Source organism: Cajanus cajan, chromosome 7, assembly GCF_000230855.2.
Source record: "Cajanus cajan strain Asha chromosome 7, NIPB_CcT2T_4, whole genome shotgun sequence".
In the NCBI taxonomy this organism is placed as follows: domain Eukaryota; kingdom Viridiplantae; phylum Streptophyta; class Magnoliopsida; order Fabales; family Fabaceae; genus Cajanus; species Cajanus cajan.
In genome coordinates, this window is record NC_138523.1 from 48,076,776 (window position 1) to 48,320,703 (window position 243,928).

A 243,928-nucleotide genomic window follows, 5' to 3' on the forward strand; every position below is an offset into this window, starting at 1 on the left:
TGAGGTGAAAAAAAAGAGAACGATAGAGTGGGGGAAAAAAAAGATAAAAAGAAAAAGTAATAGATGTAAATTGTAATGTATATATATGTGATAAAAACATAGAGAGATAGGAAAATAAAAGGGGTGAGAGTAAGTTATAATAGTAAAATGTATAAATCTCAAAAAATAAAAGTTTTATTTACATTTTTTTTATTATTATTGTATTTTTGTGTTTGTGTTTGACCATTCCAACCAAACGCTATGAGTATGTTTCTAAAATGATTGTTCTCTATTTAACGTGAATCAATCAATTTTCTTCTATCATATTCAACTTTTGGGAAGTGAGAAGCGAAAGTGAAACGACTAAACAAACATGCCCTAAATCTTTGGATGAATGTATTTAAATTCATCCCATATTGTTGCCCCTAATTTAATCACAACATCGTAGGTATTCAATTAAACTTTTTGAAGATGGCATCATATGTTAATAATAATATATGTCATGGTACGTTGTTTCATTTCTTGATCCCATTCCTTGTTACTGTTGTTTGTCCTCTTCTGTATATAATACATCTTCAATTTGCAATTTGTTTTTATTTTACAGTTTTAAGTTAAAATCAGTTTGTCTCGTGTGCTTGGTTATGGAATAATAACAAACAACCCATTTATTTTTTTGGCACTAGTGGTGTGACCGGCCAGGTGTAAAAGAAAAAATAAATTATAAAAATAAAATTCTTTTCGATATTTTCTAATCGACCATACTTTTAATATATAAAAAATTATATTATATGGAGGATCCCGTCATTTACAATTAAAAAAAATGGTTACAAGAAGTTTTTCTAAGAAATCAAAAGATTCTTTTTACCAAAACAAATATAATCGACGACAATTAAAGATTTTCTTACTTGGATCTATTGCCGTCTTTAATTAAAGTTCCTTAGACATTGAGTTTCTATTTTATTAATTAATTAGTTTTACTTTTTTAAAAGTTTCTTCACAAAAACAATAACAAAGGAGGTAGTGTGTAACTTAAATAATATATATAACTGGTATAATAAAAATTAAAGCAACAAAAATTGAGGCATAAAATTTCTTCTTGCATATGCCTACGTTGAGAGCCGTCCATTGCCTACAAATTAAACTTATCAAAGAAAAAGGCGATATAAGATTTTTTTTATATAAAAAATAATATACTTATTGACCCAAATGAGTAAGTGGTCGATACCTTTTTTTTATACAATCTAAATATTTTTTAGACTAAAATATTTAATTATTATTATATTTAAAAATGTACTAATTAACGATAAACTTGTTTACACAGATATATTTATTAAATTTGTTAACTTATATAATAACTAAATTAAAAGTTACATCACTTATTATTTCTAATTTGGTAATTGATAGTGAAAATTGATCTCGATCAGTATTATTATTTGCACAATCACTAAGATATTAAAATATTATAAGCGGACAATTATTTGCGTCAAATAAAATGATGCAATAACGAAATTAAATTAGACGAGACCACTTTCGTATAATTCAGCTAACCACGACTCTATTTGATGTCCTACTTACTAACACACTTTCTATTACATTTTTCTAACCCTATTTATTATTAACTAAAAATTATAAAATTATGAGTAAATCAAAACTCGTTAAATTCATAAAAATTTACGATCTTTAATAAATTTTAACTAATGATATAAATATAACAACCACGAAATATGCTAAATAATTGATATAAAGTTGTCTCAACTTATATAATGATATTAAATTTGAATATTAGATAACAATAAAAGAAGAACTTTGATATTAATAATAATCTTATTTAATTCGACCAATTTTTTTTGTTTGAAAAATACTATATATGGTCTAAACAAAAAATATATATAAACATAAACAAATTTATAAAATAATTTATACAACACCATTTTGTGTGATTATCTTTTATTGTTGTATATCATAAACCCTAACCCCAAAAAAAAACAAACTACCTAGTTTCACAACAAAAGAAAAATAGGTTAGAGATTTTAGCATAAAGCCCATATTACCCTCTCCTTAACCTACTATATATAGGATAACATCTTTTTGCAAACATCATATAGAAACTCAACTCGAGTAAAAGCAACGTATTTACAGGTTGAGCAATGGCAAACACTGGTGTGTTAATGATTTTGTTTTTCCTATTGAATGTCATAATCCATGTTCCACATCTCACTGAAGCATCGTGCAAATCCAATGGTCGTCATTCTCCCGCATACAATCCCAGAGGAACGCACGCCATTCTGACTCTCAACAACTTTGGTCGCGGCGGCGACGGAGGAGGTGCCTCCGCATGCGACGGAAGGTTCCATCCCCTACCACAAAGAGTGGTGGCGCTTTCAACCGGATGGTTCAGCAACGGCGCAAGGTGCGGGAGAAAGATCAAAATCAAAGCTAGAAATGGAAGGAGCACGGTGGCTGAGGTGGTAGACGAGTGTGACTCCGTGCATGGCTGTGACAAGTCACATAAGCATGGTCAAACATGTAAGACCAACATTGTTGATGCGTCCCAAACTGTGTGGAAGGACTTAGGACTCGACATCGATGATGGTGAAGTACCCATCACTTGGACTATTCTTTGAACCATGTCGATCACGACTAATGATATAATAATAAATAAATAAATAATACTGAATAAGACAAGCATGAACATGTATATGTGGTGATTGGTGGAGAGCGAGAAATTGTTTGACAAAATCATTAAAATGTATATGTAGGTTTAGGTATAACAAGTGTGCTGTCAAAAACATGTATAACAAGTGGACAATATCAATCGTACAATTGTCAGTTGAACAATAATGGCATTATAATTTGTTTTCTTCATCTTCGCTGCAACTAGTTTTCCGGTTTCATTCAACAAGAAACTTTCCCGCGTGTTAATTTAGTGATAGGAAGAGATATCTAGATACACTGGTATTTTTAAATTTAAATAAAATTTATATTTAATTTACGGGTTTAAAGGAAAAATTGCCTACAATATGGATGAATTTACATTGAAAAGGTGACAAATGCCTCCACTACGTTTTTATATTCTCACACACACACATATATATATATATATATATTATACTATGTTTAAAAATTAAGTGTTCTCAAGAAAAAGATTGTCCTTATAGAAACACAAAACCCTTTCTGGAAGGATATGCTTAATCAACTTTGTCTTATCATTCTAGTTCTTTTCTTCCAATTTTTTTTCAAAATGCCAAAGGCGCAGTAGCTAGATACTTTGAGACCATTCAAAGAAGGTTCTTGTGGGGCTATAAAGAAGGGGAGGAGAAAGTTTTTTTGGGTGAGTTGGGAAAGGATCACTAGACCTAGAGCATGAGGAGGATTGGGTGTAAAAAAATAACTATGACTTTAATGTAGCTCTCTTAGCAAAGTGGAGGTGGCACATTTTTTACCAATAGGACATCCTATGCGGAAAAGTCCTAAGATCAAAATACGGAGGACAACATGACTTATGTTAAGGAACAACTAGCTCTAAAACGTCAATGGTGGTGAGATCTCTTAAAGATGTGTTGTGGAACTAATGAGGATATGTGGCTCGATAATTTGATTAAATGGAAACTAAGAAGGTAAACAAACCAAGTTCTGGTAGAATAGATGGACTGAAGATGAAAGTTTAGGGGTATCCTACCCTAGACTATTTTTAAACTCATAACAAAAACACCACACAACTGAACAAATGGGGAGGTGGGTTGATGATACGTGGATATGGGAACTCTCTTGGCACAAGAACTAGTTCTCATGGGAGCTAGGAATGCCAGGCAAAATCCGTGCAACAATTTTTATCAAGTGTAAGTGTACATAGAGGACACTAAGACTCATGGTTTTGGCAACCTAAACCATCTGGAGTCTTCTTAGTCAAATCGACATATAAAGCCATTTAGATGGAGAGATTTGGAAGCCAGTTTCATCATAAATTTGCTCAGATTTGGGTTATTAAGGCTTTGCCAAAGGCCTTAATTTTCATATGGTGGAAGTTTCATAATGGTCTCCCAACATGCAATAATTTGTTAAAAAGGAATATATTGCTGGCACAACAAGATACTAATTATCCCTTTTGTAAATTTGCGGTCGAATCAACAACACATGTACCTACAGTCTTATTGGTGAAGTATGGAAGCAACAAAAAGAATTAGCACGAGCATAGGTCAACCTGAAACCCGACCGACCTGATCGAAATCTGTCCAACCCTACACCATATTTGGACAAAAACATATGTCATGGGTTGTTGGCTGTTGCAGTTTGGACATTTTCAGCCCAAAGCTCCCGTTGATCACCCTTACCCAGCAGGAACAATAGCCGGCCATAACTACGTCCCTCTATTTTGTGATTACCCCATGCTAGAGGCCATTATCCTACCACCCTATCCTACATACATCCAACGAAATAAAACACACACACATGTATATATGTGTGTGAATATTCATATCCCTATAAATTAATAATGTACAAACAATTTTCTCCTTTAGTTTCAAATTATTTATCATTTAAACTAATGTATATATCTTAAAAAAACACACACACACACACATTGGTTATAATGTATCCATCGATAGAATTATATATAGTTTCTAAAGTTTTACTATTTAACGCATCAAACGAGCTGTAACATTTTAATTAAATACTGTTATATCACATAGTAAAGATAAACAGAGCCACATACTTTTTAAAATGTTACTGTGATCATATCTTTGGTTGGTTTGCTTAAACTATATATATATATATATATATATATATATATATATATATATAAGTTATATTATTATTATAATTTTAAATGTTTGCTTCGTTCAAATGAGTGTCTTTCGACAAATTCTAAATAGAATCGAATGTACAACACTTGACATTGGTAAAACATAGTAAACGTTATTTTTTATGCTAACCAAATTCAGACAAAGCAAAAAAAAAATTACCTGCTACTCGTGGCTGGTTTTACGTATATTTAGATCTAAAGAGAATTTTAAAATAATATTTTTTTGAATGAATTGAGAAAATTTATTAAAATTATTAAGATTTTATTTAAAATTCATTTTTCAAAAATTTATCAGATAACCTTTTGTTATTAAAACATTATAATTAATTTCATTTAGTATTTCTTTTATTAAATAATTTTTGAACTTTCAAAAACGTGCTTTGGAAAGTGTCATTTTTCTTCAAAATTTGGTTAAACTCCTTTGAGTTAAAATATCAGGTTTAATTCAGATTTTTATTAATATTAATTTTGAAAAATTATAAATATCACAACTAGCTAGGTAGTAACGGGATAACGAACTAAAAATAATAAGTTACAAAGAAAAAGTAAAATTTTTACCAAAGATTTTATTTGAAAAAAACATCTAAAAGTCCATTTAAAAACAAATGAAAACAAATTTAACTCAATAGTCCATTACGTAGAAGGAAAAAAATCGCAATTTCCATAAAAAAAAAATACATACACCTAACTAATTAAACAAATTACTAATAATTTTTAATATATTATTTGAGCAATGAATAAGAGATAGATCAGTTAGAAAAACTCTCGGTGGAGAGCAACACTTGATTAGGAGGATACCGTAGTTTGGTCACCTACAAATTAAACTCTTCAATCTCTAAGTCACTATATATTTCAACACAATAACAATAAGATAAGTAGGGAGTGTGTAAATCATGAGTATGATAACATTTATATAATGACTAGTGATGACATGTAAAATAAAGTTAATAAAGTCACGTTGGAGTTTGTTAGAATATTTCTTATGTAAAGTGTGAAGATGTTGGATAAAGAATTGAAAGTATAAGTTGATCGATTTTGTTGTGACCTAAAACAATATCTCAAAAACAATCCTTAGCTTGAATGTATAAATCCTAAACCATAAACTATAAATCCTAACACACATAAAAACAACTCAATCATATATATATATATAACAAAAACAACTCAATCCTACTTATGACTTAAATAAACAACCTAATCAAAACAAGACCGATACTAAAGTAAATCACCTTCACAATTAGTCTATATCGTGTACTTAAAAGTTAAACTTTTCATGATTTTTATTCGGCCGACGGAGTAAAACTTTTTATATTCTACATAATAATTAAACTCTATTATAATTATTATTTACTGCATCTCTTGTATCTTAAAATATTTTAAGTGCGGACAATTTGCGTCAAAAACAAAATGCAGTGGCAAAATTATTGAACATAGTACAAGAGTTTGGAGTTCCGTATAAAATAATGCCTGTCTACAAATTCTATTTCATGTCCTTTAGCTTAAAGCTATCTCCAATAAAACAACCCTTTTGCAAGCCAAAAAAAAGAAAGTTGCCTTTGACGACAAAAAGAAAAAAGGGTTAGAAATTTGAGCACTAAAAATAAATTGATACGTCCGAGAAAACCCATGTTGCCTTAACCCACTATAAATATGACACCAACGTTAAGCAAATACTCAGAGAGAGACTCAACGTTAAAAAAAAAAAAAGGAACACATTAAAAGGTTGAGGCGTTGAGAAATGGGAAATATTAGTGTGTTAATGATTTTGTTTTGCTTATTATTGAATGTTATAACATATGTTCCATATCTCACAAACGCATCATCGTGCGAATCCAAATCCCCCGCATACAATCCCTCTGGAACGCACGCCATTCTCACTCTCAACAACTTCGCTCGCGGCGGCGACGGAGGGGGCGCTGCCGCATGCGACGGAAGGTTCCATCCTCTGCCACAAAGAGTGGTGGCGCTTTCAAGCGGATGGTTCAACCGCGGTGCACGGTGCGGAAGAATGATAAAAATAAAAGCCAGAAACGGAAGAAGCACAGTGGCTAGGGTTGTGGATGAGTGTGATTCCGGACATGGGTGTAGCAAATCTCACAGGAATCATCAGCGAGGATGCAAAACTAACGTTGTTGATGCGTCTAAAAATGTGTGGAAGGATTTGAGACTCAACACGGATGATGGTGAAGTACCAGTCACTTGGACCATGCTATGAAGTATGAACTCATCATAATTAATAATATAAATAATAATGCTGAATATATAATAATTAAGGACCAGCATGTATATGTATATGTATATACAGCTCCAATAAACCACGAGGCTATATATTCTAATTTGAAGTCTTGATATATATATTATGGATGAATGCAGTATATATAAATTCATCCCATATCAGTGCCCCTTATATAATTAATAATCACACAACATATTGTTCATCTTTAACTGATCTTGAAGATGGCATCATATCATATATCATATATATATATATATATATATATGTTAATAATAATATATGTCGTGGTACAGTTCAATTTTCTTTCTTCTTCATCTTCGATGCCACTACTTTTTCTGATTTCACTAATCAACAGTCTTTCCCGTGTTGATTAATTTAATTTAATATATAGATATACTAGTATTTTCTGATAAATAAATTTTATAAATACGAATTTTAAAGAAGAAGAAAAAAGATGCTGACGATGAGTGTCCCTATTAAGATGCTGATTAGGAAATTTTATTATTTTAAAAGAATAACTATTAATGCATCGTGATTAATTTAGAATATATCTTCATTAAGATTTTAATGAACAAAATTTATTATTTTTTAACTAATACTGATAAAATAGTTAGCAATGGGGAAGTCTACTTGGCAAGATACTTAAAACAAATATATAAAAGACAAAATATCACACAATTCTCATACTAGTGTTATCAAATTTAATATAGTGATTAATTTGGCAAAAAATGAATGCTGTGCGCAGAAACAATTTTGTCCTCCGCTTTCAAATTATTTCTTATTTAAACTAATGTATACATCTTAAGAAAGTCATTAATTATGCTAATATGATAAAAAAATAGTTGTATACAGTTATAAATTAATTAATACTTAAATAATACATCGATAAATAGGAGATTAAAATAATAATTAATATTTGTTTTAATTTTTAAAGTAACATAATTTATATAATAAACCAGAACTCTTAATATATAATTGAGTAAAAATTTCATTTGTAATACTTTAAGTATTTTATATTATTCTCCGATTAAAATTAAAATTTTACTTTTTGAAAACTAACATTATGAAAATAATATCATTAATAAAAGCCTAATAATAAGATTTAGTCCAAAATAAATTGAATCAGAGGAACAATGAATATATCCCTGGATCAACAGAATTATAAGTTTTACGTACGTACTCTTTCGTCACGCAATCGAACGAGCTAATTAATATTTTAATTAAATACTGTCAATTCACATAGCAAAGTTATGTAAACTGGGCCACATACCTATTACAAATTATTGTGATCATTGGTTGGTTTGATTAAACTATCAAAAAAGAAATATTTTTTCTTGGATTGTTTAAAAATGGTATCTTGGTTACGAATGAGTATTTCGACAGATTCTAAACAGAATCGGACACGTACAACACTAAGCATAGGTAAAACCTAATTAACGTTATTACTTATGCCAACCAAATTCGGAGAAAGCCAAAAGTTTACATTCCATCTATGGCCGGTTTTATGTATACTATATAGTATAAAACAGAGATTTCGTGTTTTTCTGTATTTTTAAGAATAGAAAATAATATAGTAAGTGATTTTTTAAGAAGTGATTTGGTAAAAAAATAAAAAATAATGACCCAATATCAAAGACTGAATTTGGTTAAAAAAGTAGGGAGTTGCTACGGTACCCTCAAAGATCGAGGGGTTCCAATACATTTTTCTATGTAAACTCATAAAATTTTTTTAAAAAATTAATTTAATTATAAAATGAATAATCTAAATTATATTTATAAAATAAAAAGTAATATAAAATTATAAAAATTAAAATTATAAGATTTCAATAATATTATAAAATATTAAAAAAAAGAAAAATTAATAAATAGTAAAAATAAAAAATTATTAAAATTACAATATAGAAATTCAAAAATTTATGACAAAAAGACAAAAAAAAAATACTTAAAAAATTATTAAAATTAAAATATAGAAATTCAAAAAATTTAAGTGAAAAAATAAAAATAAACTTAAAAAATTATTAAAATTAAATTATTTAAATATATAATAATATTATTGCAAATAAATTAGAATATATAAAATAAAAAATAAAATAACTAAATAATTTAAAAATTGAAAGAATAAAATATTATAAATATTATTTAAATAAATTATTAAAAATATAAAATATTAAAAACTGTACCGGTACCCTCTCAAATAAGATGGGTACCATAGAATTTCTCAAAAAAGTATTAGTGTTTGATAATTTTAGTGTTTATTTTTCTTTTTAAATTACATTTTAAAAAAAGGTTAACGAGCCCGTGGACCAAAGCGGGCCAACAAAAATGTGGCCCAATATGAAAGTAGAGCTGGACTTCTGATCTGACCCTTGGGCTGCCAGACCCAACAGAACGACCCATGAGGGTTCTAGAAGAGTGTGATTATGTTGTTCAATGGTAAACAGAAATGGAAATCAATCAAGCTACACTTGTCTTAAATGGTTAGAAATGGAACCACATTCCAGTTAATATAAATCAACTGTTATGGAAGCTACCATCGATTTTGTAGTTTTTGCTGCATCCATTTTTCTTAGGAATACAGTTAAGAATATCAATGAGTCAGATTATATCACTAAATTATTACTAACTAATTTACTGCATAATTAAATTCATTTTTAAAATCAATCTTGTTGAATTAAAACACGATCCTAGATTTATGAGGCTATAAATTTTAATGAATTTAGACTTTTTTTGAAAATAAAAGTCTTTCAGATTGCTCTATAGACAAATTTTGATAAGACGATTAGTTATATAATTATCATACCGATTACTTCTTTTATAAAACAAATTTTGACTGATACTATTCAATTCCCTTCTTTTTTAATGTTTTTCTTTATTTTACAAACACTTATATATTAAGCACGAAACTCTATTTTGTGTGAGTATTTTTATAAAATTTTCTTCAATGGGGCTTGTAATTTTTTTTTTTAACTTCTTATCTAATTTGATTTTATTTATTATGATTATTTATTAATTAAATATTAATATCTTAAAATAATTTATCACAAAAAACTAATTTTTTTGTTACAATACAAATTATTTATCATAAATCTAATAGATAATTTATATATTTAAAAATATTTATGTATGTTAAATAAAAAAATATTTATATATACTAATTTTTAAATATAATTTATATATTCAAAAATAATATTTTTTTACATATAATTTATTAAAAAATTTATTTATATTTAATAAATATATTTGTATATTACACAAATTAAAATACTAATTAAACTCATAAGTTTAAATCGGATTTTAGACCTAATTATATGAAAATAAGGTTAAATTTTAAAAATCTGACACTAAAAATATATGACTAATTTATGTTAATGTGTATAAATATAAACAGATATGGATGGTAATAATTTATAATCTTTAGGGGCGAAGTATCTTTTTTCCCAATAATACACCTATTTTTAACTTCTGGTCTTTAGCATGTTTTTTCTTAACCTTTAGTCTTTGTAATTTATTTTTTATTATTTTCTACTGTTACTGACCATTTTATTATAACGTGTTTGTTAAATGGGATGGTGGCGTAGGCTTTTCCCTCATGCTTCGGATCATAATCTTTCATTGCCACAAAAGCACTCGTCAGAAAGCTTTCCACTTTCAAGCAATTTGGCTTACTACAAGAGCATTGTACAATTATAGTAAAAAAAAATAACGCCAAGGATTCAAAGCCAAAAACAATTATTATAGGGACTAAAAGTTAACTAAAATTTTAGAGTCAAACCGAAAATATGCATATTACAGGACCAAAAAGATATTTAAATATTTTTTATTATTTAATAGATTATAACTTTATCTTGCATGAAAACTATTTTAACTTATTTTTGCATTAAAAATATTTTATTTTTTATCTATTTTTTCCTATAAATTAATTATATTTTTAGTCCTCAAATTTAAAAATATTATTTTTCTTAGTTTTTGTAATTTAAAAAAAATCATGTTTTAATCATTATATTAAATTTTGTTAAAAAAAATTATCAAATGCTATCGCATAAAATTTACCTGTCGATATCTCGATAGTACAAACGTTATATTAAATTTAGTTGATATTGTATAATTATTTTAATCTGTCACTTTTAGATATATTATTAGTGATCTAAAGGACTAAAACAAGATTTTTGAAAATTACAGAGATTAAAAATAATTATAAATTTGAGTGAAAAAATAAATTTATCATAAATTTGAGAGATTAAAAATATATTTAAATCTTTTCCTCTTTATTTCCTAGATTAAAAATATCAATTCAATACTAAATATTGACGTTGAAGAATAAATTTGATAAGAAAAGAAAAAAAGTTATAAAGTTAAACATAAATCTTATTATAACTTTAAATAAGTTAAACTTATATATTGTTTAAGTGAAGCTTTTATTGGAAAGTAAATTTCAGGTTATTGTTCCACTTAATTTGTTTACAAATTTCATACATTTTATTGAGTCGTTAGGTTGTCTAACGCAACCTGTTGATTATATATCTTAGAAATTGTTGTTCCAAATATTAAGGAATCAATTCACCTATGGACTAAAACTTGAATAATATATATAAAATGACTCCACGCCTATATCTATCATTCTCTTGTCCAAAATTCAATTTACAAATTTGAAGCTCATGAAAATCTGACCAATCAAATTATTTTATACCTGAATATGGAATGAGTGTGTCAAACTTCCCATCATGAATTCATATACGTTTACATGTCATCAAGAAAATGATTAGATATTTTTAAAGAATAGTCTCAATATGCATGTGTCTCACACTAAACACTACCATAATGAAATAGTATCATGAATTTTGAAAATCCAATATTTGCTCAATACCTAGAACTTTATCCTCATATATACATATATATAGAAAATGTTGGAATAATATATAAATAATTAATTTGAAAAACATTCCATGGGCTTTTCAAATGATTTTGGCAAGGACTTCCAAAGACAAGGATAAGATGGTGGATTAGGGTGAAGATGATGGCTATGTAAGCCTACCCAAGCGTGTGGATGATTTGATTTGAATAAGAGGATAATCCAAAGGTTGACTAATTGACCATGGATATTGCATGATAATCCTATATGCTCCTTCAGTCAAAAAGTTGGCTTAAAATGTAGAAAAGTGCCAAGGAATGGACGTGGGTCAAAGCAGAAAGTACTTTTCTCAATGGTTTCACATGTAAATCCGAAATCAACCCCGTGTTAACCCGAATAAAATATGGAGGAAAAACGTTTTTTTTCCAATAAACTATGATCATATTTTGCAAGTGATACGATTAACATGATTGTCCAAATAAAACAAAGCATTCGCTAAATTGGTCGGTAGTGCCAAACAGCCAACACAATATTGAAGATGAGATCAACAACGACAATTAGTTTGGTTTGCACTATGCTCTTACTTGTCCTAAAGTTTTTGACGTAGATGTAAGTGCGTGCCTCAAATTTCTTCCATTCAATTCATCACCAAATTCTTTTCTGAACCATCCTCCCTTTTTAGTTTTTTGGTACAACCCTCGGTTAAAGTTTTCATTTGCCCAACATTTCCACGAGTCATGCGTTTAATCTTCATTTCATATTTTAAGGAAATTATTACCTAATACATAAAGGGGGTGATTCTAAGGATGTCTTTAGGGGGATCCTAAGAGCTAGACAAAGGAGGATCGATAACAGTGCTAGGAATGCGATCAAAACACTTATATATGAATTCACATTACTTTTCCATAATGCATAGAAGTTGATATCAAATCGGCAAAGATAATGAAACGTGAAAAACAAATTGAAACAATTAATTTTTGTTTTTCATGATGCATGTTGCACATATAATTTATGTAAGACCGTAACGAAATGTTCGGAAATGTAAATCACATCAGTATATTTTCTTACGGCTTGCTGCATACACACTAAACCTTAGAATCGGATAGCACTTATTATCCAAAACTATAAAAGTGTAACAATTTCATGAACTGATTGCACTTATTAATTAGCTTAATTACGTTAGACTTATTTTATTGGCCAAAATGTTAAAATACACAAATTGATATATATATATATATATATATATATATATATATATATATATATATATATATATATATATATATATATATATATATATATATATATATATACTTAAATTTGTTCCGTTTAATAATTTATATTCTATATCAATTTTTAATAATTTAATCATTAAATTTAAAGTTTGCATTGCATTGATCAAGTTTTCCATTTTTAAAAAAAAATCATTAAAAATTTTATATTCAACAGTTAGATCATTAAAATTTGATATAAAACGTGAGTTATTAAACAGAATAAGTTTAAGAAGACTTAGGCTGTGTTTGTATTATTGTCACGTTCCGTTCAACGCCAAAGCATTGTGAGAGAGAAGTTTCGTTCAACGTGCTTTGGAATTCGGGATTCGAATAAAACAAACATGCACTTACTCCTAGAGTAAATGAATATATTCTCTATATATAGAGAGAGAATGGATCAAATTAATGATTCTAAGAATAATTTTTGCTTAAGTTATTTCACTAAATATCTTATTGTATATGTTAAATTTCAACGATCCAACCATTAAATTAAAAGTTCTTAATATATATATATATCAAGTCTACAAATTTTTAAAAAATTTGTAAATCATATGATATTTTATTTTATATATTCAAATCAATATATAAAATATTTTTATGATTATCCATTAATTTGAATTAACGAAACGAAGTATAAAATAATTTTTAAATTTTTAAAAAATTTGTAAACTTGATTGATGTATTAAGAACTTTTAATTTAAATTGGATCATTATAATTCAATATACATAAAATGGGTTATTGAATATAGCAACTTAAACAAGAGTTATTTTTGAAGTCATTTAATCCCTTTTTACACACACACACACACATATATATATATATATATATATATATATATATATATAAGAAAATACTTCTTAATAAATTGTCATACATATTATTAATGGAGTCATATAATATCTTTATAAATAAAAGTGATTTTTGAACAATACCTTTTTAGATCAATAAGAATAAAGTGAACATTGAATTTACATCCAAGTTCACTTTCTTATTGAATTTTCATATTAATTAGTCCAATTAGTGAAACCATAGTCATATATTTTCTTCTATGTGATAAAGAGTAAAGGATCATCATTTAAATGTGGCACAACTCTTCGCAATAAGATTTTTATTATTTTTTTCATTCTTACTTTTAAAACCTTTTTTAACAAGGCACACTATAACAAAATTGTCATATAGTGACACACACCCTATAGTGATTATACATGTTACTAAAAATTACTTTTACCTACACAATAACTACAATATATGTTGGTATATTATTAAAAAAGTGTGGGTATAAACTATAGTGACACACAAAATATATTGTTAAATCTCATTCAAAATCAACACTAAAATTGTGTATAACTATATGTCAAATAGACATATACCTACATATATTGTTCCTATAGTGACACTTTTTGTATGTCACTATATGTAACATTTTTTGTAGTGGCACAAGATTGATCTAATACTTTTAAAACACAAAATCTTAAGGCTTTCTCAACAAATTTGATCCAAACACTATCAAAATTCATACAATGAATATATGTCTTCTCAACTAAATTATCATATAAAAAAACACCATAAAATCATTGAATTACATTTAAAGTTGATTTTAAGATGTAGAAGACAAAATTGATAAAATGAGATATACTTAAATATTAGTGATCTAAAATTCAATAAATTATTAGGTAATTTTAAGAAATTATTAGGTAATTTTAACTACATGCATGAATCTATGTAATTAAATATTATTAATTTTTTCTCATAAGTTAAAAATTTTAAATACATATTATATAGAGATTAGTTTTAACCATAAATATATGATAACCTTCAATTACGTACGTGATAAATTTTCATGAAATTCAAAATGGTTCATTCATTATGTAAACAATTTGCAGGTGTTTGTCGACCACTACAACTTCAAAAGCTTGAAGTTGAATTTGGTTTCTTTATATCAATCCATTATTACACTTTACTTCGTTAATAATATTTATCTATTTACATTTATTAAATTATTATTATAGATTAAATAAATATGTTATTTTGTAATATTTTTTTAAAAAAAATGTTATTATAGATAAAGTAACATTTTTTATTTTAATATTATTTTTTTAATTATTTTTAAAATTAAAGTTTCACATTGAATAAAAAAAGTCACATAAAAGTATACTTTTTTAATCTTTAATTATTTTTTAAAATTAAAGTCTTATATTAATTAAATAAATGACACATGAAAAATATATATAATCATAGATTGATACTTTAGATAAATAAATTTTGATATTTAATATAGATTTAACAATGAATAACTAAAGATGCCTTCAACTTTAAAGAAATTGCAGGACTAAAAGACATAAAGTATAAATGATTGTAACATCAATATTAAAAATAATAATTATTTTATAAAATTAACTAAAACTTAGTAATATATTAAAATATTTCAAAAATATTATTTTGATAATATTTAAAAAATATTATCTAATTATTTAAGAATGTTATTAAAAATATTTAATAACATAAATTATATTAACATGTTGCAAAAGTAAATTACCAATATTTATATATAATTAATTAATATTTTTTAAATGTTCTAAAAAACTTTTGTTGTAGTAGTCATTGGTCACTTCCTACGTATGCTTCATTCACCTAAAACAGGAAAGAAGAGTAAGGAAAAGGAACCAAAGAAAATACTCAGAATTATCAAAGTTAGGTTCAAAAGGAACTACAATCATTCTGAAAAGTACTTGAGCCCCACCTTTTGAGGGGAACGTACATGACAGGTATAGTCAAATAGTGCCATGGCCTAAGTTAAGTTGTCTTATATATTTTGTTATTGCAGCCATTGTTGTGCACGAATTTCTTGCAAAGCTTGGTTCATTTAATTTGATCTTTAACTTATTTATAGGCACTAATTGTTACATAACTTTTCACCAGCTTTGATTGCTATGGTCAAAGAGACTTGAAACAGATAGTCAGATTTAGCTACTCATAATGGCTGTTTTAATTAGTGTCATATTACAACTGTGAGATCACACTAAACTTATTATATACCTACACCTTAACACAATTTCGCTACTTTCAATTGGATGATCATCCAATAACAACAACTAAAACATACCAAAAGGAAACAACATATTGTTGTTACACTTGTTCCCGTTTTACTTTAAATTTTATCTTTAGAAAATTAAATTGTGAGTATACATGTACATATATTATGTGACAAATAGTTAGCTTTTAATTTTGATAGTCGTATTGTTTAAGAAAAGCTTGTTAGTTGATAACTTCAAGTTATTTATACCGTTTTGCCAGTTGTGTGAAAATTGTTGGTTTTGTTTGAGCTTGTATATAAAATGAACGATGTAATTTCTGCGAAATTAATTCAACAATATAATTCATTCTTTTGTAATATTATGAAAGAATAAATATAATTAACGTCCAAAAGATTATACACTGCTAATTTGATATTTGTAATGTTTTGCATTCCTAATATTCTGAATAACTCACTAAGATGTGGCTACTCACCATCAGGAACATGATCGAACATCCACCAAATGTGAATGTCTGGTCCATTTAAACAAACGTCAAAGCAAAATCCTTTCTCATCTCCTAATGACCAATGAGGAATAAGGAATAGACAAATATAATACAAGAAAAACATATCAATTATGTTCGTTAAATAAAAAGATTCGAATCATGTCATCGAAAAAGATTGAAGCTGAACCTAGTATATAAATAACCCAAACCAAGAACGAGGGAGCATATATTTCCTCTCTTTATTGAAATTAAAACAACTTTCTGATATATATGCTGCTTTTATTTGTGTTAACTTATAGCGGTGGTTAAGATGTTCTTTATATCCTTAGAAGTTTTAAATTCCTCCTTTTTAGCAGAATTTCCGTATAATAGAGTTGAAGATGGCGAAACACACGATTTTAAAACATTAGCTTAACGTCTTTACAAAATATTCGTAAAATAATTCATCAAATCTATTGGTAAAAAGAGTACAAAATTTGATGTTTTGTCATCTTATGCTTAAGGTCGGGTTGCGTTAGTGGATGTGCGAAAGGGTTTAAATAAGTTCATGTACTATTTATGGTTAGAAGGAACCATGTGTCTAAAATTGTTAAGTTCGTGGTTATCATCATTTAAGGACAAAGAATACAATTGAATCAAACCTAGCTAATTAATAATAAGTTCTACACTCATGGTATTGGTTTTCAATTAAAAAACTATATCACTTTTCTAATCAGTCTAAGGTTCCAACTCTCTATTAGCTGTTGTGATTAATCTATACTAGAATTAATTAATATTCATATTTATTTTTTTGGGTCCACTTTCGTGTTCTTTTTTTCGGGTAGTAATTCCTTCAAACACTAAGTGATATGATTTGGCCTTTTTCTGTTTCAGATCCAATTCTAATAAATTTCCATTCAAGCAAATCGTCTATTTAGATACAATCATATAATTAACAACTTGAATCACATCTATCTCACCCATTAATAATCTAAAAGCAAGTTAGCTATTGGCTTAGTTAAGCTTCACGCACTTAAGTGGGATTAATATTTTCTGTGGAATTGACTCACCAAATCATGTCCGAACTGCGTTGATGATGATGAATTCACAATCTTCTAAAAGCCTGGTCGATCTGAAAAACAGTATCATAGCTTTTAAATTTTATCAAAGTGCAAAGTTAATTGGGCAGTGTCAAAGTTTGATGTCATTAAGAAATGGATTTCTAGAAGGCACGCCAAAATATATATGTGTCGTATATTAAACAATTAGATCCGAAAGACAAATGGTTCAATTTAAATACTCTCGAGTGTCCCCGCAACAATAGCAGAACCTTGATCCTAATCTATGTTGAAAAGACACCCAAAAAGAACAAAAATTACACATCTACAAAATTAGAAAATGTTAAACACAAGAAATCACATGCGATCCTCTTTTTTCACCTTTAGTAATTTAAAAAATCGTTCAAGTGCGCAGACATGCTTAGCTGTTACACAAAGTGTTTTAGTAGTATAAGTATATATATTATGGTTGTTGCTTTATTAAGATGATGAATGATCCGTACCATACACGGATATTACTAGTAATATCTGGTATATGTATGCATTTTAATATGTTATTATTAAATTAAAAGAATGGGAAAGTTATTATTAGACTTGGTGGTGTTCAGGCTTTGCCCCTCACAATATGATCCAAGTAGCAGGTGAAATTATGCTTTGTTTGGTTGTAGTTGTATAGTAGGCATGCATGTAAAAATCCTGTAAAAAATATTTAGAAATTGGAAGTCAGACTAGATTACTTTACTGTGAACGTGAAAAATTGATTTGGGTTAAGTTCAGTTTCTAACACTTCATCAACAATCGGCTCAAGTTCATTGGGAGGCACCTAATGTCCTTTTGAGTTTAAAATACAAAAAAGAATTATGAATGTGGAATAAAGAATAAAGAATGAAGAATAAAGAGCCTTGTTTTCGATAGATGATGAGGAATAAATTAAAGAGCTAATTTGTACGAAATATATCTGTACCAAAATAATTAAAGAGCTAATTAGAAATTTAGAATATATCACACTAACAACAAATCCAATTTTTATTTAGAGAAAAAAAAAAAAAAAAAAAACTAATGAACCGTGGGTTCGAGAGCTTAATTTGTTAAACCAGATAATGCTATTTGAACTTTCATTGAAATATATATGGTTTTGTCCTAATATTTGTATTGATCATTCATTATGGGGATTAACTTTGCGAAAAGGTTTTAAAAATCTGATCCTGATCGAGAGAAAAAAAAATGATAGTTATATATATATATATATATATATATATATATATATATATATATATATATATATATATATATATATATATATATATATATATATATATTCATGCGTCTATATGCATTACATACTTTCCCACTTATTAATTCTTAACTAGGGATATAATCTTCTATTTTAATATATAATAATGTAATTAAAACAGCCAAATATGAACTTGGTCTTTGTCTTTCGATAATATAGTAATATAGTCTATAAAAGAAAAAGGTGTAAGTTTAAGTAATATAGTAATCTAATTAAAAAGTAAAAATTATTTCGGATAGAGGAGTTCTTTTTATCCCTTAAATTAAAATTTACCCCAAATAAAACATTAAAAAATGTTGCAACAAATCCTATCTTTCAAAAAATAAAAAATACTTAGCATACATCTATACATGACGTGAAAAAAGAAAAAAAATAATAATAATACATCTATGATCTATATAATCTTTCATCTCACCTCCACCCTAGCCTATTTTTCTTTCTTTTTCTTTAATTTCCTATCACATCATTATTATATATTTAATTTTCTCACTTTTATTGTTTTTTCCTCTCTATTGTTTTTTTTTTCTTTGCATTCATACACCCCCATTACTCTATAAGTACGAGGCACCACCTGTCCCACGATGACGCCACCCATCATAACGATAATATTTAATTCACCCCAATACCCAAAATGGTATCCAATCTTATTATATTTTAATGAAATTTCATAATTATCTGTATTGATCCCCGAAAGAGGTAAGCAGTCCAACACCTGGGGAATTCCCATTGGGGATCTTGTACTTTTCACTTCAAAAGATCCTCACTACTTAATATTTTATATCTCATTCCTTAGATTATGCTTCTTAACTAGTAATTTTGTGTCCAGATGCATGAAACCTAGTTCACACGTGTCGCCAACTCAAGATTTCTCCTTCCTTTTCCTTTCTTGTCTTGGCATAAAATAAATATAATTTGTGTTTAATTTGAACTTGGTTAAACATGTCACCTAATAGTTTAGCATGGTCTTGAGTTTTCCTAATATGCCCTTGTGTTATAGTAGCATGTTATTCCATGATGACTAATTGATTGCAGTCAACCAAGCCCTTCCTATTTTATTTTCTTTGTTTCTTCTTCCAAGCCCTTCCGGTGGCACAAGATTTTGTTGGTGAGGAAGTAGATTTTGCTTAGGCGTGATGCCTGTTAATTAAAGGGTAAAGGGTAACATCAATCAGACGTAAATAATTCAGGGTAAGGATATTTTGGTAAAGTTGTTATCATAAACTTGGGTGTTTTAGTACAAGTATTTTTGTACTATATATTATCCACTTCAAATTATATTTTTTTCATACATAAAATTTAAGTCTGATAATTTATTTAAGAGATTAAATTTAGTACCGATTAATGACATGGTAGTACATCAATCAAATAATAGATACCCTCCTAAGTTATTGGGTTAGCTAAAGTCAATACTTAACTACAAAATTTTCTCTATATATTCGTGAATAAGAAAAATGTTAATTTTTAGGGTTACTAACTGAACTTGAAACTTGAAACTAAGTGACCAATAATTAGGGCTTCACACTAGAAAACACTAAAAGAAGAAAATATCTAATATTATCATAATTATCTACCTTACAATAATTTAGAGGGGTTCTTTAAAAGGACAGTAATATAACAATCAAGTCATTCTAAACATCCACGTGGATGTACTTGGTTTCAGGGAAGGAAAAACAACATAAATTAAATAGTTTTCTATTCATATCTTAATGATCCTTTTGGCCTGTCAACGTGGGTTTTTACTTTCAGCTAAACATTTGGTATCTTATTTAATGAGTTTTTTATTTTTATTTTTATTTTAGTGGTAAAAGTTACTAAACTTTGTAAATTTTAGTATAAATAAAATTATTTTATTGTTACACTATTAGCTTATATTGTTCACGAAAAGTTTTAAACCTTTTATTATGAAATTTAACTCATCTCAAACTCGTATAAATACGACTAACATTATTATATTTTGTCATTATGTTAAAATATCTATTGATTTTAGCATCATGTTTCATTTCATTGGTACTAATTGATTCTTGCAATGTTTCATTAACTATTTAACGGAGAATTTTATGTTGAAATTTTATTGTGGCTGAAAACTTATTAGGCTAGCATTACGAGATTAGTTCATAACTCAGTGAATTGAGAGATATCGGTGACAAAAGAAAAAAAAAAACACTTGGTATATCATTATATAATTATTCTTTTGAACATATATTTGCCTTTGAAGTTGTTTAAAAAAATTAGTAAGTGACTTGTCGTTTTTCATTAGACAACATAATCCGCGTCTGGAACAGTGACACGGACAGGGATTATAAGAAAACAACGATTGGTTGACTGGTAGAATCAATCAAGGCGAGGCATAGCTGCAGCCTGCAGGTATAAATATGTGACAAACATTAAACACAAGACAGTACCATCAAAATTTGGAACACAAAGCCAACTTAGAAGAAACCTTTTTATATGTATTGGGGAGTGATGGCAGGGAACATGGGGTGGGGTGTCATAGAAGAAGAGAGTTGGAGGAAGGGTCCTTGGACTGCTGAGGAGGACAGATTGCTCATTCAATATGTCAGGTTGCATGGTGAAGGCAGATGGAACTCTGTTGCTACCCTTGCAGGTTTATATTTACCAAACTTTATATGCACACTATGTTTTACTCCTTAATTAATTCTTCACAAACTTTGTATATACCATAAGTCCAATATCACTAATTCACTTCCCACAAGTTATTCTTTCAGCCTTTTTAGACCATGTTTTTGATAATTCTTAACTCTTGAGTCTTGTGTCTCATTCTTCACACTCTTTTATATCTTTTCTTTTGACCCAATGATTGATCATGTTTTTCTCTTGACAGGGCTGAAGAGAAATGGGAAGAGCTGCAGGTTGAGATGGGTGAATTACCTGAGACCAGACCTCAAGAAGGGTCAGATAACACCACAAGAAGAGAGCATAATTCAAGAGCTGCATGCTAGGTGGGGAAACAGGTAAGTTTGAATTCACAATTTCTTTGGACTCTTATGTTTTCTCTACTTAGAGAGTGACGGGAATGACACAGAGTTTTATAATAAAAGCTTTGATAATAAACTAAAAACACTTCAGGTGGTCAACAATTGCAAGAAGCTTGCCAGGAAGAACTGATAATGAGATTAAGAATTATTGGAGGACTCATTTCAAGAAAAAGGCTAAAAGCCCCTCTGATGCTGGTGAGAAGGCCAAAATTCGTTCCTCAAGGAAGCAGCAATTTCAACAGCAACAACTGCAGTTGAAGCAGCAGCAGGTTCAGCAACAGCAACAAGTGCAATTCAACTTTGACATGAAAGGGATCATAAATTTGCTTGAGGAAAATGACCATAGAGTGCCATCTATATCTCAAGAGACACAAGAAATGGTTAACATGTATCCAAACACTACTTCAGAACAGCAGGGCTACTTGAACTCTATGTTCAATGTTGTCAATTACAATAATGTCTCTGCACCAGAGTCCTCAGATGAAGAAATATTTTGGGATGATGGGCTGTGGAATTTGGACGATGTTCTTTTCAATTTCAATGCTGCTAGTGCCACCAGCAAAGCCAGTTTATACAATTTAGCTGCTCCTTTCTGTTAAAGCTTTTGTTTAGCCTTGAATTCTGGTAGGAAGAATAGAATAGTACTAGAAATGTGAGTCACGGCTTGATAAGGCTACAAAATCCTGGAGCTTATAGAGTTAGGATTAATTGTTTCATAAAGTGTGGAGTTCAGGGTAGTGAGTCATATTCTGAAGGCGGGTTGTTGTATAACCCGTTAATAAAGTGTCTCAATTTTGCTTATAAACTCTGAAATGTGCTTTCCTCTTTTGCTTTAAGGATTTTTTAAATATAAGAAGAAAAGTGGAACAAATAGGAAAATAATAAACTAGACTTCCTTTTACATAATCTTAATGGTTCTCAATTATTTGTTTTTCCTGTAACAATTGTCTGAAACCAAGGTGGAAGTAGAGGCTTAAAAATTGAATTGATATTCCACAAAACACTTAAAGAAACCAATTAATATACTCTTTGCATCATTTGGATGGAAAAACTATGTATATAAGCTAAAGCATGCATAAAGAAATCCCAATTTTATTTCTTTGTTGGCACTAAAAATATCACTATCACAATTTGAAATATTGAGATCATAAAAGCAAAATTAGGCTTTGATATTAATTGATGGGAATACTAGTGAAGTTAAACACCAAAGAAAATTTAACTAATGAATCATGGAATTAAATATATAAGTAAATTTAACATCACATTTTAATTTTTAATTTTAAGACATCATATTTATAAATCTTTCTTATTTATGTTACTTGACATAAGACTTTTTCATTTACATTTATGCACCAAGAACATTATTATTTATTTGGGTGCTGAATTTACACTTGTTGGCTTAAGAAATCTCATTTTAAGCATAACGAGAGACACTCTTGGTATTGGTACAACTCGACATGGAGTTTCATCATGACATCTTTTCTCATCTTATTGTTTTCGTCTATTTAAGCAACACATAATACGAATTCCATCTTATTTGTTCATTTCTTTAGAATGAATAAATTTGGGATTAGACTTAAACTAAGATAGAATTGGATTCTTTAAATCTCACATATCTTACGCAGTATCTTTATTTATTACACAAATGATCTTTTAACGTGTTGATTATACCCTAAACAATAAACATGTATGTAAAAGTATCACCTGTTTTGACATTCTGCAAGTATCTCAGAATCTAGAATTACAGAGGGAGAGATCCTACACGGAATCGTGGCACTTTTTTAATATATATTTGTACGATTCAGAATGATTATATTGATGTTGAAGAATATATAATAAAAAAAAAATTTGATATTAAAAAATGACTGTGAAAGAATTAACACTAAAGTGACTAATTTACGTTTGAGAATAATATTTTAGAACATTTTTTGTACAAATTTTAAGAGGTAATAAAAATTAATTAGTTTAAAAATATAAAGCAATTTTGTTTTTATATCTACCTAAGCGATATAGGTAAACTACATTCAACCAGATAACTTTTTTCTATTCCTTTTTTAAGTGTGTAACGATAATTTATAAAATAAAATTACTTAACGAAGTTTCAAATAATTATCATAAATTTAACAAGGAATAAATATTATACAACTTATTATTCTCAAAACCTGTACCCATTAAAAACATTAGAATAGCATAATAATATCAGTTTTTTCTAGTTAAAAAGAACATTGATGCATCAGATCCACTCACACGAACCTAAAATATATACCTCGCAACTTTCTATATATATATACACGCTGTCAAAGTAACTGAATGCATATATATAGAGAGAGGTGAAGGAAAAAATCATTAGGTGGTTTACATGAACCTTAGTAAATGTAATTAATTGATTTTTTAAATTAAAAAATTATATACATGTAACTTGTTATTTATTTAAACTATCTAATGATTTTTCATGGATTGAGAGAAGATATCTAGTGAACTTTTTTTTTCACGTTAGAAAAATAAATATTATTCATCAACTTATATGTTGAAATTTTTATAAATTTATAATAAAATTAATATATACTATGCTTTAAAAATATAAATAATATTGCGGATAAAATTATATAACTACAAATATTTTATTTATTTAAAATTGGACGCGTATGGTCATTAAGTTAATATTAAAATTAATATTTAACGATTAGATTAATAAGATGTATTAGTGGTGGGGTTAGGTGTAGGCATGTACTGTGTATTAATTTAACTTTAATATTATACTTTAATTATTTTTTATTTTTACTATAATGATTTATGATGGTAATGGAATTGACAATTAGTCACGGAAAATCAATTAGAAACTACTTGGTGTTATCACAGAATAGTTCCTAGACATGTAAGAGACCATATATATACGTAGAGGTACATAATTGAATAAATAATTTACATGACTATACAATAATCAAAAAATTATGAATTTATGTTGCTAGTCAAGCAACAATTATATAATTAGTTATATCAAATTAATCAAATTACACTGCAACAATCAACTACTAGCATGGTTACACAACGTCACATCCTACCTCTAGCTAACCTGTTTTATTCTTATGAAAATCATGATTATCACAGTTCAATCACCAGAAATATATATAAGGGTAAGCTAGATTGCAAAAAAATTAACAAGTATAATAGTATGACAACTATACTACCAACATCAACATAATAATCAACTCGTCATGGCATTCAACAACTTTACAAAGTAAGTAACCCAAATACATATGAACTTTTATATTTTATCACATCAATGTCATTCAACAACATTTTCAACCAAGCAAATGAACAATACTAAACAACACCATATTACATGTATACACCTTAACTAATGCATTGTCATATATTCACCTTCAAATATCTCCTACACCAATATGAGTAGTTTAAGTGGCTTAACCTTACATAACCAACTGATCATTTTCATGCCTTACATGTTTGCTAGATTGATAACTAAATTGGAATATCAATCCTTACACATGATTTTTTGGATGTCGTTACTTAAATTAAGAAAGTCTAGTACTACCATTAAGTATAACATAGTTTGGGTGTGGGCTTACCACAACATTAACATGCATTAACCAAGTCCCCTATAGATTACAACCCAACTATCCTCATGATACCAGACAACTCTCTATTAATCAGTTAAGGGTTGTAGCTCTTGACTTCATATCTTACTTCAATATTGACTAAGGATTTAGAGGAGATTCACTAATCCACTCCAAGAGTTTAACACTTACTCAAGGAAGATTTTTTTGTTTCAACAATTACCCTTTTAAAGTGTCATACCAATATCCTCACAATGAGATATTCAACTTTCAAAAACAACATTGCTCCTTTGGCACTCAGCGCCAATCCAAGCTGATACAATTCTCTTACCTCACTGCTAATATCATTCAAACCTCACTTGGCGTGATTTTAACTTGAGATGATTCTCTCTACTCATGCTCAACTCCACCAATCCTACATCCGATGGGATCTAGATAAAGGCCCCCTAGTTGAAGCCACGTTCAACGCCTAGAAGGCACGTCCAATGCGACGGTGAATTCTACACAAACTCATGAATTGACTCACCATCACCTAAAAAATAGAGAATCACAAGCATGCAATACAATAGAATGTATCTATACATCATATTCATCTCAAAACTCACCAAAATATCAACATGCAACCAAAGATCATCCACTTTCACTAAAATCATTCAACATGCTCAAAAACCTAACAACTCCACCACATGCAACTCCATCTCAATCATTTAAACAACCATGAATTTCAAATGAATTCCAACCAATATATTCATCCTAGAGCAACATAAACATGAGTTCTAACTTCCCTTACCTATGAAGATCCCCAAATCAAGCAGAAGAGGATGAGGGAAGAAAAGGGAACTCTAAGTTACTATTGAAGCTCTGCACCAACTCCAATTCTCAACTCCACGGGCTTCAAATCACCAACATAACACTCAAGATCACTAGGGGAAGGATTCAAAGATTTGCTATGAAAATTAGAAGAAAGAAAAGTCACATCCTGTTTTCAGAGCGACTCACTCTACTCTCTCTCTCTAAGATTTCGAAGAAAATGAGTTTGAGGCTTAATTCTTAGAAGAAACTTTATATCTCTTCCTCTCTTAAAACCTATTGGACCTTTAGTCAAAGAACTCAAAACCATCTAAACTTTCAAGAATTCCTTAATTTTCATAGTCCTCTCAACAATAAACACCAAAATAACTCAATACACAAATTTTGATAAAAATGTACAATTAACTATTTCATTCTAAATGTTATTATTTTTATAATTTTTCAATTTTTTTTGTATAATTATATTTTGATTAGTTCTTATGTTAATCGTAATTTTAAAGATTGAAAAGGATAATCTTTATATCATATACCATATATTTTTTTTATTTTTAATATTAGGTTAATCCTGATAGTTGATATAATACCTTTTAATTCATATATAAATATTTTATTTATTAATTTTTTTATAGTTTAGGTTAATAATGTTGATAAAAAAACTTTTACTTATAAAATATTTTGTTGATAAATTAAGCCATTAAATTTATAATTTATAATTTTTTATATATTTTTCAAATCTAAACAATATAATCTGAGTTAAATTAACATTTATTGTAAGGGTAAAGATTTTAACATTTTTAATTAATTAAAAATTATTTTAATAAATTTATTATTTATTATGATTTGAAATTGAATGATAGTGTAAAAAAAATATTATTTAGAGATTCTAATTAACTTCATACAATTTTATGAATAGTATAAATTATCGAATACTATGTAAGACTCAAATATAAGAGAGAAAAAATATCATAAATGATACATAGACTTTAATATAAATAAATTTTGACTAATTTTATCATATTTATTGTTATCTTTAAAATATTTTTTATTTAGATAGAAATTATATTTCTAATGATTATTTTTAAAAAATTTAATATCAAATTTATTAAAAAGATAATAGAAAAATAAATTATTTTAATTGAAATGAAATGAACAATATTAAATAATTTACAAATTAATTAAATCTACTTATAATTGACTAGGGAAAAATACGAAGAAGTAACTATAAAGAAGAAAAATATAATTGAAGATGAAAATCATAGTATACAAAAAGATTCTGTTAAAAGATACAAGAAATTTGTTTAGGAAAGAAACTGAAGGAAACAAGAAACTGAGAAGATGTATACTATCTTTTTCCAGTTCCAATTTCCACAACCCGTAATCCCTTAAACCAAGTTCAAACTCAAGGCAACTTCTTCTGGCTCTTATGATTCTGAGAAGGACATTTCCATTTACCCTCACAACCTCTCCTTATTACACTTCTGCCACTCTCTCCCTCCTTCATCTCCTTCAACTCTCCATCGACTTTCGATCTCAAAAACTCGCCCAACAATCTCACGCTCAAATCCTCGTCAATGGCTTCGCGCACAACCCTTTCCTCGCCACCAGGCTCGTCTCTGCTTACGCCACGTGTGGCCACTTAACCCTGTCAAGGTTCGTCTTTGACTCCGTCGAGTCCAAAAACGTCTACCTCTGGAACTCACTCATTAATGGGTACGTTAAAAATCACGACTTTCGCCAAGCCCTTGCTTTGTCCCGTGAAATGGGTCGCGATGGTGTGTTGCCTGATGATTACACTATGGCAACGATTTTCAAACTTTCTGGGGAACTCAAGGACTTGGCTTCCGGGAAATTGATTCATGGGAAGGGTATAAGGATTGGGTTTGTGTCGGATGTTGTTGTTGCCAATTCTCTGATGGCAATGTATTGCCGGTGTGGGGAGTTTGATGATGCAGTGAAGGTGTTCGACGAAATGCCTCAGAGGAATGTGGGTTCGTTCAATGTTGTAATTTCTGGATGTGCCGCCTTGGGGAATTGTGTTTCTGTTTCCCGTGATGATTTATGGAACTTTTTTGTGAGAATGCAGTGTGAGGGGTTTAAGGCTGATGCTTTTACAGTTGCGAGTTTGTTGCCTTTGTGTTGTGGCGATACGGGGAAGTGGGGTTATGGGAGGGAGCTTCACTGTTATGTTGTGAAGAATGGGTTGGATTTGAAGATGGGTTCAGATGTGCATATGGGGTCTTCTTTGATTGATATGTATTGCAGGAGTAAGAAAGTTGTTATTGGGAGGAGGGTGTTTGACCAAATGGAAAACAGAAATGTATATGTTTGGACGGCCATGATCAACGGTTATGTACAGAATGGAGCACCTGAGGATGCATTGGTTCTCCTCCGTGAGATGCAAATGAAGGATGGTATACGTCCCAATAAGGTATCACTTGTTAGTGTGCTTCCAGCTTGTGGCTTGCTTGCTGGATTAATAGGAGGGAAACAAGTACATGGGTTTTCTATTAAAATGGAGTTAAATGGTGATGTTTCCCTATGCAATGCTTTAATTGACATGTATTCAAAATGTGGGAGTTTGGATTATGCAAGACGAGCCTTTGAAACTGGTTCTTACTTCAAAGATGCTGTCACTTGGAGTTCAATGATCTCTGCATATGGATTACATGGGAAAGGAGAGGAGGCTGTAATTACGTATTACCAAATGCTTCAGCATGGGTTCAAACCAGACATGATAACAGTGGTGGGTGTTCTTTCTGCTTGTAGCAAGTCGGGATTGGTAGATGAAGGCATTAGTATATATAAGTCACTGATGACTGAATATGAAATAAAACCAACTGTTGAAATTTGTGCTTGTGTTGTTGATATGTTAAGTCGATCAGGCCAGCTTGATCAAGCCTTGGAATTCATCAAAGAAATGCCTTTAGATCCTGGTCCAAGTGTTTGGGGATCACTTTTAACTGCCTCAGTAATGCATGGGAATTCAAGGACTAGAGACCTGGCTTATAGGCATCTCTTAGAACTGGAACCTGAAAACCCTTCAAATTATATCTCACTTTCAAATACATATGCTTCCGATAGAAGATGGGATGTCGTGACTGAGGTGAGAACAATGATGAAAGAAAGAGGTTTAAGAAAAGTTCCAGGTTGCAGTTGGATAACTATTAGTGGCAAGACTCATTCTTTTTCTGTTGCTGACAAAGCACATCCTTCGTCTAGTTTAATCTACGAAATGCTTGATGACCTTGTATCAATAATGACAGACGGTTGTGGAGATATTGATATCCTGACCTAAATCTCCTGGTACTGATGTGTTCAAAATCTTGAAGTGAAAACTGGCCTGCCATGTAACTCAGCTAACTTTGAAGCCATTTGTTTCGCCATCGTTCGAGGCTCAAAAGTAGATATGCTGTTCATTATTTGAATGTGAAAAATGGTAGAAAAGTCCCAGCTTATTGGTTGTTTTTAGTAAATATGGTTAACTTAATGGAGGCATTAGTGTCTTTGAGGTTTGAACATGGTGAGTGCAATCCCCGTCTCCCTGTGACAATGAGCAACTAATCACTGTGTAGATGAGATGCTTGGAGGTTCACATGTAGCCTAGCATCATGAAGAAGAAATGGAGAGGGGGAAAATCTCTAATTATAGGAAACTATAGGAACCCATACCCTAAAAAGAAAAGGGGGGAAATCTACAGGGACCAAAATATTATTTAAACCATTTCATCCAAATCAAGCCTCATTACTTCATGGGTATCAAAAGCATATAAAGCTAGCTTCCCAGTACCCACAAGAATGGGATAATAGGGATCTGCATGGAGCTCACATTCCGATTTACAACCTTACAGTGAAGATCTCCATTTCAAATGTAATAGCATTAGCACTAGAAGAGTTGATTCGACAATTCATGCCGCCATCGAATACAAATGATGAATCATCAATTTCAAATTCTTTTGCTTTCAAGGATTGCTACTTGCTAGCTTGAATTCTTTCTTGGATAGTTTGCCATAATTATCGGGGTGAAAGATAATTCTTTTCAAACAAGTACAGGATGGAATGGTGGTTTAGGAGGAATAAATTATAGTCATAGGATATACAATTGTATATCCGCTGGAGCACTACTGCTTCGTCAACTTTGGTCTCTTTTGTTTTAAGAATCGTTACCAACACTATTGTTTGATGAAATTTATTGAAAATCATAATTTTATAAGTTTCACATCTTATCTAATTGACTATCTTTCATAATTTTATAATTTTTAATGAATTTTAGTCGATAGTTTACTAATTTTTACTCTAATAGTAGAAGATACATTCCAAATTACTTTGTCTATGTTGCATTACATACAAACGGTTTCAATAGCACAAAAATAAAGGAGGGTTGGGTTAGTAATTGATAGTCAATGTAAAACTTCATCAAAATCTCATGGCATAGAAGACCCAAATATGAAATAAAACCGGTAGAAAAATACTTTTTAACATTTATCAACTTCATAAGGTAGACATTAACCAATATAAGCTATCTATCCTTTTGTTCTATCTCTTAGCTCAATAAATTAGGATATTCCACATTAGGAATCTCCATACTTGCAAATAATGCGGATAAATTGTACAAAAACTTCAAATCAATTCATATTAAAAAATTTGATCCATTTTGAAAAGAAAAAAAAAATCTTAACCAATCTATTTTACAAAATTAATTCAGATACCTAATTTATTTTTACAAAATTAATCGATTTGATTTGATATTTTTACAAAACTATTTATATATAAATATAAGATAAATAACTGTGCCAAATAAATTTAATTTTAAAAAATCCAATTCTTATTTTAAAAAAATCAAATTAATTTACTTTATAAAAAATGGATTACTTAACCAATTCACCTTTACAAAATGAATCAATTTGATTTAAATTTTTCACAAAAACAACCCATAAACACCCCTATACTTGGGTGCAATGTTTGCAACAAATCGTTGTCATAAATGTTACCCGCCATGTTTGATGGATAGTATAATTCGATTTCTTAGTGAAGAGCACTTGGGTTGCCACCAAAAAAGTAACATGCAGTGCAAAATATAATAAATGAACGATTTGTTGGGACTTAGGACCATCATCATCGACTTGACACAAAGCTAATAATCATAAGACAATTTTCTTAATTTGTTGGGACTTTTTTGATTAAAAAATATATATAAGAAAAAAATGTTTCCTCCGTAAAAGGTCAACTTAACAAAATAAATGAGTTTTTTGTATCTATATTTACACATAAAAACTAATAACACAAAACTTAAGTGCACAAATTTAAATGTGATGTAAGACTTGAGTTTCCCTCACAAATATATACTTGTAACTGGACTGTGTCTGAGAAGTCTTAATATGCACAAAACCTGACCAGACATAAAATCGTGCCAAAACCCACAAGTCCAAGAAACTGAAGTAACATCTAACAGAACTCGCAAGTCCAAGAAAGAGAGGCAACAACATGTACGGCAAAATCCAGTGTATCTTGTTACTGACATTAATTTCAAGAACAATATTTATGGACGGAATTCACGCTCATACAAGACAATGAAAATAACTACAAGTTACAACATTATTATTAAAATGCCACCTATTAAATCCTCAAACCTAAAATTTTCAATGATATTTTGTTTCCTTGCAAGAGGTAAGAAATAAAACTACCCTAAAATATATGTCACCTCCAGATCTCTTGGCATAAACCACAAAATAAATGGTTCATGCGAACAATCCTTGACGTCATGGCAACAAATTAAAATTTACCTCGAGAACTGAGTTAACTTCGGCGAGGGAAGTCACTTTGAAATGTGGTTTGAATTCAACATCAGCATACTCGGGAGAATCATATATTCCTTTTTGATCAAGCAAACATGTAAAGGCTCCTGCTTGCCTTCCACAAGCCACCTGTAAAAAGGTCAAACAAGCAATGCAGCATAAATCAATTACCATCCAATTTAAAATATATTCAGGTACGATAAATATACTAGGGAAGCGGAGCATAAAATGGAAAGGAATTGGTTTGCAGCTTTGTCGGAAACAACAAGCCACTTTAAAAATATCTGCTCACAGTTAAATTTGGCACACTTATCACAAAACCAACATTAACTTGCTTAGTTGCTTCTCATACTGATACACAGATTGTCACTATTAAATTTGACAGGGAATACAAGGTTCCTCTTTTTATCTTAATTTTGGGGGATCATGAAAACGGGTAAATTAACATCATATGACCCTATTGTGGTGTACATCATACGAAACTCTTTTGGTCTCTCACTATAGTTAAAGGAATGTTAAAAGCACATCACTTGTCATTTTCTGTTATACAGGGCTTACTCCCCTTGCAGGCAACTTATTAATGCTGCACACTCCTTATTCTATGACGGATCAAATGCAGGTATTTAAAGTGGCATAAATCTGACATAAAAAGTAATGTGAAAATCCAAATATCACTACGCATAGCAAAATGAAATCCAGAATAAATAACAGCCTATGTCGCAGAATTTATTTATTGTAAGCAATCACACTCTGCTTTGTAGATGATGATGATTTTTTTTACTAGAAAGTTCACTAGTCAGCGTTGCAGAACCAACTCTGAAAGATTTGAAATTTCTTCTTAATTTTCTATGCTTTCATGATTTTTTTATGACAATATTTACCATTCTGCCTTTGATTTTGCAATTGTTGCTATTACTTATTTGTAACCAAATGTGGAAAGAGAAACCTAGAAGATCTATAAGCATTATTTCCAAATAATGACGATAATAAGAATCCATGCACTTGAAATTGCACAGCTACAATGAAAAGTGTGCCAGTAGTCATTTATCATGAATACTCACATTATCAAGGAAAAAAATCACTTACATCATCTTTAAGGCTATCCCCAATCATTATTACTTCATTCGGTTGAACTTCCCAAAGAGAACAAATATGCAGTAGAGGAGCTGGGTCGGGTTTATAAGGACGAAATTCCCTGCTTAATGCCGGAGAAAATGTAATCTGCAGCAATGAGGTATAATATATAATGAACAAGTTTAACACTTTAAGAGTTAGAAAGAATTCCTTCACTATGCTATAACTATAAGCCATTGAATATAAAAAATAAGACAAAGAATAGAAAAAGGATTGTGCAGTTCTACATATTATGCCTCTTAGAATTAGAAAACTGTGCATTTTCTTTGTTCGTTTATTTTTGTTCGAACTTGGAAAGAGGATTAAACAGAATGGCAGAGTTAACCCACAGTGGTTTAATCTTTTTATTAAACTCCCAAACTTCAAGTTACAACCAATAATTGTGACTTATGACAAATGCACCCCAAGAAAGCATGTTTAAGAAAGAAGGCTATTTTCTGCAAACCATATTTATAAGATTACAACAACCCTTTTGACAACAACGGAAACGTAGCATTACAAAGTAGCATTTTATCCGAGCATCAAACAACTGTATAACTTTTTTTCATTTTCACATACTGATGTATCTCATACCTATAGACAAAAGAAAGCTGCAGTGTAAAATCCCGGTGGCGCTCTTCTAGTGATATTAGCATAATACCATAGCAAAGTCAAAGACAAAGTTCAAATAGGAGAAAAGTGGATAACCTAAATTTCATACACAATTTCCCATATCAATTCAATCCAATTCTCCCAGAAAGATAAAAAAGAATATATATATATATATATATATACACACACAGTTGCATCTGTTGACAAACTCACCCCAAACCGTTCATGGAATAAATCAACAGCTGACTTCATGTTCCGAGTGATCAAACCCCTCCTAAAAAAAAGTATGAGTAATTAATTCACATTTCACAACTATCAAGATCATAACGTCAACATTGCTGGTACAACAACGACAACACCAACTTCAAACAAACGCCACCATAGCTAGTTAACAAATACCATCATCACAAAATAAACTCCACACCGTAAAATCTTTTTAGCTCGAGACATAACATATATGTATCTGTGGTAAAAAAAAAAAACAAATGAACAACTAGTTTGACTAGTCGTTGCACAGAGTCAAAGACATATAAACAAGGATTAGATAAATAAAAGCACATTGTTCTCCTATCAGGTTTACATCTATGATACACTAACAATTAACGAAAGAAAGAAATCTTTTATTCCGCATATCACTCGTCAAAACTCCAATTCTAATTGGAGTAAAGCACTTACGGTACTTTATCCAAATTAATCAACCTGTAGGTCCACGTGTGCGACTATCATGCTTCGCTAATAGTTTAAATGTCTAACATAACACTTTATTGAATCTCAATTACGCAAAACGCAGAGAAGAACACGCGAGGAAGAAAGTGTGCTTAACTGGACCTTATTTTCTTGGAATCGAGAACGGCACATAGCTCGGTAGCACCTGCAGTTGCACAACGAGTAAGAACCAAAAAAAAAAAAAAAAAAAAAAAAGTAACGAGTGCGAACCAGGCATGATTTGGAGGCGGTCGAGACCCTGACGCTCGTACTCGGCGATGGTGTCGTAGGCCTTGCGTTGTTCATGAGGAGGCCACGCTTCGATTTCCCCCAAAATGTCGACGCCGGAAGGGTTTTCCGCTTTGATTCTGCGGTACTCCTCGTCGCCGAGCACCGCCCTGTACATCGCCGGAAAATCGATGACCGGAACGGTGAGAGTGCCGTCCATGTCGAAAACGACACCTCTGAGGCGCGTTTTGACGCCGGAATTCGACATTCGCTTCGAGTGTGGGAACGCGGAGAGGAAAAATGCCTTTGCGGAACTGGATATGAGCAATGGCATCCCCGATCTTGTTATGCCTCGCGCACCGCATTTTTCGTTCTCACCTCTTCTTATACCCCAACACTACACTACACTATACCACAAGTATCTTAAGCTTTTTACTCCTTAGCTCTTAAATTAATGTTCAAATTTTATTTTATTTCTGTATTTTTTTTTTGTACATTATCTCTAACACAAAATAATCCATAATTAAAGAGTAAAGTGCCCTTAATTAACTGATTTCTGTATTTTGTACGATGTTTTAATAGTGCATTTACAGAATTTGAGGTGTAAGGTTTGAAGAGATATTTTTAGAATAAATTATATCCACCACGAATTTATCTTGTCCTGGGCAATGTTTTTGTACCTAACAAACACGTGTGGATACTGTGCAAAAAAAAAATCATTTTGTACCAAGGTGATTCGAAATCTATTCTTCACGTGCTACCTTATTGGTTGTTCCCGACAATCGAAACATTAAAATGTACGAAGTTGGAACTTGGATAATGTGTTATCAACTTCAGATGTAGCGTATACTATATTTATTTGATTTAGAAAGACAGTGAAAAGAAATAGAGAAAAAAAGGGGAGTAAATTATCAAGATAGGTTTTTAATCAAGATCCGTCATTGATTATGATAGATGAGTCACGATTCTCTCAAAACTCTTTATATATATATCTATATATTATTTGTATATTATTATATTATTAATTATTAAAAAAATTAATTTAGCACCCCAATTTTTTTTATCTACGTTCTGTCACTACATTTAAGTGCATATAAATGAGATGATTTCTCATAATTTTAGATGTTTTATTAAAGAAAATCTTTATGTTTGAAACAATAGATCAAATATGTAAATATTTTATTAAAAAAAAAGTTGCTTGCAAGAATATGAAATTTTTATATTTATGATTATTTTCAATGGTTTTTTTCTTTTGAAATTGATTTATTTTATAAAATTTGACTTTTTGTTATATTCAAGCAAAATTAGGCATTTTATAATTAATTTTTTAGTCAATTTATCCAAAAAAAAATATCATTCTAATTATAATCGATTATTAATCTAATTTTTACGATTTTTTCAATCACACTCTTAAGAAATATAAAGAAAATGTTATTTGGTGTTCAAAAAGTTAAAGTATATTTTTTTCTATTGAAAAATATGATTACGCATTTTAATATTGTTTTTAATGAAAAAAGTTAACATATTAACTTTTTAATTAATAGAGGTACTTCTTAGCAAAAGTTTATTGGGCTTTCATTTGCCACACCATAAAAGAAAGGTGCACTAGCAAGATGGTGAGGTAAAGAAATTAGAGAAATTCTATTGTATCTACTATAATTGTGGGATACTAGAATAGTTATTTAATTTTTAATTTTTTTATTGTAATTACTTGTTTTATTTTTTTTTAATTTAATATTTTTAATAATTTTTCTTATAAAATTTTCTATATTTTTTTATTATTTTTATATTTTTTAATTTATATTTTAATGTAGCATCTATTATAATTAAAAAGTTTAATATTAATATTTTTTAAATATGTTTTAGTTTTTCTTTGGTGATAATTTTTTTGAATTTATAGTATAAATTAGTTTTTTAGTTGTATTATTTATTTTTTCTATTTTAATATTTTTATAATATTATTATAATTTTTTGTTTTTAATTTTTTAATTTTGTCACATATAAATAAAATTTGTTATAAAAATTGATTTTTTGATTATTTTTTTTAATTAGTCTTTTTATTAAATTATCTTATATAAATTTTTAATCTAAAATTTATGTTATTTTAAATTTATTTTTTAAAATTTATTTGTTCACATAATTTAATGTATCAAAATCCTTCAATTTTCATGAGTACCATAACAACTCCCAAGAAATTAAACAAAATTAGTCATTTCTAATTCTAATGGAATTAAACAAAAATTTATTCTATTTCGTTCCTCCTTAACACCGAGGGAAAATAATATGATATGATGAAATATGTTCTATGAATTTTCACTATATTTTACATTTTACTGATTCAAATTATAAAATAACAGTGCTTTCGTGAATTATTTTTTTTTTAAATAAATGATAAAAAATTATATAATGATAAATGATTATTAAAAGTACATACAGTTATATAGTAATTTTTTTATAAAAAAAAAATTATAAAAAATTGTAATTTGTAAAAAGTAGTTATGAAGATAAAATTATTAAAAAAAAATTGAACAGTAAATGGAACAATGTCATTTATTAATGGTATAGATAGTACTATTATGTTTAATTTTTCTCCAAGTCATTTTTTTCCACCGATCAATCATAACTTAAAAGCTAAAATTAAAATGGATTTTAATGTAGTTAAAAGAACACGTAGTATAATATTTCATCGATAAACTATGTTTTACAAGAGTCATACTCATACCCTGATTTTTATTTATTTATTTTCCAACTTGTTATTCAACCATTAAAGTTTCCATGATCGTATCTATATAGCAAGATTCATCATGTAAATATGTGATGTTTTGCCTATTATATAAATCATGCTCATATTTCCTAAATCACTTCTTATAGAATCTATATTTGGGCAACCTCGTTATTTTTTGGTCTTGAAAATTTGGTATAAAAATCACACTAAAATTTAATTATTTCCTGACAATTTGAATATATATAAACTTCTTTCTACAAAAAGAAAGAAGTTAAAAATAAAAATTAAAAAAAAAACCTCCTAATAGTTATTATTTTTGTTTATGAAATTTCAATTCAAGAATTTACTAAAATAAAATTAATAAATGATGTTAAAATAACAATGATATTACTATTCTTTATTGTTAGATTTTTTTTTTTCGTTCTTGAAGTATTCACTGCCGATAGTAGTGACTAATCTCCTCGTTACGTTGAAGGCACTTCAAAGAGTAGGATAGCTAGCCCTAAAATTTAAGATTGTTAGATTATTTAGATAATTATAATTAATATTATTATTTTTTACAAAATTTAAATGAATTAAATATTAAAATATTAAGACATATTAGTATTGTTAGTTCCAATTCCATGATCATTATATTAATATTGAAATTAATATTAATATTATTTTTACAAAAATTGCACATTGTGGAATCTGGATAGTTTGTCTCATAGACCAACACTCAATGGATCAATTTTTTTTTTTTTGAATATTCAAGTATTTTTAACTTTATTATTTGTTGTTTTGTATACATTATAATTAGGAATTAAAATACATATGAATATATGTCTATTGATAATATAATATTATTTTCTACGTTCCTTTATATGATAGATATATAACGCTAATATGATGTATAGGACTCTTTCAATTGCTTTACAAAAATTCAAGTTTTAAGTTAATTTAGTTACTAATGTAAACAATTTATATATTAGTTGATGATTACTTAAAACTATTAAGTTTTTTCTTATTTTTTTATTTAATTAATTAATACATGTCTATTTAAAGATATTTTCGTAAGAGAAGTAAATTAACACACTAAACAATTTAGATGGAATCTTATAAAAGAAATCAACACAAACTTCTTAAAATTTTCTTATAAAAAAGACTTAAAGTAGTATATTAATAATATAAAGCTTAATAACTGTTTTAACAAAGTTAATACTTTAATCTCTTCTCTTTTTCTTTTCTACTTGGTTTTGTATTTTTTTTTATACTTTAATTTTTTATCCTATTGTTGTTGTTTGACTGTATTATAAGTTATTGTTTATTATTCATGGTAAAAAATAGTCACAATCAATAAAAGTTATCACAATTGAAAAAAAAAATCACAATCAACCTAGAAAAAAGAGATAGATCAAGTTAAAAAAAATCAAAATTAAAAAATCCCTACTAAAAAAAGTTAAAGGATTAATTTTACTTGGTCATTTTAATTTATTTATTTTAATCGGTCTTAAAAAGATTGAAGTTAACAAAATTGTACAGTTATTGTGAAATACAAGGATGAAATAAACATAATAATTGTGTGATACTTATTTTTAAAATTACTATATTTTATTATATACTTTAATGAATAAAGGTAAGCAATTCAAAATGTTGCTTCGGACATGAATGATCAATATTCTTTAAAGAGTTGTTTTTTTTTTCAGTATAAACTTCATGTTACTTTTATAGAATAAAATTTGCTCTAAATCGATAAAAAAATAAAAAAAATTATTGCGAGTAATATTTTTTAAAATATTCAAAACAATTATACAACCATATTTTAAACTAAAAATAATTTGTGAAAATGATAATTAAATAGCTGGATGTGACTAAATAAGAAAATTTATTACAATTTTTTTTATTATATTTATATCTACGATTCTTCGACACAAAACGGAAAACAGTGAGAAGAAATAAGAATTTTTTCTTAATGTTATTTAAATTTTATTTGAAAATGAACGATAATGTAAAGGAAAAAAAGTGAAGGGTTGAGGCGGAGGTGGGTCACCCTTCTTTCTGGCTTCCATGGAGGTCGCTGCAAGCTCTGTGAATTCTTCTTTTTCTCTTCGTTGCACTCTCAATGCCCCTTTTCATACCATTTCCACTCCAAAGGTTGTTCCTTTATATTCCCATCACTTTCACCACTTCTTCTAATCCATTTTCCCGTTTCATCCTCACCTTCTGTTTGGTTCCCAAGAAAAAAAAATGGATTTTTGAACGCTGCCCTTTATTTGTTTATCTTTGTAATAGGCCAATTTAGTGACAGATGATCAATGAGAAGGGCATGAATATTTTGATTTGAGTGATGAGTATTCAGTCAATTGTGTTCTGTACAATTTGCAGGTGTCACAATGGAAGTGTTTTTCGTTAAGGGTAATAGAATCTCGGTTTCCATTGGCACATGGAAGGAAGAAAGGTGTTGGTTCTAGAAATAGGGGTTATGGAAAAGAATTTTCAAATGGGGTGGTGTCACGGATAAGCAGCATATGCTATCCTCAGTGTGGCTATTTTCCATCAAGTTGGGGTTTCATTGCCAAAAGGAGGAAATGTAACAGTCTTCTAAGACTTAAGGATTGTTCAGAAAACATAAGACAACATGCTTCTGTGCTGTTTGTGCGGCTGGTTACTGGAGTGATGTTGGTCATGTCTGTTTCTTTGGCCTCTAGTGAACCATCTTGTGAGTGATTTTGATATGTAAAATCTATACAGCTATAGTTAAACTTCAAAATGTAGCTGAATAGTGAATTTGTTAGAATTTTTATAATGCACGGCTTGTTTTTCATAAACACTTTTAAAAAAGAAAAATTAAATGTGTTCTTCCATAAGCTAAAATTAGTTTGTGCATAGTTAATTTGTAAAAACTCTCTCGTATTAACATAATCTTATTAACTCATACATAAGCTAATTTCAACTTATGTTTATTTCAATTTTTCTTATTTCTCTCTCGCATTGAGATAAGCTTATTCAAACAAATTTTCTCTTAATCTTGTCTTTTAATTTTTTTTCCTTCTAGGGGCCCTGTCTGAGGAGAATCTCCTCTTTCTGGAGGCATGGAGAACAATTGATCGGGCATACATTGATAAAAGTTTTAATGGACAGAGTTGGTTTAGGTATAGGGAAGATGCACTCCGCAATGAACCAATGAACAATCGAGAAGAGACATGTATAGCTTTAATTCTCAACCTTTTATTATTGTTTCTTTTTCAACTTGCTGCACAAAGACAACATGCTAAGAGGGTAAATTGTCTATGTTGTCAACATATCGGTCGTGCTAGTCTTTTAGCTTTTGAGGAGTGGAATCAAATTATTGTTTCTTCATTGAATAGCTTTATGCCTAATTGATAAAAAGTAAAAAGGTTGAATTGAACTTGGACAAATTTTTAGCTGAGAATGAAAATTTGATGGAAAATATGTTAAAAGCTGAAAGAAACTATATTTATCCAGAAATACCACATGATGTTATTCCGAATGCTAGCACTTGATATTTGATGATTTAACCTCCAACTCTTAAAGCAAACTGCTCTGAATTAGTTTTGGTTCAGATAGCTTCATGATTATCACAATCTTTTTCTAGATTTTGGGTTGTGAAGATAAGTAGATCCAATTTGATTAGGGTCAGTTTGGATAAACTTACCACTAAACATTTATAAGAGAAGAAAATAAGAAAATTTAATAAATCAAAGTTCTCTAATAAGTTGAAATTAACTTGTGTGTATTACTTTTTTTAGAAACACTCTCATTAACTTCTCCACAAACTTATAGGACAAATTTAATTCAGTTTACATCCCTATTTTTTTTTTCCTCTTACAAGTGCTTATGGATAAGTTTATTTAAACTGGACCTGTAATAGAGTAATTAATCCTTATATGATTGCAGCACATAAGCAAGCTTTAATCTTTTCTATTCTGCTATGAAATGTTCAGAGATTTATATTTCTGTTATGATGAATTTCAAGACAATCATATTTTATAAATGGTGAAAATTATAGATAGATAGTGCTTCCCAGTTTGTTAAGTAAAACATAATGAGGGATGTGTTGGCTATGCCCCTGGCTATTCAAATTATCATAGAAAACTTGCATTTAACATGGTTATTGAGTACATTCATCCAGAACTTTGTTCAGATTCCTGTTTTTCTCTCCTCTGGTAATGTGTACCTATGATGTGTCTATCTGTTTTCTCCCAAATGTTGTAATTCCCACATTACTAAATTCTGTAAACTGTATTCATTGGTGCCTTCAAAATAGGTTTGTAACACTAACGTGTACACATGTCTCCACAAACCAACAGAAAGATGGTAGAATGCTTGACTATGGATTCCAATAAATGGTTCTCTGGACACAATGATGAGAAGCAATATCACTAATACTATTGAATATTGAGAACTATAAGAGGATAAGCCATGTACATTTGAACTATGATAAACCACTTATATTTCATCTATGTTATGCAATATGCATGTCAAAAAAATCTGAGAATAACTCTGATGGAATGAATATTGCTTTTATTGTAAGAAATTTAAACTTCATACTTTTAAATTTGAAGTATCAAACTGTAGTGAATAATGACTAAAATGACTTACTGACCAGGCTACCTTGTCCCAATGGATAAAGATAATTGAGGGAGTTTATTTTTTATTTTTTTTTAACCATCCCAATGTTGATTGCTATCTTCTATAAATGAAGGTTCTACACTGTTTTATGATAAGTCATACATGATTTTGACATAAACTTAAACTTAAATTTAGTTGGATTGTATTATCCATGTAGTCAAAACTTTGCCGGTTTATCTTAAACTGTTGTTGCCATATTTGCGCACAGATATGGCAATAAGAAAAATGCTTGCCACATTGGATGATCCGTTCACTAGATTTTTGGAGCCTGAAAAGTTCAGAAGTTTGAGGGTACAATTTTTTCTCATTCTAAGTTTTCCCTTGACTTATTTATTTTACACATTGTCCTGGCTGCATATCAGATAATGCCTTTTGTCCAATCTAGCAGAATATATGTTTCCCTATACTTTAATCCCAATAACTATTTTTTTTGTTGAAGGCAGTCTGGAACTCAAGGCGCCCTAACTGGAGTGGGGTTATCAATAGGCTACCCTACTAAAACTGACATGCAACCTGGTGAACTTGTTGTCATATCAGCTTCTCCCGGAGGTCCTGCATATAGAGCTGGTGTTTTGTCTGGAGATGTTATCCTGGCGATTGATGATACAAGCACGGAAAACATGGGGCTATATGATGCAGCTGAACGCCTACAGTGGGTGTTTTCTCCTACATTCAACTTGTGCTTTCAAATAAACATTTCTTCCACAAATGGAGAAAATAAAAATATTAAAGAACACATTGTTAATATTGTGCAAAAGACCAAGGAATAGGATTGCATTTACTTCTTGAAATTTTCCCAACTAGTAAGAAGTGTAGTACCGCATTGATATAAATATTGTAGTATTGGATTCTGTTTCTTTATCTGCTATCTGCTTAAAGTCTTACAAGCTTGTCTCTTATTTAATATCTCTGTCTTGGTATTGTTACTGTAATATGAGTGTCAATGGTAAGATTTTAGTTGCTTGAGGCTTATCCATTTAAAAGAATGAACTTTCACTAGTTGCCTTGAACTTATATATTTGATTGCCTGACCAGACCTTTTAAAATTAATTGCAGGGGACCTGAAGGAAGCTCTGTAGCCTTGACAATTCGTAGTGGTTTGGACATAAAACACCTAGCATTGACGTAAGTTAGTTTACTTTCCAAATGGAAATAAATTTGAAGCTTAGGCCTTTGGGAGTATATTTTGTTTCTTGGAATGATTCAAAAAACTTGGTAGTTTGATAATGCTATGTTTAGCCACATTTATATAGTTAAGTCTTTTTGTTACTATTGGAAAAAACCCAAGTCCCACATCGACTAGAGATTAGACAATTGAATAGTATATAAGTGGAAAGCAACCCTTACCTTACAAGCCGGTTTTGTAAGGTTGAGTTAGGCTTAAATCCACTATTCTAACATGGTATCAGAGCCATTTAGATCCACTTTAAAAATGGGTCACCCATCATTGATGCATGTCTTATAGGCATGAGGGGGTGTATTGGGAAAAACCCAAGTCCCGCCTATCCTAGATTATTAAAAAGGGTCACCCACCATTTATCTACGTACCAAGCCCAATAGTGCTGGACGTGAGGGGGGTGTATTGGAAAAAACCCAAGTCCCACATCGACTAGAGATTAGACAATTGAATAGTATATAAGTGGAAAGCAACCCTCACCTTACAAGCCGGTTTTGTAGGGTTGAGAGGCTTAATCCACTATTCTAACAGTTACCATTGTTAACCGCCTAAATTTGGCTGTTTTTGTTGTAGTTATCGTACCTGGTAGGCTTAAATAATGTTTGTTCTTTCTTCCAGAATTATTATATTATTCCTGATTAAAAACTAAAAACATGCGTTTCTGCATATCAGGCGAGAGAAAGTTTTACTGAATCCAGTGAAGTCAAGACTGTGCAAGCTACCTTCTTCAGGAAATGATTCCCCAACAATTGGTTATATCAAACTAACAACTTTCAACCAAAAGGCATCCAGTAAGTAGTAATTGGTGGGTTAAGCATGATTTTTCTTAATTGTGGCCTCTTTAGAGCACCTTCATTTTGAAGTGTGATGGGATGGTGTTTAGTCACACATTGACGAGAAATATAACATAAATAAAATCTTATAAAGTTTGTGAAGTCCTTACAAGCTAGTTTTGTGGGGTGGTGTTAGGCCAAACCCAAATTCTAAAAATCTTAACGAATCTTAAATTGATTTAGACCAAAAAGCTTTTTGAACTATTATAGATTGAGATGTGATGGATGATGATGTTTGAGTTTAATCAATAATTTAATTAAATTTTTTCGTCAATTCTTGATGGTAATCGGTATCAATTCCAAAAGCATGTCACATTTAAATAGTAGTCATGTGTCATAGTTGTGTTTAATATGTATCCACGTGGAACACTACATTGATACTTCAAATTCTTATAGATGCATTTTTGTAAAAAAAAAATACCTTTAGTTTTAAACTTTACTGCCAATATAAATTAAAATACTACAATAATTAGTTACATTTTACCATTTCATTTAAAAACATGAGTTCTCTTTTTGATTTAAGATTTTAATTTTATGCTAATTTTAGATTAATTTGACACTTTGTAATATACTTCAGCATTGTCCTACACTTTTTAAAATTTGGGGTATCCCCATTTTTGTGTCTGTGTTTTATGATATTTGTACTCCATGTCGTATTTGTGCTTATTATTTATTTTTTCTCTATAAAATTTACACTCTTCCTGATCAAGAGGTTCATCTCTCGACTATGTTATTTCCTTAAACATAACATTCATTTCATTGACTCAAACTAGGTTAATATTCCAGTTTTCATATGTACTCGATATAACATAAATCATTTAACTTATTAAAAGGCACTGCTAAATATAAAAATGTATACTTAACTTTTTTATTTAGATTAATGACTTTCTTGAAAATATTGATACTTTTTGTGATTACGTTAATTGGTTCTTTGCTCTCTATGTTGATGATAAAAGTTTCTGCATTTCTTTTTCCCTTTCTTTGTGGTGGATGCGCTATCCTTGCAGGTGCTATCAAAGAAGCAATCAATACATTAAGGAGTGATAATGTTAATGCATTTGTTTTGGACCTTAGAGATAATAGGTGATTCAGCAATGAACATTTCCGATTATGTACTTTCAACCACTAGGTTTCTGATACTTAATTTGTTGCAGTGGTGGTCTTTTCCCAGAAGGAATTGAGATTGCCAAAATTTGGTATGATTATCATCTATTGACAATGTTACATCTTGTATTGTGTATAACATTTTGCCAGTGGCATTTGAAATTCTGCTTTGTGGTACATGATTAAAGTTATTCCATATCTATAATAAGGCCACTTCAATATTCTTAAATTCTGCTTTGTGATACAGTGGCATTTGGCTAATCTGTCCTGTTGTTCCTTTCTTCTTGCTTGCACATGTATGGTTCATGTCTTCCCCTGTTTGGCTTACAAATCACATTCCACAAACAAACACCAAAGAATGGAGCCGTTGATTAGTGACATATAACGTAGCCAAGTGTTTGAAAAAGATAGATTAATCAAATACTACACACGAACTGGAAATTGATTTGCGATCAAAATCCTAGATTCATATGTTATTCATCCCGAGAAACACGCAAACAAGAAAGATATCGGAAGTGGTGAACGCTTCACGCAAACCTCTCAAATCGTCTCTTTCTCCCCTTTTCGAAAAGCCCAAAACCAGACACCGATTGGAGAAGTTTCTTCATAGTGAGTCCTGTATTAAAAATCATTGCTTGCTGTTGGTGCCCTTCTGGGTTGGGTTGGTTTAACAATAGTAGAGAGAGAAAGAGTTTTGAAGAAGATAGAGAGACACACTGAGAAGGGGGTCCTACTGCTTAATTTTTGAGGGGCATCAACAGTCACTGTCAATGATTTTTACTTGGGTTGGGTGGTGCTGTTTCTCTCACTCTCAAATGACCCATCCAATCAGTATCAGTATCACACTCTTTTCTTGCTCACCAATTTGATCAATAAACCAAAACTCCTCTCTCTCTCTCTCTCTAGGAGCATTTCAAATTAGTCATTGAGGGTGGCTCAAAAGCTTTGCCTCTGGTCAAAAGGGACAAGTGGATCTCACTCATATGAAGAGACTTTCAACTGTGAGTCTGTGTTTGGTTATTGCTTTTTATTCCCTCTACCTTTCCCCTTGAGAGGTCTCAATCCAATGTTACTTTTTGGTTTCCACTGTCAAGCTTAGCAGTGGGTTGAGTAGTAGGATTGTAAGATCTAAGAGCAAATTTTTTACACAGATCAAGAACAGCATTCATGGATTCTACTCTGTCTACCTTAGTGTAATTTAATTTGTGTTACTTGCTAGCACTCATGCTTGAAGAGGTGGTCAATGAAAACTGATTGGCCTTTGGTTTTCTACTTTTTCTGTTGCTTTTCCTTGTAGCTTAAAATATCTTCAATATTCTTATCTATTATAAATCAGAAATGTTCTATAGCCATATTATCAGAAACACCTTATAACATTTGAAATTATATTGTATTACTAAACTGGGTTGTGAAATTCTTTCAATAATCAACCATGGAAAAGACTATTTCTGTATTATCTAAAGATTTTCTTTTACCTGATTAACTTATTTCCAGCTTTAAGTTCTAATAGTTATTTTCGACCAGGTTGGACAAAGGGGTGATTGTGTATATTTGTGATAGTCGCGGCGTCCGAGATATACTTGATACAGATGGAAGTAGCGCTCTAGCAACTTCAGAACCTTTGGCTGTACTGGTATATTTTGCTTTCTTTTGCATCAGTATCACGTAAAGAGTTGGCCCAAATGCTAGTAGGTAAATATGGTGGTTTTCGTGGGCAAGTTTCTTTAACAAGATTTTTCAGGCCATGCAAGTATTGAGGGCTAGTTGTGTAGGGCATGAGAGGGAGCTTTCAAGAGAGTCGTGTAGCATTGAAGAGAGATGCGTAGATAGTAATTACTAATTAGTTGTGGAGCATGGGGTGTTTGAGAGTTCAATTGACTCTTATCCTGTAATCCCATTTTGATATCCTAGTTAAAATATTCTCTCATGTCATTTGTGGTTCATAGGCAATTTTTCAAAACATTTTAATATTTTTTTTTATTTGTTTTAAAGTGATTTGCACAACATCTAGAACTCTATATTATTAACAATATGCGTCTTCATTTCGCAATAAGTTTAAAGGTTCCTACTTGTTTCATAATTATTTAGGAACTTGTGATGTAATTGTATGTGCATTTTATAAATTGAGAGTGCTTGTTGGCAGAACTTAATGTACTTGTTTAAGGATCTTATTGCTGTTTAGAAATGAATGAGATTGAGCTAATTGGGAATTTTATAATTTAAGAACGCAAGTTGCGGTTCAAATATGTGGATAATGAGTCATTGTTAGGATGATTTGTAGACTACGTGGTAATGTGTGGATTTTTAGTCATTGAACTATTTAGTGGTGGTGATCTACCAGATTCAGATAGGTCCATAATGTAATTGTGAAGATGGGAAAGTTGGGGGGTGGGGTGGGGGTAAATTTAGTACACCTATTAAATAATTGTTTATGTACCTATTATGCTGTGTTAATAGTTCTGTCCTTCTTCCAATTTGTCATTCACTCATTTATATAGTAAAAAGTGAGTAATTAAACATGTTGAGCATGTATCAGGTAAACAAGGGAACTGCAAGTGCAAGCGAAATATTAGCTGGTGCATTGAAAGATAATAAACGGGCCATATTGTTTGGAGAGCCAACATTTGGAAAAGGGTAGTTACTTACTTTTGGTTCAGTTCATAACCAAAAAACTAAAATTCGTGTCATTTTCCTAATATGAGAGATACACACATGCAGGAAGATCCAATCAGTTTTTCAGCTCTCAGATGGCTCTGGATTAGTTGTTACAGTTGCTCGCTATGAGACACCGGCACATACAGATATTAACAAGGTTTATTTTTTATTCTCTACCTCCCAAACAGGTTTCTCCCACTAATTTCCTGCATTTGTGTGTAGGTTGGTGTCATTCCTGACCATCCTCTGCCAACATCATTTCCTAAGGATGAGGATGCATTATGCAATTGCTTTCAGGATCCTGCATCTTCTTGTTATGTCAATAGGGTCCAGCTATTTTCAAAATGATGGTTTTTGGGGGTTGTTGTACATTAATTCTTTGTGAAATATTTCAATTCTTTAACAGAGCATATGTTTTGGGGCCTTATTGAGCAAAGTAACATTGTTGCCAAAAGTATCTGAACGTATATGAAAAATTGAAAACCAATGACTAGAGATTTTTGTTCTTGAAAATCAGCTGAACAAGGGAAAGAAAACCAAAACGAATGTATGTGGCTGGGTCCTGAATTAGAATTGTTCACAATGTGACATGTCTGTGATTATCAATAACTACATCTGAATTCCCCCTTGGTCTTTTAACTCACTATAAATTGAAGTAAAATATAAATACTTGGCTTAGATATTAAGCTTGAAATAACGGCAAGGAATGTTAGACCGTGTTGAATACCAAGTGTTTGTTTGTTTCCACGTAACAGAAAAACACATCCAAAGCAACTATTTTTCAATTCCAGCAAAATGGAGTCAGCATCATTTTACAAACAGGTTCCAAATCGGTTGTAAAGGATCATTGTGACATACTAGCATGTAATGTAAAATGAATTGAAACTGAATATTCACTATCTGTACCAGAAGCCCAGAACATATTGTGGGCCATATTTGCTATTTGTGTTTTTTTGTTTGTTCTTCTAAGAGATTTTACGCAGTCACGTTATATGGCATTGTGACCAAGATTTTAAGGATACCATATCCCAAAAGATTACGCATGAAAAATAGTTTTTCTTAACAAACAATGCTAAGTGTTGCATTTGGATCAAATAACATCAAGTATGAGCACTCCAAGAACCCATTATATATATATATATATATATATATATAAATTAACTATTTATGTGAAAATTACAGTGTTATTAGTTTATTCCTTGGTATTACGAGAAATTTCAATATTTTTTTAATAAAAAATAGAAATGCTATTGTATCATATAGAAAGTGATCTTAACTAGGTTAGTATCATAGTTTGTATTAATCTTTTGCAATTTTTTTTTAAGTATTATTAAGAAAAGATAAAAGAATACAAGAGAAGTTGGGAGTCGTCCCAAACCCACTTAAGAGAATCTATAATGCGACAAGTCACAATTATCACAACTGAAACTATGTATTATACAAATAGGTACATAATCTCACCAATGATATCCAATATTTCTAATACCAAAATTCACATACTATCAACACATGAACTTCCTTCTCTATATAAGTGAGAGAATCAAAATATGATCTTTCTGATAAATTCCAAAGTATAAATTCATTTATTTCTCAAAGTCCAAGGTACCAAAGAGTGATCATAAAAATACTTGATTGTTAAAAGTGAGTTTGTCTCAAATCGAAAAACATTTCATCCTTTAGCGGCTAGTAACTCTAGAGCATGTGTGATGGCCAATATTTGTGCTTCAAAAGCAGAATTAACATTCAAAGATTTAGCAAAACACCCAACTAAATTTACATTATAATCTCTAAATATAACAATACAAGAAGAAAGGACTCCATGCTCTACATATGCCTCATCAGTATTTCCTTTAATCCAACCCTTAGGAAGAGGAATCCAGTCACCTACATGACTTTCTTTGGTTTCCTTGGTTTGTAGGAAACACAGAATGCTTTAAGAACTTTTAATTAAGATATTGTATATTGCATATTACTTGATGCAATAAAACCAAAATTATTTACAGTAGAGAAAATTATATTTTTAAAATGTTGATAAGCCAAAAAAGTATTTTCAAACTTGATTTAATTTCTGCTATTCCAGATTTCTGTGATAATATAAGTAATAGCAACAATCAGTTTAGTACTAGCAAGATTCCTCCAAGTTTTATTTGATAATATAAATAAAATATATGTAGCTGTGAAAGATTGATTAGTTATTGCAGCTAACAAATTCCATAATTGGCCTACAAATGGATAAAAGAAAAACAAGTGATCTACAGTTTCATACGCATTATAACAGTGTGGACATTGAAGTAATTATGACTCCCTTTTTTATTAACATGTCCCTAGTTGGTATTCTTTTATGAAGTAATCTCCATGTGATGATAAAAGTATTTGAAGGAGGAATGACTTTGTTCCAAATATGTTTGCCCCATTTAACCTTGGACTGTGGCTTTCTAGCAAAGGAATAGGCATTCTTATAGGTCATGTTCTCAATAAAAGTGTGTTTTCACCTAAGACAATCTTTTTTATCAGTTATAGGAATGTGAATCTATTTTAAAAGATTACCAATTTGACTTTGTATTCATGCATGAATTCTCGAACCATCATTATATATGAAATTTGATACCCTAGATTTAAAATTTGTAGCCACATCTTTGTTGATGCTAAGAATATCATCAATTGGAATGGAAAGTCGATTATCTAGCTAGAAAATAATCTCTTAGCCATTACCAATTTGTTAGATAATATTTTTTTTAACTTAAGGAATAAATATGTTTAATACTAGTTCAAATTAATAATTTAAGTACTTTTTTTTAGTAAATTTAAGTTATCTTTTAATATAGAATTCGATATTATTCTCTCAAAATATTGAGACCTATTCAAGATATTCATCTTTTTCAATAAATTTTCTTCCATTTATGATAAAATAAAATAATAATAAAAAAAAAAAAAAAATCTTCCACTCATGCGTGTCTCTAAATTGTTAGTTTAGATATTCAAATATCGACTTTTAACTTTTGAGCATTGCTTTGTTTTAGGTGTGACTTGCATTTTAGTGATGTACTTCAACATTAGTAAATTATATACGTTACAAATCATCCGGTGTTCTGTTATTTTATGCACTAAATGCAAAACAATATTCTTGTTCTATTTTGTTTTCATATTTTATTCCTCACAATATGACATCATGCTAACTAGTAAAAAACAAGTGTTTCGTACCTCAGCGTAATAACAAAAGAAGAAGGAAAAAAAAAATTGTTCCAACCAATCTCATTTCCTCCCGTAACTTCTTTTGATTGCTTCCAATTTTTTTTAGAGAAAAATATGAAATAAAGTAATAAAAAATTACAAAATATTTAATGGTTTATAATAAGTACATGAATAATTAGAAAACTTATTAAGATAAAAATATTATAAAAAATGTGTATGTCAGTTATATCATTTTCATATATTATTATAGATCAATAAGTGTCCTTAATTTCAATAACAAAAACTTAGAATTGTCAGGTATTTAGTAGATAATTACTAATAATCAGCTAAAAATACAAGGCATGGATTACAAAATAAGGGCTTAACTTCTTTAATATATATTTTATTGTGTTCCTCAGTTATTTTTTTGGAAGTGTAATTGTATAACTCGTTAATTTATACTGTTAAACTTTCAAAATATATAATGTCTACATCCCTACTATTATAATTTTATTGTTTTAATTTTTAAAAATTGCCACGCAACAGTCATTTAATCTCTAAAGCTTTCATACGACGGTTGTTATGTTTCTTAAAATTTTAAATATATAACTTAAATTAAGTGATAATTTCAAAAACTAAATGATATGCTTGTAATTTCAAGAATCAAATATTCCAATTCTAGAGATTAATTTGGTGTATTCATTGAAATTGGTACCATAACAAAAGAGACCAACACGACAACAATCTGACGCATTACAAGAAAACATTACACAGCCTATAAAAGTTCTCAAACAGAATAATCAGTTTCTTTTAATCCAAATTTCCCGAGTTGGGATATCATATGGCACGCAATAACAGTAAATAAATGCACTTGAAGCTAGCTTTAAGAACTGACTTTCGGTAGCATGTAACCAATTCCAACACTGTTAATATCAATTCTTTTAAAAGATCCAACATTACACTGAAATCTGAATAGTCTAATTTTGATGTTCAGACTAAGAAACTAATGAAAATTTTCCCTGCATAGTTGCCTCCATCACTGTATAAATAAATCTTGAGTGACAAGTGCTATGAACATTCAAGATATGGGTAACGAAGTGATCAAACTAGATTTGTCCGCATCATACATTCTACAGCGTTAACAGGCAAGGGCATCTAACTTCTGTGTAACGGAAGCTTTATGTTCTTGCTCCACCAACGAAAATTATTACAATGGCAAATTAACAACGCCTTGTCTCATCATAAATAAATGTGATCACCTATTAAACTGAGAATTTGCACTAGTATGGCCTGTATCGAGTAGGTCTTCTATACCTTGGAACCCTTCTGCATGTCAAAATGATTTAATCATAAGAATGTAAAGGGCGGGGAAGAAATAATTAGATTTTATCAGATCACAGAAAGAATGACAAATCAGAACAATCAAAAATTAGTTCTCTTCCATTGTCATCAGGTTAAATTTTTTTACACTGTCATGTTCATAACAAGTGAGAACTTTTCTTCTCACTTGTTATTACAAATGCATTCATATATGGATGACAAAAAATTATTTTTCTCATAATAAGTGAGAACAGATCTTTTATATTTAAGATCTAGAATAATATGCAAGCTTCTATGTTTCTCTTCGTATTTATTGGTAAGTGGGTAAGTAGCTAGTCCCCACTTGAGCAACCAATGGCATGACCCTGGCCACAAGGTGCTGTTGGAGGTATTAAAACTCTAGCACTGCAGGAAAGGTCACCTACATGGAACTTAAATCTATATGATTTTGAATAGGATGTACATCCTCTCGAGTTAGTGAGAAATATGACAATTTCATGTCATGAGAGAGAATCAGAAAACAATTGTAGTCCCAGAACTATTTGTGCAAGGCACGTCAATTTATTCTCTATAACATGACATTACCATGTTCTTTACCAATATGAGAGGATCATGATCCATTCAAATACAAACATTTTAAAAGGGTAACATTCAATCTATCTACTACCCAATAATAGAACACTTGCAAAGACTTACTAAAGTTTTAAAAACAAATTGGTATTAATTTCTTATTATGGCTGTGAATGTGTGCCCAAGAAAAATAAAAAGATTAGTAGCATTATGTTGTGCTGTTAGGTGGTCATGGTACTAATAGGGACGTATATGGTATATATTGAACATGAGGTTCCTCTAGCTTAGTAGCATATATGCTCACAAGGTTGTAAAGAAACAGATAACGAGACCTGTCATCAGATGTATTAATGACATACAAGCAGATCTTACTTTGAAATGTCAGACTATATGTAAAGCACCATTTCAATGAAAAAGCATTTTTATTTTCTAAGTCATCAAATTTCATGGTAAATACAGAGGAAAGTAACAACAAATCCATGGTAAATTTTTCATTTTCTCAGGTTTCTAATAATTGCTTACCCATAACCATATGGTGGAAAGAATGGGGCAGGCATGAAAGGCCTCCTAGATCGGAAACCAGTAGGTCTTCTTCCAAAATACTGCTTCATTCCAGGAACATTTGTACGCTTGGCAGACACCTGAAGGGAAAACCAGATGTTAAGTATGACCAAAGAAACAGGGAGTGACTAGTTCAATTTACACAGATAATCTGATAGTAAAGAATAAAGACCTTCAATTGTCGACCATGCAATTCTGATTCGTTCAACAGGAGGGCATTCTGAACAGCATCAACCTCAACAAACTCTACATAAGCAAACCCTTTAGGTTGACCAAATTTGTCTGTCAGTATTGTCACCCTGTTCACAGTTCCACAGGACTGAAAATGTTGTTGCACTTCTTCAGGAGTACATGCATAGTCAACCTGGAACATAATTTGGAAACCAATTTAATATATTACAATGCTCTGTAGAAGCTTTATAAGATTATAATTAAATTTAAAACATCCAACAGAAAAATTGAACATGCATTAGACATGTGACTGAAAGAGGCATTAGATCCTATCCAGTCAAGTCACCAAATACATTAATGTGGTCTTGCCGCAAACAGAAAAAGGATTAAACTTGAGACAGCATCAACATTCAGTCAGTATGCGGTTAATGTGGATAGTAGGGTCCAATTATAATTTATAGGATTTCCATAAAATTTGCAAATGATAAGTCTTGCAGTATTAAGAAGATGCATAAATTTGGTTTCTTTAGGTTTATCTAAGTATTTTAGTAAATCAGGATAATATGGATTTCGGCTGTAGTCACTATTCAGATTCGTTGCCAGGTTCTCATTCTGGTAATTAACCTGTGGATCTAGCAGCTCCCAGCTTTCATTTAATGGCTTCCAGATAGAAACTGAGTCCTATCAGGGTAACATACTTCACTAAATCAACAGAGAATAAGAAAAAAGTAATTTCAGCAGCTCTGAAGCTCAACGAAATACTATGTTCTACATAAAAAGAAAATATGCAAGGGAAAACTAAAGTGCTTTTTAATGAAATACTAAGTTTTGATCTTTAACAGAAGCACTTTCAATTTTCATATTCCCCAGCCCAAGAACAAAATATTCTAAAGAGGGATATAAATATGCTAAAGGACCAGAACTATCCGCAAGCCAAAATCCAATAGGTTTACTGCTCCAATAATTTTCTCCTTCTTCTCGAATCTAATAGTCCGCAACCTCTCAAGTCTCAAGTACAATATTAATAGCCCATTAGCCCTACTTTTGCAAAGCTTTATCAAAATAGCAGATAGCTAGATCACCACTATACTGAAGATAATGGAAAAGCATATATGAAATTTATATTACTCAATATAAATAGTAAAATAATACCCAAAATTAAATACATACCATCATTACTGATAAAAAAAATTATAGGCTAGACCATAGTAGTCAATAGCGGCCGGAGCGGCCGCTATCGCGGCGCTCCGGAGCGGAGCGGCCTCACCCCGCAACGTGGCTGCTGTCGCGTGGCGGATTTCTGTAGCGGCTGGAGCGGCCGCGTCGGAGGCGGAGCGGAGCGGCCCAAAACGCGGAATCGCGGCGCGATTTCAGACTTACCCTTCATTAAGGGTAAGTCAGTCTTTTCGATGGGCTTTTTTTGCCCTAATCATCCCTTTCCCTCTCGCGATTTCAGATCATCCAAACCAAACCCCTCCTCTCGTCTCTCCCTCTCATTGTTTCTTCTTCTCTGGCGAACGCGTGCAGCTCCAACGAACTCCGGCTCCGACGCTCCTCCATCGCCGACGCGCAGCTCCGACGCAGACGCGCCTCCAGGTCCGACGCAGGTCCAACGCAGCTCCGACGTGGCCGCAAGCTCCGTCTTCTATTCTCCTTCCTCCGACGCGCGTTTGTCTTCTATTCTACTGATTATGTCTTTTATGCATGCAACATATTTTTTTTAATTATTTATTAAATTATTTCAACTGATTTTTTTTTTAATTTCTGATTAAATTTAATTGAACAAATTTTATTTTTAAATTCTGATTAAATTTAATTCAACAAATTTTATTTTTAAATTCTGATTAAATTTAATTCAGCAAATTTAATTTTTAATTTCTAATTAAATTTAATTCAGAAAAATTTATTTTTAATTTCTGATTAAATTTAATTTAACAAATTTTATTTTTAATTTCTGATTAAATTTAATTCAACTAATTTTATTTTTAAAATTTTAACTTCTGATTAAATTTAATTCAGCAAATTTTATTTTTAATTTCTGATTAAATTTAATTCAGAAAATTTTATTTTTAATTTCTGATTAAATTTAATTCAGCTAATTTTATTTTTAATTTCTGATTAAATTTAATTCAGCAAATTTTATTTTTAATTTCTGATTAAATTTAATTTAGCTAATTTTATTTTTAATTTCTGATTCTATTATATTTTTATTAGGCTGTCTTTGTCTTTGATAATCGGTTTAATCATGAGCCAACCAATCTCTGCTGGAACTGAAACTAATCCCAATTCTGGTCCCATTCCCAGAACAGAAATGTTTAAGCCCATTGGTGACAATATTGATGTCTTTTGGAAGTGGAACAGCTTAAAAGACAAAAATAATAGGAAGAGTGTCACGTGTGATTTTTGTCTGAAAACATCTACTGGTGGAATTACTAGAGCAAAAAGACATCAACTTGGAATAAAAGGCGATGTAGGTGCTTGTAGAAAAATTCCTGAGGATCTAAAATTGGAAATGAAGGCTGCCTATGAGAGTAAAAAAATTGCCTCAGAAGTATATATGGAGTGCGTAGATGAAAATGAAGAGGAGGATGACATCCAAGCCATTGCTAGAATTAAGAGACCTTCATCTACATCAAGTGAAGCCACTTCTGTTTCCAAGAGGAGGATGACATCCAAGCCATTGCTAGTGGGAGTGATGAATTTGAGGGAGAGGAAGACTTTAATCTTGATGAGGAAGAAGATTAAACTATAATGTTTAATTTTTTACTTACTTAGAGCTTTAACACTTTGTTTTGGAGACATTTTATATTATGTATTGTTTGAGTACTATGAACTTTTAATTATTAAAAATGTTTAATGCATGAATTTAGAGTTATTTTTTTGTTTTTTTAGCTTTTATATATATATTATTAATTATTTAATATATATAAATTAATATTTAAATAGCGGTTATCCCGCTCCGCATCATCCCGCTATCCCAGTTTTAGGGTTGGCCGCTCCGCGCCGCTATCCGGGATTGACTACTATGGGCTAGACATAATCACCATCAACCAAACTAAAGGGATGATTAACAAGTCAATAGCAATGACAAATAGAGCTAAGCTGAGGTGCTCTTTTAGGAAGGTTGTGAATAAGAACTAAGAAGATGCCATGGCTGCACTAAAAAGGGGACAGATTTAATAATCAACAGCAAAAGAGACAGAACAGATGATGTGACTCACAGAAAAAGAGAAACTTAAGATGGAATCATGGAAGAAGTTGCAGCGAAAATAGAAAAGGGGCAAACACCTGTGTGTGAACTATGAAATATGAATAGAGTCTGGAAGACGGAGTAGACTTGACAAAGTTAAAGGTCTTCCAGAAAACAAACAAGAGCTGCCAAAAAAACATGCTGGCAGGCAAATGGAAAAGCAAAGGCTTTGCTGGAAAATGGGTTATTCTGTCAGACACGAGTGGTGCAAAGCCACAGAGCACCAACCTTCTTTCTGCGTCATTCTTTGAAGACTGAACAGCACCAACCAAGAGATGCCAAAAAACATGCTGGTGGGCAAATGGAAAAGCAAAGGCTTTGCTGGAAAATGGGTTATTCTGTCAGACACGAGTGGTGCAAAGCAACAGAGCACCAACCTTCTGCACCATTCTTTGAAGACTGAATAGTTTTGAGCCATTTGTGGAGCACCAACAAAGCAACAGAGAAAATGTAAGAAAATTCAAAAATTGCCATAGAAATCTGAAAGATGGTCAAACAAAAAGGTGGAAAACAGGGATTTAATGGTGTGTTATCCGTAGTGGCTGTGATGGCCAAAATTCAGGCAGTTATTGCTGCTCCAAAAAAAATGTGATCCATTTCATTCATGGCAAGGCCACACATCATGCCTCTAAACTATAGAACACTGTTAACTACTCTAGTAGGGTTATTGTCAGGTTTACCAAGTCTTCTGCACCTTGTTCTTTAGTTAGACTCCCTTTTTCTTTAATGTAAATAACTCAGATCACAGTGTTGTAGACTAATACACTTTTCTCTAAATTTTCTATAAAAAGTCAATGATCATAACCTAATTGTACCAATTATTTTGCTAGTTGATACAGCGCGGTTTAACTTATAAATTAGGTTCAGCATGATTGGAATTTTGACAAAACCAGTTTCATCAATTCAATTGGTCATTGGCATCAAAACCAATTAATCCAAATGACAAACATCGAACACCTATGCTTAAAAGTTAAACAGATGAGCCCTAATGCACCTGAGAGAACAAGCTTCTTTGTGGAATCGACCAAAGAACAGTGACCCTAATGTGCCATTGAACAGAGAACAGATGAGATGTGACGTAGATGAAGCAGCAAGTATATATTGGAAATTTAGAGGAAAGTGACTCGCACAATCAGTCTCCAACTTGCAAGCTTGAGCAAACCTACACGATCCCAGTTGAGTTAACTCAAGCTTACCAGAAAACAATTCTACATGTGGGATGGCCCAATTCGAGGGAGGGGGATCATGGACTCATCCAAATTTACCAGCTAACACTTGAATTTGACAACCATGATCATAGTGGTGCACTTTTACTGGAGACTGTTCAGAGAGAGAAAAGAAAGGTGCACGATGATTCCATGTCCTAATACACCGGGGTGCAAATACGATAAAGATACCAACGTAATAAATATGAAGACCATAAGTACCCTAATTATCATGATTACAAGATTATGGAAAGTCTATATACAAAGAATATATTTACATAATTTCTGAAAGCGACACTTAATATCCAGAAATGAATACCCTTTATTTGAGAAAAAAAAAAACCCAGCACAGCATGCAGTAACGGATCTCGCTTTTTAGACTAGTGTCTCTTTCCTTTATTTATTGAAATTATATCAAGCGCCAAGACCCTGGGAAGTTTTTTTAAAACTATAGGGAATCCCATTCCCTTAATATCCAGTCATATGGATATTCCTCCTGTGACTTTTGCCATATAGGTTAAAACTACCCCACAAGTCCCCTATCATTTGACAACAAGCTATAAATATTTATCAGCATTCGTGTTTTCCTATCGCGGTAAATCAACATGTGTCCTCGGTCCTCACCATACCCTTCATTTTGAGAGAAAAAAAAAAAAAAAAAAAAAAAAAACACACACACAGCATGTAGTAACGGATCTCGCTTTTTAGACTAGTGTCTCTTTCCTTTATTTATTGAAATTATATCAAGCGCCGAGACCCTGGGCAGTTTTTTAAAACTATAGGGAATCCCATTCCCTTAATATCCAGTCATGTGGATATTCCTCCTGTGACTTTTGCCATATAGGTTAAAACCACCCCACAAGTCCCCTATCATTTGACAACAAGCTATAAATATTTATCAGCATTCGTGTTTTCCTATCGCGGTAAATCAACATGTGTCCTCAGTCCTCACCATACCCCACAGATCCAAATTTCACAATTCTCCACCAATACGACAAATGTCAAAGAAAAAAAAAACTTCATCAACGATCTAAATCTTTGGCAACAAAGAAAGACTTCAAGCTATAGAAATATTTATCAGCACACTAGTTTTTCTACCGCAGGAACGTCTTTACAACTAAAGCAAAATTTATCTTCACCACACCACACAGATCTAAATTTCACATTCCTTCACCAAGAAGAAAAATGTCGAAAAAACTTTATCAACAAGGTAAATCCGTCAGCAACAAGGAAAGACCTTCCTAAAACCCTAAAACTCATCCAAAAGCTGCAGCCCAAAAAAACAGCAACTAGCAAGCATCATCATACAAAAAACGGCTAAATCAATCAACCAGTGCAGTGTGCCAAGTGATTAAAAAACAGCAAAGAATTAAAAAAGCGTAAGAACAATAAAGATAAGCAACCCTCACATTACCAACATAGATTGACCGAGAATCCACTTCCTCCTTTTCAGCTTGAGTTGCAGAAGTGCCAGAAGAATCTTAAAACAAAAACAATTACAGTTAATAAACAGAAGCAGCGCCAAATAACAAAGAGATCTGAACGAAACAAAGAAAGAAACCTTGAACAGCGCCCATCTCTTTCTCAACCTTGGCCTGCATTTCGCGGAGCGCGCTAGCTTCTTCCTCGATCTCCTTCAGCCTCTTCTTCATGTCCTCCAATTCCTAAGAATACAACGAAAGTGGCGTTACGAAGAGAGAAAGAAGAAAAAGTAGCGTAACCTAACCACAAACCCTAACCTAACCTAACCTTGCTTGTGTGATTGGGGGGAAGTTGCTCATCTTCTTGTTGCTCGGCGTCGGCGTCCATGTCAACCTCTTCGTCGGGAATGTCTGCACCGTACACTTCGTGCTCTTCTTGCTCCATTTCTCTTCTCTGTCAACAAAATTTTGTTTTCGTTTCTGCAACACCCTACCTCTCAATGTGATCTTATTCAAAAATATTCTATCCTATCGCCTTTTATAGGGATTCAATGAAAATAATTTCCTTTTATAAATTATCATAAGCCATTTATTTAAATAACACTTGGACATGGTTTTACTTTTAGTAGTGTGAACACACACAAATATTTTTTTATATTTTTGTTCTTTTAAAATAAAAATTGTAATATTTTTTTGTGATACTTTATTTTATTTTTAGCTTAATCTTTAAAAATATATTATTTTATTTTGATTTTATATTTATTTATTTTATTCTTAATCTCTTTAACTATCTCGGTCATTAATATTTCAATATTTCAATTTGGGTATGTTTAGATTAGTTGTTAATGTATTTCACACCTGAAATGAACATTCTTACTTTGTAAACATTTAAATGCAAAAGTAACATTTTTGTGTTATTAGGTTAAACAATTGTTCACGTTAAAAGAAACTGAATTTTAAACATGCACTCGATGTTAACCAAATAATATAAATTGATGTCCAAGTGTTTAAATATTATATGAACTATTTAAAAAATAAATAAATAAGGAAGTGAGTATATAACAAGGAAAAATATAATTAAACTTTTAAATGATAATACTATTGAGTTGACTTTATATTATTTTTTTAACATAATAATGTGATTTTAGTATTAGATAAAGAAGTCAAATTAAATAAATTATATTATAAAATCGTTAATTGTGTTAATTGTGATAAATTTTAATGTGAAAAAGATATGAAATAATCACAGGTAACAAGTTAATAATAAAAATATTATTTGATCTATTTTGTCTTGTAATTTACTGACAATATTTTAAATAGGAACTAATTTATATTCAGTTTGTATTATCATCAAGGCACGAAGAAAAAATATTATTAGAAATAGATAAAGAAATATTGCGCAAAAAAAAAAGTGTAAGTGCTTAGGGTTTGAGATGAATTATAGATGTGAGAGACTTTATCTAAAGAAATGATAAAGAAAAAAGTCATAAAATCGAGTTATATGCACACTTCATTTAATAGATAATTAACAAACTTATAACTTATTTGAGTTTGTTTTTTCATAGCTTAACTTATTGGTAGCTCTTAAGATGTTATGATCAATGATTTTTTTTTTTTAAATTGACTAACCAAGACCTTCATCTTATCATTCAAATAATGGTCTTGGAATAGTAAGAAATCAAACTGAGCTATATAAACTCATTCCTTTGTTTGCCAATCTTGAGCCCAATTTGGTATCAATAATTCATAGATAACTAATTTAGTTTGTTGCTGACAATTCCAATTTGGAGGGCTTTATTCAATTCTCATTTGTGTCTCGAGATTGTATGGTTGGAGGAAAATTTTTATCTAGCATAGTTGATATACATAAAGATGTGATCTTGAACTTGATCTCTTGTATACACATTAGGTCTTAATGGGTGTGAATGAATGTGAGACTTGTTATAAAGAGTAGGAATGAGTTTTATGTTATATTCACTTACACATTCACACTCCTTTTTATCTTGTAAATCATGTCCTCCTCGATCATCATTTGAAATTTTGAACAATTAAGATAAATGTGAATGTAAAGAAATAATCTTATTTAATCTTTTAATTTATCCATACCAACTCCCTAGCCCCATCCAAAAGTTTATAGGATTAGTAAACCAAGGTGCATCATAAGTGAAAAACAAAGCAATAATCATATTTAAATATTAATCAACATTTTTATTATTATTTTAGATATATTTAAGATATTTAAAATATTTATAATAGATTTATTTTACGATTACTGATAGATAATTGTTTTTACATGTACATAATTTAGGTTAATTATGTTTTTGATATTATCTTGTAATTATCTAATAGTTAGGGATGGCAAATATACTCGTACCCGCAGGTAATACCCGAACCCGTCCCGACTTTGACTGGGAATACCCGGTTTGACCGGGTACGGGTACGGGTACGGGTAAAACCCGATATATTAAATCGGGTACGGGTATGTACTTACCCGCCCCGTACCCGTACCCGTACCCGTCCCCGTTCTCATTTTTAATTTAATATTCACTTTCAATTTAATTATATTAAAAAAAATTAATATTTTTTTTATGTGTGATTATTTATTATAATATGAGATAAAGAAATAACCTAATTATAATTATAATATAATATAAAAAAAATTAAAAATATCATTTTTTTACAAAAAATAAAAAATAAAAAAATTGACGGGTACGGGTACGGGTACGAGTATACCCGATACCCGACGGGGACGGGGATGGGGATGAAAATCTATACCCGACGGGGATGGGGACGGGGATGGGGATGAGTTTAACTTGCGGGGATGGGGACGGGTATCATGAAACCCGTACCCGCCCCGCCCCGTTGCCATCCCTACTAATAGTTCTTTAAACTCATTTTTATGATATTTTTTTTATCATGTTTGTGATTCTTTTTGGTCCAAATATCATATATGTAACATTGTGAGATTTATTATATATGTTAATTTTATTAATTTAATTGTTGTTATGATTAGTTATTTAATTGCTGTGAAACTTTAAGGATTAATAAATTTTTATGAGTTTTAATTATTAAAAGTTGTTTTGAATTGAAGGATGAAATACATATGTTTGATTTTTTGTGTTTTTTTGTTGAAGATGAAAAGAAAGTGTTGAATTGGGTTGTTTATTGGTTGCATGTTGAAATTTATGAGGTAAATGAGTTTCTAAAGTTGTATGGTTGCGGTTTCTAGCATTGCATGTTGTAGTGATCTAATTTTCAAGTAATGAGAGGCAAAATCGTGATTCAATCAAGTGCAAAAATCACCATTACACTGGATTTAGCTTCATAGCGTCGAACATGAAGCAGGTCAGATGAGGCTTTTTGCCTCACTAGTACTAGACACGAGATTGGTAGTATTAAGCGTGAGTTAAAGGGGAGCTCTTAGATTTGGTCACGTCGAACTTAGGTTAAGGGGGGTTGGGCGTGGTTGCCTCAAGGGTTCTCCGACTTAGTGATGTTAGGCCCCAGTTTGGGTGGCGTCAGACTTGATTAAGGTTGTAGCTCTCTACTTAGACAATTTTAGGCACAGGTTGAATAGTGTCAGACGTGAGTCAGACAAAGACTCTCTACCTGAATGAGGTTAGGCATAGGTTTTGTTACACCCGACCTGATTGACACATGGGTTCTCTGTCTCATCCACATCGGGTGCAAGTAGATTAGTGTCAAATGTGGATGAGTTAGAGGCTCCCTTCCTTAATGACATAGGACGCGAGGAAAATGGTGCTAAGTGTGGTTTGCTAAATGAGAAACTTGTTATTTTTTGGTTAAGTGTTGATAATGGGTTTAGTATATTGATTAATCGCATGAACTATGTGGACGTATGATATAATTCATTATGCATTGATATAGGATGATGTATAATGATATTTAAATTGCTTAAGTTGGAAGTTAATTACGAATGAAAGTTGAATTGTAGTAAAGTTGAATGAAGTGTATTGTTGAAGTAGCCATGTTAATTGACTTATGATTAGGTATAGTTGACTCTTAAAGTGGAATATTAAGAATCCTCTAGGTCCTTAGTTGATAGAGTTTGGAGGTAAGGTCGAGCCATACTGATTATGAAGTGACTAATATAAGTCTGTATGGGGACAAGGTCTAGTCATACATGTATGAAGTTGTCAATCGAGTAAAATACAAGATCGGAGGCCAAAATCTCTAACTGAGTACTAAAAAGGATACAATATTTTAAAGGTGGTCGACAAACTAATAAATCCAAAATAGGCTTAGTTATGCATTCAGAGGTTGTGATATACTCACACCCAATCTGTCATAACCTTAACAAGAATACTGAGTTTTTTTTCCTAGTTTAAGCAATAAATTTTGAGAAACAATGTTGTGTTGTGAATTTTCATCTAAATCTATTTTTGATCTAGTAAGCTAAAAAATATCGTATTATTAAGTTGTTTCGATAGAGTTAAACCAATTAGATTGTTTACGTGTGTTGTAAAAGATCTTTTAGTTGAATATGTAATAACACATACATTTGTTGTGTTGATGAGTGGTGTTGTCCATATGCTAAATTAATATGTTGATAAAGTTGTTTGGTTATATTATAAGTTGAAATGTTATCATGTTGTTAAGTTGAGTGGTGTTGTCCATATGCTAAATTAATATGTTGATAAAGTTGTTTGGTTATATTATAAGTTGAAATGTTATCATGTTGTTAAGTTGTAAAAATTGTGTTGCTATATTGATATGTTGTAAAGTTGTTTAAGTTGTGTTGTAAATAGTTGTATGGTGAACTATTGTGTTGATTACACGTGGATAGTTGAACAAGCTAATGTGTTGATCACATGTTGTATTGAATTGTTGAAAGTGTAGGTGGTATGCTGAATTTGTCATATAGTTAGTTTAATACTTTTATACCATGATGTTTCTTTTAAATCAAAACATACTCTTGCATTTTTCTTATGATTGGATTGCAATAATCGTACTTGTTATTGGAGTAAGATAAAAATAGGTTGAAGGTTGTATGTCTTGTGAGTCGTGATGGAGGATGACAAGGTTGTTTTGGAACTACCCTATGGTAGCTATTATGTAGTCGTTACTTGACTGTATGTTTTCACTTTGGATATATATATATATATATATATATATATATATATATATATATATATATATATTGTTGCATGTATTTATAGGAAAATGCTTGCATGATAATCTTAGCTAATTAAAATTATGTTTTTTGCTGCTTTAATTCGTGTTGAGTTATAAAATATAAAGACTTGTTAGATCGTTACAATACAAATACAATAATTTTCATGCAGGTGAATTTAATGAAATAAATTTTATATCATAATCAATTACAAAAGGATTCAAATTCATGTCTCAAACAAATAACCTATATTTCTAAAAAAGATTAAATTGACCAAAATTTAAAAATATAAAACCAAAATAAATCTTTTAAAAATAAATGACCAAAATGAATCATAAAAAAAAATGTTAAAAGTATAATCTTTTCAATAATTATTTTTAATATTTTATATATATTTTTTGTTTAATATATTTACTTTTATTTCTTTAAATATGTTGAATTATTGGTTCTCTTTCATGCTCTTGACAAAATATAAAAAAAAGAATAACATATTATTTTATATGATGCGAATTCTACCATGATCTTAAAGTTAGTTAATAAAAATAAGAATCACTTTCATTTTCACTTTTTTTTTTCATAATGCTTAAAAAATTGTTATAATATTAATTATCTTAGAGAAAATTGTTATACACTTGTAAAACCAATTCCTATGTTTGATTCACTTATAAAATATGATGAAAATCATGATGTTTTTTTTTAGTATTGAAATCATTCGCCACTTTAACTAATTTATTTATTTATTATTAATATCTGATACTATGAAAATGTTGCACTTTTTGTTATACTTTTTGTTCTTTACTTACCTTTTGTAATTTTAATTCGTAAAAAATAAAGAAATCATTCCTTTTTAAATGGTGATTAACATTATCAAGATTATTTAATTACATGACTTGTATTTAATATTCTAACTTGTTTTGTTAGTGAGTTTGAAAAACAAATAAAATATGTGTGACATTGTCCTTAATCTACCGATTCATGTAGAGTATTATAACATCTCCCGATCAAAAAGTTTGTCATCAACTTTCTTACCAACAATTATTTTATATGTTCGAAATATACTTCAGCCAATATTTTTTTAAAATATATACTCAACTTTAAAAGAATTTACTTTATCTAAAAAAATTAATGATCTATCTTCATACCTTCAAGTCAAAATGTAAATCTACATCCGAATGTCATGCAATTTTTTATTTTTTCCTCAAACGTCATGCCAATATTTAAAACCAGCATTTTGAGTCAACTATGCACATTATATTATACAGCTGCTTGCGTAATACTCTTTTTGTGCAAGAGTTTACTAAAAACCTTCTACATATTTGTGTATTATGATTTTGATAATAGTGATTTTAACAAGAAATTTACACATTCATATGCATATACATTACAAGCAGGAGAATATGCTATCTTTATGATCACGAAGTTAATCTTCTAAACTAATTTATGATAACATCTTAATCTTTTTGGAATTGGAAACCAGCCTAATCAGATGGTTTAACAATTAATACAAACATTTGATTATCCTTTAATACTACAACTACTTCTACACCAGCAACCATCAAGTTTCATGTTATAATCCCAATAATAAATCATTCATTGACAACAATAAAATCCATACAAGTTCTTGATTGGTAATTTCGTCATCCATTATTGAGATCTTAAACGTTTAAGGTAAAACGATTAGATGATGATCATAAACCATCTACAAGTTTCCATTTGTAATCTTTTATTGACTTTTCATCCATTAAAAACTAACCATTTAATATCTGGGAGTTACATTTATCAATTCATATCCTCTAAATAACTTTCATAGTCTTTTAGATTTTTTTTATAACAAAAAAACCCAATATTATTTTCTAGAAACTCCACACAATACACTTCTCCACGATTGCAATAATAATTTAAAGACAGATATTTCCATAATAAATTTGGGAATAAACAACTAATTACCTCTTTCCAATCTAGTCACATTAAACCTTGATATAGCAGAATTTTTTACTATTTAATTGTAGTATCAATCAGGAACGGTTCGGTTTCCTATTATTTTTTTAACAGCATTTCATTGACATTTTGTGTTTTTATATAATTTATTCAAATTTAAATAAAATAAAAGGGATGGTCAATTATAATAAATAAAATAAAATAAAATATATAGTTAAAATATGTACATGAAAGAAAAAATTAATTATTAATTGTATAGTTTATTATTATTATTATTATTTGCATTCAAAATGTAAAAAAAATAACCTGATTGGTAAAATAAAAAATTCAAAACAATAATATAAAATAATAACATATAAACACAATAAAAAATAATAATTGAAGGCATAATTATAGAACCTATTTTAAGTTTTTGATACATTTTTTTTATGGATCCCTTAATAATACATAGGATTTAAGAACTTTTTTAACTTTTGCACAAATGAAAGAATTTAACTTCAATTCTTAATTAAATTTTGTGTAGATTTTACATAATTTTTTTTTCTGTGATCACTTATTCTTGAGAGTTCTTATATTAAAACACTTCTTACAACGATATGATGACACTTAATTAAGAATTACTGTCAAAAATGATCTTTTCAGTTTTTACAGTTGTGTATTTTATGATAGAACAGTTTTATATATTCTAAATTAAATTCTGAATCATCATTAAAATATTAATATCTTTTAAAAAAATTATTATAAAATAATTATTTAATTTAATATTTTATTATTTAAATCAATTTTTAATAATTTAGAACAAGTTTCAAAATATTTTTCCAGAGGATGTAGCAATTTTTTTTATGATAATAACTAAAAAAATAACTATTCATAAAAAAAACAAAACAAACAAGTAAATAACTTCACAACGCATGGATGAACTTTCATGAAGTTTAATTGTGTTTATAATGAGAATCGTTTACAATTTTTATAAAATAATTTTAGCATCTTAATGAAATTTATCAAAATATATAAAAAGAAAAGTTACTTTATTAAATCTCTATAAACGAAAGTAATTTAGTTAATTTTTTTATGAGAATATTTTAGAAATTTTATCAAGTTTCATCCTTTTTAATTTTTAATTTTATAAATTTAAGTATTTATAAATAATAATAATAATTAAAATAATTAATATCATAAAAAAATTATTTATTATAAATTTAAAATATAATTTATATATTTAAAAACATTTATTTAAATAATTTTTATTATAATATATATTAAATATTTAAAATATTAATCAAATATAAATTATAAATATATAAAATAATTATTTATTATATAAACTGCATATACTAAAATATTAATTTTATCATAAATATATAACACAACTTTCTTGAACTAAGTTGGATTAATGAACTATATAACACAATCGCTTATTTAATAAATAATTAAATTTGTTTTTAGTTTCGACATTTTTAAATCATAATTTAGTTTCGACCTTTATTAATCATAATTTTTAATTATTAAATAAATTTTATTTGATTTAACTTCCTAAAACCTTTTTCTATGAATAAAAATATCAATCTTGAGATTGAAAAATATTAATTAGATAAAAAAAATTCAGAAACTAAAAAAGAAATTTTTTTAAAAAATTAAAAATAAAACTAATAAAAAATTGTTTAAAGATTAAAAATGAAAAATAACATGAATTTAATAACTAAAAATATATTTAATTATATAATAAAAGCTTATTCAATGCACTTTGATTTTTTTAGGTAGCATTAAATTTACTTAGAGCATATTTATGAAAGATTAAATTTTTTAACTTTTTTTTTATATTTTATTTTATAAAAAGCACTGTTTACAGAATAATGTGTATGTTTTAGATAATAACTTAAACTTGTAAATAATTTTTTTTTTAAAATGAACTGTTTTTATACACAATTTTTTTAAGAAGTTAAAAATGTGAAACTTATGATTTTTTTTTTAATAATTTTTTATAAAGTAGTTTATTGCATAAAAATTATTTCTTTATATTAAAATAAAATTAAACATCTTAAAATTATTTTATTATAATAATAATAAATTATTAAAATAATTTAATTTTACTACTTTACCAAAAAAACACACTCTTAATAAATTAAATATTACCTAAATGCATGCTAACCGGATTGGTAAAAAAATTGGTAAGGCATTATTATAATATTATTATCTCAAATAATACTTTTTTACACCAATAATTTTATTTTCTTTTAAAAAAAGAGTAATGAGGATTCATATTTCCACCTAAGCACGAGAGCCAAATCCCGAGAATACCTACCTGACCCACCTCCCTACAAAGAAAATAATTTTACTATAATAATAAAATAAAATAACTCTCTTATTTTACCATGTCATGAAATAAAAAAAAAATTTATAGATCCAAACAGAATAAGTAATTTTTAAATTTTATGTTTTTTTCTTTTTTTATTCATTCCTTTTTTGTGGTTTTTCCCTTTTTATTATTTACAATATAAATAATAAATAAATACATGAACCGTACGATAAAGAAATGGAATTATGTAATTGTTTCTCTCCCCATGCTGCTGCGCAGCGTACTCTGTACTCTACACACACAACATTAATTAAGCACTAAGCAATGAACACATAAAAATACAAAAATAATAAAATAATAATATAAATACCAAAAATATTCTATTATTCCTTTTCCCACGGCTTTCACCATTATTTCCTCTCTCTCTCTCGAAACAAACCAGAAAAACAAACCACTCTTTCGTTCGCTCCGTTCGTGCCGTTGTTTTCCGCCGCTGGCTTGGTCGTTAAGCGGCGAACTGTGGCGGCAGTTGCGTCTCCGATGGGAAAGTACATGAAGAAAGCGAAGCCCAAAGGAGAACTCGCGCTGGTGGAGTCCACCACCACCAACACCACCACCTCCTACATGGGGGTTCGAACCCGCGCCAAAACCCTAGCGCTCCAGAAGTCCCACCCTCAGCCCGAACACCCTCCCGCACCCGATTCCTACCTCCAGCTTCGGAGTCGGCGCCTCCGCAAGCCTCCGATTTCGCTCCACTCCCCCAAGCGCCAAAGACACTCCAACCCTAAATCCCCAATCCCCGACCCTCCCAGGCTCGGACTCGCATCGGAGCGCGAGGAGACCGCTCTGCATGAGAATGCCGAGCCTCAGGAAGCCTCCTTCGGAGAAAATGTTTTGGATTTTGAAGGGAGAGAGAGGTGGGTCTTCGCTTCCCTTTTTTGAATTTAACTATAATTCGTTTCGATTTTTCAGTTCCTAAAGCTGGTAACGGGTTTTTTTATATTAAATTTATTATCTTTTTGCGTTTTCTTTCGGAAAAAATAAATAAGCCCTAATTTTTTTTGTTGTTGTTGTTGAGCTTTATGATTTCGTCTTGGTTGGGGGCAAAGTACTATAACGAGAATTTGAAACTGATTTATTTTCCACCCATGGTATTTTGTTCAGTTGAGTTATATCTGTGTTTTTTTTAAGCGATGGTAAAACTCCATAGTCTTGTTCTCTGCAATGTAATTGGGTTCCTTTCACGGATATCAGTTCGAAAGATGATTGAATGTGGGGGGTTTTGTTTTCTCGGTTGAAGTTTATGTGTTGTGTTCCTTTTCAAGCTGTGTATACTGTGTAAGGGGTTTGCTTCATGGCCTCTATTCTCTACGGACATTTGTCTTTTTTGTTTTTTATTTTCTGTGATCTTAATCAGTTATGCATGTCATTCAGGTGAAGAATTTGCTTTTTTATTTTATTTTTATGAAGGTGTTTTCTTCATTTTGTCTTCTATCATACTCTTTTCCCCCAATTCAGGGCTTCACTGGAGAAAGATGTTTTTGTTTTCTCTTCGTGTAAAGCTTTTATTATGTTTTCCTTTCGTGTAGCCTTTTTCTTTGTACAAGTTCAGCTGATATCCTGATAACGCTTCCTAATGATTTGAAGAAGTTATTAGAAAATTATATACAAATTCTAATGATTTGAAGAAGTTATTAGAAAATTATATTCAAAATCTATACAACGGGAATACTTCATTTTTTATACCCTGCTTTTGTTATCCTTACTTTATTGACAAGAAAATGTTGATATTTGATACTTCGTTAGAAATTTCACCCCTTTTTCTCTAGATGATGTTTTTACCTGTTTTACCATCTAGTGATTGAAATATTTCACTATTTTCTCTGGTCATGTACTATTAGATTTGTGCAGAATAATTATAATTATTATTATGCGTAGAACAAAAAAAAAAAAACTCAATTCATATCTTCTATTTATTTTCAACTGAGAGAATGATGGGATGTATATAAAGTATAAACTACAAAAGAAGGGATAATCTTAAGCAATGTCCCTTTTCCTGCAGACTTTCCACATGTTTTATGTATACTGAATATCCTCATAATATCTGATTTGGCATATGCACCATAATTTGAAACCGTGTTCTTTTGGCTTTAAATGTTGTGCTGGCCAGCCTAGAACTTGTGAGCATTACCATTTTGTTTTTCCGTTTTGAGACGGACTCAAGTCTTACCTGAAATATTATTTGTTTTGCTATTATACTTGCCTCTTTTTTTTTTTTTTTTCCTTCTTCTTTTTTTCCTCGTGTTTCTATTCTACTAGTTTGCGTTAAATTGTTAAATTGATATATTTATTATTGGCATCAGAAGCACCAGGGAATCCACACCTTGCAGTTTGATAAGGGACTCGGATACTGTCAGGACTCCAGGTTCAACTACCAGGCCTACTTGCTCAACTGAAGCCTATCGAAGAACAGAGCATGCAGCTAGAAGGCAAATCCCAACCTCACGTGAAATGGATGAATTCTTTGCTGAAATTGAAGAGGCTCAGCAAAGGCAGTTCATTGAGAAGTATGTTTCAGCGTTTTTTTATATTGGTTTTCTTAGTTCTTTCTTACTCGACTGCAATGTCTGCTACATCCCCACAAACTAATTAATCACGTGAGTTCAATTGCAGGTACAACTTCGATCCCGTGAATGAGAAGCCACTCCCTGGGCGTTATGAATGGGAAAAATTGAAACCCTAGAAGTCTAGTGTAGTGTTCCATCAAGACAGACATGTTTGAAGAAGTATCAGGGGTAGAATTTGTTGAAAGCGGTGGTGGCGTTATTTCCCTTTTCCATCACCTTCTATTTACTTGTAAAGAAAGTAGGAGTCTTAAAAAACTGTGTAGACTAATGGTCTGTAACCTTACAGAGGTGATGATTACACAACAATACAAATCAAGGTCCTTTGTCTAACAGATCATTTTAAGGGGGGCAAGGGAAGGGAAGGGGTTGTATCGCGTAGGATTAGGGATAAGTCAAATTAGGTCAGTATGAGGTACAGGAATTTACTTAGGTTTTCTCTTGTTCTTGTATTTTACTCATCTTTGTCTATACTTGTACTGATGGAACTTGAACAAACTTTTAGAAATAAAGACCCGATTCCCCCACCTAAATTTCTGTCACTTCCTTTGTCATCACTATTAAATATTTGCCCTTTGTTCCGCGAGACACTGAATCTTTCATTTGTTTTTAGATGACACTAGCTGTTTTTGTGGCCCTTAGCAATATTGCTTAAATTTGCTGGTCTTTTATTAAACGTCCTATAGTGGTGGGGCAAAGCTAACATGGAATCTTTTGTCTTCTCTGTTATCATGTAACCTCAAATGACTTTATAACTTTTAATAACCTGACATTGTGGGAGACATTTACGAATTGAAAAATGATGCCTCGCCAGATTGGTATGCTAGCGCAATTTCGACCCTCACTCATGAATCTACGGTAGGTCACAAGTTTTAAAGGGTGGCATTTGGAAAAGATTTTGAGTATGCACATTTTCGACCCCGCACCAAATGTTACTGGCTTATGGAATGTGTCAGCAATTTTTTCTGAAGATAAAATAAGGAAACTAAATCACTGGCCTGGAAAGAATTCCCCTTTTGGACTAGAAATAATTTCCCTTCTTCACTGTAATTTTGAATCGAGAGTGTATGGTAAGTTATTTAAGTTGGTTTATTGTTTATTTCACTACTTCATAAGTTTTTTTTTTAAATCACTAAAATCACAATCACATTACTAAAGTTAGAATTTTAAATTTTATATATTACTTTAACTTCACTATGCCGATAAGTTTGCTTAGCTTAAGTAATTTTAGTGGTTTATAACTTCACTAGAGACTGTTTAAAATGGTATAAAGCTTATTACTATTGATTGTTCTTTTACGCTTAATATTTTATTAAAAACATTTATCGTCTCCTTTAGTATTATTGTCGGAAAGATGTGTGTTATAATGCATATCTGTTGCTAATGTTAATTGTTGGTAAGATCAAAAGAACGAGAACAATTAATTTGTAATGAATACTACTTCAAAAAAAATTGAAATTCAAGGATGTGCATATACAATGTAGCAATTCAAGGTTCAAAGTGAGAAGAAAATTTTAATATGATTGACCTAGTGTTGAGAATTGGAATAATAAGTTTAAATTTTATTGTTGCGATTGTAATTTTTACAAATAAAAAATAGATAAAAAAAAGTGTATACATTAGAATCTAAACTCGCTTTATATATCGTAATAGATAGCATTCATTTTAATAAAATTCATTCTTTAATAGGATACTGATTATTTTAATTATTACCCTATATACTTTTAAATTTGAATGCAATATATGGTCATTAAATAAAAACTAACTAAAAACTTAAATATTGTTATTTCTAAATATATTTTATCTATGAATAAATCATGTAAATAAATATATAAACATATTTATTTTTATGTTATTTTACATTTATCAATAATTTAACAATATGTTTTACCGTATTTCTACTATCTGCTTGAGAAGAAAGATAAAACAAAGAGAAGATTTTCTTTCGTTCTTGTGCGTCTCAAAAAAATAAATAAATAACTCCCCATTGGCATGAAATGGGGGGAGGGGAGAGAACGAAGATCTCTATTTTCTTTTTCTTTTTTGTACTTAAAAAATAGTTATTTTTATAATATTTGTTTTAAATAAATAAATAATATAATTTGATGAAAAAAGTAATGAATTCAAAAGTTTAAATTTTTTGGATTAAACTTAAAAATTTCAATCAGCATAAGAATATTTTTATATGATTTTTTTTTTCACTCTTTCTTTTACTCATCTAAAGTTTTAGAGACAAGCAGAAAGAAAATGTTCACTTCCTTTGTTATTCATCCCATTAACATATCATTTTTATCATTCTTATTTTTCTTCTTCTCTATTATGTTTATAATCCAAACCTATCATTAGTTGACATCTTTGCCAAGGAATTTTTCCCCCCCATGAATTTCTCCATGAAGCAATTTTCAATTTCTAATTATTTCCTTGTGTAAGCACATTTATATTATGCTCATTCATTATATTTTACTGAAGGCATGCCTATGGGTGACAACAAAAGTTTGCATGATGTTTTTGTCTCTGCGGAATCAAAGTTTTACCATCAAATGAATGCTATAAATTTTCAAATACACAATTGAATGAAAAGTTGAATAGAATGAAGCCAAAACAATCGAAAAGTTTCTCCACTGAGTAAAAAAGAACGAGGAATGCGAACTACTGTCACTGCTTAAAAGGGATTCGAGTAATTTATTTACTTTGAAAGTAAATAATTTTATCAAACAGACCTTTACCCTGTACACCTAGGAAATGCCAAGGTTAATTTAACATAATTACATTGCTAACACTGAAATAAAATGAATTCATATGCATGATTTGAATAAAAAAAAATGGTAGTGTGAATTTGTTCCCTTTGATTAGGAAAAGCGTGAATGGAAATTGTTGTTATGGTGGTGAGTGGTACTGAGCGTAACTGAGGGATCTGCAATTCCCAATGAAAACTCTTGTTCCTTTTGCGTGGAAAGGTGATTCTCTACATGCAAATTCAAAAGGGTATTCATTATTTGCTCACCCACGGGAAGACACTTGACAATGAAACAAACTCTCATATCATTCATCCTTTGACTCTATGGGGAATCACACATTGGGTACCTAAATGGACGACCCTGTTCATAATTTAATAATCATAATACCCTTATCCTTATGTAAGATAAGATGCCAACAACATCAAAATGCACTCTCTCTCTATATGTATACAACAATATTAAGATATTGGCTTTTCTTTTTCTTTATAAAATGAATGAGTTTTTTTATTTCCATTTATTAATTTCTCAAAAGCATAAAATTATTATTTTTAGTTTTTATTGTCATATTTTTTATTAATAAAAATTAAGAAGCCTTGTATATATCACCTCAATTTCAACCCTGATGGTTAAGAAAACAAAATAATTTAATAAATTATTGACTGCTTATTAATTGAACCGACGGTCAATTAACTATCTCACATGACATTCACTAATATGCGATATTATATCAGTTTAACTACACGCAAAGTAAATACTTCTAGAAATTTTAAATTAATGATATTTATCTATCTCTACTTTTTTTTTTTTTTATGTAATTTCACTTCAACTTTTGTTAGCAATAGCAAATGTTTGAATATTGTTTTCTAATTGATGTCTTATCATACTCGTTAACAAGGGGAAAAAAAAGGGCAATCATTTAGTTTTAAGAATGTGACATGAAAAGTGGATCACTAACTTAAAAAAGGGAATAAAAGAGAGAGAATTATGATCTTGGGAAAACTTTCCAATATATACCTTGCCCAATATATCGCCTTGAAACGGTCTAACGAAAAAAAAATAATGCTCATATTTCTTTTCTTGTGAGTTTGAATGAGGGGGAAAGGAAAAAAAATCGAAATACTAGTAGATAATAATTTTTTTTTCGTTTAATTGGAAAAAATAGAACGAAGGAAAATAAACTTTTTGACATTTAGAAAAAAAAATAATTATTAGCAATATATATAAGAATGAATAAAATAATATTGTTTTAACTTAATTAAATATTTTATATTTAAATTTTAAGCATATAATTGTACGATCGAGTTTAAATAAAATTATGTCTAGTAGATGATATTTATGATTTGTAAAATAAATACTAATAATTTAAACAATTCTTTGCTTTTCTCTTATTAACTAAATGTTCAAGAAATAATCCCCTTCTTATTCTCTATATTCTCAATCAAACAAAACCTTTGTAGGTTTTAGATAAATAATATACTTTTTTTTGGCTTGTTTTTAATTCTTTCTTCATTCTAAAGGAGGAAAATAATAACTATTTATATCACTATTACATTATGTAAGTTATGTGTATAGGTAATTAAGGATTTAGATTTAAGGTTTAATCAAATTTTACTTATTTTTCAATCAAATCAAATTTGTTTAAGATACTCATGAATATATATATATATATATATATATATATATATATATATATATGTATTTTCTTTATATTTTGTAGAGCCTATATAAACATAAAGTTTAAAATATTTGTGTATATTTTAATCTTAGTGATCTACATATATCACTTACTAAATTTTCCATACGAACTATTTTAGTATCATTTATGTACTCACGTACGTGTTTATATATATATTTTTATTGATAAATTTAATTATATATAGTAAATATTTAACATATGCATTGAATAGACTATAATATTGTTTACATGTAAATAAATACTAATTTAAATATATAAATTATATTTAAATTTTATATAGATAGATATTTTAAACATATAAATTATTTAAATTTTATATAGATAGATATTTTAAACATATAAATTATATTTTAGATTCATGATAAATAATTTATTATAGTATAAATTATTTTTATTTATTAAACAAATATTTTAAAATATTAACATTTAATTAAAAAATAATTATGATAAATAAAAAAATTAATTAGATTAGAAGTTAAAGGAATTTTTATAAATAAAAAAAAATCCAAAAAAAAAAACAGGCAGTGATTATGTTTAATTTATAAGAAGTGATTAATAATGAGGAACAATACAAAATTGTTTGACCTTAAGAACTAAAGTGTCGTCTTTGGATAGATTTTTTTTTTTTTTTTGCATAATCCTAAACATAGCAATATTACCTTTTAAAGCCTTAGGTCTCGTGTCAAATATTTTAACACATTTCAAACTTTTATAAATACAATTATTGTCATTGTATAGGTAAACATTTTACATATCGTCATTATTGTTAACATGAGTGGAGAAATGCATTTTCTATGTACTTACCTTGTGTCCATGACAACTCAATTGTGTCAAAGATCAACACCGTTTGTGACATAACTTTTAACTTAAACCACAACAATACAATTTGATTAGAGCAATCTATAATTTGGTCAAAGTCAATAATTCAACTTTAGATACAATAAAGAATTGAACTCAAAGTTATTCATATTGGTTGAGTCATTGTGGTAATTTCAGGTTACTTGACATCTTTGATAAAGAATCAACTCAAGACATGAGTGATAAAAAGAAACTTTAATTGTGGAAAAATTAAGTTTCATCAAGTTGAATTGAATTAGTTCATTTTATAAAAATAATTAATCTTTTTTATAAAATGAATATTTTTTTAAATGATTCATTTTTTAAATGAATGAATTTAAATACAATTTATTTATCCATTGTATATTATATATGATATGTTTTTGTTTTCTTTTAAAAAATCAAACTAATCTATTTCATAAAAGTACTTCAATTAATCAAAGTGTTTTATAAAATGGTTTAGTTTGTTTTTTCTTTCTCGTAATGATTCAATTTTATCTAAATTGAATTGGCTTGGTTTGATTCAACTTTATTTCATCCCTCTATTTGATATAATACTTTTGTTGCGTACTAATGACATCATGTACAAGGTCTAAATCTAAAAGGAATTAAGAGAAGTAGTTAAACTTGAAAAAAAAAATGTTCAAATTCTTAGTGAACTTTTGGTCACTTTAAATATCTAACTTTCTTTTATATATATATTTTTTTTCTCATAAATATTTTCTTAATCTTGATATTGTATTTTCTGGTTAAATAGTTTAGAAAATTATTTTTATTGTAATTTTTAGAGTTGTAAAGAGTATTTAGGGTGTGTAACTAGAAAACGAGGCATGAGTTTATTGGGTTTGAATGACCCATGTAAGCATCTCTTGAACGAATGATCCATGTGCTTGGATGGCCACTTAGTGGACAAGGTTATCTCATAGTCATTTAAGTTTCCAACAAGTCACATGTGTCACACTCACACTTTTGACACATTGTCATGTAATAAGTCCCAAATGGCTTTTTTAGATCTAAGATGTTGACATAAACTACATTTTTTGTACCTTACCATGTGACAAACTTCTATTAGTTCTTATAAATTTATGATAATGATATTTTTAGGAGAAAAAATTGAAATTCAAATTATAACTATTAACCATAATTAATTTAAATTACCTAACTTTATATATAGATGTTTCCTCTGCAAGGTTGGATACTTTTGAATGAATAAAATAAAAATCATATTCCTCTCAAAAGTTTTTAGTTCTTTATTTGGAGAATCTTCATCTTTACAAACTTTTATCAAATAATTTTTTTTCGTGACAATTTATTCACCCTGAAGTGACACACATCCTCCTTTTGACTCTCCACCATTTTCTAGTTTGCTTTCAAACTTAAAAGTCCATCGATAAAGATCAAAACATCAACGAAGCTAGTTACAGAGAAAAAAAACATCTCATCCCGATCACACAAAGAACTCCACAAAATGTTGGTTGAATGAATTGATAATATATTTTTTTCAATTAAATGCATTTATCATTGTTGCCATATGACACAAACGTAAAATTAAAATATTTAAACTAATACATGATGTTCCTAATTAGTTAATTTTCATCTCAATCAAAGCCTAACCTTTATGAATAAATCATTAGTCCTCATTTACTCTATCAACTAAACAACTTCTCCTTAAACCAATGCTTCAAACACAAGAAAAACTAAATAAAATTATTAAATCACTTTAGGTAAGAATTGGATAACAATAATAAAAATTTAAAAGTTAAATACTTACTCCTATATTATAAATTGGAATTATCATTTTATAGTGTGAATCCTACTCTTTTTCACACACCTAATTCTCAACAATCCATCTTTTCTCTTTTTTTTTTTTTTTTTTTGATAAGCTCCATCTTTTCTCTTCAAAAGATACAAGCTAACAAAAATAATATTTCTTAACTATATTTCTAAACTTATATATTTTAAAATATTTCGTGTCAGTTTCCCGCCTTCACCAGTCACCACACTCGAATCAGAGACAGATGCTATGGAACCCTAATGGAGGACGCAAAGAGACTATACCAATCCCTCTCCAACGCCACCGCTGAAGGTCCAATTCTCAAAGACAAAGACCTTCGCAGCGTCTGCGAAACCCTCTTCGACCAACTCAACTCCGCCTTCGGCCAGTTCTGCTCCGCTCTGCCTCTGCGCCACCATGACCGTCACGCTCCGCCTCTTCCGCCTCCGCATTCACGGCTGCGGCCAGTTGTTGAAGACCTTTCTCTCCTTCTGCGTTGCAGTCTTCTTCTCATGACGCTCCCGCACCCCGACCAGAGGTTCCTCCTCCTCAAGTGCCGCTCCCTTCTCCGCGTCTTGAACTCCTTCCTCTCTCTCGATCTCATACAAGGAGACCTTTCCGATTCTTGCCGTCCGTTTCTATGCGCGCTGTTTGAGGTAGTAGCTTCGGTGTTCAGATTGTTATTATTATTATTTCTTGTTATCTGCAGCTAGATGCTCCAATTAGTTGCTCAATGTTATCGTACATGATAGTATTAGGGGCCAATTGGATAAACTTTTCTGCTATGAAACCCAAATACTCCAAACATGTAGAAATATCGTGTTTAATACCGATACTCCTCAGTCCTCAGATACTTTTGGTTCAAAAAGTATCCCATTTTTTTTTAATTAATTTTTTAGTTTTTTTTTATCGGATACTTTCTGGATACTTCTAGATATGTATCTGGAAAATATTAAAAAATCTTGTCTTAAGCTTTTTATATAGTCATGTTTTTTTGTCATGCTATGGAAGGAATTGAAGTATATACTCCTTTTATTCATTCTTTGAAGAAAAATAAAATGGATCCAAAAGTGTAGAAGATTTGGTTTATGTGTATTTCAATCTTTTACTCGTCTATGAAAGATGAAGGGTATAAAAACGGAGAGACTAAGTTGTTGGACATTGGTAGAGATATATATATCATTCATTTGATGATGGTGTTATACTTCTTGCATGACAGAGTTATCTCTTAGCCAAACTTGGAATCTGTGCTTTTTTTCTAGATGATGGTAACAAGACGGAAGAAAGCGATACAAATAGCATTAGACAATAATTTAGTAATGATGTTTTTGAGTCATAGACTATTGTATAGAACCAATATTAGTTTTAAGTTCTACCAAAGATGCTTTTATTAATATAGTTAATTTGATATGGTCAAAAACTGTATATATTTTGTTATAATCACAAATTTCTTTTTTGTAAATTGTAATCATCATAGTCATGAATCAATGAGAAAAAATTAATGTCTCTTTACCAATATTCTACATTTATATAAAATTTTCTATAAAATTTCATTAACTTGTACAAAACGAATTGTACCCTAAAATTTTAAAAAATTGTCATATATCCGTATTGATGTCGTATTGTATCTGTGTCATACCAAATATCTAAGCTTCATAAGGAAGCACTTCTGAGAGAAAAAGGGAAAAACTTATGTATAAGTTATTCTGTAATTCTTTGCATAAGCTATATGAGAGAGTTTTTACAATTTAGCTTATGCATAAGCTAATTTTAGCTTAAGGAAAAATTTATTTCATTTTTGCTTCCTATTTTTTTCCTCCCAAAAGTGATTTCGGAGAAGTTTATCCAAATAGGTCCTAGGTATCAAATTAGGATTTAGCTTTAGGCTTGAGCTCTTTTTTGCATATTTAGTTTTTAAATCTATAATTCCAAGATTTCTGCTATTATTATTATTATTTTTTTTTTTTTGTAGATTTAGGGTCTGTTTGGTAAATTTATTCAGAAGTACTTTTAGGAAAGAAAAAAGAAATAAGCTTCTTTATAGCTAAATTTAACTTATGTATAAGCTAATTTGTAAAAGTTATCTTCTATTAACTATAACTTATCAGATATTTTATTTTTAACTTATGCATAAGTTAGTTTTAGCTATGAAGAAATTTATTTCAATTTTCTTTCATATTTTTTTTCTTAGAAGTACTTTTGGGTAAATTTATCCTAACAAACCTTTAGTTTAGACTGTCGCATGGATTAAATTAAACAATGCTGTTTGACTGAGTGTGCGATAAACATTTCTTTTTTCTCTAGCTACTTAGAGTAAAGTATTTTTTAGGGGTTTCTGTTGAGCTTTTCCTTTTCCGTTTTGATCTGACTAATTTTTAGTTGATCCGTTGGTGTCTGACATGACCAAATCGGCTTGGACCCCTGGAAGACTTTCTTTCATCATCTCTCGAATGCATTGCAATTGTTCCTGTTCTTATTTTTGTATGTCTTTTCGTCCTATGCATTCTAATCTGCACTATACTTATTTTTGTACTCTCGTTTTCGTTTCCAATTTGCTGCCTGAGCCTAAACTCGTTGGACCGATGTAATGTAGCAATGAGGTTCTGCTTTTAATTTGATGGTAAAGTCTTATAGTTTTTGGAAATAAAATGAAGTGGAGAGAAGTCAGGAGATGGGAAAAAATAGTTTTGTTTCATCAATTAATTTTAGTTTTTAGATTCAATTTCAATGTCTATGTAATAGTGGTATTAATGAATATTACAAAAGTGGCTGGCCAGTGCACGAGGCTCCCACCTGGTGAAGTCCGGGGAGGGTAGATATACACAGTTTTACCCCTGCAAGCAAGGAGGTTGCTTCCGGGATTTGAACTTGTAACTTCTAGGTCTCAAGGCAACAATCCTACTGTTGTGCCAGGCAATCTAATATTCTGCTCTATGCCATTATATATTGTTGTGTGCATCTTAAACATCTGTGACACACGAATTTGTATAGGATTCTTACTGGAGTTCTATCCATCTAAATTTGAAAATGTTATCCCAGGTATTTGCAGATGAACTTTTAAGACATCAATCTTTGAGAAGATATCTTATGATTGCTGATTCAGTGTCCTCCGACAGTGAAAAACTTTTCGTGTGCCATTTCAACCATGGTGATATTGCTAGTGTCCTGGAGGTGATGTCTTCCCATTTCACCCTGTCAATTTCTAACGAGAAAGCGTTTGAGGATTTCATAAGTAGACTATTTATACATTGTGACAAGGATTTTAGATTTACCGAACTTAGCCTTGTGCCCTCCATGATGTTGCTGCTTGATCCTGTTGTGCTTTCTGCGCCAAAGATGTTCCAGGCACACATAATTTCAATGGTTTCTGAAGCCATTGGTTCTGGCTTATCTTCAGAGATTTTAGCTCCAGATATGAACTGCCACCTAACAGCACTTCAAAAATCTGTCATCTTGTACACTATGCATGCGTCTAGTTTGCAAATAGATGGTTTTCATGTAGAATTGAAATGTTCCTATAATTCATACCTGCTTGAGAGAGGTCACCCAACTTTTGAATCTTATATCCAGCAAGGCACAAGGAACAGATTAAATCAAGTCTTATTACAATCAGATAATTCATGGGATTCCTGTCGATGCAAAATGTCCTCCAAAACAAAAGCTGACCTTTTGGCCAAGTACATTGCATTTATGAAAGAGAGGGAGTACATATTTATTGATTCGTTCAGGGACGTGACTACCTCAATTTTGGATTGTATAATCCATCAAGCTTTCTCTCAGGATGCCACTGGGGATTCATTATACAAAATAACGGAAAGTACTAGTGCCCAAGATATATGTCTTCTTGCGTCCATATTGAAGTTGATGAGTGTTTCGTTGCTACAGGCAATCAAATATCTAAGTAATGGTGGTGATTCACATTGTGTGAAAACCATGCGAAGTGCCTATATGCGCGAGAAATATGATTTCTTGATCAGTATCATTGATCATTTTCAACAGTTTAAGTTCTCTTTACCAATTCAAACTTTCTTGTATGACAATATGATGAAAAGTCAGCAATCAAATTACCAAGTCTCCAAGTCAATGCTTCTGCACTTCATAGGCCTGCTATCTTTAAGTTTCAGCAATGGACTTGATTTGCTAGCAAAGGGGTGTATATCTGTACTTATGTCACTGATGTGTCTGTTTGTTTTTGAAGAGGGAGATTTAGTATCTTTGGGGTCATTGAGGGGTCTGTCATTGCGACCTTGCTCATCTGAAATTCCATCAGATAAGAGTGGAAAGGTGAATTGTGCTTTCAGTTCTCACGAGCTTAAATTTAGTTTGTATTTCATGCTAAATTATTGGTAAATTTTGCAGGGGGCTAGAGATAAGCGGTCTGTCTATCAAGTTGCAGTAGAGTTTTGTAGAATTCGACCATGTAATTTAAGGTACATGTTGTATTTATTTCTTTTTGGCCTTTATGTAATGTAGTATTTTCAATATACATATTCTCAATTTCTCTATTTACAAATATCCTTAGCTAGCCACTTAGGCTTGCTTAAGTGGTAAGGAAATACTGGGGTTTGAGTAGCCATCATAAGTTCAATTCATTTGTTAAGCACAAGAAAATACCATTCTGTAGGAAACCTAGTTTGACGCCCACGCATTTTGCTATTAGTTGTTTGTTTCATGGTGTATAAGTCTTGCTCTATCGTAGTTATGGCCTCTTTGGAAACTAGAAGGATTACCCTCTATTAGATTAAGTTATGTCATATTCGCTTATCTTGGAACATGGGCACACTTAAATATTGATGGATTCCGTTAGTTTAGCATATCAATGATACACTCAATTTGAGGGTTTGCATTTAGTTTAGCTTGACAGTGATTCTACTTGTGTTATTTAGATTGCATAAATTATTGTTATATTATTGATATTTTTTTAATGTTTTTTCATCCAAATGTCGTAACAAGCATTATGTAATCAAGCAATGATGAATGAGAGCTAGCTCTAGTCGAATGTCTTGGGTTTGATTTTTGCTAGGGATCCTTCATTGTTTGGTTATATTATATGCAAGTTCCTTCCCCCATAAGCTATTTTTTTGCCCCCCAAAAAAATGACGATTATTCAATCAATCAAATAAGTTATAAGCCTCACTAAAATGAAGTGGCAAATTACTTTTCTTTCCTCAAATTTTGTGAAGTAGACGGAGTTTTCCGTAAATAGAGCGTCCTGGAGTTGGTCGGTATTCATTTTTAATACTATTTCTCTTTTATGCTTTCTTGAGGTCTGAACTTTCCTATATTTTTTCAGAACGCATGGAACAGAGAAAACCTGCAATGGGGAAGTGTTCCTTAATAGCATGTTTGAGGGCTCCAAAAGATTATCCGATTATGATGAACTTGCAGATTTTCTCGAGTGTAAGACGGGGAAAAATTATTCAAAGTGGTTGAATAACCGCCAAATATATAGAAAATGGAGGTATCAGAAAAAAAAAAATTTAAGAAAGAGTAAGAAGGAAATATTATGGAAGTCTTCTAAGTGTAAATTGAAGCGACAGAAAATTTGTACGTTTATGAAGCATTGAAGGTGATAGATCTGATCAATCTGTGCCCCGAGTACATGTAAATATATAACCTATTGTTTCTTGGGCTCCCCGCTCGTGTTAGCTAAAATTTAGTTCAAATCTTGCTTGGTGGATTCAATAGCAAGCAAACAACTTTTTTGGTCTTCTACAACCAAACTCCTGAACAACTACTCTTCCACCGGAGGACGAGAGCTTATATTATGTACGCAATTTTGCATGAAAATCCATATATTTGAGGAGAAAGCGGCAAACAACTATCCAGGTTACATGTTTCTGCTCTTCTCTGTAATCGTAAGCTGGTCTATGCTAATTATAAGCACGATTTAATGATGTATGAGCAGCATCAAGACTCGTGTTTAAATTCTTCTTATACTAAGCAAATTTTAAGTAGATAGAAATATTGAAGGTATAATTTTATAAATGATAATAGTGAATTAATTTGAATTTGAAAAGATTTTGGATGGACCAGTTAACGACCAGTGTGATTAATAAGCTTTTACAAATGATTGCGTCCCCTTAAAGGGGTCATGTAGCAATACTAATAGGATCGTTTTTTTTTTACTTCTGATTAGGCTATAATTGATCAAGAGTTCACGAAGTACTTGATGTCTGTGATCGAGTGTAATGGAAGCCAAATTTAGCATTATAATTGATCAATATAAATTAGTTTATCTAGGTTAAACTCGAATTTCCGCAGTAAAATAACCCCCAAAAGTGTCTTCAAAACTGTATGTAGTTTTTGTCCTAATATCAATTACTTATATTATTTCATCTGATCTAACTCGTTTTACATACCCATACCGAAAATGAAGATGACAAAGTTCGACGTCACATAGTCCCAAAAAATATAGAAAAACGAGAAGAAAGGCCTTTAACTTTTTTTTTTTTCCTTGATAGCAAGTAATTTTTTTTCCCATCTAAATTACAAGAATGATATTTAATATTATATATATATATATATATATATATATATATATATATTATTTCAAAGTTTTATCAATAAATTGACTCGTTGTTTATTTCACCATATAATTTACTTTTATCATTACAAAATAATAGTAGTATTACTATTTTTATTTTTTAAATACTTTGTTTAGGAGGAGAGAGAAAAAAATTGAAGGAAATGAGAGAAAATAAGTGATAATTAATTTAATAAGAGATATGTAAAAAATCATGTAAATTTTATAATTGTTTCATAAAACAAAAATAAGTGAGAAATGGAGAGAAATTAATATTTTAAAATTGTATTTTATAGTTAAGTTTTTACATAAAAATAAATAATATATATAATTACAATTTTATCTCTTTATTTTATATTGAAGTGAGATTAAATTATATATATATATATATATATATATATATATATATTATATAGTAATATAATCGATTATACAATATAATATATTAGCTTAATAACATATTAGAATATGATATATTGATTGTTGAATAAGACATCTTTTTATAAGGTATTAATGATCTTTGTCTAATTTCATGAAAATCCCTAATGTGATAGGATGATTTTAATACTCTAAGCTCATACTTTATTTATTTATAACAAATCTCCTTTAATTCACCACCATCAAACAAGAGTGTAAGTATATTTTTAGATTTAATGTAAAAAATAGTATCCTTTTAAAATTTATATATATAAAAATCTCTTAATTTCCTTAAAATAATTTCAAAGTTTTCTATTTTTTGTTATAATAAACATATATTTGTAGTAAATATATAAATCAATTATAAATTTAGATTAAAAAGAGAATAATTTAAAAAATAGTTTGTGATTAATTAACTATTTTTTTAAACGATTATGTGCACGGGTTAGATAAGACTATTAATAATGATAAAGTTCTCTTTATAAAATACTAGTAAGAATACTTCATACCTCTATATATTTATTTTTAAAAATATTTTAAAAAAAATTTATTAAATCTAAAGATAATAATATTAAATATAAAAATCAAAATCAAAATGGTAATTATCAAAATTTATTCCTTCATAGATAATATTAAAAGGGTTCGGGGGCATTAATAATTATACACTTGTGTGTAATTATTTAAAAAATTATAAAAAAAATTTTACATTTGAGAAATATATTTGAGAAATATAATGATGAGATTAAAAATGATACGTATCCTTTTTATAACAAGTATAGCTTTAACATAGTTGCATATTATTATAAAATAAAAAAAACCTTAGTTATGTATTTAATATTCAAATTCAGGATTTTTTTTTGTTAAATTAAAATAGTCGTGTTGTTGATTTGCGTGTCGTAGTGATGCAGTTACACATTTTAGAATAGAGAAAGTATTTAACTGTAATGAGAAAGTAATAACTAAGAATAAAGAAATTAAAGGAAGCTGTAACAAATCGGAAACTTGTAAGTGATCGGATTGAAAAGCAAAGCATGGGGCCGTGACTGTGACTCCATTCCATTCCCATGGCACCGTCCTCTCCTCCGCTGCTCGACAATTCCGACGCCGAGCGCCGACTTCGCGAGGCGGAGGAGCGCCTCCGCGACGCCATCGAGGAGCTCCAGCGCCGCCAGCGTCGCGCCGCCGCTCATGCTCATCACCACCGCCGCGTCGACTCGCCGCCCTGCGATCACGGCCCCGACGAGTCGTGCGTCGCTCACGCCATTGGCAACCTCTGCCAGACCTTCCTCCTCTCCTACGGCGTCAGAGTCGGCATTGGCATACTCCTTCGCGCCTTCAAGCTCGTTCGCAGACAGTCCTACTCCTCTCTCCTCGATCTCAAGGTTTGTTCAAATCAAATTAGGGCTCCTATTCATGGCATTGATTCTTTCTACAATCAGAATTTTGGCACGTCTCAGATTTGTGGTTTGCGTGATTAGCCGAAGCATTTTATCCTAAAATTCAGTTAACTTTTTGTTTTTGTCGGAGTAGGTTTTGATCGGAACGAGTAGAAGATAATAGAAATGGTGTTCTGGAATAGTTTCAAGTAGATTTTGACTCAACTGCGTTTTCGATTTTTCTTTTCTTTTAATATATTCTATTCAATTTAAATTGATCAGCAGGATAGGATTTTATTCAGTTCGGTTTCAGATGCTGATATTATTGTGTGGAATGGTTGAAGCTTTGTAGGTTTCAGTTGTTGTTAGGTAATATGTATGTAACATGGATGTCTTGGATGCATTGTAGATGTTAGCATCTATGTTTTTATACAAGTAGCGAATGTATGAGGTTATTTATGGATATTTGTTTTGTTTGCAGCAACTTGTTTCAGAAAAAGATTTAATAGTAAGGGAAGAAGCATGCCGTATAGGTTTACTTTTTGGTGGTTTCACTGGATCTTATCATGCTCTTAGATGTTTGCTGCGAAAGTTGAGAAAGAAAGAGGCGCCGCTTAATGTGTAAGTTGCAACTCAAACTGTTTACTCGGTTTATTTTTAAAATACTTGGATATTGTTTTATGCTTTCACGTTTGCACGTGTTGCTTATTTATGACTTTGTTTGAGGGGATGATGGAACAGAATTTTAGCAGGTTCAATAGCTGGATTCTCAATTTTGGCGTTAAATGATTCAAATAGGAGACGTACACTGGCTTTATACCTGTTGGCTAGGTTAGCTCAGGTATTTGAAAGTGCATACCCAAAATGATTTCTGAGCAATCTGACTTACGTGGATGTATTTAATACATTTTTAGCCTCTTAAAATGATCTGCATTTGCCAGGCTAATACGTATTCTTATATATCAGTGTGCTTATAATTCTGCAAAATCTAAGAACAAGTTTCACCTTTGGGGGAGTCATTGGAGACATGGAGACTCTTTGCTGTTTGCCCTTGCTTGTGCACAGGTATTCACACATTATTCTGTCTTTTCATGCTATTTTTTTTTCTTTTACTTATCACCCTTGTAAATCATAAACTTTGTGTAGCCTGATAATTGATATCAGTAGAATAGCATTTTTATGTAAACATTGAAGCATTTTTATGTAAAGAGGCAATGCTGTTTGGTGCGAAAGCTTTTGCATTAAGTTGTTACAAGTACCTCATAACAAATCATAATCAGTGAGAGAAAAAAAAATGAAAAATAGGTAATTGACAAAATGCAACAAACTTTTTTTTTACTTTTCTCACTAGTAATTTCGTGAGAACACATCTGTACCATTTGGCATTTTTCTTGTGAATATCCTAGAGAAGCCTGTGTGAATGTTTATTCTATGTTTTACTTTTGTAAGGTCCATGTAGTCGATTCCACATAGGGAGATAACTCTTAGTTGTTGTATAAAAGAATGGAAAAAGAAGTATAGAGATAAGGTTGTAGGGTGAAGTACTGTAGTTTAAATGAACAACTTGTAGACAAAATCTGTAAGGCACCACGAGATGCCCCACCCACCTGTAGTTTAAATGAACAACTTGTAGACAAAATTGTGGCTTAAAGTAGCGTCCCTGACTACCACTCTGATTATTCCTAATGTGCGTATAACATCCCTATGCCCATTATAAAGTATAATTGTATAACTACCAGTTGATGTATTTTAAGTTGATTATTTCTGCTGAGATGCTTTACGGATTCCTTAATGTATGTAAAATATTTGTTGTTATTGTTTTCATGTAATTTTTTTAAAAAAATTTATCACTTCTCATCTACTGTCATATTTCATAGAATTACTTTTAATAATCTATCAATAAAAAATTTATTTCAGGTTATGTATGCCTTTGTAATGCGTCCTGAGAGCTTGCCAAAATCCTATCAAGACTTCATTCAAAAGACTGGGCCAGTTGCAGAGCCTGTATACAAGGCTGTAAGGGATTCCTGTAGAGGTCATCCAGTTGATGTTGCTTCACTGCATACCTATTTATCTCATACAGGAAAATCTGAATATATAAAGTTGGAAGAATTTCCCTCCATTATTCCGTGTTCAATCATTCATCCAGGAACAAATTCATGTTTAGTTCATCAAGGAAATGCAACATCCACAACGTTTAAGAAAACATTCCCGCTTTACTTCTCTTTGACCTTTGTGCCTTTTGTTGTTCTTCATTTACAAAAGGTATTCTTTTACTCAATTATTTTAGTTACTTTTATATCAGCAAATGAAATACTTGCATAGGTTATGAAGAAAATAGTGTCATGTAAAAAATAACATGTGCATAATTATTAAGTGTTTATTGCAAGCGTCCTTTCTAAGTACTCTGCTGAAGATTAATATAGTTAATCAAATTGCTTGTGTTCGATATATAATTGTTTTCTGTGAAAATATAAAATTAACTTTATGCCCATTACATTGCCACTGCCATCCTAGTTTTAGTTTAAAGTAAAGTAATACTCATAATTCATAATGCACATTCATGATTGAAATTGTTATTTTTCCTTTTCATGCAATTTGGGCTGAGAATAATTAAATGAAGAGCTTCTAAAAGTTCCATACAAATTTCTAGTTTCTTAATGATGACTTCTTATACATAGACTCCATATCTCAATACTGCTAAGATGCACTCGTTAAGGTGCCTCAGTCCTTGCAGTACGAATGAATTGGTTCGTTGGGGTTTAGGAGGTCAAATTTGTATGATGATTCACTTTTAATCTTGGTTTCATTATTGATATTTTTCTTTCATCATTTCATGATTTTTTTTTTGATATATTCAATATCATTGCAAGATTATAAGGTTGAAATAAATGTTATGCTGAAGTCTTGCTAGCTCTAAGATTGAGTTGTTTTTGTGCTATGAATAAGATCATGAAATTAGAAGTTATAACTAAATTATACACATACTGTCTTCCCTCTACATCCACCAATGCCACAACTGCTTTTATTTCTGACATTTCTGTAACTTTTGTCATTGCTATTGTTATTTTTATCATTTATTTTTGCTGACAAGAAGGTTTATGGTTCCAGTTCACTGATGCTCCATTCCGTACTTTCTGGCTTGCTGTTAAAGGTGCTGTTCGCTCGACAACATTTTTGTCTGCTTTTGTTGGAATCTTTCAGGTGTATTTTTGTTGTTGTTATTATTAATAATAATTTGTTTTTATTGATAAATGTAATATTAATGTTCTTTGTGTCATTCTGGTTATGCAGGGAGTCATATGTTTACATAGAAAAGTTTTTTCAAGAGATCACAAGCTTGTATATTGGATAGCTGGTGGAATATCTGCCTTATCCGTGCTATTGGAGAAAAAGGCTAGGCGTGGTGAGCTAGCTTTATATGTTCTTCCCAGAGCAGTAGATTCATTATGGTATATCTTGGTGAACAGGCACCTCCTTCCAAAAATCAGGAATGCGGAGGTATGTCCTCTAGTTACTTTGCACTGAATTAAAGGAATCTTTTTTCTGATCTGTTTTTCTAGCATCCTCCAAAAATTAATTTTCTGGAGCCCTAGGGACAACCACACTTTTTTATGAAGTGAAAGTCAGTTTTTACTGTTGAGATCCCTTTAGATGTTTTTTGAGTTCCAATATCCGTGCAATTAAGAGAATGTGAGAATATTACCCTCCATGTCTCAAGTGGCAGTATGCGTGCCTTTGCTGGTCATTTATCTGTCTTTCCCCGTATCCATGATACATGTTTTCATTTATCAACTTGTACAGGTTTTCTTGTTTTCTCTGTGTATGGGAGGAATCATGTACTACTTGGAACACGAGCCAGAAACCATGGCTCCATTTCTTAGGGGCCTGATCCGTCGCTTCCTTGCCAGCAGAATCAGCAATCCAAGCCCACCATCTAATCGGACTGCTTCCTACACATACCTGCAAGCTCTTGATGGTATGACACAACCAACATTACAGGAGAAGAGGGATACTGAATCTTCTTCCCAAAAGTACAATCTTGAATCCATTCCTGGCCTTTAACATCTTTTTTTTCGGGTTGGTAGCTCTGAACTGCTGTTTCTTTGATTAGGTAATAGGATATCTTGTATCGGGAATCAGATTCTATATCAATTTCATTGATGGTTCCCCATTTTTTTTTATTGATTGCTAATGAAGGTGAAAGCTTTCTAATTATGTGCGAAAAACAAAATAAAATAAAAAGAACGTGATCAATGGAACAATTGATTTACATTATATTCTGGAAAATACAAATACTACCCATAAGGTTCAAATCGACAGTTAAGTTACGGCTTTATTCTTATGTGGATTGTATTGATTTAAAACTTTAAATCCATAAATTAATTAAAACGAGAGGATTTAGAAATTCTTAATTGCTTATTTGGTACTATTGGCTTTTAAATTTTCATTAAATGACTTGTTATTCAATTTAAACTTGGACAATTTGAGGTGCTAATAGTCATCGCAATTACAAACTTCGATTATTAATATATTGTTAGCTTGAGTGAGGCTGAATTCAAGAAATTAAAATATGATTGTTTTCAAGGCTTGTAGATGAAAAATAAAATGGTAAAGAGAAAAGATTTCGGGATGATTGGTTATGTTATTTTGACAAAGATTATTCATTAATAAAGTTAATGAATGTTTTGAACAAATAACATGTCGATTTAAAAAAGCATAATAAACTTCGATTAATTGAGTTATGTATGTTAATATTTTTTTACTGCAATAAAAATCATTTGTTACGAGGAAAAATGTTCCGTGTTTTGTGGAGGAATTTTCTCTAGTTCATCCCACGAAGTGAACCGTAGTAGGGAGATTGTATGCTTGGAAAAAGTTTTAACGTAGTGTAATTATTGGTAATTATTATTTTGGTTTATATAGTTGAATGATTTGGTTACAAACAAGCTATTAAACAACCATCTGCAAATTTACGAGTTTTCCATTTACTTTTTGGCTGAAACGAATACATGGTTTGAATATAGTGTATAAATTATTATTAAAGAAATACAATTATTGACCCAGCTAAAATGCAATTAAAACAATGATTTTCATGCAAATAGGTAAATATAAATACTTTGAACTTATCCTTGTAAAAACAGAGCTTTAGATTTTAATTCGTTAAATTCCTATAATTTCTTGAGTGAACTAAGGGTAGTTCGCAGTGAGTGATATTTTTTAAGCAATCCTACACTCATTACAAAGACCCGCTCAAAAATATAATTAATATCAAAGAGTTGATAAAATTGAACAAGAACAAAAGTTGTATCTCAGAAGACTTTGCGGCCCATTGTTGATTAATGTAGACGTGTCAACATCTTAATGCTCAACTTTGTTAGTTTGATGCGTATACACAGCACCACTTTAGAGGCCCTACTAATCCGAAATTATAAAATATTTTACAACAGAACACTCAAATCGGTGATACGGAACAATGACTACGTATTCAACAATAGCATTTCCATCCAAAAGACGTAACCTTATAAATTATACGCGATAGTTTTCCACATGATACAACCGAAACTTTGCTACCTGATATTTCGCATGTTAATTTTGTTCAACACTGTTTTTATTTTATAAAATCCATACGGTATGTTTATATTTTAACAGGATATGTACAAAATATAAAGAAAGAAAACAAATGTGATAAGTGATAACATACAGAAAATAACTGTTCCAATATAACTTTAGTAGTGGATGATAAAAATCCACTAAGGCCCACATAACTATTTACTTGACCAAACTAGCTTGGTCTTCAATATACAGAAACTGGAAAGGAGAATCAGAAGAATACCCCTACTGGATTCTTACAATGATTTGTACTGCTCAATAAGATGAGATGCATGGAGCCGGGAAGTAGGTGTCAAGGTGCAACCCAGTTTTTTCAAATATGAAATCTGCAAAAACAATTGATAGTCCTGTCACTTCCAAGACAAGATTTACATGCTTAACGATACCCGTAAAAAAGCACAACAGTCCCATCTCTATACCCAATCATTATCAAGAAATATTAAAGAAAGTTATCCTTAGGTAATGAGGTAAAAAATTTGATTCCTCAAAAAGAAATCAACAACAAAATAAAGCCAACGTTGGAAAAAATTTCATTTTAGTTGTCCTTTTAAACGAAAGTCGAAACATAGATGATAGATCATTAGCAATGCTAAACTTGTTTATAAAGAATAAAATTGAAGATGCTTTCTATAAATATGCCACCAACACCGTTAAGTATTAAATTACTAAACAAAAGGAATGAATTTACAAACAACAAAGAAAAAGTGAAAATGGTAAAAATTAAGATACGGAGTAAACTAGCCAATTCTAATCATAGAACTTGTTACTACAAAACCAACAAAATAAAATTTCAACTTGTTACCACAAAAACATTGTTTATAAGGGTAACGGTAGGTTGCATTAGGCTAATCTAGTAAATCACGAGCAATGCAAAAACAAATAATTCATCTATAAAAAATTGATTTCACAGTAAATATAGTTTTTTACAACATGAATGTAAAAAGCAACTTAAAATAATTCACGTGACTAATACATTTTATGTTAAATTTTATCTTAAAACTAATTGATATTAAATGAAGTTGGACAATATATATATAAACATATCCGAAAAAATGAGACAGAATGTAAGACTTTCCATCACCCCTAAATACTAAAGAAATCAACAAATTGGCATTAAGTGCTAACATGGTATCATAGTTTAGAGTCCATCTTCTTGATTTATTTATTCTGGTGGGCATAGCCTAATTCGGCAAGCGTCCGTGGAGTGGGGATGTTATGCAAGTTTCACATTGCCTTCCTTAATTCTCGAGGTGCGATTTATATATTTGTTAGACAACATGTTAATTGATTTTAAGATGAAATTTAACATTTTGTAATTCTGGAAACAAAATAAATTTGTTCTTGAATGAATCTGATTATAATTGCATATTTTCTATATTTCTATGAAGTTTCGTATGATGAATAACTTCATACCTTTTATATACCATACACCGCAAGTTAAGAATGCAAAATTATTAAAATGAAAGAACTAACATGTCCTGTCACCGTTAATTGTTACCTGCTTGTCAGTTGGTATTGCTGAACCCATTGCATTTTCAATCTTTAATTTCAGAAAATGTTCCTGAAAAGTGCAAAACATACTCTACTGTTTCATTACAACATCAAAACGACGGTAATAATGGGTTGCTATGTTTATACCGCATCCCAAGAAAACAAATAGTTTTTGTGCAAACTAGTCGGTTGCTGAGGAAAACTACATAAACGTTTTGCACAGTTTGGGGAAGTATAAACTTATTAAGACCATAAATTAAAGGATCTCGTTGAAATTATTTACAACAGAAGAAAACACTGGATTTTGAATAATATGAGATGATGTAATATACAAATTATTCACATCAATATATACTAATATTCTAGGTCATGTACTAGTTTAGTATGTACTTCCTCTATTATCTATTGTAAGAAAAGAAAATGATTTCACACATATTAAATAAATTAATTATATGTATTAAATTTTACCAATTTCATAATATGGTTCCAAAATTATCTTTGTTATAAATGCCAAAAAAAAAATAATGCTACTGAAAGATTATAAGTTAAAAGAAGAGTATATTAGAAAAAGTACTATTAAATAAGACAAAAGTAATTGAAATTTGCTTATATTTATAAAAAAAATGTGTGCTTTGTTATTTATAATAGAGAACGAAATATATAACTAGTACTTACAGGTAACACAAAAAGGATACTAATATTCTAAAAAAATCTCATAATAATCCAAATAAATAAAAAAGTAAAAATACAGCAAACCTGTTTTTCCCTCATAAGATGAGCACGTTTATCAGCAGGAATCTGCTCCCATCTCAAAACCTACCAGGAAACGATATAATAGAAGTTCAATTTCTTCCAGTATCTTAGAAATGGAACCATATTTAGTTTTAGAAATGTTTAAAGGTGCTTACATATTGAGCATACTGAAATGCTTCTTCACAGCTTAAACAAGATTTTAGTGTTTTCAACAAATCCTGAAATTGAAATTAAAATTCAGGATACAAAACAGTTTAACTACAAGACATCCACGTACACACGGACACACGAGAGAGAGAGAGAGAGAACAGGCAGTAGAAAACAGAGCTCAGAAAACATAGATATTGCTGGACCTTGTTTTTGTTGTTCTTCTGTCTGAGGCGTTCATCAATCACAAAACTAACCTGTTGTATCCAATAGAAAAATTGATTTAGTTATCAAACAAGAAAATATAAAATATATATAGATAGAACCAACAGTATAGTTACCTTGTCAAGCAACCTCTTTGGATCTTGAAATGCTTTCTTTTTAGCCCATTGATGGAATAAATGGGAAACAATAGACCTGTCTTCAACACTAAATCTGCAAAAAACTAATGTCATGATTAAAATTAATGTTTCACAATCAGTTACAGCTTAGAACAGCGACAAATAATAGTAATATAATTATTAAATAGAGAAACCTTCTTAAGAAATTATTGCTATTGTTTGCCTCTGCAAATTCTGCAAGCTCATTAGAAGCCTCACTAGAATGATTATCAAGTATTTCACGAGGCATAGGGACCACATCTGCTTCAGATTGTTTCTCTCTTATCAACAAGTCCATGGTACAATGGACTGTTTCCTTTTGAAGAGATTCTTGCTTTATGTGTAGTTCTTGTAAATTTATTTCACCCTACACAAGAATGTACCATTTAGTGAACTTGTACTTTTAAACTTCAGCAGAAATGTGAAATTAGCAGAACCTAGATACGTGCTACGAAGAATATGTGCCAAGGAACACAAAGGTATAAGTTTTATAATATGGTCTACTCTGTATAATGTATCATACACCATCCATTAACACAATTCCAGCCAGACCCTCTAGCTCTCTGTAGTTATGAAACTTCGACGGTCTGTCAAAAATTATCATATATAGATAGCATTATGATGAAAATAACCAAAGGAAAAAGGCCCAAACATAAAATAATTAACTGTTGCGAATACCTCTTATAGCAATGCATGGGTCAATATGAAATCCTGATTAGTTAGGGCGTGTTAGTTAAAGTAGATTGCATCTCTTCTCAAGTATAAGTGAGAGGTTGCTGGGAACATTTCTGTTTCTCTCGAGCATTTTTTAAATTCAAGTTAGCACTCAAAGCTGGTTACTTTTTCTCTCCATTCATGATCTATTCTAACCACTCTGGTGAAAACTTGAGTCTCTAATCACAAAACTTAGGCGCCTGGTCAATTCAGAAAACTATGGCTAACTTACCTGGAACTACATAGCCATTGGCCTGAGCATGTACAGTTATGCATCCCACTACAATAAGCTATTTAAATATTGTACCCAAAAAAACTAGGGCAGGCTAAGGAGGATCCAAACCTAGGCTACAAATACCATATAAAGAAGAAAGGTTTAGATGTACGACTCAGAAGTATACACGTACGTATTATCCATAATAACACATTATTAGAGATTTAGAGCACAAAGGAAATCAATCATAAATACAAATCAAATCCCAAATTACTGTGATGGCTATCTTATAGATATTAACATGTGTCTATTCTAATATAACCATGTGAAAAATATGCTATTTAAGAAGAGATGATTAAAGGTAACTATTACTCCAGCAGAAAGAGCAAGGATTTAAAACAAGTTTTATGCTATAGTTTGATAGTCAAAATACTTTATAAGACGGCAGGAAGACATACCTGAACTTCTACAAGATGACGAGGGATTTCTTTCAAAAATCTTGAAGGTTGAAGCATCTAGAGAGACACAGAATTAGTAAAAATTAACAATTAAAAAATGTGTTCAAATTTATTATAGACAAACCTGCCAGTTTGAGTCCATCATGACATAAAGAATAAAAAGCTTCTGCCGAGCACGAGTCATTGCAACATATAATAAACGTCTTTCTTCCTAGGTATCATATAGGAATTAGAATCATAATTTAAAACAATCCAGTTGAAGACAAAAGAGATATAAATAATTCATCCAACTATAAAACAATAACAATGTACCTCAACCAAGGCTGCAGTGTCCTTTACATTGCCCTTGAAATCGTGTAATAGAGGGATCTCAGATTCATTTGCCTATTTTATATAATAAAACATCAGTGAAGGAAACACAACAAAAAAACGAACTTAATCCATAACTTTTCGTAATAACTCGTTGAACAAACCAAGGAACTATGGTCCCTAAACAGGGTAGTGAAAGATCAAAAGTCAAATCACAATAAAGATAAAATCTTCTTAACTATGGCATTCTATCAACTTTATTACAACAACATCAATAGCCTTGTCCCACTAGGTGAGATTGCCTACATGAATTGTACAATGCCATTGAGCTCAGTTAAAAACTAAATTCTCAAGGAACTCTGACACTAATAAGCAGTTGCAAGGTCATGTTTCATATAACCAGGTTTAACTGTTTAAGTGTCACTCAAAAAAAATGTTTAGGATCACATAAACAAATAATAACTTTTGAACAACTTTTTTGAATAACATTAAAAAAAATGCTGAATAAAGCAAGAAATTAATCCATGAACAAGGTAATCACATATGAAGATTCAGATCATAACAAAGATGTGTTCCTCAAGTATTGAAAGCAAACCACTTTGATAATTGTGTAACTCAATCTTCAATTAATTTCTTGAAAAAAAAAATTGGTACATTTTTTCACCAGTTTGCTAACTCAGTGATTTCCAAATTTTCAATAACCAGTTGTATGATCATGTCACAGTAATGCAGTTTATTTAGGTGTAAATGTTAGTCATATAATCATCCGAGGATAAGATTCAAAATGGGGTATAACATCTGAACATCTATTCTGAGAAACATGAGAAATCACATATTCATCTACTTGCTTAAGAGCCTGTCAGAGCAATCACATACCTTAACTACGAAGACAACATCCCACTCTAAACCTTTTGCCTACAGGTAAAGCAAACGTTTAAACTTGTTATTGTTGAGCTAAACTCCATTAGATACTATTCAACTGAGATGGGTACCTGATGAATGGTAGTCAATGTCACAGAATTTTCGTTGTCCTTCCTCCGAGCACGGAAATTTTCTTTCTCGCGCTCAAATAAATAATCAATGAATTCTTTTAGAACAAAAATGCAGCCTTTATCTTCTGATGTTTCCCTATCACTCTTTACCTCAACTAATTTAGTGGATAGAAACTCAGAGACGTCATCTAATAGGTACTGAAGAACCTGAAGAAAGGTGTAATTCAAGCCATGGATGAACAAAGTGTGGGTCAAAATGAATTCAACATGAAAAATGAATAAATTTAAAATAATAAAATTCAAAACAATATGTTCCTTCAAACATGTAATGACATTGTTGGAAAATCGCCTTAATTGTAGTTATCCCTATTAGGGATGAGAATAAATCAAACTTTAAATAAGGGTCTATGGTCTGACTTGTTTAAAATCTTGTTTGACTTAACCTATTTAATAAAAAGGCCGGGTTAAAACTTTTAAAAAAAATCTATTTATTTAAAAAGATTGAGTTTAAGCTTATAAAAAAGTTTGTTGAACTGATTGGTCAACCAAGTTAGCTATATGAGATAATAAAAAAATAATATTTATATTACATTATTAACAATATAATTAAATAAATAAATTTATAATACAAAAAGTCAAATTATTAATATTTTTACATTTTCACTACACTTAAATTTTTTCATTCCATATTCATACAAAATATACAAAATAGAAAATCTAGTAGTCACATCACATCTTCACCTAGTTTTTTCCTTCATCTTCATGGTTGATTATTTAGAATATTCCAAATAAGATATAGGAAAAATTTAAAGGTTTTTTTTTATAAGATTATATTCTTTCATCACACCTTGTGTGTAAGTCTATATGAATGTGCATGAATTATCTCTCTTACATTAGTTTTTATATTTTTACTTTAAACTCTGAATATTAATAATAATAATAGAGTAAACTATTTTTTTTTATCACGCAAATTAAAAAAAAAAACTCATACACGTCTTTAAAGATAGATTTATTGATTTATTTAAATTTAAGTTTATTAGCCTATTTAACATTTTTAACATTGTTATTGTAAAATAAGCTTTTAAATATGATAGTAGGTCAAACTAGACTTTTAAAAAGGCTAGGCCAAACCTAGAAAAAAACCTATGATAGATAATAGACTAGACTTAGGCTTTAATTTTATAGAACAGGTTTGGTCTGTATACTTAAATTCTGGTCTATTCTCACTTGTAATCCCTAGCCCATGTTATTCACGGCCTCTTTGGGGCTGCCTTAATTGCTTAATCAAGGGTGATAGTTTAGTGCCACATCAACTAGAAATATGACTTAAATAGAGCTTATAAAGATTAGACAATCTTCACCTTACAAACTAGTTTTATGAATTAAGCCCTAAGCTCAAATTCTAAGATGATATTAGAATCTATCCTAGATCCATTTTTGGGTCCCCTACACTCGCTACACTCTAGGCTTGTAGCCTTAAAGGGGGAGTGCCGGAAAGTCGCCTTAATTGCAATCACCCCTAGCCCATCTTAGTTATGGACTCTTTGGGATCCTCAAGCGTGGTGGTTTAGTCCATATCAACTAGATATATGACCTAAATAGAACATATAAAGCTTGAGTTTCTCACCTTACAAGTCAGTTTTATCATGTTAAATTAAACCCTATACTCATGGTTATTTGAAAAGTCTAGATGTTGGCCTAGCAGCGAGAAATCCAAGTTTATGCTTGGTCATTTGAAAAGTGTAGACAATGGTCTAGCAACAAGAAATCCAAGTTACACTTAGTCATTTGAGAAGTCGTAGACATAAGTCTACTAGGGTGAAAGTCTAGGTGTGGCTTAACAATGTGCTATGTATTTGTGAGTTGTGTTGGGTCCAAGTATACATGCATATAGAATTAAGAGCGTAAGAGTTGTGTCAAACATCTTGAGTTGTGTGTATTGAAGTTTGTTGTGTTGTGCTTGTGATGAGTTCTTAGTATGCTACTTGGCTTTCTTATATGTACCCCATTATGTGTAAGATATAATCTTGCTCCTCTATTGCTTGTTTGTTATTGTTTGGAATGACCACCATTATTAGGTGAGCATGACTTTGAGCATGTTGAGGTTGTGGGTCGAGAAAGCTTAGACTTCTATATTACTAGTTTATGAATCAAGCTTTGATAGGTTGTAACATTAGGGTAGTGATATTGTTTATTAGTATTTATGTTTTATGAACTCATTAGTTTTTGAAGAATCATGTAAAGGCTGTTTTAGAGTTTATTGACCTTCTTTATTAGTGTTTCTTTATCCGTGGGGTTTCATTCCTCAAGATTTGAGAAGGTGAATCTTTTTATTCCAAGCGCAAGAGCTATATTATAATTAATTGCCGTATTTTGATATTATTTAAATCAAAATGTTATGGGGTAGAAGTTTAACACTTAGCCTCATCAAAGGATGATTTGAAAAAAGAATGAATAAAGTGGCTAGGGATAGACACAAATGCTAAAGATACCTTAAGTGAGAGAGAAACAATGAAAAACATCAGGATTCTCCCTCAGTATCTGATACCATGTAAAGAGGGATAGAAGTATCTAAGAGAGAGACCTTGCTTTTGTTACTGTGAGTAGACCCACAATTATTCATTTTGTAATGAAAGGGACTTATGCGTAATCTGTGAGAGTCTAATTGGTGTTACATTTACAGGTATAAAAGCACATACATGCACGACAATTACTATTAATTGCAAACTTCTGTCCAAATTTTCAACATGTACATTACAAACACGAAAACCATTTTTTTCCTATCACAAAAGCAATCTCTAATAGCAACCTAAGTTTCCTCTTACATTGAAAACTTACAGATCTAATGTCGTAGTCTTCATTCAAAAATGTCCCTCCATCAACATCAAGGATTGCCCGTTTCTCAAGAAGGTATTTCTAAAATGAATAATTCATGGAATAATAATTAAATAGATATTGAAGAATATGACATTGTATTTGTATGGAATATTTTCATAAAAGAGCTGTGTTTATTTTTAAATCCATTAAAATTTATGTCAAAATTAAATTCAGATTTATCTAACAAAAGAAGCAAAATATTTATAAATATATAGTTACAAAATAATTACAAGACAAACCTCGGGTATCATGTTTGCCACAGAAGTTATAATAGCAGAGAGTGACTTTTCCTGTCACAATAACAACAATCCCACTAGTAAAGTAGCAACATGGACAGATAGATACCATAGAACTTTACTAAAAAATCCTTTTTACTAAAATCATTCACAAATTCTTTTTTAATGTTTTCTTAGTTCTTCTATTGGAAACTACGCAACTATTGGAAACTGGAAAGTGCTGTATAAAATGTTTAGCATCAGGTATTTTCTTAGGAAATTAAATTTTATGTTTATTCCTCTTAAATGTAATTAATATCGAAACTGCTACAAGGTATATATAGAGCTGGAGTGCACTGCTCTGTACAAGAGGTAGAGGCTACAACAGAAATCCTAACTATAACAAACTCTAACTAACTATAGCTGAACACCCAACTGTCAGTAACAGCGAACTAACTAGCCAGAAAAGGATACAGTGTTGTGCACTATATTGCAGTACACGCAGCAGCATAATCTGATATCTCTAACAACCATAATGAATTTTTAATACAAACCATTGATGCAAGACCAGATGCTCAATATTTATGCTTGTCCCCTATATTAAACACTAATAATTCAATGTTCCCCATACATATCTAAAATAGAAAGATCAAATATCACCGAGATATATTTTCTTACTATTCACCATCAAAGACTGATTTAATAATAACTATTATTGCAAACATAAATTAGATCAGCAATTGAAGTGTGCAGAAAGCGTTTACCCTGTGAATAAATTTTGATATCATCTCTAGTGTCATTAAAACCTTCCTTCCGTGGGTAAGCTCACTCCTATGATCAATAATAATTAATAACTATGAACGTCATTCTATCAATTAGGTTTTAAGACAATATACAACAGAACAATACATTAAAAAAAATGTCTTTGAACTATGAACATAAAAATAACAATAACAACTATGAACGTCATTCTATCGATTATCACCATATGCATTATACGCTGCAAGAAAAAAAGTCGCATTGAAGTCGAGGGATAAACACAAAAGCAAGAAATATGCCCTAAATAAGAGAACACCCCAAAATTGAGAAGAAATATTGCTCACAGAAGATTATTTTCATAATAATCGATATTTCAGAGGAAGCCTTGATCCATGGGGCTGATCATTCCAGTTTCATCATCAAGCCATAGTTATTCAATTAAAATGTGGGTACGTAGATTACTTTTTTCAGTATTCACAGTTAAGGCAGGATGGATACAACTAATTTACTTGATAAAAAAAAGTGTCATTTTAGAAAATCAGATGTGTCATGCATAATCTTACAGAGCAACAGAACAAAGTAATGTGTTTTTTTCAAGTACTTAATATATCATAATAAGACTTTAGGGAAGAATCTTTTACCAAACCTTTTAAAGGTGCCAGAAATCTTTGCACTAAAGATGTCAGCGGCAGCTGACAAGAAACTGCATTTTCTAATTGTTGATATTTTGTTGATATGATCAATTATCTGTAAGGGAAACACTAATCTGAAACAGTTGCTGAAACAATATCTGAAGACTAAAGAAAATATAAAAAGCCACCATGGCTATATGCTCCATATGTCAAGAAGGTTCAATCTGAAAATCTCTATAAACGTTGTACCTTCTTCTTTTTATCTTTCTCCAAAGGCAGTAAAGCCTTGAAGACTCGACTATATGAGCCATCATCACAACCAGGCAGTGCTGTTCGAAGCATGGCAATGATAGTTCTGACTACCTATTATGAGAAGGCACAAGTAAATAAATTATGCATATATGCAAAGGTACGGATACAACCATTCGCAAGTCAGAATAGTTATAAGATTATAATTTATATTTATAAACATAAAATAAAATTCAAGATCTTGTGAACTTCAATGACCAATTAGTCTAGTAGATATCTTCCCTAAATCTCATTGAACTCCAGGGGCAACTTACATATGTAACAAGCTTGATGCATATGACATATGCACCAGCTTAGCTTGGAGGCGGAAGTTTTAAGGAGGTAACTGCCGGTTCATTTTAATTTTCCATGACTTCATGCAGATATTCTTCACATCTTGAAGTATCTCAAAGGAGAACCAGGGCATGGATTCTATACAAGAATATTGACCATTATAGAGTTTAATGGTTTTGCTGATGCAGATAAGGCAAGGTTTCTGTTGATAGGAGCCTATGACGGTTTATTTTGTCGTTGTGGTAGGTAACATGGTATCTTGGAAAAAATAAAGCTATAAAACATGGTTACACATATTTGTAACAACCTGGGTTAGTCATTAGCTGTCACTTATAATACATATATTATAAGCATTTATGCTCTAACTTAGTGAATTTTTTGCATTATCTCAGTTAAATTGTCTGTGAAAGTTGTCTCTAGAAATTAGTTATTGGCTGTCAACAATTAGCTTAATTTACACCTATAATAAACGGAAATGTCAATTTTACGTTATTGATATTATTGATCCAAGATTTTTCACCCTTTGTATAGCTTCAATCATTGGCCTCTTCAATAATTGGACATCAAAAATGCCATCTAGCATGGTGAATTGCAAGAAGAGGTATATATGGACTAGCCTCCTGGCTTCACTACCAGTACCACTGGCGACTCTCATCTTGTTTGCTAGATGTGTCGAACTCTCTATGATTTAAAACAGTCCCCACTGGCCTGGTTTGGGCATTTCAGTTCTACCCTTCTAAAATTGGGAATGACCAAATGCAACTAAACAAAGCTGGTTACTCTGTCTTTTTCATTCACTCTCTCGTTGACCTTTACATTTATCTTGTTGTCTATGTTGACAACACTAACATCACTGGCAATGATGAGGCTGGCATCCGACAACTCAAAGACTTAGACCATCTATCCCATCAATGTCAGACAAAAGATTTGGGCCCTCTTAAATATTTCTTGGTCATAAAGGTTGCTCAGTCTAGTTCACGTGTTAGCCTTACTCTACATAAGTATCCATTGGACATTTTTGAGTAGTCGATATACTCAATTGTCGTCCTTGTGACGCTCATTTGAATCCTAATGTAAAGCTTCTTTTGGGTTGGGTGAGCCATTGAAAGACTCAAGATATCAACGCCTCGTTGGTAAACTTATTATCTCATTGTTACTAGACCTGACATTTGTTGATACATAAAAAGTGCACCTGGCAAAGGATTATTACAAGAACAAAAGCAACGCAAAAATCATTAGTCGCTCTAATGCTAATTGGGCAAGATCGCTATCAAATAGATGATCCACTTCAAGATATTGAGTTTAGGATATCACCTAAGCCACCTTTTCTCTTGTTGGAGGAAATATAATTTCATGGAAGAGAAAGGAGTAAAACATAGTTACCGAATCCAATGCAGAAGTTGAATAATGTGCTATGGCAACAGTCACGTGAGCTTATGTAGCTTAGGCAACTACTCCAATAACTAATATTTAGAGACATCGGGGGATGAAGCTTATCTACAACTAGGGATGAAAATAGACCAGGCCTTAAACAGGACCTATGACATGACTTCTTTGAAATCTGGTTTGGTCTGACTTGTTTAATAAAAATGTTAAGTTTAAACTTTTAAAAAAGCCTATTTATATAAAAAGGTCTAACTTAAGCTTATAAAAAAAATTGTTAGGCTTGATAGGTTAAATTATTTATTTATATAATATAATAAAAAATTAATATATATATATATATATATATTATTAAAAATATAAATAAATTATTAATATTTAAAAAAATTATACAATTATTTTTTTTTCATTATAGGTTTATAAGTTTACGACTTATGCATGAATTGTCCCTTTAACAGAAAATGATTCAATTTTTCTCCTATATTTCTTTTAAAATTTAAATTTTAATAATATTGAATAAACTATATTTTAAAAATAATTTTGTTAATTTTTAAAAATTAAGTTTATTAACCTAATTAACATTAATAATTTAAATAGGTTAATAGGTCAGAAAGGTCAGACCAAGCTTATAAAAAAACCTATGATAGATAATAGGTCAAGTTTAGGCTTTAAATTTACAAAGACCCAATCTATATATTCAAAGTCTAGCCTAGCCTAGCCTATTCCCATCCCTATTTACAACAATTAAAATGCACTCCATATTGCATCAAACTCAAATTGTCATGCAAGGACCAAACACAAGTGTTGGAGATCCCACATTACTTAGAAATAAGGTCAAAATAATGTATATAAATGTGGAGCAATCCTCACCTTACAAATCAGTTTTGTAAGGTTGAATTAGGCACATAATCCACTTTTTGGTATGGTATTAGAACCTATATCCTAGTGATTATCGATTTCTAGTGGATTTATCACGCAACCCGCTATCAGGCCATTAACGAACCACCCACAAATGCTTATATCCTAGCGATTATCGATTGTTAGTGAGTTTGTCAGGCCACCCTTTAACTGACCGCCTGAAGATGTCCAATCCTACAAACTTCATGTTTGAGATGTCCAATCCTCAGTATGAGAAGAGTGTGTTGCAGATCCCACATTATCTAGAAATAAGATCATGCAAACTTCACGCTCAAAATCTCCGATTCTCAATGTGAGGGGATTGTGTTGGAGATCCCACATCACTTAAGAATAAAGTCATAATAATGTACATAAGTGAGGAGCAATTCTCACCTTACAAATCGGTTTTGTAAGGTTGAATTAGACTTTTAACTCACTTTCTTAAGGATCGATTGCCACTTTGTTAAAGAAAAGGTGCTTCTCAAAGAAACCACAACCAACTTTGTTAACTCCAGCAATCAGCCGGCTAATATGTTCACGTCTCTTAAAGGTTCTCATGTTGAATATATTTGTAACAAGTTGGAACGTGACATGCATTCTTCAGCTTGTTTGGGGGGGGGGGGGGGGGGGTGGTTAAATATTACAAGTTACCCAAGTTAATTCTGTAGCATAGCCATTACTGTAAAGTTTGATCATGTTATCAAAATCCAAACTGGACCAAACAAGAGGACACCAAACCAATTCATTTGATCCTAAAAACCGGCCTTGCAAAGAACCAGAGCAAAATCAGTTAAATTAGTTCAAAACTGGACAACTCAAGAAAAATTGGGCATAAACTATACAAATTGTTTGCTTGAAAAAACTTGTATTTTTAATTAATAAATCCAATATTGTGATGATTGATAGTTATATCAATTATATTTATTTGGTTTCTAATTGTATTTACTAATTGTTATTATCGTATATTGTTGAACTTAAATGTTGTGACATTTGATCTGGTTTCATGTTTAATTTTGAATATTGTATCTTATGAGTTATAATATTTTTACTTTTTTAGTGGAGTTTAATTTTTAAATTTATGAAGGTATAAATATAATATTATTTTTTTAATATTGCTTAATATATTATGTTCAAAATTAAAATAATATTATTCAAATATAATCAATTCAATCGTGGTTGAATCATTAAACCTTGAACTATTGCTTTTGTGGTTCAATGACCAATCAGGTTTTAAAATCCTTGAATTTGATAGTTTTCTTTTGTATTTGTGACTGATTTCCTTTTGTACACTAATGTGTCATTAACGTGTGTGTACCTATGAGACGCAAACATTTAGACATCCTTCTTCTCTATACCTGGAAATAAAATCCTACTGTTTACAATGACCATAAAATAGCTAGTGACCAACTTAAAGGCCCAGGAATGTTAATATTTTAACAATAGCCAATTAGAAATTGTTAGAAATAAACACCTTATAACTTAATTGGAAAAAAAATTACCTTTTTTCTGTAAAAAGCCACACCGTGAATGTTAAATGGTATTTTCCTATCACGGAAAGCCATTTGAAAGGCTTTCCCCGATATCTGAAACAGGAAGAAAGGGAGTAGCAAAATTCAGTCAAATAGAGGGTAATAGCTTTTGTACTTGGTTATAATAGTAAGAGACATCACCTGCCTACGGTAGAGAATTGCAATGTTGCCATAACAACTGTTAGCTGCTGAATGATTTGATGAAATTTCTAAGATTTTGTCAACAATAAATGCGCATTGTGCATCCTCATTGTGACACTCCTTCATAACTATCTGCAGATTATTAATACAATCAATTTTAAATATATAAATAGGAAAGTCCCAATTAAGCAGACTTTTCAAAACAGCACACAGCAAGATGTAACCTTGGATCCAGAAGAGTTATCAGTAAGAACACTCTTCAACTGACATCGCTTGGAATTATTTTTAATAAGAAAAGATGCAGCCTCAACAATGCAACGTGTGGATCGATAGTTTTTGTTGAGCCTAATCTGAACCAAAACGTTATGCGAGTAACCAAATGAAGACATTTAATAAGGATATAATGTGTGCATTCCTCTACCAATATATATGGGTGTACATAACCAATTAAGAGTTAAGTATGTAGCATAAGGCATAATCATCCAAGAACAAGAGAAACCTCTTTGTAGTTTGGAAAATCGTTGCGAAAGGAAATAAATCCAGAAATGTCAGCTCCATTGAAACTGTAAATTGACTGTAAGAAAAATAAGACATTAGACCAATGATTACAAAGATGATCCTTTAAGTGCACAGGGATAAACAAAACAATACAAATATCCAATCATAGACTTATCAAATTTTAGAGATAAAGAAGAAAAAATTCATACTTGATCGTCATCACCAACAATTGTTATTTTATGATGAGATGCAAGAATCTTTAGAAATTTGTATTGCATGGCACTAGTATCTTGGAACTCATCTATAACAATAGCTTTCCATGAATCCTGACATTCTTTGAAAACTTATTCATAGATTAAACAAACACAAGTTAGTCCAACTAACAGTAACAAATTAATAGATCTGAATTAGTTGTATACTTATGAAAATGAAAATTCTTACCTTCAGGAAAATCACTGAGTAGCTTCACAGAACAGCTGATCAAGTCATGATAATCCAGAGCATTACAAGATTTTAATATGTTGTTGTAATTTTCAAGAATTTCAGCCTGATTACAATCAAGAAAAAAAAATAATAAAAAATGTGAAAGCAGAACAAGTCAGTGTCTGTGCACATGTGTGGAAAAGCCATTTTATCAGCTTACTCCTATTTCGTTGCCCATTTCACGATATTCTGAAGAAGTTCTTCCCGAAGCTTTAGCCTGAAATGGTATAAATTTATTGCACGTGATCGGATTAATATTTAATTTGAAGCATTAAAAAATTAAATAATGAAAAATATTTATAAGCTATGTAGCAGCTAAGAAATGCATATTTCATTTAAAATTCCTAATTAATAATTTAGAAGCAAACAGCTCAACTTTCCAGCCCCTAACAAGATGAACGACCAATTGTCTCAGGTGAAGCTTTGGACATTTTTATACATATGTAGATCTGTCCCACTGAGTCCTTGTATAGATACAAGGCAAGTCACATTAAGTAAATAGTGGAAATATAAAACTGGTGAAAATATAGTTTAGGGTAAGTTCCTGCATGATAATTGATTTTTCAAAGAAGATACCCTTCTATTAAGTCACAATTTACAATGGAATATTTAATAACAAATGTTTCTCAGATTATGCACTATTAGTCAAAGAAACATGAGGAAAATAAGTAGCTTGGGCTTGTCAGAAATAAAATTATTCATGTGCTTTTCCCCAATAGTTTAAGCCTGAGATAGTTGATCCACAACACCATGATATTTTACCCTAGCAAAGATTTTATTAAAATGACAATAGTATTTTACTCTTTAATTAGAGCACTATACCTTACATTTACACTAGTATCAAGATGCTTCTAATAAAAACCATCAACTTCTACAGAAAACAGGACTTCTCTGTAAACATACAATTTTATTTTTAATATATACAATGAGTGTGTTTATAATTTTACATAAGAATTGAGAGAGATTAATGTAGCATTTGCAAAAGTATTTCAAAAGGTGGTTTAGACTTTAGAATGATTTACTCTTTTGAATAAACCAAATACCTGAGTCACAAAATTTTGCCATTTCTTTGCCTTATCCTTGAATTGTTTAGGATTCTTTAGACTATTGGACAATTCACCAATCAATAATGCACCATCTTTGTTACCACTCTTTTTATTTTCTAATAAGCGAATGGCCTCAATAATTGCATTACGCTGTTGCCCCTGTCCATATATTAAGAATTCAGATGTACGACCTAACCTGAAATGTAATTTGAATTCAAATATTAGAAAAAAATCATATGGATACAACAGAGAGCTCACACAGAACCAGTCATATAATATATGCATGCATTGTGATCAAATATTAGGCAATATTGCTTTAAAAGCAAATGCGGCATACCAATTCTTAGTTCATGTTTAGTTTATCTCAAATATTACTCTTTTATTTCTTTATCTCCTTTCACCAAAAAGTTTCCTCTAAGGCACTATGTCCCAATAGTAAGCAAATGGAATTATATGTACCAAATGGAATTTGTTACTTCTTAAAATGTAGGATGTTGTCATCTTTTATATAAGAAAATTTCCTTAGACTAGCTGTTCTGTCTCTGCAAAATTAATCCCGGCATGTTAAGTTATTCATGTAAAACAAATCAACAAAATATATTAAACAACACTAATCATTCATACAAATGGGTTATCAGTTTGTGAATTGATTGATAGATAATGAATTATGATAAATGCCACAATTAGCATTAAAATAACAAGGAAATTAACTACAGCTTTAGTATCTTAAACAAAAGACAGAGAAGGACACAAATGGTATCTTATAAACAACAGATTAAGGACAACATACTTTTCTCCATGTGAACGACAAAGTTTCAAGGAAAATGAATGAAAAGTACTGATAGTAAGTTCTTTAGCTGTTGCCTTTCCAGCTATAGTTCCTATACGTTCTCTCATTTCAGAAGCAGCTGCTGTTGTAAATGTCATTGCAAGGATGTTTGATGGACTAATGCCCTGGTCATATATTTAGCGGAAAATAAAAATTATAAACAATATAATGTGTAAGGTAAAAACACTATGTTCAGAAAGATACAGAAAGCTGGACAAGAATCAAAGACAAGTAAGAGCAAAGTATCTATATCTCATGGCACAAAAAAAATTCATCACCTCATTGAGCAACATCAATACACGCCCAACCATGGTGGATGTCTGGTATAAATAAAAAAGACAATTCAGCTCCAATAAGAAAATCAAAACCTAAAAATAAATAAATAACATGCAATTGAGTATAGACCAAGCAGTGCAGTAAAGTTGAAGAAAACCTTTCCACTTCCTGGACCAGCTACAATCATTAAAGGGGTTGAAATATCGGTGCAAGCTGCTTCTCTTTGTCTGTCATTTAGGGACTGCAAGTATTTCGAATATTCCTCAGGCATCGTGCTATTTTCAGAACTTTGTAAACCTTGCCAGCTTGTATCCACTTCCTCTTCTTTAGTATCTAGCTCAACCCCTGAGCTAAACAGGTAACCATTTCCTATACCCTCAGAAACAGTACTAAATCTTGATCTCAGATTAACATCACAAACGACATTGCTCTCGCTCGAAACTTTCTCGCTACAGCTACAACCTAACTGCTGCTCTGCTGCCAACTCTGCAGATTTCTGCTCAACCAAAATGTCAATTTGCTCCAAAACAGACTCATCGAAATCATCGTCGAGAATCGTAAAGTAATCCAACTGTTTAGGCTCAGAGCCTTCAGGTTCTCTCCTTGGATTCTCGAAAAGAGATCGACACAGATTCTCATCCGCGGAACCGATTGCAGAAAGTGACACAGTCCTTGCATTGAAGCTGCTGTGAATTGCACTGAGCCTGTTCTGCGACACCTCCGCAAGAGGAACTCTCTTCGCAACGGAAACGGAATCAACGTCACCGGCACTCTTGATTCTACATACAGCAACAGATTGTGGAGTTTTGAATAACGAAATCAACTTGCGTGCGGCATTTGAAATTGAAAATGCATCGGTGTTTTGTTTCTCTTAGGTGAGATTCGATTTCCAAAAAAACTATTAAACGGAAAATGGAATTTGAGAGGATAAAAAATTGAGAAGGTGGAGAGAGAGAGAGAGAGAGAGAGAGAGAGAGAGGGTTACCGGTGAGGAGAGGAATCGGAAGGCCTTTTACGAGGAAGAAGAGGCTTTGAAGCACTGAAATAGGCGCTGATTCGGCCACTTTGGTGCTCTGCCATTCCCGTGCGACGAAGAGAACAGAAGAACGTTAAACCCTGACGCAGTTACTAGGTGTGCGCATGAAGGAAGCGCCCAAGGAGGCAAAAACTATCGTTCTCCGTTTTTTAAATGGGTTTTGTTTTCTTTTCTTCTCCCTCGCTTCGAACAAATAATTAATTATTTGTTTTTAATTTTACAAAAAGGAATAACATTTTTTTTATAAGATAGAAGTTTACGTAGACATTAATAAGGTTCGAGACAATATTATCATAATTCTTACCGCTTTAAATTTTTTATTTTATAAAGTAAATTAACACAACAAACTTTATATAAACAAATTTGTTCTTGAAATAAAAATATTTTATCAATCAATTTTTCTTTTCAATATTTAGTATTTATTAACCTATAAACTCTATGTGTGTGTCTATATCATGCAATTTGAACAAGTTTTTATTTTTATTTGTATAAAAAAAATTTCACTTTTTAAAATTTGTAAACATTTTTGTGATTTTTATAGAATATTTTTTGTTCTTTTTAAATGAGAAAATTTTAGTTTTTGTTCTTGAAGAAATTATTTTTTTTATTTTTGTTTTTTTAAATTAAAATTATTATTTTTTGTCTCTAACGATGATTTAAAATATATATATATAACATTTATTTTAATAATTTATGAACACGTTAATATGATATATACTAATCGTTAAAAGTAATAATTGAACCTTAACCTTTTAATATGCAAATAAGTACTTAAGATTTATTAAATAATAATGAAAAACAAAAATAATATTTCTAAATTTTTTTGGAATAAAAAATAAAGAAGAAATTTTATGGGGAACCAAAACCCTAAATTATTCATTTTGCAAGGGCTAAGCCTATAAAAAAAATCATGTCAAGAAAAATCTTCTTTATTAATTTATTATAACAAAGTGTGTTAAATTATAGATTATTTGGCATAACTATTGTTTTAAATAAATAGAATTCATAATAAATATATTGTTAACATATAAATTATATTAAAATATATATATATATATAACAAATAAATATATTTGGTTATTGTTAACACTATAATTTTAATACTAACAAGCATGCCACCACATTTGTTGTTGTTGCAAGTAACATGATAGTTTCTACATTTGTTGTTTCTCTTTCTCTAACAATGACTCTCGTCACTACATTTATTAGGTTTCTGTGTGAGAGTGTCATTGATGATTACATATACAACAAGGAGGAAACAAAACTACTGAAACTGTCATTCGACTCTATGATGGAAATTATTCCCAACTACCTCTTAAGTGATGAGACAACAAATAAAATTGGGAGTTCATGATATCATGTTGCAACTATTTAAGTAGTTAAACAGTATCATGAAGGCTATGGGTCAAAATGTGATCCAAAATGTCAATGAGAAGGAACAACACAACTAAAATCAACAATGTTAAGTTAATTCCATTTAAAGAAGATGTCTAAATCAATTCTCAGCGTCTACCTTGGCATGTCATTGTTGGTTTTCCGAGCAAACGCACCCAAGTCTCTGTAATATAGTTAAAAGGTTGTCGATCCTCAGGGACTTGTGAAGTAGATTTTGATTTCTATTATACTAATTGTTACTTGTAAATTCAAAGCTTGAATTTTCACACATGTTAGATATTTGATGTGATCAATGTTTTTAAACTTAAATAACCAAAAATCAGATTAAATTTAAGAAAACAGATATGATGAACAGTTGGGATTAAATTTCATCAATCTCCCTCCTATGTATTCCTATTGATTATTGCAAATGATTCTATTACTCATTGTCATTGAGTTCTCTATATTCATTCAGACCCAATTCCTTGGCATAAGAAATTTTAAGATATTTAACTCAATGAATGATTCCTCACTTCATTTAGTTAAATGTCTTGTATTAAGAATCAGAACTTGTTGCAACTATTAATTTCGAAACCATCCCTGGCTTTCAAAACTAATAGGTGATTTGTTTAAAATATAGATTCAGAAAACGTTTTCCAACCAAATTCTAAATCCAATATCAAAGATAAATGATCAGTTTATCAAAGCATTAAAAACAGAATACAAATCACTGACACTGAGTAATAGATGTAATATATATATGAATCAAAAAGGAATACACAGGAGTTTGATGACTTCATCAATCCCAACCCTAAGGCTTTAGCTCTTCATAAAAGAAGAAAGCACAAAATAACAATAGGAAAGGTAGAAGAAAAAGATCATCCGAAGAATCGCGTTCCCATGAGCTCCAAGGTGCTTTGTTTTCTTTCTCCGTCTCTGTTCTTTTATTCGTGTAACTTCTGATCTGTGTTCTTTCTCCTCTGCCCTTTTATAGGTGCTGAAATTAAAACAGAGTAGGCAGGAAAGAGAAGGAACCGTTTAGCGCCTTGAAACGGCTGAGCGGTTTGGAGAATTCTTCAACATAAAGTAATCTGAAGGGCTGAGCCCTTCAAATTCGCTGAGCGCCTTAGATGATCCTTCACCATTAAGCAAGCAAAAGGGTTGGGCGCTTCAGATTCGCTGAGCGCCTAGGAGGCAGAGAGCACTCATTCTTTTAGGGCCAGAACCGCTCAGCGCTTGGGAGTGGTTGAGCGCCTCTCTTTTGGTGCACTTGTTAAGCTCTCTGGCTTGAAAGCGCTTAGCCCTTTTGAAGGGCTGAGTCGTTTGCCTCCAGACTTCAAAACCTACAAAATAAACACAAAATATGATCAAAAGACTCATCACTCCTTGTGATAACGTAAATTAAGAGTTCGTCTTTGATTCTAAGTATATTAGTCAAAATTATATCAATATATACAAAAATTGTGCTAGATAAATGTCTCAAATTTATATTTTATCAGACTAGTTAGACACTTATCAGTCATAGGAAAAAAACTTTCCAAAACCAACTTTATAGTTTGGGATGGACAAAAATGCTCAAAGGTTACCAAACACAATCACAATATTGGTCTACCTTCCTTGGGATGCAATGCATCAAGCCTTACATAGGTTTAATAGACTCGAGGAGTTGGGGGTATTAACTTGAGCAAATTTAAGTCATTTCGCATTAGCTAGCAACATATGGTTAGGGGGTAGGTTGTGTGCCAAACATCTAATGAACCTCAAAATTTTATACTTTGCTACTCCACTTTATGGGAAGCCTAGTGGTTGTTCTAGTTATCCAAATCCTTGATGTAATGATGCAAGTCTCATTAACCCATTGTTATTAACCACAATATGATAGTTGCGGCCATTAAGAAGCATTTTGGGGTATAACTCAAACCTATTGATCAACTTGTATATAGAAAGTCGTTCCCTAAAGGATTCAAGGTCCTCAACGTTGTCACGTTTTTCTAGGGATGATGGGAAGTAAGGGTGAGCAAATAACATGTTTAAATGGATTTAGTCTTATCCTTACTCAATTTATTGGGTTATTTATTTAAACTTAAACCTAACCTGATAAAAACCTAAATATATGAGATGAGACCGAATCAATAATTATTCTAAGTCAATATATCAATATTAACGTATGTATAGTTAAATTATAAAATAAAAAAGAAATATAAAACTTTAATTAAAGTATATTTTACTGTATACATTTTAAAATAAATATTGTCATTATAAATATAATATAATAATATAATATACAAAATATTATCTTCTAAGAAATTATTTTATCCTAAATATACAATTATTCTAAAAATTCATATATTAAAAAAAATGAAAGACAAGTTGGGATGACTCAAAACATAATCCAAATCTGTTACAAAAATTATATTGGTCTAATTTTAAAACTCAAACCTGTCCAAATCAACAAGGAATCAGGATGAACTCGTGATTGGGTTGGATTTTGCTTGTCTCTAATGAAAAGTTGATTATGGAACATATTAGTCAATTTATGACTCAATGTGGTGAGACGAGTCATAACAAAGATAATTTTTACCTAACACTATTTTGCCTCTTAATGTGTGATGAAACAATATAGTCTATAGAATCTTTTTTATAAAGAGACAGTTGCAAAAAAACAATTGTATTATCCTAATATATATTTTTGTTTGTAACCAAAAATTAAATCATAACTTTTGAGGAGTCCCAATTCACCATTCATGACTAGGCATGGAAATCATACATAAACAAACAAAGATATGTGTACCAAACATTTAATAATAAATCACTGAGTGTACGAAACACACACAGATTATTAAATCATATATGTCAAGCTGATTTACAAGAGAAACTAAAAAAAAATATCGTAAATTTATAACAAGGACCACTTACATATATTTCTCTCCTTTTCATCAACAACAAAAAAATTATTTTCGAGGAGAGTTGCCTCCCATTATTAAAAATAGCTTATAAACCGATTAAAAGATTCACAACCTAGATAAAAGTTAACAATTTGAATTGTAAACTAAAAAATTAGGGATTTATAAACTAATTGAATAAAAGAAAAATGTTTAATAAAATTAACTAATAAACTAATCAACTATTGTAAAATGCTATATTTATTTATTTATAATGAAAGTGAAAGAATGATATTAAAAAATGAATTTAAAATAAATAAAAATAAAAGAATTCTAGTTAAATAAATTATTGTAATAAACAAGTTTACTATGATGAAATGAATTCACGAGTTAAAAATGAGCATCTCAAATAAAATAAAATAAAAAAATGTGAAGGAAGAAACAAGATGAACGGTTAAGATAGCAGTAAAGTAAAAATAGTGAAAATCAATATCCCCCTCGTTCCTATCTCATATTGTCTGCTTAGATTTGTCTTGATAACCCCATTCCACCAATCATCGCTTTCCTTCTCGCGCCAAATACAAAAACCCACCACCACCATTCCCCTTTCTCCTTCTGCCTCTCACACCACCGGTAATAATTCACTCTCCTTCTCTCAAACTCGCTCCACCCGTCTCAATTTCGGATCTCACTCGCCCTTCACTTCCCCTTCCCATCACCAATTCCCTTCCCTCGCGTCGCGTATAAATTAGACACCTCACCGAGAAAGCGCAGTGGTTGGTTTGTGATTGCTTCGTCACTGTTATTGCATTGTAGGGTTTGTGAGATGTCGGATGCGCCAACGAGCCCGAGCCACGAGAGTGGCGGCGAGCAGAGTCCGCGTGGCTCCTCGTCCGGCGCGAGGGAGCAGGATCGGTACCTTCCCATTGCCAACATCAGCCGCATCATGAAGAAGGCGTTGCCTCCCAATGGAAAGATTGCTAAGGACGCTAAAGACACCATGCAAGAGTGCGTTTCCGAGTTCATCAGCTTCATCACCAGCGAGTGAGTCACCAATTATACACGTCAATTAACCAAATGAGTTGGCGTAGTGATTAAGTATCATACGTTCACATGTTATATAGATAATCTATTTAGTAGAGAATTTGTATGTGAAAACTTGTTGAGCTGGTGATTAGACACCTTGCACTCACATGGTGCAGGGATGATCTATTTAGCAGAGAACCTTGGTGTGAAAACTTGTTCGCCTAGTGATTAGACACACTGCGAAAACTTGTTGAGCTAGTGACAGTGACAATACTATGAGCGAGTTTAGTCTCTGGTTCAGTGAGACTGTGGAAGGATAAAAAAAAATATATAATTCGGAATATTTTGTTTTTTTTAGTATAGAATTTGTAATATTTTAATATTATGGGATGCAGGGCGAGTGAGAAATGCCAGAAAGAGAAGAGAAAGACTATTAATGGAGACGATTTGTTATGGGCGATGGCCACTTTAGGATTTGAAGACTACATAGAGCCGCTTAAGGTGTACCTAGCAAGGTACAAAGAGGTGATTTTCTTTCTTTTTTGATGTAATTATTGAGGGTTTCTTGTCCTCTTGTATTTGCATCTCACTGTCTCTCTCCCTTATATCTCGATAACTTCTTTATATATATATATATAAACATTTTCTGTTAATTTTTGTTTTTAGTTGGTACAAATACTACATGGATATGTGTTAGAACTTGAAGTGTAAAATCCAGATAAACATAAAAAAACATGAACTTATTTTTCCTAGTTCACATTTCCTTTTTCGTCTTGAGGTGTGGGTTAGTGTTTGGTACTTTGGTTGGGTCATGAGCTGAGTGGGTGGGGAACTTTTTCAATGAATGGATTATGGATCCATAAAGTTCTCACCATTTCCGCTTCATTTTAATATTGGAAGTTTTGATAATGTTCCTTATGGCTTTATAATTATCTGACTTTTTTTTATTTATTATTTGGTTGCTGATTTTGGAATGTCTACAATATCACAGGCGGAGGTTAGTCAATATTCCTTGGCCTAATTGTGTTATTTTGTTATTTATCTTGGACTGTTTTGCCAGTGGAAATGTTAATGTTTGTGAACACAAATTATTATAGGGTGACACCAAAGGATCTGCTAGAAGTGGCGATGGATCTATTAGACCCGATCAAGTTGCCCTTGCAGGTCAAAATGCTCAGGTGTGGTTGCATAACCATTTTGGAGTTTTGTTTTTGGTTAAAAAAAATTTATTGTGACAATTTGTTGATGTAAAATGGTTTGGTTCATTGGTTAATATGCACCTTACATGTGTTGTTGGTTTATGTTTATGGCAGCTTGTTCATCAGGGTTCACTGAACTATATTGGTTTGCAGGTAATGGTCTTTCTTTCTCCGTCTATCTTGAATGCATGAATGCCAAATCATCTTTCTAGCAAACACATGCAAGCTCAATTATGGAGATTCAAAAAATGAAGTTAAGAAACACTCTTAGTAAAAATTAAAAAATAGCTAAATTGAATATTATGATAGGCTTTTTATGTGCCAAATAACCTCTACCCCCGTTGTATTGATTCTCATTTCTTTTAAGATGTGGGAGTACTGGCATTCACTGGCAAAGTCCAGTGTCATGAAAATTTGATATTTTCCCAGTGTTGCTTGTGCACCAGCTGATCATAGCTTTGAGATGATCATTCTGGTTCGTTTTAAGTTCTTGATTCTTTATGTTAATCTTGTGGGTTTGGATTTACATCCCATCAATATATTTGAAATGTAGTTTTATTTCATGAATAATTTGTGTCTTGAGTGTATGGATTAGATGCTCCTTCCTCAAATATATCCTTACTCCAACAGGTCTGTGTTCATTGGTTTGTTTTGTTTTGGGTTCCTTTTTCTCACCAGTTGACAACTCTGTGAATAAAAAGCTTTGTTGGATCATTCATAAAACAATAGCGTTTCAATCTCCATAGTCCATTCCCTTGTAGGATTTTTTTTTTGTTTTCCAGCATTTGCTTCATCCATTCTTCTTATTCCTGTTTCTTTGTAAAGTCTTCTTACTCTGAATAAAGGCTATACTCAAATTTTATTTCACCAAAATTATGTATCTCTTCGATTACTAATGTTAGTATATTAGGAATATGATATATTTTGTTTTTCTGCTGGGTTTGTAGTATTTAAGCTGCCTGAGCACTTGACCTTGATTAGTAGTAAAATATTTATCAGTGGTTTTTATGTACTTTCTCTTAAAACACTGTTTCCACATGGTATTACAGTGTTACTAGGTGTTTACTTAATCACTGCTGGAAATGCGCCAAACCAGTGGGACATCAGGGTTTATTTGCCTAACCTCCGCGCGTCTCGATAATGTGAAGGAAAGAGAGATAAACCACAGTGTAATGATGTGTGGTGTCAGTACCACTTTCTCTTCTATTGCACGGAGATAAAGTGGTTTTACAAGTTTTATTTGTTTTTTGATGAAAGAAAAATCATTAAGACTGAGAGAATAAAATTACGAGGAATTTGGTGGGTAAGGACTACTCCGTAAATAAAAATGAAAGAGAAAAAGAAATTAAGAATTATCATTGGCACAAAGCTATCCAATCCCTCTGTATAATTTGACAAACCCCTTTAAAAATACAATATGTTTTGAGTGTCTCTTCACCCTTAAACTTGTTAAGGGCTAGCAAATTGTTTATGGATTCTCTTGTGTTCTGCTCTCGTTCTTTTAAAGGGAGTTACTATTTTCTTTGTCATTTTATTTACAGAGAGATTCAATTGCCTATACACTATTGACACAATTTTTTTAGGTTCCTGGATAATTTTTTTTTTGTTCCAGACCACACCTTATCCATCCTCTAGTTGTGTAACACCCCTCTTCTCTTTGATGAAAACTTCTAGCCCATAGAAGAAAAGAAAATTGTGCTAGATTGTACAATGATACCCTTCAAAGCACAACTATGGTATTATTACAGTTGTTGTGGCTTGCTTATAGTCTTCTACAATGGTATTATGACAGGATTTACTTTTCAATCGTGACCTCTAATGACTAATTGTATTCATTTGCAAGTACAACCTTTAATTTGTTATATCCATTGTTTTGGAAAATGTTTACCATATTTATCACCAGTCTGTTTTTGCGGTGATTGTCATCAGAAAGATTTAAAGTTGATTGAAATTTCATATTTGGTAGTTGGCAGAGAAAAATATTGACTTTGTCAAGTAAAAACATTTTTGACACTTTGTTGAAACAAGCCAATGTTATTTCAGCAGACTAATATTAGCGATGCTATCGCTATTTCTATTTTCAGCAAATTAAAGTTTAAAATGCTAACTTTCCAGGGCCTGTTACCTAGAATTACTTATTTCTGTCTAGACATTTTTTTTAAAAAAATTATATTAAGCTTTTTCAAGACCAAGTAGGAAAAATGGTGTATGCTAAAGGAATATTAGGATTATGGAAATATATCATATTTGTGTGGAGTGGTACATTCATTATAGGCTTGGTTATCTGGTTACTAGCAAGGCCCGACACAGTATATGTTGACTCTTATGTTTTAGGATTGATTGCTATTGAATTGTTTTATTCTCCTTCTCTTGTAATATCCCTTTCTCTCTATTTTCCAAATCTCTTTTCCCCTCTCTATTAGTCTATTGTTTCTCCTCATCGTACATGATAGCGAAGTTTTGTGCACATGATTACATGCTCCATCCTATGCAAAACTCTCCAGATCTGTTTCTTTCTAAAGTTGGTTCATGTTCAAACATAGAGCCAAGACAAAGCCTTTCACCATTAAATACTAGGCATTGGTGATTTCAGGTTTCTCGTGGTGCCTAAATTGGAAATCACTTGCTAATTACTTGAATAATTCTCTTAATATTGCCCTTCAACTAAAGTCTTGGGTGATAGTTATATTACATAAGCCAAAATATAATTGCCTAGAATTAGATGATTCAGTAATGTTGTTTTTGTATGCTTCATCCAGAGTCCTCCTTTGAAGATCAAATAAGCATGATTTGTTTTGTTGATCATGGTGTTTTTAACATCAAGATTGGTTGGGCATAGGAATTCAAATCCTTGTTAAGTGTGATTTCTTTACTTTCAGTTGTACGGCTAACATTTCGTCTACCTCTGTTTCTCTAAGACTAATGACATTCTTTTTAATGTGTTGGGATTTACAGGTGCAACCACAACATCTGGTTATGCCTTCAATGCAAAGCCATGAGTAGTTTAGATGCTTCTACGCTTTTCATTTATTTCACTTGAATGCTTGTACGCATGGCATGGATGGAAACAATGGTTTGGCAATTTAAAATTAGGTTCTCGTGTAGAAGGCCTGAGTGTCAGAATTTTTTTGCGGTACTAATATAGATTTTTATCAATACATATGTCAAATTTAGATGCCTGACCAACTCAAGGGAGTGTTTGGGGTTATGCATGTGATTCGCCATGTAGCTTGTCATGGTGAAAATCACCTGCTTTGATAGTTTTCTTTAAATATTATTCGCAAATATTGAATTTGCTACTCGATTTATTTTGGCCAAATAGTTTGCTTCTCAATGATTTCAAAAAATGTTTACTTGTTGAAACACTTGTTCTTGAAAAGGGGTTGGCATCTTCAGTACTGAAGCTCCTTGTAGTCATCTAGAAGACTCGGAATAGCGTAATAGAAACTTGGAGTAATTTATATTTTATATAATATAAATTATGTTTTGTATAATAATTAATTTTGTACACCGTTGGATATATCACTAAACGTGCAGTATTATAACAACCGTTTGTCTATTTGAATGCTCACAACATTAAAAACTTAATAAAATTAAGAAAGGAAGATAAGAAATACTTGATGCGTTGCTTAATATAGATTCTTAAATTAATAGTTGACACGTGAGGTTGCACCATTCATGTTAGTAATTGTTGATTTGGGTGTCCACCTAAGTTTACCTTTAAAAAATTTAAAGGTTATTTTTGGCATGTGGCCACCATGCTTGATCCAAAAGGATAAAGACTTGTTATACGAATATTAATTTATCTTGTTATCTTACAATTATCTGACACTTTGACTTGACTATGTATGAGCCTAGTATTGGTTGAACTCTCCCAGTCTCTTGTGCAGTTCAGATTATGTTCATTAACAGATTGGGGCGAAATGGATTCATATACCGCATTTCAGATGACGGCAGAATTTTACGAATTCAATATTCACAATAGGCTCATGTACTCGGTCCATCAAGGGATTATTTCTAATTTTTTATATGCTTATGCTTGTTTATAGTTTATATTAGCTTATTTTATATTCACAAACGTTTTTAATCAAAAACTTCTTTTTAAAGAAATTCAAAAGAATTATTTGACTTGGTAGTTTTAAGAGATCAATGTGGTGACGTAGTTTGGGAATAAGTGTTTTTTTTTTTGGGCGGGGGGGTCGAGGACTAATATGGTAATAGATAAAATCTTTGTAAGACTAATTTGCGGATAAAATTTTTGGAAGGACAATGCTCGTAATTTCAGAAGACCAAATTGAAGGTTTACACGAGCAATAAACTAATGCATCCTACAACAAATTAATGGCTGCTAGATAAAATAACAATTTGCCACCATGTCGTTTTCAGCAATCCCTACAATGAGAATCACAAGTGTAATTTATTATTGACAGAGCATTGCTGATCTAGCTGAGCCCAAAAGATTGGTATTTGGTAGCCCACTATAATCTACTTCTCCGAGGTGATGAGAAGCAAGAAATCTATTGGTCTAATTGCAAAGACGAAGAAGGGAGGTCCCTGCAAAAGCACTCTAACAACCCCAATCAGTGCTAAATTAGCATAGTAATAATGTGTTGAATAATGTGCTTGCTTAATGCCTCAGCATGTGTGTAGTCTATTATCTATTTATAGGACTCAAATGTGGTTAAGTCACCTTGTGTTGGATGTAAGATACCTGAGTTTGGTTATGAAGTAATCCCTTAGGGGGCAGGAGATTCCAATAGTGGAATATTCTAGAGTCCTTCACCAGCATGGCATGAGGAGGTGCCATATATCATCTGCATCAGGCATAGAAAGCATCATGGGATGCAAGCTGAATAGCTTCGCAGGCTCCTAGTAGGCTCAGATGGCCTCTTAGTCCAACAATGATTGGGTGTGATGGTTCATTTTATCAGATTCTACGGGGTTGGAGCTCAAAACAATTGCAATTGAAGTAAATGTCAAATTTGTGCCAAATCAAACAAAAGATGCAGAGTGCAAATCCTACGAATACCAAAGTTTTCAGTATTTTCAACTCTTTACAGTGACAATTAAATTAGGAGGCCACAGACTAGCTAACCCAAGGAAAAGAATGAAATCAATTTTCTGTGCCTACTACAGAAACAACTGTTTACTTATCAACATTTTTAAGACAACATACAATTGAATGTCAAAATGGATATATCCAATGTTTCTGATACCACTACTCCGTGACCGAAAAGTTTCATTTTGTAATGACACATATATCTAAGTAAAATGAGCTAACAGATAATGTATTGGTAGCACGATAGCTAAAAATCACCAATAAAATTTGCTCTAGTAAGTAATACCCTTGTTTTCTTTTCCATATTTATTTCTTCCGCAACCTCAGATTGTTGCTGCGTATTCATTTCCGTTTGCCTTGAAGTGGTGGGTATGTCTGCAAACATCCTCCTCCTGTTCTAGATTGTGGGTCAGCTGACATGCTTCCAAAAAAACATTCAACTGGTACTACAATATTTATGACCTGGAAAGGCAATAATAATACAATTAGCCCCAAACAAAACTAGAATGAAAGTAACTTTAAGATTGCATATGTAGTAGCAAAAAGTTACTTACCAAACAAGTAGACCATATTAAGTTCAGAATTGGAGAGATCATGATGCATCTCCATTCTCATGGTCCTGAGTTGTGGTGCAAGATGAAGCTTTGAATAATGTACTCGGAATATGGTTAAGCTTGTAATTTACAAGAACTGGTCCAAATATGTTGATTTTTTTAGCACTACTGAAAGCAATCTCTGCATCGGCATACTTCTTAAAAACCACTCTAGCCTGGCTGCTCCCTCTATCAACTTCTGTTTCAGATTCATTTAGAGATCCAAATCGCCTAAAAGACTTATTTAAGCTCATTTCTGAGGGAACAGAATCCAGCTCAGCAAATTCCAAAACAAGTTCAGCTGGGGAATTCTTATCTACACAGCCAGAAGGTTTTTCAGGAACCTCAACAAGATTGCTGTCAGAACATTGTTTCTTGGAATAAGACCTAGACCTTCGAGTATAAACTATAACAGGTTTTTCTGGCTGAGCTGGGGCATGTTGGTAGTCTCTTTTGCTGCTTCTCTGTGACTTCTGTTTTACAGAACGACTCTGGATGACCATGTCAATCAAATATGTGTCGCTCAGATCATCAGATTCAAACGTTTCAGGTGATCCAGCCACAGGTCGTTTCTTCCTTTTAGTAATGCCAACTTTATTTGTAGGTGAAATTTCTTTTCCAGACTCATTGGCCACAATTATTGAATTCCTGAAATCAGAGAAGAAGCTCACTATAACATTCAAAGAACTATAATCTCCCCGGGGTTCTTGTGCTACCCACTGAAGCAAATGTAGCAAATCATCTAGAGATGAATATTCTGTTGGAACAATCAAGCTTGACTTCTGAGTCTTCTCAAGATTAGGGGAGAGGACATTGGATCCATTTCCTGCAACACCATCAGCACTTCCATCTTCCATTTGAGACCTGTCTCCAGAACACTTCAAAGAGGGTGGCCCAGTAAGTTGACTAGCAACCCTACGAATACATTCACCAATTTTAAATGATTGTTTTGTGGTATTTGAAACTTTAGCAAGGGAAATTGTTTTTCTCCGATCTTTCATCCCTGAAACACCAGCATAGTGATCAATAGTCCTTCTTTTCTTGGAAGAGGTAGGATGAATCAGATTATCAGTGTCCTCACCTGACCGATAACCACCCTTTGTAGAATCCGGAGTCCCACCTGCTGGTTCTGACAAGCTTCTTTTCTTCTTTTCAGAATACGTATCATCTTTCAAATTATGCTTGCGTTTGCGATAGGAGCTATTTGTTGTCTTCAAATTTCCAGCTCCAGTTTGACCATCACTTTTACTCATGTGAGTTGCATGCTTATTAACTTCACTCAATTTTTTATCAGCATCCTTAATTAAGGCACCAGTATCATTATCCAAACCTCCACAATATTGTAACTCAGGCAAGGAAGAGTAACCCTTTAAACGATAGAAAGCAAGCAACTGAGCCTTAGCAACTAAAAGCTCCAATCGATCAAATCCACCAGTTGGAAACTCGGATAGACTTTTCAAGTATTCCAAAAGGTTCTCAGGTGAAAAGGAACTAACATTTAAAGATTCATCCACTCTGCGTGTGACGCTAAGTTCTTGTTGAATCCCAGTGTTTTCAACAATCTGAAGTTTAATCTTGTCATAAGTATCTTTAGGTACGCAGGAACATGCTAACCCAAATTCTACACGTCTTGTGACTTCATCGAAGGCACAATCAACAGCATTCTGAAATGCATCTGAATTACTCTGCTTTACAATATGAGAGAAATGAGTCCTAAAGGGCTTTAGCTGAGATGATTCATTCCAGGCAAATGTTCTATCCCCAAAATACGCAACCAAATAGCGATCCTTTTTTAAATGCTTCTTTGCCTCCACAGAAGCATCCACGGGATCAAATATCTGCGCCGGCCACCATGGATGGCTTTTCACCTTGCCCCAAACCATATCATACACAGAAAACTCACCTTTTTCCTGTGGCAGCTGATAACTTGCCTGAAGAATGTTTTGTGAACTCTCATGTGACATATGCTTTGTGACTTTTCCACCTGTTGGTTTTTGCCGTTCAGCATCATCAAATTTTTCACCTTCAATTTCCTTCTCTCCACGTGAACCAACCTGCTCAGAAACTCCAGCTTGCTCTTCAATGCTTTGCCTAACATCTGACTCAACCTGAATAGCATCGCTAATTGCTTCCTTCTCCAGTAATTCATTCACCTCCTTGTCATCAATGTTCTTCCGCTCATCCAATGTTTTCAAGGAGACATCATTTCCCTCTAATTCAGCAGCATCATTCTCACTCTTACCTTCTAAGGATCTCCCAACTTGAGAACTCTCACCAACATCCCCAGTAGTCCATCCATCTGTAGGATTCACCCTTTTACCCTCCTCTTCTGATCCATCAAAACCCACATCATCATTCAGCTCAGCATCACCCACAAGATTACAAACAACACCATCTTCTATGGACAAATCAGAACCCAAAACCCCCAAGTCCTTCCCATCCCCAACCAAAGAACCCTCCCTTTCTACAGGCTCCTCGAGGGTTTCTCTTTCACCAACCATGTTCTCATAAAGGGTCACCGTGAATTCTGAAATTCTACAAGCAGACAATTCTTACAATTGTGCTTCTTCCATGGAAACGCTATTTAAACACTGCAAACACGTTAGGAAGGGAAAAAAAAATATCTCCTTGACCAAAACCTTAGGCTTAAAGCAAGAAACCCAAATGGGAAAACTGCATAAAATTGCTTATGACTAGTACACAGATGGTAAAAAGATTCAAACTTTGATGACCGTCTAAGAAATGAACGACAAAAGGTCGAAATAAAGGAAGAAAAAACAAAACAGGAAAGTGTTAAGTACCAGGTTAGATCCTGGGGAAGTGAAAGCTCGCTCGAGTTTTGGTTTTGGTTTTAGTTTCGTGGTCACTAACTGATTGAAATTTGGAGATATATAAATTAGGGTTGTAAGGGAGAAAAAGGTCCATTGACCTTGTTCACCTTGTTGTATATTTTGTGAAGAGAAATGCTAGTCAAATCTCTTGATGATATTTTATTGACTCATGTTTGAAAATTGCAAATTTTGTTAGATTTTTAAAAATTTAAATAAGAAGAGGTTTATTTAATAAAACACGAGACTTATACAATTTATATATTCTAGTTAATGATTAAGATAGGTTATAAAGAAGAATCATTAAAGTGTATTTGGATGAAAAATTTAAATAGAATAATTTATTTATTTTAAGAATTTCAAATTTTTTTGAGGTGAAATATTTTGTTTTAATAGATAATTTATAAATAATTTGAAATTTAAATATTTATCAAATTCTTTAAAATAGTAGAATTTCAAAATTCTTCAAAAAAAAATAAGAATTTGAAAATTTTCATATTTATTTTTCTTATTTTACTTATATATTTTATCTTATCTCTTATCTCTTTATTATTTTAATTAGTGAATATTCAAAAGTATTTTTAAAATTATTAAATATTATCTAATATTGATTTTTAAAATTATTAAATATTTTAAGATTAGTTAATATTTATTTTTATAAAATTAAATTTAAAAATCTTAACATATGAATATATTTTTTAAATCAATTTTACCATAATAGAATCAAATTAATATATCCAAAGTAAAAATCATAGCGAAATTTTTTAGTTTGTTTCTATATCTCCATATCCAAACTGGCCATAGCGAAGTTAAGTTGGCCATGGCCAGTTGGTGGATATGGATATATAGAAACAATATGATTTTTCAAGGTTCGCGTTGGTCAATGCTTTCAGTGCTAAAGAAGGTGAATGTTTCCCTTGTTAAATTGAATTGGTGGCTTAATTCTAGGAAAACATGGTTGGAAAACACTTGCTGGTCCCCACCAGATTATCCAGGAATTAAAGTAAATATTGATGGTAGCTGGTTGAAAGGTCAGAATAGGATGGGGTTTGGATGGGTTATTCGGGATAGCGTAGGGAGATGGCTGGGTGGTTTTGCCAGTTCAGAAATAAGGGGTGATCTTTTGCGAGCTGAACTTTTGGCTATAAAGGAATGATTATCTTTTTTCTGGAATTTTGGTTACAAACAAGTGGTGTGCGAGTCAGATTGTATTGGTGTGATATTTGTGATTGAATGTGCTATTTGAGAGAGGAATCTTGTTCATAAACATAGAGACATAATCAATAATATCAAAGATTTAGTGGAGAGAGATTGGCGAGTTATATTTACTGGGATCTCGAGAGAGATTAATCAAGTAGCTCATGTTCTTGCAAGTTGGGGAGCTAGACTATGAACTCAAAATGTAACATAGAGGAGTCTTCCAAATTTTGTGTTTCAAGTGTACGGGGAGGATCTCTGTTCCCTACACTAATTTAATTTCTTTCTTGTTTTTTGTCTTTTATTTTTTCCACAACACAAAAAAAGACTAAAAATTTAAAATTTTTAAATTTTGAAATTGACTTATACAAACAAAATATTTTTAGAATGATAAAAATTGAAATCAAAGTAATTCAAATACCAAAAAATTTAAATTCCTTGAACTTATAAAATCCTTCATCCAAACACACCATCAAGAAAATATCGTTGGGATTTCTTGTATTTTCAAAATATTAATTCTACTTAAAAACCATATTGTATTTTTTTAGAGTTAAAGGATTATTAAAATAAATAATAATTATATTTTGTTTTAATTATTTATTTATTTTAATAATATACATAAGGATTATTTTTTAAATATTGACTAAATTATATTTTTGGTCTCTTATAATATTAAATCTGCAATTTTGACATCTTTCATAATTTTAGTCTCCCATTTTATAAAATTCATAATTTTGGTCATTTATTTAAATGTTTATCCATTTATCATTCGATTGTTACAATAATCTAACATTAAATAAATGACATGACAAGTAATATTTGATAATATTATGTTAAATTATGTAAATATATCTTTGTTATCTCATAAAAGTGATTAAATGAGATAAAAATAAAAATTAAAAGGATAAATTAATCTAAATATTAATCATTGTGTCATTTACCTAATAATAAGTCAAAGATAATATTATAATTTTAATGATCAACAGGTGAATATTTAGTGGAGGAACAGAATTGTAAATTTTATAAAATTGATAAACTAAAATTGTAAAATTAAAAATAAAACTAAAAGGACCAAAACTGTAATTAAGTTTAAAATATTTTAGAAATATTTCCATCTTGATTAATTGCCTTAAAAAAATGCTGAGAAGGTATGCCTTTTTGTTGATATTATATATTGGACGAACCACCAATAACAAAAATAGTTTTACTTTTCCGCAGTTGATTGGAGCGGTAGTCTTTGTAACTCGTGAGAATTTTTCATTAACATGGTTAAAAAAATTATAAAGTGAATAACGATGTGTTAAGATCATACTTTTAAAAAATTGGATGGATCATCGAATTAGTTACAGTGAATTAAAGGTTAAATTAATAGGTTATTAATTAAAGTGTATGATCTAATTTTTATTAATTTTTTAAAAAAAATATTCATGTTAAATATATTTTATGCTTATAAATTTTAATAAATTTATATTCTATCTTAAATTTAAAATTTTATCTTATTTAAAATTATTTTTATTTTTATTTTATATAAAAAATACATAAAAAAAATAAAATAATTTTAAATTTTTATTTTGTATAAAGAAATACATAAAAAAATTAAAATAATTTTTTTTGAGTTGAACCGGTTTGACTTACCGATTTACTAGTTGAACCAGAAAACTGACTAGTTTACTCCAATTTGAAACAGGTCAAATGCATAACCGATCCAACTCAAGATTTGGATCGACTAGACCACAAATTCCCGGTTCAATCGGTCTGACCGGCCAATTTGATACAGTTTTTAAATGAATAAAGTGAACAATATTTTCAATAATTTATATTAAATATAAAAAAATTCATATAATCACTTCTAAAGCTACGCCTTTCAACTACTCGATTTCTTTTAATCATTTTTTTAAAAATTATCTTTACAACTAAATTTATTAAAAAAATATTATTATTAATCATTCACTTTTATTTTAAAAATACATAAAGGTATGGAAAACTAAAAAATGGAAAGGAAAAAAAATCTCAAATTTGGAAAATTAATAATATTATTAAGTCCACCAATAATTATTTAAAGATATAAGAGAGATTGGATTAAATTTGAATTATATTTTATTAAATTTTAATTAATTTGAATTGGTTCAAAATTATTTATATAAATGTTCTAATGGAATAATTTAATCCTTTTACATATTGGGTGACTTTGAACTTGATTTTATCTCTACATTTAACAAAAATTATAATTTAAACTTACTTTTTAATCTTTATATTTACATGTTTTGTGACGATTAAATTGCTAAAATTATTATATTATCTTTATTGTGTTGTAAATCAAATTTAGAGGTATACTATATGTTATCATATTTTAAGAAAACATATACAAATAAGTTATAAAAGAAAATTATTTAATTATTTTTAAAAGTATACTATTTCATTTAAATATTATTTGTCATATTCCTCTTAATATAATTATACACACTAACTAAATATAATTTTGAATTATCAACTACTTTATATGTAATAACATTAGAACATCTTCAATAGTAATTATTGTAAGTAACTTATTAAGGTTTTTATTTCACTTTAAATTGGATATCATATTATTTTTAATCAACTATTATTATATTTTTACAAACTTTGCTCTAATAGTAGAATCTTATAAATAACTTGCACTTTTATAACTTTTTTTTTTTTTTTACACTTAAACATAGTAAATAATATATTTTTTTTATTTGTTAGACTAATTTATGTTTCAAGCAACGTTATTTATTTAAAAGTTATTATTTATTTTTTTAAGTAATTTTATACATCACATCATTACACTCTAATGAGAGTTGTTAATAAACATGGTAGTTTATTAGTAAAATATACCACAAATATTTTACATTATAAATGTTATAATTTTCACCCAATTTTTTATTTTTTTTACAATTAATAATATTTTATTTATTAGGTTTTTTTTAAAAAAAATCTTCACAATCATTTTTTTACAATTAAAATTTTAATCAAATTCAACCTATTAATAAATATATTTATTAATATATATATATATAAATACTAATTAAATGTAATTTAATGTATTATTTTTCAATTAATAATAAGATTAATTTTGCATTAAAACTTCTTAATGTTCATTATTCAATATTTTCAACGTCCATTAAATATAGAGACGTTATAACTGAATGATTTCTTCATTTTACATGTCAGGCGACTTTGAACTTAATTTCATCTTTACATTTAATTTTTTTAAGGGAATCTTTACATTTAATTAAAACTATAATTTAAACTTTTTTTTTATCTTTATCTTTACATGTTGTTTCATAACTATTAAATTATTAAAATTATTATATTGTCTTTACCGCTTCATAAATTGAATTTAGAAGTATATTATATATTATGTGATAGGCTTTTAACGATTTTTCACTCTTTATTAGTACACATTGATTCAAATTTTGTATTGCAAATTTATATATGATAAGATAATGAGAAAAAAGGAGAAAATATATCTTTTTTTTTTAAGGATGAATACCATATAAAATAATAATTAAATAATATCAATGTGAAAAAGTTTATATATATTAATAGCACAATTCATGTAAAATCAATATGAAGTTAGTGTTCTTATAATTGATGTTAGGGTTATAAATTCATTAAGTACTAATAAATTTATTTTATAATTAATGAAAAATATTTGAATTTTAAAAAACTAAAAAGTTTTAGGAAAAAGTAAGTATGCATTATATAATTTTTAGTATAAAATTATTTTAACAAGTTATTATACTTTTAATAATATATGGATAGATAAGACAAAATTATTATTAATTAAGTTAAATATTTTTCATAATTGTAATAAATTAGATAATTAAGTCATGTAAAAAGTGAAAGTAATAATAAGTGACTGCAACATATTTGCAACAAAACAACCAAATCAACATATTTGGATTCATATTCAATTTCACTTTATTGAGAAGGAAAAGATAGAACATATGAATGTAACTAATTAAGGGCATTTGTGTCTTCCACCGTGGGTAGTCATATTTGCGTAGCATGGACACTCTTCATAGTGACCGTAGGTACCCGAAGGCACACAATGACACCGTTGACAGCAGGTTCCACAGGCTCTATTACACAGATTCGGCCTTGACGATAACCGGCATCTCCGGTTGCATTCAGAAGGACAATCTACATTATATAAAAAATAAATAAATAAAGCACCCACTGAGAGTCAGATCAGATACATTAAATATTTTTATCAACTAATTTAAATTACAAAATGAACAGATTTTAATTTTTATATTTGTAAAAAAAATCTTTATTTTTATCATTTAAAATTTGAAACTCGGTTTTAATTTTTACTTTGATGTAATCTTTTTTTAACCAATTTTTTTATATGAAAATAAAAAAATTAAGTGATCATCTTGAGTATTATTTACAAACTTAATAATTTATAAATTTTTTCATTAATATTATATATGTACCTTAAAATAACTGTTACAGATAAAAAAACTAGCGAATTTCAACTTTATAAAGATGAAAATTAAAGAAAAATATTTTAGAGAACCAAAATCAAAATTAACTCATTTTACATTAATTAAAAATAATATTTACAAAATTTAAAGAGATGAAAAAAAAAACAAAATTAATAATGATCACAATCAAAATTACTCATTTTACATGATTAAAAATATATTTAAGTTGTTAAATAAAAAAAATTATAAACTGAGAGACTTGTGAAAAGTTTTTAAAATTTCATTTATTAAAAGTTTTCATATGGTATCAAATATTAAGTTGGCGGTTTACAATCAGAATTTGTATTTTGTACCAATGTATAGAGGGAAATAGTCAGAATCTGTTTCCTTCACCACGGTCCTGGTTACCTGATATTTAAAGAAGAAAAAAAAACATCACTAATTCATTTGAATGTTGATTTGGGGAAATAAAAGTTTGAGGTCAACATAATTTAAGCAAATAATTGGGATTAGTCTGTAACAAAAAACGAATGTAACAATAAAATTTATGGAAATTAATACGTTTACAATTGTATTTGACTCCACGAGATTCACGATGGCTAGAAAAATGAGTATTGAAGCCAGCTGAACTCTAGAAATGGCCATGGCTTGAAGGGGAAGGTTTTTTTTTTTTTTTTTTTTTTTGGTTATAAAAAAACTTTGGGACGTATAGCTGTGAAGAGAGAAATGTTGTATTTAAAGCGTGTTTAGAGAAAAATAATTTAATGAAAGAGTTAAATGATGTTGACTTTAGAGGCTATATGAGAATCTATTTAATTAAAGTGTTTACTTTTTTTTTATCTAAGTTATTACTTGTACTAGTAAGGCCATTCGGCCACCTGGTTCGGCCACTCGGCCACCTGATAGCCGACACCCAATCGGCCCCTGAATGACCGAACCAGGTGGTCGAATGCCGTTCGGCTACCAGATGGCCGAGTGAACTCAGATTCCTACTAATAGAGGTAAGAATGTACCCATAATTAAGGATTAAGGGTTAAGCATACCCGTAAGCCGATTAGGAGCGTATTACCTAATCTGGTAATCTTGTTACAGGGCCCATGGAAGTCCGGGCCCATAAATGTCAGTATAAATAGCTCTTGTCACGAGGTAAGGTCACTGTTCATTAATTGCCATCGATATCTGCGCTTTGTCCTGACTTGAGCGTCGGAGTGCCTTTTGCAGGTACCTCCCCCACACCGGAATATTGGTTCGGAGCACTCGTTCGGCCCTCAGAATACGAAAGGATTATTGGTGTATCCTTTAGACAGGCACATTTTGGCGCCCACCGTGGGGCCGAACCGAAACGATTCTAAAAGATCAACTGAGCGAAAGCAATGGCGATAACTAGGAGAACGAACATGGAAGAACATCAAACCGAAGAAGAAGAGCACGTGGAAGTGGTAGATGAAACTGATCTTTCGGAGACTGTTCGACTGATGAAGCGAGAGATGGAGAAAATGAAGCAGCAGCGAGAAAAGGATGCGAGGGAGCTTTCAGCCTTGAGAGCCGAGAATGAGGCGTTGAGAAATCAAGATTCATCGTGGAAACCTACTCAGGCCACTAACACGCAAACCCAGGGGTCATATCAATCCCAGGCAGTACACACCTCGGCCCCTCATGCCTCGGCGGTGGCACCTCAAAAATTCCCTTCGGTCATACCAACAGTAGGCCGACCCACAGATTTGGCAACTATCGGATCGCACCGACACCCATTCACTTCATCCATCATGCAACTCTCTTTGATGGACAATTGGAAATCTTTACCTATCGATAAGTATGATGGTACCACTGACCCTGATGAACATCTCGATGTTTTTCTTACGCAGGTAACCTTGAGCACTACGGACGACGCTGCCTTATGTCGTATCTTCCCAACGTCTCTCAAAGGTAGGGCCTTGAGTTGGTTCACCCGACTACCTCCCAATTCAATCGATTCTTTCAGCACCTTGTCGTCACAGTTCACTATCCAGTTCGCGACAAGCCGTCCCCATAGCTTGACCTCTCTGTCACTAGTCAGCCTTCGGCAAGACAAGAAGGAGACGCTTCGTGCGTTCATGGATCGGTTCAATAAGGCAGCCCTAGAAATTCGAGACCTCAACCCGGCCGTAGCGCTTCATCATCTGACCACAGCGCTAAAGCCGGGGCCATTCGTCAATAGCCTTTGCAAGAAACCTCCTACAGATATTAACGACCTGCGAAGAAGAGCAGATAAATATATGCAGATGGAGGAGTTGGCCGAGTTCCGAAATCAAGCCCGAGTTGAACCGTCGGGAAAGCCCGAAAAACCGGCGGAACCATCCTATCGGGGGCGAGGTAAGGAGATCACACTTCGGGATCGGCCAACGCGGGGTCCGAAGTACACTCACTACACTCCACTCAATGCAAGCCGCGCTGCAGTTCTTGAACAAGCTCTAACATCGGAGGTTCTGGCCGTCCCAAAAAGAGCTGCCACGCCACCGCGCGCCGATACTAGTAAATCTTGTCGGTACCATCGCAATAGGGGGCACTCTACCGAAGAGTGTGCGGCCCTCAGAGACAAAATTGAAGATTTAATCAAGCAAGGGCAGCTTCATAAGTTCGTGGATCGGTCTGATTCGCAACGCCAACGTCAACCTAGACATGACCCACCTCGGCAAAATCGCGCCGATAGACCTCGCCGCGAGCGAAGCAGATCACGTGAGAGGAAAGATGAGCCGACATCTTCCCATAGGCGAGTCATCAACACCATCGCGGGGGGATTTGCGGGAGGAGGTTCAACCTCTTCGGCGCAAAAGAGGCATTTACGCGCCGTCCGGTCGGTCAATATGGTCAGTCGGCAACCTGTTCGAAGATTACCCGCTATAACCTTCACTGACGCTGACTTCCAAGGGATCGATCCCATACAAGACGATCCAATGGTAATTAGTGTTGAAATCCACAATTGCATAATAAAGAAAACCTTGGTGGATCAGGGCAGTTCGGCCGACATTTTGTACTGGAATACCTTCAAGCAGTTGGGGATCTCAGAAAAAGAACTCATGCCATACGATGATCCCTTGGTTGGATTCTCGGGAGAAAGAGTCAGTACCAAGGGGTACATTAAGCTTTTCACTCGCTTCGGTGTCAACGAGCAAGAGTACAAGGAAATCCAAGTTAAGTACATAGTGGTACATGTTAATACTTCCTACAACATTCTCCTCGGTCGGCCGTCATTGAATAGGTTGGGAGCTATTGTCTCAACACCACATCTCGCAATGAAATTTCCATCCGACAAGGGAAAAATTCTTACAATGCATGCCGACCAAAAGGCAGCTCGAGAATGTTACTTCGCTAGTTTGCGAGTAGCCCCCGTGGAAGAAAAGCAATCGAAGTCAAGGAGAGTTCACGTGGTAAACCCTATGGTAGCAGATAAATCCTCGGCATGGGACTTGGATCCAAGAATGAATGCAGATGAGCGAATGGAGTCAATAGAAGAAAAAGTTGCAGTCCGGATCGGCCCCGATACATCGCAAGTCACGTACTTGGGAGCCGGATTATCTGAATCAGATCGCCGTGCGTTAAGCAAGGTCATTCAGAAGCACGGAGATCTTTTTGCATGGATCCCCTCAGATATGCCAGGCATCGATCCTAAGGTTATGTGCCACAAGCTCTCTGTTTGCCGAGAGGCCAAGCCTATAGCCCAACGAAAAAGGAAGATGGGCACCGAAAGGAAACTAGCGGTTGAAAATGAAGTGGCCAAACTACTTGAAGCGAGGTTCATCCGGGAAGTACAATACACAACATGGCTTGCTAACGTAGTTATGGTCAAAAAACCAAACGGAAAATGGCGAATGTGCACGGATTACACCAACCTGAACAAAGCCTGCCCAAAGGATGCTTATCCTTTGCCCAACATTGATCGTCTGGTTGATGGTGCCTCGGGGCACAACATGTTGACATTTCTCGATGCCTATTCAGGATATAATCAGATCCAAATGCACCCACAGGATGAGGAGAAGACGGCTTTTATCACCGACTCGGCTAACTATTGTTATCGAGTAATGCCATTCGGCCTTAAGAACGCCGGTGCAACGTATCAACGACTTATGAACAAAATATTCAAAAGTCAGATCGGCAAAAATATGGAGGTTTATGTGGACGATATGGTTGTCAAATCCAATAACCTTAATCATCACATCACAGACTTGAGTGAGATCTTCCACCAAATTCGGCATTATAACATGAGACTCAATCCAGAAAAGTGCGTCTTCGGAGTCGCAGGCGGCAAATTCCTTGGCTTCATGCTTTCGGCCAGAGGCATTGAAGCCAACCCTGATAAGTGCCGAGCCGTGATCGAAATGCGAAGTCCTCAAAGTGTCAAAGAAGTACAACGATTGGCTGGTCGGCTTACAGCTCTGTCAAGGTTTCTCCCATGCCTCACAGAAGTAGCAAAACCAATCTTGAAACTTCTAAGAAGAACAAAGAAATTCGCATGGCCCGAAGAGTGTGAAACGGCTTTTCAAGCGTTGAAGTTGCGTCTCGGAACGCCCCCAATACTCTCTAAGCCCGACCCATCATCGGCCCTTGTGGTATACCTGTGTGTCTCCCAGGAAGCCATTAGCTCAGTCTTGATACAAGAAAAAGAAACTCAAGTGCCCATTTATTTTATCAGTCGCATGTTGCAAGACTCGGAGAGTCGGTACCAATTACTTGAAAAAGTGGCACTCGGATTGGTTCACACTGCTCGGAGATTGCGGCAATATTTCCAGGGACATAAGATTGTGGTTCGAACTGACTGCCCTATCGCTAAGGTCTTACGGAAACCCGAGCTCGCAGGCCGAATGATGGCATGGTCCGTTGAACTGTCGGAGTTTGACATATCATTCGAGCCAAGGGGGCCGATTAAATCACAACACTGGGCTGAGTTCATTAATGAGTTGCAACCTAGTGGTCAATTCCAAAGCGATCAATGGACAATGCACGTTGATGGCTCTTCGAACAACGTTGGCAGCGGGGCAGGCATAATTCTTGAAGGACCAAAGGGGATTATCCTTGAGCAGTCAATGCACTTCGGATTCCGAGCCTCCAACAATCAGGCCGAATACGAGGCGCTATTAGCAGGGCTAAGATTGGCAGATGATATTGGGGTTCGGCGTTTAATTTGCTGGACAGATTCACAGATTGTGTCGGAGCAAGTTAACAATCACTTTCAGGTAAAGGATCCCAACCTGCTCCGTTATTATCACCTCTTCCACAACATGTGCTCCAAGTTCGATGAAATACAAGTACGACACACGCCAAGAGAAAACAATGAACGCGCCGATCAACTAGCCAGGTTAGCAAGCAGTTCGAGAAAACCAGGTCAGCTAAGAACTACCTTGCACCTAGAATTACCCACTCCAAGCACCGCTATGACCGATAGCATGGTGGTAGAAGAAACAGGATCAGAATCACCCGATACATCTTGGATGACCGAAATTCTTAATTTCATTCTCCATGGCAAGGAACCGGATGAACCTTTATCCGCTAAAAACCTACGGACTAAATCTGCTAGATATTCGGTCATAGGAGGACAATTGTACCGGAGGGGTTTCTCAACCCCGTTACTCAAATGTGTAGACTCGGCACAATCTGATTATGTATTACGGGAGATTCATCAAGGCATTTGTGGATCACATTCGGGTGGACGAACCCTCGCAGCTAAAGTGTTAAGGGCAGGTTATTATTGGCCAACCATCAAGAGTGATTGTGCACAATTCGTCAAAAAATGCATTCAATGTCAAAAGCATGGAAATTTGATCCACGCCTCGGCAGAACAACTTCATACTATCAGCTCGCCTTGGCCATTCGCTCTGTGGGGCATGGACTTGCTCGGCCCATTCCCCATAGCCAAGGGCCAGTGCAAATTCTTGTTGGTGGCAGTTGATTACTTTACAAAGTGGATTGAGGCCGAGCCACTTGCTACCATTACGGCAAGTAATGTTCAGAAGTTTCTTTGGAAGAACATTATTACGCGTTTCGGAATACCATACGCCATCATCACTGACAATGGACTCCAGTTTACAGATCGCAAGCTCAACAAGTTTGTGGAAGACTTGGGTATTCGACACCGCTTCACCTCAGTCGAACACCCACAATCAAATGGGCAAGCTGAAGCAGCGAATAAGGTTATTCTTGGTGAGTTGAAGAAACGCTTAGGCGACGCCAAAGGAGCTTGGACCGAAGAGTTGCTGGAGGTCCTATGGGCCTATCGGTGCACACCACAGTCAACAACAAAGGAAACTCCTTTTCGGCTAACGTATGGTACGGATGCTATGATTCCTGTTGAAGTGGGAGAGCCATCGTTTCGGAGGCAATATTTCAATGAAGACAGCAATGAGGCATCCCTCCGGGCCGAAATCGACATGGTCGATGAAGTTCGTGCCCAAGCTCAGATTATGGTGGAAGCTTGCAAACAGCGAATGGCAAGGCGATTCAACTCATCACTCGTCAAGAGGGAGTTTCAGATAGGAGACCTCGTGTGGAGGGTTCAAGGGTCGGCAAGACGCAATCCTAGGGAAGGCAAGCTGGCGGCTAATTGGGACGGCCCGTTTCGTATTCGCCATAACCTTGACAATGGAGCATATAAGCTCGAGGAACTGTCGGGCAAGGTCATTCCAAGAACATGGAATTCGTCTCACCTGAAAGTGTATTTTAGCTAGGTTTTTGAATTCAAACATTGTAATCACAACATATCTTCTCGGTGCACTCTTTTCCTTATCGGTCTTTTTTCCCCTTACAAAAAAGTGAAAAGGGGTTTTGGCCGATAAGGTTTTTAACGAGGCACCTATTAATGAGAAGCAGCTTAACTCAACACGTTTTATCTTCCACTGATTACAATAAGGCTTCCCTCCCGAATGACCCCATTCGGCCAAGGATGTGCCTTCGGAATCGCACAATAAGGCTTCCCTCCCGAATGACCCCATTCGGCCAAGGATGTGCCTTCGGAAACGCGCAATAAGGCTTCCCTCCCGAATGACCCCATTCGGCAAAGGATGTGCCTTCGCAATCGCGCAATAAGGCTTCCCTCCCGAATGACCCCATTCGGCAAAGGATGTGCCTTCGCAATCGCGCAATAAGGCTTCCCTCCCGAATGACCCCATTCGGCCAAGGATGTGCCTTCGGAATCGCACAATAAGGCTTCCCTCCCGAATGACCCCATTCGGCCAAGGATGTGCCTTCGGAATCGCACAATAAGGCTTCCCTCCCGAATGACCCCATTTGGCCAAGGATGTGCCTTCGGAATCGCACAATAAGGCTTCCCTCCCGAATGACCCCATTCGGCCAAGGATGTGCCTTCGGAAACGCGCAACAAGGCTTCCCTCCCGAATGACCCCATTCGGCAAAGGATGTGCCTTCGCAATCGCGCAATAAGGCTTCCCTCCCGAATGACCCCATTCGGCCAAGGATGTGCCTTCGGAATCGCGCAATAAGGCTTCCCTCCCGAATAACCCCATTCGGCCAAGGGTGTGCCTCCGGCATTGCTCAAGGTAAGCAATCCGAGTGAACCCACTCGGCATTGCTATAAAAGACAAGCAATCCGAGTAAACCCACTCGGCATTGCTCAAAAGGACAAGCAATCCGAGTGAACCCACTCGGCATTACTCAAAAAGACAAGCAATCCGAGTAAACCCACCCGGCATTGCTCAAAAAGACAAGCAATCCGAGTAAACCCACTCGGGATTGCTCACAAGGACAAGCAATCCGAGTGAACCCACTCGGCATTGCTCAAAAAGACAAGCAATCCGAGTGAACCCACTCGGCATTGCTCAAAAAGACAGGCAAGCCGAGTCAACCCACTCGGCATTGCTCAAAGACAAACAAGTCAAATAACCCCGCTCGGCATTACTCAAAAATAATAGTCCAAATCACAAGTTTCTTCAAAAAGTACTCTTTCATTAATAGAAGGAATAGGCTCTATCGGCCAAGTTCTACAAAAAAAAAAAAAAAAAAAAAAAAAAAGAGAGGCTCTATCGGCCCAACATACAAGAAGCCTAAGTTTCCTACAAGACTACTCTTCGGCATTGTCATCAGCATTCCCTTGTACCTCCGGCTCGTCCTCCTGAGTCGGTCGCGACTCTTGATGAATTTCAGTGTCACCATCTGAAACGGCATGAGTCTCCTCATCCTCGCCATCATCATCGTTCGGTGCGTCACCATCAGGAGTGGCCCCTTCAGGCATATCTTGAAAAGGCATGAAAGACCCTTGGTAAAAGTCTTTTGACATGTCAAATTCAAAGTCCTCCGGGAAACGGCCGAAATGTTGCGCTTGCCGAAGGGCATGACGGAAGCCAGCTTCATGTTGGGCCACAATACGGTCCTTGGCCTGCTCCTTCACCCTTTCCAACTCTGCCTTTGCCTCCTCCAATCGGCGCTTCTCTTCATTTGCAGCCTTTTGCATGTCCAGCCGAAGAGTGTCATTGTTGCGCCGTTGAACATCCAGCTCGGCCGCGAGTTGCCGATTCCTCTCTAGCGCTTCCTCGGCAGTTGCCACAGCCTCGGCTATTGCCTTATCGGCATCCTCAACTCTTTGTCTTAACTGCACCAACTCGCCGAATGGCTGCAGGGCGAGATGGTGTGCAAGTGCCATTGACCGAGATTGCACCTCACAAAAATACTTCCACTTGGCCGCAACATCTAACTGGTCCAGAAACTCCCGACCATTATCCGAGATGGTGCTTGGCCGAGCCAGCATCTCGGCCGAAACTTCTTCACTCAAAAAACCCCTTGACATTATCATGGGGGGCACACATATAGTCGTCCCGCCAGGAGAAGACATGGTCTGTTTGGACTTCTTGGCTTTCTCGGGCCGTTCTTCATTGTTTTTCCGTTTCGGCCCTTCATGAGCAACCTCCTTCCCTTTCTTCGCCTTTCTCCGCTTCCGTTCGGGAGTAGGAGGGGTTCGGTTGTCACCGGCAGGACGAGGCGTTTGGGCAATTACCGAACTGCCTACGGCTCCCGAGGCCTTAGCCTGTCGAATCCGCCCGGCCAGAAGGTTACGAATGTTAAACTCGTCGGCTCCGCTTTTCACCATGATTCCTGCATGAATAAGCCAATGAACATCAATATGAATTTAGACAAAGGCCGAAATGGGAAAATCACGTACCTATTAAGTCACTATCCCATTTGGGAGAGTCAACCACATTTATCAACGACCTCGTCGGCAAGCGCCGAGGAAGCCGAAGTAAAAACTGCAAATCCCGTTGCTCTTCGGCCGTGAGAAGCTCATCCGGCACCACATCATAGGGACGAGGGGCGTGCGTCCAGTTCAAAGGAAAAAGACTTCGGCCGTCGGCCCCGAAGAAGAAACGTCTTCCATTCGGTCGGACAGTCACTCTAAAAAACCCAGCTTTGAAATTCTTATACGACGAAGTAAAACTATCCAACAATAACCGAGTCCCTACTCGGCTAAGAGATAGCCACTTGGCCAAATCGGAAGGACGGGACGAATAAAAAGATAGAAAAAGCAAAGGTGACGGCCTAATATTTATACATACGCATAAATGCTTGAAACCTTGAAGTTGAGCCCAACTATTAGGGTGTAATTGGGTCGGCGCAACATTCAAAACCCGAAGCACTCCCATGGTAAATTCGTCAAAAGGCAACTTCACCTTTAAGTCTCGGAGAAGACAGTCATACATGTAGAACGAAGCCATCCTCTCGTCCTGCTTATCCAAGCACACAGTGTCCGGATTGGGAAAAGCATCGTTTCGGCATGACCGAACCCCGATCGGATATGGCTCCTCTCGAGCATCAAAGGTCAAACATTTCGTATATTCCAGCAAATTTGTGATCATGTTCGTATCTCGATACCGGGAATAATACGAAGTCACTTCTCCGTTTACCCATTCGTACCCAGGAACTCCCGATGGTCCATATCTTTGCCGATTTGAGACACGCCTCGCTTTGGTTGGCACTTCTTCACTCCCACTAGTTGAGGCCTCTTCTCCTGTACTTGCATTTTCGCTCGACCTATCCGTATTCGGCCCCGAAGCCCTGGACGACGACCCCTCGGATGACGCCGACCGAGCCACACTAACCGAAGAGCCCTCGGAAGAAGTAACCATTCAAATAAACTTACCAAGAGAGTCCAAGATTGAAAGTCACTCGGCACGCGTTGTGTGAAGTCCCACATCGGTTAGGAAGGAGAACGAAGCATGCCATATATATGGGTGTGGATACCTTCCTTGTGTGGAGGCCTTTTGGGGTGGCATGCGTGCCATTGCCAGAAGCAAAACCGTGAGGCCGTGGGCCAAAGCGGACAATATCCACATGCGGGTTGCTTGGGCTGTTACATTTGGTATCAGAGCCGGGACCCGGGCCGGTGTGCCAGCGAGGGCGCTGGACTCCCTTGAGGGGGGGTGGATTGTGAAGTCCCACATCGGTTAGGAAGGAGAACGAAGCATGCCATATATATGGGTGTGGATACCTTCCTTGTGTGGAGGCCTTTTGGGGTGGCATGCGTGCCATTGCCAGAAGCAAAACCGTGAGGCCGTGGGCCAAAGCGGACAATATCCACATGCGGGTTGCTTGGGCTGTTACACGTTGCTCAAACCTTGAACCTGCTAAAAGATAACCCTATTCGGCTGAGAGCGATACGGAGGAAAGACCCCACCACGCATCTCTATATATAGCAAAGAAAAAGGGCGGGAAAATTCAAAATTCAGAAAAAATGTAACTGCCTGATCTTCAAAATCCAACGATGCAGATCCATCCAAATTTTCGACTTCCTCCACAACTACACTTAATCTTTGTACCCTTGCAAAAGGTAACCCTTACGCAAGGCTAGGGGGCAAGTGTACTAGTAAGGCCATTCGGCCACCTGGTTCGGCCACTCGGCCACCTGATAGCCGACACCCAATCGGCCCCTGAATGACCGAACCAGGTGGCCGAATGCCGTTCGGCTACCAGATGGCCGAGTGAACTCAGATTCCTACTAATAGAGGTAAGAATGTACCCATAATTAAGGATTAAGGGTTAAGCATACCCGTAAGCCGATTAGGAGCGTATTACCTAATCTGGTAATCTTGTTACAGGGCCCATGGAAGTCCGGGCCCATAAATGTCAGTATAAATAGCTCTTGTCACGAGGTAAGGTCACTGTTCATTAATTGCCATCGATATCTGCGCTTTGTCCTGACTTGAGCGTCGGAGTGCCTTTTGCAGGTACCTCCCCCACACCGGAATATTGGTTCGGAGCACTCGTTCGACCCTCAGAATACGAAAGGATTATTGGTGTATCCTTTAGACAGGTACATTACTAAACAAAATATATTAATAACACACTCTCTAACACATTTTTTTCTAACACATTTTATTTAATGACTCTCTCTCTTAAATTTGTAGTTTTCAATAAATTTGAACTAATGAAACTACTAGGATTAGCCTAGTGATTGGGTGGGGAGGGGTTGGGGTAGTTAAAAGCATGAAGACCTATATTCAATCCTCATTGCAATCATCTTTGTAATGTTTCCTTATCTTTACAAAAAAAAATTGAACTAATGAGAGTAAATGTAATGAGAGAAGTGTATTAGAGCATCTACAATAATGGTTTTTATAAGCAACTTATTAAGGTTCTTATTTTACATTAAATGAGATCACTATCTCACATCATTTTTAAATAATTCACATTACATTTTTACAAATTTTGATCCAATAATGAGATCTTATTAGCAATTCACACTTTTATAATTTTTTTTATTTACATTTCATTTTTTGACAAATTAAAAGTAAATGTAATTATTATAATAAAATATAAAATATAAAATATTTTATGGATAGTGTGTAACATATTTTGAATTTATTTTGATAAGTTGTATATAGAACTTATTAAGAAATATTCATATTCAAATATTGTCACCAGCATAAATTTTTTTTATTTATTAAAAACTATTCCCTTGGGTCCTTATTATAAAGCACAATTTAAGATAAATTGTTGATCCTTTTTTATGCATAAATATTTATATGAAATAATATCTTTGACTCTCATGAAAATTCAATTATAAGCAAGAAAAGTTAAATTGGTAATTCATGATTTTGTTTAATAAATTCAATAAAATCAACTAACATAATCATTTATATTGGTTTGTGTGATTTGGTTAAAAGTTTTGGACCAGACAGTATAATTTTATATTCTTTTTAATTACTCCATCCGGAGATTTTTGTTTCTCCCTCCAAAAGTTTTTATTTCTTTTTTTTTTGTTTCCTTCCTTCCAAAATGTTCTCCATCTCTTCCTCCCAAAATTTACATTCTCCTGTCATAAAAAAAATCTTAACTTTTTTTTTTATAAAATATTTATTAAGTCAAAAGAGGATCCCATAAACTTAGAGTTTCAATGTTAACAAATAAAATGTTTTTATATAAAATAAATGTTTGCCAAAAATGTCTTTCCAACATGTCTTTGAAAGACTTATCAGATGAAATGTAAGACACAAATCATTTGTAAGACATTATTAATTAGACGAAACATATAGATTATCTCGTATATATTAAATATTTATTATTTATTGAGAATAGCAACAAAATGTACTTTTAATGCTTCATTTCTTAACAAATTGAATCAAAAGACTGTTTGAAAACTCACAAATCTATTAAAGAGAATAATCATGCTTTCTATCAAAACTAAATCCCTGAATTCACGAAGAAAAAAATAGATAAAGTCACTGTTATAGTTGTTTTACAATAACACTGCTTCTACAAGTTTTTAGTATGAAAATTTGATAAGTAGTCTCCTTGATTAAATAAGATGTTTTGAATTTATTTTGATAATTGTATATACAACTTATTAAGAAATATTCATATTCAAATATTGTCACCAATGTAAATATATTTTTTTACTTCTCATAAAAAATCATTCACTTCGACCCTTATTATAAAACATAATTTAAGATAATTTGTTGATCCTTTTTTGTATGACACTTTATCATTAATTTAAAGTATTAATTTTTTTTCTTCATGTTTTACTCATATTAATGATTACGTGAGGGAGTGCTTTTCTAGCTCACATTTTAGACTCTCCAATTATTATTTTTTAATTATTTTTGTTGGTATTGATGCATAAACATTTATATGAAGTAATATCTTTGACTCTCATGAAAATTCGATTTTCAAGTAAGAAAAGTAAAATTGGTAATTCATGATTTTGTTTTATAAATCCAATAAAATCAGCTAATATAACCATTATATATTGGTTCGTGTGATTTGGTTAAAAGTCAAGGACCAAAGAGTGTATTTTTATATTCTTTTACATTACTCGCTTTGGAGATTTTTGTTTCTCCCTCCAAAAGTTTTTATTTCTCTATTTTTTCTTCCTTCCAAAATTTTCTACATCTCTTCCTCCCAAAATTTACATTCTCCTATTATAAAAAAAAAAATCTTCTTAACTTTCTTTTCCAAAATATATGTTAAGTCAAAAAAATATCCCCTAAACTTAGAGTTTTAATACTAACAAATAAAATATTTTTATATAGAATAAATGTTTGCAAAAATGTCTTTGAAATATATATTTGAGAGCCTTATCAGATGAAGTGTAAGATGTAAATCATCTGTAAGACATTGTTAATTAGATGAAACATACATTCTGTCTCGTATACATTAAATATTTATTATTTATCAAGACTAATGACAAAATTTACTTTTAATGCTTTATTTCTTAACAAATCGAATCAAAATACGTTTGAAAATTCACGAATCTATTAATGAGAATAACCATGCTTTCCGTTAAGACTAAATCACTAAATTCACGAAAAAAAGAAGACAATGTCACTGTTATAACTGTTTTGCAATGACATTGCTTCTGCTAGTTTTGTTTGATATGGAAAATTGATAAGTAGTCTCATTGATTAAATAAGATGTACTATTTTCTTAAATGCATTTAATGCTCACATTAAATGTGTCAAACAGTTACCTACTATCGCAAGATAAGATGACGAAGACAAGTGAATCAAACTTGTGAAATGAATTCAAAGTGTTGTAGTTGTCATCTTCTCTAAGCTATTATATAAGAAGACTCAATGCACAATAAACAAGAGAGAACAAACACTTATAAATACATTTGTGAGGGAACATATTATCTGAAAACCTATTATTTCTTGTAAACATTCATTGCTCCATAATTAGTTGTATATCATCTTAGTGAGACAAACACAACTTTTTTTGCGATCTTCACAACCATTGTTATGGGATTGATACCTAAAGAGACTTGACTGAAAAGTAATGCTTGTTCTTAATCTTAGAGAGACTTAATCGTAAAAGAATACTTGGTTGTTAAACATGAAGATATTTGTTATTAAAAGAACACTTGAGCAATTGCTTAAAAAGGCAAGTTAATTAATACTTAGAATTGAACCAAAATGACTTGTTAAAATAATACTTGTATCTTTGTTTAAATATAATGAAACTCAATGCGATTGGATAAAAAATTTGACATAGTCTTGGTGGTTGATGCGAACTAGTATAAAAGTACTTAGTGTTTCATTTAACTGCTCTTCTTGTTTCATCTGACTAATGTTACTACTTCACTACAGAAAACGTGCAGGTTTTTGATATACACTATTCAACCCATTTTTCAGTATTTATCTTTTTTTCCATAATAACACACTTGGAATAATTATATATATATATATATATATGTATATATATATATATATATTTATACAATAATTATTTAAATCGTGATTTTATAAAAAATATCAAATTGATTTTTTATTTTTAAAATTTATGATTCTTATTTTTTAATCACGATTATATATAGTTGATTTATTATATTTTATAATTTATTTTTTTATAAACTAAAATTAGGTGAAAAATGATTAGTAATTTTTTTATTTTCAATATTATGTGGTATACAATTTTATTTTTAAAAATTATTTAGTTACTTTTAAAATTTTTATTTTTTCCAATCAAGATTTATTTATAATTTTTTAATTTTAAAATAAGACAACAAATTATATATGATTAAATAATAATAAATTGAAACACTTTAAATCTGTATAAATATTTATGAACTTGTATATCTAAATGTTATCAATTATTAAATTTTAGATACTTATAATATAAGTTCTTATTATATAAAAGTATTAAATAAAATTTTTATTAAGTTATTTATCCAAATGATCCTTATTACCAAAACTAACTTTTCTTGCAACTTACTAATTTTTTTGGGTCTCTGAATATTGTAGGTCCAAACCACTTTCCTTAACTTGTACTTTGCTAAATCCAAGAAAGAAGAAACAATGTAATCAAGGGCATCCTAAAGTAACTTGTGTGCTTTCAGTCTAGGAACATTTTTAGAAACCGGTTCAATATGAAAAAAAAAAAAAAATCACGTTCAACATCAAATCAACAAAATGTTGCTTATTAATTTCTTGCTTGAGAACGTGTAAATTCTGTTCCCAAACATGCACTTAGTAGTTTAAGCATACCAACCTTTTTCATGCTGGTAAATCAGTGTAATTGGAGATGGGGAAAGAGGTTGAGACTGAGGACCAACCTTCAATTTTTGTTTAGTTCTTTAAAACTTTTCATAGGAAGTAACATAATTTACTCATTACTAACATTTGTCAATAAAATAAAAAACAAAGTCTTTCAAGTCTAATCAAATTACACAACTCTCATACTACAAGATACAGGTCGAAGAAAGTGGTTCGGGTATAAAATATTCAGAAGATCTAGATAAAAAAAAATTTGAAATTATATCCATGTGTCATTTAAAAAGTCAAACTGGATTTTTTTCTTAAAAAAAGATATATCATATTATTTTCGGCCAATGCTCCTACTTAATCTCATTACTGTTCATTTCTTTACATAGATTACATGACGGTCTGCAAAAAATTATACACTTAAAAAAAAATATATTCTTTCTTTATAAAAACATATGACTGTCGGGATCAGCTATTTTTAAAATTTTGAGAAATTAAACCGTTTAAAGACTTGAACCAAATTCAGAAAAGTTAGTTTTCAATGATAAAAAACACATTTAACCCCACAATATGAGCTTGTTTGTTTAAATACTTAAAAAACACACTGACAGTCTGCTTCTTAAAAAGGTATTTTTTTAAAACGCCGTTTTTTATAACTAGTTTTTTCAATTTTAAAGAAACTTAGTGTGTGTTTGGTTCAGATTTTCAACGTGATAAATCATGTTAAAATAAAAGCTATCAATTATAACTTTTACGTTTTAAACGTGATTTTTGTTCTGAATCACGTTTTAAACGCGTAACCAAACACATACTTAATAGATTTATTGAAAACATCTAATACAGGGTATAGAGGATAATTTTAAGGAGGGGAAAATGAAAGGAGTATAATCCAGTTAGTTAATGAAAATATGTAAGTGTTGTAAATTTACTTGGTATCTATGTTCAATTATCATGAATGAAAAAAGTAGGGAAAAATCTGCAAGAAATTTGGTCAATTCTTCTTATTCGGTGTTTGCATTCGAGACTCGCTATTATAATAGGCTTCCTAAAGAGACAATATGTCACAAAATTATAGGACAAAGACAAACTCATTTTAACTCAAAATTAGTATTCGAATAATTGAAATGAAAAAGTTAAATAATAAATTATGTGGATAGAATAAAAAACAGCCATGCAACTTCCTCAACGGTAGAAGTTATAGATTAAACAATATAAATTTGCACGTTTAGAAAGTAACACCCACCATTCTGTAACATTTTTTTTATTCATCTCTTTGGAGTATCTATCGCTGATAGATTAAGTTGGAGGCACCTCAAAGGGTAGGATAGCTGGCCCCAAGCGCGGCTGCATACACAAAACAAGATTTGAACTTCTGACTTTGCTTAAGCGTGGAACAACCCCTACCGCTAAACCAAAAAAATTTATTTAAAAAAAAAATCTTTCAAGAATCAAGAGTTAAATTCTACTTTAATATTAACTGATAAAAATGAAACATTTCGTGTCTCGTTATACAAAAATTAAAAAATAAATCAAAAATAAAAAAAACAAAAAAGAGGAGCCATATTTTATAAAAATGGTTCAATTTCCTTAAAAAAAATGAAAATTATTAGCATAAGTTGTTCAACACTTGTAAATACCACTTTGCTCTTATAATAAATCGAGTTAGTAAAAGTAAGCCATATTTTATAATTATACAACGAATTTTTTTTATAAAAAATGTGGGAATTAAATTTGGTGCGAAGAGATTTACTGTATTACATCATGTTCAATCAACAGAACTAAATTCCTAGGTACATAGTTGATTGAATGATGGTATATAAAAGATTTTCTCAAATAACTAAAGTAAATAATTCTTTTATAAACTGTGATTAATGAAAACAGATTTTAAAATTTCCTTTATTAAAAAATAAATTCATTTATGAAAAAATTTCATATAATATCAATGATTAACTTGACTGTTTACAATGAGGATTTGTACCGATCAGTAGTGGGGAATAGGTGGAACTTGCTTCCTTCACCACAGTCCTAGTTTCCTGATATTTAAAGAAGAGTATTGATTCAGTCACCGAAATTTTGTCCGAAATTTTGTCCAAAAATTAAAATAATAATATTTTTTTAATAAATTTAAGAGCATCTGCAGTAAGGGTTGTTTATAAGTAACTTCCTGTGCCACATCATGTTACATCAACTTTTTTTCATTTTTTTTAAGTACTGAAGCTTCTACAAGCAATTTTACTAAAATTTAAACAACTCATAAATAATAAAAAAAAACTGATGTGACATGATGTGGCATAAAAAATTGTTTATAAACAACTTTCACCGCAGATACTCTTAAAATAATTATTTTATAATAAATTTATTAAAAAATATTATTATTTTAATTATTCGGACGAAATTTCGGATAAAAAATTTCGGAAGTTAAATCATTACTCTTTAAAAAAACACATGAAGTTGATCAGGGAAAAGAAAAGTTTGAGGTCAACATAATTTAAACAAATAATTGGGATTTCTACGTAACAAAAAACAAATTGTAACAATAAAATTCATGGCAATTGAAATGTTTACAATTGTATTTGATTTCACGAGATTCACGATTGCTAGAAAAATGAGAATTGAAACCAGCGGAGCTTTAAAGATGGTCATGGCTTGAAGGTGAGAGTTTTGTTTCTTTTAGTGGATCAAAAAACTTTGTGGCTTATAGCAGTGAAGAGAGAAATGTTGTATTTATAGCCTCTTTGGAAGAAATTAATTTAATCAAATAGTTAAATGTCGTTGACTTTAGAGCTTATATTTGTTTTTTGCAGAATACTTTAGAGCTTATATGGGAGAACTCTGCTTAATTAAAGTGGTTACTTTTTAATTTATTTAACATATCAGTTATCACTATAAAAAGAATAGGTTACTTTATTGCTAAAACCAACTTTTGTTCTAACTTACCGACAAATAGTTTTTTTAGACTATATATCTCTTTTAGAAGAAATGATTTTTTTAGATTCAGATAAATAACATTTTTTTAAAAATATTTAAGACAGTCATATACTTAGAACTCAAATTCAAGAACACTTATTAAGACAAATGCATATTAATCAAAAGCAGAGGTGAAAGTAACTTGTTTTTGAAGAAAAAAATTGTCTATACTTTACAATGGGCACGTTGTTGATATGTTTTTTTGATTATTGATGGCTAAAACTTATTGTTAATTATCAACAAGCAAGTAGAAGGTAAATAGCTAATATTTCCCAATGAAAAGTCGTCTATAAACAAACAATTTCTTTGAAAAAAAAATCTTAAAAATATTTTTTTGAGATTATTCTAGTATTACACAATTAATTATTATAATTATACTAATAGTTAAATAATTTCAATTTGAGCCTTTAAAATAAAGTCCAAACTCAATAAAAGCATAGTTTTTAAGCATTTGACCATTTTTTGCGACATAAACCCATGTTGGATAATAATCAAATTGGAATAAATAGTTTTACATTCAAACTTAAAATTTAAAATCTATATCCTACATTTCATTTAAGAAGTTCGAGTAAGCCTCGATTGTAGACAAAAGAAGAAGAGTTAATAAAAAAAAACACTTGAACTTTTAACAAAATAAACAAAAGGAGACCAAATGTTTCTAAATCATTTTTATTGATTTCTTTCATTTTCATGTGTAACAGCAGGATAGTTTATATTTTTTTTCCTTATATTTTTGCTCTCAATTATGACGCATTGTTTCGTGATTTATGACAAATTCCGAAATTTTCAATTCTAAACATTATTCATGTATGCAAGTTATTTTATATTGTATGTTATTTATATTTCTCTGCTTTGTATCTAATATTTATTTATTTATTTTTTATAAATGTATATAATATTATCAAATTAATTTAAATATTTAATATTATAAATTTCGATTAGTTAATTATTTGTTTCCTAGATATTGTAGTGTCCTTCTATTAAGTATTCAAACTAGATATACATTACGGTCGTTTTAAATAATAAAAAAAAAAGAATTATAATACTATTATTGAATAGATATACTTCATTTTACAAATAAGTTATTTACTAAAATGTGATTAATTAAAAAAAACATCATAATTTCATTATAACTTTAATGAGTCATACAATATGTTTAATAAACAAAAGTCATGTTTTACGAGCAAAAGTCACATTTTATAAGTATAATTTAATTTTTGATCGTGAGTTTTAAAATATTATATATGATAAAAGATATAATATAAATATAATTTTAAATTATATGACTACTATCATTGTAAAATTAGATATCATGTATTCATGTTACACTACTTACTCAAATATACCGTGCATCTCTAGTTTTTAAAATTTTGATAACTTAAACAACTTAATAAAAAAGTTCAAAGACAAACAGCAAATTCAACAAATTTTTCAATGATAGAAAACACATTTAACCTTGCAAATATGAGCTCGTTTGTTTAAAATGCTTTCTTTTTCTGACAAAATATTTTCAATAAATAAATAATTTCCAAAAATCTTTATGATCTGCTTCTTAAGTATTTTTCAAAAACAATTTTTTAACAATTAGTTTTCAATTTTAAAGGAACTAGCCCTATACCTATCTTTATTAACTCTTAAACATTTATAACATAAACTATGACAAAAATATGAAATTACAATTAAGCTCTTTCAAAACCACCTTTAGTGAGTGTTTAGATTATAATTAAAATGTTGAATTAAACTTCACTTTTCAAATCAAATGTCAAATAAAAATAATACTCTTACGACTTTTGTTTCAATTGAAGTTTGTTTGTAATTTATACTCGATGAAAAAGGGAAAAAAAATTTGTTAAACATATAGGTATTGCTTCCTAGACCAATTAACTGAAATTACAAAATTTTAAATATATAACCTTAATAATTGTACGAACTAAACAATAAGCAATAATTGAAATCCTCGCACTTGAAATCGTCATACTAGGCCACCATAGCAGCAACCAGCTAAGCATCATGACCAAGGTTGTCAAACTCGAGAGTCTACACAAACTCGTGGAGCTCTCGTAGACTCGACTCGTAAACTCGTAAGAGTCTACCTAATATTAAAATATATTAAAAAACATGAACACACACAATATGATATCACTATTTCAACATTCTAAGTCTGAAATAAGTCAAATAACAACAATAAAATGTCATAATACAAATCTTAACCATACATAAACAACCAAAAAATCAATGGTATGTGAAGACTTTGAGCCACCACCGGTTTCATACATCTTGCTCTGAAAATGGTATGTGAATTGTGAATAACACTAACAGACCAAAAAATCAAAAAATGTTAGAGTGACTCACGAAGACAGACGCGGTCGTATGCGGCAGAGATGCGGCGGAGGGAGAGAAAATAGACTCGCGTCCTTCCCAGCAAGAGGACGCGCGTTCGTATGCAAGGGCGTTTGATAGCGGCGGCGTTCGTATGCAGGGGGCGTTTGATAGCGGCGGCGTTCGTATGCAGGGGGCGTTTGATTGCGGCGGCGTTCGTATGCAGGGGCGTTTGATTGCGGCGGCGTTCGTAGCGGCGGAGATGAGCATTCGTAGCGGCGGAGATCAGTGTTTGAACGTTGCGGAGGAAGAAAAACCAGATCAGAAACGTGAGAATGGTGGAGGCATGTCGCGCGAAGGGAAAAATGCTTTCTCACTTACTAACCCTAGGCAAAACGACGTCGTTTTGGGCCATTTAAGGGTGGAAAAAAAAAAAAACTAACCAGACTCGTGGACTCGGTCTCAGACTCGCGATTCTGACCGAGTCTACCTGAGTCAGACCGAGTCTACCCGAGTCTACCAAAAAACGAGTCTATGCGCGAGTTAACTCGTTTTGCTACCCTAGACTCGTAGACTCGTACGAGTTTACGAGTTGACTCGCAAGTTTGACAACCATGATCATGACACTGAATGGTCACGATATGCAAATTCAACAACTTTTATCACCAATATCTCGCAGGGTCCACTATCCTGAACCCAAACTTTCTATATCATGGTAGTGATGAAAATCCCCACCAATAACAATGTATGCACAACCCCTAGCAGAAAACGTAACTAAATTAAACTGCATCATGAGGAGGATTTTCACACGGATTAATAGTATCTAACTTAAAATGACTATTATACAGAAGTCTCTAAAAAACATGGCAAAATTTTTCTCTGTTCTGATACTACAACATTGCAATTAGCACGTAACTCTTGGTGGCAATACCATGATCAAGTGAAGAGAAATCTCGTCAGAATATTCAATTAAAGCATTGAAATTTTAACCAAGGAAGACCATATCAACATGTGAATCCAATATGTTTCTTCTGCTTTTGTTGCCAAGTAGTGCCTTTCTCTGTCCTGCTTCTGTCAACTGATTCCAGCAACAGGCATCACATTGATCAGGAGAAACTAGTCCCTGCAAAACAACAGATATTGACCTCAATAAACATATCTATATTCGGAAACTAGAGTTAAATCAGTCAACTTAGATTTATAAAGAATGAAAGCAAAAGGTATTAAAAACATATATACGACTACGAATACAGAGATACTTGTTGATGTGGTTAAAATCAATGCTTGTGCAACTACTGCCAAAATGGTATGCATAATAAACGAGTAGAATATAGATGCATCAACATTGCAATCTGAGGATAAAGGTACGGAAGCTGTTGGACAAACACCCTGTATGACTAAATTCTATTGATTTCATAGCAAGGAAGACCTATTTAAAGAGATCAAAATATCAAATCAAATCCTATTTTCTGATATAGCATATTAATTGTATCATAAGGTGTATCATGGAGTGCTAGACAAACCAAAATACTTGTTCCTAGCCATACATAACATATTTAAATCCAATTTCGTAAAACCAAAAATCAAAAGACACTTTTTCACCATCATATTATCTTCTGAAAACCATGAAACATACAATAAATTTACAATCTGCAGATTCAAGACAAGCTGTATATTTAAAAGATCAACAACACCATATAGGTGAGAACAAGGCTTTAAATGACCCACATCAAGTTGTACAAACTCCACAATCTAAGAGTTTTAAAATATGACAACACTTTTGCAGTTACAACTATACTATGAACTATTCATTTTAGGCTTTTAGCAAAACAGACACAACTGAAACATAATGAAGACAGACAGACACTGATTCTGATGTCAATGGATGCTAAATTTCTATTACCAGAATATGTTCATAAAAAAGATAATTTCACAGCATTAGTTGAACCTGTAACTTTGTAAAATTAATATCAAAGTGCCCAAAGATTTTGATTAGCAGCCTTAAAGCTGTGATCATCTTACAAATGAACAGGTTCTACTAAGATACAAGGAGTTTGAACAGCCGATGATTATGTAATGAATAGAGGTTGATCACAAGATAGTAAACAAACATCAAATAACTAAGAAATATATAGTTATTTTTATTTATGACACACAATGCACTGGTGCAACATGACCGAGCAAGGTTACATACTGTAGTGATGCAAATTGCAACATGGAAGTGCAACACACATTATATTAAATTTAATATAATAACAAATAAAAACAATAAACAGTGTATGAGAAAGCAAAAACTTATAAAACAGTATTCTCATCATATTAATTCCACCAATCATTCAAAATCCAAATGTATTAAAACATCAAATACCATAAAGATGTCAAAGTTGAAGGAGTTCAGGAATTAGGAACCAAAATACATTCACATCATAAGAGTTTAATAGTCATAACATTCTTCTCATTCCTGATCAAGAGATTCAGCAAAACCACTAAACCAGAGCATTTTTTCCTTGAATATGATGCAAATTTCAAGCCTTTAAACAAGCTATCTACAAGATTGTCCGACATTCACATTCAATGAAAAGGGACAGCACAAAAGAAAGGAAGAAGAAAGGGAAAATAAGAGACAGAGCACCTAGGTAAATGTAAAAGGGTTGAGTCTCTGGGATTGTGTTCCTAAAGGCAAGAGGTTTTCAATATGAAGAAGTTCATCTAAGGAATCAGGTGACCAAATGTATTCACCAAAAAAAACATAAATGACCAGTATAAAGACTTCTATCGAGCTACAATTCAAAAGGCAAGCAGAAGCTCAGAAAGGTTGTTCGCAAATTTTATAAATACATGCAGAAGCTTAGCTTTGAAAGAGAAGGCTGTAAAAGTTCTGAACAGCTGCTTATGTTTCCAGCCTATCGCTCTAAAAAAAATGTCAACTTCTATTTGATAGATGCATATGAAAGTGATAACTAATTTTGAAAGAGAAGGCTGTAAAAGTTCTGAACAGCTGCTTATGTTTCCAGCCTATCACTCTTAATTCTAAGTTATACTTATTCAACCTTAGATGGCATTCCTGTCCTGTCATCTGAGTATCCTACATCCATGGAAATTCAAAAACGACACAACAGGAGCAGGACAGGAACATGGTTACGGACAAGCAGTTTTAGATATGGAGAGGTATCAACTCCATCCAAGACTCCCCCACCCTTTTTTTTCTAGCATAAGAAAAATAACAGAGAAAAATGTTCCTCAGCGACCTCATTTAGTTAGAGCTAATAAATCTCTACTCATAGACCTTGCCCTGTCTCTTTTTATAGACTATTGTACCAATGATGCGATAATAACTAATATCACTTTATAATCAAATGCTATGTAATAAAGCAAAGGGAAGTGTCAAAAGGAAAATAAACAAGAGATAAAGTCCGTGTGGTTTATGTGTGTTTGGATTATGTTATTCTTTATTTTAAAAAAGCTTACAATCAAAAGTGTTGCCAGCCAATCACCCTAAAAATTTCGCCAATACAAACACACACCGAATATTAGCTTGCAAAAATAAACGTTGAACTCTTTGATGTTACTAACAGAGAAACCAGCATAGGTACAGAAACTACGATATCAAAGCATGTTTGAACAAACACCATATAAGATTCTGTAATTAATGCTGCATATCACAAGAGTTTACTTACCAGTACTTTATCATCCCATCCCAGCCACAAGTTGCTACCTTGCTCTGTTCCAGGGGATGCCACTCGCTACCAATGCAAACACCTTCGTGACACTTGAGAGTTCTGAAGACCTTACAACTCTTCCAGTCCCAGAACCAGCACTTCCCCTCACCATCTCCCGACATGACAAAACGTCCATCAGGAGAAAAATTGACCTGACACGCATATCCAGCCACAATATGTCCAGCAAACCTCTTCTTCTTGTTAAGTTGGAACTTCTCCCTGGTGCTGTAAATAAGTATCTGGTTATCCAAGCTCTGCGCGGCGAGCCAATTGGCATTGGGGTGAAGCGAAATGGAAGGCATTGAGTGCATGTGGGGCTCACTAATATACTTTATCACCACAGGAATACCAAATTCCCACACCCTGAGTGACTTATCATCACTGGATGTAACAAATCTCCTATTGTTATCAACAAAGGTGATGGTATTCACAGCCCCCAAATGCTGATCATACTCCTGAGTTATCTGCCCAGTATTCATATCCCATTGAACAATCTTCTTATCACTCATTCCAGCCAACAAAACATTCTGCTTATCCTCATCAGGATTAAGCTTCACCACATAAGGGATTTTCCCGGTGGCGAAAGTCGATATCACCTGCCCCGTCTCGGTGTCCCAATACTTGATATTCTTGTCATAGCCAGCACTCAGAAACTTGGTCCCATCATTGCTGAAACAAATATCCCTAACAGCCTTGGAGTGCCCCATGTAAGTCCTCATACACTTGCCAGAATTGAAAACATCCCAAATCTTAACCTTGGTATCCATGCTGGCAGAGAGAATCAAATGGCCATACTTGGGGAAAAACCTAATAGCAGAAACCCCTTTGGTGTGTCCACTCCAAGTATGAACCAATCTCTTGGGAATGTAACAATGGTCATTGCTAGCTTTTGCATCCTTGGGAGGTGCAATCCAAGACCTACCCTGGTAATCCCTCTCTTCCTTCCCATGAAAAGTGCTCTTATCCTTAACAACCTCAACTTTCTCCCCTCCGAAACCGCTTTTCTCTTCCCCTTTCTTCTTGGCGTACTCCTCCGCGTATTTCTTCTGCTCCTCCGTCAACTCACCCTGCAACCCTTCCTTCTTCCCCGCCCAGGGGCTCTTCTTGTTCTTCAACAGCCACGCTTCCGAGGCCGGGTTTTCGATCTCTCCGGCGACATCGTCGTCGTCGTCGTTGCCGTTGTCGTTGTCGTTGTCGGCGTCTTCCTCGGACGCTTTCTTGTCGATGCGGCGCTTCTTCTGCTCGTGGCGGGGGATGTTGTAGACGGAGACGGCGTTGTTGTGGCGGAGGGCGTCGAGGTCGCCGACGTAGGTGTTGGCGGAGGGGTCGGCGGCGTAGCCGAACTTGTGGAAGGTGTTGTACTGCTCGTCGAAGAGGAAGGGCTCGATGGCGGCGTCCTCGACGAAGCCGAGCTTGTGGTTGCGCATGCCCTGGGCGATGCCGTCCTTGGCGTAGGGGTGGGCCGGGCCCTGGATGGGGGCCCAGAGCTGGTCGTAGGAGGGGTTGAAGCCCACGAGGTGCTGGGTGGGGTCGATGGGCCTGGAGAGGGCCGAGGAGGAGGTGACGGTGAGGGCGAGCATGGTGTCGTCGACCTTGGGGGCGGCGGAGCGCCCCGGGAGGAGGCGCGGCGGGGAGCTAGGGTTTTCGGAGGGGGAGTCGGGATCGTCGTCGGCGTATTGGTGAAGGAGATCCATTGTGTGATTAGAGGAATTGTATGGTTAATGATGAATGGCGAGAGCGAGAGCGAGAGCGAGAGCGAGAGTGTGAGTGGGAAGAAGTGCTTTTACGCTTGCACCCGAATGTTTTGCCTCCTCCACCCTTTTTTTTTTTTTTTTTAACCTTCAAGACTTCCACGATCTGGATAACAAATGCCATGTTTGCTTATTTAGAATATACATGTATATAACACTAAACAAAGATTGGACATATTGCCGTTGAGAGGTTAGTCTTTAATAAAAATGTTTAGTTAGTTTTTTTTTTCTTTTTATGAAGATTGCATATCAATAAAAATAGTAAATATTTTACTCCAATAATATAGTGGTAGAGGATGGGGAAGGATAACTAAGAAAAAAATTTGAAAATCAAGTCAGGGTGTCTCATAAGTTCTTAAAAGACCTTAAAAGGAGGATTAAATCAACTACAATGCATGCAAAAATGAGAGAGAAAAAATTTGTATTAGGAAATTATGGATAGTATTGATAAATAAAAAGTTTATGGCTAAATTTTAGTTGAACGAACCTTTTAATTAAGCAAATTATTCTCTTCTTTTATTAGGGTTTTGAATTAGTTGAACGAACTTTGGTCGAATGATTGGTTTATTATCAAATAGTGTTTTTTTATCAAATATGAAAATAATATCTCTTAAAAGTTTTACAAGCAAGAAAATAGGTGGATATCTATTTCCAATTCAATTTAAATTTTCTACTTTCATAAAAGTCAAAATCCAATTATTGATTACGTCGATAAAGTGTGAGTTGTCCCACACGGACCAAGGAATGAGCTTCCTTGATGCAAGCGAACGATTCAGACAAAGGGAGGAAGTGAGTCTCGGGTGAGGACCACACACCAAGGGACAAACCAATCTCGGAGCCAAGGACAAAACTTCCTTAAAGTGATGGAATGACTCAGGGTTAGTGCCTATAGAGGGACTAAGGGTCTAACATCAAATAGATTATCGCTATGCGATTGCATAAAAATTCCTTAATTCTCCTCACACTGAACTGCAAACCTTTGCAAAGTAAAAAAGGCCATTTTGGCCTCTATAACAAAGCCCTAAAGACCCAAATTTGTTGTGTTGCCTACTATAAGGCAATGATTCCTAAAGGGATTTGAGAAGGCTTCTGCCAAAAGAAGTTGTACTTTCAAGGCCACCATTCCAAACCAAAGGAAAATAATGATAAATTAAATAGTGTGAGTTCCTTGTCGTTCATGTCATCTTAAGTTAGTTAATAAATAATCTCATTTAAGACTTTATAAATTATTTTTTAAACGTTTGATAACTTTGAGAAGATTTTTGGGATTCTTGGTTTAAGCTTTAATTCTTATCAAGGTTTTCTTAAATCATGTGGCGAATCTTCATTGATTTTCTTCTCTCTTTTTTTCAAAAACGTGGTGATTTGCTTGATTTATTTTTGTTAATTTGTATAATTTTCTAATTTTTGTTTCTTGAGTTCTTAATTGTAGAATTCTCAAAAGTGGTTGAATTTTCAATTTTGAAAGGATGAAGGTATTTACATGATTACTTAAAAAAAATGTCAACTTCTTTTTGATAGATGCATATGAAAGTGATAACTATAAATTAGGACAATAACTATTTTTTATACATACACCACTTTAAAGGACACACTTTCAAACTAAAACAAGATGTGAGACTAGCCAAAATTCATGTTTTTTAATAAATTTCAACCAATTAAAATTTGTGTTTAAAAAAGTGTCACATAGTGTATTGTTACCATTTCTCTACCATTTTATACTTGATATATATAAAACAAATGATTGAAAAATAAATGTTTTTTTAATAATTAGAATACTATTAACAATAAAATGTTTTTTTATTAGATTTTTACTTAGGCTGACTATTAAACGAGACTATGTCAAAATAATAAAAAAAATGAAGAAAGATAGTAAATGAAATACATCATCTAACAAAAGTGAAGTAAAGAATAATTTCGGACGAGGAGAAGTTAAAAGAAAAATCACTTTTGAGAAAAAACTTTAACCAAAAAGAAGAAGTAAGATACTTTAACCAATGGAAGTAAGGATGACAACGAGGTGGTGCGAGTATAAGTTTTAATATCTTCATCCTTATACTTGTTTTTGTATTCTACACCCTGTCCCCATACTTAATGAGTATGGGATCTGTGTTCCCATTCTCACCCATTGAGTATTAAGTATACTTGTATTGTCTCCGTTCAAAAATTAATTAAATATTTTTATAAAAAAATATTAAAAAAATAATTTAAATATAGATAAACAATTACAAAATTATGTTAATTAAATTTCGTTTAACATAATTTTAAAGTAGAATAAAAAACATATAAATGTCAAGTAATTTTTTTAAAAAATAAATTGAATTTCTAGAAAATTAAAGCAAGTATTAGGTTGATATGTGTATACTCATTCCTGTACCCAATTTAATAAATTGAGTATTATCCGTATTCAGTCAAACTAGATATTATTCGTCAATGTCAGAACAGGTTTGAGTATTATTTACAAGTATGAATTTACTTATCATCCTTAAATGAAAGGTACATTTAATATTTGTATAAAGTAATGTTATGATTAATTGTGTAAATTTTAGACCTTTCTTTTTTGTTTATACTAGCCTACAAAGTTAGACTAAAAAATATTCCTATAATTAATCGAGTAGTAAATACAATGAAAGGATCATAGGAAAAAAACAAGAAAATTATTGGAAGATAACCAGTAGTGCTGGTTAATAAAGCTATCAAAATAAGTTTCGATTTGTAGGCCAATTTTGTTGACCTTAAAAATAGGTTAGGCTAGGTTAAAAAAAATTATAATTGCTCATAAATGTTAATCTTATTCACCTTAGACATGATCCACTTAAGTTCAACACATGATGGGTTAGATTGCCTACTTAACTTAATTACACTCCGTCAACTCAACCCACCAATGATCAACTTAATCATTTGTTATTATATATATATATATATATATATATATATATATATATATATATTTGTTTTTTAGATGAAGATAATATTGATGTTAAACAAAATAATATTATTATAGATTTATTTGCTCAAATCTCCAATGTAGTTTAATATTGACAGACAACCAATTAGATGACATAATTTTCTTAATGTTTTATTGTTTTGATTATCTAAAGTCGTATATTTTTTAATTAAATTTAATATTATATTTATGACATTTAGTTTAACAGTTTTTTATTTTAGATTACATGTTATTTTAAATTAAAATTTATTTTAAATCAAATTTTGTTATTTAAATTAAGTGGGTCAATGGAATGACCCGTGAAGTTAACCAATTCGCAATGGACAGAGTCGAACTAAAAAAATTTAAACATTTAAAAAAGTGGACTAGGTTAGATCAACCAACTTAAAAAATAGATTAAGGTGAATCGGATTAAATAAATTGAACTAGTCATATTGAACAATAATCGTGCGTGGAAGTGTAAATCATCTCTATTTTTTATTGTCCATCTTTTTATTATTATAGTTTAAATGTATAAAAGATATTAATATTAATTACAATGGACAATGTCGTTTATATATATATATATTCACAATTATAATAAATAAAAAACACGAGATCAAAAAAAAAATAATAAATAAAAAACAAGAAAATGAAGAGACACTTGCAAGGTTGGATGATTAGAAAGTAGTTACTAGCATTGCCACACTCCAGACACTAGAAAGAAATTATCGGTTTCATTTCATTTTCCTTGTTAGTATTAGTTTCCCGCCAGGAGGGACTAAATTTAGTTTACCTTTACAAATTTCTGGCTTTGAGCCTCTGTTAGAAGATAAGACAAATTACTTAGAAGAACAAATATCTCGCGACTTGCGATATCATAACTCCATCATCCATGGCCTCCATCATCCAACGAACACAATGGCAACTCTTCTCCCCGTAACCGCCACTCCCACTCTCTCCCTCACCAAAACCCTCACTCTCCCTCTCCACAAACCCTACTCACTCTCCTATAAATTCAACTCCCTCGTCTCCCGCTGCTCCCTCTCCGACCGCGAGGAGCACCGCTGGCTTCGCGAGGAGCAGCGCTGGATCCGCGAGGAGCAGCGGTGGCTCCGCGAGGAGCAGCGGTGGGCGCGCGAGCGCGAACTCCTCCTCCGCGAGATCTCCGAGCTCAAGCTCCAAATCCAAGCGCTGGAGCGTCGCGCTCTGACGCACGACTTGTCTTCTCCGGCTTCCGTCTCCGACGCCGTCGCGAATGTGACGTTGCTCTTGCAGGTGTTGAAGGACAAGAATCTGGTTCTCGAGAGCGGTTCGAGCGTGCGGAACACGGAGGAAGAGGAAGAGGCGGAGGAGGAGAAGCGATTTGAAGAGGTCGTGGAGCGTGAGAAGGAGGTTGTGGTGGTTGAGGAGGTCGCTGCTAGGCTTGAAAAGAGGAGCGCGTTGCGGAAAGGTTCTGAAGGCGAAGAGGTTCGACATATGCAGGTCCGATTTTCCTTTTTTATTTTATTTTATTTATTCGCCTTTCATTGTTTAATATATTTAGGTTAGGTTGTGCTCGTGTTTATATTCCGTAAAAACTTATAGAAGAATAAGATAAAATAAGAAAGTGAAATGAATTGAGTTTGTTGCATCTGGAATGAACTTATGCACTTGATTTTTCTATAAATTCTCTTAACTAACTTTTTTAAAAGTTGAAGTGCATATATAGATCTTAGTTTATGAGAAGCTCGAATCATTTTACCTTCTTATGCACTTGATTTTTATAGAAACTCTCTTAGCTAACTTTTTCAAAAGTTGAAGTGCGTTAATAGATCTTAGCTTATGAGAAGCTCGAATCATTTTACCTTCTTGTTTCGATTCTTATAGCTGATTATGGAAAAATTTATGCAGACGCGATTTTAGTTATCCACTAGTACGATACTTGATTTGTTCCAATTCGCACGATGATTATTGGTTCAACGTGGAATCTTACTTGATGTGTTGAAATAACAGGAAGCGTTATTGAAATTGGGGTTTTACTCGGGTGAGGAAGACATGGAGTATTCAAGCTTCTCTAGTGGAACTGAGCGTGCTGTGAAGACTTGGCAAGTTAGTATTGTTCTGAATAGTATATTATTTATGAAGCTTTTGATGAGAAGAGAGTTTGAATTAATTTTCATTATAAACAGACTATTTTAGTGATGTAAATATATATACTGTTCTCTATACCGTGCTATGCTTGGACATTTTTGTTTTCTTGATTTTGACGGGTGCTTGATGTTTGTTTAAAAGGCTGCATTTGGTGCCCCTCAGGATGGTATCATGACAGCTGAACTTCTTGAAAGGCTACATTTGGAGGTAAGGACCAAGGACACGGGCAGCGCAACTCAAGACAGACAATCTTCTACTGTTTTACCGAAGGTATGCTTTGCTGATTAAATCCGATGTACTATTTTCTCCCTCTTGAATGCCTAGAACTTGCGCAATATTTGTGAGTTTATCTAAACGCGTTGTCCAAAATCACTAGTAACTCCAGTGCTTATTTGGATTCCCATAAAAAATCACCAAAAAAATAAATAAAATTTGTGGAAGTTACTCTAACCTTGATTAATGTCTTCTACAAAGACGTGGAACCCAACACACGGTTAATCCCATGTGTTTGGGGATCAATCACGTGACTCCTTGGTCCTAACTAAACAGGATAGTTTGTGTATTCTTGATGGAAACCATAATATATATTTCTTTAGATTTTATTAAAACATAATTTTGGATATTTTTCTTTCTGCATTAATTTTCTTACATGTTTTTACTGAATTTTTTGTTTTTGATAGAGTGCGTCAAAGACACACTCTCCTATAAGTTTAAGCTTTTGGCTGGAGGCCAAGGACTGGTTTTATTATATCTCTAAAACAACAGCGAGACGAAATATTCAAACTGTTAGATACTTGTTTGTATCTTTAAAATTTTGTGAATTATATAGGAAGGTGAAAATGGAGCTGCAGTTGCTTTCGTGACAGAAATTTCAGATGTTCAGCAAAAAGTAGTGAAAAGCGATGAAGGAGCAGAAGTCTCTGATCGGCGAGTTTTTCTCCTTGGAGAGAATCGGTGGGAAGAACCATCAAGACTTGTTGCAAGTGGTGGAGTTGATAGGAGCAAGAAAAAGGATGTAATGACAAAATGCCTTCAATGTCGTGGGGAAGGTCGCTTGTTCTGTACAGGTATATAATTTGCCGCATGTATTTCAATGAATCTGTCATTATCCCATAGTGGGTTCATTGATCATTATCCCACTATTAAGATTTTAGGTTTGGCGAAGCCTGCTCATTTTCTTCATAAATTCAACATTCCAGTTCACATGGGTTACTCAAACACAGCCTCAAAAGTTTTATGAATTCTGGGCTCCCATTCTGACTATTCAAAATTGTCTCTCCTTGAGATTCGATTTGTAGACCATTGGAAAGTCAACCATAATATCTACAGTCATTCCAACATGGTCATTGCTATCACATGAATTTAGGAATTGATATCTTGATAGCAGGCAATACCTATTGCCCCAATGGGGCAGTGATAGTTGTAGCTATTTAATCTCACATTCAGGTCTCTTACAATGACCAACTCTAAGGGCAATCATACAATTAGTTTCTGACATATTGATTTCTGTATGATACTGGTTTCCTAAATGTATTATTTATGATCAACTGTGGAATTCTCCAGTCAAGTTCCATTTCTTTAATTGCAGAATGTGATGGAACTGGCGAGCCAAATATTGAACCTCAAGTAAGGGATGCATAAGCATTTTAAGAAAATTTATTTTTGTAGTTACTTTACTGTTCAGCACAAGCTCTTGAACTTATCAATGAATTCTTTGATGCAGTTTTTGGAATGGGTGGAGGAGGGTACAAAATGCCCATATTGTGAAGGCCTAGGGTATACTGTATGTGATTTATGTGGAGGGAAAACTATGGTATAGGTATGACATGCATTTCTTCATTGTTTCATACAGGTATATAGTTATCAATATCAATGCATCACAATTTTTGTATACCTATATGTTTTATTTTCAGTTCCTGATTGAACTGATAAAGATACGCAATCCAAAACAAATCTTATAGTGAACGTTAGTGCAACCATTCAAACGGTATAGTATATTATTTAATCATCAAAACCTAGAAATAGGAACTTAATATTTGAGAGATTTTCAGGGCTTAGGACTTGGGAGCTTTACAGAGCTACGTGAAACTCTGCGGAGAAACCTCGCAAATTACAACGTAGATTAAACGGTGCATGCAATTCTAAACCTTCAGAATAAATGAGGTCTCAGGTCATATACCATTGAGTACACTTAAACATACATTTTTCCCTTGTCCGAACTAAACTTCATGATTTATTAAATCACAAAAATATGCAATGCTCTGTTAATTTGTGAATGTCATCTCGAATACTATTAGGCCATAAGCTAAAACATATTTATGGTTGACGAGAATGGCAAATCAAGGACTGGATATAGGCTCTTATAGCAACGTTTGCTATAGTTTGAGCAGTCTCCGAAAGTTCTTCGAGGGAACTTGAAATAAAGGTGAAGTTTGATGGGGCTCAATCAAATACTTGCCACTGAACCTATATCTTGATGGCTTCTTTATTTGAGCGACTTGAGATTAAGGAGCTTTAGATACACATATATGGCAAATGAGTAGTAAAATATGAGATGAATAAAAGTATGTGCGAATTAAAATGAGGTTAGCTACGAATAACCATGATTTTTTAACAGTGTCAATTTGTCATTATAATTTTATAATGTGATTGTAATTTTGATCCTTGTGTATTGCATTTGTGAAATTTCCCCCCATGTTCTAATTTTGCAAATTGGGTACTTTTTATTATAATTGTGTAATTTTAATCTTTCTATTAAAGCTCACATTAAATATTTAATAAGTTTTGCTGGCATAACACTAGATGATAAGTGATAACTTGTGGACGATATGATAGCTAACATGTTTGATGTATATGTTGATACGATTTATTTACACTTTTAATTCTTCATGTATGCAATCCTGAAAAATTGACAATGCAATTAAGCCATGTCACGTTAAAAAATTTGTTAAATATTTAACAAAAGACTAATTGCATAATTGTGAATTTGTGATACCTTAAGATCCAATTTGTACTGTTGTCATTTGAGAGAGCAAAATTGTGCTACATGAGATGACAAAAATGCATTTAATCTTGCTTTTCCATTCTTCAAATTGTTGGGTAAACCTTATACAACGTTTCATCCTGAGATGTGGTTGCTGGTTATCTTGCTTGTCTGGCGTTGCCCCATCTAGCTGGTTCCTAAACCAGCATTCACTTGGAGAATCATTTAATTTGATTGCAGGTCCATCTCTCTTGGACGTCTGATATCACTACATGATGTTACACATTCTTGCGCAGATATTTGAGATGTGGTAGCAAATGTTTTTACCGCATTTCTCTTGCTGTGTGAATATCCAACCGCTGCACTTGAAGAAAACAATTGAACGAGATTCAAGAAGCTGCAGATCACCTAACATCCACACATTTCAACGCAACAACAATACCATATCGATCACCTAACATCCACATCGGTAATTAAAACTATAAGCATCTTGGCAAGTGAACTGTGAATTCCCGTTCTTGGAGAAATCAAAACAAGTAACATAATTAACTTAAAGAAAATAAGGAACTAAATCACAAGACGACACCGTAACTAAAATGTCGATTTGACAACTAACGCTCGAGTCTCCTCAAGTTTTGCTTGGAGCTATATGAAACAATTAGATAACATTTTCTTATAACTGTGAATGAAGTATTTAATTTCCAATCTATAAATCAATGGTCGGGTTTGAAATGATCAATCGTTTCAGCTCTTTAAAATAAATAAAATTAAAATCTTTTAAAAGTGTTTTTGGTTGAGCTCTTATGGTCTTATTAGTTTAACTCTTATAATTACAATTTCAATAATATATACTATAATAATAATGTAACCTATTAATGGTAATCTTGTTTGATTATCGGTTTCCATCCATTCTTATTTGTTAATTTGAATGGTACTTTTTTATATTTCAATTAATTTATTCCTACTACCAATAAAATATTTTTCATTAATTGACTTTGTTTTTGAAAAACCCATACAAAATCCAGTAATTGACTCATTATCAAAAAAACTCAACAAAAAATATCGTCCCAAAAAGTTACTGGAAAACATTTTTCTAGTTCTACGCATTGCCACGTATTGAAGTTAAAGACTTAGTATTGAGAGCTCAAATAAATAAGAATGTACAATGTTAATAGTAATCGTGAAAGGTAACCTATGTTGCCTAAGCTAGAAGGCTATAAATATTACAAGTTACAATGGAACTATGCTTATTTCTCTCAGACCTTGACCGTCATTATCAACAGCTTCTGCAGGTGAGGAACAATGAGAAATTACCTATACAAAAATTTTATGTGCTTACATGTTAACTATCAGCAAGCGCAATGGAATACAGAATTGCTAAAGCATTTTGCTTTTGTTGCAATCTTTTTCACACGTGTTTCATGATGTGAGAATCCTCCAACAACAGGAGATAAGTGGATTCTGTCCATTATATTCATTTTAGGGGCCTCAAGAATTGCCTTGGGCCGATTTATTGCATATTGCATCCCCCAAATTGCTAGTGGCCTCATATACATGAGGGACCGGTAGTGCCCATCCATTGTCCAAGCCTCTGGAGTCTGAAACCAGTACCTGTCATGAAACAAAGAATTAATTTCCCAGTAGAGATGGAATAACAGCATACAATTTATTTATTGAATAATATGTATGAAATAAAAAATAGCCGTAATTTTCTTGTGTGAAGTACAATATGCATGCATGAAGCACACTCAATCTGTATATTTTGTGATATTGATAAATATTCATTGGTTTATGAGCGTGACTTTTATTTACACATCGAGAAATCCAATCACTTCACCAGACACAAAAAAGCAAGAATGCAGGTGACCCACAAACAATTATGGAACCGGATGCTCTGCAGTATAGATTCCATGCAGTTAATGTTTAATGATAGATGATTTTATAATAAGTTTTCTTTATTTTAGATGAATATACAATTGCATCACCATGCAGTTGCTTCTTAACTGCAAAGGATCCTAGTTCAACAATTATAGAAGACAGTGGACATAAGAAATTACCCATATCCATCTTCTGACCAGCCTGCTAGAAATATTCCCTCAGCAGTTGTGAAGGCCTCTTCTTCCATTCCCGCAAGAATCATAGTAGCAGCAACACCATAGGTCACACCAGTCCATACTTCTCGAGACTGCATACAGGTCTCATCCACCTTACCGTTGGGATGCATGCCATTTACAGCACCCATCCTGCCTCCTTTAATCTTCATTACATTGAAATCATAAACCTTCCGGAGAGAACTTTTGATTTTGAAATCATCAAAAAGGGAGGGCAGCCCTGAGGATGCTGTGTACCATTGCCCAGCCAATTGATCTGCTTGAATGGACTTACTGTTACCACTTGATCCACTGTCGTAGTTAAAATAAGAACCATTCCACAGCTTTTCTTCAAATGCTGGCTTAGCCTTCAAAAACTTCCTTTTGCATTTTTCTGCAAAATCTCTGTCACCTAGTTCATGGGCCATTGCAGCTGCAGCTTGTAGAGCAGCAAGCCAAAGACAACCACAGTAAGTGCTCACGCCATGGACTGTCCACGTATCATATGTTTGATCAGGGAACCCATCATTCTCGATGAGACCATCGCCATCTCTATCAAATTGTTCCATGTACTCCATTGCAGCACGGACAGCAGGCCACACGTCTATTCCAAATTGCAAATCACCTGTTGCAGCAAAATCTCGATACACCTGAAGAACAAATTTTGGGTTCAGGTCCTTCCACTTGCTGGTATCATGAATGTTATAGGCATTCATCTCATACCATGGATCATGTGTCCCTAAATCATGTGGAACTGCCCCATAAACCTTGCGAATTCCACAGTTTCCCTCTGCCAGAAACTTTACTTTTCTTCCATCTTCACACAGGACAGCTCTAGCAAAGTCACGCTGTATATTTAATTCAATCTTAGGAAAGAGCTCAAGAAGGGCAAATGAGGCATAGAAGTGCACATCATATGTGCACCACATGATATATTCCACTCCTTCCAAGTACAAGAACCTTCCGACATCATCATCACATTGTTGATTCCTTGTCGATACGGAATGCAGAGTACTAGTGGAGTTTCTTTTTCTGAGAGTATCAACAGATTCATTTTCATGGGAAACATCTCCATTTAGTTTTTCATCCACATGATTATGTCCCGCAATAGCAGCAGAATCATATGTACTATTTGTTGTACTCTCCACAACTGTCCTCCTTCCATTGTCCATTTTAGCTTCAATTTCTTTGACAACTGTATTTTCCAACTCCCTTACCTGATCTTGGTCATTTCGCATATTTGAAGATAACAAAGGAGAGTCTGGCAGAAATATTAAAGCAGTCTTAATGATTTCATATAAACTGGTAATAGGCATCTCAAATAACAAACCAGGCATTCATTGAAAATTAAACTGAAATACAATATCCATGTATTATATACATACCAATCCAAATTGTTCCTCCAGCAACAAGAAAGTAGAGCTCATTAAATAATGTAAATTTGTACCTGTAAAAATAAATTTTAAATACATTATGTATCTTCTTCTTATCCAATAAGAGCCAAAGTAAGTTGATTAGATAGAGGTCCGTTTGATAAATCAAGGTAGAGGAAGACATGGAAAGACACAAGAGCATACATGCTCAGTTCAAAGAATTTCAAAAAAGAGTGTGTTTTACTAAATAACAGTGTGATTACATCTGACTCATGAGTCCCATAAACCCAACCGTTGAACATAGGAAACTGATTACTATAATGAAAAAATTTGGGTATGTATTCTAGAGCAGAAAGTGTAAGTTTTTTACAAGTAAGCTAGAATAAATACAAGTTTTCCTTCGAATGTTTGATAATATAATAATAATAAACTGGAAACTACCTAAAGCATGCAGACAAAAATATATTAAAAAATCGGTAATACTTGAAAATACTAAAGAGATTAAACTGAGAATTACCATTCTGGTAGTGTCTCATCCTTAAGAATAGGATTCTGCCATTTCTCAATCTCTTCTTCCCACCAATTGTAATCTGTTCAGAATTCAAAACCTAATAAGGTCTTTAAAAGCGCAGATGAAAGCATCAATTACTTCAGAAGCATTTGTACATTTTTTTTTTCTTTTTAAATGTGACCATATACAACAGCAATGCAAGTAAACAATAGGCCTGGAGAATATCAATTTCTATCAAATCATACAACATACGTGTCAATGCATCATGGGCCAAGTCCATCGCAGCATTCTCAGAAGTCCCATAAAATTTTGTATATCTCCTGCATTAAAAGAATTCAGCATACTTAAGTTATTAAAACAAAATTATACAAAAGAAACATCTTGGGTATTAAAAAGTTTAGCCATTCCCAAATAAAGCAAGAGTGGCACAATTAATTTGAAAATCTAGTAGTTTTATTTAGCATAATGAGTCTGTTTGTTTAAATTTTTTTTTTTTTTTAAAAGTGTTTCTAAATATGTGTTTTTTTTTAAAAAAATAATTCTTTAAGAAAGAGTTGTTTATAAAAAAGGCAGAAAACTGCTTATTTAAAAAATAAAGTTTAGACAAACACATCAAAAAATAAAAATAAAAAATAAAAAGTGCTTATTTTATTTAAAAAAAATGCTTTTATAAGAAAACAATTTAAACAAATAGATCCAATGTAGTACAGCATAACAAAGCAAGATAATCTAATATAATAGTATTTAAGAGCAGGAGGGAAAGAAAACCTTCATAAAAGCAAAAAATAAGAATATAATATCAAGAGATACAATGGACATTTTCACCATATATGCCTCTAAAGTAAAGGGAGAGTTTGATCACTTGGACAATATACCATTAAAAGTGCTTCACTTGAGCAGGCAGGTATATTCATACAAGTATACGACTATAATTCATCTAAGATATATAAAAGTTGTTCAAGGATAAATATTAACTACCTAACATATTCTTGTATAACATTGATTACCTGTTGAAAGTGCTACCTTTCACGAACTTTACTTTTGGAGATGACCATGCAAGACTAAATGCAACAGTACACTTTCCATGGGGTTCAACCCATGTGGAAGCTGCAACAGCAGCACATAGTGTCTCTCCAAGTGATGAGGGCATGCTAGGTCCAGAATTGAAATTCTCCTGCTCAAATTGCCCATCCTTAAAAAAATATAATCATAACAATCAGAACCATTTCTGTATGCTTTTCATACCAAAAATATTTGTACAAATATCATTTAGAAACCCCCAAAAGAGGAGCAAACAGTACCTTCACCATTTTAGACCACATGCCTTTTGCTGTTACGCTACTTCCTTCAGACAGCCCAAAACTTGGCAAAACAGAAACGCTAACATTCTGTGTCTCACATGCAGCTATGGCAAACGTAACAGGAGGGTTTCCTTTAGATGTCCTGAAACATTGGAATAATATTAAAAATATATCCACCAAAATCATCACTTACATAGCAGATTAGGGGACAGGAGACCCCAATTACAAATACATACATACTCACCCACACATGTATTTATTACACATATCTACATGCACACAAATATGAACCTAATATGAACCTAAGCAGTGGAAATTGTAAAATTGAGTAGAAACTAATTATAAACAATACAAAAAGAATATTACTGCATAGGAAAAAGAAAATGGTAGCATTGAATAATGGGAATTTTTTAGTTCATCTGTACAAGTTCATTGAAAATCCCTAACCAAAAAGATAATCCAAAGGGAAAACAATATATTTCATTGAATAATTCAGGATGCTCAATTCTTCAATTAGGAAAGTGCATGTTTCAATAATTAAAGAACCCCTGCTGATTTACAAAGTAAGAGACTAACACACCGATATATTAGAGATCTCCCTTAGTATTTAAGGCATTGACAAATCATGTTGAATGATGTCTATTTAGAGATATACTTGGTTAGGTTAGGTTTATCTGTTATGATTTTTGTTTTGATGGGCCACTAATCAATATATGTAGGAGGGGAAAGAAAAGGAAGAGCGGGCTTTAAAGTAGTATAAGCCTGTTGGTGTGCATGAGAGAAGAGGAAAAGGGAGTGGAAGAGTGGAGAAAGTGATCAGAAGAGTGAGGGAAATGCCTAACAGATTTGGCAGATGACTAGAGAAGATTGGATAACCATAATGGTAATGGTGAGGCCATGAGGGAAATCATATTGACAGCTGAACATGAGGTGGGTATCCAAGGATTTTCGGGTAGTGGAGGTGGCTATTTTTTCTTTCTTCTTTTCATTATATCTATACCTCTATTACTGATTTCAGGTTTATGGAGAATTTTTTTGTTGTAAGTAGCAGAGCTCACGACAGAATGGGTGTGCTAATGTTAGGTCATTAACTGAAAGTATCACATCGTATAGCTTGAGTGTAGTGTTTAATGAGATAGTCATTGTATTGGTGCCTAAATGGTGTAAAATGTTAAAATGAGCAAGGGCCCTCACATTTTTCTTGACAAATGTGGGTAAAGAAGCTATTCTAGGATTGACTGATTAGGTTTGGCACATGGAATATTGGTATTTTGACAAGAAAGTCTTTGAGGTGGTGGACACCATGATTTGGAGAAGGATTAACATCAAGTGTCATTAAGAAATGGGTTGGAGAAAGGGCCAGGGAGCTAGACTCAACAGGATTTGAAATTTAGAACATAGGGAAAGTTAGATGAAAAAACATGGCTATTATTATGGAAAAGATTGTAAAGAGAGCATCGCAGTCGCAGATGTGAAAAGATTTGGATATATAATTTTATCTTCAAAATTAATGATTGCATGGGAGACTATCAATATTGTCAACACTTATGCATCACAAGTAGGATTGAAACTCTGAAGCAATTTTGTAAGAAAAGCTTTGGGAAGATTTGAAGGGAAATATTCTCATAGGCAGTGATCTAAATAGTCATATTGGTTTAGAGAAAAGGAAATTTACAGAGGTTCATGGTAGTTTGGTCTGGAGATCTAAACAAGTAAGGACAGTTTATTTGTGATTTCTCAATGGCATATGATCTCAATATCATACCTTAGACAAGCTGGGAATGAGCTCTGAATAACAGTAATAGTCTAGGGAAAGGCAACTTTCTAGTTCTTATCATGCTCAACTTGTTAATAAAGATAAGCAAGAGCACCTTTGGACTGTTCGGATCCTTTATGCCTTTGACTTATTAAGCATTTGCATTTAAACAATAAAGAGAAATATGCAAACCAACCGTCATATAAAGCTATAAGGTTTGTTAACTTGCTTGTGATGTAGAAGTACTCCGGAGACTCCATCTTCAGCTCTATAAATTAAAAATAAAAAAGGAGTTAAAATACTGTTTAAAGGTTATTCTATACAGAAGCTCATTAGATTAGAAGAAAAAACTTACTTGAATGGTTCGTTCACATGATCTCCTGACAAGTGTGAGCTTCCACCAAGGGAATTCTGCAGAAAATTAATATTGATGGTTATTTATCCATGGCCTAGATATTGTTCCCCCTTCATTATTCAACCCATTCATATCTTTTTTGTGACAACTGAAAACAACACTTGAGAATAAAATATCTTACCGCCCAAGTAAATAGAAGGCTGACTTTAGCTCTTTCCTTACCGGTGTTCACCAACTACCAAAGAGACAAGTAAAACTTTTTAACAAGCCTAACAACACAGAAACTAAACATGGATGAACATAATAATATGAAACAAATGCACCATATGGAAAATGTGTGGTATATCATGTTCTTTGCCCACTTTGCTTAATGGAAATTTATTAAGCACAGTAGTTCCAATAAAAGACATGACCAGAGAGGGAGCTTTGGCTTCCAAAGGGATTACCAAAAGATGGAATGTGGTTCAATTCAACAAATGAATTGAAAACAGGAAAAAGGATTTCTTGAAAACATCTTAAGGGGTCAAACGAGTCAAAATCAAACTGAAGCCACTGATTTGCCACAAGCAAACAGCCTTATACAATACCTCTGACACAATTTTTCATGAGAGGACCAAACATATACAGTTGAATTGCTATTTCATTCAGGACATTATAGTAGATGTTATGATAATTTGACATAAATAAGAAAAATCCAATTAACGTTTTCAACTAGAAGCTAAACTACAACAGCTTGTTCATATTTTGTACCATAAGATGTCAATAAAAAGGTGAAAAAAATAGTAATGAAGTGAGCCATTCCATTATTTTGACAAACAACTTTAAGTAACAATAGTAAAAGAAAATTACACACCGTATAGACAAAAACAGCAGCTGGTAGACTGCTTTCTCTATAATTATGTGGTATGAATGGAGATATCTGCCGGCAAGATATTTTTAGTTCTGGATCTGGTTCACCTAAGAATAAGAAAACAGCTATTAAACAAGAATTCATGAGGATCATACACATTTAGCGAAAGAAGAACCAATATAAATGAAGATACCATCGTAAATTGTCCAAGCTCTTGGAAACAAAGCATGGTAGGTTGAGTGCTGGCCACTTAGATTCCATCCCCATGATGATATGCCCTGATCATCAGGTTTTCTGCTAGATCTGAAAAGCAAATCAACATGAAAATTTGAGTCCATGGGTAAGTATATATATATATTATATATATATATATATATATATATATATATATATATATATATATGAAACACACCCAAAAAAATCAAACTCTAAGCAGAATCCAAAGTTCAGATTATATACATTGCCAGACAGAAAAGTAACATTGTGCTAACTTGGTTGCTTTTGTCAATCTACTCTTGGGTGTTAAATGGATAGCAGTTAGCAGTGTAGTCAAAGCTTTGTAGGATTTTGTGTTATGCCCTTACTTATTACTTATAGATCATATGTTCATTCTGCAAAGCCTGACAATTGTTTTCATAGTTTGAAACTTTTCTTGAAAATGAAGCAATCTGCAAAACTTTGTTTTTTCCCCCATATATAAACCAGAACTTCATTTAAGCAATTTTTGGGTAGAAATGAAGGATATTAACTTATCAATCATTATCATCCAAGTGAACATCAGATAGTTTTATGAAGAGACATATCGGATCTAACTGTACCAATGATATTTGCCATTGCTAGTGATTAGTATTATCTTGTTAATTGATTGCTGAGATATAAAGATGATCATATTGTAATACGAGAAAAGAAATTGATAAAAATGCTAACTAATGTTTCTTAATATGGTTGCAAGAATGTCATATTGATGAAAGATTGTTTTCCAAGCTTCTACACGGACACCTTACCCTAAACCTTCATGCTGGCCGGGAGCCAAAACTGATGCAAAATTTTTGTTTCCTCCATCTCTACTTATAAAAATCTGCAACAAAGTAAATGAACCTTATATTTTGTATTATAAACCAGACCTCAGAATTGCCATAAACAGTAAACATCATTCTGGTTATAAGGGAAAACCAGAGGTTTATCGTTTTAAGCTCTAAAGCTTTAACACTATCTTTGAAGTAAAACACATAGTTACATACAAAGTAAAAACTAGTGAAACTAGAAACTAAGTTCCACACCTTTTTTCTTTTCAGCACACAGCTCAGGGATCTATTCTCATTAGATAACAATTGATACTAATAGAGTTAAAATGTTCAAATACAAAACTCCAATCTTATTTGACTAACTTCTTTTTCTATTTCTTTTTGCAAAGAAGCACCCTGACTCCTCACTTTGTCAATCTTCTTTTTACTGTTTTTCTTTTCCAAGTTAAGATAAATTCTTAACTTTTTTACATGATCAATTTGTGATCCATACCAATATCATCATAACTTAAAAAAAAATAGTTGTTATAATTGCAAAGTTCTGGGACACTACAAAAGCATTCAAAAGAAAAATTGTCAATTTGCAATATTGGCTATTTGGTTCAATATTTACTAAATCTTTTTTCATGTCTAATCCCAGAAACAAAAATCAAGCCTTATTCCAAAAATAAAATAAACATTTTTTTGGAGAAGATTTAAATAGTTTTACTTTAGAAGAGTTTAATGTTTATTTGAACTTTTGTGTTAACTTCTTCATCTGGTTTACAGAGCCACCAAGATTCCTTTAGTTGTCTAAGTAATTTTTTCACCGAGCAACCAAACAAAGGCCATTTCGCTGACGTAATGTGCATACACTTAAAATACCTTGCATAAATAAAATTCTGTCTGTTAAGGTTCAGCAGAAACAGAATAACCAGGGATAAAGGGATAAAGAACAGAGAGAGAAGAGAATATGGTTGGTTGGGGGGATATGGTGTATCTGTATAGTAACAGAAGTGGGAAACTTCTCCAATGGATTTTCCCTTTACAACTGAAATAAGGCTTGGTAGTTGGTTCTACATGCAAAGAGTCAATGATTTCCCATCACTATTTCAGCATCTTCTATATAACTGTCTAACTGCCTCCAACCCTCAATATAAGTATATAACTGTCTAACAGCCTGACCAACCAACTCAACCACTGACTAACCATTCCACTGTCAAACTTTTGTATTATATATTTTAATATACCTTCCAACAACTATCCTTATTCTGTTAATAATGTGCATTATAATTCTATATAATTCATTTCAAATGATACATTCTGAACACATCAGTGACAAACATATGACACAGGGAAATAAATCCATGCAATTAGAGATGATTATATAGCACGTCAATAGTAAGTGGAAAAATAGAACTCACAGAGAACTGATTGGCCATGACTGGTGATGCTTCACATGAGCTAGGAATAATTTGCCATTGTCGGAACTCACCCCTAAATCCTCTTGATATGCTGCCACTCCTGTATAGTCATGTTCAAATAAATACAAGAAGAAAAAGGTTATGGCCAACAGATAAACATATTTGTAAATAGTAACCTATTAGCCATTTGAATGGTTATTAGTGAGTCAAACAATTATTTGGTAGCTTTCAATTGGAACAAATCATACCCCATCCCTCCAAGTGGAACTCCTTGAGATGCAGATGGCTTGCAACTTTCTCTAGTGAAAGGATCAATAGGTGCTTTCTGCATAAATCAGGCCAACAAAATGAAGTCTGGAATCCTAAGTTTAAACAAATTAATCTAGTGTATCCACACACAGAGAACAATGAATGACCAAAAAATGAAGGAGAATTTGGAATTTACCCTTCCATGAGAAGCCTCTTCCCTAACATATGACCAAATTCGAATGCCTAGTCGAACCTGGAATTTTAAAACACAATTGACAATCAGAACAGATAGAATAACATTAATTTGAAAATTATTAAACCAGTGAATCACCGTTAGTTAGAGAAAAGCACTTGCCATTTTTATAGCTTCCACAAAAGTTATTCTAAATTCTTTAAGAAGATTGGCATGGCTGTTTAATCTCCTTCTCCAAGCTTGTTCCGGTGGAGCAGAACTATCATAATCAAACTGCAAAAACCATGCAAGGGGCACAAGATTACTTCAACAGTAATCAACTATCAATAACACATGCGACTGTAGCACCAACCGTTAGCTAAAAAACAATATTCGTTTGATTCACACTCTCTTTCTTCCTTCTTTTTTTCTTCATCATTTAATAGTATTAGGTAGAGCGTATTTTCACGAAGAAACACGAAATTCAAAGTCAAAATCACACGCAAACGCTTAATTTTCAGATATCACAAAAATGCGAGGCATCATCAGAAGACCAGGACAACAATTCACCAAAATCAAAGCACAACTTAATAAACAAATAATAAAAACACCATCGAATTTCGAAATTTCCAAATGAAATCAGTTATCACCAAAACAAATCAGCTCCATAACAACCAGATAGGACAAAGCAAATTAAAATTAAAATTACGTTACATAATATATACCAGCTGTAAAGTGGATTTACTGATATACTCTTGAGGAGGCCACGAATTCTTTCTACAATGAAAAATGTTGCCGCTAACCATCTTCCGAATTCCGTTTCAACCACAACACAACACAGAGCTCTCTCGGAACAACCAGAGATCAACCGATAAAAATAAATAAGCAAACGAAGAAACAAACTAGCTCGTAGCTCTCCAAGATCTCGCTCACAATCGCCGTAAAACGCGGTGATGAAATACTCTGCGTGTGCGTGTGCGTACGTGTGTTTTTGAAGTAGGATTGAAACAGTGAAGGAGATCGAATATCTCGTGATCGATCGAAGAAAATACGTGATCGAATATCACGTGATTGTTTCTGAGATTCGATGCGGCGTGGTGCGAGGCTGAGCAACGCGAACGATGCGTGGCGACACGAGAAACGCCGCCTGTGCCACCGAGTCAGTGAATCGCCTCGGGATGCTAACTCAGCAGGAGAAAGAAAAAGAAAAAACAGAGAGAGAGAGAGAGTGAGTTTGAAAGGTAAAATAACGAGTTATGTTGGCCACTACTATTTAATTTTATTTATTTTCTCTCTCTTAATAATTAAGATTAAATTTTGTGTTCGTAAAGTTAAAGCATAATATTTGGTGGTGAACAAGTTTCGTTTGGATGGAGGTGAAAATCAGCATTCACTCGCTTTCGTCCGTCACTTTCGCTTCATCACTTTTAAATAACGGTCCACCTTGATGTCGGTCTCACAGGCAGGCTATGATTTTCGTATTTTTCCTCTTCCTCTTGTGTTATTTAATATTTTGTGGTCATATCAAATATTGTTGGCTGCTCAAAGTAAATAAATTAAATAGTCTGCACGCGTGTTTGGAAACACGCTCGTAACACCTCTTATGACTCTAAATGACGCTGTTCAAACGTGAAAAATAACACTAAATGTGCCTTCAGTGTCCAAACACGCGCGTCTTCGCCAAGCGACTTGGTAAGTTTTTTCAAACTAAACACGCGGAAGGTGGGAGTTGTTAGTGCTCTTTTCATTTGGAGGAAACGCCATCCACAAATTTATAATTTTTTTTTTTATTTTACTAGTATTTTAATAAGAGTTAATCACTTATATACTGTCAATCCCAAGCGTGTGGTTCGGGAGTAGGAGTTGATCCACGCCTTAAACAAGGTCAGAGGTTTGAATCCTGCCTTGTGTATGCAGCCACGTTAAATCTTAGGACCAGCTATTCCACCCTTTGAGATGCATCCCTCGTATATTTTAATAGTGTCATGTTAGTTGCTTATTTAATAAAATAATAATAAAATAAATAATTTTAAAAAATATAATTGGTTGTCAGTGTAAAAAACTTTACACTAATAATGTATAGATGATTAACTTTTTTAATAATACGGGATAATATTTTTTATATATATAAATTAATATTAATGATTATAAATATAATTCATCATAAATTAATGTTTTTAAAATTTATAAATATATTATAATTAAAAATTATAATTATATCCTCTCGACATTTTGTTATTTTGAGTACTCATTATTAAATCTATACCTTCAAAATAATTCAATATTTATTTAGCTTGAGACTCTAATTTGATACAAAATATAGTTATCAATAATCACGATGAAGCATTAAAATAGGATAGATAAATTTTTTAAAAATCTTTTAATTTTCAAGACCCACAAAGATATAACAGTTACATAAAAAATTATCAGTTTAAGGTAAAAACAAACAAAAACACATCTTTTAAATATTTCGAACTTGATCGGTGTCTATTTTTCTTATGTGTTTTAACAATAATAAATAAATATTTTCAAATTGTGATATAAACTAAATTTTAGATTAAAAACCAAACAAGAAACTTAAGTATGGAAATAAAATTAAATCAACATACTAACAAGTAGGTGTAAAAAAAAAAGTAAGAGTCTTCGTGATTCGATTTGATTTGACTTTTTTTTCCTTTTTTTCTTTTTATATAAAAAAGTCACTTAAAACAAACAAAACTAATTTTTTAAGATATGATTTTGTTTGCCTTTTTTGATTTAAAAAATATTTAATTTAAAAATTAATTAAAAATATATAATATTATATCATTTGTTTAAGATCTGTATGTAAAAAATAAAATGAAAAGTTTACAAATTTATTACAGATTCTAACATTATTATTTTACTAAAAATATTTTTTAATATAATTTTAGTTATCATATTAAATAATTTTTTTCTCACATCTATATGATTTATACTTGAAATAAATTTTTTAGACATTATAAATAATTCATAATTTTTTACTCTAAAATTTAGCTTAAAAACTTATAATTTTATAAAAAAAAACCTTTAAATCAAATATATTGTCACGTATATTTGGTAAAAAAAAATATATATATATCTTTTGGTTTATAGTTTTATAATTTTTTTTTATCATATAAGTCAATGTCATATACTATGCATTTAAAAAAAAAATTATATATACATGCAGTTTAGTTTGATCTGGGTCAATTTGGTTTAGAAAAACAAAATAACAAACAAAATAGCTAGTTTATACTTTTCATCAATTTTTATTTTTATTTTTTAAGTTGATTCAATTTTAAACACCTCTTACAGACAATTTATTGATAAAAGTTGAATGAATTCAAATAAGGTGAGAGGTTTGTATCTTGTTTATAAATCTATATTGTTGATGGAGATTTTAATTTAATTTAATTTTTTCTGTTTTGTTTTGTTATCGAACAGTACCAGAAAAAATAATGCAAATATTTATTTCTTTTCCACTAAATTTCGTTTTTTTTGTCTAAATCCCCCTTCGTTTAAACATAATATTAATTTCAGTTCTTTCAATTTTTTACTTTTGTTTTGGTTTTACTATTTGTATTGAATGAGATTCTCATATATTAACATTCTTTACCTCATCAAGCATAACGTCTTCTCTCTCTCGTCAGACCCCATTTCAATATTCCCTTTTCCACTGAGTACAATTTTTCGGGATTAAGATCCTCTGCAGTTTAAAGAAAACTGCATGAGATCTCATCCATACATCTAATTTAATATTTGATGATTTTAATATATAAAGAAAAAAAAAAGTAACATTAACGATGAGATAAGAAACTGCACCGCTGCAGTTGTTTTTCCAAACTACAGATAATCGTAATTCATTTTTCGATATCACATCATGCATTCATGCACCTATAGTTTTATTCCCTACATAATTATGGTGCTTGTAGTTAATCTTCAAAGATATACTAATTTGTTTGTTTTTGGCAAAATGCTTGTTTTGGTTTTTTATGTTATCGATTTTCGAAAATTATTTAAATATTTAACATAAACTTATAATAGAAAAACTTTAGTTAGGTTGGTTAAATAATGAATTTAGACTTTGTCATTTAGAATTTCTTAAAAATTAGGTAGTTAAATTATAAAATTTAAAAGTATTTGAGTGATTTATGTATTTACGACAATAGAATGATGTAAAAGAAGTTTAATTTATAAATTATTGTAGGTATAACACTTGAAGTAATTACTACTGTTTTAAAATTTAACTCATTTGCCGACTTCAGAAGAAAAGTCATTTTCAAAATTGAATTCCAGCAACCTCTCTACCCAAGAGCAATGAGAAACAAACTAGACCAAAACGTGACTTCCACGTGAATATTCTTTCATTTCAAATATCGTTAGGTGACTTGAAAAAATCCCCAAATTCATATCAAGTTTGTTAAAAGTTAAAACAGATTGCTTAAAAGTTTGCCTCCGATTCTAGATCCACTCAAGTTTCTAAGGGTCGAGTTTGCACCCTCATTACATGTATTAATGTATATCTTTAAGAGTCATAGAACATTAAATTGATGGAAAAATTATTCTTTGTTACTTTTATTAATTGTGAAAAGAGAGTGATGATTCATGTTTTAAATTTGATTCCATACACACATAATGTGTTTGATTGGGATTTTTAGGCTCATAGACACTGACCATGCTCGTGCAAAACTTTCACAAACGTATCAACTATAATATGCCTAATTCCACCAAATTTGTCATTCAATAGACAAGAAAAGGAAAACAATATTTTTATCCTTATCTGGCAACATTCTTTAATTTACTTGATTTACAAGAATGGAAACAATCTGGATACATAAAATCTGGTTACCGGCATTTCTAAACTCTCAATATTACTTGTAACATTTTAAAATAAGTAAACTTAGTAAATCTATATACTTGATTTTGTTAAAATAATGTTTAGTTAACAAAAGTTATGAAAGTACAAATTAATTTTTAATTATCATTAAATAAATTATGATAAGACAAAAAATATTTAATAATAAGTATTTCTCCTTGGATTATCACAAAAGTTTTAAGGAATTATTAGAAGATGTAATAGTGATGCATATCAACCGATTAAAAAATTACTATTAACATGACTTATAAAATAATTATCATAAAAGTTAATAAACCTATTATTCATCATTATTTGTGATTAGATAGTGCATGATGCTTCTTTTCATCATTATAACCTTTACAGGATTCTCTTTAGTGTGATAATCCAGCATGCTAAAAAGTCATCGCACTCAACAATGACAATTACATGTAACCATAGACAACTGTGCTGAATTTCAATTTCTTTTATATAAAAAATCATTAGAACAGTTCACTTTAACTTATTTTATTTTTCGAATAACTCAAGGCATATAGCATTTTGAGCATATCCTCGAAGTAAACTAACTAAAGTGAATATATCTACACACGGTGAGTTTCTTGTCTACACGGAGTACACGAGTTAATGAATGCATTGATGCCGATGCTAAGGCAAGAGACACAGTACAAACTTCCTTTTACTCATGTAAAATGCCTAAATCAATGCCAATCTATTATTCCCCCGAGTGTGGTGGATCCCACCCCCTCCCATACTTCATTGAAACCCAATTCCTCATTATCAACACCTTCCATGTCGTAATCCCACCAGCCGCGACCATTTGCATCTGCCCATGAATAAAATATAAATAGTAATGTCTAAGATTTCAAACCCATCATCATCTATAACACAAAATATATGTATACATGTAAGTCGTACAGTGATTATAATGAGGTCTTGGCCTTTTGTTGCTAGAGTCATTTCCAATTTGTCCTTTTGGCTTCAACTTTGATTCGCCTCCAAGAACTACCACGTGCTTTCGTGCAGTTTGGTTCTCATTTCCACCTGTTAACATGTATAAAGGACCAGAATGTCCTTATAGTTTATAAGGATCCAGATTTCAAAAGTATTTGATTTTTCGATCGGAAAACTTAGTTATATGTATGATTGTATGTTGGCAGTTTTCAAAGAACTGTAAACAGAGAAACGTAGCACCTCTTTTATCTGTTTTTTTTTTTTTTTTTAAATTCTGTCCATTCAATATCAGACCACCGCAGTAAATGGCTTCATGGATATTTTTTCAGACAAACTATTACATTCACATCAATTATCCAATAACAGTAGATTCCTCGGGTAAAAAGTGAAAACTATAGTGATGTAATAGTTATGATCAAAATCATGCCTGCAACCAAGGCAAACGAAACAAGTTTCCAATTCTTATTTGTCTAAGTGTTTTACCACCAATCACAACACCAAGTTTGACAGGAAGCTACCGCTAAATAAACAAGACAAGAACAGATAAGAGAGTAAAAGTGAAAATATTCTATTTTCAGATAATTCTTTTTCACGTCCTTATACAATGCAGTACCCTACTTTTAGCCTGAATAGCTGCTCCCCGAAGAATAACAACCATCCAAGTGTTTAAGGGAATTAGTGTAAATATCCTAAGCTCTTCCAATAAAATCTTTAACCAGAGCATTTTTGGGCCTAACTGCGGCCATCCTATCAAACCTAGACACATAAAAAAGGTGTTATAGCATTAGACAGCCTCAATACACAGCTCACCCTGTATTGACGTTTATTATATATTAATCCTCTCAATATTGTATATTACGTGTTTCATATTTATTGACGTTTAATGCACGTAGACTAAAAGGAGCATTTAATGGATTTGCAGTTTTCTGTACAGACTAAAATACCCTTATTTAATATCTTATGCGTGATAACTTACTATGGGACAATGGTTAAGTATGAGTATATGTGAAAAACAATAACGAATAATACTTTGGATTTGTAAAATACTAATAGTTAAAAAAAGAAAGTAAAACATCAATGGATATCGTACAGAGGTAGTAATTCATAAATATTCAGTCAAATGGGGTTGTCAGCTATAAATAAAAAAAAAAAAACTGTCAAAGTCTCAGTTAAAAGCTGTGCTAACTGCTAAGTTATGTGCTAAGTTGATCTACATGTTCTCACGCTGAACAAAAAAAAAAACCTTTTTTTTTTACGAGAACAAACAAAATACTTAAGTCATGCTACATACTAAAGTTCCCAAAGGAAAGCCCATGACACGAACAAGGGGGAAATGATGAAATCAAAGACCCATTGCTACTTGATTTTCCAAAGATGGATTTAAAGAGATTGTCGGTATAGATTTCTCTTTCAAGCAAAATAGATTGCTCCATAAATTTTTTATGACATCAATAAGTGCTTTTTTAGGCAAAGAAGCATTTGTGCAACAATAATTCAAGAAAGGATCGGGCAATAATACTGTAATTGGAATAGCAGTTTGAAAATCATCGCTAATTTTAACTTTTGGGAAGCCCATGTCAAATTTGTTAGGAAGCAAACCTTCAAACGGAGCTTTCCTTTTCTTTGATTCTTGAATATCATCACCGACTGAATTTTCTAATTCACCAAAAGCAATTTGACTAACGAAGTCCTCTTTGTCCTCTTCAGTATGCTTGAAGCTTTCAAAAATCACCTTATCATCACTGCCACTGCCACAAATTTTCTCTTTTTCAACTTCTTTGGCAGCTCCACCCTCCTCGCCTCTTCTTAAACCCAGAGGTGACAGAAAAGGCGTCGATTTCCCCTTCAAAATAAATTAGAGAATTTCATCAAAAAAAAATAAAATAAACACACTTCTTTTATTTATTCCTTTTTAAAATTAGAGGATTTTTTTTTTTTCTTTTTAACGAAACCAAACGTATTTTCTATATGAAACAATCCTTCTGGAGCGAGATAGAATTATTCTGAATTACAAAATTCTCTCTAAAAAATTTACTACAGCAGCATACTTAATAATTAGGTCTCAAATTTCGTATCATTGTTCAAGTTAAAACAACTCATGTAACTGATGTAAGTTGATCTACATGTTCAAATAATCAATTATCAATTGATGACATAACATTAACTTTTCATTTTACAAAGCAGAATTAAAATTATTAAAATGAAAAGAAAAAAAAATTACCGGAACCGTTTGAGGTGATTTTTGCGGCTTGGGTTGGAGGAAGTGTGAAAGAAAGGGATGCTTAGTTTCGCTCTTGCGTGATGCTTGCTTACTCACGCTTTCTTCTAAACTGGTTCCAGCCAAAAAGCGTCATCAAAAAATCAATCGATTATTATTCTTTTTCAAGTTAAGGAATCGAAGAGAGGTGACTTACGGATTGCGTGGTTGGAGATTGCGGAACGTTGAAGCGATGGTTCGTTGCCCGAAAACCCTAATCGGCGATTGGTTTTTTGAGTTCATTGCATTCGTGATTTGAATGAAACGCCAGAACACGGGGAATTTCAATTCGTTGTATTCTTTGATTTGAATTGAAGGAATGAGTGTGTGTGAAAGAGAGACTCTGACTCTGGCTAAAATTTTACCGCCAATAGAAGATTCAAAATTTGTTTCGTCTGCGCCAAAAGTATTGTCTTTCTTTTTTGTCTTTGAAGTATCCACGTACCTTGAAGGCACGTTAAAAAGTGGGATAGCTGGCCTCAAGATTTAATGCGGCTGCTGAACCATACGCTAGTGGACTTAGGATTTGGACCATAGTTGGGAAAATTACCAGCGAGAAAATTACATTTTACAGAATAAAATGTAATAAATTATTAATTAAAAAATTAATAATTAATATAATAATTAATTATATATTTTATTTTATAAAATTTAAATTTTATCATAATTTTAATAATTTTATAATTAAAATTTATGAGTATACTTTATTTTAAAACTGTATTTTTTCATTTTTGGAAGAATCAAATCCTTCATAATTAGTCGAGAAGATTTATATTATTTTATTCTTTATAAAAAAATATTCTCCGCGTTATAAATGGGCATCGAAGTGCATGAATGATGAAACTTGATCCTGATCTCACTTTTATAAATAAATAAAAATCAAATAAAAACACTTGACCAGTTCAATTTTTATTTTTTTTTGTCAAAATTAAGTCGAGGTGGAGAGAGATGCCTACGAGTTGAAAATTAAATGTCATACCTATTTCAAAAATGCTTTTATTAAAGACATTTTATATATTAATATTTGTAAAGTAAAATTAAAATAGGAATAAGAAAATATAATTCATTCTATTACGTTCACTGCCAAAATGGTAAAATGAAAATTTTGTTTTATTCCAATATAAAATATATAAACAATGAAATGATACTTAAATTCCATTATATTCTAATCTACATCATTTCATTATACAAATTATTATCTATTAAAAAAATATTTTATTAAAAATACACAATTATTTTAAGAATTTATACATTTTTAAAAAAAATGAAGGATGGATTGGATAATTCAAAGCATAACTTGAATTTGTCCTAAAAATTATATTGGATCCATTTTTAACATTCAAGCTCGTTCAAATCAACAAGAAATCAAATTGGACTTATGGACAAATTAAGTCTTACTTCTACTTTCTAGATTTCAGCTATTTATAGTTTTACATATAAAATCAATTAGTAAACTTTGAAAAATGATTATTGGATTCAAGTGAAACAATTGAAGATTGCATGTCTTGTGATATTTTTTCTAATAAAAAATACTGACAACATATTTTTTCCATGCCCAATTATGAATTAAAACTTGTTAAAAAATTATATAATCATGTGAGTCTTACTTTTTTATTTAATGAACTTACCACGTTTGTAAATTTTAATAAATTATAACTAATACAAAAATTTATTAAAAAAAATGTGAGACTTATTCGTTTCTTGTTAACTATAATAACTTAAAAATAATGCTATTCATTAACTTTTCTTATAGGGATGATTGGCACGCAGATGTATCTAATTGATATCTAAATTCCCTCACAACAATAAATGCATAGAGATATATTCACTATCCATTAGGAGACTTTTAGGCTATGTTAATAGTAGAAAATAGAATAAAATAAATCAAAACATAATGAAATTAAATGAATTGAAATAGAATAAAAATATAATTCCATTGTTAAGATATTTTATAATGGAATGAAATAAATATTTCATTCCATTGTTTCAGAAAAGAAAATGAAAACTGAGTTATAACTATCTAATTCTCATTATCCTTTTTCTTATAATGTATTATCCTTAAGACACTAAAATAGTAATTTTATAAGTTAAAAATTTCGTTGCATCTTAAATTTAGGAGAAGAAAATTGAGGGATCAAGCAATGAAATGGAATGAAATTTCATCTTTCATTGTTTTTTATTCCTACTTTTACAAATCAAACATGGGAATAACTTCTCCCTCTACTCTATCCCTCTCTATTCCACCCTCTACCACCAATCCTAACATATCCAAACATAGCTTAAGGATAAGTCACTAGTCACTTATACACAAGGGCTAGTAGTAAAGGAAAATATAACGAAGTGTAGACCAGTGAGCATTTAAATAAATGATTTTTTCTCATTTTCAGCTTATACCTCTACACTACTGTTTCTATACAAACAATGCTAACCAGCTTGAACAATTCTTTTCATCCTTGTTTTGTATTTGCATTCATTTTACAAGATAAGTTTCATCGACGACCAATGTTATATCTCTTTTTTGGCAGTGCAGCTGACATGTTGCGAAGTCTATTTTTAATTTCTGTGAAGGTTGGCCTGGCTGCGGGATCAGGACACCAGCACTCTTCCATCAGCTTTTTCCACTCAGGATCACATCTTTTCGGAATTGGAGGCCTGAGCGTATTATTGACAATACCTCCTTCATTAAATAATTAGTAAACAGACTCATCAATAGAATTCAAACAAAGCTTTGCAAGAAAATTTCCTCAGATTAAACGTCAAAAACAAAAGAATTATGAGGATTTATTTAGATAAATTTCTCTAAAAGCACTTCTAGGAGAAGAAAATAAAAAGAAAAATCAAAATAAATTTCTTCATAAGCCAAAATTAGCTTATGCATGAGTTAAAAGTAAGATTTTGAAGAAGTTAATATGAAAAAACTCCCACAAATTAATTTATACATAAACTAATTTTAACTTATATTTTATTTTTCCTTCCTATTTTTTACTATTAGAAGTGTTTCTGGAAAAATTTATTCAAACAGACCCCAAGTCTTGGAGCATATACAAGTTCAATAGCATGGAGTATCTTTCTCTTAGGACAAGAATGATACGGTTCTCATGGCTAGGCTTGTTTGGCAAATCAAATGTATCTTTATTCTTTTCCACTTCTTATGATGTCAATAAGGAAGAACATATAATGGTGCATCAAAAGCCCATAATGATCTAGCTGATATAAATAAGAGAGCGATAAAATGACTATACGTAGTACTTTAATAAAGAACAAGTGAAACGTGTATGAATAAAAGCTATAGTAAATAGGTTTAATTACCTTTTTGGTCCTATAGTTTCATAAACCTTATCTTTTAGTTATATAATTAAATTTTTTTATTTTAGCACATGTGCATACCATTTTTTTTTCCTTTTAGTCTCTATATACATAAGCTTTCCTTTTTAGTTCTTATAGTTGCATAAACTTTCTTATTTAGTCCTTATATTTTCATAAACTTTCCTTTTTAGTCCCTATAAAATTAGACAACAAGAACTAAAAGAGAACAAAAATGATATGCATAGAGACTAAAATGGGATGTTGTTAACTATAGGAACTAAAAGGGTAACTTAACCTAATAAGTATATTATAATAATTTATCAGGAGGACAATTTTAATGAAGTTTTGGGATCTTTGCTTGGCAAAATTGATACTTCCTAGTAAGTTTTAAGGATCAAATGTAAAAAAATTGTTTACTATTGATTTGGGGTGCCAACTTTGTTGGAATATCATAACTCTATTGTGATGCCCTATACACCAAGACCCTTATTGAAAAAAATTAACTTCACATATGTTCTAGCACGGAAAAGTGGTTCAACCCCCCACCCCCCTCCTCTCCAAAACAGACGATTGAAATGGAAGCAAATCAAAAATGTATTTTTTATTTTTTGTTTTTTGTTGTGGGGGTGTAGGGCAGGTTACAATAAGCATTGTGTTTATTAAGGCTAAATAGCAAAATACACTACAGATGCCTGTAATAAGCAACTTCCACATTCATGACAGAAAAGATCTCTAGAGGTTATAGTTATGCAACAAAACCTTACCTATGATAGCGCCACAGTGCATGTTAGCATATGGTTCTTCCCCAGTCAAGATTTCCCACATTGCAATGCCAAATGAGAAAATATCAACCTACAAGAAACAAGAATAGACCGGCATTCAATATTACATTCTCCAAGACACTAAATGCTTTGTCCACCTGCAAGTGCTCGGTAAAAATCAAAGTAAACAAGACAGAAAGACAGATAAGTTTCTGACCTTCTCAGATACCCTACAACTGTTACCATCCAGTAATTCAGGTGCCATCCATGGAAGGGTTCCTCTGACACCACCAGAAACAAGTGTATTGCGTTTAATTCTGGATAGGCCAAAATCTCCAACCTATATATCAGACATCCACCAACGAGGTTATTCCAATAATTTTCTTTCAACAGAATTTCTAGAGGGAAAAATGAAAGATATCCAGAAAATACAGATTACTAAACAGATATAGAAAAATGAGAAAAGCTAATATTTAGTATGTAAGTTGGATAACAATTGGGATTAAATTTGTAACAATAGTTGGAAAAACTTAACAAGTAATATAAAACAGTAAATTGACTCCCATAGTTTTGAACTTTTCCTTTCATTTATCATGAAAACAAATGTTTAGGACCATAACTTGTTTAAAATCACAAGAAATTTTTTTTTTGTTTCTGTTACAAAATACCTTACATACAGGTCGTTCGGGATCACCGAGATTGACAAGTAAATTATCACACTTCAAATCAAAATGAACAATCCTTTTCAAGTGCAAATATTCCATCCCAAAGGCTGCATCCATGGCAATCATCAGCCTTTTACGACGGTCAAGCACTCTGCACAAAGCATAACTTAGCAAGAGTGGTAAATTGTAAATCTAGTTAACAGTTAGCAAGTTTAATGTGTAGGTTAGCTTACTTCTCTTTCTTCATGAGAACATTCCTTAGTGACCCATGCACCATATATTCTGTTACTGTTGCCAATGTTCCACCTGGACCATCTGGAACTACCCCATAAAATGCCACAACATTTGGATGGTGAAGAGTTGACAGAATCTGTGCCTCTCTCCAAAAATCTTTAGTCTGCAGAAACAGATGCAGAAAGCATATGGCAGAGAAACATTGTCAAACAAGAGGATTTTATGTAAATATACCCTAATGTCCAGAAAAATGAGATTTTCCAAATCAATGAAACTTATTTCCTAATTTACCATGGAGGTAATTTTCCATGCATAACTTTATACAGGCAATTGTACAGCATAAATTTGAGAGGTAAACTATATAAATGATACTGGCTAATTTAACTAATAATTTATGGGTACCTACCAACCGGTCTTGCTCTGACAATCTACCAGAGAAACAACTACTTTTTATCCTTTTAATTGCAACATCTGTTCCCCTCCACTTTCCGTGATAAACAGTTCCAAATGTTCCAGATCCTAACTCATGCAGTTCTTCAAGATCATCATTCTCAATATTCTGCATTTTTACATATGAAGCACTAGTTTAAACATAGATAAATGTGAGTTTTGATTTGCCTTCTTCTAATCCTATTAAAACAGCTTCGAGGAGAGTAAAGTAAAAAAAAATTATAAAAAAAAAGAAAGAAAGAAAGAAGAAAGAAGACATTAGTTTTCAAGTGATTAACACTCAACAGCAATATAATTTATAACTATGTTGATTCCATTTTGTAATATAAAATGTTCATGAAAATATAATTTGTTCACACACAAACACATATATGATAGGGTCAGACAGTTTCTGAGTTTCCAACATATAACCTTCTCATTCAGTTTGGCCACTAGTCTGTAAAGGGGCAAGTGGCAACAAACTTTTTGAGCCAAGCCAATTTTATTTTCTAATACAAGGAAACACAGCTCCACTCTTTACGGTTTTATCAGGCAAATGGGCCTTGACCAGCTCAAGCCAGCTACCTCTTTTTATGGCTAAGATAAGCATTTAGGGCCGGTTCTTTTTAACCCCATGAAAACACAGTTCAACAAAATTTCAAGATAAATGAGACTGGCTAGGCTGGATAGGTTCATTCTTTCTGGCCTAAACATGACCTTGCAGACAATGAGCAACCTCCTTTTCAATGCAAGGCTTTTTTTAAAACCTCAGGAAACAAAATCCAGCCAAAAAGTTAAACAGGTTGGCCAATTAAGTCAATATCATTACACCTCTAAATGAAAGGAAACACAGTTTGATTCAAATAACAACAAACAATTTAAGGAAAGCCAATTTTCTCAAGCTTAAGAAAATAAAGAATCCACCAAAGTTTTTTTCTGGCTAAGCAGACGAGCCCCTCCCCAACAATTCTGTCCAACCACCTTTCTGAGGACCTACTGATTTTGTTAAGACCAGTGAAACATCCCTCCCCTAATGCCCTTCCCAAAAAAAAACTGAATAGGCAAGACTGACTGTATTAGTATCAGAATCCATAGGCAAAACAAAACAATAGCTTTGAGAAAACTATCTATCCTTAAACAGAGTAGACAAGTAGTCAAGACTTAAATATCACTCTTTAGTAGTAAACATCATATTTCTGAAATTCAATATCAATACAATTTAGATCGCACAACATTTATACTCATTCTTGTGTTGAAAAATAGTCAGCAGATCATTTCATCAAAAACAGAGGCAAGAGAAAGAAATAATCTTTTTACAAACAAGGTAATATTAAATGAAATTTGAGCATTCATGATAAAATTGAAGATAGAAATAATAATTTTCATCTATATACCAAACTGAAAAGGTTCACCTGTAAACCATAGATTTCAGCTTCTGTTTCAGAAGTTGCTCTACCACCAGTAAGCTCATTGAAGTTTCCACTATCAGATTTTGCATGCTATCAACGTAGGCAAGAATCACACGTCAATTATATAATTAGTTATCCTGAACCATAAACAGCAACTTCATGTGCAGATTCTCACCTTACTTTCAGATTCTGGATTATCACATTCTATCCCTTTCTTTTCAGGATATGTAGGTTCAACTTCAGCCTCTTCAACTACATTTGGGACAACTTTTAAGGATGACTGGATACCTGAAGAAATATCCATTGGTCCCTTGAAAACAGTCACTGATTCTGGCACTAGCTTGTTAACACGAAATTCAGTGATATATTCGGAAGACTGATTCTTAGTGACTGTGTTTTCTCCCTTTTGATGCAGGTAGTATGCAGGATCTTCAACAGGGATAACAACCTCCCTTAGGGAAGAAAAGTCCATGTCCATATACTGAATTGCAATATGCAAATGCTGTCATTATTATATGCAATGCAAGTTTGCAGATGATTCCATGAATTCAAAAGAGATATACTTACTGAGATAGGTAGTGTGGATTCTTTGTCAGTAAGGGATTCAATATGTCGTAACTCAAAAGAACCAGGGAGAAGTGATTGACTGTCTTTTGTCTCTGACATAGAATACCTGTGATGAATGGATGATTTTTGGCTCCTCATGGATAACTCAGAAGTAGTTCTGTCTAATGGTAGACCATGTGGTTGCCCCCTCGGGTTTCTTGGGGATTCTAAAGGGATAAATGATGCAGTAGATACATCGCATTCACTGTTTTGTAAATCTGGTGAAGATGAGCAAACACCATGTGGGGAGTAGATGTACTGTATGTGTTTTAAATCTATGGCATTGTCTTGTGACATAGCTCCAATATTTTCATCAAAGAAATCATTGCTTTTATCTGCACGTTGCAACCTCTCTTTAGCGATTTCTGACACTCTCTTATAACTATCGGTCCTTCCGAAAATGGGAAAATTTTGATACTTAGACAAGTGTTCTTTCCTATCAATTATCTCTCCAGGCTGTAAGGAACATTCTTCTAAAGAACTTGAATTTTTTGGTGATGGCAAGTTGTCTCTCTTTACACCAAGAGGAAATTGCAAGGGAGCTTTATAGTTCTCATCATTCTCCTTAAGTGTCGAATTAGAACAGGCATGCAACATTCTGTAACAAGATCCCTCTCCAAAATCAGACTCTGAGAATAAACTTGATGACTCATGATGATGAGAGAGAATCTTGTTAAAATGATACGAACCTTCATTGGTAACCAAAGGTCTCTCAAAATTTATATTAGTTAGATTACATACTGCAGAAGAGACTAACTCATTACTTTTGATCCGTCTGTGAAGATGAAGATTCTCATTAGGCTTCCTGATCTGGTCAGACTCCACTATATTTTGATTATTAGGTTGGTAATTCACACATGTAGGCCCTTGTGCAAAATTTTTATAGTATGCAACTGGATCAACATAATTGGTGTTGTCTTCGTACAAAGGTTTGTCAAGTGGAACTTCTTCCACGACAAAGGGATTAATGCTTTCATTAATAGCATTATGTGGTTTGTCTATAAATATCTGTAAATTGGGATCTTTGGACTGTTCGAAAATGGGAGATAAATGAGGCATTTGATTGAATGACTTGCCTGCTACCTTCAGGGCTGTTAAAAACTGAGGACCAGGTTTTGAGAGTATACCTGCCAGATTTGGAGAGGTTGGGGAGCAATCCTTCATCTCTGAAGCAAATGTAGATGTAGATGATTCTCTATGGAAATGTAGACTGTTGTAATCAGATGTATTTCCAAACTGGCTAGTATGGCATGCCAAACTTGGCCCATTGGAGTTCTTTCGCAGGCTTGGATCCAGCATGCCATTAACAGCAACAACATAATGATAATCTGCATCACTTGGCTGATTGACTCTTGCTTCATTAGAACTTGGACTCTCACATTCATTTGAAGGTATGAGAAAAATCCTCAATCGTTGAGAGCCTCCAGCTCTTTCAAGTTCTTCATACTCCTCGATCATGTGATGAAGATCCTCATTTGAACAAACAGATATAAGAGCATCAAGATCCTCCCCAGGAAGTTGGTATTTTATAACGTGAGTTTGACTGCAAATAGCAGCAGTCTTCTTCATAAGTTCCTCCCACGTGATGTTCTTCCTGATTGAAATTATCCGCGTCTCTCCACCCACATATCTGAGCTTCCCGTCATTTGGCCTTGGTAGTATTCTACCTCCAAAACTACACAAAAACTTTATCTTCTTATAGAAAGAACCATCTGACAATACTGATCCATGAGGACGGCATGAATGAGGAGACTCAATGACATAAATAGATGGAGTATTTGATCCCGAATTAACTTGCTCACAACCATTTCCCTCAGAAAATTTACTTGATACTTGATTGGAAAATGTATCGGAAGCTTGTCTGAAACCACCAAGTTCACGATGGTATCTGTTCAAATTATTAGGGCAAGCCCTGTTGTCAATTTCAGTAGCATATCCTCTGGCTAAAGCAACATCGGACAAATCTGAGTTATTATCAGAATCTGTTCTCCTTAGCCCCAAAACCTGCTTTAGATCCTCATAAACCAGCTCATAATTATTATCTCTAATATTAAGATCCAACCTTTTTGGCAGATGCTGGTCTGCATCACTTATGATAGGAAATCTCCTTAAGGCAACCCGATCACGTAAGAACTCGGACGAAAACTCTTCACCCGTCTGTAGACATACATTGTCTACATCATTATCAGAAGAGATTTTGTCACTAAAACCAACACTCAATGCATCTATATAATGCTTGCCTGAAATGCCGGGACCCTCATTGTTCATGGTGAATGATCATATAGTTAGTTTCATATAACCACTTTTTGCACTAGAGCATTGAATTCTCGACATCTATCCACGTTTAACTTCGAAACACAAAGTCAAATAGATAAATCCTCTATCCTTAATATTCCAGCAAACAACTTATCTAACACAAAAGAGTTCACAATTTCTCATATGACATCGACCCCTGTCTTAACCACATATTCAGAAAAACAATTATGATGGAGAACAATTAAAGTCGGCACAGAAACTTGTATACTTATGATGGAGAACCAACAAATTTTCAGGGTATTCTACACAATCCTTCCATTAACAATCATTCAAAGAACAGGAATGTTCTCCACCGCCATTGATATCACCATGATCACATACTATTTCTTGTATACATGCCTGCATCCTAGTTCCATAAAGGAACTTAAGAATTTCAACCCTGCAACGGTAGGCACAGGAACAACAAAATACAAAGTAACCCATTAACCATTTTTTTTATTTCAAACAAAAGGAAGAAGAAAATAAAAAAAAAGTGTTGCAGAATTATAATAAAAGAATGATTTTGCAAAATGGGTACCTTTTTGTTTGTCCATGTAGTGAAGAAAAGAGGTTTGAAGAATGTTGAACGGGGAATGCAAGGTTTTGGGGTAGGGTTGGAGGAACCCAAAAGAGAAAAAAGGGAGTTGGAGTTTGGTTTATGTTGAGAGGGGAGAGAAAGTTTGTTTGAGAGGAGAGAGGAAGAGGAAAACGTTCCATGAGGCTCGGAGTTCCCAACGAAGATGTCGGAGGACAGTATTTGCTTAAAATAGCGCAGTAAGAATATGGACAGAGACAGAGTGCACCAAAACGAGGGGCTACTCTCCCAACTTTCATCTCATAACATTCCAAATTCTTTCCTCCTCTGCCTAGTCCATGTCATCATGCTCTTTTATATGGCAAAATTTTAAGAGATTGTTGATTAGGATTTAGGTAATTCTATATTTACAGTCTTATGATAATGAGAGTGATATAATTGATTAAATTATTTTGTTTTTAGTAGTTAAGATTTATTTTATATTATATGCAAAATTATATTATGAATGAACTCACGTTTATAATTTAATTGAATTTTTTTTTAAAAATTGGTGATTATATTAGATAATTTTACTGATGATATAGTAAATGTCATTCTTTGATAATCCTTTTATGTGATGACTAGTATTTGATTTTACTCCATATAGTGTAAATTTTAATTATTGAAATAAGAGTGAATTTTCATTGCATACAATTCATTGGGCTTAATATGTTATAGTTTAATATATTTGTTTTGATAACTCATGGAAGTTATTAACTTAGTTTGATGAATCTTATCTGCCTACACTGAGTGCTTGTCATGTGATTATTAGCTTTGAGATGTTGAAGATACAAAGAAATTCTATCAATTTTATTCAATGAGATTTGTAGATTTTCCAAGCCAAAGGTCATTTGAGTTGTTAGCATTGGCCCATTCATAGCCTTAAAATGGGTTCTGTCGTTGTGACATTTAAAATAGAATAAAAAACTCTATTTTATGTTAAAAAAGGTCACAAAAATTAATAGAGTTTAAGAATAAAAAATAACAACTATGAGAAAATAAAAGCTAAAATGTTATTTGAAACAATATGTTATAAAATGTTACAGATCAGGTTAAGTCTTCTGGATAAAAAAAAATACTTTACTAAAAATAATCAACTAAGATATGTGACAAATGTTAGTTACAGATAAAATCTACAAATACCTTGTGTGATTGTGCCTAAACTATGATGGAAAAAACACATTTATCTATAAATGCATTGACAACATACTATTTAATTGATTACATTAATTGTACCATCAAATGTGAAATTAAAATATCGCATATGCTTTTTTCTCAAAGAAAAATTACTATAAACTTATTATAAGTCATTTTTGACAAACTAATTTAAAGTTAAAAAGTTAGCTCAAAATTTTACTTTAACTTATTGAATTGCAATTGTTTGATAAAATTATTTGTGAATGTGGGGTCCTTTCTTTTTTCCTTTTCTTTTTCTTGGATTCTCACTCATTTCTCTCTACTCCTTTCCCCATTTTTTTTAACTTGCTGATTCTTGTGGGGGACCTTGGTTGAAGGTGTTGATTTGTAGTGGGAGGCTAGCTGAAGTTCTCCATCCCCGTTGATCTCCATTTTAGCTTGTTTCCATTTTATTTTTCGTCTTCTTCGTCCTGGAGCTCGGATTCTTGAACCGAGGTAAGGGAAGTTAGATTTTTGCTGCGTTTTGGCTAAAAATGGGTCTAGGGACTCATTGTGATTGCTGATGATTGATGGTTCTTGGCTAATGTGGTGAAAATGGGGTTTTAGGGGTTTTCGGAGTTTTTGGAGAAATTTGGGGTTTTCTTGGATTTGTAGTTGCATGTTGAAAATGAGGTGTTTTTCTTGATGTTTGCTGAAAATGTGATACTTTGAACCGTTTGCATGTGGATTTTCTGGTAATTTTTGTAGGTTTTCGTCAAAATTTTCGAACTTGGGGAAGTTGCTGCTGAGCTTCGCGCTGGGCACTGTTCTTTGTGCCGGGGCGCGTGACCTTTAGGGGCTTCATTTAGGCAAGCCCGCCGGGCGCAAAGGTGTGTGCGCTGGGCGAGCTTGAAAATGTGAGCCTCTGGATGGCCCACGCCGAGCCTGACTTGAACTGCGCCGGGCGCGATATCGGTTGTAACATGTTTTAAGGTTTCTGGCACTGCGCTAGGCGCGTGTTTAGTCTCGCTGGGCGCGGAGACTCCTTAGGAGTATCTGCCAGGAGGGCGCCGGGCGCAATTAGAATTGCGCTGGGCGCGAGGCCTTAGTAAATTTATGTCTTGCCCATGCTGGACGCGGGTTAGGCCACGCTGGGCGCGTGAGACTCCCTGGAGTCTCTGCCTGGGCATGCGCTGGGCGCAAAGCTGAATTGTGCCAGGCGCGTGAGAGCCTTGGGCTCTCTGGTTGGGTCACGCTGGGCGCGAGTACTCTTGCGCCGGGCGCGATGGCCCCTGGTGCTCTCTGGTTGTGCCACGCCGGGCGCGACCATGAGTGTGCCGGGCGCGTATGATGATGATGATTTATATGCTGATAGTTGTTAAATTTTGCTGAAATCATAAATAAATGTTGTTTAATGCTGAACTAAGCTAAAATTGATGAATATGCTGTGCTGACTAGATGATAATGCTGAAGAATGTTGTTAAGCTGTAATAAGATGTATATTGCTGTGCTGAGCTGGGCTGTGATTGATGATGTTAAAATGCTGAATTATAGTATTGCTATGCTATAGAATGATAAGCTGAGTTGTGAGTAGTAAGCTGTGTTGAATACTACTTGGCTGTGCTGTATGCTGATATGTCGTGCTGTGTTGTGAGCTGTGTTAGCTGAGCTGTATGTTGATCATTTGCCACTTTGTGGTACTGTTCAAGCCGCTATGTCGGTGCTGTTATTAGCCACTATTGTGGTGCTGTTATAGCCGCTAAGTCAGTGTTGTTATTTCCGCTACGCGGTGCTGTTATAGCCACTTGAGTGGTGCTGTTATTGCTGCTAAGCAATGCTGATATTGCCGCTTTGCGGGTGCTGATATTGTTGAATGCTGTGGTGTAGTATAAGCTGTAGCTGTTTACTATCATATTGCTGTATATGTATGTTGAATTCTTTTCACTAGCTTACCCTTTGTTGTCTCCATTATGTTTGGACTATAGTGATCATACTATGTATGGGAGCAGAGCAGAGATAGGTTGGTGGTTGTGGTGAGTCTTCAGCTGGAAGGCGGAGCTGAGCTGTTAGATGTTTTGTGTTTAGCTACTCGGTGTAGTGGCTTTTGTTGTATTTTGAACACTTTAACTCTATCCAAATTTGGAATTTGTATATGTATATATTATAGAGCCTATATGTATACACTTGTTCCTTTCTGTGTGGTGTTTCTAGTGTGCTGTGCAGTGTGTAGTGACCAGCTGGGTCGTTACAGTCGAAAAAATCAATAAATATAAAATGACAAATAAACATGTTTATATGACATTTTTATATAAAAATTAAAATTATTTTATTGAGAAAAATATATTTTTCGACATATTTTAGTTTTAGTTTTTAAATAATTTTAATCTCTTTAATTTTGATTTAAATTATTTATTTTAGTTTCAGTCGTTATATTTTTTCACAAGGTATAACGTGTACATGTATTATGCTATTCCTTTTATTTTATATTTTAAAATGTCCCCAATCGACTTTAAAATAGAATAAAAAAAAGCATATGTCTAAGTAGACATCTTATTTTCATTATGTTAATAATAATTAGCGCAAATTTTTTAATAATATTTCTATATATTTTTAATTTTTTTAAAATAAACAGTTAATAATAAGAGGGTGAACAATGAACAATATTTAAGTAGTTGCAAAAGAGTAGTTTTAAAAAGTGAAAGAAGAAAAAATAAAAACTAAAAAAAATTATGGCAATAGAAAGAGTAATTTCAAAGGTTTTTATCTGATAACAGAAAAAAAAATGTAAATAGTATAATGACTAAATAAATAGTGCAATGATGTAATCTAAAAATATATTCATAAAATAATATAAGAAATAAAGTAAACTTATCATCATTATCAATATCTTAAAGTATAATATTAAAATAATAAGATAAATATTATAAATACTATAATGGTTAAAATAAACAATATAATATTTTTTTGACTGAATAAGTAATATAATATTAAATAGAAAAAATGGCAAAAGCAAAATAAATTCCTTTTCTTGTTAATAAGAAGAGAAAGAAAAAAAGAGAGAAATAAATTAAGCCCTACCTATATACATAAATTAAAAGAAATTTTAACAAATATTTAAAAACAAAAGTAAAATAAAATATAAAAACTTAGAAATTATAATTTCTAAAAAAATTTGAGATAATGTATAACAAATGCCACTAGCTACTAAAAAAAGCTGGTTTACCAAATACAATTAATAAAATCAAATAAATTTCCGGTTAGTAAAGAAAATAGCCTAAAAATGCTTGTGAAAAATAACTACAATCGAGTAACTTTTCAACTAATATAAAAATGAAAAAGCTTGTAAGGACATGAAGTTTCATTAAATTGTTAGTAACGAAAAATTTAAATTAATATATAAACCACTTTAATAAATTATTATATTTTTTATTATTAAAAAATTAATATTTTTTATCAAACTCAAAATAATTAAAGAAATTAAATCAATATATATTTTATTATATAATTTTAATTTTAATTTTAATTTTTAATGACCTAATAGTAAAAATAAGAAGGTAAAAAGTGCTGGGAGCAGGGGGAAACCAGAAAAGAAAATAATCGCTCGCAAGTCGCTTTAGTTTAGCATTGGCGGGAAAAGCTGCAAGCCAAACAAAACAACACAGAGTCGAAAATGGATATATGAAAATCCGAAAAATAGAACACAGAAAAGAGAAGAGAGAGAGTGAGTTTGTTGCAGTGTGAGAAAAATGGTGGAAGGTAGCTTCAACACCGATATCCATAGAATAATCGTAGCCATTAAATCCTCCGAGGCAAGCTTCTTCTCCTTCTTATTATCTCTGTTTCTACTTGCATACAATACTCTGTCACTGTATACTCAGATTTTAGGGTTTTATGTATAGGTTGTCGAGGAACGCGTTCAGTTGTTTACCGATCTCGGACGCATAGACTTGAAGAATGTGTCCGAGTCCGATCATGTTTCCGTCATTAACTGCCTCGTAGTATCCTTGTTTGATTTTTTTCCCCAATCCCCTAATCCATGCTTGTTAATTCAAAACTCGTGCAAACTCCGTTGGAACTTTCTAATAAATTAACTCGTAGCATGTTTACTAGTTAGATTCCTTATTATTTTTGGAGATGTTTGGAGAAATTTTTTCATAAGAACTACTAGAAGATGAAAATAAGAAGAAAAAGCGAAATGAATTTTTCCACCAAGTTAATATTAATTTCTGCGCATGTTAAATTTTAGGTAAGTTAGTATGAGAGAACTTTTACGAGTGTATATATTAGTTTTAGCTTTTTGGAGAAGTTTATTTCATTTTTTTTTTATAAATTTTTTTCTCTTATAAGTGCTTACTGAGAATTTTAATGATTTTCATTATCGCTCATGTTTGAAAATTTAAGATTCACGGAAATTCAAGAAATATGCATAAAACTTACATTAATTGTTGTTTGAATTTAAGAATAAGGAAGAGCCGGATAACTTGATAAAGAAACTTCACGACCTTATCTATCATCATACTCTTATGCTATTTTGGAACTCTATTACTTGTCTGCTTCATTGCTTCCGCCTTAACAGCAAGCTTGACTTTTTGGGAGAACTTCACATGTTTGGATGTGACCCAGTGCATGCTAAATAGAAGCATTATGCAAGTGGCTTTGAGGTATATAGATTTTAACCTATCAAGTTGCTTACCACAAATTCTCACTCTTGGAGCCAAGGTATCTCTTGTCTCTTCTTTTGCTTTCTCTTTATCCGTACCGTTTATTTCCTAATCCTTTAAGACTTATACATCTCCTAAGATATGTATTTTCTTGTATCACAATTTCTCTGTTAGGCCTGTGTCTGGTGTGCCAAGCATCTGAAGATGAGCCTCTTGTCAACAGAAGAATCTCAGGAAGATGAACATAGCAATGTATTTTACCAGGTAGTAGTTCTTTGTCATAGACCGAACTCTCAAATAATCCTTCAAAAGCATTTTACCTTTACTAAAAAGAAAATGTTTCTTACTTGGCTGTATGTTTTTAATAGTTCCTCTATATCGTTCTGTATATTTTCCTCTTGATTAGTATTTTGGATTTGATCTCTCCTTTACTAGCAGTATAAGTAACTCTTGCAAATTCCTTTTTCATATCTTTAATATTTGTGAGTGAACTGTAAAAAGAGCAGTTATAAAACTGACTCTTGGGTGGTTAGTTTGTTATAGGTGTCTTTATTCTATAAATAAGTCACTTTGCTCCACTGTCAAATAATGAGAATCAGTTACACATTTTACAAATTTTCTGTTTCTCTTTTCTCTCTCTCTATCACTCAATAATAGTATATATTGTTATTTCCCCAAAACCATGAAAAGTAGATATTTAAGAGATGCCTTTGCTGGACAAATATAATTGAATGTGAGTTTTCTTTGATCTAAGCAGGGAAATAAGAGATAATATTTGTATTATGTTTCTCTATTTCTTTTTTGCTATATTTCTTTTTTCTGGCCATGCAATATAGCAACATGCTCAAGAGGATTACTTATCTGAAGTAACATTGGACAATGAAGGACAACAGAAAAACAGTGAGAGGAAAACTTGAGTAGTCTTAGTCTCAACTCAATTTTCAATCACTGTTCACTACTCACTGGTTGTCATTATTGATGAAATATTGAGTAGCTGGCCTAGCACGTGCTGATAAAAGCACAGAGCATGGGAAAGTAAATTATTAGCAGAAATCCTAAAAGATATATTTCATGAGTTTTCCTGATAAGCACAGAGCATGGGAAAGTAAATTATTAGCAGAAATCCTAAAAGATATATTTCATGAGTTTTCCTGATGAAAGCTTTTACTATTACTATTATTATTATTATTTTTATTATTATTATTATTTTGCTGGACAAATGCAATGCTCAGCTACAGTCTACAAACATAGCACCCTTCACATGTCACTTTTCCAATATTCTGAAGCCCCTTGAATATGAATTGAACAGTCGAAACTCCAATGTGTTGACAGATTCTTTTCTTATGTGGTATTGGTTATATAATGGTGGTGATAGAAAATGTGGTTGATCTTAATAAAAAGCACAAGACTTTTGATTTTTAAAGCTCTTGAAGGAATTGCTTGGTTTCAGCCTTCTTGGATTGGAACATTCATTTGATAATTTTCCTAGTGACATCAATTTTTACTTAGTTATTTTCATGTTATGCAGCTTCTACTGGAGATCCTAAGGTTTTCTGCATCAACATTTTCAAATTTGTTGAAATCCTCTGATTTTCGTGACAAGGAATCACTGGACATTGTTGAAATCTTCATTTCAGAAGCATTAAATCTAACTAAAGATTCTATATCAGATGCTAAGGTAATATGTTCCTCTCTAAAAAAAGCTTGACAATGTGGGAAAATTTTATATTAGACTATTTTAGAGTATTCTAGATGATATGTTAGGATTTATTTTTTATTTTATAGTTTTTTTTCTTAGTTAATTAGGATCTTTGTGTTTATAGGTCTATCAAATCATGTAAATGGGAATATTATTTCCTATTTTTATTTGTATTTGTTGCATTAAACCTATATAAAATGGATTCCACTGTGTAGTCAAGACTCACGGTTTTAGCCTCTCTTGCACATGCATTTCTTTCTTTCAACACTAAGCATAGCTATTTTATTCCCCTAAGCAGAAACTTCAATCATTTGGATCAGAAATATTGAAGGTTGCACACATGGTCATTGATGCTGTGGTAAAATTGTGCAAGGCACGTTCTGAATTAGCAAACTGGGAGGGCAGTGATGAAAAATGGTTGAGGCTTGACAAGCCTACCACTGTCAACCATGTTATCAACATAACAAAATGTGCAATAGAAAAGCTGTCTGATATTGGTGTCGTTGCTGCAAATGAAGGTGGCAATTTTGTCAATATTCTTAATGTCTCCTGGAAAGGTGTCGTTTCTTTGCTTCAAATTGGTGGTGGACATTTTACAGAAGTGAACGTAGCAAATATAGTGTTAACTTTGCTTGAATTGATATTGGAGCCTCTGAAATGTGCTGCCCAGGTTTGGTCTTCATCACTGAATGAAGCCATTTCTGTAACTGAAGCTAAAAGGATCTTTGTCCCAGTGAAATTTTACCTAATTAATGCTGTTAAAATATGCTCACTGTATCCTCATCAGGCCTGTACAGTGTACAAGGAAATTGCACTGTGTGTTCTCAAAATCACATGCTTTTGGATTTTTGTAAGCAATGAAAACCTTCTGAATTGTGCTTCTGTGGTAATTACCGAATTATTGGAGGAAACAACATTGGATCTGCTATTATCTTTGCTAAATTCTCATGAACTGAAACTGGAACAGAAGCTTGAGGTGCTAGAATGGTTGTTAATTAATAAAGGGGATTCTCATTCTGACCTCGATTGTGCAACCTTTAGTGATTGTAATCTTGCATGGGTCAATGATATCTTTTGCAATAGTTGTGAAAGTATGAACAGAACAAAAATACTAATGCTTGGTCGGGTTGTACTTTTTATTAACTTCCTCAGATATTCTCTCGGGCTTGATGAAGATGTGAAAGTAGCAATTACTCAGAAGCTCCATTGGTTTTTGGATATTTTAGTTGAGGAAGATGTCTATTCTCACATACTTGTTTTACGATTTCCTTTATTGTATGGCTCTGGAAAAACAGCAGAACTGGTGTGGAATCCTATGTTTACTTCCCTCTTGCAAGCATTCAAAACCTTCATGATTGTGATCTCTTCGAGCACAGCCTGGGAGGGTTTGGAGTCTTTCTTACTAGAGAATTTCTTTCATCCTCACGTTCTATGCTGGGAGATTGTGATGGAATGCTGGTGCTTTGTGCTCCGACATGCTGAAACACAAATGGCAAACAACATCCTTAGCAAACTATGTTCATTACTTAAGCTGCTGGCATCCTCAGACTCAGTTTTCCTGCCTTGTTCTTCCTTCAGAAAGTTGGCAAGATCAATATGCATGCTTTTAAACTGTGTTTCACAATCAATGGTTAACGAGGTGTACATGTCTCTTGTTGGTGATGGGAGATCGCAGTTGTCATCAATTTTTTGTTTGGCTCTGTTCATGGAAGGTTTTTCACTTGATTTACTAACAGATGAGTTCAAAAAAAATTCCATCAAAAAAATCTTGTCTGATTATTTTGACTTCATAGACAACTTTGATAAAGCATCATTGGTTGCATGCTCCTCTGGTTTGTTTGGTGTTCCAGTTTTTATTCTTTCTGCTTCTTTGCAATCACTGTAAGTATTTCGGTTCTGTTACATTTCATCAATTTTTGGATTATTATAAGTCAAAATTGAATATATGACGTATAACCTTCATTAAAAACACAACATTCATACCATTTTTGCCATTAATTTGTGTTATTGTCTCATTGTTAATTGTATGGTGTGCATACAGAACAGCACATATGGACATGTACATAAAAGGATTTTGATTAGTTCTGGACAATTTATTCTGTCTTCATATCAAAGACTCCTTAAATATTGGAAGCAAAAATCAGATTTGAGTTTGATCTCTCACATGCATGTTTCAATTGATCTGAATGTTTTACCTATGGACTTGATTTTCCTTTATTTCAACTTAATTCCTTTTATCCTTTCACTGAACCGGAATACTATATTGGTGCCAGCTCTAAGACTAGTCTTCCCCGCACTGAGGAGGGACCATCTGATATTGATACAAGGACCTTTAAGTTTTTGGTTGCAATTTCTTCTAATTACAAAAGTACTGTAGACAGAGTAATCAAGGATCATCTTCTTCAGCTCTTCAGTGAAACTCTAGGGATCACCTCATATTTGGAACATGTGTATAAATCAACTGATATCGAACAAGCCATTACACAGATTGAAAATATCTTTTTGTCTGAGCCTCCAGCCCTTTTGTACAAATGCAAACCACATTTGGCTCAATTCCTGGCAGGACTTGTACACATGGAAATTTCAGAAAGTGATGATGATGCTAAGAGCTGTGCTGTGTGGGAATTGTATCACTTGCTCTTGAAAGAGCGGCATTGGGCACTCATTCATTTGGCAATAACCGCATTTGCATGTTTTGCTGCTGGTACTAGCTGCAATCAGTTATGGAGATTTGTTCCACAGGATGCAGCCCTTTCATATGATATAGTTTCAGGAGTGGAGGCAACTAAGGAAACATTTATGGCTGAGTTTGGAAAATTTCTTAAAAAGGAAATAGCTCTTCTTACGGTTGCACCAAGCCCTGAACAGCTTGAGCTGCTAGGGAGAGAAGGTCTTGTGTTGAAACAAATGATTCGAAAGATTCCAGCCATTGCTGAAGAGAGAGAGAGATGTGAGATCATGGAAGTTGATCACAAAAGCCAATCAAATAAAAAAAGGAAACTTCCTGATGGAATTAGTAGAGGAGTGGAATTGCTGAAAAGCGGTTTAAAGATTATTAGTGACGGTCTTTCCCAGTGGCAAATTAATCATTTTGATACCACTGAACTGCATACAAAATATTTGATACAGTTTTCTCAACTTGAAGACGTAATTACGCACTTCGAGGAATTGACAGGGAACAGTGAGGTATGTTCGGCTTCTATTCAGAGTATTTCTCGAGGTTGATTATTCAGTAAAATTTAGTTTCTCCTTACTCCTTTTCTATCTTGTCTTTATGAGCAAAAAAAATATAATTTGTTTGAAGACTGATAATCAAATTCTATTAAAAAATATAGTTAATATTGTTTTAAAAGAATAGCTATTGTATATTTTATGTAGCATAATTTTTAGAATAAGGTTTTCTAATTTCTATACATACATTGTATAGTGTACATGTAATCCCATCTGTCTTTGTGGAAAAGTGTGTTCTGGTATTTGAAAATTCATTAGGTGATGGACCATTGGATTGGTGTCGTATGTGATGGTATTCAGTAGCTACCGTCACTATTCGCTAGCAATTGATTATTTTATGTCCATCCTTCATTTTATAATAGTTTCTTAAATTGATTAGTTTTTTCTTTTTTTGCTTTAATTTAAAGTCGCGAATATTTATGGTACTTGTGCAAATACGAGTCAGTCAACTAATTCAATTGCAAGAAGCAACCTATTTGATAATCGGAAGTTTGACTTAATATCAAAGCAAATACATTAATCACCTTAAACTTTTATTACTTTCACAGCTATATCAATACAAATCCAAACAGAATTCAGAAAAGATACACCTTGATCTTATAAATTGGTTGCTATTTTCTTAGGAAGATGCCAAACGTTTTTCTCTAATAAACTTGAGACAAGCCACCATTTTCTCGTGCTCTGGGAGGTTTTCTTTAATAATCGGAACTTCCTTAAAATTATTATACCATGAAAGTAAGTGAGGAAATTTCTCATCTTTCAGGACCTTCACTTCAAGAATATCTTCTATAATAAAAATAAGTTTGACTATGGGCCCAAAAGCCAAGTCCACAATGTTAATATTGTCTCCCCCGAAGAATTTCTTTTGATCACCAAAACACTTGTTCTCAACAACCATGATATGCTCCCATACCTTCTCTATGTTTGCCTCCTTCTCTTCACCATTATTGCCAAGGTAGAAGGCCACAACTGCAGAAAACTTTAAAGGTTGACCCAAAATATTATTGTCGCTTTGATCAAGATAGCTAGAAATGTTAAAGCATAGAAAGTAATTAATGAGAAAATATAACATGGTATGCTTAATTTAATTATCTCTAAAATTAAGGTAAATTGAATATTACCAAATCATCAGCATATTTAGCCCAAAATCGTGCAAGAGCTCTCTCATAGGGATCAGCAGGAACCAATGAATTATGTGGCCAAATTTCATCAATGTATTCAATAATAAGCATGGATTCACATAAAGGTCTTCCATTATGAACAAATACCGGAGTTCTCTTGTACACCGGGTTGTATCGAAGAAGTTCAAGACTCTTATTAAAACGATCTTCTTCTATATTGTGATACGGTATATCCTTTAACTTTAAAGTCCATACCACTCTCAAAGTCATAGGACTATACCAGAATCCATGTAGTTTCACCTCTGTCATACTTGCTTATGTTTTCCAAAGCTTCACCTCTTATTGTAGGGTTTATATAGTGTGATCTATAGCACAAATTTCAGTAGTAAAATAAAATATTATTTGGTAACAAAAGTTTGAACAAAAATTATGTCGTGAATCGTGACAATGATTGTATTAAAAAATATAGTGGTGTAATTTTTTTTTAAAGTAAATAAAAAATTTGTCTTGGTGACGGCTGACGAAATATTCGATTTATTTAAAAACCGACAACCTCATTCTAACAAAACATCAATCGTGTCAAAATTTTGATATTGAAATCCACTATATTTAATATAGTGGTGAGATGTTTAGGTATTGCCATTGTTTGTATATGGAAAATAAATTAGCTACTGAAAATTAATTATCGATATTTCAAATAAATACATAACATGTTAAAATATTAATCATTGATTTTTTCATTAATATAACTAGTTTATTTAGTTATTTTGAGTTATTTTTAGAAGAATTAAATCCTTGAAACATAGAATACAATCAACATATATTGTTTATTTTTTTAATCTATGAGAATCAAATTTAGTATCGAAGGCTACAACAATTCATATATATTTCTCAACTGATTGAACTAATAAACTCTCCTGGTATGTGTTACTCATACATGTTTATTTTCTTAAAAAAAAAACAGATATAAACCTTTAAGTTTTGTTTCCCTGAAAGAATTAACTTCATTATCTGTGAATATTCTTCATTTCAACAAAAATATCTTTTACAGAAAATTAAATGTGGTATAGAAAAAAAATTAATATAGTAAATTTTTCAGGATAAGATTTTCCTAACTTCTGTACTAGCTGTAGTATTAATATAATAAATCTCATATGTTCTTATGGAAAAGACCATTTAAAAAAAAAAGTTATGAGTTATTATTTAAGGATCATTATAGGAATATTAACATCTACTATTCCACGGGTGTCGTAATCGCTTACATTATTTTTTTTTATCTCTTTCTAATTTTAAATCTATTAACTAATTATAGAAAATGAAAATGAAAATCTAATCTTTTTTTCTTTTCTTTTATAAGCATAATTATTACAAATGATAAAGTTATTTTTTATAGATTTAATACGATTGTATACATAAGTTTCATTTCAAAATTATTAATTAAATTAAATTAATTTCGCATTAGGGTGATGACCATCTTTGTTCAATGTAGTCCAATTCTATAAAATATTGAAAGAGTTTGCAAAAAGTTTTTTCTTTTCCACTTTTTCTTTCTCTCTTTTCTCTCGAGACATTTTGTACAGCAGCCACCGCAGAAAATGCCGCCAACCTAAGTAGTTGACTACTTACTTGTCTCCTTCCTCTTTGCCGTAAACAAATTTGTGTTTTATTTTTCTCCCTTTCCACATGTAAGTGATGCAACACAGGATGAACATAGACGTTTATTTAAGCACATATCTATTTCAGTTTATTTAATATTTTAAAAAAAATCTTAAGAAGCTAAAGTAATTTTTCTTGAAAATGAATTAATAGCAATAAGCCCGAATACTTTTCAAGCAAAAAGGTTAGTCAACATTTGACCATAATATCCCATCAGTGATTCAGATTTAATATTACAGCAACTTAGAAGTAATATACATCTCTTAGATAACTTGATTTAATTTTCTTAGAATAAAAAACATTTTGTTTTTGGAATGAGTCTTACAACTTGCATTACAAAAACATTTAGTGTCAAGAAAATATTACATCTAATTGAACTTTTGCTCTATCTAAAGGCTTGACTCTAGTGAGTTTACTACATTTGTAAAATATTTTTATCATAATATAATTTATTGCTATTGTTTTGAATTAGTAATAAAACACTTATTAGCATACATAGACAATTTTGAAACTTCTTCTTTATATATATATTAACTAATATTTTTATATATTTTTAGTTAAATTTTGATGGTCGAATATTTACGATTTTGCAAATGAAAAAACTAATGAGATTGATGAGCCCAATTGCGCATAAAAAACGAAATACTGAACCTAGCCCAAACCACTTAAGAATAAAACGGATCAGCATATCAAGGAACTGGATTTTGAAGAATGGGCCTTTTATTTAAGTTTTCCTTTTAAATTTTTTTTTTTAATGATGACATAAAAAGTAGAAACACCGAACACGTATTATAAGGAGGACAAAATAAGGTCTTACTTAAGAGCATGTCTTGGTTAATAATAACTCAAACTTTTGTTACTTTGGCAAATATATATATTAAGACAAACTTACACAAAAGTTGGTAATACTAACAATAATCCATACATACATACATATATATATATATATATATATATATATATATATATATATATATATAAATAAATAAATAAGGTACTAGTATTTTATTACGACGATGTCAAAGTTCTTTCTCTAAGAGATTTAACAAAAGCTACCATTTTCTCTTGGTCAGGTAGGTTTTGTGCAATGATTGGGACACTCTTGAAGTTATTATGCCATGAATACAAACGATGGAATTTCTGAGGTTGTAGAACTTTTACTTCAAAGATATCTTCAGAGATGGTAAGAAATTTGATGATGGAGCCAATTAGCCAAAAGCTAAGTCCACAACATTAATAGTGTCTCCCCAGAAGAATTTCTCTTGGTTACTTAAGCACTGATCCTAAACAACTCTCAAATGCTCCCAACTATTTTCTATGTCCTTCTCTCTCTCTTCAACATTGTTGCTTCGGAACAGTGCTTCAACTGCGGTAATCTTTAGAAGAAAAAAAAAAATTGACACCCATATACTCCATTATTATCACATAATAATCAGAGCATACTAATAGGATGCAAATATTTTACACAACTATACAACAACCTAAAGTTAAGAAGAAGATAAAATCTATAATAGAAATAATATTCAAAATTATCATTGACACCTTAATACAATGCAGGCTTTACATTAAATAAAAAACTAATAAATATCATCTAGTATTTATAAGAAATTAAAATAAAATTAACTTTAATAAATAAAATACAATATTTTTTTTTTCATAAACATGATCTACATAGTATCCCAAAATTAACAACTAAAGACTAATTTATCAAAATCTTATAAAATTTTCTTGTCACTTAATTTACTTTCTTTTGTTATCACACAGAAAATAACAATGTTGAAGAGAGATTACTTTATTTTGTTATCAAATATTCTAATTAAAAATCAATAAATTAAAAAAATATTGGAAATTCTTAGAATAGTGGATTTTTAAGCCTAACTTAACCTTATAAAATCGGCTTGAATCCACTATTCTAAGATGGTATCAGAACCATTTAGATCCACTTTAAATGGGCCACCTACCATTGATGCATCCCTCATAGGCATGAGGGGGTGTATTAGGAAAAATCCAAGTCCCGCCAATCCTAGATCATTAAAAAGGGTCACCCACCATTTATCCACGTACCAAGCCCAATAGTGCTGGATGTGAGGGGGTGTATTGAGAAAAATCTAAGTCCCATATCAACTAGAGATTAAGCAATTGAATAGTCTATAAGTGGAAAATAACCCTCACTTTACAAGCCGATTTTGTAGGGTTGAGTTAGGCTTAATCCACTATTCTAACAAAAATTAAATGGAGTATCCAATAGGTGACTTAGCAACTCAACGTGGAAAAAAAAATGTGTTCTTAGATCGAGAATTAGTCTAATACAACAGAAAAAGAAAAAAAAATAAATGGAGGAGTTGAAATTTATTTTACATTGTATTTTTTATTATTTTATTTTAGATTATATAACAAATATATTAAATAATAAATTAATTTATTTAAAAAGTATTATTTTTATTAAATAAATGTATTATTTATTATTTTAAACTAGATTAACATTAGGTAAGAAATTTAAAAAATAATAATTAATTTAAGAAATAATGTTATATGTAATATACTATCAACTTAATTATAATTATAAAAGATAACTAGCTTGATCGCTTAAATATTACTTTTTGTATTGAGGGTTTTAAGTTTTAACCTTTATTAGGTCAATTTCTTTAATCATTTTCTAAACTAAAATGTATGAGTACTATCTAAATCAACATTAGCATTATAATTTAATTGAAAAAAGAGACTAAAATTATATAATTTTAAAATTTAAAAGACCAAAATTGTATAATTAAAAAAAGAGTGGAACCAAAATAGTGGATAAAGATTGTAAAGAGATCAAAAGTGTAATTTAATTACACACATATATATATATATAAACAATTGGTTTAGTCATTTAGTACTTTATGTTTGCTTAAGAGGTTGTAATTTATCACCATCAAGATCATTGTTGTCATTTTCAAACTATTAAATAATTTTAAATGGCTTGTTACTTGTATAGAATTTTTAAATCAATTTAAAGTTTTTTCTTTAAAAATAAATTTAGTGACAAAAAATTATTCATTCACTAAATTCAAAAAACTGTTATGACTGAATCAATATCAGTAGTTAATATTGAATATTTTAACTACTGAATTATATCCAATCGTTAATAGACACATCTCTTAACTTTAGTGACCGATTCTTCATTAGTTGTTATTTATATCCAAAAATTCATATTTAACGACTGATGCGATTTTGGCTGCTACATTTTTTTTAATTCCATTGCTATTCCGGTTGCAAACTTTAATTTTGAATAAATAAATAAACAACAACGAATTTAGCAACCGAAATGGTTGTGACAAATTAATTCAGTCTCTACTTCAATTGCTAAGAAAATAAAATGTCAAATACCAAATTGGACGCATGATTTGATTGCTTAGTAGAAACAAGTTATTTTCAGTTGCTAATTTATACTTTTCTTATAGCGATGGTTATGTTTAACTACATGGTGATGATCATGATAAAATAAAAGGCTAGAAATTTATGTGTGATTAATTTATAAACATTTACCAAGTTATTAGAATATTTACCCAAAATTGTGTGAGAGCTTTCTCATAGGGATCGGTAGGAAGTAGTGGATTTTGTGGCCATATATCAACAATGTATTCAATAATAAACATAGACTCATATAGGGTTTTTTTAGCATGAACAAGTACTAGATTTCTCTTGTACACAAGATTGTATTCAAGAAGTTGAGGACTCTTGTTGAAGCGATCTTTCCCTTTAATTCTAAGGTGCATTTCACCCTCAAAGTGAAGGGATTATACCAAAATTCATACAACTTGAAGTCTGTCATTGATGAAGATTGTGCTAATCTTCAAAGCTAACTATGATCATTATATGGGGTGATCCATGAAGTTTACTACTTCAACAAGCTCTAATTTTAGAATAAAATAAAATATAGGTTATATTATTGAGCATATATATATAATTTTTAGGAATTTTCTAATAGGTTTTCAAATTATTTTTTGTTTAATTAAGTCCTTTAAAAAGTATAAGCTTGAAGCTAGTTTTTGACAACTTGAAATTACTAAAAATTATATTATCAAAAATATAATTAAAAATAATAATTTAACGATTTAAAAATTTTCAAATAATTCAAAAACCAACTTAATAATTTAACATAAATTATTGCTGTCAAATTCGAGGTTTCCGTTCTCACTTATTTGGTAATTCTTTGGGGAACACGTCCTCTTTGTATATTCCTCTCACCAACCATTTTTCTATTGAATGGAATGATACAATTTTTTTAGTTGCTCTAATGCAACATAATTGAGCAAAATCACGTACCTCTGCTTTGTAGTTTCCAATGTCGCATTTGGGTATAAAAGCAAAAGGGAAATATTATTTGCAATTTTTTTTATTCCCTTGCATTTGTATATGTCTTCTTAATTTAATTTATATTTACCATCGGTGTAACACTTTTCTATATAAATATATACTAAAAAAGTATTCTTTCGCTATATTTTATTTATTTATTAATATGATATAACAAGACTGAATTTCGGTCAAGTATATGTATGAATAAAAACACTCTGAATATATTTATTGATTGAGGTTTAATATTAAGGCAAACACAAAGTGGAAACAAGCATAGCAAAATTATTCAAATAGTTACAAAGCAAAATTATTCAAATAGATATAAAATGATTTAGACTTGATATCTCACATACCTATGCAAGATAGAGTGGAAACTAAAGAAACACGCATAATAAAGAGTGTATATTTTCTTAGGAAGATGCCAAAATTTTCTCTCTGAAAAACTTTAAGAAAGTCACCATTTTGTCTTGATCTGGGAGGTTTTCTTTGATGACTGGAGCATCTTTGAAATTATTATACCATGAATGAAAGTGAGGAAATTTCTCATATTCCAAGATCTTCACTTCAAAAGCATCTTCAAGAACCACAAGAAATTTCACTACGGACCCAAATGCTATGTCCACAATATTAATAGTGTCACCCCCAAAAAATTTCTCCTCCTCTGTAAAGCATTGATCCTCTACCACTCTAAGATGCTCCTTTATCTTCTCTATAGCATTCTCCTTTTCTATATCATTGCTGCAACGAACGAGTGATGCAATCGCAGGAACCTTTAAAATTTGAAACCAATATTTTTGTCACTTTGAAGTTTGAACAATTCACATAGAAAGTAATGTGAAAATGAAGGTAAATTAATTATGATTACTTTATTATAGTTAAATAGAACATGGATAGTAACATATGGAAAAGTTGGAAAAGAAAAATATAACTATATGTTAAATTTATATTAACAAATTTTTGTACTACGAGAAAAGAATATACAAATTGATCGAGAGAGATATGCATTAGAAAAAAAATGATATGATGAAAATTATAGAGAACAAGAATAATAGTGTTGTAGAGAATTGTTGTGTGATAAATAATATACTACTATCAATTATTTTTTATAAGAAACAAATGATACTATAAACAATAAATATACTATGAGTAACTCTTAAAAACATTATACCATGTCATCAGCGTATTTAACCCAAAATTGAGCCAAAGCTTTCTCGTATGCATTAGTGGGACGTAATGGGTTTTGTGGCCATATCTGATCAATGTATTCAACAATGATCATGGACTCACATATGGGTTTTCCATCATGAACAAGAACTGGAGTCTTCTTGTGCACAGGATTGTATTGAAGAAGTTGAGCACTCATATTGAAACGATCTTCTTCTATATCCTCATATGGAATATTCTTAAGCTTAAGAGTCCACTTCACCCTCATAGAGAAGGGACTGTACCAAAATCCATGTAACTTTATATCTGTCATTATAGCTAAGTTGTACTTTTCCACGCCAACATTAGCCTAGTTTATATAGAGTGACATGTGGAGCTGTCTTGTTCAACAAGCCAAAATTTTATAAACAAAGTTACGTATCTATTGCTAACATGTTCATAGTCAAACTACAAAAATTATATATGAAGTTTCCTTCTTTGTTCTTTGGTGGCGGTCCTTCCGCAAAATAATATACTAATCAGTTCTAATTGTGCAAGTTTTTGTTAAAACCATGTAACATTCTTGTGTTGTTTCTTGGAAAAAAAAAAAAAGAAGAAGTCAAGCTGTCTTGCTGGTTTACAGTATATTAATTGAATGACGCAAGCACTTATCCTAGCATGTCATGAGTTAGCAGAGTAAAAATTTATACGATAAAGATTTTTTAATGTAAAAATACTAAAAAAAATGAAAGATTAACATATTAAAGGATAAATATCCAAATTCTATTAAAATATTGTTATAATATGGTTTTATGTTAGCTATTGCTGTAGAAATTAGCATAACTTTTTAGAATAAAATTATCTAAATATTTTTATGCTTAATTGTATAGTGTACCTACCTTTGAGGAAAGTCAAGAGTTTGAGTTTTGGTATTGAATACTTCATTAGGGGTGATGGAATATTATAAGGATCTTGTGGTAAAACGATCGGTTCGTCATTGCTTGCATCACTAATTAAAAAATATATCCAAATTTCTCTTCCTTCGTTATCATAGTTTTATAATTAGATTTTCCTTTATTTTTCGTGTGAAGGTGAAGATGTATGATGTGAACGTGGGGAAAGTCATTTTTTGTTATAAAAGAAAAATAATTGATGCACAATTTCTTTTATCTTATGTATATAGGCTGATTACGCATTAATGGTGGAGAGCAAATATCTCTACGTGTATGTCGGGGTGTAGTAAATGATGAAATTCAAAATTTACTTGTAAATATAGAGTTTTCCGATCATTTAGTGTATTTTCAATATATTATCATTCCAATACGAGAGAAAAAATATTATTGGAGTGGGTTTAATGATACAAATCGAAGTAATATATATATATATATATATATATATATATATATATATATATATATATATATATATATATATATATATATATATATGAGGTTTTATTAAATTATTCTGAGTTTGAATTTTGATTTTATGTATAAAATAGCTTATATTGAGAAATGAATATTTATTTTGATTACATTTATGATTTTTGATAAAAATTAGTTATTAATTTTAACGGTGGATACTTCATACTTATATCATAACTACAATTTATCTTTCTCTCTCTTTTTATATATAGAGAGAGGAAAAAGATTAAGGGGGTGTATTAGATTAAGATTTTAAAGGAGTTTTTTAGTTGAAAAAAATCCTGTGAATTTTAAAAGACTTTGCAATATTTTCATGACTTTTAAGATTTTGTAGGATTTCACAAGACTTTCAATCAGGATTTTAATAGATTATGCAAGACTTTTAAGTTAAGATTTTAATGGATTCTGCGGGACTTTTGAACTTTGCAGAATTTCATAAATTTTTGAAACAGGATAAGAATTCAAGATTTTTTTTCATACATTCAAATTTAAAAGAGTCAAATATAATAATAAAAAAAACAATAATGTCTAGATAAATAAAAATAATATTTTTTCGTAATATCATGCCGTTCTAAATAAAATTCACCTACATATTCATAGCTATATTAGTTCTCCAAACATTAATATATTTTCGCTTTTGCTCCTGTGTTTTAATAATAGGCTCAAAATTATGATTTTTATTAACTAGTAATGTTGAAGATGAAGGTTCGTCCATCACTTCAATTGGAAATTCATCATAATGACATTCTTTACGAAGAAAGTTATGTAGTCCCACATATGTTAAAAAATATTCTAAACAACATTTCAAATATTTTATAATTTGTGATTTAAAATATTTTATTTATAATTTTATAAATGATTAAAAAAATAGTGGGACAAAATTTTTATGAAATTTGTTACAGGTACAAAATAATTTTTTAATTTTTAATTATTTTTAATTATTCACTCGTGTCTTATGTTAATTTTCTTTTTTAAAATATAAAAATCCTAATTTAATAATATAAAAATTAAAAAAATAAAATTCATAGTAAAAAATAAAATAAAATAATTGTTGAGTCATAAAAGAAGAATGATAACAATAATAAATTCAAGAGACGGAGAGAGATCACAATTTTTATGCTGAGAGGGTTCTTCCCCCAACTAAGATCCATTCTTATCTCATTCTACTTACAAAAACCTTAACTCAAATTTATCTTTTACATATATATATATATATATATATTAATTTTAGCTTTCACCTTTCTCTTTTCTTGACGAGTGTTATAAAAAAAGTTAAAATTTCAAGTGTTTACTATGTTATATAACTGAGAATCTCAATTAAATAGACCAAAATAGAGCAAGTCAATTAAAGAGAACGGAGAGAAAAATAGAGCAAGTTAATGACACTATCATTTACGTATAGAAGTTTCACCAAATAAGGGAATGGAATGAGAACAGTAGTACAATATTATATACAAGTAGTAGTGCAATATTATTAACAAGAGAAAAAAAATGGAGAAGACATGAGCATAGAAAAAAAAAGATGAAAAACTCACTTGGAAATTCTTGAAGCACTTGAAAAATCACTTCAAACAATCCTCCAAAATCTTATGGGTTTGGATGGAATTGTTTTATGAATTTGGTATTTATAAATACCACTAAAAAATCCATCAAAATCCCTCTAATACAACAATCCTTTAAAATTCCTATATTTTTTTAATACTAATGGATTGGTTTTAAGTTGTAGAAAGTCTCAAATGAATACCAATAGATTTTAATGGACTCTTTAAAAAATCTTGAAAATCCTGATTGAATACTACTGTATTGTTTTTAAGTGACATAAAATCTTGATTGAATACCAATAGACTTTTTTACTCAAAAAAAGTTTTTTAAAATCCTATGAAATCCTAAACCAATACACCCTCCTAAGCTTACAAATTTTTAAAAAAATTGAAAATTATTCAATACTTTATTTTCATAATTCAAATCAACGTATAAAATATTTTTATAATTATTTATCAACTTGAATTAATGAAATAAGTATCAAATAATTTTAAAATTTTGTAAAAATTTCCTAACTTAATTTATGCATTAAGAACTTGAAATTTAATGGTTGGATTATAGTAATTTGATATAGAACATGAATTATTGAATGAAGTAAGTTTATTCAATAACAAATGTTTTATATCAAATTTCAATGATGTAAATATTAAATTAAAAGTTCTTAATATATAGATTAAGTTAACTAGTTCTTAAAAATAATTGAAAGATATTCGATACTTCATTTCATTTATTCAAATTAGTAGATGTTCTTACCAGAGATCTGCTGTAGAGGTGATCCGCCGAGTAAGATTGGTGAGCCTCCTTCACTGGTATGCTTGGTGTTCCAAAATGGGAGTGGTACCTGCAAAAGAGACTCTGATGCTAAAGTTAGTGTTTGTGAGAGTGTGAGTCTTGTATAAGTAATGCACGTACCTTTGTGTGGATTAGGGTTTCGTTGGGCCTTGGGCCCGAGATCAGTTTATGACCTATTTGAGTGTAGGGCTGACGTGGCCTAGCGCGTGTCCGAGGTCATTCTGCGCTGAGATGCCGAGCTCGAGCTCGGATAGTACAGTAGATAATCATAAAAACATTTTATATGTTGTTTTAATTTATATAATGAAGTATCAAATATGATCTTTAAATTTTTAAAATTTTTTACACTTAAACTATATATCAAGAAATTTTAATTTAATGATTAAATAATTAAAATTTGATATAAAATATTAAATGTTAAATAGAATAAGATAAATCTCTCCTATAATATATATATCTTAAATTCTATGTGTAACTTATTAAAAAAAATATCTTATTGAAAAATATTTAATGAGTGGATAGTATTTTCACATTGTAATTTGCGCCGTGAATATTGATTCTTCTTATAATAGAAAAATAAATGAAGAGTGTACTTGATTTCTTCTTGCATTTAGAAAAATGTAATTTTCTTTGAATGAAAAATATTTTTCTAGCCTTACCCGTAGTTTTTGTCGTATATGTTTTTGTCCTATATAGTTGCATGAAAATTATTTTCTACTATTACTCCAAACAAAAAACATAACTTGTTTACTAATAATTTTTTTCTACTATATAGTTGCATGAAAATATTTTTCTATTATTACTAATAATTAACATTTGTCGATAAAAAAATAAAAATAAAAATTTAGTTCCAACAATGATATCAAATCATCGGTGTTGGTCACTATTTGCGTGGTGGAAATTGCACATGGCTATTGTTCATATATATTTGTAGGTGCGTTGTTTGGTAAAATGTTGTAAAAATCACGTATATGTGCTTTATAATTTCCAAAGTCGCACTTGGGATATAAAACCAAAATGGGAACAACTTTTGCACTTTTTTTTCCCTCTTTCCCTTGCATTTTTATGTCTTTTTAATTTAATAGATTAAATAAATTATTAGTCTCTAAATCTTTATAAAATTTCCTTTACAAAAGTTTCATCAATTTTAGTCTTTATTTTTTTTGTTAACATTTTTAATTTTTGTTGTCAAATATTATTATTAAATGATGATGTGATGGTCATGTAAGTAATCATGTTACATTATCAATTAGTATATAATGTAATAGTTATGTGTAATTTTTTTTTATTTTTATAAATCATATTTTTAGTTTTTCAATTTTTTCAAAACTCACTTTTGCTCCCTTATCTTTTCATGAAATTTACTTTTAATTCTTAACAATTATTTGGTCAATTTTATTATTTCAACTATTATTCGCCAACAATCATTCAACTTAGTTTCTTAATAAGCATCATTATTATGTAATGATGTGATAATCACTCAATTTAGTTCCTTAATAAATATCTTTGTTATACAATGATCGATGTAGCAATCATGTACTGCTAATTTGAGGTAATAACCATGCCATAAAATATTCTTGATTTGAAACATTTATTTAGTTGTTCTAAGGTGCTATAAAAAATCATTTTGAATAATAAAATTGCCAGCAAAAGGTTTAAAATTTGAAGATAAAAAAAGATGTAATAAGTAAAACCAACAACCTATAATACATAAATTAACAACTCACTTGAAAATTTTCGAGACATTGAAATTATTATTGTGTGTGTCTCTCTTACCACTATTGTCAAATTTGTATCCCCTTTTGTAACAATATTTTCTGTGGAGCAAAATTTTTTTGGGAATAAGATTAATTTGAATGACTTGAACATTATTATTTTTTTAGATGTGAAGTTAAGGAATGAGCTAGGTATGAAAGGATTCAAAGATTGAGTTTCTCTAGTTTTGGTATATAATGTTTAAATTGCTTGAGTTTTTGACTTATGATTTTGTTTATCATGATGAGTTGTTGATTTTGTGTTTTAGATTATAGTTTAGTCAGTTATTGATTTATGTAATGAAGATAGTTGGTTTTACTTACTGTATCTCCTATTATTTTTTCTTTTAAAATTTTGAACTCATTTTGTGGAATACTCATTCATATATATTCCCATGCACTTAAACAAAAAGGCATATGAGTAGATTGCGTTGAACGTACGTTTAACTTTTCTAAATGATAAAATAAACATGCACACACTTAAAATTAGAGTTTCAGTTCTTCAAATGAAACCCACAAATTTGTTTCAAGGTTTCGTTGTTATTAAGGAAAGAAGGCATGGTGTCATGAACCTCGACGACAATGACGAGGAGCACAGGATTGAGATGTCCAGAAATTGAAACTGGGAAATAGTGTGAGAAAAGGGAAGAAAGGGTAAGTCGGGAAATAAAAGAACAAATAAAAAAAAAATATCAATAATTGATTTAAAATTAGAGAAATCTTATGGTACAAAATATGTTTCTCCCAATGAGAGATATTTCTCACTCATTGACCCTAATCCATGTCACAAGATAGAGTGTAAACTAATGAAACGCACATAAAAAGAGTGTATACTTTCTTAAGAAGATCCCAAAAGCTTTTCTCTGGAAAATTTAAGAAAAGCCAGCATTTTATCTTGATCTGGGAGGTTTTCTTTAATGATTGGAACATTCTTGAAATTATTATACCATAAATGAAAGTGAGGGAATTTCTCATATTCTAGTATCTTCACTTCAAGAGCATCTTCTAGAACTGTAATAAATTTGACCATGGACCCAAATGCTATGTCCACAATGTTAATAGTGTCACCTCCAAAAAATTTCTTCTCATGATCATTGAAGCATCGATCCTCAACCACTCTGAGATGCTCCCATATCTTCTCTATGGCCTTCACTTGCTCTTCACTGTTGCTGCTAAGGGCAAGTAACCTAATTGCAGAAACCTTTAAAAAAATTGAAACCCATGTTAATTATCTTCACTTTGAACAATTAATATATAGGAATTCCATAACAGAAAATATTGAGAAAACAAAGTACATGTTTACTTTAATAATAGAACAATTATACATACCATGTCATCAGCGTATTTAATCCAAAATCGAGCCAAAGCTCTCTCATAAGAATCAATAGGAAACAATGGATTTTCTGGCCATATCTGATCAATGTATTCAACAATGATTGTGGACTCACACAAGGGTTTTCCATCGTGAACAAGAATTGGAGTCCTCTTATATATAGGATTGTATTGGAAAATTTGAACACTCATGTTGAAACGATCTTCTTCTATATTCTCATAAGGAATACCTTTTAACTCAAGAGTCCATTTCACTTTCAAAGTGAAAGGACTATACCAAAATCCATGTAACTTCACCTCTGTCATCTTAACTAGGTACGTAGTATATTTTCCCTAGCCAACCATAGTTTATTTATTGAGAGGGTGGTTCGTGGAATTGTATTGTTCAACAAGCCAAAAATTTTAGAATAAAAAATAGATAGATCTATTGCTAACATTGTCATAGTAAAAGTCATACCTACCTTTGTTGAAAAGTCAAGAGTTTTTTAGTTATGGTATTGAATACTTCACTGGGGTGATGGGATATTATAAGGATCTTATTGTAAATCGATCTGTTCGTCATTGCTTGCATCACTAAGCAATAAATATATCTATGTCCATTCCTGATCCTTCCTTTCATAATAGTTTTTTAATTAATTTTTTTTATTTATTTTTCGTCTTCTTGAACGTGGGTAGAGTCGACTTTTTTTTGACAAAAGTAAAATAATTGAAACACAATTTTTTTTTAATCTTATGCACATGGGTTGATTATATATATATATGTGTGTTTTGGAGATTAAGTAAATGATGAATTTTAAGATTTACTTGTAAATATAGTTTTCCAGTCATTTAGATGCATTCTCAACTCAACAAAAGCATTCCAATATATGATAGAAAAACATGCAGCGGAGGTTGTGTTATTATGTATGAGGTAGTAAATTTTAACCTTAGTGTGACCAATATACTCCGTACAAAAAATACATCTGATAGAAAAATATTTAAAGAGAAGGATATTATTTTCTCGTGAGATTCTTAGCGAGTATTTTTTTTTCTTTGAAGAGTGTAATTGACTAATTGATCTCTTATTGTACTTAGAAAAACGTTGTAATTTCCTTCTACTCAGTGAAAATAACTATTATTATTAGTATTAATTTTTTATCTTATAAAACATGTAATATGATTGTTTTATGTTGATTTAAAATTTTATTCAACTTATTTTTATAATTTTATTTTAATTTACTATTTAATATATTAAAGACGTATATAATTATTATTGATTTAATCTAAATCTAATTACGACTAAATTACTAAACTGTAATTGTAAATTGATATTTGTATTTCCATTTCAATTTAAAATATATAGATAGTTAAACAATATTAATTGATACAACAAATAACAATTTATATCTTTTAATTCAGTCGTTTAAAATAAAAAATTAGTCATTATTACTTCCGCTGAAAAATATAATCATGACGCAGGTGTCAAAGAAGAAGATGAGAATCCGTATAGTTATCTTTGCACAGAGGTAAGTGAGCTAAATAAATTAATCTAGATACGCAGAATTTTTTTTTTTTTGTATACTATTTGTATTTGACCATACTGATTCGAATTCTATAATATTAAGGCAAACAAACAGTAAAAACTAAAGAAACAAGCATAGCAAAATTATTCAAAGAAGTACAAAATGATTCAAACATGATCTCATATACCTATGCAAGATAAAGTGGTAGCTGAAGTAAAAGGCATAACAAAGAGTGTAAACTTAAGGAAAGCCACCATTTTGCTTTGGTCTGGGAGATTTTCTTTAATGATTGGAGTATTTTTGAAATTATTATACCATGAATGAAAGTGAGGGAATTTCTCATATTCCAGGACCTTCACTCCAAGAGCATCTTCTAAAACCTCAAGAAATTTGACTATGGACCCAAAAGCTATGTCCACAATGTTAATAGTGTCACCCCCAAAAAAATTCTTCTCATCATTGAAGCACTGAACCTCAACCACTCTGAGATACTTGTTAGGTCCAGAGTAGGCTTAATAGTTACTCACAGCTAAAATAAGAGATGAGTAAAAAAGAGACAAGGGAGAAAATAACCACAGTAAAAATATTATTTACTGAAAGGGAGGAAATTACAACACTTCTCTCTCTATAACTTACTCCTTTGAATTAGGAGACTACTACTACCGAGAACAGATCTCAAGGTATATAAGAGAGGAAGAGAGAAGAGAAGAAGATTTGGGATGAAAATTATGATTTTCAGCTTCCCTATTTATAGGAAAGTCTCAATGGCATTTTCGTAATTTCTCCTAAACTTTTAATATTATTTTATTATCATGTGGGACCCGCTTTTAATTTTAAATTAAAAGATCCACCGAAAGGTGGTGGCAGCTGGGTGAAAGCTGTACCCAACATTTCTCCCACTTGAAGATTATGATTAAGTTAATCATATCTTCACACCATTGATATTTCATGTTGCTTATGTCTCCAATAGGCCAAATAAGGATCGACACCATGTAAACTTGTCAGTGTTGACAGGCTTTGTCATTACGTCTGCTATGTTGTCTTTTGTATGGATCTTCTGCATATCCACTTTTCCTTCTTCTACTACTTCACGAACAAAGTGATATTGAATTCCTATGTGCTTTGTCCTGGAATGAAAGGCTGGATTCCTTGCAATGTGCAAGGCACTCTGACTGTCACAATACACAGTAATTTTCTCCTGCTTGTGCCCGAGTTCTTCCAGTAACCTTTGAATCCAAATTGCTTCCTTGCATGCTTGTGTAGCTGCCATGTATTCAGCTTCTGTAGTAGATAGAGCTACAACAGTCTGTAACTTAGACAACCAGCTCACTGCTCCTCCAGCAAGTGTAAACACATAACCAGTAGTAGATTTTCGTTTATCCAGATCTCCTGCAAAATCTGAATCAACATAGCCTCTGACAACAAACTCCGATCCTTCAAAACATAATGCAACATCTGAGGTTCCTTTGATATATCTAAGGATCCTCTTTACAATACTCCAATGCTCTCTACCAGGATCTGCCATAAACCTACTGACCGCTCCCACTGCTTGTGCAATGTCTGGTCTCGTACAAATCATGGCATACATAAGACTTCCCACCGCTGATGCATACGGCACTCGAGACATTTCCATCCTCTCTGCTTCGTTGCTAGGACTCATACTTGAGGATAATTTGTAATTGACAGGAAGTGGGGTCGAAATTGGCTTACAGTCTTGCATGTTGAAGCGCCGCAAGACTTTCAATAAATAATTCTTCTGAGAAAGCCAAATCCTCCTGTTTTTTCTGTCTCGGTGAATTTGCATCCCTAAAATCTTGTTTGCTGGTCCCAAGTCCTTCATATCAAACTCCCTAGCCAATTGTGCCTTTAATTCTTGGATCTGATCTTTGTTGGGGCCTACCACCAACATGTCATCCACATACAACAGCAAGATGATGAAATCATTGTCATCAAACCTATTGTAGTACGTACAATGGTCTGAACTCAGTCTGTTGTAACCAAGGCTAATAATGAAGGAATCAAATCTCTTATACCAACACCTTGGCGCCTGCTTTAAACCGTACAGAGATTTGGTCAACCTACAAACCAAGTTTTCTTTTCCTTGTTCTTTAAAGCCTTCTGGTTGGAGCATATATATTTCTTCTTGGAGTTCCCCATGAAGAAAAGCAGTCTTTACATCAAGTTGCTCAAGATGTAAATTAAATGCAGCACACATAGCCAGAACAACTCTGATTGTGGTTAATCGAACAACTGGCGAGAATATCTCGTTAAAATCAATGCCCTCTTTCTGAGCATATCCCTTAACCACCAATCTTGCACGATATCTCTCCACTTGATCATTGCCATCACGTTTGATCTTATAGACCCATTTGCAACCAATGGCTTTTCGACCTTTTGGAAGATCAACAAGTTCCCATGTTTTATTTCTATGTAAGGCCTCTATTTCTTCATGCATTGCTGCCATCCACTGAGAAACATCAGAACTCCTCAACGCCTCTTGAAAGGTTGATGGTTCTCCTTCTTCAGTTAAGAGACAGTACGCATCATGACTTGCCATAACATAGTCTGAATGCCAAGATGGTTTCTTCGTCTGACGTGTTGTTCGTCGAACATCTCCATCATTGTCCTCATTTGGTTCTTGTTCATCGTGCTCTTGTTCTGCTTCAGAGGTGTCATCTTCTTTAGATTTTCCTCCTATCTCCACTATACTGGTGTCTTTGATAGTGCTGTCATTTTCCTGCTCCTTTTGCAGTTCAGTTTCTGCAAAGACTACATCCCTGCTAACAACAACCTTGCGGGCAGTGGGATCCCACAAGCGATACCCCTTAACATTGTCAGCATAACCCAAGAATATACATTTCCTGGATTTTGGGTCCAGCTTTGTTCTTTCTTGGGAGTTGTACATCACGTACACAGGACATCCAAACACATGTAATGAAGAATAATTAGATGGTTTTCCACTCCACATCTCCATTGGTGTCTTTAAACCAATTGCTGTTGATGGTGAGCGATTGATCAAATAACAAGCAGTTTTGACTGCTTCTGCCCAGAAAGACTTGGCTAATCCTGCAGTTCTCAACATAGCTCTTGTCCTTTCTAGAAGAGTTCGATTCATCCGCTCTGCTACCCCATTCTGCTGAGGTGTATGAGCAACTGTAAATTGCCTCTTGATACCCTCTTGCTTGCAGAATGCCAGAAAATCACCATCTGTATATTCTCCTCCATTATCTGTCCTTAAGCACTTAATCCTTTTTCCAGTATCAAGTTCTACTTGTGCTTTAAATTCCTTGAATACTGGGAACACATCTGACTTCTTTTTGATTGGGTACACCCACAATCTCCGGGAATAATCATCAATGAATGATACAAAATATTTTGCTCCTCCCATGGAAATTTCTGGTGATTCCCAGACATCAGAATGGATCAAGTCAAGTATGTGTTTGCTCCTTGTAGTTACTTTGGCAAATTGTAATCTATGTTGCTTGCTTGTCACACAGTGCTCACAAAATGGTAAGGTTACCATTTTAAGCCCTGACAAGAGATTACGTTCCGCAAGAATTTTCAGGCCTCGCTCTGACATATGTCCTAGTCTACGATGCCACATCATCGTTGCCTCTTCTTGACTTATTGCTGCAACTGATGCATCTGCTTCTTGCAACGTTTCTCCCAAAAGCAAGTATAGATTTGATGTGATCTTCTCAGCTTTCATCACCACCAAATTGCCTTTAACTACCTTTAAGATTCCACCTTCAACGTGGATCTTGCACTTGAGATCATCTAGTTGCCCAATGGACAATAGATTCTTTTTCAAGCCCTTCACATGTCGTACCCCTTGAATTGTACGAATAGTACCATCATACATTTTTAATTTGATAGTACCAACTCCAGCAATTTCCAAAGCATGATCATTTCCCATAAATACGGATCCTCCTGAGATTGATTCATAAGTGCAAAACCAATCTCTATTTGGAGTCATGTGCCAGGTTGCACCTGAATCCAATATCCAACATTCATGGAGTTGTTTTTCGCCTCTGGAACTTATTGCTTCACTGTACAAGATTTCTCCATCTTCTTGGGTACTAGCAACACAACCTTGAGAGGTTGACGCTTCAGAATTCTTCCCTCCTCCACTCTTCTTGTGCCAACAATCTTTCTTCATGTGCCCTCTCATGCCACAATTATAGCATTTGAGGTTCTTCCTTCCTCGAGATTTAGATCTACCATGATTTTGACTCCCACTGGAGCCACGTTCCATTGATCTTCCTCTCATCATCGTCAAAGCTTCTGCTTGCTTTGAACTTTCCAGTCTGTCTTCCTTATTCTTTCGCCTGGACTCTTCTTCAAGAATAGCTCCGGCAACATCCTCAAAGGATAGACGACCAACAACATTATTGTTTGTTATGTTGATGATGAGTTGATCATATGAATCTGGTAAACTCTGAAGTAGAAGCTCCGCACGTTCATTTTCCACTATGTTGAAATCAGCTGTTGAAAGCTGAGCAAATAGCGTATTCAGATTGTTGATGTGGTCCGTCACTGCTGTGGACTCACTCATTCGAAGAGTGTAGAGTTTCCTCTTTAAGAATATTCTGGTGTGAAGTGACTTGACCTCGTATAATTTTACGAGCGTGTCCCAAATCTCCTTTGCAGTTGTCTTCTCTGCTATGCTCGACAAAACTGAATCAGCCATTGCTAAGTGCAAATTGGCAACAGCATTGTCATCCATTTCTCTCCACTTTTCATCAGTAATATCTGATGGCCTGCCTTCAATTGCTTTAAGACAGTTGTCTTTTCTCAAAATTGCTCTTATCTTCAATTTCCACAGGGAAAAATTGTTCCCGTTGAACTTCTCTATCTCAAACTTTGCTGCCATAATTTCTTCTATTAAACCGACTTAAGTAACTTCCACTAGAATAGTACCGCCTACTGGAACAATGATAAAATCCAGTAACAAGAATAATTCTTTTCTGATGTGACTGATCAGACAATACTGCAGCCACAGAGCATACTAAGAAATTTTCTCCGACACTATACCAATGTACACCACAGCGGAATAATAAACAACCTAGTGGCTCTGATACCACTGTTAGGTCCAGAGTAGGCTTAATAGTTACTCACAGCTAAAATAAGAGATGAGTAAAAAAGAGACAAGGGAGAAAATAACCACAGTAAAAATATTATTTACTGAAAGGGAGGAAATTACAACACTTCTCTCTCTATAACTTACTCCTTTGAATTAGGAGACTACTACTACCGAGAACAGATCTCAAGGTATATAAGAGAGGAAGAGAGAAGAGAAGAAGATTTGGGATGAAAATTATGATTTTCAGCTTCCCTATTTATAGGAAAGTCCCAATGGCATTTTCGTAATTTCTCCTAAACTTTTAATATTATTTTATTATCATGTGGGACCCGCTTTTAATTTTAAATTAAAAGATCCACCGAAAGGTGGTGGCAGCTGGGTGAAAGCTGTACCCAACAATACTCCCATATCTTCTCTATGGCCTTCTCTTTCTCTTCACCATTGTTGCTTCGGACGATGGACTCGACTGCAAAAATCTTTAAAATTTGAAACCAATATTATTTTCACTATAAATAATTAACATAGAAAGTAATTAATACAAGGTATAGAAAGATCATGAACTGTGACGTGAAAAAGTTATTAGAAAAATGAATATGGTTATGTATTTAAAAATAGAAAAATGATAGTTATCGTACCATGTCATCCGCGTATTTAACCCAAAATTGAGCTTGAGATTTTTCATAAGAATCAGTGGGAATTAATGGGTTGTGTGGCCATATTTGATCAATGTATTCAACAATGATCATGGATTCACATATGGGTTTTCTATCATGAATAAGAACTGGGGTCCTCTTGTACACAGGATTGTACTGGAAAAGTTGAGTACTCATATTGAAGCGATCTTCTTCTATATTTTCATATGAAATACCCTTTAGCTCAAGAGTCCATTTCACTCTCCAAGTAAAGGGACTGTACCAAAATCCATGTAACTTTATCTCTGCCATTCTAGCTAGTTTCTATTTTCTCAACCCAATGTTAACCTATTTTATAGTGTGGTTTGTGGAATTGTCCTTGTTCAACAAGCCAAAATTTTAGAAACAAAATTACATATCTGTTGATTACATAGTCATAGTCAATCTGAATAAAGATTAAATATGAAAATTTTCCTTCTTTGCTCTTTGGTGGCAGTTCTTCCACGCACAAATAAAGTAATAAAAATCGATGCTAGCTGTGCAAGTTTTTGTTGAAATCATGTAAAATTCTCGTGTTGTTTATGGGGTGGAAAAAAAAAAACACTAGTCATGTGATCGCCTATTTGCTGCCAAACTGATTTACAGAATGAATTTGTTTGAATAAATTTTTTTCATACGAATTTATAGGAGAAAAAAAAAGAATGAATATGAAATAAATTTATCTTAAAATTAAAATTAACTTTTTTATTAGTTAATTTGTAGCATATTAATTTCTCTAAAATATTTTTTCAACTTGTGTAAATTATTTTTAATTTATAGAAAAACTATTTTCTTTTTCTAAAAATATTTATAAAAAAAAACTTATCCAAATAGAGCTTATATTAAATCATACAAGCACTTATCTTAGCATGAGATGCAGAGTAAAAATTTACATGAAATTGTTTTTATTTTAATGTAAAAAGAATGAATGAGAAAAACGTTATGGTGTATGCTCTAACTTTTGGAAAACAATTATTATCTTGGTGACCAAAAAAAATTAACATATTAAAGGATAAATATCCAAATTCTATGTTTTGTTTTGGCAGGATATCCAAATTTTATCAAAATATTGTTATAATATGGTTTTATGTTAAATAATATTAGCTATTGTTATATAAATTATCACAACTTTTCACAATAAAATTTTCTAATTTTCTATGTTTGTATATGGTAAATGCAAGCCGACATATATCCTTGTGGAAAAGTCGAGTTTTTTTATTTTTTATTTTTTACTTTTGGTATTAAATGCTCCATTGGGGGAATGGAATATTATGTGATAAATCGATCGGTTCGTCATTGCATGCATCACTAATTAATAAATATATCTATGTCCATTCCTTTTTCTTCATCTCATAATAGTTTTTTAATTATATTTTTTGTTTTATTTTCATTTGAAGTTGAAGAATGATGTGAACGTGAGTTAAGTCATTTTTTTTGTGAGAAAAATAATAAATTGAAGCATTACTTTATTTTTATCTTATGCATATAGGTTGATCATGCTTTAATGACGGAGGGGAAATATGTCTACGTGTATTTGTGTATTTATGTATTACTGTGTAGAAAATGATTAATTCAAAACTTATATTTGGCTTTTACTTCAAAACAATAATCTTACTGTTTTTAAACAAATATCTAAACACGCCCGTAGTGTTCCGATTATCTAATAGTGCATTTTCGACTTTAGAATCATTCCAATATTGAGAAAAATATTTAAAGAGACGATAGTATTCCCATGCTAGATTCTCGAGAAATTCTTTTCTTGTTAAGGACTATAACATTACTTAATGTATTCAGAAAAATGTTGTAAAAAGTTATTATAAACAAAATTACATTTTTTAATCTCAATATGTAATTTTAGTTCCTTATTTTAAAATAAAAATATTCAATCCTATTAATTCTAAAAATACAAAAATTTGCCCTTCCATCAATTTATCTTCCGTTGACCATTTAATATTAACCGTTGATCACTAATTTGTCACTTCTTTGGTGGCATGAAAAATATATTTAAATTCAGATTAAATTTTTTACTGATTAGATATTTAAATTCAATTTGACATGATTTACAAATAATGTTAAAGTATATCATCATAATTTGTAATTAACATGACTGTGCAATACCATAAATAAACTAAATACTTAAATATATTTTTAGTCATTTAAATTTAGGATAAATCTATTTTTGATCCCTTAAATTTAAAATTGTTATTTTTAGTCTCTGTAATTTCAAAAAATCTTATTTTAATATTTATATTCAAATTTTGTTAAAAAATTTATCAAACATTATTGCATAAAATCTACTTATTAGTATCTCTATTAGTGAAAATATTACATTAAATCCGGTTGATATTGCATAAATGTCTTAATTAATCACTTTTAAATATGTTATTGGTGACCTAAGAGACTAAAACAAGATTTTTAAAAATTACAGGCACTAAAAACAGTTTTAAATTTAAGAGACCAAAAATAAATTTATCTTAAATTTGAGGGACTAAAAACATATTTAAGCTTAAACTAAATTATATCATTACAAGCACAAAGCAGTTAAATTATGTCTTGAAGAAGCACAAAACAATTAATTAAACCCTTTGTTATATGTACTGCTAAAGTTAAGCAACAGAAGATAATATAGTACAGGGAGAGGGCGAAGGTGAACTCACTCGTCCATAGGAATTGCCAAGGGCCAACGTTAACAAGTAATTATTCGTTACATGTTAACTATCTATCTAGTTCATGGAAATTCACTTCATCATGATATAGATATAAATAGCCACAGGGGGTTCGAGGTAACGGCAAAATTGATGGAATATACATTCCTAAATTGTTATGCTTGCATTGCAGAGAGTCCTAAACATAACCGTTAGGCTTCGCTCCTCTTGCATTTCTTTTCCTAATGTCAGCGTCATAATGTAACAAGGCGGCATCCAGAGCCTGCACCAAAATTTGTCCTCTCTCTTAATCCTTCAATCCTCCAAAGATGGAATAAAACACCAATAATACTAAAATAAACAACAATGGCACGACCTACACTAAATTGAACTGAACAAGAACTTTATAGAAACAGTTGGTGGATAACTATAGTTTGAGGGAAACCAGGAAGGGTGACAAATGAAATGGGAAACAAAAATGAGAGTGAAATATATTTAGTTTCTTAAAATACGGTGCCTTTTGGTTTTAGTGCCAATTTAATTTTTGTTCATTTTTTATCTCTATTTTTTGACAAAAAAGGTGTTTAGTTCCACACTAGGGATACTAAACATTTGGTTTTTGTTGGGACTAACTTAAATAAATAATATATATATATATATATATATATAAATATATATATATATATAGATAGATAATTTAGGAGCATCAAAAGTGAAAATAAGCAATTTAAGTCACGACTCGGTGCATAGATTGATAGATGCCATTGGGTTTTTCAAAAACCAAACTTTCAACACCATTTACTGAAAGTTTAATCAGACTACCTTCTATTAGGACTTCTTACATGATCAAACAACGGTTAGAATGAACCAAGGAATATGGAGGAAAGCATCATAATATGATGTTTGGAAGAAAAAAAATATTTAAGGTTAAAATACGCCTTTGATTCCTATAAATATGACTGAATTTTTAGTTCTCCTATAATCATAAAAACATTTTATACGTTGATTTGAATTATATATAACGAAGTATCATATAATTTTCAATTTTTTAAAATTTATAGATTTAATTTATACATTAAGAACTTCTAATTTAATGGTTGAATAATTTTTCACCATATACTATGAATTATTGAGTGGAGTGACTTTGCTAAGAGTTACTCTTGAAATCATTTGATTTGTAAGGTTATTGATATATTTCTCATTCCTCAAGTATCTATCATCAATTCTTTTCTTCCTCTCTTTTTCTCTTCTAATTCTGAGAAACTCTAATACCTCCCAAAAAAATCTTTGGTTGGTTTAGTTTTCATAAATTTAAATTTTTTAAAAAAAGTCTCTAACACCACTAATTGACAACATGACATGCATCTAAACATATCACATCATATGCCAACTTCAAAATGGTTGCTGAAGTGACATCTCTAAATGCATGTAACATTCTCACTAAGTGGTGATAGACAGTTAAGAAATCATTTTCTAAAATTATAAAATTTACAAAGACCAAAACCAAGAATTTTTTTTGGGATGAATACAATCAAATTTAGCCATATTTTAAGAACTCAAAACATTTAATCCAAAACATAATAAATACTGATAAAATAAACTATAAAAGGTTTATCTCAAAGTAGTTTCTTTCATTAAACAGGAAGTGGTTTGTGCCTGTGTTAATGTTAAATCCAACTTTGAAAAGAAGCAATTCTATAAAACACATGAAAATGAAAATAGTTTCAATAAAACTCGTATTTTTCTTTTATTTAGGAGGCAGGGTATGCAGCAATTTAGAAGATCACACACAGAGAAATGAAACATGGTCAAACGAGTATGTTGTGCTCACCTGCTGCATAGGATGGACAACAAGGGAAACCTGGTGCCGCAGGTCTGACTTTGCGGATACCTTTATTTCCTAGGAACCAACAAAAAAAAATAGAAACACTATAATAGTTACTACTTGCAAAAAATAAAACAAATGCAGGTATGCACAATAACAGAATTAAAGCAAACACGTTAGTGTAGTGAGGAAAACTAGTAGAGGCTTTGGCTAAATGCATACCTCAAGTTTAGAATAAATTTGTGATATGGAATCTTTCAGTCTTTTTGTCTGCATTTAATTGATGAGTGAATAGAACATCAGATGTAATAAAATGCAATTAAGAAAAGATTACTAATGAACCACTATAAACATATCTACAATATAATGCATGTATGATCCAATTATCACCAATCGGATATAGAAGGAAAACCCCTGTCAACTCATCCAATGCCTATCTGGCTAATCACCTCAATGCCATTGATAAACTGCTAAAGGGAAAAGAAAGGAAGATTCGAGGCCACATTGGACCCAGTACACAATTCATAGTCCTTCAAATCCATCTAGCCATTAATGAACATCAAAAACTTATTTGATATACACTACTTATATTGCTATTTTTATTATAAAACATCTGGTTGACTGCTCAGATCAGCTGCTCCTTACACAGTATCAAAGCCTCTTTCTTTGACCCCACAGGCAAAATAATATATGGATTGCTGCTTGATAAGTTTACAAGATCTATAGATATTAGTTGAATGGTTACTCGCATCTTAAAACAAAAGGGCTTTTCTTGTCAAAGCCTGTTGGACACAAGCCTGAAATAGTTCATCAAATGCACATGACATAATATCAAACCCCGTATCATCACCCCTTCTCATATCAACCTTAAAAATTCAGATCAAAGACAGCAAAACAGTTTATATAAAATCAAGAAATTTTTTGACAAAACTGGTTTACTGATTGAACCACCATGCAGGCAAATAGAAACTTGCAATGTAAACCATAACAAAATATTATCATGAAGTGAATATGCTACTAGATAAAGGAGAGACGAAGGAATAGAGTACAATGAAGATCCATGATAAAAACAAATGATATATGATGAGCTCAAGAAACCAATGCAAGCAAATCCACATCCCAGTACTCCAGTGGTGCAATATTAGATAGGTCATGCATAAAATCAAGTATTGAAAGATCTTGTTGAAATCACAAAAGATCAACATTTACCTTATTATTAAGGTTTTGTGTTGTAATTGGATATGAAGACCAAAAGTGCCTCAGCAATTCTTGACTGCACACCCAATGCTGGAAAGAAAGATGCATTCATGACAAAGACATAAATTCAGAACTACCCAACAAAAATAATTAATACAGAAATTATTGAAAGCCAAACCACAGCTAGAAAATAAAAGTAACAGATGCTATATCTCAACACACAAATAGAAGTTCAAAAGACTATCCCCTGCTCTTTACTTTCCATTAATTCTTTTGTTTTCATTTTTTCCTTCTCAAAGACCTCAAACAATTGGGGATGACTCACATCTAGTAGTTTCTCCTTTGTCGTATTGGGCAATATATCAAGGACACTCTCTTGAGAACTTTTCCCAAGATGATATTTGGTGCTTGAGATATTTTTAGTCAATCCACTGAGGACCTGAATAAAAATAAATAGCTTTAATTTTCAACAGGAGAGAATATTTGTTGTTACAAAAGAAATAGTCTTCGCGATATATTGAGCATATCACCATATACATTTTATCAATCATTCAAAAATTTGGTGATATATATATTAAATGTAGAATTATGTGATAAATATATTACCTTAAGAGCAACCTCAGGACTAAAGAGAGAATCCCTTAATCCTGTAGCTTTGATTTTAGATATTGATGCCCTCAAAGAGCCATAGGCTTCCTCGGGACCTAAACTGCATATCATTTGCTCCATTCCTGCTTGGGAATCATCCAAAGTTTTTACTGCATTAGCTTGTTGGGAATCAAAATAGTCACGGGGATCCTGGTCAAGAAACAAATATAGAAGTCATAACACTTGGTAGATATTTTATCCAAAAAGACAATTAGTTATTAATTAATAAGTTTTATATGGGTTTTCTATTGTATGCCCATGGGTAAATGATAAGAAGTCAAAGATAGGAAGTTTCTATTGAAAGTATTTATTATATCAAAAGCAAAGAAGTTATCCAATGTTTTCTCTTCTAATTAATTCAAAGCATTTATTATTAGGGTGTATTTATACTTCCATACCATGTGCCAACAGGCACACATTTCACAAATCGAGTTATTCACTAGAAATGGATTGTGCTATAAAAATCGTTTTTCATTTAATATCTGATACAAAGTTGGACCTTGATACAGAGTGGTGCATAAGGATGATTATCATGTTCTTGAAGATCCTCGATTGGTGTCATCGAAATTCTGTTTCGTCTCTCCTCGTCTACAACCCCACCAGTTTCTGTATAATGGAACAAAATAAGAATTTTCTCCATGTGAATGGAAGGGAAAGGACAAAAAAAAGGTTGCTAACCCTGTTTTCTCCGAGCAAGAATTTCTGCTACCGTTCTTGGATTTTCCATCTCCATATCTACATTTATATTTTGAAATTTCAATCATCAGAGCAGACCATATGGGCATAAGTAGCACCTATCCAGATTTGAATGCATTCTACTTTCAAAAGTCTCAATTGAATTTGGCAAAGTGCTTTTAAAATGTGTCTTACTCTTGTTCAAGCAAACACTTCATGGCAATAAAATTTCTCAACATAAGTAAGAACAAAAGACTAGTTTCAGATTCTTGAAAGCTGAGCTTTTCTGATATGCACCACGATTCTTCACAACCACTAAATTATCCTACTGAAAACATCAAACATCTTTTAATAAAAGCAAAGATAAGTGATAATACTAGCATGTGTATTATGAGGAAGTCTCTCTCCCTTCACTTTCTATATGAACTGCTTTCTAGAGAAGAAATAATTAAAACCCAACTTCAATATGAATACAGGAATAAAGCAAATTCATCACAAGGTAATATTTTAGTTACGATATGCATTTTTCAGTATTTGTCAATCTTACACATATTTTGTCTGCCTGCAGATACATTTTAGACAAAATAAAATACAGGAACATATATTATGATATGGGAAGACAACATAAAATATAGGCAATATGTGAACAAAACTTGAGAATAAAATTATGAAACATAATTATTTATGGTAAATACACAAAAAAAAAACAAATTAAAGAGAGGAAATTACCTAAAGTTTTTCCTTCAAGAACAACAGCACCTTGTCTATTAAGATCCTGCAACAATGTTCTCTTGTACAGAGAATTTTGGACTTCAGATATATCCTTGCTACCGTCGCGGAAGATCCCATGATCCTTCTCATCAAATACAGCAAAAGGTTGAGATACACAAATTCGATGCAAATCTAGCACTTCTAAATCAACAGCATAAATAAATAACAACTTTTTCTTTATCCCTGTGCTTTGTTCTTTCTTTCCTAATCTTCCTAGTCTTAGAAATTTCAAGGAAAAGATGTGCCATTGCCAACAATAGATTTGAATTCTTAAAAGAAAAATAAAATAAAATAATTTATATAACTATAATCACACTACCATAATCGATTCAGTTATTGTCTCTTACCAAAGTAGTTGGCAAAATGTAACAATTGACACTATCACACTATTAATGCAAAGAGTGATTACAAGTTGCAACTGAAATTTTATTTTATTTTAAAAAGGGTGAACTTGGATAAAATATGAAAAACATGCTGTGAGATGAGATTGAGAAATAGTTTCATTCACCATACAGGAAGATGTGTGTAATCATCTCCTTGGTCTGCTTCCATGTCTAAAGTTGGATCAACCCGTCGCACCTGCAAACAGACATAATAATAATAATAATAATATAAATGGAATAGACTATGCAACCACAAGATCTTCAATGAGAATAAAGATTAAAGATAAAGAAGACAGAGACCTTCTTTCGAGCTTCAATTTCTAATATCTCATCATCTTTCAAAAAAACAGCGAGATCCTCATCTTCAGCAGCCTCAGCAGCTGCTGCAACAGCATTTTTGGTACTATGAATATACTCAGCTTTGAAGTACTTATTCCAGAAATCTACCTCATTCATCTTCAATTTGGAGCACATAGGGAGAAAAAGAAATAATTTTAGAAAGCAAAAAGCTAGATTATTTCACACTAATTATTATCAATGAAAATAATAAACACTTCACTGTTTGTCAACATACTTTACTAGGTACAAAATTGAGGAATGCCTGATGGACGGCAGGTTTGAGGGCAAAAATCTGGAAAGACAATTATGCAAAGAAATAATAAGTCACATGTTTAGTTCATTTTTCCTGAAATAAGAAATAAATAATGGACAAAAATTGAATGAAATAAGTAACCCTCCCAACTGAAACAGACAAATATTAATGAACCAAACTGGCTGAAACATTTAATATAAAGTTGCCTAATCTCATTGCATATTGGCAACAGAAGGTCCACCGAAACAACCATGAACTGCACACCAACGGCCATACACAATCCTAACTCAAGGTATCAAGAGAAATTGCTCCAAGTTAGAGGCCAACATCCTAACATGGCATTTTTAAGAGAAAAGGAAATAATATAAGAGTTCTTTTTCATTTTCCTTGTCCTATTTATCTTTAAGTTACAGTTTCCTTGTTTTAGGGATAGTTGTCCCCCTATAAAAGAGTTATTTGAGAATGTAATTGGTGTGATTCAGATTAATAAAATAAGTTCTTCAACTATGAGCTTAAAACAACCATCCGTTAACTTCCAAAAGCCAATTTCAAAAAAGTACTTTTGAAGCCACTATTTACTGTGTTGACTTATCTTGAACATTCCTTTTCCATCATCCCATTTGAACTGTGTCTTTGATTGAAAACCATCTTAACATTCTTAAACAACAAATTAACCAACCACCCCAAAAAAGATCATTTTGTAAGATGTACGGAAAAAACAATTTCAATCTCAAATAAAAAAGGTTCAAGTGGCAATATATTTTAACTTAAATATCAATCATGCCGATCCTCAAAAACGGTAAAGAAATTAAAATTTATCACTCAATTTCATTTACATCAAGAAAAACCAAGTCTTACCCCCATTACATGGAAGGAAAGCCAATATGCCAGTGGCACAAGGAAATCGCCACCTTTTCTTAAGTAAAACTATTTTTTCGTATTCACTTTTATCTGATATCAATATGGTGAACTAAGTGCATGTGCATGCACATGAAATTCATGAATGCGCATGAAAACAGACAAAAGGATGAGAAAACTAAAACTTGCTAAAAATGATTGTATAAAATGTCATTCATATGAAAAGGTGACCATAATGTCATTCAATTAAGTGTTTGTTGTCATCATGTTAAAATTCCATGCATAAGCTTTTTCCTAAATGCCTATCAATGCATAATTGCATACCACCATCCCCCCCCCCCCTTGTATTTTTGTGCAGTGCATAACAGAATAAATAAACCCAATTAGCACCCACAAATGTGCAGATATCATTTGAAAGCCACATATGTACCTTCAATTTTAGTATAATCACTTGTAGCACATAATCAAATCATTCAAGATTTAGCTTTAATCTAATTAACAAATATCAGGCAGAGTTAGAAGCATGCCTGATATTTTATCTCTGGGGTCAATTGAAATTTAACCTGGTTTATCTGAAAAACAAGAATAAGGGAAAATAACTCGGTTAAAAGTATATGTAAGAATCTGAAGCCAACAAAATCTAAGATAACATCCAATCCAAGTATACAGTGACACATCTAAGTGAAACCATAAAGACAGAGCACCAATGCAGAAGAAGAAGTGATATCATACCCGTCCATCACTCATAGGCTTTGTGTCGAAGATTAAAGAATTTTTAAAACCAATCCGCTGTTTTAACTTTCTGCTTTCATCTTGATCCAGTAATTTCTGTCAAATATATTTTAATATAAAAGAAGAAATTCATTAAGATGAAGAGAAGAAAACTATAAGAAAATTAACTGGAGGCTAAGATATCTTCCATATGAAAACAAAAGGAGAAAAATCAATAGGGGAAAGCCACATAATGCCTTCTAAATATCTATTAGTGAAACCCCCTTTAAAAGACCATGTCCTTCACATATTTTATTTGCAAAAATACATTGCACAGTACTTTTCATGGGTATTTTTTTAAAACCATCATAAATATCAACCAAAAACCTATCATTAGCAGCACATAACAGCCTAACTAGAGCTCAAAATTTAAATGATATTTACATCAGCAACATATGATGGCATCACTAGAGTTCAAAATTTAAAAGCATATTTACAGACAAGAACAAACTACAAAGAAAATTATATTATATTCAGAATATCTTTACCTTCTTTGTAGCCCAAAATTCTGATTCTGTAAGCTTACCACTAGCCACAAGTTCCTTATGAAGCCTCTGCAACTTGCTGCAAAAGTCGAACTTTAGCAAAATCAGTTAAACAAGGGATGCAAGGAATATCTGAAAGTAAGATAACCTTATAATAGATAAAAACATAACACTCCCTTCAGTCCTTTTTATAAGACCCAATTAACTAATACATTAGGATTAAGGAAACTAGGCAATTTAGTTAGTAGCAATAAATGTGTCCTAAATTTATATATTTTTCAAAAATTACTCCTAAAATTAATGAGATACTCTTATTCTTTTTCAAATATTTTTATTGGCTTTTTTATCTTTTTAATCTCTCTTATAATTAATTTATTTGTGGTTTTAACTTTTATTGGCTAAGCATGTGAAGAGGCAAAGTAATGTTCTCAAAATGCTCTCCATAGGAGGCAAAGTTAGTCACCCAAAGAACAGGATATTAATGCATTTCATCTACTATTTATTAAACTAAAAGTTAAGCACCATTAGACATTTCAATAACCTCAGACACACTTGTGAGACATATTTAACCATTAGTGCCATAAGTACAAAATTATAATTGTCTCCACGCATTCATTTACTCTTAATCACTTGTGAGACAAAATTAATCACTATTAGACATTTTAATAACCTCATGAGACTACTAACCACTTGTAAAAAAGATATTTAACCACTAGTGACACATGTACAATTGAAAACTGTATACACACTTTCATTTCCTCTCAACCACAACCACTTGTAAGTCAAAGTTAACCACTTTTATGCCATTATAAATTTCAATCATCTAATGACACTATTAACTACTTGTGAGTTGTGAGGCATATTTAACTATTTGTGCCACAAGTAAAAATCGATAATAGTATACGATCACATTCATTTACACTTAACCAATTGTGAGGAAAAATTAACCATGTTTACACACGTGTGAAATGGTTAACCACATGTAACAGGTGGACACTGGGTGGAGAGTCCTATCAGTACATTAATCATTACTCGTTTCTGTTAATGGAATTAAAGTGCATTATTATAAACCAAATACCTATTTTCCTGCAATAGCTTTATCCTGAGTGTCATTTCAGCAGCGCTCAGCTGTTCCTCAGAAATAACTTTTGTAGCTTCTCCGTGCTTGCTAAGGGCAATACCTGCTCAAATAGACCAAACAGCATAAAAGAAAAATCGCAAAAAATCAGGAAGTCCTTCTCATATTAACTTTATACCATCATCTTTTTTCACTTCAAAAGTAAAAATGAATTAAAGAACACAAAAGAGGCGCGGGGGGGGGGGGGGGTGAGGGGGAGAGAACACGCCAAAATTCTAGAAAAGAAGTTATCTGGTGAATCGGTGACGCATCATTTTCTTCAATGGCATATGTATTGACCAGGGATATAAATATATAATGCAACACATCTGACATCATACTATAATTACATTTTTTACTGGTTTAACATGCTTAATTGTCCTATCAAAAGAAACTCTAACTTTGTTATTCTGATCAAACAAGTAAACATCGTACTAGCACCTTATGATAAGCTACAGCATGTGACAACTCAAGAATAACAAAAATAAATTAAAGAAACCCTTAGGGTAGAATTTTAAACATACAGAAACAACATAATAATTCAGTAGCCGAAGTAAGGAACTTACCCACCAATTCCCGGCAAACATGAAGATCTGAAAAACTTTCCAACTCGAAAATGTAACTTCCCTGGAGCATCACATTATAATATCATAAGTTCATATAAAAAGGAAGAGCTATAAGCATGTTTAGTGCAGTAGTACTCAGTGAACCAAAGGCATAGAAAATTCACAAAAGCAAAGAAAATGGAAGCAACAAACCACAAAGGCAACATAAATAGCACAAGAAACGAAGACAAGAGCAGCAAGATTCAAAAGAAACACCTGTCCATGGGTAAGGTTAAGCCACGGTGGTTTGTTTGACCCCTCTTTAGTGTGTTTATGACCTAATTTTTCCCGGCACAACAAAGAGAAACGACATCATAAACAATACGCATATGCGGTATCAACAAGAAATACTCGGATTACGAGGTCAACAATTTTCAGACAATTCAACAAGAGCGTGAACTCTTATTGAATTTTACAATAATCGGTTAAAGAAAAAAAAACACGAAAACAAGAAACGATACGTACTCTTGATAAATCTGAACTCGACGTCGAGCTTGTTGGTGGAGGTAGGATCATTAGGCTTGAAAACGAACTTATCACGAGTCTGCATAAAGATAAATCAAGATTCATGAAAAAGACTCATCGCAAAGACGATTTCGCTTCGGAGAGCGAGAATGCGAATGCACCAGTTTGAGGACGCCGGGAGTGCCAGGGTCCTTGACGGTGGTTTTGTATTTGGCGCGCTTAACCACTTGCGCGGACGACATCGTTTCGATTGCGCAAAGAGTAGAGAGGAATATCGATCGAGAATCAGAAGCAGAAGCATGGAGTCGGTGAGGGAGTGGCGTTTGAAACTGTACTCCGCATTGCGGCGCGAGTTTGATCGACGAGTTCCGAGCTATCGAGAATCGCGCGGCGGCGGATGCGGAGAGGAGAGAGAAGAACGGCGGCGATGTGTTGTTATAAAGGCAGGGAGAGGAATGCTTCCATCACGCACGCGCGATTGCCACTTCTCTTTTCGACACTCGTATTCTTTTCACGGCTGAAATAGGATGCTTGCTTAAACTTAACCTGCAAAATAACTTGAATGTAATTATTATTACTAGGGAAAATATACGGTGTATGTCAGTACCGTGTATACTCCATATGTGTATATATAGTCGTTGTTATCGACCATGAATACTCTAAAGATAAATTAAAAAAAATAATATATATATATATGATTGCATTTTATGTATTTATTTAAAAATTTAAAGAAAAATAATAAATATTAGGTAATATATTATTAATTATGTAATATAAATTAATAATTTATCTATATTTCACATGTTACGTATTTTATACAATTAAACGTTATTATAAATAAATATATTAATATATTAAATATATTTTTAATTTTTAATGAATTATTTAAATTATAGCATAAGATTGTTTTCAATTTTGAGGAAAAATAAAATAAAATGATTATAAAATTAACTTGAAAAAAAAATAAAAGAGAGTTAATAAAAAAAGAGATAATCAAGAAAAGCAAGTACGAGGCTTTTTGACCAAAGTAGGGCTGTATGGAAACTTATTTACGTAAATGGGGCTCTTTTGAAACTATTTACGCCTTTGAGGCTGTTTACAATGGTGTCGCTATGGGCCATAGCGACACCATTGCCACGTGGCTTTTTTTTTTTTTTTTTTTCTGGTGTGGGGTGGGCTCGAATGAGCCATACCAGTGTCGCTATGGGCTGAGGCAACACAGTTTGTGGGCCAATAAAAATGGTGTAGCCCATAGCGACACCCTTTAAGAAAAAAAACGAAAAAAAGTAAAATAATTTAAATGTTAATTTAAAATAATCAACTGAGTTTACTTATTATATATTTATAAAAATAAAAAATATTCTTTTAAAAACGTAATTTTAAAAAATATATATAATTATTTTTTGTGAGTGGCGCTATGGCCTATAGCGACACAGTGTCGCTATAGGCCATAGCGACACTAATTAATTTTTTTTTTTTAAATTATTTAACTTATTTTATTTTAAAATTTATTTATTTTATATTACCAATTAAATGTTAATTTGTAATTATAAAGTTAATTTTTCTCTTATTAATTTTGTGTATATATTTTTTTTCCTTTATTATTTTATGACGAATTATTAAATAATGTCATTTATTTTGTGATTTTCCTGCATAATTGTTGTTCTTGTTATGAGTATATATGGGCTAGCTGTTCTAAACCTCAAACATGGACTGCAAGTGGAAGGGGAAGCTTCAACCGATTTGTAAGTGTGTTTTGAAATCCGTTTAAACCAGGTTCAACGGAGGTTTCTCGAATTCCAATGCATAAACGCAGAAACAACTCTATAGATGGATTAACATTCGGTTGAACTGAACTGCTTTCCAAATACACCCTAATGAGTGATGGACATTGGTTATAACGAGTGACAATCCAAAACAATACTTGGCTAAACCACCATCAGTGTCGCTATGGGCTATAGCGACACAGCGGCGCTATAACCCATAGCGACACCTTATTTTCTTTTTTTTTTTATTTTTTATTTTTAAGTATTATCTTATTTTTTTTTAATATTTCTGTATTTTTATATTATCATATAAATTAAAATGATTATTTATAAACTTACTTTTCTATTAATTTCTTTATTTAATATATATCTATATATTTATTTATTTTTATCTATTTATAATAGTGTCGTTGTGGGCTATAGCGACACAGTAGCGCTATAGCCCATAGCGACACCAGTTGTATTTTACGTTTTAATATTTTAAATTATGTAGTATATTACTTTTGTAATTTTTTATTTTACATTATCATATAAATTTTAATA

At 31.9% G+C, this 243,928-nt stretch overlaps 26 protein-coding genes and 1 pseudogene across 47 annotated transcripts; 12 read left to right on the top strand and 15 right to left on the bottom strand.

The window, feature by feature from the left end:
- Nucleotides 1-2,126: 2,126 nt before the first annotated feature.
- Nucleotides 2,127-2,603, top strand: LOC109804997 (ripening-related protein grip22). The gene has a single exon (XM_020366923.1). It carries the CDS (start codon nt 2,127-2,129, stop codon nt 2,601-2,603), a length of 477 nt encoding a protein of 158 aa, XP_020222512.1.
- Nucleotides 2,604-6,518: 3,915 nt separating this feature from the next.
- On the top strand, nt 6,519-6,995 carry LOC109804996 (ripening-related protein grip22). The gene has a single exon (XM_020366922.1). It carries the CDS (start codon nt 6,519-6,521, stop codon nt 6,993-6,995), a length of 477 nt encoding a protein of 158 aa, XP_020222511.1.
- Nucleotides 6,996-21,355: 14,360 nt separating this feature from the next.
- LOC109805249 (transcription factor MYB24) lies at nt 21,356-22,791 on the top strand. The gene is made up of 3 exons (XM_020367269.3): nt 21,356-21,595; nt 21,833-21,962; nt 22,078-22,791. Exons 1-3 carry the CDS (start codon nt 21,439-21,441, stop codon nt 22,583-22,585), a joined length of 795 nt encoding a protein of 264 aa, XP_020222858.1. The 5' UTR covers nt 21,356-21,438; the 3' UTR covers nt 22,586-22,791.
- A 4,832-nt stretch (nt 22,792-27,623) lies between these two features.
- Nucleotides 27,624-30,586, top strand: LOC109805073 (pentatricopeptide repeat-containing protein At3g12770). The gene has a single exon (XM_020367022.3). The coding sequence runs from the start codon at nt 27,795-27,797 to the stop codon at nt 29,664-29,666; it is 1,872 nt and encodes a 623-aa protein (XP_020222611.1). The 5' UTR covers nt 27,624-27,794; the 3' UTR covers nt 29,667-30,586.
- Nucleotides 30,587-31,854: 1,268 nt separating this feature from the next.
- On the bottom strand, nt 31,855-35,238 carry LOC109804632 (Haloacid dehalogenase-like hydrolase (HAD) superfamily protein). Of its 2 annotated transcripts, none has more exons than XM_020366465.3 (5): nt 34,851-35,238; nt 34,716-34,758; nt 34,101-34,161; nt 33,249-33,383; nt 31,855-32,291 (listed from the first exon to the last, which is right to left on the bottom strand). In XM_020366465.3, the coding sequence occupies exons 1-5, from the start codon at nt 35,152-35,154 to the stop codon at nt 32,127-32,129; spliced, it is 708 nt and encodes a 235-aa protein (XP_020222054.1). In that variant the 5' UTR covers nt 35,155-35,238; the 3' UTR covers nt 31,855-32,126. The 2 variants fall into 2 exon arrangements, with proteins under 2 accessions (XP_020222054.1, XP_020222053.1); XM_020366464.3 differs by having other exon boundaries at nt 34,824-35,236.
- Nucleotides 35,239-39,512: 4,274 nt separating this feature from the next.
- Nucleotides 39,513-48,433, top strand: LOC109805317 (Peptidase S41 family protein). The gene is made up of 13 exons (XM_020367355.3): nt 39,513-39,678; nt 39,910-40,243; nt 40,580-40,729; nt 42,386-42,468; nt 42,621-42,829; nt 43,234-43,302; nt 44,027-44,145; nt 45,195-45,270; nt 45,342-45,383; nt 46,816-46,924; nt 47,828-47,925; nt 48,010-48,103; nt 48,169-48,433. Exons 1-13 carry the CDS (start codon nt 39,592-39,594, stop codon nt 48,292-48,294), a joined length of 1,596 nt encoding a protein of 531 aa, XP_020222944.1. The 5' UTR covers nt 39,513-39,591; the 3' UTR covers nt 48,295-48,433.
- A 3,562-nt stretch (nt 48,434-51,995) lies between these two features.
- On the bottom strand, nt 51,996-60,136 carry PABN1 (polyadenylate-binding protein 1). Of its 2 annotated transcripts, XM_020367087.3 has the most exons (6): nt 59,944-60,136; nt 59,756-59,858; nt 59,604-59,674; nt 53,741-53,932; nt 53,530-53,648; nt 51,996-52,443 (listed from the first exon to the last, which is right to left on the bottom strand). In XM_020367087.3, exons 1-6 carry the CDS (start codon nt 60,058-60,060, stop codon nt 52,398-52,400), a joined length of 648 nt encoding a protein of 215 aa, XP_020222676.1. In that variant the 5' UTR covers nt 60,061-60,136; the 3' UTR covers nt 51,996-52,397. The 2 variants fall into 2 exon arrangements, with proteins under 2 accessions (XP_020222676.1, XP_082916033.1); XM_083059907.1 differs by lacking the exon at nt 59,944-60,136 and having other exon boundaries at nt 59,609-59,674; nt 59,756-59,822.
- A 9,232-nt stretch (nt 60,137-69,368) lies between these two features.
- Nucleotides 69,369-72,140, top strand: LOC109804936 (cyclin-dependent kinase inhibitor 4). The gene is made up of 3 exons (XM_020366863.3): nt 69,369-69,900; nt 71,347-71,550; nt 71,657-72,140. The coding sequence occupies exons 1-3, from the start codon at nt 69,524-69,526 to the stop codon at nt 71,724-71,726; spliced, it is 651 nt and encodes a 216-aa protein (XP_020222452.1). The 5' UTR covers nt 69,369-69,523; the 3' UTR covers nt 71,727-72,140.
- A 6,734-nt stretch (nt 72,141-78,874) lies between these two features.
- Nucleotides 78,875-84,671, top strand: LOC109805157 (2-isopropylmalate synthase). The gene is made up of 4 exons (XM_020367155.3): nt 78,875-79,308; nt 81,692-82,936; nt 83,012-83,082; nt 83,946-84,671. The coding sequence occupies exons 1-4, from the start codon at nt 78,913-78,915 to the stop codon at nt 84,217-84,219; spliced, it is 1,986 nt and encodes a 661-aa protein (XP_020222744.1). The 5' UTR covers nt 78,875-78,912; the 3' UTR covers nt 84,220-84,671.
- Nucleotides 84,672-86,542: 1,871 nt separating this feature from the next.
- LOC109805051 (Mitochondrial import inner membrane translocase subunit Tim17/Tim22/Tim23 family protein) lies at nt 86,543-91,249 on the top strand. The gene is made up of 8 exons (XM_020366997.3): nt 86,543-86,977; nt 87,453-87,592; nt 87,713-87,812; nt 87,938-88,036; nt 88,889-89,236; nt 90,083-90,175; nt 90,266-90,472; nt 90,776-91,249. The coding sequence occupies exons 1-8, from the start codon at nt 86,660-86,662 to the stop codon at nt 91,034-91,036; spliced, it is 1,566 nt and encodes a 521-aa protein (XP_020222586.1). The 5' UTR covers nt 86,543-86,659; the 3' UTR covers nt 91,037-91,249.
- Nucleotides 91,250-92,527: 1,278 nt separating this feature from the next.
- Nucleotides 92,528-111,466, bottom strand: SRS2 (P-loop containing nucleoside triphosphate hydrolases superfamily protein). 5 transcript variants are annotated; one of them, XM_083059908.1, is made up of 29 exons: nt 111,175-111,454; nt 110,347-110,968; nt 110,192-110,233; nt 109,875-110,038; nt 109,082-109,280; nt 108,199-108,255; nt 107,997-108,102; nt 107,765-107,898; nt 107,557-107,631; nt 107,282-107,407; nt 107,058-107,189; nt 106,887-106,970; nt 102,775-102,888; nt 102,540-102,640; nt 101,899-101,965; nt 101,159-101,209; nt 100,881-100,958; nt 98,043-98,249; nt 97,927-97,965; nt 97,054-97,125; nt 96,866-96,952; nt 96,742-96,798; nt 95,511-95,722; nt 95,317-95,410; nt 95,182-95,232; nt 94,984-95,046; nt 94,832-94,891; nt 94,083-94,145; nt 92,528-92,910 (listed from the first exon to the last, which is right to left on the bottom strand). In XM_083059908.1, exons 1-29 carry the CDS (start codon nt 111,267-111,269, stop codon nt 92,821-92,823), a joined length of 3,342 nt encoding a protein of 1,113 aa, XP_082916034.1. In that variant the 5' UTR covers nt 111,270-111,454; the 3' UTR covers nt 92,528-92,820. The 5 variants fall into 5 exon arrangements, 4 of the variants coding, with proteins under 4 accessions (XP_082916034.1, XP_082916035.1, XP_082916036.1 ...); XM_083059909.1 differs by lacking the exons at nt 101,899-101,965; nt 102,540-102,640; nt 102,775-102,888; XR_014427915.1 differs by lacking the exons at nt 92,528-92,910; nt 94,083-94,145; nt 94,832-94,891; nt 94,984-95,046 and having other exon boundaries at nt 95,317-95,420; nt 111,175-111,464.
- A 4,494-nt stretch (nt 111,467-115,960) lies between these two features.
- LOC109804759 (nuclear transcription factor Y subunit B-1) lies at nt 115,961-121,010 on the top strand. 2 transcript variants are annotated; one of them, XM_083059915.1, is made up of 6 exons: nt 115,962-116,525; nt 116,903-117,032; nt 117,499-117,504; nt 117,605-117,685; nt 117,821-117,859; nt 120,662-121,010. In XM_083059915.1, the coding sequence occupies exons 1-6, from the start codon at nt 116,308-116,310 to the stop codon at nt 120,707-120,709; spliced, it is 522 nt and encodes a 173-aa protein (XP_082916041.1). In that variant the 5' UTR covers nt 115,962-116,307; the 3' UTR covers nt 120,710-121,010. The 2 variants fall into 2 exon arrangements, with proteins under 2 accessions (XP_082916040.1, XP_082916041.1); XM_083059914.1 differs by lacking the exons at nt 117,499-117,504; nt 117,605-117,685; nt 117,821-117,859; nt 120,662-121,010 and having other exon boundaries at nt 115,961-116,114; nt 116,298-116,525; nt 116,903-117,461.
- Nucleotides 121,011-121,918: 908 nt separating this feature from the next.
- Nucleotides 121,919-126,305, bottom strand: LOC109804853 (PWWP domain-containing protein 5). 6 transcript variants are annotated; one of them, XR_014427918.1, is made up of 4 exons: nt 123,320-126,244; nt 123,052-123,227; nt 122,418-122,520; nt 121,919-122,260 (listed from the first exon to the last, which is right to left on the bottom strand). XR_014427918.1 is itself a non-coding variant. In XM_083059913.1 (3 exons), the coding sequence occupies exon 2, from the start codon at nt 125,857-125,859 to the stop codon at nt 123,358-123,360; it is 2,502 nt and encodes an 833-aa protein (XP_082916039.1). In that variant the 5' UTR covers nt 125,860-125,938; nt 126,160-126,305; the 3' UTR covers nt 122,711-123,227; nt 123,320-123,357. The 6 variants fall into 6 exon arrangements, 3 of the variants coding, with proteins under 3 accessions (XP_082916039.1, XP_082916038.1, XP_029128488.1); XR_014427917.1 differs by having other exon boundaries at nt 121,919-122,273; XR_014427916.1 differs by having other exon boundaries at nt 121,919-122,520.
- A 5,005-nt stretch (nt 126,306-131,310) lies between these two features.
- On the bottom strand, nt 131,311-132,590 carry LOC109805105 (gibberellin-regulated protein 1). The gene is made up of 3 exons (XM_020367072.3): nt 132,399-132,590; nt 132,191-132,245; nt 131,311-131,550 (listed from the first exon to the last, which is right to left on the bottom strand). The coding sequence occupies exons 1-3, from the start codon at nt 132,480-132,482 to the stop codon at nt 131,369-131,371; spliced, it is 321 nt and encodes a 106-aa protein (XP_020222661.1). The 5' UTR covers nt 132,483-132,590; the 3' UTR covers nt 131,311-131,368.
- Nucleotides 132,591-133,210: 620 nt separating this feature from the next.
- LOC145950057 (uncharacterized) lies at nt 133,211-138,535 on the top strand. The gene has a single exon (XM_083060982.1). It carries the CDS (start codon nt 133,211-133,213, stop codon nt 138,533-138,535), a length of 5,325 nt encoding a protein of 1,774 aa, XP_082917108.1.
- A 14,802-nt stretch (nt 138,536-153,337) lies between these two features.
- LOC109805039 (Transducin/WD40 repeat-like superfamily protein) lies at nt 153,338-158,164 on the bottom strand. 2 transcript variants are annotated; one of them, XM_020366973.3, is made up of 2 exons: nt 156,256-158,162; nt 153,338-153,701 (listed from the first exon to the last, which is right to left on the bottom strand). In XM_020366973.3, exons 1-2 carry the CDS (start codon nt 157,989-157,991, stop codon nt 153,695-153,697), a joined length of 1,743 nt encoding a protein of 580 aa, XP_020222562.1. In that variant the 5' UTR covers nt 157,992-158,162; the 3' UTR covers nt 153,338-153,694. The 2 variants fall into 2 exon arrangements, with proteins under 2 accessions (XP_020222562.1, XP_020222563.1); XM_020366974.3 differs by lacking the exon at nt 153,338-153,701 and having other exon boundaries at nt 156,252-158,164.
- A 3,598-nt stretch (nt 158,165-161,762) lies between these two features.
- Nucleotides 161,763-165,802, top strand: PTAC5 (plastid transcriptionally active 5). 6 transcript variants are annotated; one of them, XM_083059916.1, is made up of 7 exons: nt 161,768-162,459; nt 162,970-163,065; nt 163,249-163,377; nt 163,937-164,174; nt 164,696-164,733; nt 164,831-164,926; nt 165,159-165,802. In XM_083059916.1, exons 1-6 carry the CDS (start codon nt 161,896-161,898, stop codon nt 164,924-164,926), a joined length of 1,161 nt encoding a protein of 386 aa, XP_082916042.1. In that variant the 5' UTR covers nt 161,768-161,895; the 3' UTR covers nt 165,159-165,802. The 6 variants fall into 6 exon arrangements, with proteins under 6 accessions (XP_082916045.1, XP_082916044.1, XP_082916046.1 ...); XM_083059917.1 differs by lacking the exon at nt 165,159-165,802 and adding an exon at nt 165,021-165,072; XM_083059918.1 differs by lacking the exon at nt 165,159-165,802 and having other exon boundaries at nt 161,764-162,459; nt 163,270-163,377; nt 164,831-165,072.
- A 1,404-nt stretch (nt 165,803-167,206) lies between these two features.
- LOC109805189 (Beta-glucosidase, GBA2 type family protein) lies at nt 167,207-178,614 on the bottom strand. The gene is made up of 18 exons (XM_020367193.3): nt 177,901-178,614; nt 177,359-177,469; nt 177,200-177,256; nt 177,003-177,079; nt 176,755-176,854; nt 175,331-175,404; nt 174,520-174,629; nt 174,330-174,433; nt 173,658-173,711; nt 173,477-173,532; nt 173,351-173,389; nt 171,366-171,507; nt 171,072-171,256; nt 170,317-170,384; nt 170,071-170,143; nt 169,566-169,627; nt 168,148-169,441; nt 167,207-167,701 (listed from the first exon to the last, which is right to left on the bottom strand). The coding sequence occupies exons 1-18, from the start codon at nt 177,979-177,981 to the stop codon at nt 167,440-167,442; spliced, it is 2,949 nt and encodes a 982-aa protein (XP_020222782.1). The 5' UTR covers nt 177,982-178,614; the 3' UTR covers nt 167,207-167,439.
- Nucleotides 178,615-182,476: 3,862 nt separating this feature from the next.
- Nucleotides 182,477-185,647, bottom strand: LOC109805246 (RNA-binding protein). The gene is made up of 5 exons (XM_020367267.3): nt 185,396-185,647; nt 185,203-185,311; nt 184,581-184,824; nt 182,946-183,071; nt 182,477-182,853 (listed from the first exon to the last, which is right to left on the bottom strand). The coding sequence occupies exons 1-5, from the start codon at nt 185,479-185,481 to the stop codon at nt 182,729-182,731; spliced, it is 690 nt and encodes a 229-aa protein (XP_020222856.2). The 5' UTR covers nt 185,482-185,647; the 3' UTR covers nt 182,477-182,728.
- Nucleotides 185,648-187,372: 1,725 nt separating this feature from the next.
- On the bottom strand, nt 187,373-195,810 carry LOC109805125 (PB1 domain-containing protein tyrosine kinase). Of its 2 annotated transcripts, XM_020367108.3 has the most exons (10): nt 195,482-195,808; nt 192,610-195,343; nt 192,218-192,523; nt 192,046-192,132; nt 190,611-190,763; nt 190,204-190,367; nt 189,974-190,121; nt 189,523-189,645; nt 189,309-189,396; nt 187,373-187,915 (listed from the first exon to the last, which is right to left on the bottom strand). In XM_020367108.3, exons 2-10 carry the CDS (start codon nt 194,914-194,916, stop codon nt 187,728-187,730), a joined length of 3,564 nt encoding a protein of 1,187 aa, XP_020222697.2. In that variant the 5' UTR covers nt 194,917-195,343; nt 195,482-195,808; the 3' UTR covers nt 187,373-187,727. The 2 variants fall into 2 exon arrangements, with proteins under 2 accessions (XP_020222697.2, XP_020222698.2); XM_020367109.3 differs by lacking the exon at nt 189,974-190,121 and having other exon boundaries at nt 187,776-187,915; nt 195,482-195,810.
- Nucleotides 195,811-200,232: 4,422 nt separating this feature from the next.
- LOC109804742 (holliday junction resolvase) lies at nt 200,233-206,583 on the top strand. 2 transcript variants are annotated; one of them, XM_020366575.3, is made up of 7 exons: nt 200,233-200,442; nt 200,533-200,631; nt 201,218-201,352; nt 201,469-201,558; nt 202,823-202,972; nt 203,292-204,874; nt 205,267-206,583. In XM_020366575.3, the coding sequence occupies exons 1-7, from the start codon at nt 200,380-200,382 to the stop codon at nt 206,216-206,218; spliced, it is 3,072 nt and encodes a 1,023-aa protein (XP_020222164.2). In that variant the 5' UTR covers nt 200,233-200,379; the 3' UTR covers nt 206,219-206,583. The 2 variants fall into 2 exon arrangements, with proteins under 2 accessions (XP_020222164.2, XP_020222165.2); XM_020366576.3 differs by lacking the exon at nt 200,233-200,442 and having other exon boundaries at nt 200,538-200,631; nt 201,214-201,352.
- A 153-nt stretch (nt 206,584-206,736) lies between these two features.
- On the bottom strand, nt 206,737-207,676 carry LOC109805318 (putative glutathione S-transferase). The gene is made up of 2 exons (XM_020367356.3): nt 207,346-207,676; nt 206,737-207,203 (listed from the first exon to the last, which is right to left on the bottom strand). The coding sequence occupies exons 1-2, from the start codon at nt 207,652-207,654 to the stop codon at nt 206,844-206,846; spliced, it is 669 nt and encodes a 222-aa protein (XP_020222945.2). The 5' UTR covers nt 207,655-207,676; the 3' UTR covers nt 206,737-206,843.
- Nucleotides 207,677-210,009: 2,333 nt separating this feature from the next.
- Nucleotides 210,010-213,413, bottom strand: LOC109804994 (putative glutathione S-transferase; annotated as a pseudogene).
- Nucleotides 213,414-213,536: 123 nt separating this feature from the next.
- Nucleotides 213,537-214,837, bottom strand: LOC109805327 (putative glutathione S-transferase). Its single transcript, XM_020367367.3, has 2 exons — nt 214,508-214,837; nt 213,537-214,109 (listed from the first exon to the last, which is right to left on the bottom strand). Exons 1-2 carry the CDS (start codon nt 214,814-214,816, stop codon nt 213,750-213,752), a joined length of 669 nt encoding a protein of 222 aa, XP_020222956.2. The 5' UTR covers nt 214,817-214,837; the 3' UTR covers nt 213,537-213,749.
- A 5,838-nt stretch (nt 214,838-220,675) lies between these two features.
- On the bottom strand, nt 220,676-221,771 carry LOC109805264 (putative glutathione S-transferase). Its single transcript, XM_020367286.3, has 2 exons — nt 221,324-221,771; nt 220,676-221,195 (listed from the first exon to the last, which is right to left on the bottom strand). Exons 1-2 carry the CDS (start codon nt 221,630-221,632, stop codon nt 220,833-220,835), a joined length of 672 nt encoding a protein of 223 aa, XP_020222875.1. The 5' UTR covers nt 221,633-221,771; the 3' UTR covers nt 220,676-220,832.
- Nucleotides 221,772-222,849: 1,078 nt separating this feature from the next.
- Nucleotides 222,850-229,253, bottom strand: LOC109804993 (putative glutathione S-transferase). Its single transcript, XM_020366920.3, has 3 exons — nt 228,547-229,253; nt 228,310-228,387; nt 222,850-223,316 (listed from the first exon to the last, which is right to left on the bottom strand). Exons 1-3 carry the CDS (start codon nt 228,853-228,855, stop codon nt 223,008-223,010), a joined length of 696 nt encoding a protein of 231 aa, XP_020222509.2. The 5' UTR covers nt 228,856-229,253; the 3' UTR covers nt 222,850-223,007.
- Nucleotides 229,254-231,154: 1,901 nt separating this feature from the next.
- LOC109805015 (general transcription and DNA repair factor IIH subunit TFB1-1) lies at nt 231,155-242,183 on the bottom strand. Of its 2 annotated transcripts, none has more exons than XM_083059922.1 (20): nt 241,781-242,183; nt 241,620-241,698; nt 241,371-241,432; nt 241,116-241,176; nt 240,511-240,613; nt 239,436-239,511; nt 238,909-239,004; nt 238,704-238,748; nt 237,301-237,357; nt 237,027-237,182; nt 236,857-236,922; nt 236,302-236,425; nt 235,576-235,632; nt 235,397-235,503; nt 234,856-235,047; nt 234,575-234,688; nt 234,262-234,339; nt 233,275-233,322; nt 233,059-233,127; nt 231,155-231,540 (listed from the first exon to the last, which is right to left on the bottom strand). In XM_083059922.1, the coding sequence occupies exons 1-20, from the start codon at nt 241,859-241,861 to the stop codon at nt 231,535-231,537; spliced, it is 1,677 nt and encodes a 558-aa protein (XP_082916048.1). In that variant the 5' UTR covers nt 241,862-242,183; the 3' UTR covers nt 231,155-231,534. The 2 variants fall into 2 exon arrangements, with proteins under 2 accessions (XP_082916048.1, XP_020222531.1); XM_020366942.3 differs by having other exon boundaries at nt 231,155-231,510; nt 241,781-242,181.
- Between the last annotated feature and the right edge of the window lie 1,745 nt (nt 242,184-243,928).

Bases quoted from the DNA above. Each gene is read 5' to 3' on its own strand.
- LOC109805157 (XM_020367155.3), top strand. From the start codon at position 78,913: ATGGAGGACGCAAAGAGACTATACCAATCCCTCTCCAACGCCACCGCT. The intron at 79,309-81,691 runs GTAGTAGCTTCG...ATGTTATCCCAG, and splicing joins TTCTATGCGCGCTGTTTGAG to GTATTTGCAGATGAACTTTT. The intron at 82,937-83,011 runs GTGAATTGTGCT...TAAATTTTGCAG, and splicing joins CATCAGATAAGAGTGGAAAG to GGGGCTAGAGATAAGCGGTC.
- LOC109805317 (XM_020367355.3), top strand. From the start codon at position 39,592: ATGGAGGTCGCTGCAAGCTCTGTGAATTCTTCTTTTTCTCTTCGTTGC. The intron at 46,925-47,827 runs GTATATTTTGCT...AGCATGTATCAG, and splicing joins CAGAACCTTTGGCTGTACTG to GTAAACAAGGGAACTGCAAG. The intron at 48,104-48,168 runs GTTTATTTTTTA...ATTTGTGTGTAG, and splicing joins CACATACAGATATTAACAAG to GTTGGTGTCATTCCTGACCA.
- LOC109804936 (XM_020366863.3), top strand. From the start codon at position 69,524: ATGGGAAAGTACATGAAGAAAGCGAAGCCCAAAGGAGAACTCGCGCTG. The intron at 69,901-71,346 runs GTGGGTCTTCGC...TATTGGCATCAG, and splicing joins GATTTTGAAGGGAGAGAGAG to AAGCACCAGGGAATCCACAC. The intron at 71,551-71,656 runs GTATGTTTCAGC...GTTCAATTGCAG, and splicing joins CAAAGGCAGTTCATTGAGAA to GTACAACTTCGATCCCGTGA.
- LOC109805073 (XM_020367022.3), top strand. From the start codon at position 27,795: ATGATTCTGAGAAGGACATTTCCATTTACCCTCACAACCTCTCCTTAT.
- LOC109804997 (XM_020366923.1), top strand. From the start codon at position 2,127: ATGGCAAACACTGGTGTGTTAATGATTTTGTTTTTCCTATTGAATGTC.
- LOC109805249 (XM_020367269.3), top strand. From the start codon at position 21,439: ATGTATTGGGGAGTGATGGCAGGGAACATGGGGTGGGGTGTCATAGAA. The intron at 21,596-21,832 runs GTTTATATTTAC...TTCTCTTGACAG, and splicing joins CTCTGTTGCTACCCTTGCAG to GGCTGAAGAGAAATGGGAAG. The intron at 21,963-22,077 runs GTAAGTTTGAAT...AAAACACTTCAG, and splicing joins CATGCTAGGTGGGGAAACAG to GTGGTCAACAATTGCAAGAA.
- LOC109804996 (XM_020366922.1), top strand. From the start codon at position 6,519: ATGGGAAATATTAGTGTGTTAATGATTTTGTTTTGCTTATTATTGAAT.
- LOC145950057 (XM_083060982.1), top strand. From the start codon at position 133,211: ATGGCGATAACTAGGAGAACGAACATGGAAGAACATCAAACCGAAGAA.
- PTAC5 (XM_083059916.1), top strand. From the start codon at position 161,896: ATGGCAACTCTTCTCCCCGTAACCGCCACTCCCACTCTCTCCCTCACC. The intron at 162,460-162,969 runs GTCCGATTTTCC...TTGAAATAACAG, and splicing joins AAGAGGTTCGACATATGCAG to GAAGCGTTATTGAAATTGGG. The intron at 163,378-163,936 runs GTATGCTTTGCT...TGAATTATATAG, and splicing joins CTTCTACTGTTTTACCGAAG to GAAGGTGAAAATGGAGCTGC.
- LOC109804759 (XM_083059915.1), top strand. From the start codon at position 116,308: ATGTCGGATGCGCCAACGAGCCCGAGCCACGAGAGTGGCGGCGAGCAG. The intron at 117,686-117,820 runs GTGTGGTTGCAT...TGTTTATGGCAG, and splicing joins TTGCAGGTCAAAATGCTCAG to CTTGTTCATCAGGGTTCACT. The intron at 117,860-120,661 runs GTAATGGTCTTT...TGGGATTTACAG, and splicing joins TGAACTATATTGGTTTGCAG to GTGCAACCACAACATCTGGT.
- LOC109805015 (XM_020366942.3), bottom strand. From the start codon at position 241,861: ATGTCGTCCGCGCAAGTGGTTAAGCGCGCCAAATACAAAACCACCGTC. The intron at 235,633-236,301 runs GTAATTTCCTCT...ATATAAATGTAG, and splicing joins TCTTGAAGGAAAAACTTTAG to ATATGGAGATGGAAAATCCA. The intron at 235,504-235,575 runs GTTAGCAACCTT...TCCATTATACAG, and splicing joins TCTTGCTCGGAGAAAACAGG to AAACTGGTGGGGTTGTAGAC.
- LOC109804742 (XM_020366575.3), top strand. From the start codon at position 200,380: ATGGTGGAAGGTAGCTTCAACACCGATATCCATAGAATAATCGTAGCC. The intron at 200,632-201,217 runs GTATCCTTGTTT...ACAGCAAGCTTG, and splicing joins CCGTCATTAACTGCCTCGTA to ACTTTTTGGGAGAACTTCAC. The intron at 201,353-201,468 runs GTATCTCTTGTC...TTTCTCTGTTAG, and splicing joins TTCTCACTCTTGGAGCCAAG to GCCTGTGTCTGGTGTGCCAA.
- LOC109805039 (XM_020366973.3), bottom strand. From the start codon at position 157,991: ATGGATCTCCTTCACCAATACGCCGACGACGATCCCGACTCCCCCTCC.
- SRS2 (XM_083059908.1), bottom strand. From the start codon at position 111,269: ATGGCAGAGCACCAAAGTGGCCGAATCAGCGCCTATTTCAGTGCTTCA. The intron at 110,039-110,191 runs GTGATGAATTTT...ATATATGACCAG, and splicing joins TATTGATGTTGCTCAATGAG to GGCATTAGTCCATCAAACAT. The intron at 107,408-107,556 runs GTTTCTCTTGTT...GTTTTGGTTCAG, and splicing joins ATTTTCCAAACTACAAAGAG to ATTAGGCTCAACAAAAACTA.
- LOC109804853 (XM_083059913.1), bottom strand. From the start codon at position 125,859: ATGGTTGGTGAAAGAGAAACCCTCGAGGAGCCTGTAGAAAGGGAGGGT.
- LOC109805246 (XM_020367267.3), bottom strand. From the start codon at position 185,481: ATGAACTCAAAAAACCAATCGCCGATTAGGGTTTTCGGGCAACGAACC. The intron at 185,312-185,395 runs GTAAGTCACCTC...GGCTGGAACCAG, and splicing joins AATCTCCAACCACGCAATCC to TTTAGAAGAAAGCGTGAGTA. The intron at 182,854-182,945 runs GTACGACTTACA...ATTCATGGGCAG, and splicing joins AAGACCTCATTATAATCACT to ATGCAAATGGTCGCGGCTGG.
- LOC109805327 (XM_020367367.3), bottom strand. From the start codon at position 214,816: ATGACAGATATAAAGTTACATGGATTTTGGTACAGTCCCTTCTCTATG. The intron at 214,110-214,507 runs GTATAATGTTTT...CAAATTTTAAAG, and splicing joins TTAAATACGCTGATGACATG to GTTCCTGCGATTGCATCACT.
- LOC109804632 (XM_020366464.3), bottom strand. From the start codon at position 35,154: ATGCCATTGCTCATATCCAGTTCCGCAAAGGCATTTTTCCTCTCCGCG. The intron at 34,759-34,823 runs GTTCGCACTCGT...GTGCAACTGCAG, and splicing joins CCGCCTCCAAATCATGCCTG to GTGCTACCGAGCTATGTGCC. The intron at 32,292-33,248 runs GTAAGTGATTTT...ACCTTTTTACAG, and splicing joins GGGATAGCCTTAAAGATGAT to GTGGCTTGTGGAAGGCAAGC.
- LOC109805125 (XM_020367108.3), bottom strand. From the start codon at position 194,916: ATGAACAATGAGGGTCCCGGCATTTCAGGCAAGCATTATATAGATGCA. The intron at 192,524-192,609 runs GTAAGTATATCT...ATTGCAATTCAG, and splicing joins AATCCACACTACCTATCTCA to TATATGGACATGGACTTTTC. The intron at 189,397-189,522 runs GTCAGAAACTTA...TGTTTCTTGTAG, and splicing joins GTTGTAGGGTATCTGAGAAG to GTTGATATTTTCTCATTTGG.
- LOC109805264 (XM_020367286.3), bottom strand. From the start codon at position 221,632: ATGACAGAGGTGAAGTTACATGGATTTTGGTATAGTCCTTTCACTTTG. The intron at 221,196-221,323 runs GTATGTATAATT...ATTTTTTTAAAG, and splicing joins TTAAATACGCTGATGACATG to GTTTCTGCAATTAGGTTACT.
- LOC109805051 (XM_020366997.3), top strand. From the start codon at position 86,660: ATGGCACCGTCCTCTCCTCCGCTGCTCGACAATTCCGACGCCGAGCGC. The intron at 87,813-87,937 runs GTATTTGAAAGT...CTTATATATCAG, and splicing joins TGTTGGCTAGGTTAGCTCAG to TGTGCTTATAATTCTGCAAA. The intron at 90,176-90,265 runs GTGTATTTTTGT...CTGGTTATGCAG, and splicing joins CTTTTGTTGGAATCTTTCAG to GGAGTCATATGTTTACATAG.
- PABN1 (XM_020367087.3), bottom strand. From the start codon at position 60,060: ATGGAGCAAGAAGAGCACGAAGTGTACGGTGCAGACATTCCCGACGAA. The intron at 59,859-59,943 runs GTTAGGTTAGGT...TTGTATTCTTAG, and splicing joins CCCCCAATCACACAAGCAAG to GAATTGGAGGACATGAAGAA. The intron at 53,933-59,603 runs GTGAGGGTTGCT...ATTATGTTCCAG, and splicing joins GGTCAATCTATGTTGGTAAT to GTTGACTATGCATGTACTCC.
- LOC109804993 (XM_020366920.3), bottom strand. From the start codon at position 228,855: ATGGCAGAGATAAAGTTACATGGATTTTGGTACAGTCCCTTTACTTGG. The intron at 228,388-228,546 runs GTACGATAACTA...CAAATTTTAAAG, and splicing joins TTAAATACGCGGATGACATG to ATTTTTGCAGTCGAGTCCAT. The intron at 223,317-228,309 runs TGTTGGGTACAG...CCTAACAAGTAT, and splicing joins TAGAGAAGATATGGGAGTAT to CTCAGAGTGGTTGAGGTTCA.
- LOC109805189 (XM_020367193.3), bottom strand. From the start codon at position 177,981: ATGGTTAGCGGCAACATTTTTCATTGTAGAAAGAATTCGTGGCCTCCT. The intron at 170,385-171,071 runs GTAATCAATGTT...CTTTTAATGCAG, and splicing joins AAAGGTAGCACTTTCAACAG to GAGATATACAAAATTTTATG. The intron at 169,628-170,070 runs GTAATTCTCAGT...TTATTTTTACAG, and splicing joins GATGAGACACTACCAGAATG to GTACAAATTTACATTATTTA.
- LOC109805105 (XM_020367072.3), bottom strand. From the start codon at position 132,482: ATGGCCATTTCTAGAGTTCAGCTGGCTTCAATACTCATTTTTCTAGCC. The intron at 132,246-132,398 runs GTATTAATTTCC...TTTAAATATCAG, and splicing joins AGTCAAATACAATTGTAAAC to GTAACCAGGACCGTGGTGAA. The intron at 131,551-132,190 runs GTACAAAATACA...TATATAATGTAG, and splicing joins CTATTTCCCTCTATACATTG to ATTGTCCTTCTGAATGCAAC.
- LOC109805318 (XM_020367356.3), bottom strand. From the start codon at position 207,654: ATGACAGAGGTGAAACTACATGGATTCTGGTATAGTCCTATGACTTTG. The intron at 207,204-207,345 runs GTAATATTCAAT...CAACCTTTAAAG, and splicing joins CTAAATATGCTGATGATTTG to TTTTCTGCAGTTGTGGCCTT.